Source organism: Ambystoma mexicanum, chromosome 3p, assembly GCF_040938575.1.
Source record: "Ambystoma mexicanum isolate Mex_15411 chromosome 3p, UKY_AmexF1_1, whole genome shotgun sequence".
Classification (NCBI taxonomy): Eukaryota; Metazoa; Chordata; class Amphibia; order Caudata; family Ambystomatidae; genus Ambystoma; species Ambystoma mexicanum.
The window spans coordinates 682,834,905-683,123,262 of record NC_090925.1 but is presented as its reverse complement, the minus strand read 5'-3'; the positions used below and the strand labels follow the sequence as shown (position 1 = coordinate 683,123,262).

General features: G+C 46.9%; 1 protein-coding gene across 2 annotated transcripts; it reads right to left on the bottom strand.

The window, feature by feature from the left end:
* Positions 1-64,250: 64,250 nt before the first annotated feature.
* Positions 64,251-205,964, bottom strand: TSPAN17 (tetraspanin 17). 2 transcript variants are annotated; one of them, XM_069651479.1, is made up of 9 exons: positions 205,700-205,964; positions 201,991-202,623; positions 142,360-142,410; positions 124,798-124,944; positions 121,317-121,487; positions 98,968-99,093; positions 79,545-79,592; positions 78,513-78,629; positions 64,251-65,777 (listed from the first exon to the last, which is right to left on the bottom strand). In XM_069651479.1, the coding sequence occupies exons 2-9, from the start codon at positions 202,075-202,077 to the stop codon at positions 65,712-65,714; spliced, it is 813 nt and encodes a 270-aa protein (XP_069507580.1). In that variant the 5' UTR covers positions 202,078-202,623; positions 205,700-205,964; the 3' UTR covers positions 64,251-65,711. The 2 variants fall into 2 exon arrangements, with proteins under 2 accessions (XP_069507580.1, XP_069507581.1); XM_069651480.1 differs by having other exon boundaries at positions 201,991-202,089; positions 205,700-205,830.
* Positions 205,965-288,358: the final 82,394 nt, after the last annotated feature.

Below are 288,358 nucleotides of genomic sequence, written 5' to 3'. Positions count from 1 at the left end.
GGCTGGGAATGTCCTCGGGGCTACTGCTTGACACGTGAGGCATGTGCTCAGGAGACTTTCTACCTTCTCGTCCATTTTTGGAAACCAGACTTTTGTCCTGAGTTGCCTTTTTGTGGATACCACTCCGCGATGCCCGGCATGAGCTATGTCCAAAACTTGTTTTTGTAGGCTGGTAGGTATTATAATCACTAGTTTGAAAGTGCGCAGTTGTGCTTCTTCTTGGGCAGATAAGGTTGATTTGTCGCGATCTTTCACGTGCCACCATCCCGTTTGCACACACTCATGTACAATGCGGAGCAGTTTGTCATGTTTCGTGGCTTCCATCAGCTGAGCCGTAGAAATGTGTTTGGGGAGTGTGTTGCTGACCAGGTAGTTGACGTATTGGTTTGCTTTTGTTGATTGCTGTTCTTCTTGGGCCGGCATAGGATATCTTGATAAGAAATATGCCGGGTTACTGTCTTTCCCTGGACAATGTATGATAGTAAATGAGTATTCTTGTAACCTCAGGCCCCACCGAGCTATGCGTGGTGGCATTTTGGCGGTGGGCTTTCCATAGATCGCGGTGAGGGCCTGGTGATCTGTGACAACAGTGAAAGGGCGGCCGTAAAGAAAGAGATGATAATGTTCGCATGCCCATACGACTGCGAGGCTCTCTTTTTCAGGTTGAGAGTAGGCACACTCTGCTGGTGATAAACTTCGGATGGCGTAGGCCACTATGCGCTTGGGTGAGTCTGGTGAGGCCCCGGGTCTGGATTGTGCTAGGATGGCTCCCAGGCCAACGGGGCTGGCGTCTACAGTGAGCTCAGTGTCATATGTGGGATCATAATAGGCCATGCATGAGGCTAATGAAATATGACGTTTGATCTCTTGAAAAGCACTTTCGCACTGTGTTGTCCAGTGGAAGTCGCGGTCTTTCCCTGTGAGGAGTCTTAATGGTGTACTCACCGATGCAAAATCTCTGATGTATCTGGTGCAGTAACTGGCCATTCCTAGGAATGAGCGTATAGCTGAAGGAGAAGTGGGGGTTGGCGCATCCACTAGTGCCTGCACCTTCTCAGGGTCTGGGCGCATACCTTTGTTGGAGAATATGTGGCCAAAGAATTTTAATGTGGTCTTGCTGATCTCGCACTTTTCAGGATTCAAGGTGAGATGGGCATTTTCTAGTGCCATGCAGACTCTCCTTAGGGTATCGTCATGGCTGGCTTGTGAAGTCCCAAAGATGAGAATATCGTCGCTTTAGTTCAGGCAATGGGGAATGTGTTTGATGATATGGTGAATTTCATTCTGGAAGATTTCTGCAGCCGACGATACTCCGAAGCTTAATCTCTTATACCTGAACAATGCTAAGTGCGTCGAAAACGTGGTGATATATCTTGATGAGGGATGAAGTTCAAGCTGATGATAGCCTTTATTCAAATCTAATTTTCAAAATATGGTGGCCCTGTGCAGTAAGTGCATCATGTCTGTCATGCGTGGGGATAAGTGTCGTTCCCTTTCAATGGCTACATTCGGGGCGCGCATGTCAACACAGATGCGTATTCTTGATGTGCTGTCTTTCTTGGGTACAGGTACAATTGGTGAGACCCAGGGTGTTGGGCCGGACGCCGGCTCAATAATGTCCTGTTGTAGTAGTGACTGTATTTCATCCTCGACTTGTTTTTGTATGTTGAGCGGAATGCCTCGATAGTGTTGAGCTATCGGCGGCATATGTGGGTTGATGTGTAGCCTGATTTGCCTGTCCTTTAGACGGCTTAGTCCTTTGTATAGGGCTGGAAACATCTTTTGAATCATGTCCTTTGCGCTGGAAGTGTAGGTCGACATGATTTGATACATAATGTGGATGAGTCCCATTTGAATGGCTGTGCAGATGCTTAATATGCTGCCCCCTGGAACTTCCCCTTTAATGACGTATATTGTTACTTTTTGCTTTTGCTCTTTGTACTGGCATTTTGCGGTGAACATTCCTTTGCAGTCCAGTGGCCTGTTGGACCCATATGGATATATTAATGTGTCAGCCTTTTGTAATTCTTTCTTCACATCAAGAGCTTGGTATACTAAGTCACTTATAACATTGACAGTGGCTCCTGTATCAATGAGGAAATCTAGATTTTGTCCATTTAGCTGAAGCAACAATGTGGGGCTGTACTCAGTTGCTGTGTCATTACCAATGGTATGAACGTATGCTCGTTTTCTCTCTCCACTGGACGATGATGATCTAGCGTTTCTTCTGTCTTGTGGTGACTCGTCCAAGTATCTGATCCTTTGCCGCGGTTTTCGATGGGGAGAATGATGTCGGCTGTTGCGATGACTAGATGTGTCTCTCCTTCCTTTCCGCCACCGGGTGGATGAGGTGTGCTCTCTTGATGAACTGGGCGAGCGCCGCCTGTTGGAAGTGGCGGAGTGGTTTGTGTATTTGCGCGGGCTTTCCCGCCTCGAGCCTCTGCGTGTTGTCTTCCTGGCTCTCAGTTAGCCTCAGTGCTTTGAAAGAATTTAATGTTTTTGCAGACTGACTGGAAGTGGTTCTCCCATCCTACATTTGTCGCAGTGGTGCCCTATGGCAGGACACGGTCCCACATGAGGAAATCGAAAGCCGCATCTGTAGCATTTCTTTTGATCTGACGAGTTGTTTGGGGTGCGAATTGGGCAAACAGTTGCTGCATTTGCAGTCTGCGTGATGTTGATGTTTCCTAGTGACTCAGTCTGTAGCATTAATGCTGCATCAGCCCTTGCTATTTGAAGTATTTCTTCTAGAGTTCTGCTTTTCCGTAGCAATTTTTTGCGAACTTCAGGGGATCCACAGCCGGCAATGGCTTGAGATTTGAGTGCCTCATCCGTGGAATATTTATCAAAATCGCAATATTTGGCTTTTTCTCTTAGTCTCATGACAAAATTATCCATGGTTTAATTTTTGTCCTGGATGGTTGTGTGAAATATATGTCTCCCATAATCAACATTTCTCAAAGGTGCAAAATGTGTTCAGTGAGTCAATTATGCCTTGGAATGAGTCAGTGCTGGAATTGGGCATTTCAAAGACAATATCACGTACCGTGGGACCCAGTGAGTGTAACAGGATGGCTCTCAGGCGGCGTTCCTCTCTCACTCCGGAGGCATCAATGTAAATGTGGAGTTCTTTTAGCCACCAGGCCCACCTGGGCGCCAGACTATTGGTGTCTGTCATGTCGAAATGTGGCACTGCTTGTAGCTGCAGAGATTCGGAGCTGCCTTCTTTGTTGCTGGCAGGTCTGGGAGTGGAGCTGGTCTGAGGACTTTGGAGGCCGCTATCTAGATTGTCCTCTGACATGGCTGCAGGCACGTGAGCTATGGTGATTTACTTGGTTGTCGGGCAAGCCTCTCTCTCTAGTGCAGGACGGCGTGCTTTTAATAGGAGCGTAGAAGGTCCACGGCGATGTTTTTATGGTCTGTGTCACACGCTGTGTTTCCTCCGTGGCGGTGGACTGATTGATGTGCCTGTGCGCGGGGTGAGCACCGTGCTCCGCGTCGCAGCTGCCGCCAGCGTGTGAGCGATCACTCGTTTATATAATAAAATGGAATGTTGTGAGGGCAGTAAGTGCGGCTCTCGCACCTTACCGCAGCAAGAACGAATGGGATCAGCTGGGCACGACAGCCCGGTCAGGAGATCCTCGTCGCCATTGTTATATTCAGACTCACATCTGAATCAAGGAATAATGAAATGAGGCAGGCCCAATCAATCTAACAAATAAGACGCGGGAGTCGGTGCTGTATGCTTCTTATCTCTTTATTCACCGGCACGAAAGCTGGCGCCTGAGGCGGTAACCCCACCTCTTCCCTTCTGCCTGAGACGCAGCCCACGTCAACATATCAACATAACCAGCAACAGAAATGGGACTTGGTTCCCAACAAAACAATAATGGATATGGAAAGGGGCCACAACAGAAGGGATTAAAGGATGACGGGCCCTGGGCGTGTCCAAGGAAGGGGGCAGCAGGGATGCATACAGAGGAAGGGGCGGCATTTCAGATTTAAGGTAAGGAGTTGCTAAAGTGTCAAACGGGAAAATAGCTTGATTTATAGCCCCCCTAGAGTGATCTGTACCATATCTATATTTGTTTGCTTTCATCATGATGAGCTAGTGTACCTTGCGTTTTCCAAAGATGAGTAAGGGTTAACACCGACTAAACAGATGAGGATGCCCAAGCGGTCCTCTCCATCAGGAATGCACAAGTTATTGCGAGTACTCAAGAGATGCATGGCATATATCGCGCGTGTATGAGTAACGTACTCCTAGTTTTTTTTGTAATCGCCTTGAATAGAACTCTGTGGGCTTGTGCATACTGTGGGTGTTGGCAGAACACATGCAGGAGAGTCTTTTTACGATTCCAATGATTCCAGATGGGAAGGAAATGCTTATGCCGGAAGTCAGAAATAAGAGCTTATCAGTCATAAACGAGGTAAGTGAACAAGTACATCAAACAAATGTAAAAGGATAGGAACGGTGAATTAGGTTTAGATGTGTGTGTGTGTGTGTGTAAACAGTGCATTTAACTCGAGTGCAGGTCTTACATACTGAGTAGTTAACCTAAGAACAATGCATACAAAACACGTCTAGGGGTCAGAATACGTTTAAAGGACAAACTAGAGAGGGGTTATTACAAACTCAAACTTTGAAGTAAAATAGTACAAACGAACAGAGCAATTTACATTAGGAGCAATACTCATAATAACCACTAGGTGTCAGTGCATGCTTAAACATGAAATCAGGGAGCAGTTCTTAGGACCTGAAGTAGAAGATCAAATATTAGCAAGGAACAAAGAATTTCACTATAGAGAAACAGTTTTGACTTTGTGTAGGCATGGGACAGGCATTTCCCAAATCCTTATGTAATACCTATACGCAAGCCGAAACTGTTGGCTTTGTCAATGTTTGTTTTTAAGAGGACTTCAGAGAAAGAAACACAGGAAAGAAAACAGAGTACCCTATGGGAATGCAGAAATAGATGGGTCGGTCGCAGATGCCTGTTCTCAGGAACAGAGTGACCAAAGTGGCAGGTAAAGGTGCGGGAACCGTTTCAGGGTGAGCGCACACCTTACTCGCTAGAAGAGTTGTCCAGGAGGTCCAAATGCTCTAGGAGGAGACGGGTTAAAGAAATGCATGCAGGTGAAGTTGAGTGAAGTGCCACTACACCCCAAAACCTTCGAAGAGATGTGGGGTAGTTTAGCGGTAGTTCCTGAACACAGTGAAATGCACAATTCCTTTGAATGTGTAAGGAGCTTGTGTGAGAAAGATGTGGGGAGTTCTTGAGGGTACTGAGGAGGAAGCTGGAGGCTGTAGAATCGGAATCACCATAGCTTGTGAATTCTTTCCTCGTGTCCTAAATTCGTGAAACAGATCACAGAGGTGGGTAGAGGTGGTTATCCGTCTGGTGATCGAGATGTGAGCAGTTGGAGGACGTCACGGTATCGAGAGGGGCGGAGTAGAGGACTGGTAGCTGATTGTTACACTTGCGAACAGTGAGGGAAGGGTTAGCGCCTGAGAGCGAGTGGCTCATCAGAAAACACACTCCATCTCAAAGGCCCAGAGGGGAGCAGACGCTCATAATTCCTTGCTTCCACCACTCAATTTAGTGTAAGATCAGTGTTTTAAATGGAAAAAAAAAAGACGTGCAGGCACTCACCAAGCTACGAAGCCGGACCTTCTGGCGCAGCGCTTTCGGCATCAGCTGAGCACAGGTCCCTTTTAGGCACGACCTGTTGTTTGCAGGCAATGCACAGTGAGATTAAATCATGTGCCAAGAATCACACACTTTGGTAAAGCAGTGTATTTGAGATCCTTTCACACAAAGTTACAGTTTGTTGTTATGCATTGTGTTAAGAAGGTTTGACTATCTATATTAAATGAGACTTTCCTTTTTACTTATCATACTAGCAGATATCATAGCTGTAAACTAAGCTTTAGAAGGGGAGTTCGATTATTGCTCGCTTTCATTGCCCAATAAGACATTTGGTAGGTAACTGGAGCTGTGTGTCAGTCGAAAACCTTCCATCACAGCTCCAATTACTTAAACATGTACATATTAGAATAGGCACTGCTAATAACAGAGAAACATCTTTCTTTAAAAAGTAATTTCCCAGGCTTTCCAAATCAATTCCTGCTCCATCAGAGAACACCAATGGTAACGGGTGAAGGCCACTTAGGGAAAACGGGTCTGCACCTAGTGTGCTGAGAGCACAGTAGATGCATGTTTGTCCCTTCTTTTGTTCTGCAGGGAGGGCCCTAAAGGGGACAGTCTGGGCACTGCGGGTGGTGGAAAGAGGGGAGGGAGTGGGTGCTGCTTTCCCCAGCAATGGCTGCAGAAGTGTAGCCCTTTAAGTATTAAGTTGCGATAAAGTGAAATGAAAAGCTTTAATTTTTTCACCTTGCAACATAGGTGAGTGCTGGTGCTCTCTTTCAGGCTTTGAGAAGTGCAGGTACTGAAATGCTCAAAAATAAGTGCAGATACTGAGGGCCGGTCAGGACCAGCCCATTTAAAGCACTGGCTAAGAGAACTCCAATTTGCCCCTGAGTGAAGAACAATTAGTGGACAAGCAGAAGCATCTAAAGAAGTCGGCATAGCCTTTTAGATACAACTGAGTCCCGAAAGTGCATCCCGGCAGCCAAAACTTCAGAGTGAGGATGAAAGCGGAATTCACTGAGCTGAGACCAGATACACTTCCTCGCCAGCCTCTGTTCCCTCTAGTCAGGTCGAGTAGGTGACTTAAGATAATTTGGAAATCGTTTGGGGTCAGGCTAGGCCATAGTTTGAATAGTTGGGCAGTCTCTACAGTGTCAATGCCGTTCTGGGGAGAGGGCCGTTTCCTAAGGCTGAACGGGGAGGGACCTAGGTCTTCAGCAGGAGACCGGGATAACTGAAATGAGCCTGGGGAAGACTCAGAATATCCTGCATGGGTGGTTGACTAGTCTCCTCCTCTATCCAGTCAGGAGCTTCGCAGGCCCATTTATATGCAAATGTGGGTCTGGGCTGGTGGGAAAAAATGAGAATTAAGATGCAACTTGAAAATCAGTTGGAAAAGAGGTGTAATAAGCAGGGCTTTAAGTGGGCTGGGGCTAGGTGGCGCAGAGCCCCTGCAGTCTCCAAAAACCACCCCTGAGACCGGGCTTCTGCATTTCCCCTGCGACTAAGCATCTGAAACCTGAGCATGAACATGGGTGACTCTAGTTAGGGAGGATGACAAAAAGATTGTGATAGAAACAAGCGACTTTGTGCTGTAAGATGCATGCGTGCAAACAGTTATATATGACCAGTGCTTTAAGTGGCCTGCACACGCGAGCTGGGACTCTTAGGAGGGCGTGCCTGGCAGGGGGTCGGTGTCGCAATTAGGAGGCAACACTTACCTCACCTACATGCTGCCTGTTAGGCCATACCCCCGTAAGACCCCTATCTCGATTTTGCAAAAGAGTGGGGGCCGTGGCTCAACAGGCACCAGTCAGGGCAGGTAAGTGTTTCCCTGTTTTATAATTGCAGCGCTGACCCCTGCCAGGCACCCCTTTCACTGAAGATGCAGGGATCATCAGAAGCAATGAAAGCTAAGCTTTTTGTGTGTAAAGCCTGAAGCTCTCGCTTACACAGGAGAGCTTCAGACTTTACAAAGTAAGCCTTGCCTACTACCAGCTTGGTGGGCTAGGGTTAGCAGGGGACTTGAGGGGACCACGGCAGGGCATGTCTCAAACACAATTTTCTGTGCCTGCCAGGGTTCCACCCTGGCTAGCCCCGGTCCACTTAAAGCCCTCTATGTGACTTGTGGTGTACAGTTATTTTACTGTTTAGGACATTATAAAGGAAATAAGCAGGAATACCAGCGTGCATTATGAGCTAACAGGGAGGTTGCAGGTTTGAATTACTGTCATGGATTTGTCATGTTTAGTCTTGTGTTCCCAAAATACCCTTTAAATGTATGCAAAGCAGCCAGTAGCTTTGGTGCTTTCTAATTTGTGATTTCAGGGTCAGCTGAAAATGAATGTGGATTTCTGGTGGCCATGACTAAGACCCCGCCTCCCTTACCATGCCGAACCCAAATTGCCAAGCCCCATTTCCAGACCCCCTCTTCCCCTCACCCCCGATTTCGTATCCCACTTAAAGCACAGGAAATATGAAAATAAGGAGTGTTTTGGCCAAGCAGGAGAAACTGTTTTGTCATGTTTCCCTTTGGAGAACCAATAGTTTACTTTTAGAGTGACTCGTTTTAGACCCGAACCCATCCGCAGAGATAATTCCTTATATCGTCGTATAGTAAACTATTAGAAATCACAGACTTTTCTAACCCCGTGTACGTCTCCAGAAGAGGTCAGTTCAAATATCTCGCAGGGTGAATAAACCTATACTGTCATCTAGTGGCTATGTCAGAAATGGCAGCTGAGGCCTTAATGAATTCAGACATCTGTAGTTGTTATAAGCATATAAACATCTACGTGGCCAGGGCCGGCCATAGGCCAGGGTGGGCTGGGTGACCACCCGGGGTGCCATAGCCTCCCGTGGCACCATTAGACCACCAGGGCACCAGCTCGGGGAGCCTTTCAAGGGCTACCCCGAGTTGGCATGGTGGGAGAAGTGTCCTTTTGAAATTAAAAGTGCTCGCAGGAGCGTGTGCATTTAACAATAGGGTTCTGTCACCCTAATGAGATAATTACCTGTCCGCTGCTAAGCAGGAGATTAACTCCCTGCACTGGCACAGGAGTGGGGAGATGATCATCTTAATGGGGTGCCGCAGCACCCTATTGTTGTTAAATGCTTCCGCTCCTGTGCGCACATTTAATTTCAAAAGGACACCTTCTCCCGCCACCGAAAGGAAACATTTGGCGCCTCCAACCCTCCTTCCCCCACATCCCAATTGACGAGGGGCGCTGCCGCCACTAAGTTCATCACAGCACGCTGCTTCTGTGTACGGTAATATGAGGCAGGGAATACACACACAGGTTTCCATCCGTGCATCACACTGCACTGACAGGCGGTCTTGATATCGCATCATCTTCATATGCTCTCCTACAGGGTTTAAAATGGATCCACGATCTGAATGGAGCTAAAGTCAAATTGGTGCAAGGGCGCCCTCTGGCGGTACTAACATAGATCAGCTATTTACTCTTTGGGGCTCTTGCTCATTTCTTGATGAGGCAGTTTAAAATATGATTTCCATTTGTGGAGCCTCAGAATCAGTTTTGGACTCTTAAATGTATCAGGTGGGTGTGTGGGTTGGGGGGTCCTGAGCCTAATGGTGCAAGCCAGTGATGTTATAAGGAGTGGCATCACGGGGATAGCCATCACAAGGGTATGACTTTGGTTGACACCCTAGGTAGGCTTAATTTTGTTATTTAAATGACACTCCACTTTCCACCAAAACCAAAAAGTTATGAGTGGAAGGTTTTGATAGTACCTAACCACTGGCACTTCCCTGAGCAACCTCCCACAGAACATTATTTCTGCAGGGTTGTGCTTGGGAAGACAATGTAAACCAAAAAGCAATGGATTTTGAGTAAATCATAATTGTTGACATTGCTCTGGGTCAACCATGTATAAGAGTTGTTATGAATCATTCAAAGCCTTGCATCCTATTATTTCTTTTTTACATTTTACACTGCTTTCCACGATTTCTCATGTACCGACCGTTTATTTCCACCTGTCCTTAATCTGGTAAGCCCATAGAATAATCAATTCAATACGATTTAAAAAGGTATCTCAGTAGGTTGATGCACCTCCAGCAGAGATCTGGGTGGAAGCTGCAAATGATAAGTATGTATCCAGGATGAGTTGACAAGCATTTCACCTTTGAGGATTATTGTTTTATTTTTTTATTGGTGTTTTCCAGTTTACAAATGTAACTTTTTACACCATTTCAAGATAAAAGAAAAAGATAATTAACATAATATTCAACACATAATAAACAGAATCTAACAAATACTTCAAAATTATGATCCTACAAAGATGAGTTTGTTACTAAATCATACATCTCACTCATGGTCTAACAGAATGTCCTACATATTGTCTCAAGTATGGTAGTAGAGACTTCCTACCCATGACGTGAACAAAGATTAGTATGCGCGGAGCCTTGCTCAGTGGGTTCCCTGTAGAACGGTTTAGTCCCAAATTGCCCGCCAGTCCAACTCCGTGTGTTGTGCTATCATATTCAAATCCTCGAAAATCTTTTGCAACAGTTTGGTCAAAGCTAAGATCAATGCTCGGTTAGATACTGGCATCAGCCTATCCCATAGACCTTAGGTCGAAACTTGCAATGTGGAGTGAATTAACATACTCCGGTTTATGAAAATCGGCCATTCCAATACTAGATGGAAAAGGAATTACTTTGGAAACTGCCCACACGCTTGGTACCCACATAGTGCTCTAGGGAAGGACATTTTCTGAGGATTATACAATGAGCAATGACAGCAGCAACATTTAGTTGGCTCATGCAGCCCTTTCAAGTGAGAAAGGGGTTGGGGGTGGGAAGGACAAAGAGAGACGCTAAGAGCTCTAAGCCTTATGGGAGATTTCCCCAGCAACCCAGCAAGTATAAGTGAGAGCAGCAGGCTGCTCCTACATGTCATGGATGATGGGGAGAGCAGAGAAAATGCAATCCATGTCTGGCAGATGGCAAACCTCTGGTCTAGGCAAGCATTCACATGCCCACGAATAGTGTGTCCCCCCCACTCATTAACTGGGCTGCAGGTAGCGACCTCATGGCCACAGCCAAAAAATCACATTGCCAATTTCTTGCCCAGGTACCAGGTGACCCCTCCCACCCCAATCACACATTGTAGTCCACGATTTATGTCACATTTCTGATAGAAGCGGGCCATGGCTCACAAGTCACAGCACTGAGCACACTAAGGGGTATAAACACCCCGCTGTGTTGCCCTGTCCAATCAGGAAGAGCGGGACATGGGTTGTATTCACATACACAAGCTCACATTTCCAGTGCCCCTCACCCCCTTTCTTACATGGCCTTCGCAGTAACATACAGCACACCCCTTTGCACAGAGGAAGACCATGCACAGGTGCTAAGGGCCCTATGAAAAAAAAGAAAGAAAATCTTACCCAGGTATGCCTGAAGCCACGCAGTCCTTTTGAAGTCCCTTTTTTTCTTGTTGATAACATCATGGTCAACATGGAAAACAAGGCTCGTCTCTGTGAAATGCGTTCCCAGCAACCACGTGTTTGCTCGGAGCCTGTTGTACATTAGTGTCAGGAGCGTGCTGCGGACACTAATGTATGCTGTTAGTCCAGAATCGACCCTAACCAAGTATAGTATGTATATTATTATGGCCGGAAACTAATTGCATCATATGACAAATATCGCAAACACAGAATCTTCAGTATAACCACAGGGCGTCCATTTTGTGTAAAATCTGCCATTTGCTTTTTTCCTTTCTGTCAAATGCTTTGCAAAATGCATTTTATTCTAAAAGTTCATACACGGTGCAAAGCCACAGCCTGCATGTTGAAAGATCAACCCAGACAGGAATGCCAAACCGTACAGAAATACATTGTTTTCCTCCCTCACAAAGTCCTTGGAGGAGCAGAAACAGCATTTAATCAGAGGCCCAGGTGCCGGCCTCTCTCACTAAAGCTGTAGCAATAGGAGTTCAAGCATGAATTATACTCTTCTAGCAGTCCTCCTTCTAGTATCTGCCTCAGAGCAGGCTGACCCCTAGTTCACGAATAGAAACGGATAACGTGATATGGAATGTGTCTCTCTCGCGAACACGATATCCTTGCTGAAAAAGTGCTTTATGTTCTCCATAACAAAGAACTGTCTCTGCAATTGTCTGAAACTGTTGCTAAAATAAGTATAATTAAATTGAATAAGAAACTTGTCATAATGTGTCATGATTGTCAATCACCGAACCCTAGCTCTAGAAGATACATTATGGGCGGTTTTGATGTGACTTCAAAGATTGCATGTTTGTATATATGTTACCGCTTGAGTGATGTTCGCACTCTTGCGTCTCACAAGGTCGGTGACACACGTTGTGAGACGTTAGACCCAGTCGGCCGACTGAGCATACTTTGCAATAAACCATAGTACCTGGATAATCAAACCTTGTGTCTGTCGGATCACTAGTATATGGTGATTGTGCCTTAGTTTCCATATGCCGAGTCTCCAGGGCCTAGCAAAAATGGTGCCCGAATAGGGACCTTCCCCCTTTTGCTCCATCGTATACGTTGTTTGAAGAAGGCAAAAACGAATCAAGGATGTAGCTGTCGAGACGGGATCGAAAGGTGTTCGGGGCGACCCTGTAAATGTGATGAGAGACTGCTTTGCAGATTTGTACACAGCTGGTCCCTGATCGACGAGCAGCGTCCAGAAAGCATCAAGGTGAGGGTCCAGAAATGAGGCAGATTGAACCAGATACGCAGTCACGACAATTCTTGGTTGCGTCTGTATACGGACGAATTGCGTCTTGAGTGACAAAGTGATTGATCAGGTGAGTGGTGCCCCAATTCTTAAATCGCCCTGATATTGATTGAGTGTTGCTCGTGCAAGATCAAACGCTCAGGGTAAGAAACGAGTAAGGATCAATTAAGCCTGGGAGATTGTCTTCCTGTCTAGTGGGATTTTTCCACTGCGGTAGACAATCTTTGGAAACTGTCCAGGTCGCGCCACCTGCAGGGTCGCCAGCGTTTGAAATGTATGTGAAATATGGAGTAGGGGCAATAATGTTTAATGCAATTTGGCATAAGCAGACCAGACGTGTATCAGACTTGCAGTGGCCTAATGATGGGAGTTTTGAATTGGCACGTATAGAGCACCTAGAATCAGTATTGCTACGCAAGAAAGCACGCCCAGCGGCATTCGATGTCGATAGAGACTGGAGGAAGGAAGCAAACCTCCAACTGAGAAGTAGGGTGAAACATATGCGCAGACACAAATCAAATACAGAGAAAGTGCTAGAACTTGATGAGCATAAAGTGACAGAGGATCTCAGAAGAATGGACAGGGCTTTTCAATTAGGTATACAAAAAATATATCCACAACAAGATTTGCATACATCAGATGAGCTAATAAACAAAATCCCAAATGAACGAAGAAATGAACGTCCTCAAAGTAGTATTGATCCTATTGCATCTCTACCCATTGCTTCTCCAACACATTTGCCACCCCCCACTCCTGTTGTTCCATCTGCACCATCTCCCCCTGTGTCTGTGACATAATTTCCTCTGCTGCCGACAGAGCGTGAAATAGCAGCCGCCTTGGTAGGCAGCTCTGCAGAGGTGGGGCCTGCGCCACAAGGAAGTACTAGAGTAACTCATAGTACGGTTAGTAAAGACAGGAATGAGCAGCTGAAAGACTGGGCAGAAACATATATTGAGGGTAACAATGAGGGAGCCATGCAGAGTTCCATGTATGACTATAAGAGGCTTGGCGAACAACAGATATTGTTAGAATGCATGGGGGAGTATTTTGTGGAGAAATGGAAAAAATTGACTGGTACACTGGCACCGCAGGAGTTGCGTGATCTAAATGTTTTTTTCTTGTTTGCGAGATAATGCGTTGGAAGTACAAGAACATGTAGGCCGGCTATTTGTGTTTAGAAACGAGCTTGATCAATTGAATGAAGAGATAAAAAGAGGGAAACAGCGAGGTAGTGCCATTTGTCCAGCAGCGATTCTTGCCGCCATTAAAACCTGTTAGTGAAGAGATGAAAAGGCGCTTAGATGGATTACGGATGCCTCCATTTCTCCAATAGAAGTGCATGACACGTTTAGTCAATATACACTAGAGATGCAGAGAAAGGTATTGCAGGTAACGGTCGAGTATTTGCAAGATGAGTGTTTGAAGAAGAAAGTATGTTGTCCTGCTGATTTGATGACGATATATAAAAGAGCATTTTTGTCTGAAACTGGAATGACTGCCTTTTCTCTTGATTTAGCTTTATTGCTTAGCAAACTGACAGATGAAGAAACGCTTAGTTTACAATTACCAATGAGAGAAGTGCCCCCCACGTTTGTCCCAAAAGCAGAGGTTGCTGCCACTGCAACAGCTGTCGCGCACATGATAGAAGCCCATTATACAGCACAATTTGTGCATGTCCTAGACCGGAGGTAAATAATATTAAGCAGACGATCCCTGATCCTAGGAAAAATCCGGCAGGATGCTCTACTGAAATTGAGTCTGTTTTGAATTCCTCTGTTTTTACAATGAGTGATATTGATCTATTTTTTCTTGTGATTCTTCCTGTAGACATATGGAAACAGGTTAGGAACATAAATGACAGATATTTTGGGGGATATATTGGAGAATTTAGCAAGAATTGATACAGAGAGAAAAGCTGGCGAAAAACGGCTGACGGTCATGTTAGCCTTACCAGCGCGAATAGTACAGAAATTGAAAATTTTGATACCTAAGAAAAGAATTGTTTGGGATAAATTAACAGCTTGCTTACAAGGCAAAGATGAAGCTGCGACAGATTATTTTAATCGATTTGAAGTAGTATTTGCAGATTTCAGTGGCCAAGATTTGAGTACTGAACCGGGGAAGAGGTTGATTATTGATAAGTTTGTGCGAGGGTTCTTACCGAAAATTCAAAATTTAATATTGACATCTGAAAGTGCATGGCAACCAAATCGCAGAGTGAAGTATTACACATGGCCCGATATTATGAGAATAGAGTAAATGCAGAGAAGGAGAAAGAAATAAGGGACAACAGGAATTTAAAGACAAGGGTATTAATGCAGCAAGTAGGAAACAATAACAGAGATGGCGGGGACGCACAAACCAGAACTAATTTTTCCAACATTCATGGTGGTCCAATTGGGATTATTCAATGTGCCTATTGTAGACAAGAAGGCCATTGGCGAGCACAGTGCCTGCAGATACAGAATCGGAATGCAACTTTCCTGAGAAGGCAGAATACAGGTCGCCCGGGAACACAAGGGCAGAATAGAAATCAAAGAGCACCACAAAGTCAGAACAACCAGGGTAATCACAATCAGAAACAGAATCAGAACCAAAACCAGCAACAGCAGAATAGCACGGGGGATGCTAATGTTTTCTATAATCAGTCTAATTCATATTACAGTGGCAACTTTACATCGGATGATGTATTGTTTTACTAGGACAGCCCAAGACAGGGGTTGGAACCAGTATCTATTCCCATAGACCAGAAAGGGCCCTACATAGAAATGAAGGTTGGGAATGGGGAGCACACTTTTCCAGTGGACACAGGTGCACATAAATGTTCAATTGACCATCACCAGGTTCCAGATATACCACTGTCAGGGCAGAATAATGTTTCAGTGGGGTTCGCAGGTACACCAGTAATTAGTCCAGTGTCACAGGCAGTTCCTATAACGCTAGGTCCATTCACTGAGTCTTGCCCATTTCTTTTGACAAAAAATAGCGGTGAAAAATGTTTTGGGGTTGCATTTGTTGAAGAAATTGAATGCAGTTATTCATTGTTCTCCTGATGGAGTGTATTTGACAATATCACCACAAAAAACTCCTGTATCGCACTTTTTATCTAAACCATTACCGACTGAATTGAGTAGAGTACCAACTTGTATATGGGCAGTAAAGGATAACGATGTTGGTTGTTTAAAAGTGGATCCAGTAAAAAATATTTGAAAGAAGGAATTACATAGCCACGTATTCCACAATATAAGATCTCGGCGGATGGGGAGAAAGCCTTGAAATGCATGGTTTCTGATTTGATTAAAAGAAACGTAATTGAGGAGATTTCAGCTAGCACTTGTAATAGTCCAATTCTTCCCGTTTATAAGAAAGGAGGTAATGACATACCGTACCGTTTCATAATTGATTTGCGCAGATTAAATAAAGTTGTTGATCCCCAATTCCCATTAGTCCCGGGTGTGACTACAATTTTGACTATGATTCCAGCATCTGCAATCGTATTTTAGTGTTGTAGACTTGAAGAATGCGTTTTCAGCATTCCAATACATCCAGATAGCAGATATTTATTTGCTTTTACTCTAGGAGGATGTTCATTTACATTCACATGAATTCTACAAGGCTACACTGAAAGCCTGAGTATTTATAGTAGAGCATTATAAGAACAACTAGACATGCTAGAACTACCAACAGGTTGTGTATTGTTACAGTATATTGACGACTTACTGATTGCAGCAGACACAGAAGACATTTGCAAAGAGAGTACAGTTACATTATTGACACATCTAGCAGCACATGGACACAAAGCTTCATTCAAAAAATTCCAGTATTATCGAAAGGAAGTGGCCTACTTGGGCTACCCCCTTTCGAAGGAGGGAAGAAGACTGACACCGAAAGGATAGAAAGCATCTCTGGTATGCCTATTCCAAAAACGCAGAAGGAAGTTAGGGCTATAATTGGCATGGCTTCATATTGTAGGCAGTGGATCGCGAACTTCGCCATGATTGTGAAAGCAATAGTGGCATTGACAAGGAAGGATGTTGCCCTGCCTTTGCCATAGAGCATGGAATGTCAAGAAGCATATGACCTGCTCAAAACTGCATTGTGTTCAGCTCCAGTTTTGGGCACACCAAATTATGACAAGAGTTTTAAGTTATTTGTGCATGAAAACAATGGTTGTGCTTTGGCTGTCTTGACCAAGCAACAAGGAGGGTCATTTTTCTTACGCGCTGGATCCTGTTTGCATGCGCTTTGCTGCGCTGTTTACAAGCTGTTACTGCGGCTGCCGCGTCAGTAAAACAAACTGAGGGGATGGTTTTGGGTCGCACTTTAACCGTCATGGTGCCTCATGCAGTAGACGTTCTTTTAAATAGAACGCAGACGCAACACCTTACATCAGCCAGGCTGACGAGGTATGAAATAGTTCTATTTACACTGCATATACAAATTCTGAGGTGTTGCGCTTTGAATCCGGCCGAGTTAATTCCTCATGTATATTGAGAAGTCGAAAGAGGTACCCTGTATGGTAGAAAATGGAATTGCCACAGTTAGAGATGCAAACAGAAGCAACTGCAGACTAAATAAAAGCTTGGTCTGAGGGTACAGCAGAATTAGACATAGAAGGTTGCTGTGTGGACAAAAATAATAAAAAATTGATGTTGCCCAATGCCTATGTAACAGCAATGGTCACTATGGCCCATAGCCCAACACACACAATGATTCAGCATCTAGACACAGTATGGCAGAATCCACACATTAGAAAAACTGCTGAAAGGCTAGTTCAAAACTGCATGACTTGTTTGCAACATAACATTGGAAAAGGAACAGCGACTCCAGTTTGTAGTTTTGCCCCCCCTCTATGCAATTTGAAGTGATCCATTTGGATTTTATAGAAATGGAAAGGTGTCAAAATGTCAAATATGTATTTTAGTGGTCTGTGCATTTAGCAAACGGGTGGAGGCATATCCCTTTAAAGACTGCACAGCAATGAGCACAGCGAAAGTAATGCTAAGAGTATTTTTCCCGTTTTGGCTTGCCACGTGTCATATGGTCAGATTACGGCCCGCATTTTATTGCAGCTGTGATACTACAGATTTGTGCAGGCCTCCAGATTGATAAAAGATTCCACTCGGCCAGACACCCGATGAGTGCCAGTCTTGTGGAACGCCAAAATGGTATTTTGAAGAATAAACTCAGCAGAATATGTACAGGAAGTCAGTTGAAGTGGCCTGATGCGTTGCCATTAGCTTTATTATGTATGAGAACGTCTGTGCAGGCAAAGACTGGACTCTCCCCATTTGAGATTGTAATGGGGAGACCAGCAAATGTTTGGAGTACCCCACAGCCTAAGCGTCTAACAGAGATTGAACACCCCTTGCTCATCACTTACTGTAAACTGTTAAATCAAAACTTGTGTTTAATTCATTAGCAGGTGCAGGAGGATCTCCCTGTCAGATATACCGGCCCAGGGCATTGTCTGCAGCCTGGAGATTGGGTCTTAACCAAGAATTTTGAGCAGAAATCTTCACTTCCACCGCGTTGGAAGGGGCCTTACCAGGTCCTCCTGGCAACACAGACTACAGTCCGAGTGGATGGTCGCAAGTCATGGATCCATGCTATGCATACGAAAAGAATTCCGTTACCTTTGAAAGAGCTGCCTGATCCTGCCTGACGCCGAAAGAGAAACAGCTGCACTCGATCATAAAGACACAATCGCCAGTCCTCTGCCAGAAGTGCTTTCTAAGCCAGAGAAAGGGCCTGGGGAGATTGCAACAAAGATCAAAAGGCCAAAGGTGCCTCAGCATTGTCCGACTACTGTCGCAGCATCACTCGTTGCATCACAGGCTGGCAATGATCCTGCATCCGGAAATGAGAGTGCATTGTTCATTGATCATACGGTACCTGGAGAAATAAGGTACAACCTACGTTCTCAAAATCGGAAGAGATCTGATCTGCGTGTTTGTTTTGCCTCTGTTCCCAACATGGATGAAGTGGGAATCGGAGGCTTAGGGAAATGGAGCATATGAGCTGTATCAATCTGCATCATCTTGAAAGCTCTGAAACATAGTTTCCCGGTGCTACCTTTGAAAAGTGAAGGACCATTGCGATCACCCGGTGGGAACAAGCGGGGCACATATGGTACCAACACAATAGATGCTTGCTCTGATCTTTTGGAGCACTGTGCAGAATCACATAAGCTTGCTATCATTTAGTAAGCAGGCTAACCCGATCTGGCCTGAACGCATTGCTGCTGTTTGAACGCTTTGCTCTTTAACGTGTGCTGCTGTGAAGAAATTATTCGTGATGAACATTGCCGAGATAAACATTGCAGACAATGTCTATACTTACTCCTGCTCCCTCCTGCACCAACGCTGATAATATAATAGAAATAGAAACTAAATGAATGCCCAGAGGAATTTGTTGTGGGAAACATATGCTAATGATTATTATACCACTTTGCATCTTGATTACATTGGTCCCAATATTTTGGTATATGGAAACTGTGCATCCTTTAAGCTTTCTTTTGCCTACTACCAATGCTCCTAACACAAGCAGCCCGGTACATGTGCTCTCTTATACTCTCCCCCCACAAGAAGAGAGACATGATCATAATACATTGCTTTTGATTATGAATATGACCCATGCTATTTTGAATAGGACCAATTGCTGGGTCTGCTCCCATTTACCCCAGCATGGCGGAAAAGGAATGGGTTGGTATGTGCAGCCTTTACCACTTAATACTGCATGTTATGCATCATTGAGTGCACTATTTTATGGAAAGTGGAATAAGAGTGATACTGGTCAATTAGATGGAACATACTTAGATGAGTTTGAAAAAGTGGTAATGGAACCAGTGGGTTGTTCCATATTTAACAGGGCGAGAATGATAAAACCAATGGCAAAACAAGTAGATAGGCTCTTTGTGCCTTACAAATCGTGTGTAATAACTTTTCACATGGCTCCCATAGGGAATAAGGATGTTGCGCCTTCCTCCTATACTATTAATTACAGTCCACGTACTGTCCCATTTTCCTTACGGAAAAAGGGTTCCTATTCGGTAGGAACGTTTACTAGATGTATGAATATAGCAGTGCTTGAGAAAGAAGAACCGATATGTGTAGGTGATCCCGTTTATTTTATATGTGGGGAACAGGCTTATCCCTCGTTACCTAGAAATTGGAGAGGGACCTGTTACTTAGGAATTCTTTTCCCTGGTGTATTCCTCTTCAAAACTTTAGACATATCGAAACTATCCAGATCTAGGCCACGGCGGGATGATACAGGACTGATTGCAGGCGACATAGCAAAATCATTTATACCATTTTGGGGGCAGGCAATAAATTCATGGAATATAAGGAAACTACTGTCAAGGGTGTTAGAAAGAATGATAAATGGAACTACCGATATACTCTATACCATGACACTAGAAGAGAAAGCAGTTAGATTAATGACACTTCAGAATAGAATGGCTCTTGATATAATGTTGGCTGATCGTGGAGGTGTGTGCAAAATCGTGGGGTCAGCGTGCTGTGTGTTCGTAAGTGACTCCTCCCCTACGATTTTTGAAGCTATCAAGAAATTGCATGTCCTAAATTCTGATATTCATGTCCCCACAGGTGGTTGGAATCTGAACGTAAGCACATGGTTTTGGGAACTACTGCGTTCATGGGGATGCAAACTAATTGCAATTTCAGTCACAATCCTTGGGATCCTCATGATCTGCTGTTGTTGCATACACTGCCTGCCAATCTTTTGTTCTGAAATTACAAATGAATGTGTACACGCGATGAAGGCAAAACCCACTCCCATGTTAAATAAGGGTGCAAATCACGAAATAGAAACAATCAAGGAATTCATGTCAATTAAGTTTGAAGATGACGATTATAGTAGCATGCATAGTTTAGAATTAGATACATGGTCAGATGAAGATGAGATGTATGGATGATGCTCTTGGCTTACGGCCAAAGGGAGGGTTTGTTAGTCCAGAAACAACATTATGTTGGTCGGAAACCAATCGCATCATTTGACAAACATCGCAAACACAGAATCGTCAGTATAACCACACGGCGTCCATTTTGTGTAACATCCGTCATTTGCTTTTTTCCTTTCTGTCAAATGCTTTGCAAAATGTATTTTATTCTGAAAGCTCATACACGGTGCGAGGCCACAGCCTGCATGTTGAAAGATCAACCCAGACAGGAATGCCAAACAGTACAGAAATACATTGTTTTCCTCCCTCACAAAGTTCTTGGAGGCAAGCAGAAATGGCATTTAATCAGAGGCCCAGGTGCCGGCCTGTCTCACTAAAGCTGTTGCAATAGGCAGTTAAAGCATGTATTATACTCTTCTAGCGGTCTTCCTTCGCGGATCTGCCTCAGAACAGGCTGACCCCTAGTTCACAAATAGAAACAGATAGATAACGTGCTATGGAATGCGTCTCTCTCGCGAACACGATATCCTTGCTGAACAAGTGCTTTATGTTCTCCATAACAAAGAACTGTCTCTGCAATTGTCTGCAACTGTTGCTAAAATAAGTATAATTAGATTGAATAAGAAACTTGTCATAATGTGTCCTATTTGTCATGATTGTCAATCAACGAACTCTAGCTCTAGAAGATACATTATGGGCGGTTTTGATGTGCCTTCAAAGATTGCATGTTTGTATATATGTGACTGCTTGAGTGATGTTCGCTCTCTTGCATCTCACAAGGTCTGAGTGACACACGTTACGAGACGTTAGACCCAGTCGGCCGACTGAGCATACTTTGCAATAAACCATAGTACTTGGAAAATCGAACCTTGTGTCTGTCGTATCACTAGTATATGGTGATTGTGCCTTAGTTTCCATATGCTGATGGTCTTCAGGGCCTAGCAATGCAAGGGGGATGGACAGCATATCTTTGTGCTCCTGTGCAGCCCCTCTTGAAATACGCAAGTCACCTTTGAGAATAAGGTGACCTGTGCATTTTCGGAAACAAGCACAAATGGAAAAATTGCATCCTCTGTGCCATTTTCATTTGAGCTCATTTTTGAAAATCTGGCCCTTCGTTTTTCCGAATTAACCCGGAATAAAAAAAAAGACTTCCAGAGGACGGATGATGCATGTTGTGCAAGTAGGGGAATGTGAACAGAAAGCCCTTTCTTCCTCTGCTAGTAGTAAAAATGCATCAGATGGCTGCATCCCAAAAGTCTTGAGAAATAACAAACGCACATCTGTAAGATACTGGTGCCTAAGAAAACACACAGGAAGCACTTCTTCGCCTGGTAACATGCCTGACGCAAGTCAACGAAGCGTAATGTGTGGAGATGGGAACCTTTAGCCACACCATCTAGACTTTGCCAGATGTCCAAGGATACTGCAGGGATTACTGGGACACTTGCCGGAGGTCACAGGGTTGAATATTCATCATGAACCAAGGGTGCTCTGCTGAGTGTGTTGGGTGATAGGGACAGCACATACTAAACCAGAACCAAAGAGGAAATGTTCACTTCCAGTAGGTAAAGAGTGGCAATATCGTGAGAAACCAACAGACCTATGTAGAGGAGCAGGTGGACAGGTTATCCCTAGCTCCCGCCCCCTCACCTGCGTCAAATTGGAACAGTAGGAGAAGAGCCCTATGTGGGACACCAGATATCGTCCCAATACTGAATCAAGTGTATGGGAGACGATATGCACTCAGACCACCGTATTGAATGTTCCCTTTGCACTGAGAGGGTGGAAGTATGTCTGCACACACCATTGGACATCATAGAGCTATAAGTGAAATCTGACAAGAGGAGAGTGACGTCAAAGAGAAAAGATACTGAGACTCACTGAAACAATATGCAAATACTGAAAGAATAAGGATTTAACTGAAGAAGCAAGAGAACTATGTAATCAAATATGAAGAAATCGTATATGCAAAGAAGATAAAGTAACCTGCTGATTGATAAATGTACATATACAGAAAAGCAAGGTAGATGAGACATATAGAAGCTTGTTGCACAAGGAAACATGACATGGCTAGAGCGGCCATGATGGAAAAATGCACACCAGACTCATACTAAAACCATTCAAGCTACTTCAGACACAGACCAGGGCTGCAGAATCGGGAGACGCTGGAAAAACAGCTTTGTGTGAGGAATAAAGAGGATTCTATTGTCCTGGCATCCAGAATGCTACTTCAAGGAATAACTGCAAGGCACAGTGGGGCCCTCATTATATTCTCTTCAGACACCAGTTAACATACTAGGACTTGAAGACAAACCTTAACATGATGATATCTTTTAATGATGTGGGAATCATGTGTTCCACTCCAGGGATACATTAAATGAATGTGAATGAATGTATAGTAGCCTTCACAGGCCAAAAAGCATTAAGAGGAGTCCCTTTATACCCTGATGTATTTTTGTATGGAGTGACTGTTTTACTATCGTGGTTACCTAAGTTGGTAGGTAAAATATTGAGAGTACCTGAAAATGTTTTGTTTAGACCAGAAATACCCATGGATGATGAAGAACCGGTTATCCCTTTAGAGTTAGAAGCAGCAGTGGTAAGAGAGGAAAGAGTGGTTGTCCATGGAACAAATGATGAGGGGACAGGATGGAGAGCAGTGATAGCCCTCAGTGAAGGATGTAGATGGACAGAATTGACAGACAAAGGGCTTTTTAGTGAGGATTATTCTGATGATGAATTCGTACTTTTTATAAGTCTCACTTATTGGATTAAAGTGGAGAATATGGAAATACTGCAGAGATGGTGATGGTAAAAATGAAACCGTCATTTTTCCAGGAAGATTTGGAAAAAGTGTCCAATATTTGATGGACCACTAGTCCATATGACATATGCCTATTGAAAGGAGCAGAAGCAGTTAAAATCAAGCTTAAACCAGGAGCAATTTTGCCACAAGCAAAACAACATCCCATGTCCTGAGAAGCGGACAAAGGTATATTCAAGACCATTTCCGCTTTAATGAAGCAAGGAGTATTGGTGCCATCTGACTCCCCATGTAACACATCTGTGTATCTAGTGAAGAAATCCACTGGGGGGGTCGTGTAGATTTATTCAGGATCTTCACCCCTAAATAATATTGTTGAAGCAGAGTTTCCTTTAGTTCCACATCCTGCCATGATAGTATGTAATATTCTATCCTAGGCTGAATATTTTACAGTTATAGATATAAAAACACATTTCTCAATTCCCATCCATAAGGACTCACAAGATTTAACTTCCTTTTGTATACAAATATCCACCTGAAACATACTCATTTGCCCCAAGGGTACCATTAGTCCCCATTTATCTTTAACAGGTTCCTTCAGGTAGACCTGGGCAATGTACAGCTTGAGAGTGCAACAATATAATACGTAGATGAAATATTGGTGTGCAGTGAGACAGAGGAAAGAGCAGGGAAGATTTAGTGTGACTCATGACCATATTAGAAAGGATACAAAGGGGACAAAGAAAAGTTACAATAATGTCATGAAGAGGTCCTGTACATAGGATAGCTAATCTCTCAATAGGGGAGAAACGTGACACCTGAAAGAGCAGAAACAATTATGAAGACTTCCTAACCTAAAACGGTGAGGGAAATGCAACACTTTTTAGGCCTATGTAACTATTGTAGGGCCAGGGTTTCCGATTACGGCACATGTATTTGACCACTTTTAAAAGGATTTAAAGAAGCACAGATGGACAAAAGTAAGATAACATGGACAGATGAAATGGCTGAAGGATTTGAAGGATTTAAAAGGCAATTGGTACAGACCCTGGCTAGGAAATCAAGACTATCATGAAGCATTGTACTTATTTTCTCATTCAAATGGAGAAGTCATGACAGCAGTTCTGACACAGAAAGCAACATTAGGACATGGACACAAACCACTGCAAACAAGCTTTAGCTGCTGCTGCATTTGCAATTGAAAAGGCTTCAAGTATTACAATGGGGTGTTCAGTAACATTATTCATTGAGCACGCATTATTGGCCATTCTAGAGAAGCCCAAAAGAACATTGACCACACAAAGAGCATCAGGGTATGAGATAATTATCTCAAACCCTGTGATCAAAATTGTTAGATGCAAAATAGTGAATGCAGCAACATTCATAGTGTAACCAATAAGGGAGGATGATTATATACATGATTGCACAACGTATACTGAATTTTATGATGACATTCCCTGTGTTAGAGAAACTGCTCTTGGGGGCGGGGGGGTTCTTTGTATTGATGGTTCTTCAAAAATGTATCAAACTACTGGCGAAAGGCTTTCCGTTTCGGCATAAGTAGTAAAGCTGAATCGAGAGGGTGAATTTGAAAATTTGAAGTATTTACAAGCGTGAGATTGCCTTTGCATTGCTCAGCACAGGCTGCAGAATTAGTGGCACTTATCGCCGTACTCCAAAGATACAAGGATGAGGAAGTAACTGTGTACTCTGACTTCACCTATGTGACCTCAACTGTGCATGCAGGTTTGTCATGCTGAAAAAAGGAGAAGCTTCCTCCATGCAGACGGCACTGCAGTGCAACATGCGTCTCTATTGGATAAGCTTATTGAGGGATTAAGGCTCCCATTGAATATCGCAGTTGTAAAATGCACGGAGCATATTAAAAGAACAGACATGATTTCTCACAGAAAAGAAGCTGCAGATTTAGAAGCCAAAAAGGCAGCATGTTTCCCAAATATCTCTGATTTTGAAGTAAGAAGTGTTAAGCAAATCACAGGACAATGCATGTTGGTAAACAAGGGCTTTGTCCATTTTTCAGTTAATTGAAATTCAAGGTCGAGCCACACAAGAGGAGCAAGATTTATGGAGAAAATCAGGGTGTTCTTTATGCCCTACTGAGGCAATATGGAGGCAGGATAGTACTGGAAAGCTGGTTATGCCTCTAGCATTACTGAGGGTAGTACTGGAGCAGCTTCACTACCTCGCGCATATGACTCGAGAGAGGCTTGCTGCTACAATTGCAGAAGCTTGATTTTCGCCACATTTTTTAGAACATGTGGCACAGTTTATTGTGAATTGCATCGTGTGCCATAAAATCACTGCAGGGCACACTTTGCTAACAGTGAGAGGAGCAATTCCTAGTCCAATGGCCAATTTCAGCAACTTCATATAGATTATGTGGATATGTTGCAGACATGCATTGGTTATATGTACATGCTGCTAGTGGTATTTCCCTTTTCTAGATGGATCGAGGCAGGCCCATGTGCGCACACCGTTGCAATATGCACTGCCAAGTTCCTTGTGCATGAGGTGTTCCCAAGATGGGGTGTGGGAGAAGTGCTGCGGTCTGACAATGGACAGCATTTTGTTAATGAACTATTTGAGCAAGCAACTCTTTCATTAGGTATAAAACACAAGTTCTCTTCTGTCTATCACCCGCAGGTGAATGGAATTTGCAAGAGATTAAACTGACCCCTTAAAGAAAGGATAGCAAAGATTAAGATAACTTTGAAGGGGTGATTACACTGTTTGTCCCTTGCGCTATATGCACTGCGAAATCAGCCTGGTTCAGATCACCACCTAACTCCTCATGAGTTGGTGACTGAACGCTAAATGAGAACACCCCTTGCTCCTCTAACTAGGGCAGAAACTGATGCCCAGAGTGTAACAAAGACATTGGGTGTTAATTTGCATGACTATATAGCAACTACGACTGATAGTGTCTTTTTCATATCAGAACATATCAAGAACCAGAGGGAGGTGTCAAAGAGGATTGAAGAAGAAAGCCAGCCAACTGATTAAGACTGCTTATTGAAACAGCCAATCTTATATCCAGGGATCCAGGGGCCTAGGTGCTGGTGCACAAATGTGACCTCACCTGGAATAGGCCCCACTTTGAGGGACCCTATGAGGTGGAAATAGTTACCCCTGCAGCTGTTAAACTACAAGGAAGACGGGCCTGGATGCAGTTGCACGACATCAAACCATAAAAGGGAGAAACGTCGACCCCTCTTGCTTGCATCTACTGAGAGTGAAGCAAGAGAAGAAGTTCTGCGTATGCAGACAAGATCAGCAACCAAGAGCAAAGAAAAGGAGTTTCTGCAATAATAAGAATACCTTTGAAATAAAGATCGACAATTCTTGAATCGAATAAGGAATGAATGGACTTGCAACTGTCCTGGAACTTTTTTAAATAGATAAAAGGAACAATGTGTTAATGCACATGCGCCAAAGGACAAGGAATACATTGCACCCTGTATGCTACCCATAATAACATTACACACACACTCTTGTATGCTGTTTTGACTTAGATATTACAGTCTTGCCCAGCTCGGATAAGACGACATGTGAACAGTATTACATTTTTTGTTAATCCTCAAAACAATCACATTATTTTCAGAATTATTGTGGCAATTATTTTACAGTTCTTGATATATAAAAGTGTGCGTAACAGAAGAAAACACAATTGCATATTGAATTAAATAAAATGGGAAGGTTCCAGCGTATAAGAGACTCACTACCATCAAGAAGGTCGATGAGTTTTTTGGGAATGGGAATTGTGTTTTCATTTTGTCTTATGATTGGTCTTTTCTTCCTTATTATTATGGCATTCAGACTCATAATGATTAAAAATGCAGACACTGTGGGGGACAATGAAGCATCCTTTATAATCCCTAACAAAAGCACGAGCAGCATCTTCCCTAATTTCACTAAACAAATTGTTCAAATTAAAAGACATGTTGGAGAAGATCATGAAGGCATAAATACATATTTTAATTCAGCTCACTTAAAGAATAACCTATGGTATCAGCACATGAAGGAGGTGGGAGAGAGAACATTAGATGAAAGCTGCTACATGTGTTATCTCATCCCCTACGCCATGAAGGCAGCCAAAACATTTATTGCAAAAGAGATGTCTACACATGATGCAAAGTCCCTCAGTCATCTGGCAACGTGCACAACCAGACAACATTTCGAAGGGAAATGGGCAACCCTACAATGGTGATCAAGGAGAACATTTCCATATGAAGATATTTATGTAAAAACACAAAGGATGCAGAAAGGGATGGGTTGGACAAGCAAATAATTGATGTATCCATCCTAGATTGGAGAATGAATAAAGGTTGTCGAAATGAGGAGGATGCAATGTTCAGACATAGTGGAAAGATCAGGAGTACCAGGATGCTCGTAGAGACCTCAGCTACTGTTGTATGGACGTGTGAGTAGCTACCAGCACAGGATGGGAAGACAGAATTTTGTCTTGCCCCGCAGTCATATTGATGTGTCTAGAGTCATGGGCCAAGTACTCTAAACTCCTAACATGGGTTGACAATGAAGCAGGACCTGTATCTATAATACCACAAAAAAATTGCAACAACATGTTTCAAGAATGAAAGCCTGGTCCTGGGTGCAGAAAATTAAATTCTACTACCCTAAGGTTCACAAGAAACATGAAGGACGTTGGGTATTTTGTCAACCAACTGGAGAATGATGTCACATGACCTAGAGTGTGGATGAGCATTTAAAGAATGCAGGTAACCTGAGGAGGGTGACACAAATATGGATTCCAAAGAAACCTAGTTGTGAAGAGAAGATGAAGAAGACTGAAGAAGAGATGGTTGAAGATTCGACCAGAAGGGGGAATGTAGAGGAGCAGGCGGACATGTTATCCCTAGCTTCCACCCCCTCACCTCTGTCATATTGGAACATTAGAAGAAGAGCTCTATGTGGGACACCAGATATCATCCAAATGCTGCATCGAGTGTATGAGAGATGATATGCACTCAGACAACCGTATTGACTGTACCCTCGTACTGAGAGAGTGGAAGGATGTCTACACACACCATTCAACATCATAGAGCTATGAGTGAAATCTGACAAAAGCAGAGTGACGTCACGGAGGAAAGAGACTGAGACTCACTGAAATTATATGCAAATACTCAAAGATTAAGGATTTAACAGAAGTAACAAGAGAAACATGTAATCGAATAGCAAGAAATCATATATGTAAAGAAGATAAAGTAACCGGCTGATTAATACATGTATATACGCCGAAACGCAAGGTAGATGAGACATGTGGAAGCTTGCTGCAGAGGAAAGAATAACCTAGCTAGAGCGGTCATGATGGAAAAATGGATGTCGGACTTGTATTAAAACCATTCAAGCTACCTTTGAGATGGACGAGGACTGTCAGGAGACGCTGGAAAAACAGCTTTGTGTGAGGAATAAAGAGGAGTATATTGGCTTGTGATCAAGGATGCTATTTCAAGGAATAATTGCAAGGCACAAGACGAGTCAAAAGGATAAGCCATGTACGTAAGACACATTTCTCTTAGATTAAGCAGCAGAGAAAACATCTGCAAGAGCCAAGTATTAGACAAGATTAAAGATGCAGAAAGTCCATGTAAGATGGAGTGAGCAAGTCTCAAGAGACCAAGAAGTGTAATGACACCCAGCACAATTGAATTAAATAACAGTAAATAGAAGGTTGACATGGACACATTTGTGGTATCCTCACACTTGATTCAGAAGTTGAAAACAAGGGCTATTCAATAAGCCCAAATGAAGATAGTAGTATGCCTACACTCCCTTGAATGTCCCAGAGCAGAGAGCAGGCTTCGAGGTCAACAACAAAGGAGAAGCCTTGGCTTGGAGCTTGACTGAAAAGACACAATGGACTAAATGGGAAAGTGGCGAGTAGTCTAATGTTGTTTGCGGCACCCGAGTTTCGTTTTGCTTCTGTCCTGCTAACGAGCCCGAAATGCCAAGGTTAGGAAAGCATGCCAATCAGAGGGACTATGTGGCAACATGCGATACAACGTAGCAAAGACCAAACCGCTGCCATTTCTTCTGTTTTATTCAGTATTATTAGTATTTAGAGGTAGTTTGAGGCGTGCCCGCCAGATAAGGAGCAGCCAATGAAGTTATTAACACTTATACATACCATAGGTACATATGTTCCCTAAACCAATCCCTCCCTTCAATAGGTTTTAGTTTGCCACGTAGTATGACATCATAGATGTTAATGGTAATGCCAAAGGATATTTGTACCATGCACTATCACCACCAGAGTGGTCCCCTGGCGCTCTGGCGGATCTGAAAGACAAGGGGGCTAGGTGAAGGCGAGTTAGTAGTATTAAGTTTGGAGAAGAGAAATCGAGCTGTGATGTACTGTTGGCAGCTTCAGTTCGGTTAACACCATTCACTGAGCTTTTTGGTGTGGTATTCGGTCAAAGTCTGTTGTGTGCTGTTGTGTGAGGGTCTGTGTGGTGTGTTTGTTGTTGCGGTGTGGTGAAGTGTGTGCGGGTTGCTGCGGTTTAAGAGGTGTGGTTGTGTTTAGTTAGAGTGTGAGAGCTGTGTTAAGAGAGGTGAGGTTTTTGGAAGTTTTTCAAGGGTTGGTTATTAGCATTGTTGTCCCGATAACTGTACACTCTATTGTGTCTTTCAGGATTTGGACACGGTTGGCTTCCTTTCAGTGATCTTTTTTCAGCATCATAAGGCTGTCTCTCATCTCTCTTTCATTATGTTAAGTTAGCTAGTCTTTGCATGCATTTCTATCTTCATTTTGGCCAGCCCTTACATCCCAGTTTGTGGTTGGTGCAAGCTAGTCCTCTTGGATCAATCTACTTGCAACCTACGCCCGTACCCTACACCCTGTCTGAGTGGGTATGTTGGTAGTTTTGCCTTTTGTGTTAGGGTTGTTTGCTATTGTTCTGTCCCGATAGAGTTGCCGCTCATGGTCGGTTCATAGATGACGCATATCGAGGTATAAAACCTTTGCATAATCACATTTGTGAGTGTGTGAATTACTGCCTGTTATTCACCAAATTGCCATACTTTATCTGTATGCTGATAAAGTATTACTTTGCCATATTCTTTGATTCTATCTGGTTATTTGGGTCCGAAATTATTATTGGTAATTCCATCGAGCACATGAAACGCTTCAAGGTGCCAGGGCACACCTACATGTACCTTTAGTGACTCAGCAAGAAGGGGAAGGGGCGGGATTGTGAAAAGGAGATAGAATTGCAGAGATCTTCTGGTGAATCGGCAGAGCGCCGTCAGTGACACCATAGGCCTTGTGTTTGTTTGCTTTCTTCAAAAATCAATGCAAAGTTTTGTGAAAATAGAATAAAAGATGCCTGTGGCTCAGATACCAAAAAATTATTTCTACAAGCAGGGGTGCCAACGTTTGGATTTCACCTCGGGGTTGAGACTTTGAACCTGTGGAATCACAGGAAGGGACAACATCAGACATGTGCATGTTGGCAAAATTAACTACTCCATAGTTGTGTTTCACATGCACCAATCTGCCCATTTTTACCTGACCTTATCGAGGTGAACCCACACAAGAGATCCTTTGAATACTGTTTGTAATGTAGCTCAGTGGCTTGATGCACCTACTGCAGAGATCTATGTGTAAGCGGCATGTCACATGTTTATATCCTGGGTCAGAGTGAAAAGAATGGCCTCCTTCTGAATCTTGGATGAGCATCCTCAGGAATCATGTACTTGCTGCCTTGCCACTGCAACAATAAAAAGAACTAACAACATAACTCTGTACAAATCTCATATATGACTTAGTACCAAAAATAGACTGCCATACATTTAGACATTATGCATGGATACATATATTTCAATACAGTAATACATCATAAAAGATCTTTTTTAAGAAAACACTTATATAGAGTGCGCTTCTGGCAAGAAACAGTATCGTCACACCAACAAGATTACTTCTTAAATAGTATTTATTTTTTGCATTAGTATCATGCACTTTCCTTCTTCATACATTAGTTTGCATATTCATATTCATATTTGTTTCCTCTTTTTTGCATTAATGTCATGCACTTTCCTTCTTCATACATTAGTTTGCATATTCATATTCATATTTGTTTCCTCTTTTTTGCATTAATGTCATGCACTTTCCTTCTTCATACATTAGTTTGCATATTCATATTTATTTCCTCTTTTTTGCATTAATGTCATGCACTTTCCTTCTTCATACATTAGTTCGCATCCTAGTATATTTTTTCTCTTCATACATTGATTTGCATACTAGTATATTTTTTCTCTCAACACGTGTTTCCCTACGTCTTATGCACGTGGTTCATCAGGAGAGATGCTAAATTTCTTAGTCATCTAGTCAAATTTCTAATTTATTATTCCTTTTTCATTTTTATCTCTTTCATTTATTATATAGGTATATTTCAGCTGGTTTCTGCTACCAGAAACATATTTGCGTATGCGCCTAAATCGAGAGCGGAAAGTCCTAGTACCGGGTATTCCAGCTGAAATATACCTATATAATAAATGAGAGATAAAAATGAAAAAGGAATAATAAATTAGAAATTTGACTAGATGACTAAGAAATTTAGCATCTCTCCTGATGAACCACGTGCATAAGACGTGGGGAAACGCGTGTTGAGAGAAAAAATATACTAGTATGCGAATCAATGTATGAAGAGAAAAAATATAATAGGATGCGAACTAATGTATGAAGAAGGAAAGTGCATGACATTAATGCAAAAAAGAGGAAACAAATATGAATATGAATATGCAAACGAATGTATGAAGAAGGAAAGTGCATGACATTAATGCAAAAAAGAGGAAACAAATATGAATATGAATATGCAAACTAATGTATGAAGAAGGAAAGTGCATGACATTAATGCAAAAAAGAGGAAACAAATATGAATATGAATATGCAAACTAATGTATGAAGAAGGAAAGTGCATGACATTAATGCAAAAAAGAGGAAACAAATATGAATATGAATATGCAAACTAATGTATGAAGAAGGAAAGTGCATGATACTAATGCAAAAAATAAATACTATTTAAGAAGTAATCCTGTTGGTGTGACGATACTGTTTCTTGCCAGAAGCGCACTCTATATAAGTGTTTTCTTAAAAAAGATAATTTGAATAAAATATTGCAGCAGCCACAATATACACTTTAGGGTGCAGCATCTAGGTCAGTGGTCTTCAAACTTTTTGACCCCGAGCCCCCCCCCAAGAAAAATTTCTCCGGCCCAGGCCCCCCCTATACACATGTACTCCAAAATGTTACTCGGTTGCGAACGGTTATCGCGCGCTGGAGTATAATGGTGCCCCCAACGAAGGAGTGCATGCCACACACCACGTTGTTTCAAAATCATTGCTTGCAATGATTCAAATCAGATGAGGACAAATATTTGTGAACAAAGCATTCCGATTATTTTGCTATAATACAGAGGACTCGACTAAAAATAGTGTTGGGTATTTATTTCACACAAACGAAAACACCCAATATTGCTGTCCTGTAGTAACATTTGCTATGCAAGTGCTGTAACAATTTGTTTCTGAAGTACAACAACGTACTGTCAATGCTGTCACTTGCAAGTTGGACAGTGGCATACTGGAGAACTAGTGTGAAGGGTGGGCCTGCCTTTCACCAGCCAGCCTGTCAATATTGGGTTCAATTTTTCCAATAGCCAACCGCAGGCTTTCTTCCACCTCCAGCTTTGACCGATATTTTGTATTTAGGGCTGCAAGTGCAGAGAACCCAATTTCGCACAGGTATGAGGTGCTGAAAGGTAAAAGTACATTGACTGCACATTTCGATAAAGTTGGATACTCTGCAGACACATGTTGCCAAAATGCACCCAAAGACAATTTTCTGAATTGGCTCTCTACTAGGCGGTCACTTTGGAGCTCCATTAGTTCCTCCTGGAGTTGTATTGGGAGATGGGCTCCTACGTCAGCTAGGAAAGGCTGAACCACCCAGTCATTCATGTTGCAATTGTCGTCAGGAAAGTACTTTTCGAGACTGGTTCTGAGAGCATTTAAATGGTTTCCAATTACTTCAGAAACACATGAGAGATCATACTCCGTCTCCTCAAGAGCATCTTCTAATAATGGGAACGCATCGGCTATGCCAATATCAACCCTCCTCCTCCAAAGCTCCAGCTTCTTCTTGAATGCCGATATTTTTGCATTCATGGCAAATGATGTGGTTTCTGTGCCTTGCAGGGAGAGGTTTAGAAAATTTAGCTTTTCAAAGATGTCGCCAAGGTAAGCCAACAGTATAAGCCAGCGTGGATCACACAGAGGCTCTGCTTTTGTCTGGTCTAACTCCAGGAGAAAGTGTCTCACTTCGTTTCTGAGTTCATAGATGCGATTTAAAACCTTTCCCCTGGATAGCCACCTGACCTCTGTGTGAAACAGCAAAGCATCATGGTCAGCTCCCATTTCTGCACATAAGGTGGCAAACAGACGGGCTCTTGTGGGGTGCATCTTAATAATATTTACGATCTTTACAACAGAAGTCAAAACTTGTGTCAGTTCATGCCCCATATTGCGCACAGCCAAAGCTTCTCGGTGTATCATGCAGTGTGTCCACACAATATGTGGAGCTACTGCCAATACTTTTGCTTTTAGCCCAGCTCTAGCACCACACATTGAAGGAGCACCATCCGTGCAAATACCAACACACGCCTCCCACTTTAGGCAGTTGGAATTTAGGAAGTTGTTTAAAATTTCAAAGAGTTCGGGTGCAGTTGCTCTGCCCTTAATTTGCTTACAAAACAAGAAGTCCTCCAACATCTCCTTTCCATGGCAGTACCTCACATAGGCAATCAAGTGAGCTTCTTTTGATATGTCAGTGGCCTCATCCAACTGTAGGGCGAACTGGCTGTCTTTCAAGCGCAATACCAATTCTGTACTGATATCAGAGGACAGGTCAGCAATACGGCGGCAAATTGTTGTGTCTGACATAGGGATACTTTTGCATTTCTCTGCTGCACTTTCACCAAGCATTACCCGGTTGACAGCGAGAATGGTTGGGAGAATCACTTTCTCAGCATCTGTAAAAGGCTTCTTGTTTTTGCCAAGAAAGTACGCAATGTGGTAAGATGCTTTCAAAGCATTTGCAGGTACAGATGCCACACTTTTAACAGTCTCCTTTTGCTTTTTCATGCCTTGCAGCTGCCGTACGAAGAAATCCCTGGTCTTTTTTGCTAAATCGGCATGTTTGGTTTCCAAATTCCGCCTTAATTTTGTTGGCTTCAGGCTGTCATTTGCTAATGTAGCACCACAAATCACACACTGCGGCTTCACTTCCCCAGCGACTGTGATGCATGTGAACCCAAAGTCCAAATAAGAGTGATCATATTTCCGTGTTTTTGCATTTCTTGTGTATGTTCCCACCTCTCCTTCCGCTTTACGTTTCAGATCCCTACCATCTTTGGGCACTAGAAAACGATCCATCGAGAAAAGGAGCCTGAACCTGTCGAAACATTTCAAACGGTTTTAAAAAAGTAGAAATGCACCCCAAAAAAAGCATAAACATGGCAAACACCACTTGCAAAGAGTTGAACTGAGCCATGTGAAAATGTTGGGGTTGGTGGGAAACACCCCATGCAAAAAAGGGTCAGAAATATGGGGTGGGGAAAAAAGGAGGGGAGATTTTAAAAAAGCAAAAATTCAACAAAAAACGTTCTGAAAAGCTTGGGAGTGGGGGAGGGAAACCCCACACAAAAATGGGTCCGAAACACTGGTTGGATAAAATACATTGGTACAAGTCTCAGAAGAATTACTATTCAGATCATGCAGGCCCAGTTCTAATTTCTTTTTGCAGTGTGGCCCCGGACTAGGCTGCAGGTGATAATGTGCCCCCCCCCCTGGGTTGCCCTTGATGATGCGTATGTCCCGTCCCCCCGGTCACCCGTGATGTGGCATCAAGCAATGCAGCGCCATACAGTGATAGAAATCAGATGGGCAGTTAGTAGTGCAAGAGGACAGCTTTGTGGGGAGGTCAGGCAACTAAAAGCAGATTGGCGCTTTACCCACAAATACAGGATATGAGAATCCAAAGGAGATGGGTTTGCAGTGAGAGGTGGCATACGGCATAAAGAAAATGGGGCCTTGTGAAATCCATACCGGCAAGGGGTGGTGGTGGTGGATGGCGGAGCTCTCGGTTTTGGGAAAAATGGAACGGTAGCGCAATCTGAGCATGAACGAGGGGGACAAGCATTGACTAGGGGTCCATAGATAGCTTGCGTTTAGGGGAGGAGAAAGGAAATGAGCTTAGTGTAGTAGTTGAATTTGCAGTAGTGACAGATGTGGTATTACATACCATTTGGGGATTTTCCCTAGAGCCAAGAACCTTAGTTATGGCCAAGTGCCATCAGTTTGTAGGAGAGGCTTTGCCGAAAGGAGTATCAACCTCAGAATTGGGAAAGAAAAAAGGTACCACCAAAAGTTGAAAAACATTCTCCAAAAGTCAGTAAATCATCTGTCAAACAGGACCAACACTGAAAACGAACCTAACTTCATATCCAGAGAAATAAATTTCAAGCTGCAAGTTACTACCAGGCATGAGAAGTCACTCACCACTTCAATTCGCCAAATGCACACCATATATATACTCCCCATGATCACTCGCTATTGGCGGGTGAAAGTTTAGAGCCCTGGTTTAACCAACACATTTTTTCCAGAACGAGGAGCATTGCGTAAGCTAGGGATCCAATGGATGACTGGAAACACAGCCATGGCAAATGAAGCAGGACCGGTGCTGCATTAACAACGCGGCTCCCCCATGGCAGATTGCTGGGCTCCAGCAATCTGCCATGGGGGAGCCGCGTTGTAAAAAAAAAAACACCAGCAGAGCAGTTCCGGTCCCCCGCTCGCCTCCTCTCCTCCATGCATGCCCCCCAATGTGGGGGATGCAGGGAGAGAGGGGCGCAGGGGGACCGGTGCTGCATTAATAACGCGGCTCCCCCATGGCAGATTGCCACGGGGGAGCCGTGTTAAACATAAAGCGGAACGAGTCACTTACCTCGGACTCGTCGGCAGCAGCAGCAACAACAACAGGGAACACAGGACACCACAACGCAGCCTGGACGCGCGATCCAAATGCAGGAAAGCGCGCGTCCAGGCTGCGTTTATTTCCTGTTTCCATGGCCACGGCCCCACCACATCGCACTGGCTGAGCATGTGCATGGGAGCCAGTGGCTCCCCATTGCACATGCTCAGTTCAGTGCGGCCAAAAAAAAAAAAAAAAAAGCGTTACTCGTTTTCTTTTCTTTTGGAAGGCATCACGCGCCCCCCCAGGCATGGTGGCGCGCCCCCCAAGGGGGGCGCGCCCCACAGATTGAAGACCTCTGATCTAGGTAAACAAATAACTAAACTTTGCACTTAGAAATCGCCAAATTAGGAAGAAAAAGCCGGCAAGGACGGCAATCAGTTATATAAAATGACATCATAGTAGATGCATCATTGTATAACATGACTGCACACTCTTCGCTTTGCCAAATTTTTGCTGCACCACTTCCCCGTTCTTTCACCTAGAACCCCTTGAACCTTAAGTCCCTTTTCCATTCTCATCGGGCCTGGTCCAGGAATGGTGCGCCCCCAGTAGCGCAGTACTCCATCCAATGATGCTGGCATTTCCAGGTAGGCTATGCTAACCGGTGTTAGGCCGATCAGGCGAAGCGGAGGACTCAAGAATGCAGTCCTAAGATGGTCACAGAGGCGGCAGAACATGCAAAGGTTGCTAGGGGCCCCTAAGGACATGGAGCATGGGGGTGTGGGGGGTAGAACAAGGTGGCAGCATTGAGATTCCTAATGCCTAGCTGCCTGGGGGTATCCAGAGCTTATTTTGTAGAAAGGGCAACATGATTGTCCAGGGATGATAGCTCAGTGGCAACGTGCTCGCCTTGAAAGCAAGACGACACAAAGTAACACAGGTTCGATCCCTAGGTCCGCGCTTAGAAACCTCTGGGTATTTAAACGCATTATAAATATGCAACTAAGACAACAACAACCACAAAAAAATCGGTAACAGCGCCTCGATGCCCCCGGGCTGTGTGAGCGCTTTAAAAATGAAAATAAATAAATGAACTGCAAAAGCATGCACATGGATCTAATAGGAGATCTGGCTGACTTGGCAACTATGCAGTGTTTGGTGGGATCTGAAGATGGGGTAGGGGACTCTCCTGGTCTGGTATTAATCGCTTTTATTCAGTAACGCATTATCCAGTGTCTCGAATTACAATAGGGCCCACACCAGAGATTGCAGCGGGTTTAAGACCTTGATGAGCTCTCCCCAGCAACAGGTGGCTCCCACGTGTCCTGAGCAGTTGGGGGTGAGGGGGAGCAAAACTATTGCAATGCAGTAGTGCAACCAGGGTGCTACTCCCACCCCCACACACACACCCAGCGCAAACGGAGTAGCAACTATAATCGTAGCCCACCGTTCTTGCAGTGGAAAGCTGGGGTAGAAAAATCAATTGCTTTTGATGTGTACGCACACAGTTAAGGATGAGGCCCCAACACCCTGTCAAACCCCAAGCATGACATAGCATTGCTCTCTGAGTGGAAAACGCACAAGTGAGAGTGCTGTGACTAAGCTAATGGGCAAGTCTGCCTTTGGTGTGCACTACACCAGTGATCAGTGTTATTATTTCCTATGGAGCAACTCTGTAGTCTGGTCTACATGTGGGAGTGCGTGCGTGTGCGTGTAGTGCACACGTCAATAAGGCCTATCCAAGTCATATAATCTGCCCAGTATCACACAGATGAAGCCAATGTGGCACCAGATCGCTTTCTCTCACACCAAAGCATCCTACCAGTGCATCGTATGCACGATGCTTCTACATGTCGGTCTTACGAGGGCTAAACTAGTACTCTGGTCGTGGGGGTGGGGCTGGGGGGCAACTTCAAGATTGTACATATGGAGAGGTCATCACGGGGAATAGGTCACCCAGCCCAAACAAGTCAGCATGGAGATAATAAGGTCGGTGGGGTAGTGATACCCTTTTCTAGTCCCTGTGTGCTGGGGGTGCCAAACACTGCAAAGGTCTGGAGAAAAGGGGGCCTAGGGTGAACCACTGAAAGGGATATTTATTTACACTACAATTTCAACAGTATTAAGATAGAAAGACATTTAAAAAGGACGCAAAGCCCTCCCGGGCCCAAAGAGTCCGCGTTTCAGAGCACAAGAATCACAGTTTATAAACCCAAAGGCGAGACAGAACCACCTCAATAGGAAAGGCACAGCGCGGAAAGGGTTGCTAGGCAACCTGCTGCAGGTAAAAGACTTCAAGGGAGTAGTGAAAACCCCGCCTGGACATATCGGACAGGAACCGGAATGAGAGAGGAAGGTTATGGCCCCACCACCCTCAGGATCACGAGCACAGACTTTTAATATGCTGCGGTACCAACCAATGAGAAAATGCCCACAATCTATTGAACAACAGGAAGACGTCTCGAAGCACACATGCACTAACTGTTAAAACTGCATTAGTGAATCCATGTCACTGCTTGCCAAATGCCACCCAATGCACCATTTCTAAAAACATTCCCATTTGCAGTCTTGCTTCTTGACGAACAGTATCGCTAGTTGGTAAGCATCTGCCACCATCTTAAATATATGTCAGAGTTGCTTTCTTAGTCTAAAATCCCTGTCAACTCAACAGGCCTGTAGTAGAGTAAAAGCCAACCAGCAACCACACGCTGGCTAGGTTGATGACGCCCACGCCGTAGATCATTTCGGAGTAGGAGTCAGCAGCTACTAATCTTATTTAAAACTAAGTTTCTGTCCTGTAAATCGTTTTAGTGTTTTAAACGAACGTTATAGACCTTTAGTGTGTCCTGGCACAGCGCACTTTAGTTTAATATGAGGCTTTTACATCGCAAAACAATGAAGGACATAAACAATATAAACTTAGTCCTTTCTCTATCTCTGCTTGCAGGCCGAGGTGTGACGTCATGCTGGAATCGCAGGAGTAGCGGCCAGTTTGGCTGCGCCCGTCCGAGACAGGACAGTGGCTGGATTTTTGAGCGCCCAGCACCTGGAATCTCCATCAGAAACCATTTCGCGTCTTAGACGTCAGGATTTTTAGCCCTGAGCCACACCACCAGAGGTCGAAGTGGGCGGAAAGTAAAGGGTACCATGTTCCTCTACTTTTTGAGAAAATCTGCCGTCATTCCCTTACCTTTTGTAACGCAAGCAGTAAGCACTGTGCCAGGATGGCAGGGAAAGGCGCCTTTATCTTTTGCTTCCCCCATATGGGGATTCTTGGGTTCTGCTTGCAACACTCTACTCTCACAACTTGCTGAGCTATCCGAGGGGGACTCGTCTGCTTGTGTTTGTTTGAATAGCCTACTTGGGCTATGACGCCCATTCCCACGCCACCACAGCTCAGAGTTGCTTGGGCCAGGACGCCCATTCCCACGCCACCACATAGCCGCCACAGCTCAGTGTTGCTTAGGCCATGACAGCCCATTCCCACGCCACCACATAGCCACCACAGCTCAGTGTTGCTTAGGCCATGACAGCCCATTCCCACGCCACCACATAGCCACCACAGCTCAGTGTTGCTTAGGCCATGACAGCCCATTCCCACGCCACCACATAGCCACCACAGCTCAGTGTTGCTTAGGCCATGACAGCCCATTCACACGCCACCACAGCTCAGTGTTGCTTAGGCCATGACAGCCCATTCCCACGCCACCACATAGCCACCACAGCTCAGTGTTGATAGTACAGTTGTAACAGTGCTTTAAGTGGGGTAAGAAATTGAGGGGGGGGGCTCGTTTGGGGGCGTGGCATCCACTGTGGGCATGGCTTAAAAGTGCACAAATCATAGTAGGGGGCGCAAACAAATATATAAATGTATGTGAACATTTATATATTTGAATGCGTACTACTATGGTTTGTGTATTTTCAAGCCTTCTTTTATAAACCTAGAAATGTTACATATTTCTATGTTTATAAAAGGTGGCTTGAAAGTGTACAAACCATAGCAAGTTACGCACACTTGTGTGCTTACCTTACTATGGTCTGTGTACTTTTCAAGCCACCTTTTATAAACAGACATTTGTAACATATTTCTATGTTCATAAAAGATGGCTTGAAACGTACACAATTCAAGCCATCTTTTATAAAGCCTTGAGGTAAGTAACCTTAATGGCATTTTTAATAACTGTCCTCATCGAGATGGTCTCCACCTGGATAGTGTTTTCTGCAATGGGATTTACTTAGGCCAGCCTGAATTTCTTTTACATCGCCTTCAGATCCTCCAAAATTCGGCAGCTGGCTGTAAATGCCCACAGATTGGCAAATTCCCGGTAACTTCTTCGCCAACTTCACTGGCTCCCGGTAAAGAAGTGTATTGAGTTTAAGGCCATCTGCCTTGTTCACCGTGCTATCCATGGAAATGGAGCAGAATTTCTGCAATATCCTAATGTGCTCGGTACAAACCCAGCAGAGATCTCCGCTCAGCAAATCTCTCACTTCCGTGCATCCCTCGATAGCTACGATCTCGAGCCGAAGGAAGAACATTCTCGGTCCTGGGTCCCACTCTTTGGAATAATCTCCCAGTTGAATTGCAGAACACTTCCCAATGTCTGCCTTTCTGTAAATGCCTAAAAACCCTCTTGTTTTAAACTTTTTCCCTTGGAAATCCCACCTTCTCCCTCATACTTAGCACCTTGATACCTTCATTGGTCTTTGTTTGCGCTCTATCAAGTACCCACACAATACAATGCAAACAACTATACCCTGAAATCAGGCGCAATCACATCTTGGATGGAACAACCAGCCTTCTTTATTTCAAATCTCATCATTTAATGCGGCCCAGCCACTGCATAACAGGAACACTAAGGGGTTATTTTGCAATTAATACAAATTGCATGCTGGGGACCACCAATGTTTACACTTACGTGCTGTTGGGCCCTTTTTATGCAATTTTATACTTTTGCAATGCAAAGTGTCAAGGTAAAACAAGGAAAACTCAACTTTACTCTTTACTCTTCATTTTGCACAAATGTGAGCACCGCCTGCAAATTAAACGTTGCAGGAGGCGTTTAGTAATGGAGTCCTATGAAATCTGCCTGCTGATTAGCAAGTGCAATTGCAAGGCAGATTCCGTAGGAACCTATTCGTTTTACACTTGTATGAAACTCTCACGCAGGTTGGGCCAGGAGGATAGCTCAGGGTCACCCTGTTTATCTTAGGAGCTAGACAACACAGAGCTACACAGGTTCGAATCCTGGTCCTGTGCTTAGAGGCTGGTCTCTGGGAATAAGCGTGTTATAAAAGATTCATTGATTAAAGCACTATTCTCTTTCAAGACGGCTAAGGTGTAAACTCTGCTTTGTACCCATTTTTCACCCTGGAACAGGATGAAAAAGGGCCGGAGCAATGATGCCAGGCATAAAGACTTTACGCCTTATTTTACTGCTCTGCCAAGTTTAAAATGATCCCTTAAGACTATTGAGATGCAATTGAGTCACCATGACAACCTCTTAGTTGAGAACACATTCTCAATGCCAGCCAGTGTTTTATGTGGGATATGAAATCGTGAGAGGCCACTCAAAGTTGGGGGTGGCCACCACAAGCCCCTATGCATCTTCAGGTGGTCTTGGAATCACTAGAAAGCAACAATGCAAGCTACTTTCTGCTTTCCATAAAATCAAAGAGCATTTTGGAAACATAAGAACAAACATTTTTTAAATAGGCATATCCATAACAGCGATTCCTGCAACCCTTCAGAGCACATAATGCATGCAAGTCTTCCGGCTTATTTCATTTACAATAACATCCTATGAGAAAAATGACAGCAAACCACAGGGTATATATAACAATGTGTAGTCATTCATTCTTTGGGGGTGAGGCTTTGTGGTCCTGCTTCAGCAGCCAGAGGCTTCCCTTTGTTTCTTTGCAAAGCACATGCATCAACCAGTCTGAGTCACCAGTGTGCACTCACTGGTGCCAGGTGCTGACTGGTGGGGGACCCATTCAGTGCCCCAGCTCACCTGCCAGGGCTCTGCCCTTGCTAGCCCTGACCCACTTAAAGCCCTGATGCTAGCCCTATGCTCCCACTGCTTGCATTTAGAGTCCCCATATAGCTTGCATCCCTCGCATCCACTAACCCGTAATGTTTCCAAGGATGATCATGTAACCGCCATCCTGTGTAGACCTTACTGTGTAACCACTGCTTGCTATGTAACTACAAAACTCTACTATGTTTTGCTACCAATGCCTGCCATGTAACCACGAAGATCTCTTATCCTATATAACCAGCAAGACTTTCTGCAAGAACGCCACAATGCCTATGGGCTGCTGCGCGCTTTAAGAATGTGAATAAATAAATAAATAGCTGACCAACTGGATCTACTGCAATGCCTTTCTAACTTCTATTTTACTGGACAAAAGTCCCCTCCATCTTACATATTAAGCCCCGAGTTAAAAACGACAAAATGTTTTTACACTGGATCTCCGGCAGCTTAAAACTAAATTGAGGAGACTAGAGTAACTCCACCGCTGTTCTTTCTCTGCAAGGTGCAGACCTATTTACATCTTACCTCTCACAGCATACAAAAAAAATCCCCAAAAAATGTTATTCCTCTCATTTACTTCAAGCCTCAAACCTCCCAAAATAACGTTTTCTAATGATTGCCGAACTGAGGAATCTCTCAGCCCTCTCCATATCAATACCCACCACTCAAGCACTTTAAAGGAACATTGCCTGTGTTTGCACTTATAAACTCTTAAATTGTCCTTGATTTAGACAGAAACAATCGCTAATCAAACTAAAACCCAAGTCACCACAGAGCCTATCATGGAAATTCCCTCTTCCTTGCGGTCTGTCTCTGAATCACAGTTCCTCGCTCTTGTCCGAAGTCAGAGGGTCCATTACTCTCTGCATCCCATCGCCGATATCATATACCAATGCCTTCCCACCAATTCCCCTTATCCCTAATGTCCTGGAGGGCAGTATGGGGGATGGGTCTGGAGTCCTCCTGATGGCTCCTTTTTTGGATGAGCTGGAATTGCGTCCCCTATGCTCCTCAAACCTGATGTCAGCTCTTCCTCGGATTCTACCCCGACCAACCTCTGCAGGCTACCTCCCAGGGTCCTAAAGGCTGACCCAACAGATGGCACTGGTCAGTCAAGTCTTTGAAATGGTGGTGCTCCTGGAGCCGAGCTCTTTGGGTTCCCTCCATATAGCCGTCCAAAGCTCCAGACATCCCTCCACCTTACAGTCCTTCTCCTACCACTGGCATGTCTTCTTGTGTTGGTGTGATACCACAACATCATCTTGCCTCTGGATGGTGGTGCCCCATCCATTGAGCATTTTCACAAGGAGGGTTACAACCTGTGGCTGGTCAGTGGTGGCTGTCCAGGAATTCAGGGCTCTCAGTAGATTCTGGTCCTTTCAACCTATCCATCCATAGTCTCCTCCAAAGCCTTCCCATGTCTTGACCTGGGGTTTTGTCTTTCTTGCCTCCTCAAGACCTTCCCCTGGTGATCTTGGAACCGCAGGATCCCTCCTTTAAGCCTCTATCATCAGCTGACCGTGGACATCGAACCCCCAAGGCCTTCTCCCTAGTTGCCTTCTCTCTAGCCAGAAGGATCAGGGAGCTGGGTCCCCTTTCTGCACTCTACCTTAACGTGTGACCACACCAGAGATATCCCCCCCCCCAGATATGATCTCATGTTCAGCTCAAGGGTGTGTTGAATTCCTGGCTCGGCTGGTCTCGCCCCGCAGGACGACCTGCTGGAGCCGCCATACACTCTATGAATGATGGTTGGAGAGACTCGAGAGGCTCTGCTATGCCGCCTGCGTCAGTGGCGTAACACAAAATGTGGGGGCCCCCCTGCGAGCCATGCTGAGGGGGCCCCCCAACTCGGCAACAAATCACGGGTTGCGCCACACTCTGGGCCGGCCTAGACTGTCACGCTTGCACAATACGCATGAACGTGCTGCTGAAGGGGTATGCCGCACACTGCACTAGGAAAAAGATATAAATATGTGTTTTAATGCAATATACAGCACACTTTCTGAGATAAATTGGCTATAAAGCCAGAGTGTTTGCAATTGTTTTGTAGGGTAACACAATCCAATACATGCAAGTCACCAACAGTGCACAGGAACATTAATGCTTCCAACTGGCTGCACAATGTAGACCAGTGTAAACACGTAATAACATTATAGTACAGAATGCCAGGCCACATTTAGACATACCTAGACTGTTTTCAGCAAAATGCCAGTCAAAGCAATAACACTCATCAAGAAGAGAGCACACAATAAAGCATGTGTCTCCATGGCCTCGAACAACACGGCCAAAGTCTTTAAAATCTGCAAGGAACTGGTCAATCCTGTTGTGGTCTATACCTCTTCTGTTCCCTCACATGCCCTCTGTACAGCTCTGGCCTCTCATTTCTCTGCTAAATCTCAGGACATCCTGTCCTCTATGTCCTCTTCCGTTCTCGGCCCATTTTGGCCATCTCTTCTCTCCTCCTCCTTTTTCCTCTTTCTCTCTGACAACACCTGACGAGGTTTCTAGACAAGTCCGATCTATGAAAGTGTCGTCCAAACAGGTGCTCCGCTGCTCCTCCAGAACCATCAAAGCCCATATTGACACCCTCGCTCCAGCCTTGGCCGATTTCTGTAATCACTCTTTCGCCACTGCAATGTTCCCCTCTCCCTTTGAGCACTCCCTTGTGCACCCACTCCTCAAGAAGCAGTCTGCTGATCCTACCTGCTGGAAAACTATCGCTCAATCTCCACCTTTCCTGAGCAAACTCTTGGAAAAGCTTGCCATCTCCCAGCTTACTCTCCATACTGAATCTGTTGGTTGTCTCCATGACCATCAGTCTGGCTTCAGAGCTGCCAGAGACATGGAAACTGCTCTCCTTAACACCTGTACTGCTCTCTAACCTTGATTCCAGCATTCCTTCTATTCTCATCCTTCATCTTTCCTCTGCTTTCGACAGGGTCAACATCGCCATCCTGATCAATCGACTCTGTGAGAACCTGGGCATCACAGATCAGACCCTAGAGTGACTGACCTACTTCCACTTGGACCGCCACTCCGCTCCCAGGTCGATCGTGGTCCCATTCTCTCCGCCACCTCTCTCTACCTGTGGCATTCCCCAGGGCTCTATTCTCTCACGCTGGTTTTTCAACCTCTACTTGGCCACTTTGGCCTCCCTGATCTCTACCTTATCCTCTAACTTTCAGTGTTGTGCGGATGACTCAGCTTTCCTTCAGGCTCCCCTCATCCTCCTCTCCTCTCTTGCTCATTCCTGACTGTCTATCCACGATTCAGGATTGGTGCGCCTCCAACAATCTCTGCCTTAATGCCAGTAAGACAGAGATCCTTCTCATTGGGACCCTTGCCACTGTGTTTCCTCTCTCACTATAGCAGACCACCTTGGGCCCTCTTCCTTTGCCTTCCTGCGAGGCAAAAAACCTTGGTGTCATCTTCAACGCCACACTCTCTTTCTCTCCTAACATCTCGGACATCACCAAGAAGTCCCACTACCAGCTGCTCCTCCTCAAAGGGACTCTTCCCTTTCTCACTCTCCACCAGAAGCTCACTGTCTCTAAGCTGGACTACTGCAACAGCCACTTTCTCAATCTGTCTTCCTCTAGTCTCCGTCATCTGCAAATAATCCAGAACAGGACTGCAAGACTTAGCCTTGGCCTCAAGCCCTGGGATTGTATTTCTCCAGCCCTGAAATCTCTCCACTGGCGCAAGGATCAAGTTCAAGAACCTTTGCATTGCCCACAAGGCTTTCTGGGGCCAGTGCCAACACTAAATCCAATGCTCTCTTCCAAAATACCTTCTTTCTCTAACCCTTCACTCAGCTACCTCCAACTCTCTAAGGCTTAGACATTTCTCCAGGCAGAGAGTGGGGGTAGACCTCTCTCCTCTGCTGGTGCCTCCAACTGGAATGGCCTCCCTGCCCCTCTCAAACTTGAGGAGGACAACCTGAAGTTTCGGAAGCAGCTAAAAGCTTTCCTCTTTGCTGCTGCTTTTGCTCTCTCTCCCCCCCTGCTGACCTACCTGTCTGCTGTACTGACTGGCTGCTTGGCTACCCTCAGAGTCTCTGAGTCCAGGCTCTTTCTTGATTGGTCACCCTTGCACTGCCTCCGGGCCTACCATGCACTTAGGGGCTGTAACTGTAACCCTGCAGTCCATTGTTCTCCTTGCACAACCAATAGCTACTCTGCCCTGGCTGCACTTACTGAGAGCATTGCTGCCCTGTTTTCCCCTCCCCTCTCACTTGCACTTCCCTGCTCCCTTTTCCCTTGCACTTCTCGTTCTCACAATGACAATGACACAAGGCCTAGTGAGATCGTTTGTCTTGTCCTCCCTCTATCATCCCTCCCTTGTGTACAGGCGCATTATAAATGACTTAAATCACATCATATCATTTTATCACAGATGCCCAAAAAAATATACAATGCCGCAGTAAGAAATGGCTAGACTGGCAGCACCCAAATGGCAATCTAGCCAGGTAATTAAAGTTAGCAGGACTACTTTATCAGAAACGTCCAGTTAAAAGAAAGTCATACCAAACTGAGGAATGACTAGACTGGCTAAATCAAAATGCCTCTCTAGCCACTAATACCACATATCATGCCTGCTTAGCCTGGACATGGACAACCATTATGATTTATCACACAATCCTGCCCCCCCCACACATCCACTCTCCCTCCCACCCACCACCCCAACCTCCACAATCAGCTCCTTGGCCCAGAATTACCTCTGCGTCCCTCTTCCTTGTCCCTGAGCTTTCGTATGAGGCTCCTTGCCTCATAGGTAAGTACTGGGATGAGGCACAGTGGGACTAGGAGTGATGAAGATTACAGGTAGCTAAATCAGGCATTACCTCCATGTACCTCTACCTCTTCCCAGTACTTTTGTATAAGGCAGAGTGCCTCAAACACACGTACTGCCTCGTATATAAGTACTGGGACGAGGAAGAATAGGGCTAGGAGTAAGCAAGGCATTAAACACAAGTAGTAGCGCAACACCATTGAGTTGGCTGGGCTTCAGCACTACCCTCCCTGACATTTTGGGCTATATTGACTCAACTTGGCTAACCTTTAGAGCAGTTCCCCACCGAACAGGACACAGATTTTAAACGGCACCTGGTTTTTGCTGTTAACAAGAACCCAGCAATTACCAACGTAAAGCATTTCACTGTTAGTACCTGCATTCAAATGCCACATTGTTTAGGCGATTGAAATCGTGATGTGGCTTTAGTACTTGCATGCCAGGGGAGTGATTGAAAGGGTAGAGAGGGAACAGGAGACTTATAGGAGAGAGTTAACTGCTTGTAACATTGAATCTGCACTAGAATAGTTTCATTAAAATGCGTAAATAATTTGGATGCGCCCACACAAATAAGTTTCCCCCTCCCCACCGCATTTGAAGTTAGCACCTCTCCCAACATTTGAAGGGTTAGCCCCCCGAAATGAAGGTTTTCTTGTGCCCCTGTACACAAGCACACACACCATTCACCTAATACACACCCAGTCATCCACACATTTAAGTGTGCACCCTTTCACCATACACTCACACAGGTAGCCACCTATACATTTGTGTGTGCACCCTTTCACCATGCAGGCACACCCCCACAGCCACCCATACATTTAAGTGTGCACCCTTTCACCATACACACAGGCAGCCGGCTATACATTTGAGTGTGCACCCTTTCACCATAGACTCATACACGCACACCTCATGGAGTTGAGGGGGGGCCCTATTACTTAAAAAAGAAATTGGGGCTCATTACGGGTCCAGCGGTAACCGTGCCGGTGCTACCGGCGGGTTGCCGCCAGACCCATAAAAAATTACTATGGCCTGACTTCCCGGTGCCACCGTGATATTTCAAGTCCGGCAGCTGGGAAATCAGGTGCCGGTAATTTCGTTAAACCCCAGACTCACAGAAGCACCTGCACCATTGTTAACGGTGCCGGTGCTTCCGTGACAGGTCTGCCTACCGTGGCTGCTGTGCCTGGCAGGGTCAGACCTGTCGGGCACGGCAGCCCCACCAGGCAGACCTGTAATATGCCGGTCCGGAAACAACAGTGCCTGTAAGCTTACCAGCACCGTTGTTTCCGGACCGGCATGGTCAGAATGAGCCCCATTGTTTCTTTTTTAAGTCACTATAACTTCATTAAGAAATTATTTCAGTTAAGGACCGAACCATAATCAAAATAATTTCTTTATGATGGCTGAGTGGCTTCAAAAACAAACAATTTATTTTTGAAGGCATAGGGTTCCCCACCCCCCCCCCCCCCTCACCCCATGACATGGAGGCCTCCAGCCTAGGGTCTTCCATGTCATGGGGTACGGGGGCCCTCAGACTTCAAAAAGAAAGTTTCTTTTTGTAGTCACTCTGCCTTCATAAAGAAATTATTTCTGTTACAGAAATGTTCTTTATGAATGCAGAGTGAATTTCAAAAGAAGCTTTTTTTTTTTAGAATTTTTTTTTTTTTTTTTTACTAGGGCCCCCTCCCAGCCATGTGCTGGTGGGGCCCCCCACACCGCGGGCCCCCCCGCACCGCGGGGGCTGCGGGGGCCCCTGTTACGCCAGTGGCCTGCGTGTCTGTCCACTTTGCTCCTTACCCTTAATAAACATAATTACATAACTCTTCCCATTTAATTCCACAAAAGTGGTGACGAGGATCCGGATATTAAAGGCACGTCAGCGGTCGGAACTAAGCTCAGTGTTTATACACGTTGCTCTGCACGCTGACGTGAGTAGTCACCGACTTCTCTCTGTAAAAGAAAAATGATGACAGAGATGTTAACCCTGCAAGTGCCGGGTGGACTGGAGCTATTGAAAATTACTGAAGGTCAGTAAGGAGCATCCGGAGGGGCAGAGGGGCTGGTCCTATTAAAAATAAGAAATATAAATAATTAATAGGATTTAAAAAGAAGAAAGGGAAAATAAATCACCACCTCCCTTTTCTTATATGGTGTTAATGAAGGAAGGTATTGTGGCTGGCTTTCATTTTTTGTGTGGCTGTTGTTCAGTGTGAGGTGCCACATAGGAAGTTACATTGCAAATCAACATGGAGAGGGACAGCGCATATGAGAGGAGGAACTTTAATATGGCTGTACAACCGCCTATACCATTTTAACCATCTCCAGGAAACCCCAGCATGAAATGGAAATTGTGTCGAGAACTGCTTGAGGCCTACATAGCTGCACAGAATGGTGAAGAGTTATTAGCTTAAAAAATACGGTCATTGTTGAAAACATTTGGATCGGGAGGAGGAAGATGAAGCTCTATTTACCATATGATGTCGAGGCTGGAAGAACAGTTTGCAGAGAAAACTAATGCAGTTCTTGCACGGTTTAAGAAAACAGATGCCTGGAGAAGGTATTGATGAATATGTAGCAGCATTGAGGTGTGGCTGCAAAATGTGAATTTGAAAAAATAACTCCAGATCAAGTGCTGTGGCATCAGATTTTGATGAATGCTCTGAACAAGAAGATTAGACAACGACTTTGTACCGGTGCCAACCCGGATTGACATTCTACAATAGAAATAGCAAAGAGCATAGATGCGTCAGAGCGAAGCATTAAGGCACTCGAAGGGGAGAAGAAAGAGGACTTGTATGCCATTGGGCCAGTGGAGAAGGTGAAACAAAGAGGAAGGAGGAATATGCAACGTTCATGTATGCACCAACAAAGAGGAGAGAAGAGACATTGCTTCAGGTGTGGGATGGAGGCTCATCTCGCAAACAAGAACTGTCCTGCCTTAGAGATATACTGTTCGATTTGTGGTCGCAATGGACATTTCGCGAGGATGTGTTATGCGAGGCATAAGAACAACGTGCATTACATTGAAGGGAATGCCATCAGCAATGAGGATGTAGCAGCTGATTATATTTAATGGTGAATGTAGTTCTTGATCAGGACAATTGCAAGAGATCTTGGCCTGGGTCTCTGGACACAGGAAGAGACTAATGGCTGACTCATTTTCAAAGTGCACCATATTGGGATTGGAGGACTTTAAGCTTTAAGGCTTTAAGGATGTTTTTGGGTAATGTAAAATGTTCAAACCTGACATCGACCCAGGAGGATATGGTGGTGGCAAAATTAACATTGTAGGTTATGTGTTCAGCGACATTGAATACAATGGCAGGAAGACGAGAGCTAAAGTATATATGGCGGAATCTGGTGCACCTATTCTAGGATGGGTTCAGCAAGGAGAGTTACAGATGAAGTAGCATCCTCAGGAAGATGAACAAGGTTGGTGTATTGGGGTGGGAAGGAGTGAAAATATGATTGATGCCTATCCAACATTGTTTAAGAAGGAACTAGATTTGTTGATCAAATTTGTGCATAAAATAAGGTTGAAGGAGGGTGCAGTGCCAGCGAAAATCAAGGTAGGCAAGGTACCTATTACAGTGAGTAAAGATTTGGATTTACTATTAGAGGAGATGGTGAAAGAGGACATCATAGAACACATTGAGTGTGCAGGTTTCCCCATTGGTTCTGACAAGTAAATCGGATGGGAGGATCAGGTTATGCGTGGATTTGAGGAATGTGAAGGAGTTTGTGGTGGCTTATTGCCATCCTCCACCCGAGTTACAAGAGCTGTTAACACTATATGGGTGAAGCAAGAGTTTTCAGCATTTTGGATAGGACGAGTGTATATTAAGTTGCATATATATTGTAAGCATTTAACAGCTTTTGTGACACCCAAAGAGAAGTACTCTTTATCAGGGGGCAAGAGATACAGGAATTCCCGCCACAAATGGAGCATCAGAAATATGTATTCCATCGTCAAGAGGAGCAACCGCGACAGAATATCCCCCCATCCAGGGAAGTGGAACAAAACCCCCAAATAATGGAAGAGTCAGCACAGAGATGGGAGCACTCCCTGCCAGAAGAGTGCCAGAACGAATACCTCACTGCTAGAAGAGTGCTACAGGCCTTTCTAGCAGACCACATACATCATTTGAAAAATGTAAGAAGAAAATGGCCCCTAGTTAAGATTTAGATAAATGTTTCATAGGGGTTCTGTTTCTGGCTAGGTCCAGTGGCATCCTTCAGGAGGTACCTGTGCTAGGAGTAGCATTTCCTTCTGCAAGAGGGCTATTTTAAGGGGGATTTATCATTATTGTGCTTCATACTCTCTTCTAGTGAGACCCCAGCATTTGTTGCTGGACTTCTGGACTTTTTCCTTTTTAATCCTGAATGAATGGAGCCTTTTTCCACCCATTCATTCTTTTGGGCTATGTCGTTTGGAACTTTATCCTTTGTAAATCTCCCTGAACTATGGAGTTTGTCTGCTCCATAGCTCTTCAAGGCATCTGTATTTTTACTACTTCAGCATACAGCTCCTTATGGGCAGTGTTGCTGGGGACACCTAGGGTCCTCCTTTAAGATTAATTTTCTATATCCTTAAGTAACTACATTTCTGTCCATAGCCCCGGTAGTGCACAATAGATGCATCCCAGTACCAACTTGGGGCCTCCCTTTTATTTGCCATTACTAGCATGGTTGTTCTTTGTTAGCCCTTCTTCTACCATTCTGGTAGGGGGAGTTCTGTGTGTGTGTGTTGGGACCAGGAGGTATCCCTGCCTAGGCTCCAGAGTGTCTGGGCAGGCAGGAAGCGGGGAGGAGTCTTCCACCCCCTGTCCTTTGTCTGCCAGATTGCCTGAATAGGACCAGCTCCCACAGGGGTTCTGGCTGTCTTGATAGGACAGCCAAATGCCCTTTTCTGTAAAATGATGAGAGATTGCAGAGGAGTGTGTGCAGGAACTGTATAAAAGGTGAGGCTTCTGGAGTGTAAGGCAAGTTGACCACAGGAAACAGAAGTAACCAAAGGAGAAGAAGACCAGAGATGCTTACATACCCTTTGCAAGATCGTTAAGTGACAACTGCCTTCCTGACCCTGTTTTCTATGCGACAGAGGAACTCCAAAGAGGACTACTCCTTCCCTTTAGCTGGTGGGGACAACCAGTCACAAGATGAACTTTGAAACGAGCCATCTCCCAAGGTCCTAGGAACCTCTAGAGCTGTGGAACCCCAATATCAGGAGACCTGCTGACCATTTCGAGTGCATCATCGTGGAAAGGCTGAATCCGTTAAAATCTTTGCTGAAACTGTAAGGACACTCCAGAAATCCGATCCAACTCACCCAGATCGCTCACCAGTGTGTGGAACTGCGGAAAGAAAAGAATATTGACCGAGCGATCCATGTCATTTGTTGGTGCTGATGAAAAGGCAGCCAAACCATAGAGTGAACCAAGAAGTTGCTGAAAGTCATGCTACAGGTCCTCCCTCAAGACTGCTGCTGTCCATTGTCCTGCCTTTCGTCACCAGACCAAGGAATCTGGAGGTCGGGTCCAGAGCTGCACATCACAGAGGAGCCAACATGAACACTTTCTTCAAACTAAAGGTACTGTGGAGAAAAAAGGTATTGCTTACCTTCTAAGGTGATTCTAAGAAGTTGCTCAAGAGCGTTAGAGTGCATGTCTAGGTGTCCATGGCAACCCCCTCTTACCTCTGACCCAAGCAGCTGCTTGTTTCCCCTTCTCAAATCTGATTTTAGGTCTCCTTTGTTAATTGCTAACTTGCTGCTTCAATAACTTTAGACACTGGAAGAATCCACAGGAACTCTTCATCATCTGCTGTTTGTCAAGACTTCAGGCTCTTTCCGAACTGTCTGCAGCTAGGATTGCGTTTTTGGACCGAAACTCTAGAACCTTGAACTAAGCTCATGTTGCACTAACCACTTATTTTCCTCCCTTTAAGTCACTTTTCTATATGTGTCTGGAGAGTAAATGCATTACCGTATGACCTGTTGAAAACCACATCAGTGCGCTATTACCGATAATAGGATAACCATGTCTTTTCCCTTTCTAACGTTGCTACATATGTAACCGTGAACAAACACACAAGTGCATTATCTAGTATTCCTAAGTGTTCTAAATGTCTGAAGTATTTAAAATGATTCTGGTGTAACCATAATAAATATATATCTTTTATATAACTATATGTATAAGTGCTTCTTTGTTGTGCCTGTCCAACTAAGATTCAGAGTACTTACCTACAGCTGACATCTTCCTCTTAAGATAAGCCCGACTGCTCTGCCGCACTACCAAGGTCCTGAGCTAGTGCAGACTGAGGTATTACCCAAATTGACCTTTTACAATTGACCTTTTGCACAATTGACCTTTATATTATTTTAGTTATCTATATATATGTATTGGGTTGGTTTTGGATTATAAATAATATAAGGGTATTGGGTGGGGTTGCAGGTTTTTTTGGATTGGGTGGGGGTTGAAGGGGGTTTCCCCCCGCATATATGTCCTAATTGACCTTCTAAATTAGGTCAATTCTCCCAAGGTCAATTGTGAAAAGGTCAATTAGTATACAACCCAGACTGATACTAAGAGTTGGGGATCTACAAACCACTGGGATAGCTTACTAAAGTCTTACTGCCAATGGGACTTCAGGAAAACTCCCCTAGCAGATATGACAAAGGATGCTAGTCGCCTATCAGATTAGACATGGGCATGTCCCCCTCCACTGGTATAGGAGTAGCAACAGCAACTCTAGGAAACCCATCCATGGCCTCTGCTCAGCCTCCAATGTTGACAAACTGCAAAATGTACTTAGAGCCTGGGAGTCTTATGCTGCAGGCACAGTCATTAATTGACCCACATTTGTTTTTCAGGGAGTGTCTCTACCTGATTTCAGTGAAGCTCCTTGTTACTGTAACCCCTAGGTCTCACTGTGGGGGTCTCAGCGATGTCCACATGAAGACAATTGTTTCATCTGTAAAGTCTTCCACTCAGTAGGAGAATTCGTTCATGTGGTGGTGTGGAGAAGCTGCAGTGAGGCAAGTGTTGGCTTTTGCTTGCCGATTTCCTCTTAACCCAAAGCAGCAGTCAGTTTCTCGAGATGCAATGCAAGTGGTCTTATATAGTGCTCTTCTGCCACTTTTGGTGGCTTTGCTGTACTTGACTCTGTAAGAAAAAAGGGAGGGGTCTTTAGCAGTGGTGTCGCTAGGGAGGGGACTGGGGGGGCCAGTGTCCCCCTCTGAAATCATGTCCCCCCCCCCCCCATGTCCCACCACTACCTCAGCTCTCAGATGCCAGCCAGCCTTTTGTAAGCAGCAACGGCCGGCCGAACGACTTTGGGATCCCCTGGGGCCGGTTTTTCAGCAGCTACCTCTGGACCGGTTTAAAAAAAAATTAAAATGTAATTTTTTTTATTGGCAGGCCCGGCCTGCCCACTGAAAGTAGGGTATGTGTGTGAGCGGCTTGCCGGCGCCACGGTCCGCGTGGAGCAGCTTGCATGAGTCACAGGCTCACAGTAGGCCGCCCGGGCTGCAGCCGTGAAGTCAGACTCATTGGTGTGGCTCTGGGCCGCCTGGGCTGGGCAGGAGCCAGGAGGCGGCGGCACTGTCTACAGACTGCACAATTCATCATAGCAAGGTAACACTGTTACAACTATTTTGCACTACACAAAGAAGAAGGACTCTTTTCCTGGGCGGGGGGGCAAGTGTGTGAACTGATTTGTGGTCTAGCATGGTCTAGCATTTACAACGTTAGCCAATTTTGTATGATTTATAGGAAGAATAACAAAGAACGGTATTTGTGTTGGTTTGAAGGTGGTTCCAAAAGCTAAGAAAATACATGTTTTTTGGACAAGGGGGCTCCCTTTGGTTGCTGGTCATTTTCTACCTTCTTGTGGCACATGGGCTCTTCATTTAGGGGGGATAGCTCGGCTACCTAATGCTTAAGCATCTAAGGTACAGTATGGTACAGTAAATACATTTTAGGGGAGGGCTCTGTTGTCTACAGTCTGACCCTGTAGTGCGAAGTATAGGGAATGTGGGGGCATGGTTCTGTTGTCTAAAAGGCTTACAATGCATGATGCAGGATGTGCACTTGATGGGCATAACTCTGCTGTCTAAGATACACACAGCTTTTCTAATACACCACAATCCTGACCTGCAGCATTCCAGTACTAAATAACAGATACCTCTGCCATTACACACCTCAATGCTAGCTTGCGGCATGCCCTGATCTTCCAGTATTAAGTAATATTAAATACATAACTCTGACAAAAATCCTCAATCTTTATCTGCCACATCCATTACTGCTCCAGTACTACATCACAAAAAGTTCTGTCAATACTCCTTAATACTGACCTACGCATCACTCTGTTGTTCCGGTTCCAAGTAACAAATAGCTCTGTCAATACACCTCCAGCATAGCCTGCTGTTCAAGTATTAAGTGCCACACAGATTTGCCAACAGTCCTCAATTCTGATCTGCAGCATCCATTACTGTTCCAGTATTAACACAAAGCTCTGCCAACACACCTCAATCTTAGGCTTCCCCATCACACTGCTGATATGGTACTAAGATGCACGGAGCTCTGACAATATGCCTCAATGCTGACCTGCAGCAGGCCCTGATGTTCCAATAGTGTAATGTACATGGTCTTCCTGTAAAGTGCCCTTCTTCCACTTTGGGTGGCCTGGTTGTGTCTGCTATGCAACAAAAAGGGGTAGGGACTAATTGGGGGGACATTAGGAGAGGTTAATTCGAAACCTCTGGTGTTCTGGGTTGCAGGTCGGAAGAACCCAGGTTTGCGTGGCAATTGTCTTTTTATGGGTTTGGTGGTGACCCGCGGGAGCATGTTACCCAAGGTGAGAGCCCAGGATAGGATACAGTGCTTTGTGTGTGATTAGCTGCTGGTGTGCTAATGGCTAGGCGTGTGGCGGTCATATATGGGAGATTTGTGTCTTTGCAGTGTAAGATAGTGGGAGATCTTAGAGGGGAGCCAGCTAGTTGGGTGGAGGGGAGCAGACCTTACGAGACAACAGCATGGTGTCCTCTCTGGCCACTTGCAGACAGGTCCCGTTTCCCTTTCTGACATTGCCACTGTCAATCTCTCTCTCTCTCTCTCTTGCCTTGCTTAAAAAAAAATCGAATGCAAGTGTTTTTACATCTGTGCAGCACCATTCGTTCTTGTGCTTTACAGTGCCACTAGAGTGTCATTCATGTGGGCAGGACCTCCTCTATGTTCACTGCTGATAATTCACTTACTCGTGGACTCATTTACTGTGTGGCAGCCTGATTGATATGACCCCTCACCTCATGAGGTGGGGCTTCACCAATCTGTGTAGTACCTATTTGACATATGCTGGCCCTTGTAACATGAGGTGTGGCTTTGCCAGTCTCTTTAATCGTACTTATTTGACTCATATGATATGATAGGTTATTTATAACGCACTTAATACCCAGAGGTTTTTAAGCGCGGACCCGAGGATCGAAACGGAGTTGCTCCGTGTCATCTTGTTTCCAAGGCGAGCATGTTGCCGCTGAGCTATCCTCCCGAGACCATATGCTGCCTGACGTAGCCCCCTGTAACATGGGGTGAGGCTTTGCCAGTCTGTGTACACACACCATTTTATGTCTGTATGCCATAGGTCTATCCTTGCACTCCACCAATCTAACATGCACCTTCTGTAAGTAGCACCTAGATGCCCCAGGGCTTTGTGCGCTGAAATAAATGCAAAAATAAAATAAATAAATAATGATTAACCTCATGTGCAACAGCGATCTGGGAATGTAGGGAAGGTAGAGATCGAGACTGCACTGCTAAAGATTAAAGGAGACGAGAAATGTTGGGTCACAGAAAGGGATGGTTGTGAGGTCAGGATGCAGGCACACATTTCACCTTCCTTAGTTGCTGGTTGGCAGCTTGAGAGCTGCCCCAAACGTCCCTCTAGCTTGCTCGGATGTCGTGCTTAGTGGCCATCTGGGACTTTTGCTAAGGCAGAGAACAGAATTTGCCAGGCGTTCGTCTGGAGGTTGGGCAGGGACCAGAATCCCTGGTTTTGTTTCCCAGAGGATAACAGGGTCTGGTGCATAGCCTGGTCAGTGGGATTTTCAGGTCACACCTGGGCTATGTGCCCCACTTTGCTGTAGGCACAGCACTTCACGTGTGCCCACTCTCGAGCTCCCATTGCAGACCTGCATCCTTCCATGGTGGTACGTGAACACCAGCTTGGAGCCAGCACGTGGAAAACTGCATTGTGTGTGAACGGACATTGTCCTAACCTGCAGACAAAAGTCACCTCTGGAGGTCTCCTGATGCCATTTTTTGACGAGTTGAACTTTGCCCTGAGCCAGCTCTGAGGCACAGAGCAAGGATCCGTTTTTGAACCACTCTGCCCTGTTTGTGCAGTAATGCTCCACCCCAAACGACCCAGTCCTATAGGAACCGGAGGGTATTTGCTAAATGACGGCTGGTCTATGGTGCCACTGTGGGGTAGAAGTTGCTTCATCCAAGAAGGCATCACCACTAGCGTAATCAGAGGTGGTGGACCTCAGTACTGTAAACAGAATCGGTATTGCACCTTTAATAGGTACAGTCCTGGCGCTGTGCCGTGCTGTCAATGGTAGCATTATAACTGTGGCTATTTTGCGTAGCATAATTGAGTGTCCCGGCAGTTGTGTTACTTTCATTTTTGATACTGGCTAAAAGCATTTTATGGATAAAGTGTGTTGTGCTGCTGCTTTGATGCCTCTTGCTGCAGTGCCTTCATTCGCAACCATGCTTTGTCTGCAGCCTAGCCCTACCCTTGGGGGTGGGGGGGGGGTGAGTGTGTGAGTGTGTGAGAGTGAGAGAGTGTGAGAGTGTGAGAGAGTGAGTGAGAGAGTGTGAGAGAGAGAGAGAGAGAGTGTGAGAGAGAGAGAGAGAGAGAGAGAGAGTGAGAGAGTGAGAGAGAGTGTGAGAGAGAGAGAGAGAGAGAGAGAGAGAGAGAGAGAGAGAGAGAGAGAGAGAGAGAGAGAGTGAGAGAGTGAGAGAGTGAGAGAGTGAGAGAGTGAGAGAGTGAGAGAGAGAGAGAGCGCGCAATGGCAGTGTCAATGTCAGAACGTGGAATTCGGGAGGAGGCTTTTTTTTAATTTATTTTTTACACCCGGTGTTGTCATTCATGCCTTTTAACCCTTAGTCTCGGGAGGATAGCTCAGGGGCAACGTACTCGCCTTGGAAGCGAGACGACATGGAGCAACACAGGTTCATCCCCAGGTCTGCGCTTAGAAACCTCTGGGTATTAAGCGCGTTATAAATAACCTATCATATCATATCATTTGGAGGAGCAATGCCTCTAGGATAGGGGGAAACACAAAAGGTGCTATGTTCAATCACAACAGTGTCAGGACGGAGGAGTAAAGTATATAAGTGCATGTGTCTAATCTGAGAGGAGGATTAGTGTCCTTGGCCCAATGTTCAAGATCTTAGGGTATCCGCCCCCGATGAGGACAGTCACAGGGAGTTTAAAGTGCCTCAGCATGCTTAGTTCTTGGTCCGAATACTTGGCTTCGTAGAGGCGTTGCTCCGCTGGAGTCTGTAGTTGTGGATCACATTTTTTCCTACCAAGTTAAAACCATGTGCATCCACCCCCTTGCCCTGGGGTCCTCTAGGTAACACTATTTTGCCAAGGTAAAACCTTGTGCCTTCACTCCCTTGTCCTGGGTTCAAGTGAAGATGAGCAGGATTTTTGCCCACTACATGTTCTACTTTAGAACTTTCCCGGATCTCCAGTGTCTGCCAGGTTCTAGGCTCAGCCATGTCCCTGTATCCTATTCTCCACCTCCGGTGAGCTCACTGTTCTCCCCAGGATCTGCCTGTAGCTCCCAGCAGGCTAGTCAAATTGCACCTTTGGAGCAGATCATTGTTCCTTCCAGCTCCTGGCTTAGCACCCAGAGGCTTCATATCTTACACCACTCTCTCTAGCGCCTTTCAGGGTCCACACTTCTAGTAAACTTCATCCTAACACGTGTCCATTCTCTGGAACGCCACCCTAACTCCCACACCTCTAGTGTGCTTCTTATCCCTTTTAGACTCTGATATAAGTAGTTCAGCAATGTCAATGATTGGTTGGGACTTTTTCATATTAACCTGGGGTCTTGGTTTTGGCTGGCATTCATTGGTTCAACCTACCTTGCATTTGGTTCTCTGCCCATCTTTAAGTTCCTGTGCTGCGTGTTCCCCTATTAGCTGGGATCTCTTCATTTTCCGTCAAACGTCTGTCAGCACTCACTCCTGGGCATTCCTGCATTGCAGCGCGTATGTTCCGTGGCATCTGGTGAACATTTTCATTGTTCGGGCATAAACAGTACCCTCAATTATGTGGGAGTGACCAAGCATAGTGAGGAAGCCTGAATCAACAAAGGGCCATGCCACAATAAAAAAAAAACATGTCAAGACTGGCTGCACCAATATAGGCCAGTCTAGACACATAAAAGCACTTATATTTGCTTTATCCTTGATGCCAGTTCAAAATGCGATGCTGTATCAGAAAATATATCCAGACTGGTTACATCAAAGTGGGCCAGTCTAGTCACATAACATTTAGGCAAGTTTAGCTTTACTCTTGATGCCCATTCAAAAATGCCATGCACAGAAAGAAAATATATCCAGACTGGCCCACCAACGTAGGTCAGTCTTACCAGGTAATAACACTTCTCATGTTTGCTTATCCTTAGATTTTAAGTAAAAAATGCCATGTGTTGGCTGTACAAATGCCCTCTTGGATCACGCGCAATCAGAGGCCGGCACGCCGCACACGCACACGCATGCATTCATATACATGAATGCATTAATTTCTCTCATTTACACATGCATTCATACATTAATTTCTCGCATTCAGTCGCACACATAAAACAGAACACTCATTCCCTCGTGAACACTAAGCACTCACATGGACGCATATATACATGCAAACCTATGTTTACACATAAAATAACCCATAAAATAAAACATGTCTTGCCTTACATGCAGCTCCAGTGCATATACCACTTGCTGCAATGAGCTTCCTGCTCCCACATAGCAAGAACAGGAATCGTATCCGGAGCACCTTTTCGAACGCCGCTCAGGAAGGCCTAAATATGCGGGGAGGTGCAGAAGCACCGACAAACACATTTCAGTCTGCAGCTCCCCAGCCTACACCCTCAAGGGAAGGCGCAAGCCTCGGAAGCAAAACACCCCTGGGCTTGCATGGCCCATTGGGCAAGCACGCTGGGGAACTGAAACTGTCAAAGAGAAAACACATTTCATTTGACAGTTAAATCCAGCCTGAGGTTTGGGAACTGGTACGTCTGACAGGCTAGTCAATACAAGATTAAATGGGATGAAGCTCACAAATTGATTAAGAGCTTGTGCTGGGATTTGCGCTCACTCTGCAATTTCTGCACTGTACCACTTTCTTTTCCAGTTCTTACCATTAATTACAATAAATCACAGTTTTTAGAACTGACTTAGAAAGTACACATCACATAACCCAACATGACAATTTTAAAAACAAAATGTTACGGAAGCATATGCAAAATGGGGATGCTTCTGGCTTCACCTTTTCTACCATCAAGGGAAGTCTATAAGTACCAGCATCCTAATTGACCTAATCTCAAAAGATTGTATCTGGGTTTCTCTTTTGTATTTTAAAGCTCTAAACACGCACAAAACACAGACTCGTGAAAAATTGCTATTTATAAACCTGCAGATAAATCTTTGAATTATACAAAAAAAGCAAACCATCTTTGTGTCAAACGAGTAGAACGTAAGATATGTTTGCCAGAGGCCTGCAATATCTAGTCCACTTTCTTCTGTCTAGAACCGCTTCCCCTCAAATGGCCTGCATAAAAAGAAAGGTCAAGTAATGGTCTAAGCAATGCCAGCAGCATGTGAGAAGGCAAACCTTTTCAAAGAAGACAGCACTGTACTGTCAGTGATATAATATGATTTCTCCAGGATCACTAATGTCTGCTGCCAAAGCCAGGATACGAGAATGAACACATTGGTTCCACATTCTTGAATTCAGTTACCCAATCACCTCTCCAGACTGGGGGCCTGATTCATAGAGCGTTTTCCTACGGGATTGCGCCTTTATAAGACGCATCTGTGAACCAGGCCCTAACACCATTGGGAGTGGCTGCCTAGGTTTTACAACCACCCTTCTGAAGAAAGCGATTTGTAGACCTTCACCATACCGTCGCCATGTTTTGATAGAAACTGATATCCAACGCTTGTATATTGCTGATAATAGCACCTAATGTGCTGCAAAACCAAAGACATATGCATGCAGGTTTATCAACTTCAGACATTGGAAAGGCTGAGTTGGCCTTGCTGGAATTTGGCTTTGCAATCTTGCATATGAACAGAGATCTCTGCAATGGGTACTTAGCACGCTGAGCTATTTTCTGAACCATTGCAATACTCGAATGTATCAATATGAATTTAAATGTTCAACATGAACATGATCAATATGATACCCATTGAAAGATGAGATTGCTAGCGGAGCTGTGCTGTAGTGAATGCACAAACCAGGTCTACCACAGTTAACACTGAAAGCATTACAGGATGAATTCATCAGAGCAGAATGTACTTGACAACAACAGACAAGCAATAGGTTTAGCCTCAGCAGCATGCCATAAAATATCCTCACATGTACTATTTATGTTGGTTGAACAATGGAAACTGACTTCTTCAGGAAGCCTTGTGGGAGCCCCCCTCCAAGGTGTTGGCCCAGGGAGGTGCCCCTTTTGCCTTCCCATAAAGACGAATCTGCGGTTCCATGTGTTAATATCCCCCGCAAAAATATCGGCATACAAAAATATTGTCATATTTTTGCGGCGATATGAATGCACGGAACCTGCGGGGGACACCCCTGCAATCCCTGTATTATTTTGAAATGAGCAGGGGACACCCCCGCAACCTCTGCTCCCAATATTATCCCCACCAAAAATATCGCCTATGGCCGTTCCCGACGACCATATATACGGCAATATTTTTGGTGGAGATAATATTACCTGGTACCATATCTGCTGTCTATGTGTTGTGAATCCTGCAGGGGGTGAGAAATTCTGTCTAGGTTTCCAAATGCTTCACTATTGCATTAAAATACAAAACAGTATGGCTTTTGCTGTTGTCGTTGGGGCTGTCTGGAGATTCAAAAGCCTGTTCCCTTTTCTGGGGGAGTGGCGCACGATAACACCTCCCCTGAAATCCTCATGTACACCTGCCCCTCCATTTTCACAAACCTACAACTGGCTTCTTTCTTCAGTTAGGCCCACACACCTGACCCCCGCCATTTTAGCATAGAAACTGGGAACCTATTTATATATAAAGTGTATCTTCAAGCCTCCTCAATAAAGTAAGTGCTACTTTCTTGGGTGGATATTTTCTTCTGTTTATATCCATCCAAAACAGGGGTCTGCTACCTACGGGCTCTCTGGATCTTTCGGACTACAACTACCATCAGCCCCAGCAAGCATATTCAATGGTGAGTGATCATGGAAGTAAGAGTCTAAAACAACCGGTTATCTGCAGGTTGCAGACCCCGGATTTAAAATGTATTGAAAATGGAAGTGACCATCATAGGAATTGTGGAATCCTGAAGAGAAGGGAGCAATCAACTCACAGGTGCTTACAAACACCAGCCTAGAAAAGGGCAGGACACACGTGGGAGGAGGAGTTTGATGGCTTGCTTCCTTGGGGGGTTTCTTGGAGTTTAACAAAGAAAAGGTGAGGCAAACGTGGGAAGAGTTATTTAATGAGTTGTCACCCGCCTGGTCTCCTTGGGGGGGGATTAAAAGGAGGACATGCAATATAAAACCAAATAACATAAAACAGTGTTGTGCTTATTACTGCATGTTTTAGCTGGTATCCAGTCATTGCCTCGACAGCCAAACCATCGACAACCATAACCTTGAAAAACTGCATCGAAAAAAACCAACTGAATGTATTTTTTTTCAATGGTAGAGGGTTTAGTTGAGCAAAAATGGGTTTTAAATATTAAAAAGGGAGTTTAGGGGGGGAATTTAAAAAAAAATGTAAAAAATGCATTCGATGGTTTTTTTGTCAATGCTTTTTTTTCAAGGGTATGGTTGTCGATATTTTGGCTGTCGAGGCAATCACTATAAACCGTTTTAGCCATCACTCGATCTTGTCCTCAGTGATGGCACCCATGCTGCCTTCTAGACTATCAACCAATTTCCTCCAGGGATACATTTTTTTGAACAAGTGAATCACAGCCGGATTTGTTAGGAGGCAATTAATTCATAGACGCAGTATAACCCCTGGCCCCCTGCCAGGTGAGAAACAGACATGTGATGCCAGGCGCTCAGCCAGCTAACAAGGGCACAGTCAGATTCTGGAAGGGAAACGTCTGGAGCAGAAGAAGCCTTTTGCCAGAGATGTGCCGGACGGAGGGATGCACTTTCTGCCAGAAGCAGAAGCGTGATGGGAGAGGTGGAAAAAGGGGGAACATGTGAAAACCGCATTTGAACAAGAGCTGTGCAAACAAAAGGCGACCTGACATGGTCAACCCAAAAACAATCATTGGGGCTGAAAAAAAAAATATTAGGGAAGGGTGGCAGGTAGGAGGTGAAAGCAGGGGATAATGGAAGCGAAACCCCACGTTAAAGAACAAAGACTGGGTGGGAGTGGGTTCAGCGAAATTCGGGCACTTTATTAATAAAAAAACGTTTTCAAAAATCCATTTTCAAATGGATCATGAAAATGTCCTGCCAGACAGATGTGGCAGCTGAGCTAGTTGCCATTTCTCATACAAGTTTCCTTTGAAAGGTATTGAGAGGAAAGCCCCATGGCCCTGGCTTTCTACCCGAGAGAAAATCTTCATGGCCACTTGCTTCACATCAATGGCGATTAGCCTAACACTCATCCCACCAGGCCAGGCTTCAATCAACTTGAATGATGGGTCAGAAAATGCAATTGGTGTAGTTTGGCATAAGTGATTGTTTCTGTTCCCTCCACAGAGAGAACATCCTTGTGGCCAAGAAGCGCTCCTACCACACAGTCTTAAGGCCCATCGCAAATGTTAGCGCCAAGATACCCACATGGATCATGTGCTGTGCTTTACAAACCCACATAACATAACAGTAAGGGCAAGGGGAAATATAAGTGAGCTGACTGAACCCCCAGGCCACCATCTTCCCCCGCAGCCCCTGTGGGAGCAGCAGGGATTCTGCAGCCCATCACAGCATTGGCCAGCTGTTATTTGAAGCAGTACATTAATACTCTGTTCCCAGCTGAACTGCCATGTAGATCTGGAGAGGTTAAAAACAAAGTCTTGGTAATCACTGCAAAGACACGCCGTGCTATTTTTATATAAATATATTTTATTTCCATTCTGTCTCTGGTCGAGTTCGGGTTTGTGTGTGCTTATAAATAAACAGTTCGGTTTATACGCTTTATTGTCTGACCTGGTTCATTGTTAATGTTTCACCACACGGTGCTATCAAAAACACTTTTTAAACCCCCCCAAGTGTTAAAGATGTACATTTTAGAACTGAAATACATAGGAAATTATTGTGGGCTCCGCCCACTCCCTTTTCTTATTTTAACTGGCAGTTGTGAAAGGAAATACCAATACTGGGATCAGTAGCTCATTTCAAACCGGACAGGTTCAGAGAGTAGCAATGGCGGCCTCCAGAGAACCCGCAGCTTGTAAACAGGCAGGGGTGCGGTTTCTGCAGAGTGCGAGAGAGGGCGCTATGGAGCAGCGCTCCCAGAGGACGTGTAATGCGATAGGGAACGCTCTCGCTCCCACGCAGCGGCCATTTAACACAGATGTTCTGGAGAGCAAACCACCCCTCAAGAGGGTGTAGTATGAGGTGGTGTTCCAATCTAGCACGCACCTATTTGAAAAATGGAACAATTTCACATTCATTGCATTTCATATTTATAAATAGTTACATATAACGCACAGTAGGCACCGTGCCCACACGCCTGGGGCAAACTATGTACAGAGCGGGCGGGCCTATTAAAGTCAGTCCTTGGGCTGATCAAAAACCTGATCCCCAAAACCAGATGACCAGACACGATGTCCATCATGAGAGGCAGGAAATGATTCGTAATACAGTAGCTGGTGCCCAGACAATACATTCCCTTCCACGCCTTAAAATACTTAGAAAATGTAGTTAGTTTTTCAGGATGGGGTTTGAAACAATGACCTTTTTGGCGGCGGGAAATGGAGGAACTTGTAAACGTAGCCATCGGTTCTGGATGATCCAATGTTAGCATCAGAAGCAGGGATCTGTCCCAAAGCTCGCCTGATTCCACCTCAGGTGTGCTGGGACTGACATTCTAGAAGCCCCCAGGGGTGACCCTGCAGCAGTGTCTGTGTACTACCCTCAGCATATCTGCAGGGTTTGTCAGCGGCTTGGACTCTAACCAAGGAGCATCTCACATCGACACAGGGTTAGACAGCAGTACAAACCCTACCGGAGAAAGATTAGTGTCCCAGGAGCAGCAGCCCTGCCCAATGAGCATCTCACACCATCTCAAAGTTAGCCAGCAGTACAGACCCTACCAGAAGGGAGTTAGCGCCCCCGAAGCAGCGGCCCTGCCCAAGATAAATCTCAGTCCTTCTCTTTGTGTCGTCCCATCAGGGACCTTGCCCGAGGAATGTCTCAAGCTATCGGTTTGCTTCCAACTAGGGGCCTGCTTGGTGGTCGTCCAGCACCACTGCAGGATTCATTTATTCAGTAAGGACCATGTCCAGGGATCTTCTCACACCATCTCGGGGCCGTTCGAGGTGGGTGGAAGTTGCTGTAATTGTCACCAGTTCGCTTTGACCGCCTTGATGTCGCTGATGAGGTTCTGCGCCAAACAAATGCCAAAGATCTGAAAGAACACAGAAAGAAGAAATGCAGTTAGGAGAAGTGCTTGCACAGAACCGATCGCTGGTAGAAAGGACCAAAGAGGAGCGGGGAGGCGCAAACAGCCAGGGCAGCAAGCACAAGCAGTTCGGAGAGAATGTCTAGGAAACTAGAGGAAAATGCACAGCCAGCCAGGAAGGCAGCAGAGGCAGCTGGGGGTAGTGCATGGGGTCAACCGGGGACAAAACACAGGCACGGACAAGAAATAATAGGCCTATGAATAAGAAGGAACCAAGAATCGAAGCCATTAGCAGCCAGGCACCCATGACACAAACCATCAACAACCAGGAAAGGGACCAACAGCAGTCAGTATAGGAACCGAAGACAGCCAGGGTAGGTACTAAGGTCAAAAGCTTTCAGAAATACAACATGCACCCATGGGAGGAACTTGGAACTGTACTGACTGCAAAGAGGCATGCTGCAGCAAGTGGAGGACCGTGACCATCAGGGGAGCAACACATTCAGCCAGAAGAGGGAGCACGAGCAGCAACAGAGACAACCCAAGCAGACACCTGAAGAGAAACTGGCAGCTGAGGAGTAAATGCAGGCGGCATGGTAGGAACCACAGGCAGCATTAGGAGGAGCTAAATATAGCCTAGGAAGGAGCCACAGGCAGCCAGTGAGGAACCACAGGAAGCCAGGTAAGGAAATACAGGCGGTTAGGGAAGGAACCACAGACAGTCATGGGGAGGAACACAGGCAGTCACAGGGAGAAACAGTCACTAGAGGTTCAATAGACAGCCATGCAAGCTCAATTTCCACTGAGTACTTAGCTCACATTCCTAGAGAGGCCTGAGCACAGGGAGGTCCAAGGCATGTGCCCATCACCGGTGGCCGAACACATGTTTCAGTGATACCGCTGCTCAGTTAGCAACAGAATGACAGCCTGGCAGTTTGGGAGATCGGCATGTTATTCTCACCAAGAAGAGGCATTGGCCCCAAGGTTGGGAAAAAGGGCACTAGAGGCCTGGAGCCAAAAGGGCATTGGGAACAGTAGTGGTGCACAGTATAAAGCAACATAACATAAGAAAGGCGCTTGAGTGGTACGTCCAAACCTACAACCTGGACAGGAAGCAAAGGAAGCCGGGAAAGGAACCATAAGCAATGAGTGAAAGCAACAAAAGCAGCTGTGGATAAACACAGACAGACTGTGGGGAAGACAAAACACAGGCATCCAACACAGCCAGCTGCTCAGAAATCACAGGCAAACAGGAAAGGAAACATGTTATGAGTGTAGTGACAACATGCATCTAGACAAGAACCACAGGCAGCCAGGGGAGGAAACATGCAGAAGGCCACAGACATCCAGAATAGGAATCACAGGCAGCTACTGCAGGGACCATATGAATCGCAGGCATCCGGTGGAGGTAACAGGCATGCACAAGCAAAGACAGCCCAGGGAGGAAACTGAGGCAAAGATTAGAGGCACCATGGACAGTGGAGCGGTGACCAGAGACAAACAGTCCGATATGGTGAATGGGGGAATAAGGAGATGGTTCATAAGCTTTACATTGGTTATAAATTGTCAACTGGTTGTGGCATTGAAGGAAGGAGTTTCATTTTGAATGGAAATGACTTACAAAGAAGAAAATAACATAGAATAAATGCAGTTCTAGGGATATGGTGCCTTTACCCAAGAGCAGTAGCAGTGTTTGATGGAGTGGTATATATTGAGTGGTGAAGAAGAATGGGAACAAAACCCAGCACAGGCCCTGGCAGACATAACATTTTAAAATGATAGCCTGAGGTCATTAATTACACATTTACAAGTGACATACAGCGGTCCTGAGGGCAGAACTGAGAAGCGTTGGCCAGGCAGCTAGTTTAGATAGGAAGGTGAAGTCTTTGGGGACAACATCCATCACTAGAAGATGGAGTTTGAGATGCATTTTGAAGAGTTCTAGAGATGGCTTTGGGTGTCTAGTCAAAGGATCGAATCCAAAGGGTCGACAGGTCAAAGGATCAACACCAAAGGGTCGACAGGTCAAAGGATCATTTTTTTTTTAATTATATATTTTTTTAGGGGGTTTCGTTTAGGGGAAAAAAGTGATTTTTAGCAAAAAAAGGGGGGTTGGGGTGGAACCCCCCCAAAAAAAAATGTTAAAAAAAAAAATTCGATCCTTTGACCTGTCGACCCTTTGGTGTCGATCCTTTGACCTCTCGGCCCTTTTACTGTCGATCCTTTGACCTAGAACCATGGCTTAGAAGGTCTAGGGGCGAACATTCCAGTGTAGTGGTAGTGAGAAAGAGCGAAAGTAGGAGGAGGCACATGGGGGCAGGGGTATAAGAGGTTGTGAAGATATGGGAGTGGAGAGTGTAAAAGGGAGAGGACAGTGAGATGCACTCAGGAAAAGTAGTGGGATACAACACCGTGGATGGCTCTGTAAACGAGTAGCAGGACTTTAAAGAGAGTGATTTTCCATGGGCTGCCATCTAGAGTGGTGATATTAGGTACCGGTGGAGGAGGATCTGGGAAGGTTGAGTGTGCATGTCACAAAGATGAGGACTTTGAGAAGGTTAGACCAAAACGTAGGCTCATGCAGTGGTCCTGTTTGCAGAGCATAAGTGTTTTAGTTAAGTGGAGCAGGAGGTGTGGGCAGATTTGTCTAAATGTTTGGGAGGTTGAGTCTGGGTGAGGTGGCAGTAGCCAGGATGAACAGGAATGGTTTCAGGTTGTTGTTTAAGATAGCTCCAATGTTGCAAACCATATTAATGTTAAAGGACATTTGTACCGCGCCCTATCACCACCGGAGTGGTCCCTTGGTGCTCTGTTGGCTCTGAAAGAGGAGGGGAGGTTGAGTTAGTGGGAGGAAGCAGGAAAAGTGCAAGAGAGCAGTGATGTGCTGTTGGCGGCCTCAGTCCGGTGGTCCGTTGGCTGGGCCTGGGGTGTTTGCGGCCAGTAGTCGTCGTGTACTGTTGTGCAAGGTTATGTGTGTTTTTGTTTTGTTGTTGTAATGTAGTGAAGTTTGTGCAGTTTGTTGTGATGTAGGTTTTGGTTGTGTTTGGTTTGGAGTTTGAGAGGTGTATGCAGAAAGGGAAATTGTTAGTAGGGTTGGTTAATTTGCGTCTCTATCCTGAATTGAAGCGCTCGGTTTTTTCTTTTTTTTTAGTCTCCCGTGTTGCGGCTCTGTCCAGATCTGGGTCTGACTAGCATACAGGTTCCTTATTCCTCTAGCCCCCGCCTCTAACATGCTCTCTTATAGCTCCCCTTATCTTCCATTCATACTCCTGTGGCCATTGCACCTGCCAATGACAACCTCTCAGGTAGTGGGGTGATTTGCCAATATCTCGATAATTCCACACCAGTGTTGTACCTGGTGGTGATTAAGTAAGGGAGTGCGAGAGTGTTGGTGGGATTGTCTGGGGTGGTTGATTCAGCCTCCGTGCGTGCCGCATGTGTTCTAGTCTATCCGATGTCATCCGTCTAGGTGCCGTGGGCGTTATTCTCTCGGGTCAGGGATGTCCGTGTCTTTTCGGTTTAGTCATCCTATTTTTCCAGTTCCGGTTTCTTGGTTTAGTCTGTGATGTTGTAGAGCCAGGTTTTAAGGGATTTCCTGAATTTTAGGTGATCTTCAGTGTTTCTTATTTCTTTTGGGATGTTGTTCCAGGTTTTTGCGTCTAAGTGGTGGAAGGAGGTGCCTTCAGGTTTTTTCTTATGGTATGATTTGAGTTCCAGGCGGATTTTGTTGCTTGATCGGAGGGGTCTCGCTGGTTTGTAGACTTATTTTCTTTTGTAGGAATTCTGCTCCTTGTCCGCTGATTGCCAACCATGGGAGAAGGGTTGGCGAGGTGAGGGGCAAAGGATATGGGAGAAGGCAGAGTGGGGCTTGCACGGGACTGTGGGATTTAATTAAAGCCCCAAGATCAAATTAACTGAAAGTCCATGTTACGACCATAATGTGCAGAAATCCCTTCTTGTAATGGGATGACACACTGGCAGATTCAAAAGCCAGCATCAAAAATTGCAACAATGCTAATGTGCCTAGTGAATTCAAACTGTATGTACTGCTGAAGTGGAATCAAGGAACATATGAAAAAGGCAGCAGAAGGAAACTGCAAAGGCACATTGTGATTGCCAAACTAGAAGGAAGGCCGCCTTTAATTTGCATCTAACACATATAAATGCAGTGTGAATGACAAAGAACTAAAAACAAAAGACCTAGCCTTCATTACCTTATGAAGAAAAATGAAAAGCAGCATTTCATTCACATCTGCCACATAACAGAATGCGGTTTTCAAATAAAGAGAAATCCATGTGCTGATTGGGCCTTGCATGTGATTGATAAAGTCAATTCTACAATTCTACATGGAAAACATGGCATTTGCAAACATAGAATCACCTTCACAAATATAAGTGTTGTTTCTAGAGGCATGACCGTAAGTTTCTATTTCCTTAGAAGGGCGCAGTTTCTAGTCAGAATGCTCACGCAACCAGGAAGAATTTCATTGGGACCTGTTCTCTGAGATGAGCAACAGATAAGGTCTTTAGAATTGGGAGAAGAAAGGCTGATGACTTTACACCAGGCAAAAATGACCAATCGAGCAGCAGAGACTGGAGCTCAAAGGGGAAATTAAACCTCGGACAAGAAATGAAACCTAGTATGCTGCCTGATGGTCAGAATTATATGTATGTAATTGTGTTCCCTTCCCATAGGTTTAAATTAGGAATCATGTTATGGCCATTAACTTTGGGATTGTGATACTTACAGAAATGGGACATGGATCATTGTAAAGTGTATCCCAATCCCGCTTTGTTGTCACACTTCCTATCAGAATCTGACCATAGGGACAAGAGTTACAATCTAAAATGTGTTTGTACCGCCCCAGAAAATTTCACAAATCAGAGATTTGGGGATGTGATGACTTAATAAAGCAGACATCTGGGTAGAAAATGTCATGTTCATAACTATTATAAATTTTGTATAAACTACGAAAAATGTCTGTTTGCAACTGCAATCTCCTGCTGAAACGGGAGTTAGTTCATTAAGGGTGGCATGATTAGAAGAACACAAAAATATATATGTTGTTGTTTGTACAACAAACGTTTTTGCCACTTGGGACATTTTGACTGCAAAACGGACATGTAAAAAATTTTTTAAATGCTATTAGGTTTTCCTCTTTCTCCTCATTTCAACTATATACTCCGGGAGCCTATCCATAGAGAGTGGCTGGACCTTTGGGGTGGAGAGGACCGTAAGCGTCCAATTAAAAGTCAAAGCACCTGACTGATTTCAATAGAACACCTTCTGATTTCAATATTTCAGAGGTGTTGCTTTGAGGTTAACATGTGGCTGCCTAAAAAGCATTTGGGTGAATACTAAAAGAGGGCTGCAGAATTTAAACCTTGCTAAAGGAACTGCTTAAAAATCATCTGGGTGAATGACTGAAAAATTGCTGCAGGATTAACCTTGCTTGGGACAAAGCAATTGGGGAAGACTAAACGTTGACTGGGCCCTATGACCAAGGAGAGCCCAAGAGAGGGGTGAATGCTGAAAGGTGATGAATGAACCTGGAGCGGCAGGTTACCAGACCCCTGTGATTCCCTAGGCATGCAGTATTGATGCGTTTCCTGATCACCAAAAACCAAGATTTTCAATGTAAATAGCTTGTCCAACAGAACCAAGTGTGGGGATTTGTTTCACATAATGCCTTCCCCTTAGTGAATGGGTGGGGGGTATGGAAGTAGATCCTTAGTATATTTTGATAAATGATAATTAAATTAATTCCCCTGTAGTTAAATAACAAAGGGTGATTTTGTTAACATTCGAAATGAACACAATTAATTCCCAGTGAGAATACAAACTATAGTCTGTTAATGTAATTGGGTACACTTATTTTCTTTGTCAACCCCAGAATTCCCTAAAAGGAGAGGGTGTCCTTGTCCAAAAATGAAATTCCTAACTGCTACCATTCCTCAGACCTGGACTTTAAGCATAGGGGCGCTGAATGTAACAGAAGGTCTGGGTTTTTGATGCTAGGTAGAGAAGTGCTTGGCTAAATGAAACAAGTATAATTCCTAATTGAAAAAAGCACTTTCTTTCCTGAGAGTGAAAAAGTGACCCTGATACAAGAAAAATGTTGTATTGCTTCAGGGTGAAGAAAGAAGAAGGGTTCTATCAATACAAAATATTATCAAATGTTTGCAGTGCTTTCAAAACTGCTAGCATTTTTAAGTATGCAGAGAAACTAAACAATCAAAGTGCTGCATGTGTGAAATTTCTTTTGAAAATAGAAAAATGTTGCATTTGATTCAAATCTAAACCTTATCAAGGAATGATAATGCTCATGATCTTGTAATTTTCCAAGGTATTCTTCAATTTTGACATAAAGGGGTTTGTGAGAAAGGGGGTTTGAACTGTTGATTTGCCCTGTGTTCCAAGTGCATGAGACCCAAAAGTGAAATCCCAAAAAGTGAGTTGTTGTATTTAAGCTTTATTTGTGCCACAGAAAGGTGGCGTGTGTAATCATTTGGTGCCAGTATTCATTGAACCTATTATTTAATAAATATGTATTCTTTCTGTACCCCGGCCTGGTTCATGGCTTATCGGTGAAACGGGGGGTGGGAGGGGATTACGTGTCGCTATACGAGTTATAGGCAGGGCTAGCACATAAAATAAATATCTTGTGGGGTGCTTTAATTGGGGGGAATGAACTCCCCATGTTAGGGGGAGTCTCTACAGACTATTAGTACAAGAGCTAGGGAGAAAAATGACTGCCATCTTTGAGGAGTTGAGCATGAGTCAGAGTGGAACCATCCAGTGGCAGAAGGTGATTAAGCAGCTGATTTTAGAGATTCTAGGGATGAAGGAGGAGAAGATGTGAATATTGTTGGCAGGGAGGAGTCAGTTGAATCCAAAAGAAGAAATTAGTTTGCTGATGGAGGAGTTGTATAGGGTAAAGAGAATCGAAACCAGGACTGATCTTTGAGAAAAACACGCTGGGAGGGGTATCATGGAGGAGTTTCAGGAGTCCCAAGTAGGGAGCAATTATCTACAATGTCAAATGCAGCAGAACATTCTGGAAGGATGGGAACTGAGGAGAGGTGAGAGTCGTGGGTAGCGGTACAAACATGGTTGACATGGATGAGAGCAGCCTGAGCGGAGTGTTTGCTCTGGAATACAGACAGTGGGTGGGAAGCAAGTGAGCATACCTTGACATACCTCACTATGTGGCTGAATACAACCCTCTGAAGGATTTTAGAGTGGACGAGAGGGAGAGAGGTAGGTCTCTAGAATGAGGGATTGTTGGTGAGAGAACTTGGTTTCTTTAGAAGCGGTATGATGGGGTCTTCCAAGATTGTTAAACAACAACCACCATCAGACCTCCCCAATGGAGGAAGACACCATTTGAAAGAGACTTAATATGGTAGCGATGCGGTGAGCAGAGGTGAAAGCAGCAGGTTCAGTACTAATTTGTGGGGCAAAGGGGTCAATGGGAGTGCAGATGGATCGACAGTGAAAAGGAAGGGTAAAGTTTCAGTGGAAGAGGAGTGAGAGAAGGGTGCAGGGAAAATGTGATGAAGGGAGGAGGAAGTGGTGAGAGAGATGGAAGGGTGGACAGGTTGTTTTGATGATTTTATTGGAGAAGTAGGAGGCAAAGTTGAGGGTCCCTGATCATTTGCAAGGGTGTGAGCAGTGAGAAACCTAAAGGTGGCTCACCCGCCAGTCCCCGGGGATCTGTCATCCAGGTGGCTAGGACACGGCCATTGCTATTAGAACCAGTTCCAAGGGGTGCACCAGTGCGGGAGGATCACCTGGATGAGGGGTCTTCGGGGAGTGAAAGTGGGACACAGAAGGGTGAGACGCAGTATTCCCTTCCCTGTAAACCCCTTTCCTCATCCTATCAGGTAGGATACCTAGAAGCTCAACCCCACCCCCTTTTCCCTACACAAACACTTTCTCACAGACAGTTCATCGTGAGCGACAATGGACTAACACCAGAGCCTAATACCTGACATGTCCCAACACCATGGTCAGGCAAGGTCAGGCAATTACGGATCATTACACACACCCGACTCCCATCACACTTCCCCACATGGATAAAAGTCAGAGCTTGAAAGCACACGCTCAGCGAGGAAAAGCACACAAGGAAGCAGCAGTTCTAAGATGGCAGTTTAACACAAAAAGAAAGGCGGCAAGACCGGAGAGGGTTGCAAGGAGGGAGTACCCTTGACCTCTAGGAACCATTATTTTTACGAGCATTGGAAAGGAAGAACCCTAAAACGGGGAACTGAAGCTGAACAATCCTACACTGTACATCAAGGGTATCCGGGGTGCTCATGTGTCCATAGCCCAGGCGGGAGGAGCGATTGCCGCTGTGGTACTGTCCTTGGCTACTGCAAGAAAGCTGCGCAAGTAAAAGCAGCACAGCCGGCGAGTCGGAGAAACGGATACAGAATCAACTTGCGTTTGAACTAAGGTTGCAAGCAGCAACATTGTATGAGGAAATCCAAACAGGACAGTGTTTGGCATGCATGTAATGAGAGGCACGAACAAGTGGAAACTAAAGGAGTGAATGTACTTTAAAAAATCCAAATAAACTTTGTACAGAGTGGTCCAGCGCCACATGGTTGCTCATTCGAAGGTCTATGTTAGATATCCAACTGACTGGCGGCTGCATTGTCAAAAAAAGGAACTTTGTATTGAAGTGGTCCTGTGATGGGTCAAGTTAAACCCTGTGCACATTCGATAAGCATAAAGTGAACTGCAATAGGTCCGAGCCCGGCTGAGGGAGACTAATTGAAAGTGGAAAGGAAATCTGAGCCCTGCTGAGGGGGATCCGTGGTGAACTGTGAGTCACACGAGAAAGAATATTTTCAGAACCTTAAAATAAAAGGATCTGAGCCCAGAAGAGGGGGATCCACCGTAATAGAAAAGGGATCTGAACCCGGCTGAGCGGATCCAGGGAGAGACACCCGAATCACATAATTAAAGAAAATAACTGTTTTTGTTTTCTACATCAGGGCCTCTGAATCAAGAGACTTTGATGAGAAAAGAGACTTGGGCACAGAAGGCTGTGATGCTGGCATTGGAACTGTATCCTTGTGTCGAGGAAGCCAGAGTGTGTGCTTGGCTCGAGTGAACTGCATTGCCCCATGCTGAAAAAGTGGGGAAGGAAGGCCAACGGCCCGAGCATCCAGACTTATCATTTTGTGAACACCTTTGCATGAACATTCCCCCACACTATTTGAAATTTAGCGGTAAGGATTGGCAATAGGATTTTTAGTATAGGCCCTTTTATTTTGACAAGACTCCACTAGGACTACATTATTATTATTTGATGGTTATAGCTTGCTCCCATCTGCAGACTGAGGTCTGGATAGGCATTTTTCAACCCTTTGTGAAAGTTCAATAAAAACCCTTTCGCAGTGGTCACTTGTGTCCATCTTACTTCAATACCATGCCTTCCTTAGAGAGCAGAGTGAGAAAACTAGATTAGTGTAATAGGAAGATTTTGCTGTGTCGAGAGTCTATCACATCCAGTACAGATAAGCCCTGTAGGTAGCAAGGTGAGCAAGGGATCAACACTTGGAAAGGTATCGGTGGTACATAGGTGGGATGTTCTGAGTGAGCATTTATACATGCACACTCAGCATGGTGGTAGATCTCTTTCATCGGCTGAGGCCTCCCTCTGGAACAGACTCCCTGGGCCTCATTATGAGTATGGAGGTAGCCATGGAGCTATTAGTTCCATGGCTGCCTCCGTACCGGGCTCCATTACCAGGTTCCTGCAATGGGATCTTACCGGGTTACTCCGACATAGGAGGACCTGGTAAGTCCTCCTTGCAAGAACCCATCCCCATTCCCATTTGAGACCCCATACGGCTCAATGGGAATGTGGGAGGTGGTAATAACGGGGCAGATTAAATCTGGCTCGTTATTACCTCCCTCTTCCCTTTGCGGGACCCGGAAAAGATGCCTGGTATTACCAGGCATCCGATCCGGGTCCCGCAAAGGGAAGCTCGTAATCGGTGTTCCCGCAATGAAGGGGGCCGAACCCGTACCAGCCCCCTTCATTCCGGGTGCGCCTGCTTTGTAATGAGGCTCCCTGCCTCTCTGAAAACTTGTGGAGAAACATCTCCGGTTCCGGAAGCACCTCCAGACCTTCCACTTTGCTTCTGCCTTCTCTCTTCCTCTCCCCTGCTGATTTCCTGTCTGATACTGCACTGGTCACCTGGCTACCCTCTGATTTCGGGCCCAGGTCCCTGCCCACCCAGTTGCACACCCGCACTGCCACCCGGTAACCCTTGCACTTGGGTCTATATCTGTAACTTACAGTCCCCCACCTGCACTTTTGGACACCTGCTGTCTGCACTTACCCTTGCACCTGCCATCTGCTGGCCGCACCTCTTGTTATTGTTTTGACCCCATGTACAGCACTGCCCCCTGCCCTTTCCCCTGGCACTTTTCCCCTCCCCCTCCCCTTGCACAATCTCACTGTCACTTGGCCTAGTGAGATAGTGGTCTCTGTCCTCCCTCTGTTCCCCCTTCCATGCCTCATCACGCCTTGAAACACTTGTGTATAGGCGCGTTACAAATGCCATATAATATATCACACACCCATGCAGAGCTCTCTTTTAGAACTCTTGTGTTTTGTCTGCGAGAAGGACCTGGTTGTACCGCTCTTCTATGGCTTAATGGCACACTACTCTGGGGATGGTCCCTGGAAGGCTACTTTGGGTGCCCCACTGTGGTTCCAAGCTTTCCTAATGGCAGGATTTTCGGATTGTATTGTTTGGCGAGTGCCTTCAGTAGCCTAATCCAATTATGTGAGTGCTTACCATGATTCTGTGCTGCGCTTCATGCTACTTCAGTAACTTATTATGGGATATAACAAATTAGAGCCAATTTATGTGTCAGCCATGCTTCTTTGTCCATTATTTAGTAAAACGCATATGCTCACTGATCCTGGATTAAGGTACTACTGTGAAGGCTAGCCTCTTTAAAGGCCTGATGGAAGGGCTGTTGCTTGTAAGGACCACTCACTGGGCAATACTGTATCATAGCTCTAAGAGTACTTAGAGGAGCATTAGAAAAGGAGGGGCATGGTGTGGCATCCAAGCAGAGAATTAACAGTCATCTAAGTGGAAAGGTGTGATTAGCACTGAAGGCATTGTGGCGGGTCGGACGAAGGAGGCAAACACTTGAGGGACATTTATACTGGTGTTTATTAAAGTAATAAGGATAAGGCCCATCTTTCCCTATTGCTAGAGGGGTATCCCAGCATATATAAATAACTAAAGGTGCTAGTCAGTAAGCCCCCAAAGGAATTTGTCCACAACCCAAAACTAGTTCTAGCTGATCATACCACTATCTTAACTAACTAAAATTAGATCAGGAGAATATATCCAATCTCCTGGTTTTCTCTTATGGTAATGTCTCTTCTTTCCTGCTTGTTGTTCTCCTTACTATGATATCTTTAAATAGTCTCTTGCCACCTTCTGGATATGTTCATGTAACTCTCACAATGCACTTGGGTTGTATCCCCTCTTTAAGGGCAGTTGTATGACATTCCTTTTAGCACTCTTTCTTATACTTCCATCTAGGCTCGTATGGCTTTTTGCCTCTTGTAACCGCACCCTTTTTGAGTTGGCAATACTTTCTTGTGACTTGACCTTCCCCCTATCCTGGGGTTACTCAGTTAGATTATCTCTCCTCTTATTTGGTTCACTTGACTTCCCACTCATATTTATAGAATTCTCTCTCTGGTTTGCTCCACTCTTTCCTTCTTAAAACATGGGGTACTTCCCCTCTTCCCCGGGTATTTGTGCCCAGTTCTTAATGGCTTCTCCTACAGGATTATTCGTTAGTCTGTTTATCGCATTAACACAGTTCCATTTAAATGGCTTTGTATTCAGTATCTCGTCAATTTTACTGTGATGAGTTTGTCTCCGTCTTCAGTCTACTTGTCCCCGTTATATGTACGTCTCTCCTTAAAGAGACATATCCTTGTATATAATGAGGTATTTTAGTTTTGACTTCAGCCACACCTCTGGATTTTATAATGTTCTTCATATTTGACAGTCCCATATATGCTATGATAGTTGATGGTCTAGGGCATTCCTAACAGGAATCAGAGTCCTTGTCTCCTGAGGGGGAAGTCTCTCCCAGTGAGGTCCCACTTGCCCAGAGCCCTGGGGAGGGTCTTGTGAAGCGGGCTCTCCTCACTAGCCTCAAAGGGGGAGGCTCCCCCCCGGGGAGAAGGGACAAATGGCCCCGATTCATCACAATATAAATTCATGTAAATATATTATTTATATGATGTAACTCAAGGATTATAGAACATAGGGTGAAGAATGGTAGCAGTAAATGGCTGGGCCTGCGAGTGTCCAGAACATTGAATTGTGGCAAAAGATGAAAGGCGTGCACGAGGAGCCTTCAGCACCAGCGAGACAGCACTAGAAGTCAGGATGGGCTCTGAGGACCTACATCAAAAGAGGTGGTCTTGTGTCTTGGTGTCCATCAAATCAAGCAGATCAATTAACATGCATTTCAGACACATTTGCTGTGGAACGATCATGAAGAAAGGCTAGCATCACACTAGACAGACTGACCCACAGCCTTGGGGTTTCAGACATGGGCAAACCAGGCTTGGATGGGTAAAATAGACTAAATAAACATGAACGTTAATCCAATTTTAGATCACACCGAGCATATTAACAGATGATTGTGAGTTGTTGGTGTTGGGGGTCAGGTGTTACCTGGAGCAGCGCAACGCCCACAAAGATTCCGGCCACCACGATTAAATTATCTTGCAGCCACTTCTCAAACTGCCCCACGCAGCCCTTGGTGTAAATGTACCCCTGTTGCTCCAGCTCCTGTTGAGGGGAAAAACGTAAGCCATTAGAAGAGCGGGAGAGGTGGAGACGAAAACAAAAACATGATGGGGGCAGAGTAAAAAGGTTGAGAGAGGCTAGAAAAAAGATGCTGAGGACCGAGTGAAAAATATGAGAGTCCCAAAGGTGAGGTGAAATGGAGCGTCAAGGGCAAGGAACCGTACAGGTGAATAGAGTGTAAAGGAGGTGTCCCTCAAAGAATAAAGCTCAATGGAGAAAGGCAACAGTGGGGACACAATCCCTAATAGGAGGGGGCGGAGAGTAACAGTGGCAAGTCCAAAAGATGAAGGATCAATGGAATGGGCAGAGTGAAAAAGTGTAAAGGATCATAGTTGGTAAGAGGAGTGCAGAAAGAAGGGAGCAATGAGGAGCTTGAGGAAAGAAAGTAGCAGTGGAGGGAAGACGAGAGGGACCACTGAGTTGTAACTTTAATAATATAGTTGCAAGGCACAGGACAGTGGTGAGCCACAGTTACAAAGTATAGGTACTTAATTTACACTATTTATAAGTACCAGTTACTCTTACATTGTTGACACAGAGACACCCACAGGCGATCCTCATACACCCACGTTTCAGCATCAGCTGACACTCATGAAACAATCCCTCTTATGTACCCAACATTTGCCTGAGCCGCACATTCATGCTGCATGTACCGGACAATCTATCAACACTCTCAAACAGCCAGTAGGGCTGACACAAAGACACTGATTGGACGAAAAGCAAAGAAAGGGGAATCTGAAAAAGAGGCAGATTGAAAGGCAGTTGTACTAGTGGGGGGTCTGGAATGAGAGTGCTTGTCTCAACTGTTTCAGTATTCTTCCTCTTAGCAACACCACACACTAAGGGTCCCAGAAAACAGCATTGACCATCCATTGTCCAAAGTGTGAGCTAACTCACCTGCTTGAGTCGGACATCATATCCACACTGAGTGTTCAGCACATCATCCTGCGGAGCAAGAAAGAAAAGGCTTCAATAGTGCGATGTTTTAGGCCACCATACTCCCTCATCATCACCTTCACCCACTGACTTCAGACACACCCTATAGAGAGCCATAGGATAAGAAGAGAAGTGCCCCACATCCTCATTGCCTTATTCCAGTGTCCCGACACTCTGAGCCCATGAGGGTGCAGGCATTCCCAAGCTTAAAGGTGCAGTAGAAGTACGAGTATAAGGTTTAAGCTATTTACCTGTAACTATCGTTCTCCAGCACGGGCCTGGCATGGATTCACATGCTCATTAATATTCCCCGTCGTCAGACTGGGAATCCTCAGTAAAAGAAAAAACAGTTTAACTTTCACTATAAAACTGTATTTCTCGTCTAAACCAATCACTGTCCAATGGGTCATACTGCCCCCATCCAATGACAGTCCTCTCCCCAAGCCCCAACTCTGGCAGCCATCTTCAGATTTGGTAAGCACGTAAAGTGGCAGTATGACTAAGAAGAGCCATAGAGGGGCCAGAGGGAGGGTTTGCATGTGAATCCATGCCAGACCCATGCTGGAGAACAATGGTTACAGGTACGTCATTTAATCCTTCTCCAGCATGGGGTCTGGCATGGATTCACATGCTCATGGATAATGAATACACAGCAGTACACATTACACAACCACCGGAGGTGGCAAGGCTCAACAGAAGCAATTAACACTTGCCCCTGGAACAGACTCAACTCAAGAAAATAGGTTGCATAGCACTGCTTTGCCGACTCTGGACTCCTCCCTGGAATCCCTGTCAATGCAGCAGTATTGTGTGAGGGTATGTGTGGACCTCTATGTTGCAGATGTCAGGCAGAGACATACCATAAAGGAACGCCGTCATCGCAGCAATCGCTCTGGTGGAGTGGGCTCCCGGATGGCCCAGCAGCAACCGGTCACAAGCCGATGACTGTACATGATGGAGCCGAAGAGCCATCTTGAGATGGAAGCCTTGGACAAGGGCTTCCTATGATTCACAGGTCTAAAGTTCACAAACAATTGAGAAGTCTCCCGAAAACTCTCTGTGCATGCCACGTAGTACTTCAGAGTACAAGCAACGTCCAGCGAATGCAAGGCCCTCTCCGCTGGCAATGAAGGTTTTGGGAAGATAACAGGCAAAACCAAAGGCCTGTTTAAGTGGAATTCCGGCAGAATCTGCGGCATGAAAGAGGGGTGTATACACAGTACTACCCTCAATTTGTGGAAAGTCAGATATGGTTGCTTGCAGGATAGGGCCTGGATTTCACCCACTCATCTGGCATAGGTGATGGCCACAAGAAAAGCCATTTTCCATGAGAGAAACTTGTGTGGGGCTTGATGCATAGGTTCGAAAGGTGCCCCCATGAGCCTTGTTAGAACTACATTGAGTTCCCATGCCGGGACGGGAGCCTACACCAGCGGGAAAGATCGGAAAAAAAAGTCCCTTGAGGAACACCTTCACAAGTCTGTGGGACCACAGCAAAGATCTGGTGTAGCGGGAGATTGCCGCCATGTGCACCTTGATGGATGTGTGATCCAGTCTAGCTCTTGCCAAGGACAGCAAGTGTGGAAGCATCTGTGGAGACGTGACCCTCAGAAGGGTAATCTGTGACCGGCACCACGTAGCAAAGCGCTTCCACTTATGGCCGTAGCACTTTAGAGTCAACGGTGCCCTGGTCTTGGAGAGGACTTCCTTGCAGTCCACCGGCAGCTTATACCCTCCAAACTCTAAGGCTGCAGGAGCCATGCCTTCAGGTTCAGTGATCCTGGGTCGTGATGAAGGATTGTGCCTCCCTTTCTGGTTCCATCACTCCACCACGGGTCGGAGCTAACGCTGCATGGTGCCTTTTTCTTTTTTTTGGTCTTTTTTTTTGTTGAGTCCCCTGCTTCCAATGTCCTGGAAGCGGAGGAAACCCCTGCAACCCTGAAGCCCATAATACTGAGAATGTGGAGCAGGGGGCACCCCCGGAACCCCTGCTCATGTTCAGTATAATGGATTTCAATTTTTTTGTAGTGGCCGAATTCGGCCAAATTGTCCATACGGAATTCTTTTTCAGTCAGCTTGGGTGTTTCCGTGTAGCCAAGCTACTGTAACCAGCATCCTGTGTTAACCCCAAATAACTTGCATGGCACTTTGTTGATTCCTAGTTAGGTTTGTGCTGTATAAACCCATATTCAAAATGTGAATACAAATATAACATACAAGCCACACCACACATGTGACCACCATCGTTCTCTTTTCCCGGCGAAAATAATGCCCTAGACACTGATCCAGTGTGACGAATATACAAAACAAAGACTATCATTCTGAAGGATGCTGTTCTCTAGGATGGTAAAATACATCTATCAAGACTGGCAGATCCTAGAGTGTGTGTGGTCCTGGACAGCACTAGTGGGGACAGATGGAGACAGTGCTTCAAGTCTTTGCAGCTCCCCCTGTCGAGTCTCACGCACGTAGTCCATTTTTAGGGATTGTCCCCAAATTGAAGGTCCCCAGGACAATACATGACTAAATCTGGTACCTCTTGTACCTGCTGGTGAAGTGCCAGAAAAAGCAGCTCTGGGCTCAATTCCTACATTCATGTCTTGCCACTAGTTTCTAGGGGCAAAACAGGTAGATAGAAATTGAGCCCAGAGGTGCTTTTTCTGGGGCGAGACAGAATTGCCTAATGATTGAGGAGGCTCCTTATGTTCTCCTTACGCCGAAGCATGCATATTATAACTGCACTGTTTGTTTCGCATGTTTTGGGGCATATGGGCTTCTCCCAACAAGTTGGACTTGGTCCTCAAAGGACGATTAGACCTTGCACAGCCCGAGGGGTGGATATTTAGTCCAGAAAGGACAAAGCAACTCTTCTCAGCTTGGCATTGAGACTTCTCCAAAGATGGCACAAAGCAAGTCTGGAAAAGGTGAGCACATCTTCATGCCCAGCTGTGCCACACTGACTTTAGCGAAAGGAAGTGGTGAAAGCTTAAGTCTCTTTTAGTACCCAATTACACATTTTGCTAGTCATTATGATTGCTATAATTTGCTACAGAGTTGTCAACTTCCAGCTTCCTAGAGGTTTAGCAGATGGCCATTTTCCTGCATCACCAAGATGGACAATGACAGTGTGCAGTAGCACCTGGAGCGCTTCAAGTGCCAGTTGGAAATACCAATAATGATCTCAGACCCAAATAACCGGACAGCCTCAAAGAATATGGCAAAGTACTACTTCATTATCAGCTCAATAAAGTAGGGCAATCTGGCGAACAACGGTTCGTAGTCCACACACTCACAACAACAAACTGCTTATATAAACGCTTTATACCTCAATATGCATCAAAATGCATCGGCTATGACATCATTCTATGTGGCAAACTGTACAACCTATTGAAGGGAGGGATTGGTTGAGGGAACATATGCACCTATATATCATATAAATGTTAGTGTCGTTATCAGGTAGGCACACCTTAAATCACCTATAAATACATATAATCGTATAATGCAGATTATACTAGAATAACTGCAGCAGATTGGCTTCTAGAACATTGTAAACAACACTGCTGCATAGACCTTTCTGATTGGTTGGCATTCTCTTCCAACCTGGGACTTTCAGATGGTTAGCATCATGTACGCAAAACAAAACTCAGGTGTAGAGAACAGCATCCGTCTACTACCCACTTGCCCAATTAGTCCATCTCTCATCGGTCAGACCCCAATCCAAGGCTTCTTCTTTGCAGTTGACCTTGCGGACTGTTCTCTGCTGTGGGACTTTCAAGGGAGTATATGTACACCACTATCTTCGTCTCGCGCTTAGTGAATAGGCTTTGTTTTCACATTCTGAATCATGTTTGGGGAGACCATGATTTGGTCCATTTCGACCTTTTATTTAGTGTTATTTAATTCAATTAGCCTGAGAGTCATTACTCCTCTTGGCCTCTGGAGACTGGCTGCACTAATTCACATACGATTTCTATGTCTTTGATTGTGCACTACTTGGCACTTGCAGATGTTTTCTTCTTTTCTTATTCTAAGAGAAATATGTCTTACGTACATGGCTTATCCTCTTGACTCCCTCTGTGCCTTGCAATTATTCCTTGATGTAGCATCCTTGATCCAAGGGCAATAGATATATTCTTTGTTCCTCACACAAAGCTGTTTTTCCAGCATCTCCCGACTCTGCTGCCCTGGTCCGTCTCTGAGGTAACTTGATTGGTTTCAACATGAGTCTGGAGTCCATCTTTTCATCATGGTCCCTTTAGTCGCATTACATTTTCTCCTGCAGCAAGCTTCAATATGTCTTATCTACCTTGCGTTTTTGTGTATGAACATTCACTTTGTCTCTTCTCGCTTATTTCTTTGGTGCGCATGATTTATTCGTATTTGATTACATGTTTCTCTTGTTACTTCAGATGCATCTTTAGTCTTCTGCTATTCTCATATGGTTTAGGTGCGTCTTTGTGTCTTCTCTTCATGACGGCACTCTGCTCTCGTCAGGCTTCACTTATAGGTCTTGGATGTCCAATGGTGTATGCATATTTAAACACAACATTAATCAAGACCAATTGTAGACATACCTAAATGAATGTCTTCACAAATTTAGATTTTTCAAAAATGATTCAATGATTACTTGTTCTTTTTTTTTTAAACCGTTGACATTGACAATTCATACATCTACAAAACTGCATTTAATATCTCCTAACGCCTCAATGTATTCTACTGAATACATGCATATCCAACACATACACATTCATTCCTTTTATCACACACAACTTCCTGGTTATAATAGCACATCCAGTATAATAACCAGAACAACACTCTAGAATCCTCAAACTGTTGACAACCTCCTCAAGCTAATTATAATTGATGTGTATTTCTTTAATTCTCCTTCGACACGTGTTTCAGCCAGTTATAGTTAGCCATACAATCAGGCTAAATAATGCTCCGGCCTTCATCAGGGCAAGAATGGCATCTAAATGATGTGCCACTCCTACTATGCTTTAGTATTCAGGGTTGCTTGCATTTATCACACACACTCTCTCTCAACTTTCCTCCGCCAGCACATCTGAAAGATGGGGCAGAAGGAAAACGCTCCTTTTATATGTAATGTGAATGCACAGCCCTGAGCACATTTCTTTTTACTTTAATCCCACACCAGTCCCACTGTAAATCTGCTGGAATGTTGAAGTCTCAGTTTACTTGAGTAGGCCTGGTTTCAGGCTCTTCATTAGACTCATGGTCGTTACAAATGAGCATGCACACAGATGCCCAGACATGATAAAAAAACAAAACAGGCCCACAGTAAATGGTGTTTATCCGGTGGCATGGACAGGTACAGCCAGGCATAATAACATTACAGCATGCCTGATGCTTTTCAATAGCAAAGAACCTATGAGGGGTGCACAGACAAACACCCTTAAACAAGGTAAAAACATCTGTCACCAGGGACATATGGATTTACTACACATGCCAAAAAGGATAAGATTAAAAGGTAATCATGGTCTAACTGTGCGCGGGTATGACCTTACTGACCATGTGCCTGGACTAGGGGAGGGGAGTGTAGAGGAGCACGTAAAGGCTTTCTCTCTAGTTCCTGCCCCCTCAACACCGTCATATTGGAATAGTCAGAGAAGAGTACTAAATGGGATCCCCTGTGTTGTTCCCGTACTGCATCGAGTGTATGAGAGACACTAGGGACTCAGACAGCCATACAGAATATACCCTCACGTTGAGCCAGTGGAGAGATTCCGCATAGAAGAATGCACGCACGCACCACTGGCCACTATGCAGCGTTAAGTGAAACTTGACGACCGTGAAGTGATGTCATAAAGAAGATATGAACCTATGTTGAAACAATATGAAAATTCTTAAGAGTAACAATGTAACTGAAGCACTAAGAGAGACACGTACCTAAAAGTTAAAGTAATCATGACTACAAAGAAGATGAAGTTACTTACTGATCAATAACTGTAAATACACAGTAATGCAAGATAGACGAGGCATATATAAGCTTGCTACAAAGGTATATATAACGTAGCTAGGAAGGCCATGATAGGAACATGGATGCCGATTTGTGTATGATTTAACCAAGCTACCTCAGAGACAGACTAAGGCTGTAGAATCAGGAGACATGGGAGAACAGCTCCGTGTGCAGAGCCGACGACGAGTCAAGGTTGGTCCAGAATAAGGATGCTATTTGAAGGAATAAGCACAGAGCACAAAGGGAGTTACGTGGATCAGCTCAGCTCCTCTGAATGTGGGAAATTCCTCTTCATTGAAGAAGAAAACATCTGCAAGAGTCATCGGTTGGTCACTAAGTGTACAAAGTCCATATGAGATAGAGTGAGCAAGTCTCTAGAGGACAAGAGGAGCAAGTGCCCCCAGCCAAATGAAATGAAATAGCAGAAAATAGAAGGTCGAAATTGACAAATTCATGTCGGCTAACACATGATTTCGAAGAAGAGAACAAGGGCTATTCATTAAGCCTCAGGCAAAGATAGTGGTGTGCTTACACTCCCTTGAATTTTCCAGACCAGTGACCAGTCAACAAGGTAAACTACAAAAGCAAGACTTTGGTTTACGGCCTACCGATAAGAGGTGATGGACTAATTGGGAAAACGGAGAGCGGTCTGACGGAAATCAAACACCTATGTTTAATTTCACTGATCGGGTCGGAATGCCAACCAATCAGCGGGGTTGAGAGGCAACCTAACATACTATGTGGTATAGACCAATCCACTGAAAGTTTGTCCATTATAATCAGTAGTATACATATTTAGAGGTAGTTCAAGGTGTGTTCTACAGGTAAGGGGTAGCCAATTATATGTTCTATAAGTAGATATGTTCCCTTAACAATCCCTCCCCTCAATAGGTTTTGTATTTTGCCACGAGGTATGATGTCACAGATGACGCACATTGGGGTATAAGACCTTTGCATAATCAGGGCTAGTTGTGAGTGTGCATGCATCAGTCCGATGTTTGTCACGTCACCCTATTTTATGAACTGAGAATAAAGTAGTGTTTTATCACGTCACCCTACTTTATGAACTGAGAATAAAGTAGTGTTTTGCCATATTTTTGGAGTCTGTCCGGCTATTTGGTCTGTGATCTTCATTTGTAATTCCATCTAGCACAAGGGACGCTTAAAGGTGCTAGAACACAGGAGTAAGGGAATAGAGCTACAACACATTATCGGAGCACCTGTAAGATAAAAGAAAGACGGGACTCTCTGAAGTATTCCTCTCAGTTTGAAAAAGCATGTGCCAAATGTGTGTGAGTTATAGAAAAGATAATGCATTAAAATTATTAAAACTGACTTCCGAGTTAAAAAATTGCAACTAGTTGAAGCAGACAAAAATCACACAAGCAAGACCTGTGGTCAATAGTGAGAAGAAAAGTAGGCCTCAAAAGTGTCAAGTACCACCAACGTGGTTAGGAGGAACAAGACCTTCATGCAAGGTGAGCTATGCCTGGACCTTGGTGGCAGTGATGACCCAAGCCACTTCAAGTGGCTCAGCAGCTTTGCTCCAGTCTATAGATCAGGTGGTTTTTGGACACTTCTGTGGGGAAACACTCGTGCTGAAAGTTGTGCGGAGGGGATCCAGAAGAGCCACACTTCCTCTGCTCTGTCAAGCAGCAGCACAGTCAATTGTTGTCCCCTTGGACTGGTGTCGCTTCAGAGCAGAGGTAAGTGGTGTGGCTGGTGAAGGGAAAAGGCTGTCGGCTTTCCGGCCATGTACTAGCTGCAGCGAGGCTCCTACGACAATGATTCTATGTCGTGTGTATCGCCATGGTGTTTGTGTGTTGCCTATGTCCCAGTGGCAGTCAAGTATTTTTCTTGTGGTATGGATCAGTGCAGGAGACTTTCTCACAGGCTGAATGTTGGTAAAAATATATTCTCGCACTTTTTGAAGACTGGAGACCCTATTAATCGATGGGTGGAGAACTTGTTTTTTCTTATTGCCTACATCCTTGGCTGCTAGATAAGGCAGTGGGGATTGGGGCCTGTGTTGTCCCTGGACCTATACTGGCGCATTCATGTGGGTGCTCGTCAAGGTTGAAATTGCTCTTCTCTTCAAATTATGAGTACCTTGCGGAAGGGACCCACCACTAGAGACAGTCAAGGACCCTCACTTCCCCGGCAATGGAAGCTTTCGGGCAGTGGAGTAACTTTGCTGAAAATGTTGGGGGGGGGCATGACATCCAAATGAAAGGGGCCCCTGCCAAAGGAGTGGGACAAAATGGTGTGCCCCAAAAGTTGGGGGGGGGGACAAACACCCTTGTCCTCCCTTAAAATTAAGACCCAGTCTGCTGCCTCCAGGCATATGCAGATGTATCTTGTATGTCCTTCTTCGGCTCTTGTGCAAAGGTGGCGGGTTTAAGGAATGCTCCAAAGGCAATTCAGCCTAACTCACAGAGTCTCACATTTATTCCTAAGGAAAAAGACAGGTTTGGGAGGTTTTCAAAACCTCTGGCATGCAATGACCCAGAGGTGAATAAGATAAAATGATTCCTGGTGGTGGCAACGGCAAAAGCAATACAATTAACGTGATACCCTCCTTCTGCATACACCATAAAAGGGCTGATGCACCACCCAATTACCTGTGTGTTTACCCTTCAGGCTCTGACCTTTAGAGTCTGGTAAGGTAGCAATTCATGACATGTATCCCATGAGACTTCTGGTGGGTGGGTTTAGGCCATGATTCTAATTGTCCACGTAGGAGTAATCTTTCCTGGCTCCCTGTTTAAGGGAACTTAGTTGGTGGCAGTATTCCGATTTTTCAGGATACAGTCATGGCGTTGCTCCGGGGTGATGCGCCCAGTAATCGAGACAGTGTTTGGTGCAAAGTGCTATATAAAGATACAGATGTGGCCATCTTTGTTCATGGGGCTGGCCTACCTGCTTCAGACAAGCCAAGGTCAGTTCTACCTAACATTGGTCACTGCTTTGCTTCTTGCTGGAATCCATTGCATTATTCCTGCCATAATGCCCTGTAGGGAAAGCCAGCATCCTGAACACTTGAAAGAATACAGTATGGACAGATACCTCATCTTAGCTCTAATCGTCCACGGGCATGGGAAGCTTTTAACCTGCTCTCTGAAAGATGAAAAGTGGGGGATTAGAGAGGGAGACTAAATAACTCACACAAACATGTGAACATGGATACTAGAGGGACCAAGAAAAACTAGCATACTCATCCAGGACACTCCAAAACTCATCTAAAACCAACATTTGTGGGCCTGTCTTATTTACTATTAATTGGACAGACAAACAAAACTTACATGGGAAGCAGGAAGCAAGCCATGTCTATTAATGGCTCTTGAACCCACCTTAGAATGGCTCCAGACATCTGATTGGTCAAACTCCCCTCTCGAGTCTCAGGCCTCGCAATTGGATGGCGGGCCTCGGCCTCGTCACAAGTCTCGCAGTGGGGATTGAGGCCCCACCATCTGATTACAATTTTGACACTCAAAATCCTGCGAGAATACCGAGTTGTGGGTCGAACCTGCCCAGAAAATCTAGTCTTTCCCACAGGGCATACTTTGGAAAGTTAGAGCACCTCAACTCCAAACTCTCATCCACTCTGGAAATGTTATCAGTTGCAGCACGTGCCTTGCTCCACCACAATGCCTGGCTGGTGATTGTTTGGCACCAACCCCCACATCGCATCACTAAAGGTGCACCTTTCCACTGACACCGGGTGCTCTGCTGGCCACCACTCCCTCTCTCCCTACCGATCGTGTCTGTAATTCTGTCGGCACAGTGCACCCTCGTCCCCGGCCTTTGCCATAGTGCGAGTAGCCTGTGTCACACACTCCCACTATCCTCTCACCCCGCAGCCATTGTTTGTGTATCCGCCACCCACCTTGAGTCGCTCCTGGAGTCCTACAAACCACCCCCGGTGTCCATTGCCCTGCACGGCTTGCACCCTGGCAGTTTCTCCCCCGCGCTGATAAATCCCACGGCCTCTCTCCCGCATGGTCAATCATCCGACATTGAAAAGTTGATATAAGATGGACATATCTTTTAACTGAATTTACAATGGGTGAATATAGTGGCGCACAGCAAAAAGAAACTACTTTAGTCTAAATAAAGAAGGTCACGTGAGAGACATGTCTGGCTGTCTCTTTCACTCTTCCCCTGTGACATGCTGCTGCTTTTTAAGGTGTATTTATCCCACAAAAAATGTTAGGAAAGAGGTTCATTTGAAAGCACACATGATCTAGTTGAGTCATTGCGGCAGGCTGCATTACAGGGACAAATAAAGGGTTGCTTGGTTATACCCACAATGTTTTAGATTTGCATCTTAAATAGTGGGTAGGGGCATTTTAAAACCACAATTGGGCAAACATTTGTAACACACAGTAGTTTCAGAAATGTACAGCTTCCCAAGAAAGAGAAAGAGAGAGAAAGGGAGAAAGAGAGAGAAAGAGAGAGAAAGAGAGATGATTGACAGCAGCAATGTGACAAAGTGAAACAGGAAGTGTCTGAAAAAGGGCAGTGATCGTCAAGGAGCGAGGACCCCAAGTTCTTCTGCCTCGTTAGGCATACACCCCGCTTCTTCCCCTGACTGACTCTCCTCAAAGATCTCTTTCCAACTTACATTACAACATAACTTCCCCAGAGACGCCGTCTACAGGCCTAGCCATTAGCACATCAATAGTAATGAAACCCTGTCTAAGCTCTCCCCTCCAGTCTTATCACGCTTCCCCACGTCAGAAGCGAACCAGACTCAAAGCATTGCAGTCTCTCTTGGCCTCTCCCCTTCAGATACCATACTCCCAAGTGTCTCTGTAAAACTGAAAAGCAGCACGCCAATCAGGCCCCGGGTACTTCGAACCCGCACCCCGCAACACCACCGGTATCACATCTGCCTCTCTAGTCATCGCACAAATATCCCCGACTCCCTCTTTGCTTACAGAGCCACGTTCTGCGAGCCCAACAAACATGGCAGAAGGGAACTAACGTAGACCAATTCACATTACATTCCCACCATGGAAGCTCACTCGTTACAGGACGGGTGGCCTCATACACGTCCACAGAAACTGGCTCATTTCTGCATGTTATGTTATGGTCATAGGCTTTTATACTGCCCCAGACCACCAATGCAGCAGTCTCAGAGTGCCCAATGAATGGCCTCAGATACTTCCATTGAGTATTACTCATAAAATGGGTGCCCCCCTACACTTACATGGAGCCTGACTCATTATTATACATGAGTTCCCTTAATTGAAACTATTTATCCTAGTTTAATCGTTGCCACTCTGTATTCATTGTTTGGCCTAGTTTAAGTGTTAGCCCGCTCTGTTTTTCTCTCTTCCATCCTGGAGTGTTTGCCCATGATATAAATTGTTGGCCCCAGCGTAGCACTCTGTTCTGTATTTTTTTTATTTATTTTGCCATTTATAAAGCGCTCATAACCCAGAGGCATCTAGGCGCTGTTCCTCACCACAAACACACCAAACACAGACCAGATATGTCATTTGTACACAGCGATGTAAAATCCCTAATTTACAGACATCAGATGTCCATCTCTCTACAACTAATTCGCCTACCACAGCCCTGGCCAATACACTCTAGCACCACGGGCACAGGTGGCTCGCATCTGGACACGCATATCGGTACAGCCTTGGGATAGACCCTGAGGAAACACAACCACACACAGTACCTGGGTGCTTCTGAACCGCATGGATCGACAAAGATACATTTCCTACTCTCCATGAACCAAACTCGGCCCACTCTCGTTAGGATCTGTCAGAGAACGTAGAGAGCATGCAAACGGCAGTGCTGTGCACTTGTAATCCCTGTAACATAATATAGGATACAAGTACAGATACCAGCAAGGCTACCTCCAACCTTATAATGAGGCCCATTGTCTTTGCATGCTTTGCATTACACATGTCTGTGCATTTGAAATGACACATTCCCCAGTTGTGTGTACATCTGTCATTTTCTCAAGCTCTACCGCCGGCTTCGCTCTTGCGATAGGTCTATGGTTGGGAGGGGTTGTCTCCGTCACACCGAGCTGGCAAAGATGCATGGGAGTGAAATAAGAAGGCTGTTCCAACGGTTCATCCATGTGACTAACCTAATCCTCATTCTCCCCCTCACCTCGTTCCCTCTCCCTTTCCTCCAGCAGACCAAGGTCTAGTTAACCACTGGCGGGGGGGACAAAACACAGCTTTCCGTACAAACCCCGGGCTGTAAAACCATTATGGTGGCGAATGGCACAGTACAAAAACCTATTCACATAGCATAACTTAAAGCAACTTCACTAGTGTGAAAGAGCCTAACGAAAAAGCTATGATCAGAGCGTGCCACTCCAGTTGTCACCCCCGCCAGGGCACACGCTGGGACCCTATCCTAACATTGGCACACTAACCCCTTTCAGCCCACACAGGCACTAACCTGGCTTATGAAACCTGCATAGACTGATTTGGCAATGCAGCCGTTTGTTCACAGCTCCTCTTTAAACAGCCCTCACAGCGCGGGCACTGACCCCTTGGTGAATCCCAACCAAACGAATGTGCCCACATAAAACCAGGTGGCCTGTATGCTAAAGGGCCCTTGTAGCCCGGAAGCAGGCACAGTTGTGGCTGTGCACTGTGGTGCAGGTGCATGACCTCCATTCCTGTGTAAAAGGGCAAACTCCAGCAAATTCTGGCGGCGTGTAGGGGGTTTCTTTCCCACAGACTGTACACCGGCACACACAGTGCACTTACAGGAACAACACGGTGTCAATGAAGAGGTGTTATTTTGTTTTCCTTCTGCTTATTTTGTATCCTTTCTGGTATTTGACTATTAATAAGGAACATAATCAGGTGCTGCCTTTTTTATGCACATGTATTACCCAGAAACCAGTCGCTTTCAGCCGCCAGGAAAACAAACAGGTTTTATTTCCGATTGGAATGTTCTGTTTTCTATTACGTTTGTCACCATGCAATTATGTTTCTATTTAATTAAGCACCATTTAATGAGATCTGCATTCTTGGATACCCACATGGCATTGTGAAAACTGGGATACAGAAGCGGGCCCGGCTATCCAGTACTGGAGCCTTTCCAAAGCGATGAACGTGGTAGCAACCACGGAAGGATTCAGAGCTCAGCCTGACCACATGGAGGGAGCTGATCACAAACTAGGGAGACTCTGGAGAAAAAAACAAGATGGCGGCCGGTAGGATCTGCTGCGGCATCAGCATGCAGGGACTGCCAGAGGGTGGTTGGAAGGAGAAAAACACTGTTATTCACAGCCCTACAGGTAAGGGGTGTATCGGCCACTTTTACTCCCTAAAAATAGGCGAATACTCCCGTAAAACACAAATAGGGAGTACAAATACTCCCAATAAGAAATGGGAAATGGACACAAGATTATGGCCCTGCTTTCAGGCAAACGGATCCTTGGATGTGTTTGGACCAGTAGTTCATGTACTGCAACAGGAACAAAAAATGCTATTATTACAGAAGAGGGCACATTTATCTTTTAATGTGCATGAATAACTTGGTGCAAAGAAGTATTTTTCACAAAAATATTTCTGTCTCACAGTTGAACATATTTTTACCCGTTTATACAATACCCCCCATTGGGGGCAGGAGTCAGGTTTTTACTCCCTAAAAAAATCATTTTACTCCCAACTTTCAAAAGTAGGGAGTAAAATACTCCCACTTCAAAATCTTATCTGGAGGATTGGTTATTCAGCAAAGCTGATGAGGAAGCTGGTAAAAATATGCTGTGAGATGACAACGCAGCAATGCCCCAAGTACAACACAGCAATGCAAGACTGCGCTTTCCTTATTTGAAAATCAATTGTTACAAATTCGAAACATCATCAAGATGACAGACCTTGTTTGCTTTTGTGCGCATGTCTAGGGGGGGGGGGCTGGCCTTAAAGTGAGCTTCCTGCAAGGGGGAACTGGGTCCTGGGTTGGAGGGGTTTCAGATAGTCCAAAGGTGCTCTGCTAACACTCCCTCACCTCCATCCTCCACACGGGCAGGCACCTTTGTACCAGTGCCCCAAGCAAGAGCTAGATAACGTTGGTTCCGATTTAGTGACCTGGGCACGCTTCCTATAGCAGTGCCGACACCCACCCGTCTGCACACACCACTCCCCGTGCCCAATATTCCTGGCCTGCAGCACCTCTGGATACATTTAAAAGAATGGTCAAGTATAAGAATGGTCAGGGCGCTTTGAAGATATAAATGATTCCCACAACAACACAGAGAAGACAACTTATGATCGCCCTGCTACCCAGCGATACCATAATTTACATTTGACTTTTGAATAACAAGCCACGCAAACATACGGCTGCATAGTAATTTACAGTACAATTTACTGAACCTTGCATTAGTATGAGTGTGCATCAGTGGTTAAAAAGCTACTGAGCAGCCCCTATTTTGGACAGGTCAATCCTCACATGTCAATGCTGTGTACCCGGCTGTGGGACTTAAGAACATTCACCAAGTCCAATGCTTGTCCAAGGGGGGGGTTCAAGCCGCATCAAAAGTCCCATGTCGATGGATCCAGGTCACAGCTTTAGTACTACAGACTGGGAGCTACAGAGTGTTGGGATGGGCTGTGATCAGCAGTCCCGTGTCAATGTACCCTGCTTACTGCTTTAGCACTAGAGGCAGGGAGCTACAGAGTGTTGGGATGGGGGGTGATCAGCAGTCCCGTGTCAATGGACCCTGGTTACAGCTTTAGCACTAGAGGCAAGGAGATACAGAGTGTTGGGATGGGGGGTGATCAGCAGTCCCGTGTCAATGGACCCTGGTTACAGCTTTAGCACTAGAGGCTGGGAGATACAGAGTGTTGGGATGGGCTGTGATCAGCAGTCCCGTGTCAATGGACCCTGGTTACAGCTTTAGCACTAGAGGCAGGGAGATACAGAGTGTTGGGATGGGCTGTGATCAGCAGTCCCGTGTCAATGGACCCTGGTTACAGCTTTAGCACTAGAGGCAGGGAGATACAGAGTGTTGGGATGGGCTGTGATCAGCAGTCCCGTGTCAATGTACCCTGCTTACTGCTTTAGCACTACAGGATGGGAGCTATAGGGGGTTGGCATGGGGCATGGGCTAAAGTAGCGAATAGAGTATGATTCATTATTTATAACACAGCTTAATAAAATCCTGGGAGTCGGAGACTTGGGAAGTTAATTTCTACTGTTTTTTTCTCAAGACATAGGAAAGGCTGAGATCAAAATACACGCAGATGGGAAACCAAAATGTTTGCGCTCGAAATAGTAGCGACTTCCGCACTCGGCAAAGGGGATTTGGCTTCCAGGACACCTTTCTGCTGCATGATAAATGCTCAGTTTGTATATGTATTTATTTGAAGAACAGGGATGCCAATTTACAGATGGTGGAGGCGTTGCTATTAATATTTATTTTAAATATACAAAATTACATTATTAATTGTCAATGGAGGAAGTAGTGAGAGGAAGTAGGGAGGATGGGGAGAGGGTAGGGGGGAGGTACTGAGGAGCAAGACCATTGATAATTTTGTAGGATGGAAAAGGGACTTGAAAAGAGAATGGTAGTGCATAGAGCGCCAAACAGTTTGTTGTTGGTAGGTAGATTTGAGGGAGGATCAGGGTAGGCTGTACTGAGTGTGCGTAACAACATGGAGGACTTTTTCTAGAGGGAGGAAGGAGAATAGAGAAAGGCCAAGCAGCAGGCTTGAACAGTAGTCATGTTTACTGAGCTCAAGAGTGGAGATTAGAGTTTATATATGTAAGTAAGCAAAGGGTGAATTTTCCAAATGATGAAAGGTTAATATGAGCTGGTGAGGCAGTGATAAATTGCTGCAGTCATAGGTTGCTATAAAAAAGGAACCCTAGATTGCGAGCCTTGTTTGAGCGATCAAGAGAGCCAGGCGGGAAGGAGATAGGAGAGGGGAGGGATGGCGTTGGATGCTGAGAGAAAGATGACTCTGGTTTTTTGAAGAGTTCAGCCTGAGGTAGCAAAGGGCCATCCAGTGACACATTGCAGTGAGACAGTTTGTAATCCGTTTGGAGATGGCTGGGATGAAGTAGAAACATATTTAATGGTCTTCAGGAAAAAGGCATAGTGAAAGCCAAAGGATGAGATAAGTCTTCCTAGGACAGAGGTTTATAGAGTGAAGGGCAGAGGTTCAAGAACTGATCCTTGAGGGATTCTGACAGGGAGAGGCATGGGGTCAGCAGTCTGAGTACAAGAGATTTCAAAGGGTCGATCTTCTAGGTAGGTGGTGATCCAGGCAAGAGCAGATTTATGAAACCCAATGTCTTAGAGAGTCAGGAGGAGAGGGGAGTGGTTGACAGTGTTGGAAGTGGTAGAAAGTTCCAAAAGGATTAGTATAGAAGAGAGTGCAGAGTGGTGAGCGTTAGAGAGAAAGTTGCAGACATGCATGTGTGCAGTCTTGGTGGAGTGCTTACTACAGAAGCTAGATCAAAGTGGATCTCCAAGCCATTATCCTCAAGGTACTTACTGATCTACTTAAAGGCCCCCCCGCTCATGTACTTTTGAATAATGGGGAAGGAGAGAAACTGGCCGATGTTTGGTTCAGCAGAGGGTTTCTTCAATTGGAGTAAAACAGTTGCAGATTTGAAGGAGGCAGGGAAGAGTCCAGAGGGGAGAGAGGTTAAAGTGCTCAGAGTGATGAAGGTAAGTGATGGTCTTTCGCCATTTGTGGAGCAAAAGGGTCCATAGGAGCACAAGATGGTTTAGCACAGTGAATTATGGGTACAGTTTGTGCACAAACCCATACGTTCACATTCAGAAGGGAAAGCTCTGCTCTTGGCAGCTCATAAGCTCAACTACAAAAAAGACATGTGAGCCATAATAATTATTATCATTAATATAATTCAATTATTATTATAATTCAATTAAATCCGTTAACAAGGATGTCACTAACTGTTTTCTTGCCACCACTGCTGTCTGTAAAATGTGACAAATGTCGTTAGAGAGTGGATGCTTTTACACTAATCTGTTACAAAATGTCATCTATGCTCCCAAATGTTATCACTAGGTGGAAGGCCTCATGTCTTAAAGGTGAACTTTCTTAAATTTAAAAGGAGGCGTTTTTGAAAAAAAACAGTGCGACTTAAAACGTAGATATAGAAATAGGATACCACAACAAATACAGCAGTTGGTGCTGCCTGGCAGAGAGGAAAATGGTGGCGCACGCTGCCCGATACGCTCAGATGGAAATGAAATAAAAGTTGGTGTAATGGTGTAGAACATCTCACCCTTCTCCTGAAGCAACCTACGAGGGGCTATTTCACACTGTCAAAATAGTGCAGAAATGTGTCCACAAAAGGGGCCTCCCTGCAGAAATAATTATTCAATATGTGCCAATGGCGCCGACACTTATCGTGTTCCTGCATAGGCCAGGCTGCGGCCAGGCCGTGTAAATCAAATCAGCACAGATATCTGACCCCATGCACATCTTTCACTGACGCAACAGCACCAACATTCTAGGTATAAATATGTTGACTCCATATTGAACTCTCAGTGTCAAGCCACCCTCCCCCAAAAAACAAAATAAGGCTTTTTTTCCCTTTGTATCCATTTCAATCTCGCACCAAGCATCTGCCCCCGTGCCTCCATCATACGCACCATTTCTGGACAACACACTGACCTCGCTCGTACCTCACAGCTCTGCAGTCCAGTGCACGCATCTCATTCCTTCTACAGGGGATAGGTCTCGTTTCCGCAGGCAGGTGTTGAGGGCGTTTGCCTAGTGCAGGTTGGCGATTGTGGCATTTTCTACTGCGACTAATTAGTCTTACTCTCTGACAAAACAGATCAACGACAGAGGAAATGTGGCAAGGTGGTAGTCACAGAACACTGATCCCAGTCTGGGCACCAACTGTTGTAGAAGAGATTAAAGTTGGTTGAAGATACTGGGGTTGATGTTCGGTCTGAACTTGTCCGATGATGCGTGCAGACAAAGACTGTGGGCCTCATTCCGAGGCTGGAGGTAAGGGTTAACGGTCACCGTTAATGGCAACGGTGACCGTTAACACTTACCACCATATTCCGAGTTCCCTTTTGCGGGTTGGCATTTAACGCCTGCTTTTAGCAGGCGTTAAAAATCCAACCCGCAAAGGGACCTTGGAGTAAATTACGGCACCGTAATTTACGGTGCCGTAATTTACTCCTTCCCCATTCCCATTGAGCCCTATGGGGGCAGGAATGGGGATGGGGAACCGGTATGGTGAATGGGGAATTACCGGTCCCTCCAACCTTGGAATGGACCGGTAATTACTCCATTCACCATGCCGGATTTCCATGGAGTAAATAGCTCCATGGTTGCTTACCATGGTGCTATTTACTCCATGGATAGCGCCAGCCTCGGAATGAGGCCCTGTGTGTGGTACTGTATTGGTATTTAAAATCCATATTCAATTTTACACTTGGCCAACTCTCTTCTTGGTACAGAGTGAGTGAACGAGATGGAACATTTGAATAACCCTCACTGCGAATTGAATCATATAGGTTCCATACCAGAGCCATGAAAAGGAGGGCCCATACAGGATTTCCTCTAACCATGATGTAGCTCTCCGGGTCAGGCTGTCGAAAAAAGGGGAACTACAATGGGACATACCCACAATGCCGCCCTATTGTTTGTTGTAAAATTACGAAACATTTAGAATGAGGAGAGGACGAGGTAGTGGTTTCCCCAAGTCCATAGATAGGAAAAACAAAGGTGGAACATGTTTGCATATTGCTTCAATGCTTGGGATCGTGGCATCTGATAGGGGTGACAGTGCCCTTCACAATTATTGAAAATGGGGAGGTGGTCTTTCATTTGAAGCACTTACATGAGGAAATCTTTTCCAATTACCCGGAAGCAGAGGCATAGCCAGGGAAGGGCCTGAGGGGCAAGGTCCCACCCAAAATGTGTAGATGTTCACTCAGCAGCACTGTGTGGGCACTTACAAATGTTAATGTCACTGCGGTGGGCCCAACTACATTAGCTTCCGCCCCACTTGTTAAGACAATCCTGGCTACACCTCTTCCCGGATGGACCAAGAACAATGCTGGGCTAGAGTATCTATTGCACTCGGACCCTTCCGGAGCAGCACTCCCAGCATGCATTTCACATGCCAAAATGGAGGCATCTCCAAGCAGATCTCTTGTCTTGCCAAGATTGCAAGTGGGACAAAGCAATACATATATAAGGAAATGAAGCAATTTCAGTACAGGCAATCATCAGCAATGCTGTATCACAAAACAATCAGTCAAAATTGAGAACAAATAGAGAACTCTTCATAAGGAGGGGGGAAGGGTGGGGTCTACACACAGAGCGCAAACGACATAACCACTGCAGTGCCAGGCTTTACAGAAACCACCCCAATGCAGTCAATGCAGCCCAACGTCACCACATTCTACCCACAGCAACTCACCGCAGGATCCTTGACGCAGCAAGAGAAGGGCACTCCACATCGCTCGCGACTTGGGTTCCAGTCGGTGCAGTTGAAGTAGATATTGAGGTTCCAGTCGTTAGGCCCATGGGCGCCGCAGCAGGACCACTGAGGGGGAACGGGTTTGACACACAGCATTCAGAGACGAGCAGGAAGAGAGAGGTGCAGGGATACGTAGCAGAGTGGAAGAGGTATGCAGAGTTGAGAGTGGTGCAGAGAGTAAGAGGAGAAGTGAAGAGAATGGTGGGGGTGGGGAGCAGTGAAAGGCCACAGTGGTGGGGAAGGAGAACAGGGAAGGGACGTGGACACAGAGCAAGGTGAGGAACACAGTGTGGGGATAAATAAAATGATGAGGACGCAAGGGTGAGCAGAGGCGAGTTAGGCACAAGGAGAGGAGTAGGGTGCAGGCAGGCAGAAGAGCGCAGAGATGGAAGAGGGACTCAAAGCAATAAAAAGGGAGAAGGGTGATTAGGTGTTGCCACATAGCAGGACATGACAATAGGGTGAAGGGGAGTGCAGAGTGAGGAGAGGGGTGACATGAGGAGATGGATAAACATTAAGGAGATGTGAGCACAGAGACGAGCCCAGGAACAAGCAGTACAGGATTAGGAGAAAAGCACAGTGTGACGGCCATATGGTGAGAAGTCCACACAAGAAGAGATGGGGGCATAGTGAGAGGAAGGCCACAGGTTTGGGAGACATTTCACATTTTGAGGAGCAGGGAGACGGGCAGAAGATGAGCAGAGAGATATGGGTGAGGAGAGGTGAGGGAAGGAGTGCAGGGGGGGGGGAAGAGATGGGTGTTGGGTGAGAAGAGCAGAGCGAACAGTGAAGAGAAGGGTGTATATTGTGGACAGAAATGCAGGTGGCATAGGAGTGCATTGTGCAGCGCGAGGGGAGAGGCAGAGTGGGGTCACAGGATGATAAATGGGCAACAGCGAAACAATGGAAACAGAGCACGAAGAAGGGTGTAAAGAAACAAGTTATGAAAGGAGTAAAAGATTGGCGAACATATGAAATAGAGGTTAACATGGGATAAAGTGAAAATGTTGATTAACATTGTACATTGCATCAGAAGAACACCACCAGCCAACAAGTGGTGACGGGATGGGTATGAACATCTTCAAGCTCACACCTTCCCCTTAGTAGCGGTAATTGTGGTCGGTAGGGGGCATTGAAGAATTACAGGCAATTCAGGCTGTGGAGGTGATGGGGACTGTGGCTGGCATGGTGGAGGTAGGATGCCACACAGGTTTGGAGCTTGAAGATTTTACTTAAATCAGGTCTGGCCGTTAAATATATAAAAGGAAGAAGAACCAGAGGGCAGGAGGAGGAGGGTGTAAGCAGCAGCATGGGCAGTACAAGAATGCCACCCAGTTTCGAAACGTTTACCGTATTTCCATCCCCATGGGCAAAGTGAACATCCCTGTGATCAAAGAGCAGGCACAGCAAACTACATTTCTAGTCTGATTACTAAAAGGTTCTGTGTCACCATGTAAAAAATGCATGTGCAAAGACATTGATGTTAATGGGGCACAGAAATGCAAAGGCCTTATTGCTGATTAGTACCCTGGAAGAGGGCTCTAGCCAATCAGGAAGCTTGGAACGTGGGCTATATTCACTGTCATAAGCCTGTGTTCCGAGCAGCTGGAGTGCTGCTGGCCGGCGCCCCACATCCCGGACCATCTCCTCCCTCACACCTTAGCGCATGTGCAGCTCATACAAGGGTGCTAATGCTGTGTTTTGATTTTAAAAAAGGAAATAGAATTCTGCTGCCGACGACGGAAAGGACAAAGAAAAATGGAGGAGGCAGCATGGTAACCGCTGCAGGGTCCTCCTCTAACCTTTTCCCCTCCCCCTGGGTAAGGAGAGGGTACGGGGGTGGAACGGCGCCAAAAGCACCCCAAGGCCTGCGAAAGGGCAAACAAAGGAAAGGGGCGGGGCAAGCCCCTTTGTAACGAGCAGGGTCCTACAGCAGGGAGCATCCAGCACCTGCAGTAGGACCCTGCATACCTGCCGTGAGGAAGGATTTCGTTTGTGCGCTGCCGTGAGGAAAGGAGTTTGTTTGTTTCTGCCTGCCGGAATCCTTACCTGGAGCGAGCGCCGTGAGGAGGATCGCCAAGCCTGGTGGAGCCAGACGACCAGGGACGCCAGCTGGGATCGGCGCGAGCAGAGCGCAGCATCAGTAAGTGGCCCGGCGGTCCAGGAAGCAGCACAGCTGGGTGCCAGGAGAGCGGCGACAACGAGGGAGCTGCAACGCCATAGATCAGGAAGCGTCATCGGTGAGCAGCTGCCCGTCGGGTCACGGGGCCGGAAGGGAGAGGCCACCCAGAAGCCGAGAGCGTAAAGCGGAGGACTGGAGCGCCGGCAGGTAAGGAGCTGCAAGGGTTTGGGAAAGCCACAGCCCTCACCTAGGAGAGCCGGTCCGGACCGCCCGAAGGGTGAGGAAAGGGGCCGCCAGCGGGCATCTGCAGGCGGGCCGCCTGGGTGAAAAGGAGCAGGGCCAACTGCAGAGCAGCGACCGGGCAGGCGCCCGGAATCAAGGAGCTGCGCCGCGCTGCACATCCGGGTACACAGAGCACACCGGGCTGCTTGGGTGAAAGAGCCGGAAGCTGGCCTGCAACAAGCGGGCAGGCGCCCAAATCTGAGCAACAGGGTGCAGCAGCGGATCGGCCATGTGAGAAAGGCACCCCCCCCCCAGCACAGCACACCGCAGGAGTGTCTGGGGAACAGCTAGCCTCCGGCAAAGGGGCTTTTAAACGGCAAAGGAGCAGAAAGAGAGCTGAGGACAGCCAGCAAGAGGTGCAACGACAGGAGCATCTATTTGAGCAATTTGTGCATCTTGCTCAGCAACAAGCAACTAAACAATGGAATTGGAAGCCTTCTTGGAGATGGCCAAGTTAGCTGCAGCGACACCTGGGCCAGACTGGATATCAACAATGGTGGATCAATCTGGACAGGAGTTGCCTGGGCCTAGTCAGGTGGTGGACAGCTCGCCACTCATGTTTCAGGACAGCGCCAGCGAGGGGACGCTGGTGGAGGTGGAAATACATGGTGTGGAAGAGGATGAAGAGGAAGAGGTCCAGGAAAAGAAAAGAAAGAGGACAATGACGGCGAAGGCCAAGGTGAGCAAGGAGCAGGCCGGTGCCAACAAGAAACCACGAGGAAAAGGGAGGGAGCAGGAGGATGCAGCCTTACTGGCCCCTACACCTGCTGAGGCTCCAGGGAACCGTGGGGGCCCACCCAGCACTCCTGCAACCAGACCGGTGGATGTAGCTGTGGGAGGAACCACATCCCTTGAGATGGTCAAAGGTATGTTCATGGAATGCATGCAGGCATGGGGGGAAAAATGGGCAAGTGCCAAATGTATCTACTAATGCCAGTATGTTGATGTTGTGGGTAGTAGTAATGTGGCATTATTCCAACAAAGGATGACTCAGGGCTCTGGGGGGGCCTATGGGAGGAATGTTTCAGGCCTGGTCCCCGGGAGTAGGGGGATAGGTCAACTGCCTCGAAGGGGCGGGATTCCACCAGGGGGATTTTTGTCAGTCGGTTTGCCTAGCACAGGCCCAGCTGGGGGGGGGGGGTCAATCAGCTGTCTCAGGTGGCTGCTCCAGCGGGGACGCGGAATACTCAAGCATGGTGGGGACAAGGGCCCGGGGCTCTCCATATCAGTGGGGAGGCCCAGCAGCCAGCACCAATTCCCCAGCAGGGGCCCAGGCGGGCCAAAGTTGGTGGGAGCAGGGGCCCGGGGCTCTCAAGGTGGGAGGGGAGAACCAGGCACAGCCTTCATCAACAGGTCCAAGCAACTCCAGGGCAGGGGGAGTCTGGGGGCAAGTAACCCAATATGGGAGGCCAATGCCCGGGTTCGCACCGGTGAGGGCGGCTGTTAATGCTCTGGTGTGGCAGATTCCATGGGCCAACAAGGAGAGATTGTGGAGAAAGGAGTTTGTGGACATCTTTGATTTGCTGGGGATTGTACCATTAGGAGGAGGATTGAAAGAACTGTCAGAAAAAGAGAAAAGGGACAGGGAGAGTGCTAAGGTGGAACACACCATTCACAACTGGCTCAAAGCTTTTAGAATGTACATGTCGGTGATGTTAGAAAAATACCCACAGGAGGCCCTGGCAATGATAGCTTATGAGCAGTATTTTCATGGCCTACACCTGAAATATGGGGGTGAATGGTGGCTGGATTATGATCGGGGTTTCAGACTGAAGATGCTGGTGGGGCCGGCAATGTCTAGGGACGAGGTTGATGTCGGGGGGGGGGTACATTGACAAGATGATGCCCGCCAGGGAGCCCGAGGACAAACAGCAAGGGGAGAAGTCCCAGGCCTGGAGAGGCAGAGGGGGTTATGCGCAGCGAGGTAGGGGTCCTTTCGTGGGCCCTCCTCCTGGGTGTATCGGGCAGCAACCCACCAGGGGGAGCGTGAATATTTCTGGAGATTTGCAGAAGGGGAGTGTTCCTATGGCAAAGCATGCAGATTCAGACACCCAAGGTGAGGGAGCTCAGGGTCTCGCAGCTCCAACTCAGGTGAGGCTAAGCATAAAAACAGCAGTAAACCCAAAGAGAAAGCAAAGAGAGATTGAGGTACCAACAAGGAGAGACAATGTTAACAAACCTGTGAATGACAAGATTGTGATTAAAGGGAACTTACCCACGCCAGTTAACCTCCTTGCCATGACTCCTTTTCTTAATACATATCATAACAAGGTTGATGCTAAGTTGTTGTGGCAAGGTTTCAGGTGGGGTTTTCAGATCCCAGGGGCAGGAGGCCAAGGGGTGAAAGAGGCGGCCAACTTGCGGTCAGCCTGGAGAGTCCGGAGGTGCTGGAACTGAAAGTGAGGAAAGAATTGAGGCTACGTAGGGTGGCAGGCCCCTTCTCTCTTCCCCTCCCATGGACAATTTGGTGGTGTCATCACTAGGGTTGGTGCCCAAAAAGGAAGAGGGCCAGTTCCGCCTGATCCACCACCTCTCCTTCCCAGAGGGGCAATCAGTGAATGACGGTATACCAGAGGAGCTGTGTAGGGTACAGTACGCCTCTTTGGAAGATGCTGTACAAATTGTAAAAGCAGCAGGGAGGGGGGCCCTGCTGGGGAAATCAGACGGAGTCAGCTTTTAGATTACTGCCTATCCACAAGGACAGCCATAATTTGCTGGGGTTCAAGGTGGGCAAGAAATATTTTTATGACAAATGTCTGTCAATGGGCTGCGCCATTTCATGCGCCTATTTTGAAGCATTCAGTACCTTCCTGGAATTCACTGTGAAGGAAAAAATGAAGGCTGGTGGAATATTGCATTATCTTAATGATTTTCTCTTCATTGGTAAGAATGCTGGGCACTCATGGAGGCATTTCAAAGGTTGATGGGACACTTGGAGGTCCCACTGGCGCCATGTAAAACAGTGGGTCCAGCCACCACCCTGACATTTTTGGGGATTGAAATGGATTCAGTAAAGGGCGAATGCAGGATCCCGCAGGACAAAGTGCAGAAGTTGCAGGTCATGATACACGACTTGATGGGGAAAAGCAAAGCAACCCGGAGGGAGCAGCAGTCACTGGCGGGTAACCTCACTTTTGCGGGGAGAGTAATACCGTCGGGCAAAGTGTTTGCCAGGAGTGTTGAACTAAAAACGGTAGGGCTGCAGCATGCCTCCCAATACGTCCGATTGGGACCGGAGGTAAAAGAGAATCTCCGGATGTGGGAAACATTTCTGTCAGAGTCAAATGGGGTTGCGATCTGGAGGGGGGATTGGGCAAGCAGTGAGAGGCTCAAGCTATTTACTGATTCATCAAGGTCTCACGGCTTCGGGGCGATCCTGGGGGTCAGGTGGTGTGGCAAAGCATGGCCAGTGGAGTGGCATAGGAAAGGAATCACGAAGGACATCACGCTGTTGGAACTGTTCCCCATTGAAGTAGCATTTAAGTTGTGGGGGGGGGGGAACTCCTTGAGAACAAAAAAGTTTCCTTGTGGTCAGACAATTTGGCAGTGGTGCAGATTATTAATCTGGTGTCATCAAGCAATTTGGGAGTGCTGAAGTTACTCAGGGAACTCACCAAATGCCTGCTAGCATTGAACATCGAGGTCAGGGCACGGCACATTCCCGGTATTAAAAATACGGCCGCTGATTCTCTGTCTCGTTTACAGTGGGAAAAGTTCTGAGAAAGCTGCCCAGAAGCAAAGAAGGTGATGGCTCTGTTCAAGGGACAATGGTGGAGAATGATCGGGGTGATCTGAGCTCTTTGATAGACACAACACTTGCACCAGGTACAGCAAAGAGGTACACGGCATGTTGGGAGCGTTTTACTAAATTCCAAAGAGAGGTGCTACCAGAGGGTCAGGGAGAGTCTGCGGTACGGGCCTCTGTGGCCTGGTGCTGGAAGACGGGAAAAACCAGAGCATGGGCGACGTATCATCTGGCAGCCATAGCACATTATGCCAAGCTAGGGGGTAAAAAGGACCTCACCAAGGAGCATTACATCACACTAGCTATGAGAGACTGGGCCAAGCAAGCAGTACTAAAACCCGACGAGAGGCGGCCCATCGATATTATAAAACTGCATGGTTTGATCAAATGCCTTAACACAGTATGTAACAGCGAGGCAGAGAGGGTGTAATTTACAGCAGCCTTTACTGTAACATTCTTTGGGGCACTCAGGGTCAGCGAGCTGGTGCCTGAGAACAAAGAGGGCAAAGGGAACGGTTTTTATGTTTAATGGATGTGCAAGTGAGCAGCACTCATGTGGTCAGTTATGTGCGGAGGTCGAAGACCGACCAAAAAGGGAAGGGGGTGGCATTAACGCTTCAGGCCATCCAAAAGAGCCGAGTGTGCCCGGTGGCGGCATTGGCCAACTTTCTCCAGCAACGGCAGCTGTCAGTGGCAGAGGCGCTATTGCTCCTTCATAGGGACAGCTCCGCCTTGAGCTGCTCCTAGTTCAAAAAAGTGATGGAGCGAGCCCTGCAAAAATGGGGTTGACAGAGGGTCGGTTCGGGACGCACTTGTTCTGGATAGGGGCCGCCACCTCCGCAGCTGCCAGGGGTTTGGGGGTGGAGGACATCATGAAATTAGGGAGATGGTCTTCAGGGTGTTTCAAAAGGTATATCAGACCGGAAAAAATATGATTTAACATGCCGCTTCCTCTACTTCTCATTACCAGCATTGCAAAGGAGGAGGAAGTGCATCGTTTGGGTAGTGGGGCATTCGTTTATTTCAAGGGCCAAGGCGAGCTGGACATCGCAGCAGGAGGCCGGCGAGTTCTGAATTCAGTGGCATGGGGCGCCAGGGATGAAATGGGCGCAGCTACAGGGGCTGCTGAAAAGATTGCTGGGTAAGCAGCAAAAACCAGATGTGCTGGAAATCCACTTGGGCGGGAACGATTTGACCAACTTGGGGAGGGGGGTCTTGTTGAGGGATATAATGCTCTCTTTGCAGGAGATATCAATACATCTGGGTGAAACAGAGATCGTGTGGTCAGAGGTGATTCCCAGGGCAGAATGGAGGGGGGCCAAGAAACACTCAGCGGTCGAAAAATGGAGGAAGAAACTGAATGGTGCCATGGCAAAGTTCTGCAAGGGCAGAGGCTTCCAACAAGTCAGACATGTCCTGATCAACTTAAAAACCCCGGAATATATTTTTTAAAGGATGCCGTGCATCTGTCAGCAATGGGGATGGAACTCTTCTACTGGAACACATGTACTAAATTGTTGGAGCTGTGCAAGGAAACAGGAAAGAGGGGGAGCCATGGTGGCCGGTAACCCACCTAGTGGCTTGGCGGTGTTCTGGATGAGCCAGAAGGAAACCGAAATGCGTCTTTGCTCTTCTGGACCAGTGCCTCTTGGGAGCCTAACGGCAGGGGCGTCTGGTGGTGGTAACAAATGCTCAGCTTCCCCCACCCCCCAAAAGAAAACGGCACTCTCCGCACCCACGGACACCTGCATGGGCTGGATAGGCTCAGACACAAAGGGTTGGGAGAGTTGGGCCTACTATGGAAACTATACAAAGGTATAGGGGGAAGCAGGTGAGGTTGGACACAGAGCAAGCGCCACACTTGCAGACTGGAGTTCACGTAACGTGTAAAATGATTCTTTTGTTGTGGAAATAAAACTGCAGCCAAGTTTGCCATTTGAAACTACTGTCTCATGCCAATTCATTGCTTGTAAGAAAACAAAGTGCAGCGAAGGAATGAGCTAAGGATGGCTAATTGGCAATGGGTGTAAATGGACAAATGCAGGGGTTATTACCTTGCTGCCCGACACCACGCTCTGTTTTCCAAGCGCGTTTCCTTGTTGAGCATGAAACTGTCATCAACATGAAAAACAGACTTCCGAAATACGGGTCAGCGCCGGACCACACAAGTTAAGTTGGGTGGAGAACTGATACCAGCAGGGTCGACCCACCTCCTCAGGTTATATCACCTCAATGTATCAGTACTCATTTACTGATTAACCGCAAAAGGATGGAAAAATGAGTTGACCCTGCCAGGACTTGAACCTGTGGCCTGCAGGGCTACACCTCAGGGACAATTGTGTAATACAGTGAGCCATCTGAACCGTCTGTGAACAAAAGCTGTATAGGTTGTGACTGGCTGGAAAGGAGAGGCTTGTTTACCTGATAGACGTTCTTCAGCACCTCCCTCCAACAGTCAAACTGTCATTTATGTCATGTTCGGGAGAGGCTCAGTAATGTTTACATTCGTGGAGAAGTAGTTTTGTTGCCCGTTAAACATACAACACTATAAGTATCAGAGTGTAAAGAAAAATAGGATTGGATGAACATTTCGTGGAGGACATCGGGCATTCTAAAATGCGTGCACTGTAGATACATATAACCAGGGCTTTAAGTGGGCCGGGGCCCGCCGGGGCTGGGCCCTAGCAGGCTCCGAAATTTCGTTTTGAGGCGGGGCCCTGCCAGGGCCCACTAATCTCCCCTGGCAGCTCCGGCACTACACGAAAAGGCATTTTTTTCTACAGCCTGAAACTCTCGCTCGTGTGCGAGAGCTTCAGGCTTCAGAAAAAAATGCCTTTCCGCCATAATGGTGGCGCCGCACCTACGAGGCGTCCCTTTAAGCAAGGGATACCCGTGGGCCGGCGTCACCATTATGGAGACAACGTGAGGCCGGTGGAAGCAGAGGCCTTGCTTTCTAAATACTGAAGCTCCCGCAGATTCGCGGGAGTTTCATTCTTTAGGAAAAGGCCTCTGCTTCCAGCGACCTCACCCTTTCAGCCTTAATGGTGACAATGCCCCTCCCCAGCTGGCATGGGGCAGCGCCACCATTAAGGCTGAATAGGCGAGGCGCTATCCCCTGCCAGGTAAGCCTGTAGAAAATAAATGTAGAGATCAGCACCCTCTCCCCAACGGGGAGAGGGTGCTGATCTCTACAAAAGGCTGCCTGGCAGGGGTGCTAGTAGGCCATTGAGCCGAGGCTCGTCAGGGGGGCGTGGCCTAACTGGCCAGCGGGACCCCGCCGTTAGGCCACGCCCCCTTGATGAGCCCCGGCTCATTTTGTAGTGCCACTTAAGGCACTGCATATAACCATGCCAATAAAACATTTGTATGTTCTCCGATGCTACAGAAGGGTGGCTGGATCCCAGAAGGGTGGGTGGCTGGGGGGCATTTTCAATGATGCAGTCCTGAACTAGACGATCTGCTCGGCGACAGCGAGATTCACGTAAACTCTGCCCCTGACAATTGTGGAGGCTACAATGTGGTGCTCTGTAGGCATGCGCCGTACAAAAACAGAACAAAGGAAGAAGCGAGAGCGATGGGAAATACCAATCGTAATCCTAAAAGGGTCGGCAGAGGATAAAGAGCGAGTGGGTGGGGGCTCCACTGTGCTCGCAGTTTGAGCATTGATCCCAGCGCTCTCCTCACGAGGGCGCTGCCGCTCCTTTCAACGCAGTTCTGGCTTTCATAAGCAGCCATCTTGACCCACAGTTGCCTAGGCAACAGGCAGGTCTAGGCTGCACAGGCTCAGAAATAGATAGAAACGGGATGACAGGCCCGAAAATACCCCCGCAGCCCCAGGGCAATGAGGCAGAAGACAATGCGGCCTGCCCAGTGTCGCTTGGTAACGGGAAATAATGGACAGTACAGTATCGGGAAAAAATAAACAAAAACACGGTCTCTGAAACGTAACCAAAAAAAAGAAAATACACGAAAACAGGGGTGTTGCTAGGTCTGGAAAAGAACGGGGGCTACGCTAATGTCTGAACTGTCGGGACTGGGGGCTAGCTAGCCTTTTGATTGTAGCGCCTGAGATTCTATCAGGGGCTACAACCAAAAGACCAGGGGCTATAGCCCTCTTAGCCCCCCCCTAGCAACGCCTCTGCACGAAAAAGAACAGGGAGAGGTATCGCTCGGAATCCGATGATGTGCTGCTGCATACAATAAAGCACAGGGATGTGATCAGCTCTCAAAGGAAAAGGGAAGCGTGTAGCCCTTTTAAAATTGTTTTTGGTATTTTCACCCCAGGTGTTGACAAAACATGGGTGGTTCGAAAGTGAGCTCCAGCGCTGCTAAAAACTCGCCTGTTTTGTACTCCCCAAAGAATGCAGACCTCAATTTCCTCGCTTCCTGTGTCCGCCGTACACGGTTGCTCTTATTATTTTTCACTGCGTTGCCTTTTACCTCCGGCTTTGGCACTGGTGTGTAATGCACAAGCAGGGCTGCCTTAGGGGCAGCATCGCCCTGGCCGAATTGGCGCCCACCCCTTCCCCCATGCGCCCCTGGTCAACAGGGGGTTGAGCGGAGGGGGGTTGGGGGTGTGGGTGGGGGTCAGGGCCAGGATGTTTTTTTTGTTTTTTTAAACCTCCTCGCTCTGGCGAGGAGGTAATGATATGAATAGGGTGCATCAGCACCTTATTGTTATTAAATGCGCTCTACCGCCAGGGGCGCATTTTATAACAATGAGGCGCCTACCAATGCGTTATGCCACTACACCAGCTCAGGGGAGCCCTTGGAAGACTCCCCCCATGCTGGCGTAGTGGGGGGCTAATGGCACCTTTTGTTATTAAAAGCACCCGCGGCAGAGGGGCACATTTAATGGCAACAGCCCACCTGGCGCACCTTCTGCCACTATGCCAGTTCGGGGGAGCCCTTGAAAGACTCCCCCGTGCTGGCGTGGTGGGGGGCTAACGGCACCTTTGGGCGCCCTGGGCGGTTGCCCGCCTGCCCGCCCCCTTAGGCTGAGCCTGTGCACAAGGCTCGCTACATGTACATCTCAAAGGAATATACAACAAATAATCTTGCAGTGGCTTGATTTGGATTCTGGATGCAGAGACTACTTCTGTCACACTGCTTTGCATTTTTCAGGTTCTAAGCTATCGTTTTGAGTCGTGTGCCAAACCTTAGAGCAGAAGAAAAGAAGTGACTGGCAGGAAACAAAACTAACCACAACTCTTCCTGTTCTTTGCGTCACTGGCTGACACCCCGTTGAGCTTTGCTAGGTCTCTGCAACTGTTTTTAAACATGGAGGTCGGTTTTTGTCTCCTTAGATTTTTTTTCTGCCAGGTGCTTAAGCCTCCAGTCAGAGGTCTTCACACATGGATCACACTGCATATTTCTATGCTGAGTCCATAAGCAGTGTATTGGCTACATCGAAGGGTTGCACATTTCTCCATGTGAGGGGGTGTAAAGCAGCAGCCTGACCGCCTCGATAGAGACTGGTCCCCACAGCATCACTAATCTACAATGGATGGTGGATCAATTGCAGGGCTGACTTCTTTGCTGCACAGCTTGTCCGCAGTGGTCCAAGCCCTGAAAGGGGAAAATGCTCACCTCGAAGCGGCTATAGTCCAGAGGCAGGCAGAGACACCCAGGATCAAGGAGTTACTTCATTGCTGCGCACTGCAGCATACCTTCAAGCCTCACTTATTCGCCAGTGACTGGCTTAAGGTGGGATTTCGGAGGCAAATGAGTTCTTCAGATGCGGTGCATTAGAAATTTAAGGACGTATAGACAATTTCATGTTGATACACACGTGCACTGTAGAACGTGTTTATAAGTTAGTTGTCCCCGCAGGGCAGTTACTATGAGCACATGGACCTGTATTATAGGCCTGTAAAATGGAGCCTATAGTATACTATATCTCGGACTTGGTGTGTCCTTGTCCTTTTTTGTGCTGCCGCGCCGGGTTTAAGAGCCCGGCACAATGTGGAAACAGCGTTCTTGATGCTTCTTGCCTGTTTTTGGATCCACGAGGAGCTATATTTTGAATGAGGTAAGACAGTATTAATGTTGCGCACTCATTTCTAAAAACCTGGTTCTAAGATGTGGTGGCATTAGAAACGGAAGTATATCTTGATATTGGAAACACACGTACAACGCAGTAAGCGTTTCCACGTTAGTTGGTTTCTCATGGCAGCCCCCACCAGGGGTGGACAGGCCTATAGGGAACGCTGGAGATTTCCTGGTAGGCCTCTGCACCCTGGGCCCCTCTAGTGTGGTAACCTATTTTATTTCCACATTTTCTCTAAGGAAAAGGGTTGGGCTTGCGGAAAATGTGTAATATGGGGCCATTTTAAACATTATTTCCATGGCCTCTTTGGGTTCCCAGTCCACCCCTGGCCAGCATGAACATAGGGAATAGTTAGCTATTTCGAGTGCCCTCAGTCTACATTCTGAAGATTTCAACTGAGCACGCATATAGATTTCCATTAAGCAGTTGCTAGAATCATAAGCTGCTATGAGCGTTTTAAAAGAGCTCAATGGAAAAATGTGTGTTGCAGAATACACCACTGTACCAAGCAGCAGCCTCTAGACACTGTTCGGTTTACTAGCTCATTTAGAATCGTTTGCCCAACATTTTTTGTAAAAAAGTTTTTATATTTTAGATACATTTAGGTCCGCACAACTATTAATTTGAAACGCGAGAGAAAACGTTTTTCAAAAGAAAGAAGAGACTCCACCAATGGATGAATGGTTGTTTCCTGTCAGGATGAAGTGAACATGGGAAACAAGTAGGTTGATTTTGTCTAGGCCTAACCCAATTGGAGCATTTGGGAACCACTACCGAATATTAGACGATAATAACTCCTATAATTTGGTTATGCTATTGCAGGATTCGGTCCACTGTACATTTTGAAAAACTGGAATTGTTGATGGAGGTCCTTTATCAAGCAATCAGGGAGGAGTAATTGGTCAATGCCCTCTACATGCTATAGAATATAGACCAATGGTGTTTGAACAGGAAAATGTGGGTATAAGATAATTTAATGTTTTGAATATATGTTTTCATGTGTTTAGAATTGCTAGAGATGTTCCGAGAAGGTCTATGAAAAGCAGAGAGAGATCAGGCACCTTCTCATTCAACAGTCTGGTCCTGAAGAAGACTGACATCAGCACTATTTCAGTCCTAGATGTTTTTTTCTGTCGAAACTAAGAAAAAGGAAAAGTTCCACATTGAAAAGCGAGGTCTGCTCCTTTGAACAACCTTTAGTAGACGACTGTGAAGTTTAGAATTCGATTTTTTTTATTTCCACTAATAGGGGTGAGTAAAATAACATAGAAAAGTATAAAATTCAACACTTTCTAAATAAAATATGGCATTTATCTGGTTTCCACTTTTTGAAGCTTATTTGCACCATCGATGCGTAGTGTTGCACAATACTCGATTTTATGCATTTGATATTAATTTTTTTAGTGATTGTTTTTATGAAATGTTTTTGTCCACTGTATGTATGTTGTAATATTGGTTTTGCAAAAGATTGTATATCATAATGAATTAATAAATCACAAATATTTTCACATTTGCCTGGACGGATACTTGGTCTAGCTTTAAAAAATAATTGTACTTGTGAGACACATTTCTGCCAGAATTCACTCGCATAGCATAGGCCATTTATTATGACATAGGATCCAGTTCTTGCTAATTATATGATCTTTGTAGCTGCCTTTGTTCAGATGTTTGGCAGGCCTGTGAATGAACTGTCCACCGAGGAGTGCATCAGGTTGTCTCCTATATTAGGAGATCGACATCGGATGAAATTGGTTAGCTGGAAAGGCACAATAGATATAGTTTCACTGCAGATTGAAAGATGAAATCAAGAATGAGTTGGCCTAAAGTATTCGGCCAACCTCCTTTCATGGGTTAATTAAGTTGGCTTTGCAAATTGACTTTCATTTCCATAAGCTAAGAAGTCTATGTATCGGACAACTGAAGCCTCTCTTTCTGCAGTGCGAGAAAGTGGGGACAGCCCAAAGGAATGATGACCTATACAGTATAATGGTGAACAATCCTTATCCTTTGTCATTCATTGGTGATATTTTGCACCCAGTAATCTTTACCAAAGCTGAATCTGTGTGGTGCATATCGCATGTTACACATGAGGACAACACTTCCTGTTTCTTGCCTTCATGGTTGTCGACATGGTGATATCGACTTAGACTCTACTGATGATCCTCACAGTTGTTCCCTAGTGCTTTTGAAGTTTGTGTTCAGTCCAGAGGTGGTGTAGCGGAATCAGGGTAGAGGCTGCCCAAAAGGGATAGAGGAGCGGGACAGGCCTTTCCTACTGGCAATACGAGCAATCACGCATTTCCTCCCTTCAATATGACAAGCCACTACACCAACGCCCCCCCCTTCCTCCGGTGCCATGGAACTGATGAATGGTTTAGCTCCATCCTACTCGAACTGAAATAAGAGGGCCTCTGCCTAAGAAACCTTGGGAGCAGGTAACCCTATGCTCCTGCCCAATGCAACCATCTTAGAATGGTTATGTTCTTTCTCAATGACTGCAGCCGAAACCATGCTGCCAGTTCCATGGAAAGATCCAATTAGACATTTAAACTCCTTTAAATGTTTGGTACACCCCAAGTATCTAGCGTTACACAAGGGGCCCTGAGCCTGAACCCTATATTGGTGACGACTATTTAGCCTTGTTTTTGCCGTTTATTCCCGAAACTTAATTTACTCTGGTAATATGCTTATTTTTCAGAGGATCTTTGTCTGGATGTTCCGGTCTTTAAATACTATACAGACCCCACCTCCTCTTGTGGGATTAAGTCTTCACTTGGCCTGACACGCAAACGTAAACCAAAAGTACTTCAAAGAGCTCTTGCCAGCACATCATCTGAAAATAGCCAAGCTAAGGTGCAGTGGGAGCCCGGATTGAACATGTGTATCCTCGATTTCTGTCCAACTTCGGCCTCGGAAGTTACTTTCTCAGACAGATCGGTCAGAGGCGCTTGTCTCCGAAAAGCAGCCGAGTCTGTCCCATGTCAGGTCTCGCTTTTCACACAAGTGACCAGGTGAGTCTGTCCCATGTCAGGTCTCGCTTTTCACGCAAGTGACCAGGTGAGTCTGTCCCATGTCAGGTCTCGCTTTTCACGCGAGGGACCCAACCCGCGTCCTAGTGGCCTTTCAGAGTGATCGGACTGCCAGGATATCTCTGGTCCACCAGTGAAAGGCTGGTCCGACAACAGATGCAAAGGGTGCTAAAATATCAGGTGAATCCACCTGCAAAGGACAGTAAGTAGAGGAGGATTCTCGTCAAACGATTGCAAAAGAGCTGCCAGTATCCAAGTTCCGTTTAATATTTACAGAAAGTACACACTGTAAAGAGGTGAAAAGGGAAAGCATTGATCACAAACAGGGCCCAGATAACACTGCCCACAAAAACACCACATCATAGACACAGAGAGGGCAGACTCGGACTGGCCTACAGGGCAATAGGGCAATACCCAAAGGACCAGCTCATGATTCTAATATGGGCCAGTTTTTTTGGCAAGAATGGGGCTGTTTTTTTGGCCAGATTGGGCCACTTATGTGACCACAGAGAGCTAGTTTCATAAGTTACTACACTCGTTTTAACCAATGTTACCAAGCAAATATGCTTTCAAAAGCATTATTTGCAATGAATTTGACCAACAGCACACAGTTTGTTCTGAAAAGTAATGAATTGTAATGTGTGATTGTGGGCCAATATTTCATTGATGCCTGGACTGGATTTAAGTCCCAGTCCAACCCTGTGAGCGGGTGGAGGGCAGAAAGGGCATGTCCAATGTTACGTTATGGACAAACTCAGTACATAGACCACACTACTTATTTAACCAGTCTAATAACACTAAACAAATCATGCCATTTGTTTTCATCACAAGGTTTGTCATTTATTTTTGGGATACCGAAAATGGCATCGTCTTATCATAAGGATAAAGTCATCAGTGTTGTGGGGCTACTTGAAAAGAAAGCCCAGACTTTCCCTGACCTTAGATGCTGGACCCGTTCACGAGCTGCCTAGACTTTCTTGCAGGCCATGATATCGAATTCGTGCACAAAGCAAAAAAGATTGGAATATTCCAATGTGCTGCAAATTGAACCAATGCAAAAAGGCGAATAATTCCAGTATTTAACTGAAGGAAAAACAAATAACTGTATATTACTATACATTTACCCCAACTCGCATGAGGTTTGCTCTTTTAGGCCTCTGGAAAGAGATACTTTATTTTCCAAATGTCTGTTACGGGCTGTAAAGGATGTCCCAGACATGGCCTGCAACCAGGCACCTCATTTCGAGCTACCAGGAAGGCACTCGCCAAGGTACGTGACGTATGAACAGCAAATGAACCAACAGAGAGCCGCACTGGGACTCTGCCCAGTGTACATTAGAAGATCCGTACCTGTTGAAGCGCCCATTACCAGACAACCCTGGGCAGCACGGTACCCTATCAGACAGCCATACCAGCCACTGATACGAATTGAAGAGTACCTACATACGGTCCACGAAGAGACCCTAAGAGCCTTAATGGAAGGTCAGTAGAAATGACATAAGTGCCTGAACAGACTCGCAAATTAACAAATCGGCTATCGAAGAGAACACTCCAGCGCTAGCAATTATGAAAATAGGTGTAATGGACACAGGAGAGAGACGATGTTGAAACGTAAGGAAACACGTGTAAATAGGCTTGGAACGTAAGAAGCTAAAGAAAACGATACTGCTTGCTATGCTTAGTAGAATAATGGAAAGCGGTATGCGCCAAATATATATCTACCTCAAGAAGTACATTATACAAGTGCGACTCCATTTTGTAAAGCAGAAATGTGTGCAGGCTGCCAGAGGCCTAACGGGCCCAGTTTCACAACCCAGCCAGAACAGAGAGGAAGAGCGGAATCGAAACTCAACAGAGAGCGGCTCATGCCTGGGAAATCGAGGTCACCCAGAGAAAGGGAGGAGAGCGTCAACTCGCAAGAATCAAACTTCGGAGCATACCAGCTCGCCCGTGAAGGTCAAGAGAAGAGAGGCCCAGGCAGGTGGCTGGGCCGAAGCAGAATTAAATACAATAAAAGCTGGAAACTGAAGCAGATCCATGGTGAATAGACACGTGACCAGCCAGGCGTGAAGAGGTACCATCGCCTGATGTCATCCAGAACACGAGGATGCCATAACTTTTCCTGATAAGAGGCTACAGTTCCGAGGCCATACACAGCCAACTAGTTGACACATAGCCCTAAAATACAGATTGATGGAAGGGAGGCAGGGTGAAACTTGGGACACCAGGCACCTGGGTGTCCACTCTGCATGCTGCTAATTAAAATGGGGATTTATGTCTAGGGGTGTAACCCGCCCAATCACAATGGAACAAGTTATCTGGAGTCCTATAGATATTATAACCAATAGGACATCGTAGTGGTAGTGACGTCCATCAAGGGTAAATGTAAAGGGTTGGACGTAGACGCCCACCCGATAAATGCGCAGGCTCGGTTACCATATACAGATATAGCACCTACACTTAAGTTACCTTTCCTAACCAATTATATTGCATGACGAGTTTTGTAGAATTAGACGTCAAATGATGACGTGTTTTATGCATAAAAGTTGCTGTTCAACTGAAGTTCGCGGAAGTCGGAGCGAGACAGGTGATTGCAATGCTGCCGATTCCCATTTGTTTCTCTGTTTGATGTACTTGTCATTAAACAGACTTCCCTTTGCCATTATTGAGTCATGTTGGAGTAAGTGAATCCTGCACCCCCTGTCCTCACATGGTGCAGCTATCTTGTTTTACAGGTCTAGAGGGTGAGCGCTGACCTATGGGCCCATCAGCGATTTCCTCTCCTCCTGAAAAGGGCTATCCTGGGTGCATCACTTCTTAGCTATTCCAGATTTTGTCCTTGTAGCTCGTGCATTGCAGGAATTTCCACCTTTGGGGGCCTTACTATGATAACTCAAAGAAGGGCCCCTCTTGCAGTGATTCTGCTCCGATACCTCATGCAGGAAGTCTTGCATTCAGGGTTTTTGCTACAATGAGTCATACAGGAAGTCCTGCCTTCAGCATGCCAGTGAGCCATTCTAAAAGACACCCTTGCCTTCAGCAATTCTGCTGTGACTTCTCCTATAGGAAAGTCTCCTTCAGCATTTGTGATCCAATACCTCAGAGAGGTAGTCCCACCTCGAACAATATGTTACAGTGTAGTTCCAGTCAGAGAGCTTTTAAAATACAAGCAAGAAGGAAGAGCACTGAGGGAGTAGGGGATGTTGCAACGCCATTATTTTAATTGTAGGAAATGAGTCAACGAAGATTTTAATGACGCCGTGCAGGTATCGCTGAAAGATCAAGCACCTTTCTAGGTTGAAGGTCAAGCCTTTCCCCTATAATCGACTGGAAGAATTCTATTGGAGTTTTGTACTCTCCATAAATACGCTTTTTTATTGTTTGCACTCTGGGCATCAAGCTAGCCCATACTCTTCGCCACCCCCATGAATTTGCCCTCCTTCTTTGCCTAAGGACAAGTGGCATCTACAGAGAATTGTTTTCAATTTGCATCCTGGTACTTTACTGCATGCCTCCCAGGATAAGTAAAGCACTGTAACAATTGCTAGAAGGCAAAGGATGTAACCTTAAAAATCAAGACTACCTGAGCATCTTACATCGAGGCTGCCCTAAACTTAAGGTAAAGCCAGTCTACGTAGACTTTCCAAAATTCTATTGCTAAGTTTGACTTGCTGGATGGATTTGCATGAAATGTTCCCCAAAGAAACGATTGGCAGGGCCACCCACATTTTAGGAAATGTTTGTTAAAAGATAAACAAGTTATTAAGAAAACCAAAAAAAGCTGTTTTTGGGCTAGTTCCCTTCATTTTCCAATAGAGAAAAAGTGCATCTTTTGAATACCCGTAACATGAAAACAAATGAACGGATTTGTACCAAATAAGAAACAACTTGGGCACAAAGCATTTCTTTGCTGATTTGGGGTAAATCTGTCCAGTAGTTCTTAAAATATTCAGGGGAGAATGGGGTGCCCCCTGCTCCCAAATAACGTTTATACATCTCCCATGGTGCTTTGCAGCAGAGAGGCTGAGTGGCTTTTCCGAAATGAAAATCCTGAGAGCACTGCCATTTATTGTGCTCGATGCGAGCGGTTCCCACGATAATATCGGGGAAGTTGAAAATCAAATGTGCGCAAAATGCAATTTGGGGGAGGAAAAGGGATGCAATCACATCAGGCTAGAGGTGGGAAGGGGAAAGAGGACACCATGTGAAGTTGTGGAGTTGGGGGTGATCAGGGGAGCCAGTTACTAGTAGAGAATTTTCAGCTTATCGGGGAAAATACCGGGGGAATCTCACGTGATTACGATTGGCAACCTCGCAAGATGCGATCAGAAAATAAACATTTATGAACCAAAGAGTGATAGGGCATAACGGGAGAAGATTAACCAAGAAAAAACTAGATGAGCACATGGTGAGTCCTCTGAGGACTAGGGAAGATCTTTACATTTTTTCCAATTCTTTCAATTATCGCAGTAATCAGCACAACGCTATGCTACTGCAGGGATCGGAAATTTAGGGGAAATTATAGCAGGAATAGGAAAAAAAAATATTTGACACCTAAAGAGATCACATCTACTAGGCAGGGGGTAATAGGTCTTTTTGAATACATTATTGGTGTAACAAATAGCATGGCCACGGCCTTGCCAATGGGCCCCGGAGAAATTATAGTATAACAAAACCCTTCAAATACTGTGAAAAACATTAGTTAAGAGAGTTGAGGTGATCAAATTTAACCCAACAAAGCCGCTGAAATTCAGCAGATGTGACAAGTGATGATCTTAACTCACCGTCCCTCCGGATGCAAAGCCCATAAGCACATCCATGATAGGACAGAAGGTATTCACAATGACATAGAAAAGGACATCAGGGGCGACATCTATGGGGGAGCAGAGTTACGATGGTCCTCATCACTTCCCACATCTTTTCAAGGGTTTTATTGCACTCAATCTGAGAGAGAGATGTATATATGTCTGGGCCAAGGCCCAGAGTGGCCTTCCACGGTCGAAGGAGTGTCATCAAGGAAAGTTCTGCATCCGACGATGATTGTCCTTGAAACTGTTGTCGAAGAACAGTGATATAAAGGACAGAAAGAGTAACCATCTCTAATTACGTTGTTAATCAATGACGTTACCCGAAAAGGAACTCTGCGTTTTAGCGTCCGACAATGATGGTGTAAAAAAATCAATCTGAGGGACCTCGACGTGTGAAGGACCATGGGTACAGTGTACATCACACTAGGGATAGTATTACTGGGACGCCCTGTTCACGTCCCTTTTCGAGTTTCGAAAACAGCATCTGTAATACTCTGCAGCTTCCACTAGATGTCGGCCTATGCATAGCATGTGATCTAATTGTTGGATATGTATTGTATTTTATAATTGTTTTTATGATGCAATGAATCTGATGTGAATTTGGAGCATGGACACTTGTTTTATAATTGAGATAAATGGTTATTTGTAATTTGCATTGTATTTGTGTTTTTATGTGTTTGATGGATACATTGATCCGAATAAACATATTGACCGAATATCCACCCACATATCCTGGTGAGCTTGGGTGGACTGCATGTCCCCATAAAGAGATCCTTGTAAAGGCTCCCCAGCTGGCAGGGCTGGGGCAGGGAGAGAGGGTGTTGCCGACAATGGGGGAGGTATAGGAGGATGCTCAGCATGCCCTGAGGGAGTGGGCAGCTTATTCATGAAGTCCACGAAGAATGACATTTTACCCATGGTGTCTTCAAACTTTGATTGGATCCAGGAGGTAGCAGACAGGATGGATCTTGGCAGCTACGCAGTGACCTTTGGGGCCACAGGAGGTGCTGCTACTGGGCAATCAGCTCCAGGGGTGTCCTTGGGGCTCTCCCGAGGGCACTTCTTGTTGAGGGTGGAAGACAGAGATGAAGATTTGTCCTCATAGTGTCCAGAGACCTGAGAGGCCTGTTTACCCTGAGCAGAATGCTCCTTGTGGCGTTTTTCTGGGTGAGAATGTGATTTGTGCTTCTTCACCGGCTGTTTCAGAGTCTCCGACTCAGCCGTCGAGCAGTGTTCATGCGCGCCCTTCACCAGAGTGTCTGCATGATTACAGCGGGTGTGTTTGGCGCTAGTTCGGTGGGCCAGGAGGCGCCAACCTACGCCGTGCAGCCCTCCATCGACGGGCCCGTTGGGGACGGCTTGGGGGTATCTGTTTTTGGGAGGAAGTGTTTGAGTGTACACACCGGCGTCCCGAAAGACCTTCCTCATAGCAGCGCGCTGTGACTGCCTTTCGAGGTGGGGCCAGGTGTGCGGGAAGTAGATTGCGTCAAAGTAGTGCCCTCGAGCTCTGAATCTGAGTCTTGGATGCCTCGGCCTTCGTGATCCGAGTAAAAATTCCTAGCAGCTGCTTCCGACTCTGCCGACAAGGTGTATGTCACCGAGCGATTCTTTAGGGTCTTGGACCTAAAGAGCTTGCACACCACACAATGGGATTCAAGGTGATCACGTGGAAGGTAGTGGTTGCAAACTCTGCATTTGTCGACCATGGGGAATTTTCTGTTACACTTGGGACAGAACTTAAAGGGGGTGCGCTTTATAGTGGAACGCGGACAAAGAGGCCGCAGGACAATGGTAGTAGGGGTGCTAAATGGTGGCATGCAATCTTTAACAAAGAAGAATCAGTCCCCCCCCACTCTCCCTACTGGTTAGGCTGATGCCCGTCGTCCAAAACAGAACGTCTGTTTCGGAAGCCAGGATCAGCCGTTGAGATATTCCGGGGAAACAGACGTCGAATTAGTGCATTGAACGCAAATGACATAAGAGATATGGATTAGTTTCACTCTTAAAGTAGCTCAAGCTACGGACTCCGCAAAATAACTTGCCACAATGGCGTAAAATAATTATCTGAGGGACCTCAACACACGAGGGATCATTGGTACAGGGCACATTACACTAGAGATAGTATTTCAGTCACGCCATATAGAAGTCCCTTTTCAAACTTCAAAACCTTCATGTGGAATACTCAGAAATATATATACACATATCCCACACACACACACACACAGAGGTAGCCAACACCTCTTCAGGTACTCACATATTCCTGTGCAAAGTCAATTAGGTTCTGCAGGTCGATATCATCCCGGTAGGCCTTCACGTTGTTATTGATGAAGAGGTTCAGCTGCTCCTTGATCCAGTCCTTGAAGACGAAGGCCAGGATCCCGGCAGTGAGCTCCAGGAAGAAGATGAGTCCCAAGAACACAGAGAACTGCGGAGAGGGTGTGTGAGAGAAGGGGGAGTGAGGTTGTGTGGCAAAAAAAGTGTATGGAAAGAGGGGAGAGCATAAGGAAAGTGAAAACTAAGCGAAAAGGTGAGTTGAAGGATAGAAAGCGGGGAGAGAGTGAAACAAAAAGATGGTGACAAGATGAGGAGAGTGGGAAGAAAAAAGGGAGAGGAATCAAAAAGAGGGCAGGAGTGGTGAAGGGGAAGAGATAAGAGGGCAGTTTAGTAAAGATACATTAGATGGAAGCAGAGGACATTGAAAAATAAAAATATGACAAAAAAAGACATGGGGATGAGGTCAGGGAAGGCAAAGGACACTGACAGCAGTGTAGGATGACAAAGACGGATGATGAAGAAAAGAAAGTAAACAAAGAAGGTAGACAAGGAAGTATCCAATGTGAAATGAGGAAATAGAAGAAAGGTGAGGGAGGTGAAATTGAGATGAGATTGAAGAGAGGGTAGGGGGAGTAGAAATAGTTAAAAGCACTGAAAAAGAGCACAGACTAAGGAGAGGGCGGAGCAAGAGGCAAACGTGTGAGAAGGCAGAAGGGGCATGGGGAGTGAATAGAGCAAGGGAGGGCAGATTACAGCTAGTACAGCATAAGTCACTGGTGACATTTAACTGAACAAATCAAGGAGCAAGAAGGGGGAAGACACTTGAAGTACCAGAAGAACCTTCTTCGCATGGTGTGCTGGGATGGAAGCGAAACAAGAAGCTTTACAGGGGGCTCCGCCAGATCTGACCGCAACTAGAACCCAGGTACGGTGCACCTGACCTTGCACAATACACACTGCCCTGCCACGACGGTTGACTTTGGGGCCTTTAAATTCCACTCTTTCTCAGGCAGAGAAGCAAAGTAGTTCTAGCCTGTGGTCTTCAGGGTTCTTGTAATGATACTAATACAGCAAGTCTTGTAAAAGCAACATCAAAGAAGCACCAATCTTATGAACTCACCAGCCTGGTACTCGGGGCGAGAGGAGGAAAGGCTAAATTACTTTAACCCAAGTCCTTCTCTTCCACGGCAAGACCACAGGTATACAGGAAATGTCTCCCCAGATACCCCTAGTTCCATTAGTAGTGTATGTGTCAAGATCAAGGGTTGTGATTTGCAGGCAGCGTTGTGGGACTGAAGGTGTGGTGTAAACAATTCAAATAGAGCGAGATATAAATAACTTGAGATCCAGTCCAAGGAAATCATAACATAATTACATAATGTTAAGACTAGACACTTATTAAGACTGAATTAGGTGTACAAATCCCAAGTATGGCCATAAGTATGTCACTGGTCAATCAGGAACGAAATATCATACTTCTAAACATGTTTTTCACAGTAGCCCATTAAATTCTTTGGTCCCTGGAGAGCCTGCCTGCCACATGACAAGCCTCTTCATAGCTTAGCAGAACAGGGGACCCGTGTGAGCGAGGCCTAGCTGGAACATGGCAGAGCTTGGACTTACTGGTATGATTTGCTTTTAAAGTGCCAATTTCCTGGAGGATAATACATTTGGGCAGGAGCTTTAAGTGCAGCTGTCTGGCGATATGGCCTGTCCTTCTCTGGGGCCACAGTTGCTCGCAACCATTTTTTTACCTTCACATTCTGACCCAGTAAGGCTTTTTCTTGAAGGTCTTTCACACGCAGATGTTTGCAGTAAAATATTCTGGAACTTCCCTTCTCGTGGACCCAGTGAATGGAACACTGTATTGGCTTCCTTGCATGCGAGGTGCGACTAGCCATTTCAAAATGGCACACGGTGCACCTGCAGAAAGGGCCTGCACTGTATGGTCACAGAAATAGGGCTGCCATGAACTGCAGGTAAGGTCGGTCACATACGACAATCCGTCCTGAAGTTCAATCTTCTCGCGGTAATGAATTGGACAGTCTGGATCCCAGACAACGTCCCACACTTGCCCAGAATGCAGCAATTGGGAGATCCATTAAGTAGATTGGGCTCCAGATACTGGGGGTTTCTTTGGGGTGCAGTAGTCCCCTCTATCTGAAAGCATTTGACTCTTGAACCAGACAGGGGAATGCACTCCCTAAGCCTAGCCACACCGGCACATCACTTGGGTAATTGTGAGGCTCCCAGAAAATATTTTTTAAGTAAACCACTCACCATGACTCTCTCAAATAGTTTGTTTCTAACATACAAGTGGTGTCAAACATACTTTTGCCTTTTAAGATAAGGCTAGATTGGAGTATGCATGTGACTTCAGCCATATGGATGGTTTCCAACATAATTTAGTGATAACTTCAAATGTAGCCAGGTTTGGGCATGTTTTAGTTGCAATTCTACTTTTGCCTCCAAGCATGATGTTGGGTTTGATCCTAGTGTTGGTTTCTAACTCTTGGGTTCAAACATTTTGTTGGTTTGTTCTTGACTGACACAAATAAGTGTTCCTAGAGCAATGAACGTTTGACAAATGCCCAATGAGAGTGATTAGACCTGTTGGTTGCCACAAGATCAATTAGTCCACAGCAGACAGATGCAGAAAAGGTCAATCTATCATGCATGGTACAAAGTTGACAGTGTTAACAGCAAATCACTGGTTCCACTCTGGCCTTTGAACTAGGAGCCTCTGACCTCTGAACTAGGAGTAGAAATACAATAAAAACTATTATTATAAACATAACATGACAAGTGTATGCACAGAGCACAAGTTCACCCCAATGGGGCATCTTAGTGCTGATAACAGATGTTCAGTGTTACTCAAATCTACTCAGTTTACAGAACTCGTAAGGGTGAAGGGCTGAGTGACCAGCCAGGGTTCGAGTTGTGATCATGGGGTCAAACATACATCCATGAAGGGTATGCATTAGCCCACTGAGCTACAGACCCGGCTTAAAGAAAGGTGATAATCCAGTTTGTGATTTGTGTTGAAAAGTCAGTGTCAAACAGTATCAACTGTAAGGCACTGTGTATCGTCCATCGTGCCCTCCATTACCAGGCTGCGGAATTTCTTCAAGCTAAGTTTACCCGCTACCAGCCCAGTCGCAGGCTGCGCTCTGCTTCTGCTGACCTGCTGGTGGTACCTACCTGCCAACGGGTATGGATTGGAGGACAAGCTTTCTCCATTGCAGCTGCTGAGCTATGGAATGAGCTCCCACTGGCCATTAAGAAAATATCTATTTGGCCTTATGAAAAGCTGTTAAAACATTTTTATTTTAGGATGAGTTTTGCTCTGGTCTTGGCTGCGGACCCTTCCCTCTTAGTGCCAAGATACCTTAAGGTGATTGTGCGCTTTAGAAATCTGCTTAACATAATATAACAGTAGTTAAGGAGCGCCCACTACTTACAAACTTCAGCAGAAGGGTATTCTCGCGAAGAGCACCGATGCAGCCAGCAAAGCCCAAGATGAACATCACGGCTCCCACTACCATGAAGAGCCAAACAGGGTCAAAGCCCCCCAGGTCCGTGATGGAAGAGATGTTGGACAGGACACCCTGTGGAAAGAAAGAGAACTTGTGTTTACAAAGACAGGCGTACAGATTTCCTTAACATTAGCCAGTCTCTCCAATGATGAAGCAACAACTCCCTGAGGAGAGCAGGATTCCTGGAATAAGGGCAGTGCTTCCCTAGACAATAGCATAGGCCCACCAAGATCAAAGACACTTTGAGGTGAGCAGGAAATCCCCGATATGAGCAGCAATTCCCAGGACAATACCATAATGCCCCCAGGCGCACAGACTCCAGGAGGAGAGCACAATTCCTAGGATAAGGACAGTGATTCCCTAGACAACAGCACCAGCTCTCTATTTCATTTAATCATTTGTATAGCGCCTTTCACCATGGGTATGGTCCGAACACACTGTAGGCTGAAAGCCTTCGGAGGGTCAGAAGTATGGGAAAGTTAGGAGGTGCTGGTTTGCATGTGTGCATAATGACCATTAAAGGCTATGAGGGATTGGCCGAGTCCCTGCTAGCCACCCATGTCCAATTGGAATGTGTATGGGTGGAGAGGGGTACACTAGGGAAATAAACTGGAGAGGTGTAAGAGGATAGTCAATTATGTGTGCAACTACAGTTTTAATTTTTGTTGTGAAAGGTAGCTCCATTCTTTTGGCAGAAGTGTTGTGTAAAGTGTCATTTCAGTTGCATGTAGTGGAACACATTCTACAGTCGCCTAGAATCCATACCTTGGTCCCCCTCATAGACTCGACTAAGAGCAGCACCCTGGTCAATTGCACAACCCTTCCAAGTGCTATAAAATTGCCATCAGAAGAGATCCCCTGGTACAAGGCTACAATCTGTGCAATACAATGGCTACCCTATGAGCAAAGACTCTAGAGCAGCAGCACAGACTCCCTAAAGAGAGCGGGATTCCTGGGATAAGAGTAGGGATTCCCTAGACAATTGAATAGGCTTACCAGGAGCAAAGACTCTACAGAACAGCCGCTTGGGTCCCAGGAAGTGGGTAGGATTCCTGGGGCAAGGGCAATGATTCCCTAGACAACTACCAAGGAGCAAAGACACACTAGCACAGGAGCTCATGTTCCCATGGATTCAGGCACCCTCCTTTTGGGAGCAGGTGCAAGGTCCTTGTCCAGTTCATGGTGGCTCACCCTGACTTTCCATGCAGTTCTTCCCAAGGGACCAAACTAGTCCATCTTAGGGGTCTCTCTAAATGGACTGCAATGCCTTCCAAATGTTACTTTCTAGCAAAAAGAGCGGAGACCAAGAGTTGTTTAATGGCTCCAAGAAGAGCAGAGGGGTCTCTAAATGGGAAGTGGCATCTGCCTTTGGACTAGCTGCAAAACACAGAAGTGGAGAACCACCCATGCCATGCAGGTCGAATCCACACTCCGGGCAGAGTCCCTGAGAGCGATGTGACTGGCTTACTGAGAAAACCTAACCATATCTCCATTCCTGGCATAGTTGTGCGACCATAGACTCCAAACAGCATCTAAGGCGAAGAAGCTGAACATGCCGGTCTGCCGAGATAAGTGATATTGTTAACTAGACCAATAGCCTTTGTTATGTGTCTGCTTGTAATGGCGCCGGTAGCCCGCAGGCATCATTTGGTTTATGCAAATGTCTGCTATTACTGCACAATACAATAATGCTGAATTCACATAATAATCCGTTCAAATTTTCAAACCTTCCATTAGTAGCAGTATTTATTTCATAAAGTCATGGGAAATAATTTCAACAGAATGGTTGCAGAAAATCATATTCTATTAGGTTCATATCCTGGATCAAACATTTCGGGACCAGACATTGCCCAGCCCTCTTGAAAAATTCTAGGATTTTGGGTATCTTATGGAATTGCTTGCCGTCAGGTATTATGTAACAGATTCTACAGTTTCCAAAGACTGTTTTTCTTGCCAACGGTGCAGTCCACTGGATTTTCACCAATTTAAACCTTGCTAAGGCTGCAACAGAACTCCCTGTAAATGCTCCAAACAAAGCATTGTGGGCAGACTTGTTCAGAGAGGTACTATGTGAATAGCAGGAAAAGCCACCATCTTGCAGGCAGCAGGAGTCTTCCGTCTGGTGTGGAGAAGGCAAGAATCACTGTAAGGGTGTTGAAGAAGGAAGCCGACGGCATGCTTTTGTTTATTGACTTATTTTATCGTAGTGAAAACCTAACTGTCCCTATCCGTAAGAGTGGTTTCCCTGCCTTGAAACTAATACTAAATGGTCTGTCAGAATGTCCGTCAAATTAAAGTTCCACCGTTGTGTATCAAAATCCTACTCTAACCCTCACACTGCAACAAAAGAATAAACTAACAGAAACGTTCCTTCTTCAGGAGAATGGCTCCCTTCTCCTGCTTCTTGAACAGTGTCCAAAAGAATGCTCTCTTACGACAGCCAAAATAATGTTCTGTCACAATAGAAATGCCTGGGGGGAATGACTCCCTTCGCCTGGCTTATAGTTTTTTCCCAGTCTTTATGCAATTTCACATTTCTGGTGTAGATCTATCCAGTCTTCAATAAAACCAGAGGAATGACTCGCTTTCCCTGGTGTCTCCAGTACAACTCACCGCCCAAGAGAATACCTCCCTTTTTCGGGTATTACTTGGTACAGTTCACCACAAGGCCAGGGGGAATGACAATACCCTTCTACTGGTATTGCTTAGCACAGTTCTTTCTCATGGTTGGGGTCCCAGAGCCTTCTCTCGTGGCCAATTGTTTCCTCATTACCACTACGCAAAGGAAGATTTCCTCTGATGCTCCCTTTCTCACTGTTGGGATCCCAGACCCTTCTCTGGTGGCCACTAGTCTCCTCATTACCACTGTGCCAAGGAATATTTCCTCTGATGCTTGCCTTCTCTTTGGTGGGGTCCAACACCCTTCTGTGGATGTCAGTGGGTGTTGTCTCTCCACTGTGATGAGGAAGATATCCTCTTATTTCAAGGGTATTCTCTTCCGGATCCCATGCCCTTCTGAGGGTATTAGTGGGTTTTGTTTCTCCACTGTGACAAGGAAAATATCCTCCGAGTCCCAGGTTATTCTCTTCAGGATCCCAGATCCTTCTCTCTTTATGCCCATTAACGTCTTTGCTACTATTGGGCTGATGAAAAGCCACCTTAGCCTCTGTATCAACCCCTGGGTCATCTCCAGTTCTTGTGTACAGTTTTTGTGTACGTCCCCTTACCTCTTGCGAAGGCCCTGGTACATTCTCAGGACTTCCTTGGACTGGGGCACACTTCTCTGGTTCTGTGGGCTTCTCTCCTCTGCACTGGTGGCTTTGCAGTATCTTCCTGGCTTTAGGATTCTGTCCGCCTCCACTCGGTGGGCATAGAACTTCTTTGGCGTCATCTTGCCGCTCTCTGCTTCTCTCCAGTCGCCGGCCCGTGATTGAATCTCCCACACTGGAGAATTCAGACACCGGCTGCTTTCCTCAACAGGACTGGATATCGCTGGATACCGATGTGTTTGCCACGCTATGCTTCTTACGGCTGCATCCAGCTCAGCGGCCGTGCTTGACACATCTAATAGTCCTTTGTTCCTTTGTATACATTGTATTTATCCTCCTATGCAGATTGGACAAGTCCATCTTCTTTGTTACTGACTTAATCCTCACGCTTCCTTGGGGCCACCTCGTACCAGTGCTATCACAGTCAATGATCTGTATGCCTCCTGTGCTCTCTCATTCTAGTGCGTTTCGCTTCAGGTCCTAGGTTACAAAAATACATAGATTTGCTTTCAATGTAGTCACTCTGGGCATTAGGGTGGGGTAGTGAATGTCGGGGAGTAATGACATTTAACGGGCTGTACCCCAGGCGATCGTCCTTATCACCAAAGTGGGAGTCCCTCCCCATGAGGTCCTCCCGCATTAAGCCACCCCTAGTGGGACTTTTGGGTGGTAGCCGCACCTCCCTAGCCTCATGAGAAAGGGCTCCCCCTGCGGAGAAATGACGACACCTTGTGAATCGTCTTGCCACACTGAAACATCCTTCCAGGAAGACCTACCCCAATGGAATTTCCATACAGAAAATCCAACAGTTGCACACATTTCAACCAGAATGTTTTCTTCCACTTATTTTGGCCTGTCACAAAGACATAGAGAAAACCCGAGCAGTCAAGCACACAGGTTACACACTTTACCTGGTTCCTACAACAAGTGAGACTTGAAGGGTCAAGTATTCAAGTGACTGCGACCCATCTGTGGTTAGGGTAGGGTTTCCACTCCCAGGTCTCCTTTTCAGAAGGTCATAAACCTGGGTATTCTTGCCTCTTGATGACACAAGGCCAGCTGTGGCCTAGGTGTCTTTATTTTGCTGGTCTGCTAATCTTCTTGTGTCCGCAAAGAAAAAGTAGCTATTTAATAACCCACAATGTCTAACATGGCATGTTGGTTCCTTCACTTCCCCCCTCAGCCCCTCTTTGAGGGGATACCATAAATCAAGTAAAGTAACATTCAATATAATCTCTATTTCAAGTTGGTTCTTCACTACAATGGTCATCTTTCAAAATAATCAAAGGAAAGATTAGTGGACCTGGGTCTTTCCTCTGTGTCATTCAGTCTTTAGGTACAACTTGGCTTGTGAGGTTTGGCATTCTAATGCTTTTCTGTCTCAGGTCACCGGATGATGAACAACTTTGAACAATGAAGTTTCAGAATCTGCTGTATCAGGTTCCTCAGTACTTCCCAGTGGTGAGGGAGACCAGACGGTTCACTAGGTACCTGCATAGGGGTTACCCTACAGTATCATGCCTGGGACCTGATCCCGTCACTCTCTTCTATTCTCTTGTTCCTGGGAACATGTCCCTCAACCTGGATTCTGTCCTCAGGCTGCCAGTTGACCTCCATGCCGAACCACCATGGCTTAAACTCCCTTGAGAAAATGGTTTAGCAAGTATTGTCTTGCTGTCTTACTATTGCTGGACCTGTGCCTCCAGGAACCCCTATTCTAGACTACTGCCTCCTCCAACCTTTTCCTTCCTCCAACATTGCTTTTCTCTTAAACCGGTCCCCTGCGTTGAGCTCCTTATCCTTCTATTACCTCTTTTCAAATGTCGCTCACACCTCTTGACCATAGTATTTAATGTCAACCTCCCAGGTCTTCTCTCTTCCTGCTTGTACTTCTCCACCAACCTCACTTGCATTCACTCCTCCCGATTGATCTCCTCCAATCTCTTCTTTTTTCAGTCTCTTACTTCCCCTTCACCTCGCCTTTTAATTCCTCCCCCTCTAGTACTCTTAGATCTCTCTGCACTACCTCCTCCTCATCTACTGTCAACTCTCTCTTTACCACTTCTTCCTTGAGTGCCATTAACTTTCTCTGCACAACCTCCTGCGCCTTCAGTGCTATGTCACCACTGCCTCCCCTGTGTCTTCAGCTCTCTGTGCAACACTTCCTCCTCCTGCACATTCAACTCTTTCTGTACCTCTTACTGCACCCTCAACTCCATTTGCACTGCGGTCTTTCCACCTACATTCACTCCACTTCTACAAAAAGGCATATACTCTCTAAAGATCTCCCCTCACTTTTACAGCCTTCAAGACCCCAACCCCTCTGGGTCAGGCTCGGAACATGGCTGGCACATGTGTGTGTGAATGAGTCTGCACTGGGGATTGGCTCTGCAGTACGTATTCAGCAGTGATTATCTATTTTCACCCATACATCCCAACCAGTGGGGACGTGGAATGTTACAGTCCCACTCACAGGCCAGCGCGCCCTCGAGAGCCAGTCTCCACTGAAGCACTAGGTTAGCTTTACCTATGTTCCATGAGACAATGTTTTCCGTCTGAGGGTAAGTGGACTCCCGGGAAGTGGCAGTGACTTCATCTCTGCCTAAGGAGTGATTTAGAAGGTAACTAGTTGCTTCCTTTTTAATCCATGAGTCAGGGTTTGTAGTTGAATTGGGTCTCATGGGGCAGTCCCCTTTTCCAGGGTGTTGTGGTGGGGCCAGCAGATTCTCCCCTGTCCCACCGTGGGACACCATATCACAGAGTGGGTTGTGGGTCCCGGCTTCTTGAGTCACTGCCATATAAAATCATGGTCAAACAGCTGATTGTCACAGGACCAAGACATTTGTTGGGCAGCCTTGTTGGAGAGATCCTTACTGAGTGGCCCAACAAATCAGGGCTTGGCAAAGCTAAACAGCAAAAAACATTTGTTTTTGGGCTTCCAGCGGAATGTTTTCATTCCAATAGGCCACCGAACGAGGCTTGGCAGAGTTCTTGACTTTTAATGTATCCATTTATATTATCCATCTTTCTGTCATACCTGCCTACTCCCATTAAGCCGGTTGGCCCTTATCGAGCTTGCATCTATTGGCAGTTTATTTGTAAAGGTTCACCTTTCCTTAGTCTTCTCTTAAATGTATGGGATTGCACGGTTATCCTCACTCCATCCTTTCCAGCAGTGGGGAATGGCTGCTAGACATAGACTAACGTGTTATGCATGTTCTGAAGAGAAGCGTTATCTTCAGCCCACAAAAGACATGCAACTTGGCTTGTGTAGGGTGCCATTTGGTCATTCGTTATCATTGTGAACCGAATTACTGGTTTGGGAGGAGGGCTAGTGGGCATAAATAAGTGTGACTCAGTAGCCCGAGAACGAAACCATTGTCCTCAAAACAGACCAAAGTACCTTTAGTAGCAAACATTTCGCACTGTGTGGATTTACACCTGAGAAAGGCAGTGAGCTGTATTCTTTTGAAGAGAGATCTCAATTTCGATCAGAGATGCCTTACAATAACACATTGAGAATGAGATACCACACTCTGATGGTTATCCATGCCCTGAATGGATGAAATAATTAAACGATAGATGGAGCCACCCATATAACCATCCTTTATCTAAGAAAGGGGTATTGGCAGATCCCACTGACTATTTATTTGTTTGTTTATTAGGCGCTTATACTGGAAGTAAAGACTGTTTCAAAGCGCCCACAGGGCAACAGGGAGGGGACAAGGGGATGTGAAAACAATTGAAATACATAAAAATATTAAATACAGTTGGGGGGGGGCAACCTACTATGCCTTGTGAGCGTTCAGAGCGTGCAAGTGCAAAAGGGAGGGTGGATGGGATAGGTGCTCAAGGATGAGCAACAAGTGAAGTGCAATGTAAGGTATGTGCGAGCCTCCAGGGTGGATGGTGTGCCGAGGATAGACAGAAGCTGGGGGGGATTTGGTGTGGGATGGTAGGGCCCCGAAGATGCATAAGGGCCCTGACACCAAACAAGCAACTGTGAGATTAGCAGAGCAGAGTGAGGGGGCAGTGGAGGTAAAGAGGAAAGTCTTGAAGAGCTTCCGCAATTTAAGCAAGTCCTGCTCAAGACGAAGAGGGAGGGGGAGGGTGTTCCAAAGAAGGGAGGCAGCTGAGGAAAAGAGATCGACCTCCTGCCCTCTGTTTAGCAAAACACTTTCTGCACAAAGAGTTGGTGCAAGAGGAGCACAGGGCTCTAGACGGGCAATATTTAGTAAGAGAGTTGCAGATCGTGTGGTCCCCAGACAGCCTTCTGGATGATACAAAGGGATTTGAATTTAATCCATGAAGCAACCGGGAGCCAGTGAAGTTTCTTTAGGGCAGGAGAGATGCGGTCCCTGGGCTTGAGGCCAAGGAGAAGTCTTGCTGCCCGATTCTGGATTAGCTAAAGAGTTTGCAGAGTGGAAGAATGAAGATTCAGCAGGAGGTATGGCAATAGTCAAGCCTAGAGACAACCAGGGCTCTGAAGACATTGAGCTTCTGGGGGAACGTGAGAAAAGGTAGAATTCCTTTGAGAAGGAAGAACTGAAATTAGGACTTCTTGGCAATGGCCTGAGCGTGAGGGAGCAAAAGCTAAGGAAAATGACGCCTTCTCAAAACCAGAAGGTCTGTTATATTTAAAAAGCAATAACAAAGAGGTGTGGCTGTAAGGTTTAGAATTAATCATAACCTCTGGTATTACTCTGGGCAACCCTCCAGACCATCTTTCTTTGCCTGCCAAGCCACTGCAGAAGGGGAAAGACCATATACAAATCAGGCTTGGTCCCACCCCAAGATACCCAAGCTACTCCTCACTGATGAGGCCCAACAAAGCTGAAACATGTTTGGGGATGCTTGTGGTCTCCTGCAGAAGGGATGTGACCAAGCACTTCGGGCTGGACTGCACCCTTTGGGGTGGGACCAAACCTGATCTTGCATGTGGTCTTTCACCTTTTGTAATACCTTGGCAGGAGAAGGACGATGGTCTGGTGGGTTGCCCAGAGCGATGCCAGAGGTTAAGATTAATTCTAAATCCTTTAGCCATCACACCTTTTGTTTTGCTATGGTCCTTTGGAACGTGCATATAAAATGGATGCGATTACAACAGAATAATTCTGAGTCCAAATAACCAGACAAACTCAAGAAGATGGCAAGTTGCTGTTTTATTAACAATCATCTAAAACAGGTAGGTTACAACGAGCTACAACGGACATACGCTCAGTATCTCTATGATCTCCACAGAAAATACACTTCTTAAAGAGTGACGTCACACTATGTGACAATAGTGAAAAACGTGTCAAGGGTCGGGATTGGTTAAGGGAAACATCTAGATATACATTTGTATAGGAGCTAGGATTAGTTTTGGCTGTCCTTTATCAGGTGGACATTTTATGCCTACCTCTTAAAACGTGTCACTTTAGAAACATTTGTTACACAATTCCTCATTGGTCTTACAAGCTATAAGGTCCTTCGTAATACAGACTAATACAATTGGTTGGCATGCTTGTGCCATATCTGGAACATTCGGTTCACTTAGCAGCCTGTAAGCCCAGACCAAGGTGCGGGGAGCTAGGACATGAAGCTACCTCACCACCCAATTAGCCCAGCATCTCTCATCGCCCATGCCTTCTGCCATGAAAATTGTACTTGGCCTTGTAGAGTATCCTCATCTTTGGGAATGCACGGGAGTGAGGGCCCTCGCTATCGTGTCTGGAACTCCAAGTTCAAGCTCTATTTCCATCCTTGGCTCACGTGACAGGAGACCACGATGTGGTCCGTTTTGCAGCTTTTAAATGCTCTAAATGAATTAAAACTTGGCATCCTTTGTTTTCTTTCTTGCACCTTAACATGAGAAGATTCATCCTCTGCACACTCCTTCTTCAGAGTAGATAGCTGACCTCAGTTCCACGATCTTGACTTTAGGCCAGGCAGCCTTGCCATGCAGCTCCATGAACCTGATATTCAGCTGCGACACAGCTTTCCATTCCCCCTTCATGGTTTCTGGCTTATTTAATTAATGATACCAATGTCCAGTTGCTGTACAATGGCGGCTTCACCTGCATTCCGTTTACTACTCATAGCTACCCTCTATGATGACTTGATCTACCATGTGTTTCAGGGTCTGTACTTTCATTGAACTTCTGTTTTCTGCAGCACTTTAACGTGTAATCTTCTTCTTTTCCACATTTGTCAGTTCGCTCAATTCTTTACATCGTCATTCATCCTCCAGGATCCATACATTGTCTTTAGTCAGTATCTCGGGACGTTGTGCACATTTTCTTATGATGTCATCAGTTCATTTACTTAGTTCCTTCTCATATTCCTTCAGGGAGTTCTTCCTGCAGGTTGTCGTCACTTCAGGGGTACATTCGATAGGGTTGGCTCAATGGGTATCTCATTCCAACTCCTTCCAAAGACTTGCTGTGATATTGGTACGATAGCTGGTGTCAGGCACGTCGCATGTCTCCAATACAGGGGATTGAGGAGAGGCGGGATCTACAGCAGATGTATACAGCTGCTCCTCTACAGTGTTATATTTAATCAGGTTTCCATTTGGTCTCTGGGGAGCACCAGCGGCATTTCAATGATTTATGTATCAGGTGTTATGACCTCATCAAGGTTCCGTGCCGGCAGGTTGAACTGATCATACACAATAATATCTCACCTGAATATATGAGACATCATTTTATGGCTACCCAAATCTTGTAGACGGTATGACTAAAGGCTACTCCTGCAAAGTGTCATATAGCTTAGTTCAATGTCAAACAGGTATGGTTCCAGGCCGGAAAAGGTACAACCACAAAGTTAAAGTAGAGACAGTGCAGAAGACTAATAGAAAAGAACTCCAAACCTTTCTCAGTTTGTTTGGGCAGACATTATCAGAGGTTTAATTTCCATTTTTTCTCTATAGCAGCACACCTGACAGATCAACTGAAAGCTGCATGACTCAACGAGATACGATTAACTATTCTTGCAACTCTCGTGGAGTTGAAGCATTCCCCAATCTAGCCACCCCTACTCATTATGCCAGAGATCCCTGAACCAGTCATTTTACAGACCACACCTTTCAAGTAGAGTTAGGGGCTGTTCGCTCCCAAGAATCAAGATGCTCCATTTTGTACATCAGTAGAAAGTCATTCCCCCATGAAACAAATTCTGGGACTATTGATTTGGAATGTCTGGCCATTAAGTGGGCCTTGGAGGGACTGAAATATTTACAACAGATTATTGATAATGGCCCTGTAATCTGGCTCACCCGAAATAAGAAAACCAACACCCAGATTAAGAGGGGGTTCCTCACTTTCCAACCTTACGCTTATACACTGGGATGGGTGCCTGCAGGTTAGTCATAGACTTCTTGAGCTGCCATCGTTTCTAAACCACAAGGCAGGAGCTCCATTGAAGGGGAGAGGTATATGACAACATTGCATGTCTAAAGCTAGAGGAGGAGGATAGAGGTATGGGACCGCCACCTGCTCTGTGATGTGGGTACCGGAGGAGGTATGCCCTAGCCTGTCCCTAGCCTTCTCTGTATATACCACAATTCTAGCAGAAATTTCCCATGCAGGATAAGAACAAGACAGGTCAGATAACATGTGAGAAGTCCAACTTCCTCCCAATGGAAAGAGTATGTTGCTGTTCGGGCTGTTCACCTTTCAGTGGCCAGGTGCTGCATCGCCATTATTAAGGTTATACGGTTGGGTGCTTGTCATTCAACTTTGCTGTGTTAAAAGTCAAAGAGATCCCATACCGCCTTAACAGTGGCAAGTATTTCACTATGCCAGTTGCACCATCTGCCCAGTTTACCCAGTGTCTGCAGCGTGCGCTTTCCAGTTGAACTTTTGGTGCTGCAGAGATGACTTTGATGTCTGTGTATGGGTGTTACCCAAAAAGAGACAGCAAGGGGGAAGGCTGTGAAATACCCTGGAAAGTTATTCCAAACAGTTTGGTTGGCCTCCAGACTTTTGGAGAATATGCCTATATTGGTCGTACTCCGGCAGTTAGAACGGTCATTACTGTGGTCTGCAATGTATTATGATATGGATAAACAGGGCACCTGTAGACACTTATTCTCCGGTACCTGCGGGTTCCCAGAGTACTTCAGCCAAACCCATTAAATAAAAGACTGCTGGGATAAAAGAAACAAATTCATGTCACAGAAGAGGAGGGATGAAAAATATTCCATTACGGTATGAGTTTCTTCTCAAACCAGGCTTCGTACATATATATGCACTGTCACAAAGGTATAGAGGAATTACCTAACACCTGTACATATAAGGCCACCTCAGATAGCCTTGTTTACAAATAGATATTTGGAATCAAAACAAATTGGCTAGCAGCCATCATAGGGGCCTCATTAAACTATTTAGTTCTGAAGAAAGCCCGACATTACTTTTTAGTATAGGCTGAAACATGTTGACACGTGATGGTGCCTTATGATGTGTGTACATTTGAACTAATTTACAAAGTAGCCAATTAATAGGTATAAACCATGAACTTTGGGATACCGCCTATAGCTTTGTTTAGAACACACACACACACACACCTTTTCTTGAAGTTCCTCGTCGTGAATCACAACATGGCTGCTCATTAGCCACTTATCCTCGGGAGGAAACTATACTATATCCTCTCCATCTCCTTCCCATCAGTTTCATCTTACTAGTTCTTAAGACATGTCATGCTGAGGCAGTAAATATGTGAGACCAATATTTGGATAATGTGACAATAGGGTTTTAATTGCACGAAGTAGAAAGAAAGCATAAGCCTAAACTGTCCATAGTTTGGGATTGCACCTCCTCCACAGAAAGGTTTTGCTGGTAATTTACTGATAGAAGACAATCCGACAGGGCCTCAGTGGACTCACCCCCACAATAAAGAACATATTAAGACAGTGGCTCTTTCAAAATGCCCTGTGATGAGAAGGGTGACCAGAGTGGAAACAAACTCGATAGGTTCTTAATTGCCCTGAATGCCTTGATGAAGTAATTTTGATAATTGCTACCTGTAGACAATATTAGATATTTGCGTAGCGCCTACTGCCATTGTGATGGCTTTGAAGCGCTGTGGGGTAGAAGGCCCATGGAACACAATAGTCTGTGCAGACATGAAAATAAAAGGAGCATTACATTACAATCAAATAGTCATTAGATTTAAGTGAATATTCAGTTACTAGTAGAGATATCCATCACCATTGTAACAATCACGCAGAGCATTGTGTTCAGGCAAAAGGATGACTGCTAGGTCAGTGACTGTGTGGCAGCTGGACCAAATTTGTTGTGGGACTCGGCTGCATTCTATGGGGTGCCTACAGTCGAGTGCTCTGCTATACTTTGCATGCAGAACACATGCACACTGAATAATATGCAGTCATGCAAATTACATACACAGTTGTCAGATCTGTTAAAGATACACTCAACGCAGGTCCTTTTGTCTGCACCATTGGGTTATTGCAGTACAAATGTTTTTTTATCGGATACAAAGGTGAAGGTGGTGGTAATACATAGCAATCAGTAGAGGAAAGCACCACCTCATCGCCCATGACATCACCAATCCCCAAGATTCCTAGTGCTCTATAGAAAGCAAAACACATCCCCCACACCCAGGTCCCTAAATATCCATGTTCTCACCCGTAGGAGTCCTGTGCGTCTGACCTTTGGCTAGTGGGAATTCTAGTTAAGTATTATGCTCCTTTTGGAACCCTGCAATCCCCCCTTGGACCACCACAAGCCCACCGCTATACCACAAGCGCAATGACAACACAAAATCAACATTTGCACTTACTTGGCAACAACATCCGCGAAACATTGCAACGCATATCCACCCATCGGGGTGGACCCTCGGGTATACTCTCACAAATCACTGTTTCATATGAGGATATGTATAAATGGCAATAAATCAGTGGGAATGACAAGGTGACAGTATCCTGACATTTCATTCAGAAACATGCCTTATAAAGACCATCTCTTACTTACAAATCAATAGTTTGAAAGCATGCACCCTGGTTGTTAGAAGCAGAGTATGCAGAGTTGTCCAACCATTGGACAAGTACTGAAGCACAAGTCTACACCGACCTTAAGAGGACCACGAGAAAGCTCTGCTGCTGCATCTTGGCAAGACAGGCCTGGCAGAATCGCCAGTAGTGTTGAGGCCACCAAACCTCAAGAGGACAGTACTCCCTTCCCCCTGAACCCAACAGGCACAGCTAAGTTGTAGGCCTCAAAGATTTGGTTCCCAGAGACTACTTGCTGCTCTGCCCTGAGCAGACGTTACATGAAAAGAGAGGAACGGAGGACGCCATGAGCTTCCCTGATGGACACCTCTAGCGGATTGTCATTACCAAAGACAATTAACACTTACAATGATATGATAGGTTATTTATAACGCGCTTAATACCAAGAGGTTACTAAGCGCGGACCCGGGGATCAAACCTGTGTTGCTCTGTGTTGTCTTGCTTCCAAGGCGAGCACTTTGCCCCTGAGCTTTCCTCCCGAGACAATGTTGTGGGGACTCCGAATACAAATCCTACATGAACTATAACTTCTCGTTACAGACTGCTTCTCCCCACAACCAAAACGTACTGGCAGAAAGAAGGTACAGTCACCATAAACAGGCTTGAGCAGTTCATCTCTTCCAGAATAGCACCTTCTCCCATGGGACATTAGTCGTCCTGCTTACCGGCAGAACCCAGTCACCGCCAGAACTGGTGTCACCCAACAGGAAAGCGGGACTGATACCATTAACCTTTTACATTGCGCAGTTCCAACATTGTTACAGCCAGCTGTCACGTCAAATCTAGTTTGCCTAACTGCAGAGCTACAGGATAGGCCCCTTCTTAAACTTTTTTTAGGGGGGGGGGAGAGCTCCAGCATTAGGGACGTTCACACTCAGCCAATCAGAAGCCAGTCTGCAACCCCTATTAATCGCCTCGACGGGTTATTTCCCTGCAGAGCTAATATGGATCTAAACTAATGCACTCCTGGGGTCATTACCTCAGCCGTGTGCCCAATGGTGATCTACACCAAACCCGCCATGAGGGGGAAGACCACCACCATTCCCTCTAAGCTTGCTTTGCATTTCCCATGCCCTCCCACTGCAAGGCAACCTCAGCATTGGATATTAAAGCCTCTTCACGCTTATACGGCCACAATGTGTGCCTGTGGACCTGGCAGCAGTGGCTCGGACACACCCAACTTGCATTCTCCAGCAAAATACAGGCATCCAAATATCATGCCTGGCTGAACATGCTCCTCACCTGCTCCCCAAAAGGCAATTACTCTTTACCTTTAAGGTGGCCTCGTCCTTTCAGACCCACCTCTCAGACCATCCTTAATGGCAACCTTTCCACAGTCGGGTATCCGGAAACTGAACTGTAGCACTCCGCGAGCCCTGGAGCAACTGGAGGGGGCGCAGGACGCTCTAGCTGCATATTTTTGTGTTTAACAATCTAGGCAGGTGCACCCTCTCTCCCCCACCATAAACGCGTTCCAGGCCCCAGAAGATTGCTGCGTTCCCCTTCCCCACCGCTACTGGTCCTGTCAGCCATTGATACTCGTAAGAGAAGTAGATGGCGGGTGTAAAGGACTGGGTCCCTGGGAGCGTACCCCTCCTCTGCACGAGTAAGATAGGAGTGGCTGTAGCAATGTACGCACACACAAAGGCCAGCTGCAAGCCTCTTCATAATCACCGGATCCCAGGGGCACCACAAGCCGATCTCAGGTTTCCGAGCACCTTTGAAATGACTGGTCCTCATCAGCCGGATGAACCTTTCTAAGCCCTCCCACATCTCATACCCCCTCAAACTCCTTGTAAATCTTGCTGGCGATTGGCCCATTTAAAAGCAAAAGCCCCGCCAGAACTCGGAACATGCATCTGCCTATCCTAATTGTGCCACTTTGCCTTGAGGGGCTATTCCCAAAAGGGATACATAAACCAAGATGGCTGCAAGTCAGCACTGCTCAGAGCAGAAGAAGGTCGTACTCACTGTAGTGTGCTTCTAGAATGTGTTACTTCCCGGCACGCCCCCCTCGCAAACGCTTTGCACAATGCCCCATGATGAGAAGGGTTATCATCCTGTGGGTCGTGTTAGTGTTGGCAATAAACCATTTGTTTCATATGTTAGACTGTGTTTGGCTGGTGAACCTGTTTTCTTAATCACTGTGCTTCCTGTTGTAAAGCAGGAGTCACAGGTGGACACTTTCTTCCAGGGATCTGAGCTACAAAGGGACATGAAATGCAAGGGTGCTCCCGGGTTTCCGGTTCTGGAGTTGGAGCAAACGCTAACAGTTCACACACCCTGAGATGTACTGCTTCCGGGTCTCCTCGGATGTGCCCTGCTTGATTGTACTGCTCATTTGCACTCTGTCCTAAGCTCTTTTCCACCGGCCACACTGACTCCACACAGCCCAGCACAAGTTGGCTGCAGACCTCATGTTTTTCTGCACCTGGCACACACCTGACTATCAGTGGTGGAAATGGAAAAAATGTGGTGGGGAATCCCACAACACAAGGGCCGGGGTGGGGGAGGAGTTTGGGAGGGGTGAGGGGGCATGGGCTAGAGGGGGCGGGGCTCTTAGTGTGCATTCAGCAATGCTGGAATACGTAAACAAAAACAAAAACAAAAAAAACGCCAGCGACGGCAGCATTGCCTTTTACCGCCGGCTTTGCCACTGGTGTGTAATGCACAATGCTCGCTACATGTACAACTGAAAGGAATCAGTTGTACATGTAGTGAGCATTGTGCATTACACACCAGTGCCAAAGCCGCGGTAAAAGGCAATGCTGCCGTCGCAGGCTTTTTTTACATTTTTTTTAAGTGTTCCAGCGCAGTTCATGGTCTTGGGAGGCTGACTCTGGCCGGATCCCGAAATCTGGCTCCATTTTTGGTGCCGGATCTCGGATGTGCCGAGAGCCGTCCCAATGACCAGCACTGCTATCTACCTGCTTGCTACCAACCACGTGTTATCTTCACCTCTCCCCGCCCTCCAGCTCGAACCGTCCCAAATAGCTTTCCACCTAAAGGGCAATCTTAGTTAGAGCCCCCACCCTCCTCCTTCCCATGTGGTATCAAATGTATGCATCACTATACGCACTTGGGCGTTTTGTTTTCACACAGTGGGTATACGTTGTATAATAGTTGAGCCTCCTTGATAACTGGACCACCAACCGACATTGTAGGTTGGTATGTGTGCGACAAAAATTGACAATTTAATATATGTAATATATATATATGCATTTTTCGGCACCCTGTTTTCATGGTTTCAATGGTGTTTCCCCTTAAATGTAACGTATACAATTCTAATCAGTTACATGCAAAACGTGTGTTGTACATGCTGAAAGGATTGAAGCTAAAATATGACGTACATCCTTCCTGCGGTCTTGTATCTACGAAGTAGCTCACGGTTTATCCGATGAGGCTACTCCCCATCAGTTGTGGAAATGGAAAAAATGTGGTTGGGGATCCCACAAGTGCCGGGGTAGGGGAGGAGTTGGGGGGGGCAGAGGGGACGTGGTCTAGAGGGGGCGGGGTTGGTAGTGGCCATCCGATCAGATAAATACTTTTAAAAAAAGAAAGAAAAATAAGCGCCCACAACGGTAACATTGCCTTTTACTGCCGGCCAGGGCTTTAAGTGGGACGGGGTCACTACAAAAGGTTGCCTTGCAGGGGTGCAAGTAGCCCATTGAGCCGGGGCTTGTCAGGGAGGCGTGGCCTAACAGGCCAACAGGACCCCTGCAGTTAGGCCAGACCCCCTTGATGAGCCCTGGCTCATTTTGTTGTGTGAAAAAAAAAAGAAAAAAAAAAACGCCCGCGAGGGCAGCATTGCCTTTTACGCGGCTCTGGCACTGGTGTGTAAAGCACAATGCTCGCTACATGCACAACTAATTCCTTTCAGTTGTACATGTAGTGAGCATTGTGCATTACACATCAGTGCCAAAGCCGCGGTAAACGGCAAATGCTGCCGTCGCGGATGCTTTTTTTCTTTTTCTTTTTTACAGAGCTGTTCATGGGCTTGGGTGGCTGACTCTGGCCGGATCCCGAGATCCGGCTACACATCTGGTGCCGGATCTCGGATCCGCCGAGAGCCGGCCCAATGACCAGCACTGCTGACTATGATAGAACAGACTCGAGTATTGGAAGACAAGTAGCCCAGCCTCTCCCTTCATCCCCGATTACCAACATCTGTCCTCCCGCGTGCACAAAACGCATCTCAATTCCTCTTACCTTTTCAGCCCATGCCCAGAGACCAATGGAAAGGAAGGAGGCCCCCAGGAACTGTAGGAGAAAAACACAAAGTCATAATCAGTAATACTCAGAGCCTCCATGTGCACAACCACAGCACACAAGAGAAACACCCCCCCACCAAACGTTCATCAAAGGAGGCATGAACTAGCCCAGAGCTCCAGCGTTTTGCGCGCGCGCGCACACACACAACCCCCCCAACCAACACCACCCCCCCACCAACACCAAGGATTCACCGAACACATCCTGTGACCATCGCTCCACCCATTTCAGCAAAGTGCTCTAATCAACAACAGTATCGCGCAAAATCATTCCCACAGCACACTATTATTTCGTCACTGCTCATGCGACCGGCACGATTGCATGGTGACTATTATTGATCACCTAATAAATTACCGCTGCAGATATGAGCAACCATGAATGGATTCCTAATGGAATTGTCACTCAAAATCGAATATCCTGGCAGGGAGGAGGGAGTGGCGTATAATGGGAACATGGGGGTAGCCATGGATAAATGCAGAAGGGCTAGCTCAAGGAAGGGGATTAAGAAGCAATATGAGAAGGGCTTTAGAGACATAAGGGTAGGGAACGGCTGCTTCTCTGAAGAGATGTGAAGTGTTACGCTTCTTAGATGCGCTCTTTCTGATGCTTTTTTCCCCTTTCGGGCATTCGCGCGAATAAGGGGGTGTTTCTGGCCATTTTAAAGCGTATCCTGTATTCACCAATGGGATGCACTTTAAGATGCCCCGAAGGGAGGGTCTCCACCCTGCGCCTGTTCAGAACATGTGCGGAGGGAGGAGAAAATCATGGCAGGGACATTTCTGACCGTGTCATGATTTGTTTTTGAAGTACAACAGCTGCGGCTTAAACCGCGCTGACCTGCTTGAATTCCCACCCCCCAAATGGGGATGGAAATGCCATGTTATTTTCCTCTGTCATTTCACTGAGATGGGCTCTTTAAGGACCGCCTCAGTGAAATGTGCTTCCAGCAACCATGTGGTCGCTGGGAGCCTGTCATACATTACTGTCAGAACAATTACAAAGTAGGGGATTGCCCCAAAAAAATGGTACAGCTATTGAGGGGGTCTCAAATAATCACACAAAAAGATACAAAAGCTGTAGAGAAATAAATTGGTAGACTAGTCTTAATTTGCATGGTATCAAAAAAGATATCCTAATAATTCTTCCTTGAAGCAACTAGAGATAATCAAAGGGAAATCGAACACAATATAAAGCCAATGTTAAAGAAACATTTTCAAAGGTTTATTTCACAGAAAAAAGAAAAGAAAGTTATAATAAACAAACTGACATACAATTTAAAGTGAGAACAAGGTGCATGTAATTTTTTTTTTTAAAACACCCAAAAAATGTTCAGCTATTGAGAGAAACAAAGAAATGTTCAGTACATATAAGCAAAGGTATACATTAACAAATTTGCCAAAGTTGAGGCAGACCTGTCCAAGTGAATTTACACTTTTGCACAAATGAATTGAATTGTTTTTTCATTTTGATTTGTGTTTCATTTACTGTTCAAGTTTGGCACATTTGTTAACGTACGCCTTTGCTTATATGTACTGAAACATGTCTTTATTTTTCTCTCAATAGTTGAAAAAACCTTTGGCGTTTTAACTTTTTTTTTTACATGCACCTTGTTGAGGATTTTAGCTGGAGGAATCAGTGTTGAGAAATAGTGAGTTCCAGAACCCATGGTAGCTTTCCAAAGAGTGGGTGCTTTTAATTTGATTTGGTGACAAATAGTTAGCCAGTCTGGTTTATTCCTCTAACAAAAAAATAGGATCACTTTGTTTTAGGCGCCAAATGATAATGATAAGTCATTTATAACGCGCCTGCACAAACAAATGTTTCAAGGGGTGACAAGACAAGGGAAGGAAGACAGAGGGAGGACAAGACAAATGATCTTACTAGACCTTGTGCCATTCAGATCGTGCAAGTGCAAAACACAAGTGCAGGGGGTGGGAAGGAGTGCCAGGGAGAGAGAAGGGGGAATTGCAATCAGGGCAGCATTGCTATGAGTAAGTGCAGCCAGGGCAGCGCGGCTCTGGGTCAGTGCAAGGAGGCAGGGGACTGTAGGGTTACAGTTCAGCCCGTAAGTGCGCGGTAGGCCCGGAGGCAGTGCAGGGGCGACTGGTCGTGGAGGAGCCTGGTAACCAGTGAGACTCTGAGGGTAGCCAGGTCACTAGTCAGTGCAACAGACAGGTAAGTCTGCAGGGGAGGGAGAGAGAGAGAAAGAAGAGGCGAAAAGTAAGGTCTTGAGCTGCTTCCGGAACTTCAGCTGGTCCGGCTCAAGTTTGAGAGGGCCAGGGAGGCTATTCCAGAGGGAGGCACCTGCAGAGGAGAGTGATCTCCCCCCACACTCTGCCTGGAGAAGCGTCTGGCCGACGGTGGCTGAGCGAATGGCTCGAGAAGGAAGTTTTTTTGGAAGAGAGAGTTGGATGTAGTGCAGGTTAACAACACCGTTATGGGCTGGCTGTATTTTATCCAGATGTTTATGGGAAATCCCGATAGACACCATTGTCATGATGGACCCTAGAGAGTCAGAATAAGAAGACAATGATGTACGGGATCGAGCAGAGGACAAACTTTATCAATGAGGCTGAGGTGGTAAAGAGCACTCTGTATGGCAGTGAACACCCAGATACTACACCATACCGGCAGGCCTTGGAGAATCTCACAGCTCAGATGCCCAGGAATAAAGGAATGCCTCAAGACAGGGCCCGCAGCCCAGAAGGAGGACCTATGACTTTCCTGCCTTTAGCCTCCATCAAGGCCCGGACCACAAGTAGACAGGAACCCATCCAGGCCTAAACTCCCACAGCTGGATCGAGACGGAGAGTCAGCTAGGTGACATTGCCGTGCATCTGAAAGCCAAGACCGGACTTGTTGATCAACATGGGCAGGGGCAGCATACAAGCATTAGGGAGCAGAACTCCGAGGGGGAGCCACGAGGAACCAGGTATGGTCCTGGAATCTCCAGTGAGGAGTGCTCCCGCAGTCGTACCTTCTGCACCCTGTCAGTGAGGACAGAAGGAATCCAGCTTCACCCTGGACTTGAAATTTCAAACTGGTTTTCCAAGCAACCAAGGAAATTCGTATGTCCTGAGATATCAAATGCAGTGGACAGATCCCATTCAATCAGTTAGAGGCCTTCTTGCAGGCCATGTAACAGTTTGGAGAAAATCCGTGCACTGTTTTGAAAATCGCAAAGTCTGAGCAATAAACGGGAGCACTGTCCTTTTGGGCCAATGAAGGATCAGCAGAAAACCTTCTCAAAAAGAGGAGCCAAGCCTGCGGAGATGGCAGCACCCAGTCCCAAGCAATGTCCGGGTCACCGCTCTACACTCTAGGCTCAAGGTGCCTTCCAGAAGTTCCATGGGGTAGCGAAAGCTTTGGAACACCTACGGACACGTGTCCAGGCAGATGCCCCCTGGTGTCGGGATAGGACAAGTTGAAACAAGCCTTTGTGTTCCTTTACATATGGACTCTTCACTCTCTGTATCTATTTTCTCCTCAAATCCTTATTCATTTTCTTTGTTTTTTTTCTCCGTTCACCTGTGTGCCATGAAGCAAATAGATCTAGGAGTGTGGCAGCTGTACAAATCCAATACATGATTAACACTTAGTTTACAGCTTGTCCGAGATCTCCAAACATTTGCCAATTAATGGTAAGATATCCTGTATTATTAAGGTCCTAATGGCCAGGAAGATCTGGCAGGCATTGGTACAAAGGTGACAAAGAGCTGCCCAGATCAAAAAGAAGTGCATTCTAGCAGATCAAAGAAGTGCAGTCTAGCAGATCAAAAAGAAGTGCATTCTAGCAGATCAAAAAAGTGCAGTCTAGCAGATCAAAAAGAAGTGCAGTCTAGCAGATCAAAAAAGTGCAGTCTAGCACCTGGAACTGCGAACAAAGCGTGCTATGGGCCAGGGAAAGAGCACCCTGTAGGAGAGAAATCTAATGCTGGGTGGCCAATGGAGGACTAGGGGGACCAGGAGTCAGGCACTGTGCTGCAGGGGGGAGTACCTCCGGGACGCAAGCCACAGCCCGGTGCTCTCATTATCTGCACCTTTTTGAAAATGTTCACTGGCCTCTGATTGTGTTCATTCAGGCGTTAGGGGCAGAGCAGGCAGTCACGAAGCACACTTCAAGCCCCATCATTTCGAATTCAAATCTTTAAGCTGGAGAATAGTGCCCCCTGTATTCTGGCGCCCGCGGTGGCGGCTGCCATAGAACTACATTTACATTACTGTGGGGGGGGGGTCACGCCTCATGTTTTATAACGTTCCTAGTTTGGAATGTCTACTTGTGTGTATGATATGATGTGGCATTTATAACATGGCTACACAAGTGTTTCTAGGCGCAACAAGACAAGGAAGGGGAAACCAAGGGAGGACAAAATAACGATCTTACTAGGCCTTGTGTCATTCAGATTGTGCAAGTGTGGGGAAGAGGGAAAGGGAAGTGGGGAGTGCAGTTAACTCACAAGTGCAGCCAGCGGGTTGCTCATAAGTGCAGAGAGAGGGGACTCTAGGGTTGCAGATAGAGACCCCTAAGTGCTGGGGAGCCCGGAGGCAGTGCGAGGGCCACTAGACACGCAGGAGCCTGGGCCCCGAGATCACTTCTACGGCCCTTTCTAGGTGCTTTTAATCGGAAAAAAAGTGAATCAACCCTTTTTAAAGTGTAACATAGAATTGCAAAGAGCCTTTATTTATTTGGGTTTATAACGCCCACAACAGCCCAGGGGCATCGCAGCGCCGTTATAGGGAGCTTGCTTGGTTACAGTTACATGGTATAGGAGAGATAACATAGCAGGTGTTACACAGTTACAGTGGTGGTTATAGTTTGCGGCATTTCATTTAGACAGACACAGTGGAGTAGTCACACATTCATTTCAAGTCAGGGTGCCATAAAGTGCAGAATAGGTAAACAGATCTTATAGAAGAACATGCAAGAAGCTTGGCAAGCAATGCACTACTTATGTTCACGGTCGAGCGCTCATAGAGTGCTGCCCGAGGTCCTGTAGCACAGCCACTGAGGACACGGCAGTTTCATTCGTGCAATCCAGCTGATTGAGACAGGTTCTCTTTTTTGTTTTATTGTCATCAAAAAATGTGAGCTGTTATTGGTCACCACAGAGGTCAAGTTGCAGATCCGGGCCAGCGGATCAGATTCCAGAGTGTTTAAATAAATGCTTTGAGCTCTCTATTGATCAGCCATGTGATGTGGCCAGACAAGAAATCAATCAATAGGCGATTGCATCATTCCATCAGGGCACTAGGGTTTGGCATGATGATCTGACGCCATACCCATATGAAGAATTGACCAAGGCTCGAATTTAAGGATGGCAAATTGAAAAACGTCCTCTGCTAGTTTAAGAAATAGATTGGGTCAGGAAGGGACCGGTTTAATGTCCAGCTCCCACCAGCCACTGGACGCGCCACCCTGCTGGTCTTGTCACGCGTGCTTTGCGGAGGGTTGCCAGAGTCACTGGGCTTGGTTCTGAGAGGTTTGTCCGCCTCACTCTCCATCTCCCCCCAACACTACCACGCCAAACTGCCACCACCGGGCGGTGGTCATTGATTCCTCTTCCACGCGGGCTCGGAGATAAGAAAGGGGTATTTATTGCTAATTTTGAACATAACTTTGCTATTAATATGCGTTGCCCGTTTATCCTTGAGAGATATGGCTAAAAGAAAAAGCTATCAAAGGATATGGAAAATGATGCTGCAAGGCCCCGGTAGGAAGTTAATTGTCTCAACAAAACATGTGTTTTTCCAGAGTTTTACAGAGATGGCCGTCCTAGTGCTGCCACAGCATCCTATTCCATTTCCCGTTCCTAACAGGCATTTCCTGGAGTCAAAGCAGCCTGTCCTTTGGTCTTCCTAGACCAATCTCGCATAGGCTCGGATAATCAGCAGTGACAACACCCAAAGTCAGTCTCATTGGTCAACAGCACCTCGGTGTTGACTTCTAAGTGGAGTGAGGACATCCTACAGTGTGTGGATCTTGAAGCGCAAATAATTCCTCCAGTGAGTAAGGCCAAAGGCTACTGTAGGAAATTAATTACGTATGTGTACTTCTTTCGGGTTTCAGAGAGGCTGGGGTGTTGATGTGTGCAAGCAAACTGCTACCAGGCTATCCCGTAGTTTAGCAGGGAGTATAACACACGCATCAACATTTACACAAGAAAGCGGTCACTCAAGGCACTCACTGTGGCATTCTGTAAGCAACTGTGGGTCACAGGTTCCAAAATTAGCAATATATCTTGATTTGCCACCTGCCGGAACCTTTTTTAACCTACAAGTCTCAGATAAATATTGCATCAGGGCTTACTGGAATAACCACCCCAAACTGTTCTTAAGCAAATCATTGTCTCCCGGCTCTTTCATTGGCTACCCAATACCGTACAGGGCAGATTATTTTCTCTCAACACTCATATTCCTTTTAGAAATAGGCTATATGTTGGCAGTAATGGCTATCACAAAAACGGATTAAAACCCCCCAAAACGATGTGCACGTTTGTCTGGCTGGGACGGCCCAAACCCATTGCTCAACCCACTTACAAATATGACCTTCTGTGTAGGTTGTCAGCTTCAGAAGAAAACAAAACAGCCACATAGGCATTCCTTACAAAGATGGGCTGTTTAAATAATGGACACAAATCCTGTAAATTAGGGATCCATTAATGTAATCCACAAATTTAAATCCAGTACCAAACTGCAATATTTCACAAATAGATTTCCTATTAAGAGAACTCGTAAGAGTTGCTCAATGCATTTCCTCTTAGACATATCCTCAACAAGAGATTTCCTCGGTAGCAGAGTGTGGATCTACAAGGAGGTGGCCACTGACACCTCGCAGTCCGGGAGCCGACAATCACATTGTACCTGCTCAGCTCCAGCTGCTGCCGCCCAAGATGTTGATGCATGCGTAAGACCAGCTAACGAGCAGCAGCTGAAAGGAGAAAAGCGACCTTCTCCTCCTGGCTACGAGATGTCAGTGGTCGCCTCCTTGTTGCTCGATGTGTCAGCGCCTAGATAATATGCCATTGACGATGGTCTAAACCTAAACGCCATTGAGCAACTATTACGATTTCTCTAAAATGGAAGTTTCCATGTATCAGATAGCTGGAATCAAGAAGGGTGTAAAAAACGATGCACTCCAAGTTCCACACTTATTTGGAAGGTTGTATGCAAATTGGGGTGAACGCAAATTGTAGAGGGACTTCATCAACAGAAATGACAAGAACAGAATGGTCTTCTGCTAATCAATCTCTCTCTCTCTCTCTCTCTCTCTCTCTCTCTCTCTCTCTCTCTCTCTCTCTCTCTCTCCCTCTCTTTATCCCCCATTCGTTCTCACTTGGCCTAAGTACTTCGTCCTTTGTAGCAAAGGTTTCTGTCAAGGCATCCTAAGAGGTCTGGGTTCGTATTATCCAGAGGGGTTAAACCCCTCCCCCCTCTTGGACGTTACAGGCCCACGGGTGATCCAAACCCTTTCCAGGGTCTTGTACCCATTGACTAAACGCAGACTCTGATGTGCTGCTCTCCAGGACTCCTGAAAGATGAATTTGTGGTCAGCCAGGAGAAACAGAGTAATCCTTCCATGTTCTGACCCGAGAGTCTGTAGCTTCCTCCGGCTCCCTCTCTGAATAATCGTTAAGCTACATGAGCTCCATGGACCCTCCTCACACTTCCTCGGCATGCCTGATCAGGCCTCCGTAACCTTCCTCTGCTGATTGGCTAGCTTGTCCAAAGACTGCCTCACTGAGCAGCTCTTCAAGGAGGGTCCAGCCTCTTAGCTGCAAGGCTTGCTCGTTCCTGCTCCACCTCTTGCCACCGATGGTCCATTTTTCCTCCTCACTACTGTCCACCCTTTCTCGATCTTCCGCGCTGCAGTATTCTTCCTCCACAAGTCATCATCTTGAGAAATAATTTTCCAACTCCTTTTTCGCCCCTATCCTCTTTTTTGCCAAGATACTACTGCCTCTGTTTGTCTCACTACCTCCTCCGCCTGGTCCTTTAGTATTTCCTAAACACCACTTTCAGCCGTTCTTCCTGCAACCACCCTGTATATACCACCTTGTGTGGTTCTTCTCATCTCTTCACCACCTCGTTGCTACCCCCTGCTCAGTTCTTCTTGCCACCACTTCATCTCTACCCCTTTGTTCTGTTTTTGTTGCCATCACCTCGTCTCCATTGCCGTGTTCTGTTCTTCTTGCCACCACCCTATCTCCACGTTTGCCTGTCCTCACTCCCCACCTCCCTCCTGAAAAATCACTGCTCTCCAACATGTTCACTACCACCTGCTCAATCACTTACTCCTTAGTTATTACAGCCTCTGACACATCTGTCAATACCATCACATCCTTTCATCCTCATCCCCCACGTCCTTTCACTCTGGTCCTGAGATGTCAACCACATTTTTGGATCTCGCCTCCTCTTTCCACTGAGGTGTAACCAGCTCCCGGCCCACCATCTCCATGGACGACGCTACCTCCTCCACTGTTACAACCACTGCCCCTTCCCCGATGATCTCACCAGCTACTTCTTCACTATAAATTTCACCTACTTCCCTCTCCTGCTCCCCCCTCTCAAGCTTCCTCCACCTTTCCAGTAACCTCCTACCCTCCCACACTCCAGTATCCAGCAAACTTCCTCCAGTCAACTGTGTCTATGTTGCTCCCGTATCTACAGCCTTCACTGAACTGGAGCCCCCTAGTCGCGCAATCCACACTGACCAACTAGGTCTATCTGCATTTATACTGTGTTCCTACCTCGGCTTGAGTGGGCCTTTCACTGAGGGTCTGCACCCATGAGTGGTAATTGAGAGAGAGAGCTGAGATTGGCTCGTTTCCCTGCATGCACCTCAGTCTTCACTAATTTCCTGAATGCACAGTGGTCTGCTTTGGGCTTACGGGATGGGACAAAGTCTATAACTGGGCTGGCCGTGAACTAGAGGGCCGGTACTCCCTCTGTTTTGCTCCGCTGCGTTGCTTGTGCCAAGATCCTCTCAGAGACGTTTTTTATGGGAGGGCAAAAGGGGCACTTGCCCAGGGCCCCCACCTTGGAGGGGGCCCCACAAGGCCACCTGATCTAAAGAAGTAAGACTCCTTTGTACACCAGACTTAAATAGCACACATCAGGATATTTTATGGCATGGTGCTGAGACTCTACACCTATTGCCTGTTTTTGCAAGTACATTCTGCCTCGGTCAATTCATCCTGTAATGCTTACTGTGTTCACGGTGGTATATATAGTTTGTGTGTTCCTTCCTTGTGGCACAGCCCCTGTAGCATTCTTTCCTTCCTGTGGGAATTATGTTGTTTATGTGCAAAAGCCAAATCTGAAATGCATATTGGTAAATGGAGTGCCACAATGGTTCAAAAGTTAGCTCAGTGCGTTAAGCACTCAATGCGGAGATATGTGTTCCTATACAAGATTAGAATAGCACATTTCCGTAAGGCTGGCTGAGCCTTTCCTATGTCTGAAGCTTATAAACCTGCCTGCGTATGTACTTGGTCTTGCAGCAGAACAGGTGCTATTATCAGCAATGTACCTGCACCAGATAGGGGTTGCTAGGAAAACAAACATGTCATCCTTATTGCAAAGGTCTTGAAATTGGTTTGTTCAGATGGGGTGTTGTAAAGCCTAGGCTATCACCTCCAACGATGAGCATAAACTATTAGTCCAAGAGATGAATACGTATTCAAATTTGGAACCAAAGCATTCATACTTGTATCCTGGCTTTGCCAGCAGACAATAGAGTGATCCTGGTCAAATCCTCTAATATCTCGTACATTACTGTACTGTCTTCTGTAAAGTTTGCCTCCTCGCATGCTGGGGGAATCGTTTAACCCATGACTTCATCTTTCTTCTTATGTAGGCCATTTGAATGGAAGGGGTGGTAGACAGAAGGGAGTGCACCAGATGGTGCAGGACTCGGGCAAGCATATTTTAAAGCATGCTTGTTCGATACAAAAAACGCTTTGCATTTTTGTAAAAGTCAATAGTTTTTCTGCACGTTTATAAATGATAATTTCACAAGCCAGTGTTTTGGAACTACGTAAAGCTTTAAAATACAAGAGACCATTCCAGATTAAATCTGTTAAATCACACTGATTGATATGCTGGTACTTAGATACTTTCTTGATGATGGAGAAAATTAAAACAGAATCATTCTGTGTTATACCCATTTATAATATTTTGTTTTTAAATATTGTCATGTTTGGTAATGTGATTACTGTACTTTCCAAGTCAGTTTTATAAAATTAGATTATTTTAGTTCATGATAAGAACTGGTAATTAAAGTGTTCAAATGCAGAAATTGCAAAGTTGGCACAAATTACAGATTCCCCCCTTAACCAGTGTGTGTAATGCTGGGCATCTAAATTAATCTTGTATTGCCTAGTCTCTCGAAATTGCAAGTCCCTAAACCGTTCAAAATTGTCAGCCCTTCAGAAAGGTTTCCTTCTCAGGGTATGATCTTCAAAACAGCCTCGCTCATGGTTTCATTGGCTATAGTGCTGCTTCCACTATAAGAGTGAGCATTTATATATTGCACACCAGAAGCACTTTATTCTTTTGATCTCTAATGGAAACACTATTTGAAAACCATGTCCCATTTATAATCTCAGTCTGTCTGGATATAGACACCTTCTTGGTAGCTTCTAATCTGCATCCACTATACATGCTATGGTATGTGTAGCTTTCTCCTTGCTTCCAGTTGGTTGCCTCAATCCATGCTTGAGCGCGTTTGCATTCTGTGAGGCAGCAAATGTGAGTTCTCTGTCTATTCTGGGTTACATGTACCTTTTACATACAGTCCTGCATTAATACTACAGACTGCATACCTTCCTAGGTTCTATTGATAAGTCTCCTGAATCTATGCTAGAACAGAAGTAACCTCTACGTAGACTGATAATGTTGGCCTTCAAATGGTACTTGTTTATCATTCTGATTTGAGCAAGAATGAAGGGAGTAAGGGGACTTAAAGGGAGTAAACATCCTTATTTTTAATGCTGCCAGTGTGAGGCAGCATATCAACCTATGGGTTGTGATTGCGGCAAGGGTGGGGGGGCAGATATTCTTGATTACTTAATTCCTTTGGTTTGGTGGAGGGGGCCGCAAAGATGTTCGTGCCAAGGGCCCCGAAAGTGCTTAAAATGGCCCTGGATCCTCTGCGTTCCCAGCATATGAATGTGACATTGGAAACAGAACGTGTAAGCTTTTCTGTCCCTTCAATTTAGTGAGTGAGCTGTGTGAGTGGGGAAGCCGCAACAACATATTGATGGCTGAGAAACATTCTAAAAGGGACAATGCTTTTCTAGCTCTGTCTGTTATTTGATATAGTTCCTGGTCGGGAAGCTGCCGCTTTGCAACACTGTATCTGTGGGAGTCTCAGACTCATTGAATGTCCCTTTGAAGTTGTGAAATGACTTCACTGATCTTACAGGCGCAGATTTAACAATGTCACGGTATAGGCTTGCAATGTCAATGACGTGCCATGTCCTCCCTTGAGGGAGTAGGCACTTCTCAAAGCTGGAGCTCTGTGCAGAAAGGGCTGCAGCCTCTCTCAAGTGTGTAGGCGGCGGCCCGATACATACTGCACAGCTTTCCCAGATTTGTGGGCGGGGGTAGGGCTTCCAGGACTAAGCTGCCCCAGTGAACTGATGCATTGGGGAGGGCCAGGACCCCAAGCCCTGGCCTGAACTGAGGTAATGCAACTGCCCCTGCCCCCCTCGTGTGTCTATAGCCAGGGATTGTCTGCACCCCACCATGTGTGGCCTTGGCAATCCCGCCATCCACTGTTGAGACGAGCCAGGGGATTGCGTCGGGGAATGTTAGAGACACTGCAGCTTGTGAATTGCATTCATGGATCCTTGCGCTATGCTGTCATTCATCTACAACTAATCCACACGTGAAAAGTTGTGTTTTCTTCTGAAATGCTCAACCAAGACTATAACCATTGAAGTACGACCTTGGCTGCAAGTAGCAATACAGATAGGACTTTGTGACTCTGAGATTTCGTTTATAGCATAACATTCGCAGCAGAATGCGCAGCGCCACGCTGGCACAGCACCTGCCATTATCAGGTAATGCTGCGCGTTTCCATTTGGCTTCTGAATATTGATAACCGCTCTGGATCATTTGGGGTGTACCATCAGTTACCCATTCTTCTCTACGCTTTCAGCTTCCCCACTTAACCAAATTATGCAGTCTTGATCAAGTCCTTAAAGTCCAGCTTTGTCACCTATCTAAAACATATTCCTGGGCAAATCACTTTAATTTGGAAGAACATAGAAACCAGCTACGTACTGGCTAACAATATGAAGCCAGGGACACTTTGCTAGACAATCAAAGTGCATGACCTTTTACCCCAACCACAGCAGCAAATGTGAGCAGATGAACGCTTTTCAGTATGTAAAGGTTGGGCCTAATGGATTTGACATTGATTGATACTGGTAGTGTCCTTCTCTTCACCAACCGCACTCAGAACTTCTGGCAATGATTCTGCGGGTTGACTTTCTAATTCTGAAAGAATAGTGCACATAATTCACCACGCCACAACATTTTAGGACAACGATAATGATGCAAACTAACTACATTCAGGGGTTTAAGTGAGCCGGGGCTAAATGGGCAGAGCCCTGGCCATCTACAAAAATATCCATGAGCCAGGGCTCCCTCAGTCCACCACGCAATCACCTGGCACGATCTTAACTGAACACAGATCAAAAGGCGGCTCAACACAATCCTAACTGTGCACACTTCAAGAGCCTGTGTGCAGAAGCTGGCCCATCTTTGTGATGGAATTACATGCAGGGAAGCAGTATGGAGCCAGCCAACACCTGAATACGAAAAGTAGACGCTCTTCAAACGCAAATATATGGCTCATGGTTGGCAGTGATTTTACTGTTAGGGTGCTATCATACATGAGAGCCACAGGCAGGCCACTGTACATCATGTGCTCGGAAGGGTGGCAGTCTTGAACCACTGTCACACATGTCATATGAAAATGTGTGCTTATTTTTATTCTCCAAAAATGTTCTTTTATTTTTTTTTTTGTGCAAAATAGCTTACATTGGTTTTATCTGTCCCCCTGCCTTTTCTGATGGGTGACTTCAGGGCCTTTGGAAGATGCATGGTTGCTCAGGGACCTCTTTCAAACCCACCCCTCTCCTTCTGAGGCTACTGTTTGGGGCGTGGATTATAATGGTGATGCTTCCTACTGCAAACCCCAATGAGTGATTTCCAGGGGTTTCTCCAGTGTAGCGCAAAACACGAGCCCCACCTTTAATGTCCATCATTCCCCAAGCATATTCCCTGCCCACGCCAAGGAGCTGAAAGCAGGCTAAACAAGTCGGCAACAACACCTTTTAAAGAGGATGTCTGTGGCCAGCAAAAGCACATTGAAAGGGACACAGCCTTTAGTTTTATTAATTAATTCAGCCATTTGTTATAGTGCATTTCACCATAATTATGGTCCCAACTCGTTTTTGGTTGAACGCCCTCGTAGAGACCAAAGTTTGAGGAGACTTGTGCCTCCCTCGGCAGTATGTGCATACCACAGTCCCTCAAAGTGGCTTCACACTGTGGCAAAATCCAAGTTAAAGCACTGGAGCCAGGGGGTCAATAGCTGCAGATTGCCACAGGACACACAACCTGTACCAAACCTTCAAACCCAAATGAACACTTAAGGGCCTGCATCCTTTTTCTCACAGAAGGAAGGCGATTTAGTCACTGATTGAATTGCTTATGTGCAGAGTGAGGATCTAATTTATTTACAGACAGATATTTACAAATGGAACCAGAGGGAGATTTATTTACAGCTTGCAGTCAAGACCACCGGAGACAAGGCGGAGCCAAAATACAGGTTTGCATTGCTTGGGACACACGGCTCTTGAACGAGCCACCTACCACCCTTTCCCCACGACCAGCATACTTTGGCCACGCCCCCTTTCCAGAGCCCCTCCGCAGATTCCATACCCCACTTAAAGCACTGACTGTAGGTGATAGTACTTGATAACTTACCCTCAGATTCAACGTGTGTCTATGATGAAGATAGCAGTGAAAGAAAAAGAAAAGCATTTACAGTGCCTAGAAAACAAAAAATGTATGCTTAAGTGGGGTTTTAAAAATATTCATGTTTTAAGGTTGCTGCTCTAAGCTAAGAAATAGTGAGAGGATTTTAGTCAAGTTAGATTTTTATTTATTTAAACTTTTTGTCCCAAATTCAGGGCTTAGCTTTGGCTGTGACAAAGCCAATCGTGGGATTTAGCATCTCCCCACCCTCCCCTCTTGAATGGAGGCTGGTCAAATATCATATTGCGCCCTTTACCCTTTGCAAGAACTGACACAGGGACACAGATTTGAAACAGCTTGCCCTGCCCCCGTCTTCTGCCTGGTGTATGAGCAGGCCCCCTATAAACCGTTTTCCAGTGGAGGTCCCATGAGCAGGTTAGCAAGCTGCTGTGCCTTAATTATGGAATTTGCGTTTTATTTTTTTAGGAGAACAGGGATGGCAAATTTCAATCAGAAATTTCTTATAACAACAAAATAACAGGTGGCAGAGGCATACCTCAAAAGGGTGCCTGTACAATAGCCCAAAGATGATAATAACGAGTGACGAGGCAGCTTAGAAGGGTGTCAACAAAGTGGAACATACACCCGGGACAAAAAATAAATAACAGGTGACTTGCAAATGTAATACTAACCAGGGGGGCAAGTGCTGCAAACTAAAGAGAAGCACTGCACAAATATACAAATGAAATAATTATGTGGCACTGGAGGGTGGGGTAGGCTGGAGGATCGAATGAGAGTTCCCTCTTTGGCCAGTAGGGAATCTTTAAGCCATGCTTTGAAGATATCTACTATATGGCTTGCTTGGATTGGGATAGGAAGTGGTATGCAATGGAGCAGAGTTCAGTAGTGGTAAAGAGCGGTACCGTTGGGAGGCACATGCAGGGTATGGGATGTTAAGGTTGAGCGCAGAACTGGAGGAGACGAGATGGTGAGTAGACAGAGGTACAATCAGCGAATTACCGAGGTGCAAGACTATTGAAAGCTTTGTAGACTAGTAGAAGGAACTTGAAAAAGGTAGCGATTGTGCATGGAGAGCCAACCAGCATGATGTCAGTAGGTAGAAATGGGGAGGATCTGAGTAAGTTGTAGAGAGTCCATGTAGCGAAGTTGTGGACTTAACCTAGGATGAGGAAAGAGTAGACAGGAAGGCCTAGGAGTAGGCACAAACAGTAGGCAAGCCTTCTCAGAACAAAGGTGTAGGTTGGACTAAAAAAAACAGACATTTTTATGAATGTTAAGGTTAATACTAGCAGAAGAGGTAGTGGTCGAGATGAATTGTTGCAGTCCGGGGTTGCCATCAAATGATGGCGAGCCTTGGGTGTGGGAACAAGAAGGTCAGGAGGGAAGGCGGTGCAAGGGCAAGGATGGTGTTGGAAGCTGGGAAAATATTACTTCTATTTCCTAAAAGGTCAGCATGAGGCAGCAGAGAGCCATACAGTGAAAGATTGCAAACGAATTGCAGTGAGGCAGTTGGTAATCTGTGCTGTGATGGCTAGAGTAAAGGAGGGAACCGAGAAAAAGATGTGAGTGTTCTACCTAGAAGAGGTATACAGGGTGAAAAGCAGTGGATCCAAGGACTGATCTCTGGGAGGGAGGTGGAGGGAATCAAAAGGTTTCCAATTCCAGGAGATTTCGAATGTGCAGCCTGCCAGACAGGAGGCAATCCAGGCTAAGGCAAGGTCCTGTGAGGAGACGATGATCTATATCGGTCTTAGTGTTGAAGTTGGTAACAGGCTCAAAATGATGAGTATTGAAGAGAGTTTGTAATGGTGAGCATAAGAGAGAACGTTGGAGTGCAGTCTCAGTGGAATGCTTACTATGGAGGCCAGATTAAAGTGAATCTACCAGGCCATTATCCTTCAGCTACTTACTGATCTGGTGACAGATTACTTGCTCAAGAACCTGTGAATAATGGGGTAGGGGATAAATCAGGCATTAGTTTGCTGAGACAGTTCGGTCAGAAGAGGGATTCTTCAAAAGAGTAAACCATTTACAGATTTGAAAGAGGCAGGGAAGAGTCCAGTGGAGAGACAGAGGATAAAGAGCTCAGAGAGATGGAGGCAAGTGATTGGGACTAAGTGCTTGACCATTTGAGGAGCAGAGACGTTGATAGGAGCACAAGATGGGTTGGCATTGCAAAGGATGGGTGCTAATTTGATAGGGGAGTAGTAGTCAAGAATAGAAGGGATGGGGGAGGTAGAGGGCAGGAGGCGGCTGGGGGTGGGAGAGAGTGGAGGGCCATGAGAGAGTCATGAATTTCAGAGATTTTAGAGGAAAATTAGTGGGCAAATTTAAAATTAGCAGACAGGGAGGAGACAACAGAAAATCAAAATCGGGGTATCTCCGTGTGAAGTAAATAGTCGCCTGGCCATGAATGGACCTTATTGGTAAGCCGTCTGCGGGAGGTAGAAAGGCTTTGTAAATAAAGGCCAACGAGTAAAGTGGCCTGCAACCACCTCAGTTTGAAACCATTTAGCAAGCAGAATTTTTGTCTTCCGGCAACTTCTTCCCAACCCCTGGCAGTCTGTCAATTGGGACTAATATTGTCAATATGACCTGTTGAATATCCCAACCATAGGATTGCTCTGTTAACCAGAGCTATATGCCAATCAATAGCCTTGATAACGTCCATGGTGGTCGAAACACGTGTTGGCTACGGAAAAGAGACTTATGTATTTTTGTTGCTAATAGCTAGGGCAAAGCCACTTATGTAATGGTGTTGCAAATGTAACTAGCTAGATTTGTGTTTTTTGATATTGTTATGATATGTGATGAGATCCACACAATAATCTGCCAAAGTTTTGGATTAAATTTGTAATGTTGGACTTGATTGGTATGCCAAAATAATTTGCGCTACTCCAATCTATAAAATGAATTGTGTAATAGGTCAGGGAAATACCTATGTATAGCAGACGCTGCAGCTCTCCACCCAGGGACTGAGTGTTATTGACCTTCAGCCCCAGCGCACTATACTTCTGGATGGCCTTATTCATTTCAGGAAGGCGTTGCCAGCTATTGGAGGCAAACTATCCATCAAGCAATTAAGTGTTTCACTGGACAAAGATTTGGCCTGTATCTGGAAGGGAAGAAGATACAGCCAACCCCCTGAGAAGTTCACTGCAACTGTTTCAGATAAAATCCCCAGGGCACACCCAAAAAACAGCATGTGCATGCAAGACTGCTGGAGGATTTAACATGCCACCTGGGAAGTGCCTGCACTTGGGCAAGAATTGTCAAAGCTCTAGCCCCCACCGAGCAGGTGTGGGCAGCTTTACCCAACTAGACAAGAGAGCAAAGGACTGCATAGGGGCCTCCATTAGTTGGAGGTTCTTTGGAAGACGGCATAATTGGGAACCACAGGGTGACGGAGATGGAATGTAATGATCTAGGCTTTGTTCAAGTCCAGGCCTTGCAACTGCCTTTTGGGCTTGTTCGATCACAAGGCATTGAAGTAGCCGATGACCATAAATGGAGAAAATCTGAAACTTCTGCTCTGGGCAGTCTTCCTGCAGGACCTCATCTTCTCATTCTCAGTGAAACACAAGTCAGGGGCAGGCCATGGAAAGGCGAACAGACGTCCCAGAAACCTTAGTTAGTTAGAACAGGAAATCATTATTTTAATAGACTGAGCTCTTACTGTTTCTCTGTGACTGTTGGAGATAAATTTGATATTTGGTGGTGTTTGGTGGGCAATCGAAGATGCATAGGCCACAGGGTTTCCAGTAAACGCTCTGTGGTTGACATATACATTGTCGTGTCTCCCTAGAACAGGGGTCTGCAACCTTTGGATCTCCGGATGTGTTGGACTACAATTCTCACAATCTCTTCCATTGACTATGATGGCAAGCTATGATGGGAGTTGTAGTCCAAAACATCTGGCCAGCGAAAGGTTGCAGACCCCTGACCTAGAAGGTAAGCCTTCTGAATTTGGACCTGTGATATTTTGACTGGCAGTGCTGTTATAATTATATATACATATCTTTTTGTGGCAGTTACACCTCTCTATTCTTTTGTGAGCCTGGGCAGCGTTTGTACTGTAGACGTTTTAGGGAAAACATTGCACTGCTACAGGAACAAAACAACGGTGTCCTTTGTGGACCAAACTTGTGCGTTTATACTTTGGGTTGAATATAAGCATGTTGAAGGCTAAAAGGTGTCTAGTCGGGAGAGTCCTACTATTCGGGCAGACTCCACACCTGGTAACCCGCACACACAAAGGACATCACCTCCTGCGCTGAGAGTGAAGTGAAGAAAAAAAAAATGGCATGTCTGCGTGGTTGTGAAGGGTGGTCAGGCTTTAAATTTCGTAAGAATGGGCACAGCCACCAGGCGTCGCAAAGGCATTTGGTGTTGCTTTACCCAGCAGCCGAGTTGGCCTTTCGTCGTGTGTTTGAGGTAGAATTGAGGTAGAACGTTGTGGAGGGTGGCAGTGTCGGATCAGAGAGCTAACCAGCTGTGTTGTCTGGCGAGTATGCTGTCTGACATGTGGGTTTGTGGTGAGTGAGCTCGGGGGTGGACTGGGAACCAAAAGAGGCCCTGGAAATAATGTTCAAAGTGGCCCCATATTACACAGTTTCAGCAAGACCAACCCTTTTCCTATGGGAACATTTGAAAATAAAAACAGGTTATCACACAAGAGGGGCCCAGGGTTGAGAGGCCTGCTGGGGAAATCTCCAGAGTTGCATTTAGGCCAGTCCACCCCTGGGTGAGCTGCGGAGAGAGTAAATGTATGCTTGGTTAAGTTTAGATATTGTTGACTGGATGCAGCCAGTAGGCTAGGCAAGTCTACCATCGGCCTCAAGGCGGGCGGGGTGGGATCATGTTGGTTCATGGTGGCGATTCACTGGCCAAGATTCTAGTGTAAGAGTTGCCTGGTAAGTATAATTCCTGTAGGGGTGCTTCTATGGGCAGGAGGAGTTCTCCATTTGGGTGTAGGGGTGGGGTTCTACGGGCAGGAGGAGTTCTCCATCTGGGCGTAGGGGTGGTTCTATGTGCAGGAGGAGTCCTCCGTGTGGGCATAGGGGTGGTTCTACGTGCAGAAGGAGTCCTCAATGAGGGGGTAGGAGTGTGTGTCGTTTGATGTTGGGTTGTGCACTGATGCAAGTGGATATGTGCCCTGTGAAGTGCGTCCGAGGTATGCATGAGAGTGATTGGGTGGTATTTGGCTGGTAAGGGTGGGTAAGGTGTGGCAGGTGTGGGTCTGTGCATGCGTGTTTGATGCTGTATTGTCTAAGAAGGTACAGGAGTAGGAATGCGCTGTCTTGTCGCCGAGTTATCGTGTGGAGGTATTGTTGTGGCATAAATAAGTTTCGAGGAAGTGCTTTGTGAAACGTGTTTGAGGTTTTCTTGGGGTAGGGTGACTGGATGTCAGGGTTGGGTATCTAGTACCTATTATCCTGGTTGAGTCACCTGCGGGTATCGTGTACAAAGTGATCACACAGAAGAGGTGTGCTGTGCGTGTATATGTGTGAGGGTGGGTGTCTGTGGTAGGGTGACCAGATTTCCAAGACAAAAAAACGGGATGGCCAACAACCAACAGAAAAGAAGGTCTACCCCACTATCTGCCCCCCCAATTTAACGCGACCTACCTCACCCCATTCCAAAGTATCCGCGTATACATTGTGCTGTCTTGTGCATGTATAGAAACAGGTTAATAACAAAGGAGCTGCTGTTCTGGGTGACATTCATGTCTTGCTCTGGCTACCAGTTCCTTAGCTGGTCTCTGTGGTACAGGCAGTAAATGCATGTTCATCGTACCTGGAAGGTTGGCGGTTCAAGCCCATCCTGGGGGGGGCAAAACTGTGGAAAAACTATAAGGTCTGTTTTGGGGAGAGCGGCAAATGGCCCAGTCTCATTTTTCAATCTTGTATCTCAAAAAAACCAGGATAGCTTAAATCCCAGGACGTGGTTTTTATTTAAAGTGAAAAAAACACCAGGAGACAGAGGGGCAAATTGCGGGGCAAAAGAGGGACGTCTGGTCACCCTAGGCGTGGGGGGTGTGTGGGGGTACGATGAAGGAAAGTGAATCTGAGCGTGAGGGGTGCCAGGAAAGCACAGAACCGGGCTGCAGGGAGGGGTAACCGCCCGGCCGCTCAGTTCTCATTCTCCCGCTCCCCTCTGAGGGAGGTCCTGGCCCGGTCCCGCCCAGCGCTTTGGCCCACATGGGTAAATCGGCTTTGCGCGGTCGGAACCGTGCTTGGGGGCAGGTGAGTTTGTGCTCGTTCCCAGCCCCCTGCGTTGGCTGCCCTTCGCTCCTGGATGTTAGAAGGCCCCCGCTGGCCTCGCATCCTGTGCTGCATTGTACTTCGGTTCACAAATATTTGCTTAACATTTATTTCGGCCGCCGATTCCCACCCGCCTCCCCCGCTGGAGCTCTTCCTGTTCCCTTTGATCTCTAAGGTGAAATGTGAAAGCAACATGGAACACGCGCCATGTGTTTGCAACCCCCCCCCCCCCCCCATGTCCTGCATGACGGGAACGTGCGAAAACGCAACGCTTTGTTAAACAAAACTCTCTTGCCCTGAAACAGCTGGGAATTTCCAAAAAACAGACCGGCCGGTGCTCTCATTTAAATAGTCTTCATTAGAGGACTACATAATATGGAATGGAGCATGTAACTTAACGCCCAGCAGAGCAAGGAGGACCTTCTAGGCTCCACAGCTGGATCAAAGATTCAAAGAAGTCAGTGCTTATTTTGAGTGTGGGTATTAGATGGTACTTTAGCGCCACCCATACGCCAAAACTATTGCATTACAGTACAGATAGGCACAAATGGCATAAGAGGAGACACGAAGCTTGCAGGCGTGATTTACCCACCCATTGACTGCTCCTGGCCATGCTAATCCCTAAGGCCATTTTCACACTGTTCCTTCCACACTTCCTCTTTGAGCCTGCTTTAAACAAGCCTTGGCATCAAACTGTGCACTCAAAGTGCCTGCCAGTGTTCTTTTCAAAACAGTCTTGTGAGAGTTAATGACTTATTGGAGTTGTACCCGATACTGGCGTATCAAAACTGTCTTTACCGGGTCTGCCTTCAGACACACCATTTATAAGCACTATGCGTGTCCTTTACTGAAGTCCTGTTGAACACAAACATTGGCAAAGCCAACAGTTTTGGCTAGTGTATAATTAGGGCCCGTCACTCTGAAATATGCTCCAAGCACCCACTTGGGGGCCAAGAGCCTGCATTACATTAGTGACGGAAAACACGCTTGGGACACTAATGTATTTAAAGGGGGCTGGGCAGTGCGCAAATGAAAAAACCACAACCTCGGCGGACCAAAGTGTTGAGGCTCATATCCTGGCTTTGCCTGCGGACCATGCAGTGATCCTGGACAAATCCTCTTATCTCACTGTATAGAACTCCGCTGCCTCCTGTGAGAAGATTTGCCTTCTTACATACTACATACCAGTGGCATTGTTTAGCCCACTGCCTGGTCCTTCTTTTTACATAGGCCATTTGAGTGAATTGAAATTTTATTTCTATTGCTCTCGTACACAAGTATTTCAGTGCATGGCAAGGGAGGGGCAGGGAGGGGAACTGGGGAGAACAAAACAACGATCTTACTAGGCCCAGTGACATTGAGAACGTACAAGTGCATGGAAGGGGGGAGAAGTGGAAAGTGGGGATCAAAAGAGAAACAGATAAATCAAAATAAATAAATAATAAAGGCAACAAACAGTGATAGTGCAGCCAGCAAGTGGGAAGTGCTGGGTTTAAGGCAGCAGACAGGGTAGGTCTGATAAGTGCAGGAAGAAAAAAGGGGGGACTGTATGGCTACATACAGACCCCAGTGCAAGGGGTGTCCCAGATGCAGTGCGGGAGGGTGGCAGGGTGAGCAGGTACTTGAACCTGGAGGACAGAGGGTGGCCAGATGCACGGTGTCAAGAGAGAACAGATTAGCAGGGGAGGGTGGGGGGGGGTGAAGGCAGAAGCAAAGAGGAAGGTCTTGAGGTGCTTCTGGAACCGGTGATGGTTCTCCTCAAGTTTTAGAGCGGCAGGGAGGCTGTTCCAGAGGGAGGCCCTAGCCGAAGACAGATCTACACCCAGCTTGTTTCTTTGCAAAACGACTGACCCTGAGGGAGGTAGAGGAGCGAAGAGCTCGAGAGGGTAGGTATTTGCGGAGGGATAGCTGAAGGTATTTTGGACACAGGCCCCAGAAAGCCTTGTGGACAATGCAGAGGGTTTTGAATTTAATCGTTGCATCCACTGGAGAGATTTCAGAGATGTAGAGATAAGATCCCAGGGCTTGAGGCCAAGGACAAGTCTTGCAGTCCTGTTCTGGATTAATTGCAGAAGGCGGAGAGTAGAAGCAGGTAGATTTAGAAAGAGGCTGTTGCAGTAGTCCAACCTAGAGAGAACCAAAGCTTGGGAGACAGTGAGCTTCTAGTGGAAGGAGAGGATAGGCGGAGTACCTCTGAGAAGGTGCAGTAGGAAGTTTGACTTTTTAGAGACATCAGAGATGTGGGTGGAGAAGGAAAGTGTGGAGTCAAAGAAGGGGTAATAGAGAAACGAGAGCCAACAGAATGTCACAGGTCTCTAGCAAGAATATTTTCAGATATGCCTGTTGAAACAAGACAGACCCTCCAGTTTATAGCAGTTTTGCGCAAAATGCTGCAAAAATGTCAGTTTTGTGCAAAAACAGCACCTTTAAAAAAAAAATGTTTTAAGTAATCTGCAAAAATTGCTGTTTTAAAACAAATAATATTCAGGGTGTCAGGTTCTCAACTTTTATTTATTTATTTATTTTAAACACAAGAAATGAAATCACTTGCGCCACAAAAAAGTGCAGCCCAATCCACAAGGGACACATGAATGGGCACATTTTATATGTGCGCCCATTCAGATGGCCTTTTTCACCTCCTTGATCAGATAAAGTGGCGTTTTTGTCAATTTAAAAGCGCATCCCTCATTTCCAAGCAAGATGCACTTTTAAATGTGCAGAAATTGTAGGCAACCCTGCGCGCTCGGGATGTGGGGCTGCCACTGTATGACAGGGTCTTTCCTGACCCTGTCATGCATTTCTTTTAAGGTATGAACCGTTCCTGTGTCGCTTGTATTTCTGTTCCTCAAACAGGATAAAAATGCATTTTTTGGGTTGCATTTTACAGCGGCAGGCACCTGGAGGGCCTGTCTCTGTGAAAGGCGCCGGGAGCTTGCAGAACACTGTCGGGAGAGCGTTTTTATTCAAAGTACTGCCCATTTTGATGACAAAAATCTATCGAATGTTACAATTTGACCTATTTCGTCCAGTACTATTCAATCGATTTTTATAAATACTGAACATGTGTTGCGGGGGTGTCACCCGCTCCCCATGTTCAGTATTTTTGGACTAGGGTGGTTGCAGAAGTGTTTTCCCCTTTTTTCCTCAAAATTGGAGGCGGGGACAGAAAAAAAGAAAATAACGAAAAAGGGACCCTGCGGAGTCGGATCCGACCCGCGTTAGAGGGACGGAACTGGCACCGCAAGGTTGCAGGGGAAGCGGCAGCGACCAAGCAGTTAAGTAGGGGAGGTGGTGGGGTGCTGGTGAAGGTACATTTTGGGTTGTTTGGCTGAAGTGCATATCAATTTGCAGCGAAATTGTCCACGGTCAATTCCGCCGCAAATAATTACACTTCGGTCAAACAACCCAGAGCACCATTCAAGGCAGCTGGCCAGCACACAATTTGCGCTACAGCTCATGCCTGTGGAAATGTGCCGGTCTCCTTTGAGAATAAGGTGACCTGCTCGTTTCCAAAAATGGGTTGTCTAAAAAAATATATGCTTTGTTCTTTTTTTTTTAAATGCCCCATTATTTGAGGAACTGGGTCAAAATCTACATTAAAAAAAATTAAAAAAATGGTTACACTATGAGAGAGAGGGAGCATGATGGGTGAGATGTGAAGTGATAGGCAAGAAAGCAGAGGGAGAGCAGTGGGTCAGAGGAGGAAGCGCTGCACAAGAGAGCAGAGGAAGCAGTGATACGGTGGGCCAGAAATCCGAGAGCGAGCAGAGGTACAGAAAGTAGAGGCAGCGTGTGGTCAGTGAGTCAGAAAGCAGAGGAAGCGGTTGGGCCAGAAAGAGGCAGTGAGATGCAAATTGTGAAAAAGGATGAGGGAAGAGTGCGATAGAATGGGAGAAAGGATGCAAGATGCAGAAGCAGCACAAAAGAATGAAGGACTGTATATTGCGGGAGGAATTGTAGAGTGTAAGGTGTGAGTTGGGAGTATGGTTTGGAGTGTGGCAGGGGCTGGGCAGTGCAAATTGTGACTTGACAGTATGACATAGCACGTGAGTATTTGTATGACAGAGTGAGAGGTTAAGGAATGCAAGTTGTGATGGAGAGTTGGTGAGATGTGTGTTGGTGAGAGGTGTGTGGGTGTTTGGGGGATTGGAGAACACAGAAGGGGAATATTTTCAGCATTACAATTGATAATGATCAATTTAGTTAATACTATTAAATAGGCATGAATATTAAACCAGAAATGTGGCCAAATCAAACACTGTTCTGCCAAGCCAGAGACATCTGGGACTCTTCCTATTAAATTAATACAAAAGATACATAATAATGATACCCTGGCTCTCTTGTAGCCTTGCAGTCTGCCTATTTCCTGCAATGTGGCAATCTTACACCCTCCAGTTAATACAAAATGTCCTGCAAAAATGCCGCAATAAATAAAGGTTTGTGCCACAAAATTTGCCATTTCATGCCGCAAAATTTGCCATTTCATGCCGCAAAATCCTGGAAGGTCTGACAAGAAACGGGTTGCTTTTTAATAAAATGTCAAAGGTACTGCACATCATAAATAATAATCCACAATAATAGTCCATAAGTCTGTGTGTTGTGTGTATTTAAAGAACAATACAAAAAAACAGCCTAAATCTTTTTAACTCACACAGGTTGATATTGTGGTACCTGCATTGATGATGATGAATATAAAACCAGAATCATTGTTTTTCATAACATGCTTCAATAAAGTTTTGTTTTTTAATATTGTCAAGTTGTGTTATTATATGGTTTGTGTACTTTTCAACAAAACAGGCATTATTTTAGTTAATGCAAGTCAAATAATGGAATCTTGCTATATAATAAGAACTGTGAAACAACGTGTCATATGCAGAAATTGCAGAGTGGCACAGATCTGATCTTCACTTGATAACAAACGTGTGTGATCTAGTTTTGAGGATGTGCTCTTCAAAACAGTCCCACCCATGGTTTAACTACCTCTAGTGTTTCCTCATGTATAATAGCGGCCTTGGTAGATTGCACACCACAATGTAATTTGGTTTTTGGCTGACTAAAATCACTACAGCTTGAAAACCATAGCTCATTTCTAATTGCATTCTATGTTAGCATACATGCACCTTTCGGGAAACTCTAATGTATATCTACTCTGGGCAATGATATACGTACCTTTAACATTATTAAATTCATATTCCACGCCACTCCCGTGGGCCACATGACACACATAAAACAAATAAACAGATAAGCAGTCAAGGGGAATAAAGAGTGTAAAAGCGGCATTGAGACAGCTTAACCCGGGTTTAGGTTAAAGAGTCGAGCCTTGATGGCTTTCTTGAAAGCAAAGAAAGAGGCAGCCGCCTGCAAGGACAAGGCAAGAGCATTAGATTCCTTAGGAGCTTGCATGTCAAAACTTGTCCCACCAAATCTCCCCAACTTGAATCGCCATTGTGGCAATTGTGGGGATTGGTGGAGCGTAGGGATCTCGTGGGTTGAGCAGCTACTAAACGATTCATAAGATATGGAGGAGCTGTAGTTTATAGGTCAGATAGAGAAATTTGTGGGTAATCCGCGGATGGCCCATCTCGAGGATGTAACCGGCCATGTTAGGATAAGCCATGAACGGCCATAATAACTCCATTTTGAGTAGTCTGAAAAGTGTGCAGGTTGGCTCGAGATTTTCCCATCAAGAGACTGTTGCAATAATCCGGTTTTGCATTAACAAGAGCTTAGTCACATAATGACAAGAAGAATGAATATGGGAGACATGAGATTTCATGGAAAGCTCAGCATCCAGGTAGACTTGCAGTGTCTTCAAATGTTTAGCGACAGGTATCATGCAGACCACGATCATGAAATGTTTGTAAACTGCGTCAAGTTTATTCAACCGGGTACCTGATACAATAATGATGAGCTCTGTTTTTTCATCATTAAGAGACAAGGGCCCTCATTACGACCCTGGCGGAAAGTAACTGACCTGACCGCCATAGCGTAAATAGCGTTTCCGCCATTGCACGACGGAGTAAAGTGCGGCTAATTCCGACCCATCGGGCACGAGCACTATGCCATGGCGGAAGTGCAAAGTCCGCGATGGCGGAAATGTCCCCAAAACGCCCCTCACCGCCGTCGTACGGCGCCCTAGGTGCAATTCCGCCACCCATCATAGCGGTCACCGTAATGAGCGGTAATCGCAAAATACGGTGACCGTAAATATACGGAAACGGAAGTAAAAACATGGGCCCGGAACGGGAAACAGCACGCCGTACACCTATAAAATCAGAATCCCAACACAACCATCAAAAATCCTACCCTGAGACACATCCCAACCCGTTAGCCACCCTAGTGAAAACAATAAAAATGGGAAAAGTTGCGAAAAAAGCGTGCGACCGCAAGCGGCAGGTCCACTTCTCCCATGAGGAACTCACCGTGCTCACAGAGACCCTCCAGGAGAATGCTGCCGTCGTCTTCTCGACGCAAATGACCAGGACGGCACTTGCGAACAAGAAGGCCATATGGGCCCTGGTGGCACAGCGGGTAAGTGCGGTGGGGACCGCACCCCGCAACCCACAGCAATGCAGAAAGCGATGGGACGACTTGCGGATACGCGTACGGAGCATACTATCAGCCAACCGTAACATTGCCACAGCTACCGGGGGAGGATCGGAATCACCCATCAAGTTGACCCCCTGGGAAGAAATCTGTGCCTCCACCATTGGAATGGAGAGTATAGAGGGAGTCGGAGGGATGGAGAAAGGAGTGCAGACATCCGAAGAATCAGGTAGGTGGGCCAAATAAAACAATGCTAAATCCACAATGTCCAATCATGTGAAGTACCATGTGTCCACATAGTGCAACAGAAACACATGGTCAGGAGAACGTCCACATACATTGGCCTGATAGCGCACTTTAAAAGTCACTTTAAATACATAAATAAATTAAAAATCCTAAAAACACCCTCTACACGTGCAGCATGCACACCCTAACTGCAGGCTGCAAAACAACTGCATCCTCAATCCACACAAAAATGAAACCACCTCCAAGGCCCTGACCCAAATCACCCTCAGGTACCACCCCGATGCATGTGATACATTGCCATTCCAATTTCCACAGACCCATAAATAACGCTCGCCCTCCTTTACTCCAACACAGGGTCCGATTCAAACGACGAGCTTCAGGACACCCCTACCAGCACACCTGCAAAGAGGGCCAAGACCAACGGCCAAAGACCCTCCACCTCAGCTGCACGGATCAAGACACGGCAGCAGCACAAATCAAGTGGCAGCACACAGGAGGGGACTTCAACAGGCACCCCAGCAGCCAGCATGCCCACAACAGCAGCACCACAGGTCCCCCCAATGGATGCCACAGAAGGCACTGCTTCTGGTGGCAGCAGCACCATAGGTGACACTGCATTAATGGCAGCATGCTCCGACACAGAAAACGGTGCTGTCGATGTAGGATCCATCCATGACCTGTCTCAATCCCCCTGTTTGTTTCATCCCGTACACCATGAGGATACCACGCAGGGGCACCCACAAGACGACGACTGGCCATCCCCCACAAGCCCTGTGGCAAGGCAACATGAGGTGATCAGCCCCTCTGTGACACCACCGCAAATGGGCATGGCCCAGCAGAGGCAACAGTCCCTCGACCAGGTGATCGTGCAACAGCAGCAACTGGCCACGCTCCTCAAGGAGCATGCTGATGAATGTGGGGGTACTAAGGCAGCCATAGAAACATCAACTGAGACACTTAGGTCAGAAATGGAGAGAAGTACAGAGACACTAAGGGCACAAATGGAGAGATGCACCGAGAGCCTGAGGGTACAAATGGAGAGAAGCACCGAGAGCCTGAGGGGGGAACTGCATGCGACGTCCAAAGACGTATGTGCTGAACTTGCCGCTGTGCGCCGTGTGCTCACTGAGCTCTCACAAACCCTTAGGGACATGCATGGACGTGAGCAGGCAGAGACATCATCCGTTGCAAGTTCCGTCCAGGGCAGCCCCCAACGTAGATCTGGGAGGAACCTGCGCTCCACAGGCAGGGGTGCCCCTGATACCCGGAGAGGGGGCTTGCAATAGCGTCTGCCCACTGACAATGAGCATCTTTGGACACTGGTGTTCGGGGGGGAGGTAGGAGGGTGGAGGGGGTGTGTTGGGCTTTCTTGGGTGGCGGGTCGATGGGGTGTGTAACATAATTTCACATATGCTATAAACATTTCACAATCATCCAATGAGATGTGTGGACATTGATCTTTGTGTACGAGGCCTTTATAGGCGTACCGTCCATATTGTGCATGTTCCAGACACACACAGTGCCACAAGTCCCGTGTCCATGTATCAGCCACCAGGCGTGAGTGCTAGAAGCATGAATCTATGATAATCTGACGAATTTCACGGCCCTCCTGTGCCTCGCGGACTCCTTGAGGTGCTGCCACATCCCCACCCTCATCATGACCATCTTCAGGTGCTTGCAGTTCTGCGTCAGGGGGCATGGGCACATTTCTAGGTACGCACATGTTGTGTAGCATGACACATGCCATGACCATCTTTGCAACCTTCTCATGGCGGTACAGGAGTGCCCCGCCAGACCTGCTGAGGCAGCGGAAACGAGCCTTCAGTAGGCCGAATGCCTGTTCTATGACTACACGGGTACGTGAGTGGGCATGGTTGTAGTCCTCCTCATGCTGGTTCTGTGGGTTCCGGAGTGGTGTAAGGAGCCATCTCTTCAGTGGATACCCGGCATCACCTGTATGTGGACAATAAAGGATGTTTGTGGAATGACATTGCTACGTACGCATCCCCCCCCTTCCTGCCAGGTCATTGCCGCATCACATACCCCACATTATCATGCATGAAATGAGACTCACCGAGTAGCCAGGATCTGTTCCCTGCGTGTCGCTCCATGTAGCGTGGTATTGTAGAGTTCCTCAAGACCATAGAATCATGGGTTGATCCAGGAAATCGGGCACAACAATGTGTAATGATCCTGTTGGAGTCACACACCATTTGTACATTAAGAGAATGATATTGTTTTCGGTTGCGGTACTGGGCCTCCATGGCATGTGGGACAACCAATTCCACATGGGTGCAGTCGATGGCACCAATGCAACCCGGTATGCCGGCAAGTGCATGGAATCCCACTTTTGTGTTCGTAATTTCCTGCTCCGAGCGTGGTAGAGAGATGTAGTCGTCTGCGTGCTTCAGGAGGGCATCGAGCACTTGCAATAGTGTCCGTGACAACAGTGGCTGTGAAATGCCATGCAACTGTCCGACTGTGTGCTGGTAGGTGCCTGTGGCCAGGAAGTGTAGTACAGACACCACCTTCAGTAGGGGTGGGATGGCGGTTGGGCTATCTATCATGCTGGCAAGGTCAGCGTGTGTCATGTCCACAATGGCGGTTATGGTGTCCCGGTCCAAACAGTAGAGGGTGTGGATCTGCTCATCAGTGAGGTTGAACGGATGAGCTCGGAGGCGTGGGATTGCGGGCTGCCTGCGTGGTGGTAGTGGCTGTGCTGGTGGGCCTTGCTGGCCCTGCCTTGCCCTCCTCCTCCTCCTGCGTCTCCTCTGTGCGGCCGGTTGTTGTAGTAGTTGGTGTTCGTCTTCTTCTTGAAGTTGGAGTACTTGCAGTGCTATCAGGTCCCCCAGGGCCAACATCGCTAGTCCTGCCGGTAGCATTTTGGAGTGGGTGTGGTTGTGGGAGGGGGTTGGGTGTGCAATTTATGTGTTTTCAGGCAGTATAGCCTCCACCTGTGGTGATTCATTCCACCTGTGCAAGCTGCAATCCCCTTTGGGCGAGCACGTCCCGCACACAACGCTGCAATTCGACGCATGGCATCTTGCTATTACAATCATGTATTTAATCCCGATGGCAGTGGAATATTGGTTCATATGTTCATTCTGCTATGGTCCCATTGTTTCACATACTATCTTTACAGTCGCGAACAAACTTGTGAAGGGTCAGTGGAATGTAGTACTCGATTAACGGTGGACCCTCATGCAGCACTGTACCGAGGTTCACCGACGGGGGGGGCGTCCCATTTGTGAGTGAAGGCAGTTGCCATTTGCACACACTGCCGCACTACATGGATGAATTTGTGATTTCAAGCGGTCACAGATGCCTTTTCGACGTGATGTTGCAAATGAGGAATTCGAAGGACAGCGCTTTCGGTTTTCAGCTAGCGGCGAGGAGACGCCCACAGGTCTGACTGCAGATATAAAGTTCTATTGTTTAATGTCCTTCGGACAGGGGCCATGGCGAGAATGCAATGATTGATATGAATAGTATGGGATGCGCAATAGCGTAGTGGACGATAAGGCAGGACGTTCCCAAATACATGTTACTTCACAACACTAGTATTCCGGGCTGGAGCACAGTGGATTTTGCAGACTGCATTACGCACAGACTCAATGGAAATTTCACATGTTATGTGAGTAAATAATCAGGCGTTTTCATACCGGGATGAGGGAATGATGTATGGATGCATGGACAGATGATTTAATTGAGAGTTTACCATGTACATGGCTTTTTGGAATCTATCCACTTCCCCTGCGCCATGTGATGCAGAGCTGCCATAATGGGACCATCGTCTATCTGCCCTTGTTGAACCCTCCCTGTCTCGACGCGCCTTCAAACACTTGTGTCTATGCACGTTACTAATCCCATCTAATGGATTCTGTTTTAACAGACGCATGCACACAAAGACTCGTTTGTAATAGTGTTTTCACCTCGATTTATATAGTTATGATTCGCAAGTGATTTTTGGGTGGGAATCATCCTTTTGAGTGGGCTAACATGCATATGGCTGTAGATTTAGTGTGATCATTGAAGTAAGTAAAATTAAGTTCTGATGCCCATACCATTCTTTTTCATTTCATTTGGATGACAGGTATCTCCTCCCCTTTTGCCGCTGCCATCTGTATGCCACTCCTGCAGATGGCTTTTACTCCCGACACCTGCTGCTTCGTGTTAATCAGTGGAGCACCATTACGATCTTATGGGACGATCGCCAATGGGCCACATGCCCTTACGCAGTACTAGTGGCTAGGAGCAACATATCGACCTTTCAGCTGGACTAGTGCCTACCTAATGGGACGGCCCTGCGGTTCTAGGCGCTTCCATGTTGCCTTTTTGAACGTGAATGTAGCCCCTGTGTACCATGAAGGAACAGGGCATCACACAAGAAGAAGCTGGTCATTTATTGCGGATGCAGCCCACAATAATGAAATATATTTTGGAGTTCATGACCTAATAGGTGTATGGGCTTGGTGATTTTGTTGTGCATTAAATTTCTATTATGTTATTAACCGTGTAGCGTTATTCTTTGCAAGTAATGTAGCATATTCCTATTTGTGGAGCGATGTATTGTGAGAAGATCTGCATTGGGTTCCGGCTTCTGAGTATAGTTGCGTGGTACTGTACTTGGCGCGTTTGCCTACGAAGCCCAGTGAGGTCAGGGATAGGGGCTGCCATTATGACTGTTTTAATGATGTCATGCTCAGGGGCGGGGGATTAGCTTTTGTGTAACAGATGCCGGTCAGCCAGGTGGATTGGTGGAATGATGTGATTATCAGAATATGGCTGGTCACAGGTGCCTGTGTTTGCGTGCGTTTCTTGGAGGGAAACTGAGGTCATGTCCATTGGAATAGCTTCTGTATTCGTGCCATCGGTGCCCTGCAGCTCCCATTGGCCCCTCTTGAGATGGGCCTGGCTGCTCAGTCACTCTGCCAACTTGTGTGGTACATGCTTATGCTGATGGTTGGTTTGTTTACTGGCAAGAGTACAGGGCTGGTGCAGTCTCCCTCAGGTTACTGCTTTGAATGTTGCCTTACACTGATGTCAAGCGATGGGGGCCTGTTGTTGTTTTGTCTCATATTTCAGTTCATATTGCTGTACTTGAGCCTTCACATGCCTGTGCTGCATCAGTACGACAATGGTGACATGGCAAATATGGATGGCCACTCACAAGGCACTTGGAGCCCCTACATTCATTTGTTCGTTGGCATGCATGGGTGACTTGTACATTTCACTGGTTGCATTGTGTGACTTCATTGCACCTACGAGGAGTTGTGCAATGTGGCCAGGGAGTGTTGTACAGGCACTCAGTAGGGCCATTTACGGTTGGTTCGCGTTGCCGTACTTCTCACCATGGCGGAATGGTACTTTCCGCCATGCTTGATGGCGTTGGGTAAATGTCCGCTAGGGTCAGAATTCGCGTACCGTTGCGCCATGGTGGTAATTACGATTTCGCATGGCGCGCGTGCGCGTACTTGGTGCAGTTAGCGTTGGCGTTCACTACGGTGTCGCTAATGGCATCGTACTTTACGGTGACGGGTCATAATCGCACCGAGCGCTATTCGATGGCGGCATTGCATTTCCGCCATCGTTTTTCGATTTCCGCCAGGGTCGTAATGAGGGCCAAGGAGTGAAAGGCCAACCAAGATTGTATTGCAGCAAAGACTCTATTCATGGCCTCGGTGTCTTGAGTGTGGATACCCGATAACTCGAAGAGAATCTAGGTATCGTCGGCATAGTTGGTATATTGAACCTCCCGATTGTCCAAGAGATTGAGTAAAGGCCTAATGCAAATATCAAATAGAGTTGGCCACAAACAGGAGCCGTGAGATACCCCACAGGCTGTATTAATGGGACAAGCTTGTGTGCCATCGAGAGCGACTCTACAGGATCTTGGGCCCAAAAAGGATTGAATCCACTGGGCAGCGATCTTGGAGCAGCAGGCGATTTCTTTAAGCCTGTTAACTAGAAGTGTGCAATCAACGAGGTCGAACGCTGCTCATTCTGCCTGCACTTTTACATTCTGATAATATGAGTCCTCGGTCTATGCTGGGGTATATGTATGTTTTTCATACAGCTACTGATCTGTGTCCTGCAGCTAAAACTACTCCCACCTTGTGGCTTATTGTTAGTTTTAGCCATTAGGTAGCACTTTAGCGTCACTTATATGCCAAAATGAATTCATTGAGGGATGTGATGGAGACAGGTTGTGAGGAGGGACACACAGCCTATGTGCGTTTGTGTTTGACTCACCCATTGACTGCCCATGGCCATGCTAATCCCAATAGCTATTCCCATCCACAACAGGTCCCTCGCACCCCAAAATACATCACCCAAGGATCTCTTCTCTTTGAGCTAGCTCTATCAAGCAGTAACAGCAAACATTGGCTTGCCAGAGTTCTTTTTAAACAGTCTTCTGAGAGTTAGTGGCTTAATTGCAGGTGTACATTTCATACTGGTGCAATAAATATGTGTTACCAATTGTCTTGAAACAATTTAGAAGCCGTATGCATGTCCTTGCACTAAAGAGCTGTTAAAAACAAGCATTGGCAAATCCAAGAGTCTTGGCTTGTGTATTGTGTACTAGACAGGCTTTTTCTAGGCACTGCTATCATATGCCCAGGTACTCAAGGCAATTCCCAGTTTTTTTCCATCTTATGGCCAGGTGATACCATTGTGGCAGACCATTATGGTAGGGCCTGGCAAATTCCTATCTCATGCCTAAATAAAATCCCAAACTGATTGCTTTGCCAATGCCCGTTAAAATGTGTCCTGTGCCCTGGTCGTTGACTGCTAATGTTGCCCTTGAAATGCCACTTGCTTATTATTCTGATTGCAACAAGTCTGAAGAGGTTAAGGTTTCTGGAAGGGAACACCCATGCATATCTTGTTTGCTCCAGAGCAACAAATCATTGTATGGGTTGTGATCGCATTTAGGGTAGGGGCACGACCAGAGATTCTTGATCCCTTCATGTCTTTAGTTCTGAGGGGGAGCAAAGGCGTCTGTGCCTCAGACCCCGAAATTCCCTAAAATGGCCCTGGTTAGCACCCTCCTGGTCCTGCTATCCCCCCCTTATGTTGTGCTGCCATTTCAGCACTAAAAACACAGTACCTACCAAATCGCTGCCCGGCAGTACCCGCAGTGAACACCCAGGATATCCCCCACGCGCTACTGTAGATAATGTCCCAATGGATGGGACGTGTCTTCCAAGCCACAACCTGCATCACTTCCTTGCAGTGTCGACACTGGGAACCCAGCACTACTTCAGAAATGTACTGCAATGTCTGTCTGCAGAACCCCGATACCATCAGTGCAGCCCCAGAATTGGGTGGGCCGCGCCTCTACTTCATTATCCCGCATATCCTTGCAGATGCAAGCCAACCATCTGGCATTCAATCTCTGGCCGTCTCGGTACCCCAAGAAGCTCAAAACCAGGAAGCCCAAAACCAGGATCCCAGCACACTCTCTAAGCACCCAGACATTGGAGCAAGATTCCACCCACTTATTTGATGGTCACCCTCCACACTCACTTTTAGAAGGGACCCCTCACCATAGGCTCCTCCTTCCTCTTGGCTTCTTGGCCAACTTCTCATCCGCTCCCCCTCATCTGCCTCAGTGGAGCCTCATCTCTAACTAGGTTCTGTCTCTCCATTCTTCACTCTTTTTACATTTTTTGTCGGCGTTTAGTCTCAAATGCACTCAGCAGCCTGACTGGGCTAGCTAGGTTCACTGTCTAAAAATACCCAAAATAAAAATCGCTCTACGTAGATGGTGTACCACAATCACCCAGCGACGGTCCTCAGGCCTGGCGGAGGATCCAGTATTGTGGTCACCTCTGGCCCACAGATGTCCCTCCCCGAGCCCCCATTCTGGGTATATGGTGAGACACAGTACTGCCCTGACTTTGCAGTCCATAGTAACATTTCACCATTGGTGTCGGAGGATTTGATGCGGGCAGGCTGGAGGGGCTGCAGGCAGCATGCTTGAACATTGCGGCCGCAGGGGGGGCCGCAAACTACACTTCCAGAGGTCTCTTGGAGTGGCAGGCAATGCGCGTGCAGGCAACAGCTGGGAGTAATTGGCTGTTGCTCATTTAAGATCACCGCCCGCCCGTGCCAGGTGCAGATTATTAAGAACCTCAGCGCGGCATGCTGGAGTAAGGCGGAGGACCAGAGCAGGCATAGCAAGCACCGAGGGCAGAACGAGATCCCGGGCCATCAGGCGGTAACCCAGTGGGTTCAGACATCGTACAGCAAACTTCAGCAGCGTCCGGGCCACCTCAGAGGGCACCCGGACAACAGTTAAGTGCTCACGCAGTTCCTTTCATATATTCTTTTGGGCCCATGAGTCGTGACAAGGTTGGCACTGTACAGCGACCTGCAGTAGCATCCGGACAGCCTCCCAGGGCTCCCGCAAGTTCTTTTCCATATATTCCTTTGCCCTCATGGCCATCAATTGCTACACGCAGCCGGAGGCGTTGCTAGGGGGGGGGGGGGCTAAGGGGGCTCTAGCCCCGGGTATTTTGGTTGTAGCCCCGGATAGAAGCTCAGGGGCTACAACCAAAAGGCTATAGCTAGCCCCGAATCCCGCCAGTCCCAACATTAGTTTAGCCCCTGATATTTTCCAGACCTAGCCACACCCCTGCACGCAGCAAATGCGCATGTTCATGTCTGGTTGTGCTCGTTGTGTTTCCTACTTATAAACTGGTATATGACTTGGGACTGAGTGTCAAACACGTTCCCAGAACAGGGCGTGTGAAATTAAATGAAGGCACGTTAACAAGTCAGCATGGCGTATTTAGGGGAGAGATGTATGTGTTCGTATCGTTTCCTCATGCTACGCTTTGCCCCTCAGGCCATGAGTTATGTGAATCACGTGGGGAAGAGTCCCCAGTTGTATGTCCCATCCCTCTTGCTATGTTCATTTAATGTTGGTTCAGTCCACAATCATGTGCTTCTCATGCTTATGTTATTCGACCAGTCATAGTTTGGTGCATGCTGCATGAATGTCAAGCTGTGGATACATGTTCATGAATGTAAGGGGAGAAGACTGGTGCAAAGTCAAGATTCAGGCAGGTTAGGCTGCAAATAGTGAGGGCAGGTTACAGGGATATGCGTTACATGGTTCCCTCTCTCCGGTTTCCCCAAATTCCCCTTCCTATCCGCAACCTCTCCCTAATCCCACTTGCCTGCCACGTGGTTACATGTAGCTCCACCACCAAGGACCTGTGCCAACCACGGTGGCAAGGTCGATTCCATTTGGCTTCAGTGGTTCGGGAGAGGGTGTCCAGTGCTCTCCCCCTTACGGTCTGGAAAATTGGGGCCCAATTTCCCATAGGCCCATCTCAGCCCAAGTGTTTGATTCTGTTTTGATCAGATCTAGTGACTGGTTTGGACTGGAGGCGTCAGGTCTGCTCACAGAACACTCATTTGTGCTGTAGAAAAATATTACGTTTTCTCGACCAAATATCTCCAAGTTGTGGTGGGTGTGTCACATTGCACCTGTCCTGCGACATTAGCTGTTCTTCGATGGTAATAGGCAGGAGCTGCCCAAAGGTCTGTCGGCAATAGAGAAAGGGAAGTCAGGAAACTGCTCAGCAGTTCCCTGCCCCCCCCCTTATACTTCCTCAGCTCTTCAGCACTTCCGGCCCCCACTGCTTTCCCCTTCCTTTGACCCTCCCGACTGCTGCCCCCTCCGCTTCCCCCTGGAGGGTCCGGCTCTTCATATGCTTTGCTGCTTTCATCCTAACAGCAGCCTGAGCTGCCCCATCTGCAGTTCCTGCTCCGCTGACAGCCCTGTTCTCTGCCAGTGAAGTGCGCGTGCACGGGACCTCTCTGATAAGTGGTTTAAGAGTGTTCTCGAAAGGAAAACACTGGGGCGCTTCCACTTCAGGCACGCCAGGGGCAGGCTGGTGCTGCAACAATGCAATTCCAGGCGGCAGCAGCCAATGCTGTGGCCAGCAGAGAGATGTCAAGGGCCCACCCTGAGCCTCAAAAGCCCCAAAGCCCAAACCGGATCCCACGGTAAGGAGTATCGCTTTTTTGGCTCAGTGGATGAGTTGATAAGTAGCCGAAGAGGAAGTCCACGGCCACAGTCTTTTTGTATTATTCTCAGATTGTCATGGTCTCGTGGCTGGTTTTAGGGCGGCAAGCAAACTGGGGAGACATGGCCAAGTCTCATTTGCATGCAGAGCTCGTGGTATCTTAAAAGGTAAGAACCGTGGCATGCCCGCCACCATGTGATCGGCCGGCTTCCCAGCAGGGAGGGACGTGACGTGCTCCCCAGCAGCGTTGGCGTCATTGGGGGGTGCGGAGGGGCACGGGGGGGGGTGTTGGGCTGGTAGTAGCCATGCCACCCATGCCGTAGGAGCACTGTTAGTGGACGCTAGAAAGGCCTGCCTCTCGGAGGCGTCCAGTGTAATGTAGACAGAAAACAGCAAGATCTCAATCGGTTGTAAACAAACAAACCCTTGCATCACATGCTCAATGCCTTAATGTGCCGCTTTGTGGAAAGGCTGTATGATTTGAAAGGCAAATCATGTTCTTAAGCTTCTTGAGGGAATTTCATGGACAGCACGGTTTCTCTTTTAAGCCGGTGGTTCATAGATTACTTGAACACAAATGAGCGGGCGACACTATTCATGTGCGGGAATTAGGAGAATGGTTTTAATTGCACTGACAAAGCAGGGACCTCCCTTAGCTCCTGTCCCACCTGACTCTGCATTCTAGCACTCGTAGCCGTGTATTTATAAAACACTAGGCCGCCAAGAAAGAAGCAATGTCGGGATAAAGTATTCAACTTGAGAGGCCTAGCATTTATTCCAACAGAAAGAATATTCATTACGCGTGTTTGTTACAGAACAGAAAAAGACATGTATAAGAAGCTACGATATCAAATCTTTAATATCGTTCCTTAAACTTTAAGAACTGTGCTACATATAAAACGTGTGTGGATGAAACCGTCCAGCTTCCCACACCAGTAGGTGAGATAGCTCAGTGAGTTAAGCGGTTGCCTTAGAGATATATGAGCAGCCTGCCATCATATGATGGAACTTCAGCCCTTCATCATTCCATGGTCGACAAAACGCAAATATACCATAGATGGGGCGCCAGCAGCAAGTAATATCACTGGCCTTGGGACTGATAGTACTCCATCATGAAAACACACATTTAAGCAATGTTAGCCGATTCAGTAGGCCAGATTGGGTGGGGAAGGCACGGGGCCCAATTACAGTCCTGAGCGCAATGAGGGCCTTAACGATGGGCCCCAGTGCTGTTACCACCCGATCCGGCCCGCCAGATAGAGAATCATTGCTATTAGCACCTCGTATTTGCAATCCGCAAACCTGGGGTCTGACAGCAATGTATTTACTTTCTTACAAAATACTTAAGCAAGATGGCCACCACAGAGCTGCAAGATGATGCTCCAAGCAGAGCCCTCTTCCATTTCCATGGTGGCCTTCGAGGCTGGAGCAGCGGCGGCGGTTGAGCTGCCACCAAAAACAGCTTGGGGGGGTGGAGGGTGGTCGATGGCAGACCGGCGGAGCAGCTATCAACTTGCTTGGAATGTGGGCTTGTATCGGTAGTTTCAGCCCACGATCCAAGTAACCTGATTGGCTGGCTCCCCCGTCCCGGATGCTTATTAGTAAGACAGCTTGTGACATGCAAACTGTGTCACCATGATTGGCCGAGGACCTCCTCATACACAGACCTGCACATACTCCAGGCATTGAGGCACAGCGCTTAAGATAAGGGCCTCGAGTTACAGGTCCGGCTGTACCCGTGCAAAGGAAGTACACTTGTCATATGATGGCGGCATGGGAGAGGCCAACTTGACTATAATGATTATATAAATGTCATGTGAGGCTGTAAATGACAAACTATATAGCTAAAACTGGCATGCAATGGCAGTCTATCCATGCAAGTGTGTACTGGCATATCAAGGCAGTGCCCTCACCTATGGCTTGCTGCACAGTTCATTGGCATATCATGACTACAGCCAGGTCATATCAAGACAGTGCCCTTTATTGCACCAAATTAACATTTTTATCCATTTAGAAACTATTTATTTTATTAATTCTTACTGTAGGGTTTTTACATCAGTGATGCCATTTCCTGTGATGTCTTTAAGGTCAAAGGCCATGTGACAACGTCCTGTCATGCAATTGAGGTCATCTGCCATGTGATGTCACTCCTGCTACCCCTGACATTTTGGTGAAATCACGTCCATGGCACTCAGTCCTTGATGAGCAGTGAGACCTACATTAGTCACCCCCCTCTCCCCAACTTTCATCTCTGTTTAACACTTGTGCCTCTAGATGTCAGGTGCCATTTTCTGCTATGCCATAATTTCTGCTACATGACCTGGTGGCTACCACCTGTGAGGAACCAAGGGCATCCTCACTTCTTTTCCCCATTAATCCTCCTCTCTGGTGGCCAGGGAAAGGCCATCACTTTTGGTTTATGGCCCTGGGGGTGGATATGCAAGGGAGGATCACCCGGGTGGTGGGAACTTGGGGAGAGGACGTCCCTAGGTGAGACATGATATCCCCCTTTCTTTTTTCACAATGGACCTTCTATCTCAAAAGCCTTTGTAGAGTATTGTCAGCCCTTTCCCTCCTTCTAAACTGGCCCCCAGAAACACCACCTTATTACTAAAATGAGAAAGATACCAACTAGGAGGGCACATCCTCATTTGACTGATCAGAGGCAAAACAGAGTTGTAAATGCTCCTTTAATTAATGCAGACTGTTCTAAACACCACTCCGGTACTGAGACGAAGAAGAGGGCTATGGAGGCATACCACTGGAACAACCAGGTATATCCGCCTAATGGAGTTCTCCATAGGCAATTGAACTCAATGACCCACACCTGGGGTCACTTAACACACCTGATGGATATAAAAATTCCCGCCGCAGTGAAAGAGCGAGAACCGGCTGGAGAGGGAGAGCGGGCTAGAGAGAAGGAAGCTGGAGACCGAGGAGCCGGGAACAGTGTTGTGCAGGAGAAAGACGCCATGGCTGTGGTCGGCTGTGAGAGGGCCTGGAGATCCTGTTGCCCTCCTGAGCGGGTCTGCATAGCAGAAGCTGTGGAACTCCCATTGACCCCAGTCGCCGCCGCGGGAAACCATGAGAGCGAGTGGTGCTCTCTGTCAAAGCCGCGAGGGAGAGGCAGATTCTGGGGAAGCCGGGAAGCCTAGAGAAGCCTGTCGTGAAATTCTGCAAGTGGAAGGAAGCTGACCTGTGCAGCCAGTGGGTCTAAGGGAGGGACACACTTATACCGGGGCACTACAGAAGTGCAAAACAAAGTCCTTTTTGAATGCCAAACGAACTGAAAGTAATTGAAAGTACTTTAAAATGCCGAAGCAAGTACTTTTAGAATACAGAGTGAACTAAAACTTATTCAAAGCACTTGTCAATGCTGCAAAGAGTAAAAAAGCAAGTTGAATACTCGAATGGAAACTATGAGATCTGACTCATATGCCAAGATTGAGGGCCTAACTCTCAAGAGTTAGTAACTCCTCCTTTTCTCACCCTCCCGTTAGACGGGACTGTTCCTTGAGTTAAACAGGCATCTGTATGTTATGTCATCTGTATTTATAATGCACACATCCACTAAAAGGGCATGTTGGTGCTATAGACACAGCAGGCACAGGCTCAGAGAGATGGGTTTTCAGTAAATGCCTAAACTGGAGATGGTTTTACTGGCTCTAAGGACGAAAGGGAGAAAATTCCCGAGCCTGGTTGAGGCTCCTTTAAAAGTTTGCCCTCCTATTCCAGAGCACCTAACACAGGGAGCAGAAATAAGCCAGGCATCCTGAGAGCGCAAAATGTGACCAGGTACATAAGGCCCTCATTTTGCCTGTAAATACTCTACACGCTGGCCATAGAACGCCCGGAGGGCAATACACAAAGATTTTAATTCCATCTGTTTTGAAACAGGCAGCCGTGCAAAGAGCGTAGCACAGTAGAAACATGCGAACCAACTGGAGTCCCTGTAGCAACTCTAGCAGCAAGATTCTGAAGGAACTTCAGAAGTTGGATGAGAAAAAGTGGTTGGGCCAGAAAATGAGAATTACAATAGTCAGTACGACTGAGAACCAGGGCAACAATTACCAGAGAATGCAGATGAGAGGCTAGAAATGGAAGAACCTTTTCGAAGAATCTGCAGATGGTAGTGGCCGGCTTGACAGACAGAGCTGACCTGGCAATCAATCGAAAGAGATGAAGAAATCTTTATGCCTACGTCTTTAACTTACGGGCACAGGTACAGGAAGGGGGCCCAAAGAGGCCGGCAAGAAAGAAGACATCCTAAGAGAAGCAGACGAAGAGGGGCCCACCACTAGCACCTCTGTCTTGTCCGCATTCAATTCAAGCTAATTGTCACTCATCCACCCGCCTGTAGCTATTCCACGGCAGCCTTTGCCCTACATTAGCGACCAATGTTTTCACATTTGTGGTTCTGAAGAAACACGCCAGCAGGTTAGCAAAGCTGCAAAGGAATCAAGGGTGGAGGAGGTATACCTTCTGGACATCTAGGTGGTACTGAGTAACCCGCCCCTGTCCTGGAGATACAGAGCTAGCAGCTGGCTGGGGGGCCTAACCCAAAGCTTTTCCTGCCATGCATAACCAGGGGATAGAAAGCTAGCCCCCACACCTTCCAGCCAGGCAGTGCATATTGACACACTCCCATGAACACATACCTCCAAACTTGATCTCCCAGGACTGCCTTTCCCCACCATTCACACCCGGCCCTTGAATAACCATTTATCACGACCATCCATTGGAGTGCACCTCCGCCCTGGGTAGGCTGTGCTCCTGTTCACCCCAGGGTTCCATGGACAAAGACCCAGGGCCAGGATTCCCTCTTCCACCGAAGCACTGACCAATCTCGAAATGTGGGGACCCCATGCAAAATGGGGAGGGGCGGGGAGGGCCGTTCCCACCGTCCAGAGACCTCACTGGGGCCTATTTGCCTTCATTGAATAGCAGGGGCTCCAGTGACCCCCACACTCACCTTTTTGGGGCATGTGGTATGTTGTGCTCATGCACTTCATGCCTGCTAAGCAGTCACAGACACACTTCTCACTAAATAATCACACTGCCAGCTTACACACGCATTGCACTCACGGCACAGTGAAAGGTAAGGCCCTCATGTCATTTTGTATTGTTGAGTTGTGTTGTGTTGTGTTGTGGATGCTCTGGGTAGTGCATAGTATGGTGCTGTTGTCAATGAAGCTAGTATCCTGCCTTCTAAATCCCCAAAATCGACTTGGGCAATGGTAGAGCCCACAACTGCACCAAAGATCCCCCTCACTGAACTTAGCACAACATCTAGGTGGCACCATTGCAACCCTCCCTACAAATCCAATGAAAGCTACTGAATCGGCCAATCACGTAATACATCTCCCGCTCCCCACACACAGCATCTTGCTCAGAAATCGAGTGACGTTCCCTGGTCATTTCTGCTTCTTCGCCTGTTACTTGGGGCCTCATCACGAGATGGGCCATAACGCCGGCGCTAATATCGCTGGCGTTATCTGCACTACCCCCAAACCCACCGGCGCAATTAGCACCAGATCACGCGTTTGGCAGATTTGGAAATCCCCATTCCCCCATTGAGCACTTTCGGGAATGCCCCATTCCCCATTGGGCTCAATGGAGAAATTTCGCGCTCATACCGCCGGCAGGAAATCCGCCGGCGGTATGAGGGCGAAATGTCGGCAGATTTCCAACAGGCTAAGAGCTGGGGGGAAATCAGCCGAAGCCCTGATTTGGCGGACCCTTAAATCCGGCGGTAACAGCACTACCGCCGGATTTCAGGGTTACCGCCAAACTCGTGATGAGGCCCTTAATGTTGTAATGTATTGTTAGACCGCTGTTCCAAGCCGTGCCTGCAGCGAATCCCTCCCCCCGGTTTCACCAGCTGATTTGGCACTCCCTCACCATCCTCAACCTATCAACAACCCCAAACCAGTCACCAACGTAACTGGCGGCTAAGCTCTGCATAACTGAAGGCACTTGCTCCTCGCGCAGCAAATTGACCGACTGGCTGGAAACACAACTCGTCTGTAAAGGGGGGGACGGACCACACACTTTCTCGTCATGCACCGACCCTCTGTTATTCGATCCTGGCATCTGCTCAGAATGCACCATAATGCTCCACTTTCACAAATCTCGCAAAGCGTGGCTTTTATAACACCCGACTAATGAGTAATCCAATGGACACACAGACCGCAATTCACAGTGCTTTGCTGCTGCTAAATGATGTCAGCCCAAGTGCTGGCTACCCACACCCTGTACAGCGATCCGCTGCTCTCGAGCCAGGTCTGTGCTCTAAATGATAGAATGATTTTTTTTAACCCCCCCTCCCATCTACTGCTCTACATCCTTTTCTTTAGCAGGCTGTCCTCCTTTCCTGTTTCTCTCCCAATCCTTCCCTTTTCGCATATCCAGCCTGTACTACGAGAGCAGTTCATGCTCCCCTCAAGCCCTTCTTCCCCCAGCAGAAACTCCCTTACTCTCCCCATAGCCACCCCAAACACCTGCAACACTCTCCTACAGACAGTGCTGTCCATCTAATTCTTTGCAACCCATTCTCTACCATGTCCATAGTGTAGCCCCTGAGCTCTCCCCCTCCCTCTAACCCTAGCAGTCACTAATCTCCCGATCCCCCCCTCCCTTAGCAGCTGTGCCTGCAATCAACCATCAGCAGTCCATGGTCCCCTCTTTTCCAGATTAGATGCTGCCCTCTTCCCTGGTCCAATGGCAGGCGGACCTTTCCAGACACTGCACTGCACACCCCTCCTACTCCCCACCCTGAGTGTAACAGAATACCCTTAGCATCCGCCTGCTCCTGACTCCCAGCCAGAGACTCTCTCGCCCCAGCCGAGGATTGCAGGCAAGAGGTAAACTGCTCTACTCTGGGCCCGACTGAGATCCGCTCCTCTACATACTGTCCAGCCGCAGCTTTTGTGTATACCTGGATCCCACCCGGGATTATTAACCCTTCCCTACTCCCTCTCGCCACCCCAAGGGATACTGGCCAGCACCCTTGGGTTATTGAGCAGAGAACGTGTAAACTTAAGGGCTTTAAAGGAGTTTGATGTGTTAATATCCCTGCAAAAATAAAGCCATATAAGAACGGCACCGTATTTTTGTGGCACTATTAACCCATTGAACCTGTGGGGGACACCCCCACAACCCTCGCTCCCCTTTTACCCCAAAATTATCCCCACTAATTTTATCACCTATGGCCGTTCCCAACAACCATATATATGGCGATATTATTGGTGGGGATAATATTACCAGATACCCTGTAAATGTACCTTGCCTCTGGATTCTGTAGAGACACGTTTATATTTCACCTTTTTCCTAAACATTCAGCAGCTGGCAATTCGATTTCGGGAAATGGTAAGTGTGTGGACACTGTTTGGAGAACTGGCGCTCCCCTGTCTCTGCGGTGGTAGCGGGGTGATGCACAGCGGTCAGTAATAAGTTGCTCTTAGGGGAGGGGTTTAAGAGTTGCTAACATGAAAGAACTTTTCTCCATCCTCAAAGAAATAGAAACCCCCATAGCACCCCTTGACACGTGCACCAAAGATCAAAACTGGTGCTCAGAAATTCAAAGTGCCCTAGCCAACAAGATTGCGACTCTTCAAAGTAAAATCACTAGCAAAAGAGCATCCCTGAATGACACCCTCAACTCAATAATTCCGGACAAACCCACACCCACTGACCTAGCCCGCTTCCAATTCACCAAAGTCAACATACTGGAAGTCGAAAAAATTATCCTGTCCTTGAAACCGTCTAACTGCCAGGGAGATCTATGCCCTGCACAGCTCATTAAAGATGCTGCCCGCGACCTCTCCCCTTTCATTACAAAATTGATCAATGCCTCCTTTGCCACTGGCTCCATCCCTACTAACCTAAAACAATCCTGGGTACTACCTCTACTGAAAAAACCTACACTCGACCCAGCCACACCCACAAACTACCGACCCATAACTACTGTTCCCTTTCTACTAAAAATTCTGGACAAGGTTGCCTATGTACAAATACAGAAGCACTTGGAAGAACACAACCTCTTAGGCTCTAGACAATCTGGATTCCGTCCCCAACACGGGACTGAAACCGCCCTTATTGACTTGAAAGCGCAGATCGATTCGCTCAGAGACAACGGACAAGCCGCCCTACTTCTCCTCCTCGACCTATCTGCAGCCTTCGATCTGGTCGATCACTCCGTCCTTTGCTCACACCTCCACTCCTCGGCTCATTTCTCCAGCGAGGCCATCACCTGGATCACATCCTTCCTTAACGGCAGGACTATGAGGGTCTTCTCTCCCACGGCGGCAGCAGACCCTATACCCATCACCTGTGGTGTTCCTCAGGGCTCTTGTGTCTCCCCCACATTATATAACATATTTACCAAGCCCCTTTTCGATGATTTGGATCATCTTGGTATCACCTACACTAACTATGCAGATGATACTCAGATCCTCCTTCCGCTTTCTGGAGATTATGGAAAGGATTTGGCCTTGTTAAATAGGGTGTACATCATCATCCAGGCATGGATGGCTACTCATGGACTATGCCTGAATGATGATAAAACAGAACTCATCATCTTAGGCACCACAATCAGTATAAAGAAACTTGGCCCGGCTTATAAATCCTTCATGATTGACGGGAACAACATCAAAGTCGGACTGGAGGTCAAAACATTGGGATTCTATCTAGACTCCAATTTTTCCCTCAAAAGACAAGTGAGCTCCCTTGCATCCTCCACGGCTTACACGTGCAAATTAATCCGTGCAGCCAAACCTTTCCTGTCCGACACTAGTTGTCTGACACTCGCCAGAGCCCTCATACTGTCTCGCCTTGACTATTGTAACGCCCTCTACCTAGGATCCACCAAGGCCATCACCAATAAACTGCAAACCCTTCAGAACAACGCTCTCAGAGCAGCTCTGGACATCTCCAGAAGAGAACACATTACAGGATTCAGCCAATAGAACAATTGGCTCCCCACCAGAGATAAAATTCTCTTAAAAACGGCATCCCTCACCCACAAGTCTCTCAACAACGCAGCCCCAACCTACCTGATCAACAGGTTCCACAAACTATCCTCCTCAAGACCCATCAGAACCGCATACAAAGATTGCTTATCTGTCCCCCACTACAAACGGGCCACTATAGGAGGCAACAGCTTCCCGGTAAAAGCTGCCAAGTTCTGGAACTCCCTGCCTCCAAACCTCAGAGCAGACTTGCCTTATCAGAACTTCCGTTCCAAGTTAATCTCCTGGCTGAAACTGGAGACCCACTAAAACCAGGTAGTGTCCAGCGCTACACGCACACATCGTAACCACGTGTGCCTCTTGCTTATCTGTATATTATATTACGGCCTGCTGGCCTACTGTTGATTTGTATATATTGTATATAACATTTGTGCACCTATATTTGTATAATGTATTTTCCTCGTGTAGTGTAACCAAGCTTCGAAAATTCTTGTAAAGTCTGCGCCCTGATACCCCCGGGTACGCTCGCGCATTATAAATAATAAAACAAACAAACAAACAAACTATTAGTGGTGGGAAGCACACCGTTAGCATTGATTCTGATTAAGTTTGAAGGTTGTGGTGTAAATTTGGGTTGGGCAAGGGTTTGATTTATCGGCTACCGTTTACGTCAGAGGGTTATGATTAGCGGAAAGCGGAAAGCAACACATGTTATGGATCTGCAGGAAGAGTGAAGGGCCCTGCCGGAAGCGGTAAGAGGCTGGGGTAGAGGGTGGCAGCAAGCGGTTGGGGCATAGCACGGCAATGGTAAAGGTAGAGGTGAGCAGTAAGAGGTTCTCTGTAGAGGCTACAAAGAAGAGGATGAAGTTACAAGGAAGTAGTAGGAGGTTTGAGGTTAGGAAGTAGTGCAGGAAAAGCTTAGTGTAGGTTATTGTATTTATAGATTGCTTTCTCCAATGTGCTGTAGAGGTGCAAAAACGGTAGAATAATAGAGGATCGCTTAAAATGGCAACACATTCTACCAAAGTGATGATAACAATTAAAAAGCTGATGTAGAAGAAAGAAGAAGATGGTCCCCAAGAAAAAAGAGCAGAACAGAAAATGGTAAACAGCAGCACACGCATCTAAAGACCAGGAGCTCCGGTGTTTAGGAACAAGCAAACCAAAGCAGATTGCACACAAGGGGGGCAGGGGAACAACCGAGAGAAACTGAGAACATAAGGGAGGTGGGGAACAACCAAGAGAAACTGAGAACATAAGGGAGATGGGGAACACACAAGAGAAACGGACAACACAAGAGAGGCGGGGAGCAACGAAGAGAATCTGAGAGCACAAGGGGAGTGGGAACAAGCAAGAGAAAACGAGAACACAAGGGGGAGGGGGGGCGGGGAAACAACCAAGAGAAACTGAGCACATAAGCAGGGCAGGGAACATCCAAGAGAAACTGAGCACATAAGCGGGGCAGGGAACATCCAAGAGAAACTGAGCACATAAGCGGGGCAGGGAACATCCAAGAGAAACTGAGCACATAAGCGGGGCAGGGAACATCCAAGAGAAACTGAGCACATAAGCGGGGCAGGGAACATCCAAGAGAAACTGAGCACATAAGCGGGGCAGGGAACAACCAAGAGAAACTGAGCACATAAGCAGGGCAGGGAACATCCAAGAGAAACTGAGCACATAAGCAGGGCAGGGAACAACCAAGAGAAACTGAGCACATAAGCGGGGCAGGGAACATCTAAGAGAAACTGAGAACATAAGGGAGGCGGGGACAACCAAGAGAAACTGAGAACATAAGGGAGGTGGGCAACAACCAAGAGAAACTGAGAACATAAGGGAGGCAGGGAACAACCAAGAGAAACTGAGAACATAAGGGAGGCAGGGAACAACCAAGAGAAATTGAGAACATAAGCGGGGCAGGGAACATCAAAGCGAAACTGAGAGCACAAGGGGAGCGGGAACAACCAAGAGAAACTAAGAACACTAGGAGGGTGGGGAACAGCCAAGAGTAACTTAGAACATAAGGCAAACTATAAAGATAGAGGAGCCAAGGCGCTAATGCATTCAAACACTATACAGAGAAAATGTCATAGTATACGACACTGAAACGCAAGCTGATGAAGAGAGGTAAGGGGGGTGAGGGGGATTGTGGTGGTAGACCAAATAGGAGACGAGTAAAGGAATTTGAAATAGAACAATGAGGTGCACGACCATATGCTGGGAGACAAGCAAGAAGGGCGGAACAAAAGTCAAGTTAATGCGAGTCATGTTGGGATTATGAAGTTTAAGAATACGTCATATTTAAGGGACATGGTCCAGGAAAAAGGAGCCGTGTGTGCCCAACACGAGATATGAAGAGAAAGGGAAGGAGTGGGTCAACGATGACTCCTAGATTACAAGCAGATGGAGATAATGGAAGCTAGGAAGGAGGGAACAAGTGGAAGAAGCATAGAGTACAAGGTAACGAAAGCAAGCAAATGCATTGGTTAGCAGGAAGAAGTAAAATGTTGCAGTAAGAGGGACGGAGGAAGCAAGAAAAAGTTAGGAGCTAGCATCAAATAATAAAATGTTAGGGTTAGAGAGTATAACGTGGTAGTAGGAGATTATGGTTAGAGATTATAGGAAGAAGATGTTGCGTTAGAGGGCAGCAGGAAGCAAGACAAATTAGGAGCTAGAAGCAAATAAGAAAAGGTTAGAGTTAGAGATTATACAGAGGCCGTGTGGGGTTAGAGATTAGCACGAAGCAGTAAAAGGTTAAGAGTTAGAGACTATACAGAAGGAGTATGGGGTTAGAGATTAGCAGCAAATAATAAAAGGTTAGAGACTATAGAGAGGCAGTATGGGGTTACAGATTAGCAGCAAATAAGAAAAGGTTAGAGTTAGAGATTATACAGAGGCCGTGTGGGGTTAGAGATTAGCAGCAAATGATAAAAGGTTAGAGTTATAGACTATAGAGAGGCAGTATGGGGTTACAGATTAGCTTGGAGTTAGAGAGCATACAGAGGCAGCATGGGGTTAGAAATTAGCAGCAAATGATAAAATGTTAGGGTTAGAGAGTATAACCTGGTAGTAAAACATTATAGGAAGAAATGAGATGTTGCGGTTGGAGGGCGGCAGGAAGCAAGACAAAGTTAGAAGCTAGCAGTGAATAAGAGGGAAGTTTTAGAGATTGGCAGGAAGCAGGAAGGGGTGGTGGTCAGAGAATAAGACAGATTTCTAGTTGCTAAATTAGTAGAAAATAAGAGGTTACGGTTAGTGATTGGAAGGAAGCTTGTAGGTGTTCGCTGAAAACACCAAGGATTAGAGTAAGGAACTATCAGAAAATAATTGGCGGTTAACAGGAAGCAGTTAGGCAACAGGAGTGAGGCGGGTATAGATGATGGATGAGGTGAGCAGTGCCCCATTTTCAGTTATGTGGAAGAGCTCGGGAGAAGTGGCGGGCAGAAAACGGGGTTCAGTGAGCAGGAACCGGTTATGTTTAGAGGTTAGATAGGCACGGAGGGGCGAAGGGTTAGTCTGAGGAAGTAACCAGTAAGGGACATGGTTAGCAGACAGCATTTAGAGGTAAAGACAAATGGTGTCGCAGGAATCAGTAAATGGTTTGCATTAGCCGGGCACGGTGCAAAGGTTAATATGTCTGAACAGTAAACAATGCAGCCTGGTGTAGGCAGAACGCAGCCAGGATTAAGGATTAGCAAAAAACTGGTCCTAGGTAGCAAAGCAGAAAGATGCTAGGTTTGCTGTTATGAGTAGAAAGCGGTAGGGCTAGGGCGTGGGTTTATAGTTAGCAGAAGTGGTGGCATTAGAGGTTGGCTTTAGCAGTAGACTTATTAGGGAGCGAGTTTGAAATTTGCCGTAAGTGGGTTGGAGATGGGGGTTCAGCTTTAAAGTTATGGGTTAGCAAGAAAGGGTTAGCATGAAGCCGTTATGAGTTAGAGTGGGGTGGGCCGGTTTGGAAGATTAGATTGCAGAGTAGGGGGCGGGGTTGGTTTACTGTTAGGGTAATGATGGGGTGGAAAGGAAAAGGAGTTGGCTATGTGAGATTAATGCGAGGGGTAGCCTTTAGTGGTAAGGGGGTAGCGTGATGCTGTAAAGAACGCAGGATAAGATTTAGTAGCAACCACCTGGGACGTTTTTAACTAGCAAGATGCACTGAGGGTCGACAAGCAAGAAGTGGGTACGGCAAGCAGGAAGCAAGTAGGGTTGGTGTTAGTGAAAGGCTGTTAAGATTGGGCTGGATTCAGGGCTAAGGTTGGGTTCAGCAAAATGTGATTGGGCGCTAGTAGGGAGCAGTGGAGGCTGCATTTAGGCGTCGTCCTGCTATGAATAAGACTGGGTGGAGGTTCGATTTAGATGTCAATGTTTGGCTTGAAAAATATGCAATTCAAGTTTGACTTTTGAATGAAGGACACACAGGGGATCATCTATTCAATCTTCGCCGATGACACGCAAATACTCATACCCATCTCTGGTGATTATGCCCGAGATACTGCCACAATCGACAGTGTACAGCACTATCCAAAAGTTGATGGCCACTTACAACTTGTGCTTCAACGTTGATAAAACGGAGCTCCTCATTGTGGGCTCACCATACCGGCTAAAAAACCTGGACGCAGCCTACACCTCCATCTGCATTGATGGTACCGCCATCCCTGTTCTGAAACAGATCAAAACTTTGGGGCTTTACCTCGAAGCAAACCTACCTATGACTAGACACATCAACGGTCTAGCATCTGCTACAGCCTACACTGCTAGGTTCATTTCTTTAAGTAGGCAGTTCCGCTCACCATACAAATGCCTCACTCTTGCTCGAGCACTTATCCTCACAAAACTGATTACTGCAACGTCTTACTAATGGGCACCTCGGAAGCTAATATGTCCAAACTTGAGCTGCTGCAAAATAAAGCCACATGTTCTGCCCTGGGCCTAAAATGGATCCAATCACATTTCGGAAATCTGACGCGAGACGCATTGGCGGTCTATGAAAGCTCGGGTGGATTTCAAAACTGGCCATAGCGCACAGATACGTCTACAATGAAGCTCCCCTCTACCTCAACACCAGTGTTACTCAAAACCTAAGATTGTGGTCACTCCCCTGCTTCAAGAACAAAAGAGCCAGCGGTGTCGGCTTCTACGTCACATCCCCCCATCTCTGGAAATGTTTGCCTGACCACATCAGAAACGAACAATCCCAGAACACCTTAAAAAAACTCATTAAAACATGTTTATTCGATACATATGAGTATCACTTGATTCTTGTTATGTGACCAATGACTTCTATAATTTACCTTTTTTGCCTGACTCTACCAAACGCTGTGATACCCTTGGGTCTGGCCATTACAAAAATGTAAAAATAAATCAATGTCAAAATAAACAAACGGGGAAAGAGCAGACAGCACTGTGTTATCATGAGGTTGTAAGGAAGATAGTGACAGCATAGTGCGGTGGGGAGCATCGTTAAAGGGCAGCACAGACACTTAGGGGACGTAAGCAGCACATAGTACATAGAGGGGGTAGCAGGGTATAAAGGGGTGGGCTCGAGTTTCTGGCAGAACAAAAATGCAGAAAAGCTAGTAACAGTCTAAACCTGCAGAGGCGCAGGTGCAGTATAGAGGACGACATGCAGGGAGACAAGGCAGGCAGGGATGCGGTGCAAGCTGGGAGTCAAGTGTACGGGATGCAGGACATGCTGGCAATGCAGAGAAAGGGCAGTGGGGCATTTCTATACTGTAGAGAAAATGTACAGGACAGGGTGAGAGTGTGAAAATCTTCCGCCTGAGGGTGCAGAGCGAAAGGTGCAGAACAGGCGGGCAGTGCAGAGAAAGAACTGCAAGGCAGCTGCCAGCTGTGCAGGGTAGGGGGCAGTGCAGGCCAGAGGCGTAGACAGGGTAGAGCCTGAGCAGGCAAGGCCCACCCAAAATCTGTAAATGCCCTCTCAGCAGCGCTGAATGGGAATTTATAAGTACACATGTCACTGCGGTGGGACCCAACTACGTTAGCTTCAGGCTCTACTTGTTAGACAATCCTGGCTACGCCTCTGGTGCAGACAAAAGAAAAGGTGCACGCTGCCCGTGGAGAGAGACCATGAGCAGGCAACAATGGCAAAACAATCGGGGTTAAAACATCCATGGTAGCAGAAGGCAATATATCCACAGGATAAGAGCTGTCCAGTTCTGGGCTTCCATACAACAAAGCAGTGGCTTCTGGGAGTATACTATAAAGGAGTTAACTGGACTAATAAACTTGACAACAAAGACTTGAAAAAGGCAGACCCAAGACTGGAAATGAGAGGCGGGGTGGGGGCACACTATGGCCTGAAGCCACCTGGTCACCTTAACAATAAAGAGGGTGAGAAGAGGGCACCAAATAATCTGAGGTGGGGCCCATTTGCTTTCTGAAGCCGGCGAGAACTCTCTCTAGAGAGGTTGCAATGATGAGGAGGTGGGTCGCCAGTCAGTTCTCATCGGGTAGGTAGGCAAGGGAGACAGGTCTTCGGGATGCCAGACTGCAATCCATCTTACTTTTCATAAGACTGTTCCCGGGACAAGGGTGGGTGTATGACGACATGCACGTCCAGGTTTGTTAATTTGATCAGTGATTTCCCAAGGTGTGCAGTTATGCAGTTTCTTATTTACATGCATTTCAATTTTGTGGAACTGTGTTACAACAGATTTTAATTACAATTGTATCCACTTCTGTAAAATAGCCGCTGTTGCATTTTTCTGTATTGCATGCAGTGCTTTAAATGGGCTGGTGTTTCCCGGCACTCAGTACCTGCACTTCTGAAAGCCTTAAAGAGAGTACCAGTACTCACCTATATCACGAGGTGAAAAGGAAAGCATTTTATTTCACTTTATCACTATGAAGGACTAAGCTGCTGCAGCCGTTGCTGGGGAAAGCAGCGCCCCCTCCCTCCTCCTCTCCACCACCTGCAGTGCCCATAATGTCTCTTCAGGACCCACCCTGCAGAACAAGAGGAGGGACACACATGCATCTGCTGTGCTCTCAGCACACCTGGCGCAGAACACTGTTTCCCTAAGCGGGCTTCACCTGTTACCATTGGTGTCCTTTGATGGAGCAGGGATTGATTTGCAAAGCCTGGGAAATTACTTTTTAAAGATGTTTCGATGATATTAGCAGAGCCTATTCTAATATGTAAATGTTTAAGTAATGGGAGTTGTGATTCGACTTTTTCGACTGAAAACTCGCACACAGCTCCAGTTGCCTGCCCTATTTCCCATTAGGCAATGAAAGCGAGCAATAATAAAACTCCCCTTCTAAAGCTTAGTTTACAGCTATGATATCTGCTAGTTTGACAAGCAAAAAATAAAGTCTCCTTAATATAGATATTCAAACTTTCTTGACACAATGCATACCAACAAACTGCATGTATGTGTGAAAGAATCTCAGATACGCTGCTTTACCAAACGTGTGTGCTCCACGGCACCTAGTGTGATCTCACCCGGCATCGCCTGCAAACAGGGCGTGCCTAAGAGGGGCATGTGCCCAAGGTGCCGCTCCACCGAGCTCTGAAAGCAGGGCACCAGAATGTCCAGCTTCATAGCTTCGCAAGTACCTGCACTTCCATTTAAGGCACTGCCTGCATGCAGCCACAGCCCAGAGGCCTTCCAAGGTAAGACTGCCTGGTGTGCTCCGTCATAGCCTGGCTGTCTAAGAGGTGCAAGCCGACATCTCAGAGGAGGCCGTGCAGCACAGTGCAGGGAAAGAAGTGCGGGGCAGCAACATGTGCAAAGAAATGCGCGTGTGACCGTCCGTGGAGTAACTTTGCTGAAAATGTTGGGGGAGACATGACATCTGAAGAAAAGGTGCCCCGGCCAAATGAATAGGGGTCAAAATGGTGGGCCATGAAAGTTGGGGGGGACAAACACCCCTCTGCCCCCCCCCACTAAAATTACACCCATGGTGACCGTTAGGTGTTGCAAAGGAGCTATGCAGAGCAGGCTGGCGGTGTAAAAATGAGCTTCAGGGCATCCGGAGCTTGCCATCAAATAAAGTCGGCGGGCCGGTTGGTGAAGAGCAGCAGGGTAGGCTGACAGTAACCTATTAAGGGATCTGCCACTTCACTGCGACCACCATGATCCGCCACCATTGCATACCCCTCAACCTTCTTAGGCCCACGGGTGGGTGAAAACATACTAATGTTGGGTGGGTGAAAGCCCATTGGAGTCAATGGACATGCGCTTGGCCGGTCAGAGAGCGGACGACAAGGCGAGAGAAGGGATGGCAAAAGCGTGTGAGTTGAGAGGCATGCCACTGACTATGCTGGCTAGGGCTGATGGGAGTTGCAGTCCAGCACATCTGTTGAGCCAGAGGTTGCCAAGTCCTGGTATAAAGTAATGGAAGAGGTGCAGACGAGGCTGGGTGCAGAGAAAGGGACGTGGGATCGGCATGCAGCAAAATCAATGCTTCAGTGACAGGTACGAAAAGTGGACAGTTGGCCAAAACGGGGCGAGGTGATGGGGGTGAAAGAGGAGGCCGTGGGGTGGCTGTGGCTAGTGTGAGAGAAATGGAGAGGGGGTGAGGGTTGAAATTGAAAGGAAAGGGCAGTGAAGGTGCCCCGGGTTTACAAAGTAGATGTTTTGACTTGCAATGAAATGGATACTAAAAAGTTGCGCATTAGGTTTAGATGAAATTGAAATGTGTACTTTTGTAAATATATCGACGAGGTTATTGTAGAAATTTAAACATGTAGAGTTATTGGTCTGCACAGAATAATGTCCTGGATAGGTAAGGGGTTCAGGGAAAGCTGTGAATGGGCCGCTAGCTGTGGTCGAAGTGGGCAGGAGCAGTTGGGAGAGGTGTTCCTCTACTTTTTGCCCGACCCAGTCAAAGCGTTTCCCGGGAGAAACGTTGGGTGGCCTTCAGGAGGAGGAGCTTAGGTCACCTTCAAACTCCCCCGATACTCTTTTGGATGAATACCTCTTCAGGATGGACAGTGGAGGTCTTCAGATGCTCACCTCCTCTCCTCCCCACCCATATTTTTTTTTTACTAAAAGGCAGTTGAAATTTGCCACATCTTGGCCATCTCTCAGGCTCATCCCAACTACCTACCCAAAGTTGATCCTCCCTACCACTACTGAATGTTCTATCATACTCCTCCTTGGTATCTCTTACGGGCAAACGCGCTTTGATGTCATAAACAATTTCCAGGAGTCACTATACAAATGCAAGATAGCATGACATATTAATCAGATTAATTGAAATCATACAAGTCTTAAAAGAACGTGCACAGGATGAGTAGCAGTGGTCGAAGTGGGCGGGAGAGGTGAGAAGCGCTGCTCTTCTCGTTTAAAAAGTTTTACTGTTCCTATTCTTTTATTTTAAAAAGTAACAGTTACGGAATGGTTTTGCTTTAAAATAAGAGTGTAGGAAGAAGTTGAAGCTTGCACTTCCGTGCACTGCAAAAAGCATTTCACGCCCCCATTCATGTAGGAAGAGTCGCGCCAGGACCCCATTTCGGGGTTTCGAAATCGGGTCCTGGCAAAAACCGGGACCGTAGCCACCCAACCATGCAAACCTGGGACAGGGTTTCTAAAATGAAAAAAACTCCCAAGACCCTGGACGGAGTGTGATTTTCCCAGACTGTCCTGGGAAAACCGGGACGTCTAGTCACCCTACAGTGGATGTTCCCTTAAACAGCAGGTGTGTTTGTTTGGATTGTGAATGGGACGGGTGTGGTGATGGGGTTTGTGGGAGCGGGGGCAGGACAGTAGGGAACATAGTCCCACTACTTCTTTTCGTACACTTTGACCGCTGGCGGTTAGATACTTGCAGGGCAGAGGAGAGGGTGCAGGTCAGATTGAAAGACAAAGAAAAAAGTGCAGAGCAGGCTTAGAAATTAGAAAAGGAGCAGGACAGGTTAAGTGGATGAAGTGTTGCAGGACCAATTGAAACCGCAGAAAAGGGAGGTGCTGGATGAGAGCGCAGAGAAAAGGCCACAGGACAGGTCGACACTGCAGAGAAAGAGTGCCAGGCAGGTGCGTGATGCAGAGAAAAGTGCAGAGCAGGCAACAGTGCAGAGAAAGGGTAACAGGCAGAGGCAGTTTAGATTACCAGGTGCAGGACAGAGTGGCACCCCACAGAACAAGGCAAGCATGTATGTGTTTATTTATTTAATGTTCATGTATAACGTGCTTAATACCACTGAGTAGTTTGCAAGCGTGGGGTCAAGATTCAAACCTGTGTTGCACAGCGCTGTCTTGCTTCCAAGACAAGCACGTTGTCCCTGTGCTATCCTTCCTCCCCTCAAGATCAAGATGGCAGGGCAGAAAAAGACTACGAACGGCAGATAGTACCGAAAGGGTAGTGTGGGGTGCGGGGGCAAGAGTAGGTAAACAGTACAGAGAAAGAGGTGCGGGCACTTTGGGTGCAGAACAGAGATGAAAAGGGATCACAGCTGGGAGGAAGAGGTGTAGGACAGGCTGGAGTGTACAGGAAGAAAGAAAGGCTGGACTGGATACAGAAAGTGTGGAGGGTCCGGCTGGACTGGCTACACAGAAAGTGGCGAGGGTCCGGCTGGACTGGCTACAGAGAAAGTGACGAGGGTCCGGCTGGAGTATACAGTGGCTTCAGAGGCCTATGTCTGAACGATGACAAAACAGAGCTCATCATCCTGGGCACCGCAGCCCGCATCTCTAAACCCAACCTCAATTACTCTGCATTCATTATTGATGGGAATACTATCAAGGTCGCCAGAGAAGTAAAAACCCTAGGTTATTACCTCGACTCAACCTTATCCCTTACCAAACAGGTAAATTCCCTGGCCTCCTCTACGGCCTACACATGTAAATTAATACGAGCCGGAAAACAATTCCTATCAGTTGACAGTTGCTTAATCCTATCCAGAGCCCTCATCTAATCAAAACTTGATTATTGTAATGCTCTCTACATAGGGGCACACAAACAAACCATCAACAGAATACAAGTGCTCCAAAATAATGCACTTAGGGCTGCCTTACGTATTCCTAGAAGAGTACACATCTCTGAAATAAGAAGGAAACACAAAAGAAAACATTAACCTCAAATCTGCCTCCCTCATCTACAAATGCTTAAACAACAGAGCCCCTCGCTACCTAACAGAACGATTTATCAGGAAAAACTCCATCAGACTGCCAAGAAGAGCCAGCCCCAACTGCAGTCTAGTGCCCAGATTTAAACTGACCACTATTGGAGGGTCCAGCTTCCAAGTCAGGGCAGCACAATTGTGGAACTCCCTACCCCACACACACTTAGATCCGACCAAACGTTTAACAAATTCAGAAAGAACACAATTAAATGGCTCATTGAGAAAGATATGTAACCTACGCCCTCCTACTGCACTAACCAAGCCCTGCCTGCATGTTATGTACCTCTGATATAGACTTGCCAATATGTGAAAGTCTGCTAAATGATGATATGTTGTCTACATATGCATGCCGTTATACATGTAATTACTGTTTTACCTTCATCTTGTCACGTCGAAGAAAGTTGTTTTTACCTTTTGCTCTGTAACTTCTGCAACTAAGCTGTAAGCTCCGTTTTCACCTGCGCCCTGATGCCTCTGGGTCCGGCGCGCACAATAAATAAATAAATAAAGCAAAACAAAAAAAACAGAGGGCTTAAGTCACCACCCCCCAAAGAGAGGAATGTGAAGGAAGAATGCATCACTGCTGTGATGCTCAGCCTGCTACAGCAAAAGCCTGTCAGCTGTGTCACCTCTGCGAGCACAGTGTTTAAGTTTAAACAATCATTAACAGACAGTGGCAGAAGCCAGACACCCGCCACTGCCCATGTAAACAAGCCCTACCCGTGTGGGAGACAGGGACTTAGCCGCTCAGCTTTGAGATGGCGTAAACCTCGTACTGCTCATCGCCTCAATGGCCCATTAGATAGTCAGCCCCCTGAGCGGAAGGTGTGGGCTGACAGCGCAATGGGTTCATGCACCTACGTTTATGCACCCGTGTGAAACCTGCTCGCAACACATTCAGGTCATATTTATACGCGCACGCGCTTAATACCCAGAGGTTTCTAAGCGCTGTCCCTGGGATCAAACCTGTGTTGCTCCGTGTCTCTGTGTCAGCAAGCACACCTGTGTGAGATGCTGACACGGGTTTGCTTACTGTGCTGGGACCTGTCGTCACCTCACATCAGCTCGAGAGGTGCCCTATTGGAGCCGCAGCACAAGTCACTTATCACTGACCCTTAAACGTCACTTTTTTTCAGGACAGTTGGGAACAGGGAGCCCAGCTCATGCGTATGGGTTACTGAGCCCAGAGTTCACTAGGAAATGGCACAGCTGCTGGTTGCATGCGGGCACTTGGAGGGCCATTGGTGGGCACTCACGCCGCCCCCACCCCCTTTATTTACACCTGTATTTAACAATATCGGTCAGGCCCTCCAAAAGTATGAGGCTGGCTGTGCCACCGACTATGTACACAGAAGTAGTGCAGGCTGCAGCGCAGGCTGGTGTGCACGACTGGCAAAGTTGCCAGTTGTCCCATGTCGTGCGTGACGATTTGAGACAGTCCTGTTTTTCACCATTGCATGCTGGGAATTGTAGTCTGATGCTTAAAATGGGGAAAACAAAAGTAAATTCCAGCATGCAATGGGAAAACCAGGACCCCAGGTGTGACGTGTGACACAGCATAGTTGCCAACATAACCCATTCCAATCTGTAGGAGCTTAGCCAAGCCTGTCTTTTTACTTTGCACTCTCCACGTTTCCCACTATAAAAATCAGACTCCAAGTCCCAGAATGCAACAAAGGGGTCTGGATAAACACCTACAGATTGGAATGGGCCCTGTTGGCAACTAAGTCACTGAGTAACTTGGATGCTGTGCATATAGCTCAGTACCGCAACTGTGCACAGCCACTCGCGTGGCGTGTGGGGTCATTAATGGGCCGCGATTGCCATGGGCAACGGCATTCCCTGCATCTACCGGTTTCTGGGCAGCTGAGACACAGACCGTCGCATTTAAAAGACGAAACCGGCTCCAATCGCAGAAAGCCAGCGCCAGCCAATGCAGTCCACCCACCGCCCCCCATATCCGATACAGCCCCCCCCCTCCACCCCCTGACAAGTAGATACGGGTGACATCCCGCCCCTCCAAACAATAGAGCAGGAAATATGTAAACACGGCTCATTTCACCCTCTGCCCAACCCCCACGCCTCCGCGATCCTGCTCCAGACACATCAGCACCCAAGGGACCAGCCCCCCGCGGCTTGCCTGACACCACTAACTGCCAGCACGCAAAGCGCCGCCTCTCAACCCTTCCCCCCCATCTATACATTCACGACACATAACACACATTGTTCCCCAAGAAAGCCACACTGTCCGCCAGACATGGCGCACAGCTGCCCACACACTAGTTCATCACACACAGCCCCACAGAAAAACGCTACCATAGAGAACATGTTTAAAGACCCCCCCCCCCCCATTCCCACCTTCACAGAAGCACACCTCGCACCACAGCCTGGCCGAGGACACTCACCCAGAAGATGATGTTGAAGGCGAAGAGGGCGTACTTGACACAGCAGCTGACCTCGGGTCCCCTGTAGGGCTGCTGTTTGCTGGACATGGCGGTGCAGGGCTGGAGTGGGTGGACAAGGGGGGAGCAATCAGAGGACACTTGCAATAAATAATGCAGAGGGTGAGGGGGCAAGCGTGGGCACAAGCTGCCAGGCTCTGGTGTTAGAGGGTGACAAGCTCTGAGAGGAGATAGGGCTGGGCTCTAGGAGGAGAGAGGGTCATACTCTAAGAAAGAAAGTGCCAGCCTCAGGAAGGGAGGGGGGACAGTTCTAGGAGACAGTGGCATGCAGTAGATGGAGAGACAGCCGGGCTCTATGAGAAAGGGTCCTGCCCTTGGGCGAGGGAGCGATACCCCTAAGAGGAGTGCCAGGTTCTATGGGGCAGGTGGCATGGTGCAAAGAGACTCACACCCTAAAGAAGAGTGTCAAGTCTAGGGGACAACGTGTCAGGCAACAAAGGAAAGAGGGGGTCGGGGGTGCAGGCTGCGAGAGAAGAGAGGGCCGTGGTCTAAGAGAAGAGTGTTGGGTTCAGTGGGGATGGGGTGTCCGTCTCTTCGAGGAGAACACGCCAGGCTGCATCTGGAGGGTAACGAGTTCTAGAGGAGAGAAGAACAGACAGGTTCGAGTCAGAGAGAGAGAGAGAGAGAGAGAGAGAGAGAGAGATTCTCCAGGGGAGAATGGGTCATGTCAAGGGGAGTGTCTCATACAGTAGAGGGAAAGTGTCCAGCACCGATGAGAGAGAGGGCAGTCATTCTCGGACAGAGTGTTTCAGGATCTAAGAGCAGAGAGTCCCCGGCTCGGCTCTAGGAGCAGAGAGTGCTTGCCTCTACGAAAAGAGAGTGCCTGGCTCATGGAGCAGAGACTGACAGGCTCTAGGAGCAGAGAGGACCAGGCTCTAGGAGAAGAAAGTGACTGCCTCTAGGAGCAGAGAGTTCCCGGCTCAAGAAGCAGAGAGTGCCTAGCTCTACGAGAAGAGGGTGACTGGCTCTAGGAGCAGAGAGTTCCGGGCTCATGGAGTGGAGAGGACCAGGCTCTAGGAACAGACAGTTGCCGGCAATAGGAGCCGAGAGAGCCAGGCTCAAGGAGCAGAGAGAGCCAGGCTCTAGAGCAAAGAGGACCAGGCTCTAGGAGCAGAGACTGCCAGGCTCTAGTCTAGGAACAGACAGTCCAGGCTCAAGGAGCAGAAAGTGGCATGCCCTAGACGTAGAGAGGACCAGGCTCTAGGAGCAGAGACTGCCAGGCTCTAGTCTAGGAACAGACAGTTCCAGGCTCAAGGAGCAGAAAGTGGCATGCCCTAAACGTAGAGGACCAGGCTCTAGGAGCAGAGAGTCAAGCTCATGTTTGCTTGTCAATGATGCACTTGTGACTCAGTCTCTGGGTTGGGGCAGTCTCAGGTTGCAGTCTCTATTGAGGCGAGCTCACATTCCGGCGTGAGAGCAACAGATGCACCTGGAACATGGGGAGGAGCCAGGCATAAGCGTCCCCCCGAAATGGCTCCGCAAGTCTTGAGTGCAGGGCCCACATGCCATAGGCGTGAGGGCTCAAGAGCTTCTAGGTTGTGAGGGCCCCAGAGGTTCTAGGTTGTGAGGGCTCCAAGGCCCTGGACTTGGGAGCTCTGCAGGCTCTGGATGTGAGGGTTCCAGGCTCTGGATGTGAGGGTTCCATGGTCTCTAGGTGTGGGGGTCTCAGAGGTTCTGGGTGTGAGGGCTCCACAGTCTCCAGTTATGAGGGCCCTGGGCCTCAGGGCTCTGCAGGCTCTGGGTGCGAAGGCTTCAGAGGCTCTAGAGGTTCTGGGTGGGAGGGCTCCACAATCTCTAAATAGGAGGGCTCTGCAGGCTCTGGATATGAAGGCTTGAGAGGCTCTAGATGTGGGGGCTCCAGGGCCCTGTCTTTGAGGGCTGCAGAGGCCGTAGACATGAGGGCCCCCTAGGCTGTACGTGTGAGGGAGGGCCCCAGAGGCTCTAGGCATGAGGGCCCCAGAAGTTCTGGGTGTGAGGGCTCCAGGGCCCTGGGTGTGAGGGCACTGCAGGCACTAGGGTGTGGATGCCCCACAGGCTCTAGATGTGGGGGCTCAAGGGCCCTGGCTTTGAGGGCTCCAGAGGTTGTAGGCATGAGGGCCCATAGGCTGTACGTGGAGAGCCCCAGAGGCTCGAGGCATGAGGGCCCCATAGGCTGTATATGTGAGGGCCCCGGAGGCTCTAGGCATTAGGGCCCCAGAAGTTCTGGGTGGGACGGCTCCAGGGGCTCTAGATGTGAGGGGCCCACAGGTTCTAGGTCTGAGGGCTTCAGATGCCCTGGGCGTGAGGGCTCCACAGGCACTAGGGTGTGGAGGCCCCAAAAACTGCTAGGTGTTGGGGCTCAAGGGCCCTGGCTTTTGAAGAGTGGGGGGGCTCTGGGTGTGAAGGCTGCGGAGGGCTCAGCAATCACTGCGTCTAGGAGCTCGGATAGCAACAGCCTGTAGAAGAGGGGAAAGTGCAGGTGGGGAGGCGTGATCGGCAGAGCGGAAGCTGGCATAGTGCAGTCTCAGGCAAGGGACAGTCTTAAGTGGGGAGCAGCCACAAGCAGTGAACACGCCAAGAGAGGCAGTTATAAGCAAGGAACAGACATACATAGCGAACAGTCAGATGCTTGAAGTTGAAGCAGTCCATTTTGGGAGCAGTTATAGATGGAAAAGTCACAGCAGGGGAGCAGTCTCAACTGGGATGCAGGTACAGAAATAAACACAGAGTGAGAGGGTAGTCACAGATTAGTTACAGGCTATTGACAGCAACAACAAGGCAACAGTCAGATCCAGGAAGCAGTTAGAGGCAAAGAAAACTCACAAGCAAGAAGGCAGTTTTGCACAACAGTCTCAAAGAGATAACAGTCACTGTCCAGAAGCAGGAACAGATGGGGATCAGAAGACTGCATTCACAGGCGTGCAGAAGTGGCAGGCAGGGGGCACCAGGGCAGGGAAGCAGGTTTAGCCTATGATACATGCAGTGCAGCGACCAGGTAAGGTTAGAGAGCAGGCCCAAAAAGAGAACAGCCACAATCATGCTGCAGGCACATCTGGGAAGCAGCCACATCAAGAGAGCTCTCACCTTTCGGAAGAGTTCACATGCAGGGAGCACAGCAGGAGGCTGGTGGGGGGGGGGGGAAGAGCAGTCCCAGCCAGGAACCCGCTACTGGCATGCAGCCACACATGGGGGAGCAGTTACACGAGGGCACCAACTACAGGCAGGGGCAAGTTACAGCAGAATACTGTTGCAAACAGGGAGCAGTGAGGGACACGCAGGGAGCATAGACATGTTAGAAAAGATCACAGAGAGACAGAATACACAGGAAGAGCGCGGACACCGGCCCTGAACAGCGGGGGTATGGGGCAGTCACACGCAGGAAAGAAGGGGGGGGGGGTCACAGAGGCAAACAGTCATGGGCAGGAAGCAGGCGTAGCAATCATAGACACGTTACAGACACACGAGGGTGGGAGAGCGCAGCACTGTCTCCACCGTCTCGGCAACATTCACCCGCAGGGGATGGAAACATGGAGGCAACAGTGACACACAGGGAACCGCCACAGAGAGGGGATGCGGCCGGGGATGCGGACGGGCAGAGCGCAGCCATGGGAAGAGAACGCAACCGGCGAGGTGGCAAAGAGAGCAGTCACAGCCCCGCTCACGGAGTACTCACAGGCAGGCGCTTCACACGAGGAGGCTGCAGTGGGCTCCGGCCGGCCCTTTGTTTCGGCACATCCTGGATGCGGTGGGAGCCATGTCTGTGCTGCACACTCTTTGCCTGCCTCTCTTTCTCCTCCTCCAGTCTCTGCGCCGAAACTCCACCCAGGCCGCGGAAGGGGGGCGGGGGTCTGCAGCAGGATCCCGGAGAAGGACACCTACAGGCTTTCCGCTGCTACTGCTGCCTGCGCCAGGGATAGGACAGCCTGCAGTGACACACCACCACAGCCTGCCTTCCAGCGGAAGCACGTCCCGAAACATCCCTCCTGCCTGCACCGGCCGCCCCTACAGCCTCGCATGCCTGCAGACACGACAGCACGACTTTCCATGGCCAGAAAAAACGCCGCCGGCAGACAGTGCAGCCCACCTGCCGCAGATACAGTACAACCTGTGAAATTATCACCTGTCGGCTGGGCCGCCTGTGCCTTGCGGGGCCCTGGGTGACAGAAGGTGTGTGTGTGTGTGTGTGTGGGGTACAGGTGGGAAACCCTGAGAATTAATTATTGGAGCCAAGCCAGAGCCAAGCCAAGGGGCCTGGTCTGGCTCTGAGAGCCCAACACGAGCCGAGCCACAAAAATGGCTTCACCTGCCGTCCTACCTCCTCACACCCTACAATACAAGCACTACAAGCACCACACTTGGGGCCTGGGAGACGTTGGCGGCAGAACCCCTCGGTCTGTCAGTGGCATGGACACTGTTGGGGGGGCAGATGGCACTCCCACAGCACAATTTGCTTCTTTGTTGTTGTCAAGGAACTAGATGCAGTTGAAGGTGGCCGCCCAAGAGAGCAAATACCCTGGCAGTGCGCTAATCTCGGTCTCCCAATATACCAGCAGCGTACAGCGTTGTGAATAAGATATTATTATACAACTACATTGCATGCTTGCCAACCCTACTGATTTAGGCAGTAGGGTACTGTTTTTTAAGCAGTCCTACCGCCTACAGATGTGGGTGGACTGGCCTATAAGGAACTCTGGAGATTTCCCGGTGGGCCTCTGCACCCTGGGCCGCTTTTGTGGGGTATTTCCAAATTTTGTCATAGGCCCACAGGAGGAGGATCTCCTGGCAGACCGGGCAGCCCGAGCGGAGGAGAAGGAGAGGGGAAACAAGTCCAGCAGAAGGCGCCAGGGGTGAGGGAGAAGGCAGCCCACCACAAATGAGGGGAGATCCTGAAGATCCCTCGCCATTGGAAGAGGAGCAGTGGGAGCCCCCCCACAAAGGTGACCCAAGAAGGAACAATACACGGAGTGGCAGAATGGCTCCCCGTGCCGGCCTGCCTCAGCCACGAAAGCCACACCAACAGCGGAGGCAGTGCTCCATGCCGACCACCCACTGGCTGCAAGTAAGGGACAGCTGGCAGAGAAGCAGACAGCAACGGAGACCAGGAGCACCACAGCGGCAGTGTCCAGGAGGCAGCGGGACCCAGAGAGGCCACAGAGTCTGAGCTGCCCAATCCGGGACCAGAGGAGACGAGGAGCTGCGGCCACATCGGGAGAGGTGAATCTGGCCTGCAAGCGGAGTCCTGCAAAGAGCAGAGGGAGCTGATGGTGCACCCCAGGACTGAAGAGAGAGTCACCCAGAGACCGAAGGGCCAAGTGGAGATGAACCAGTGAGTCGAGAGGCCCCAAGGACAGAGCATGGAGGCAGGGGAAGCCCTTGACAGTGGGAGGCTTGGGGTCCTGCCAGAGACCTACGAGGCGGGTCGGAGGGAGAGTGAAGGTTGTCCATGGAAGCCCCCGCACCCACTCCGGCCCCCTTACCCCAAATACAATAAGCAGGAGCTGGGCCCCCACCTCAGAGACCACCAGCCCGACACAAGGGCAAGAAAACAACTGCAGAACAGAAGGGGGCTGGGGTCAGAGCCACCAGGAGCTCGGGACCTCCTCCCCCCCCCCATAACACTGATCACGGAAAAGCGGCTCTGGGAATCACCCCACCGGAGGCGCAGAGGACAGAGGAGTGAAAGTACTGGGGTTGAAGCAAGACACCCGGGCTCCCCATCACCAACAGGATCCCAAATTGAAGCGAGCCACCCGCAAAAGCTAGGACTACACAGAGTTCGATACAGGGCGCAGCCAGAGTGGCAGATGTGCATAACCCTAAGGGTAAGGTGTGAGACACGACGCCTGGGGCAAAATAGAACCAGGAAATTGTGCCAGGCAACAACATTGGCAACGGGGGGATGGGGGGGACTGCCCTCGGAAACACCGAAAGGAGACCGACACAGGCCCGAGACCCAGATGGAGGGAAATAAAGCAAACAACATCAAAGCCCCCAGAGAGGGGGAGAGAACCCCAACAAATTGTCCCTGCCAGAGATTGCCCCCACCCCAGGCCACTCAGGAAGCGAGAGGACAGCAGGGAAGTAGTCCAGCTGCCCTGCCCCGGGCCCCCAGCAGAAGCAGAGGAGACCCAGAGAAGGAACAGAGGGGCAGGACGTTATAAGGATCCCGAGAAGCAACACTTATGGTCACAGGAAGGGAGAAGATAAGCAAAGGGAGGGGGAAAGGCGAGGCCCGCAGAGGGGGAACTGCATCAAGTGTGGTTTGGGGCACAGGAGACCAGGAACACCGTTAAGGGAACTGGGAACTGACTGAAGGAGGGGGGGCCACAGCGAGACCCCACCCACACAGGGGCTCCCATCAGAACAGAAAGCCGGGAGCCAGGATCAAACCAGAGACACATCTGGAGACAAAGGGACACCACACACACCCAAGAATGTCAACAAATCCAAAGGCAAGTCAAGTAGAGGTGCGCCCACCCAGGGAACACTACCAACAATGTAGACGGCCAGAGAACCTAACGAAACACTTAGGGTCACTCAGGAGGGAGTAACAGGGCGCAGCACACCGGAGGAGATGGACCCATTGGCCCCGATATCATGCCAGGACTTCCATGGGGAAATGCTCTCCCTATAGGCCAACCTAGTTAAGACATTTCAGGACCAATTCCAGCTGCTACGAGCGGACCTCAACTCCACCCTGGGGGAAGTAAAACAGGAATTGGGTCAACTGGGGGAGAGGACAGACGTCCTGGAGTGGGGCCTACAGGAACTGGACAGAGGCACAACGGCGAATAGGGAGGCAATTGAGAGACTGGACGTGGCAAAATGGAATCTGGAGCTCCAAATGGAAGATATAGAGAATAGGTCCCGGAGGGTCAACATAAGGATGAAAATGCTCTCGGAAACAGTAGCGGACAAGGAGCTGAATGGAGTCATCCAGGGCATCTTTGCGGACCTCTTAGGGCAAGCAACGCGCAGTGGAATTGGATAGAAACCACAGAGTCGGACGCCTCAACAGAAGCACGAACGCCAGACTGAGAGACGTGCTCGCAGCATTCACAAAATATGGCCAAAAGGAAACGGTTCTGAGAGCAGCAACAGGAAATGATCAAATATCAGGACCGACAAATCAAGCTTTATCAGGACTTAGCAAGCAGCACCCTATTTAAACGGTGTCAGATGGGCCCCGGTCCTGGCAATACTTAAGGAGAAAGGGGTCAAATACAAATGGACTTTTCCCTTTGGACTTCTCTTTGAGTGGCCAGGAGGGTAAAGGCGAATAACTACAATAAAAGAAGGAGCAGACATACTACACCTCGACCTAGGCCAGGAACAAAGGGAGGACAGGCCCGAAAGATCACCAAGCACGGAAAATGGGACGAGACCCAGCCCATGGGAATGGACCACAGTCAAAGACAACAGGAGAAGAAGAACCACGTTACGCAGTCCGCCACACAAGGAAAGGAGCAAAAAGCCAAATGGAGAGGAGAGGAGAGGGGAGCATCGAATGGGGGAGAGCCCTCAACAGGCAACATGGAAAAGGGGTGGTGGACACAAAAAGGAGAATAAGGGCGGGGTGAAACATCATGGGATTTTTAAGGGCGATGAGGCCTGGTGAGAGGGGGATGAGGGGGCAAAAATCCCTCTAGGGGGGAGGGAAAGGATGTACAGGGGGGCGAATTAAGTTGAGCGGCAGGTAGGGACAAAAAATGGGAAGCACAAGGAGAGGAAGCAGACGAAAGAGAGCACGGGTGGGCATAGGTGAAGGGGAGAAAGGGGATTACCAGCAGGCATGGGAAGTAGACGAAGCAATAACCATTCAAGTGGCTGACGCATAATGTCAGGGGGCTCAATTCCCTCCAGAGGAGGAAAAGGTTAGAGCAATTTACAAGGAAAGAGAGGGCAGATGTCCTGGGACTACAAGAAATGCACCTTCTGCACAAAGACCAGGGGTGATTAAAACTACATGGATTTGATCATATCCTGCACGCAACGGGAAAGAACAAAACGGGCGGAGTGGCCCTGGCCATTAAAAACACAGTGGACTTCAGAGTGACTGAGGTCCTTCGGGACAAGGAGGGTAGGTACATCATAGTTCAGGGGACACACCTGGACCTCCCCTACACCATAGCGGTAGTTTATGCACCCAACTCAGACCAAGAGCTGTTTCTGAGGAAATTCTTGGGCGTACTGGAAGACAGCGCACTGGACCAAATAAATATGATGGGGGGACCTTAACATGGCCTGGTATAGGGAGCGGGATAGGTCAGGGGGTGCAAGGAGGGGAGGGAGAGCAGTAATGTCAGCAGAGTTAAGGGACAGGATCAAGAGGGCAGGTTTACGGGATGTTTGGCGGGAGCTGAACGGTGATGAAGAAGGCTACACGTTCTTATCAGGCATGCACGGGACATAATCTAGGATTGACTATATATGGGTTTCGGCAGGCTTATTGGGGCAAGTCAGGGAAGTGAAGACGGTCCCATCAGAATAGCAGATCACAAGATAGTCTCCACACAAATGAATCTAGAGCACAAGGAAAGAGGAGTGTGGGGATGGAAATACCCAAGGTCTCTGCTGAGAGACCCAGTAATCAGAGAGGTAATGGAAGAGAAAATCAAATAATGTTTTTGAGTCCAACAGGAGGGGGGACAGGAGAGAAGACATAAGATGGGACGCATTCAAAACCACACTCAGGGAAACTAATAGCGGCAAAGGCACAGCAGGAAAGACAGCTAAAGATATTGGAGGCACAGCTGGAAGGGGAGGTAGAAGTGGCAAGGCAGACGGCGGGAGCAACCCCGTCCAGATCTTCCACGAGGGAGTACAGATGGGCAATTGGGCAGTTAGTGGTCCTTCGAACAAAAAGGGCGGAAGGTGCACTGCTCACCGTCCGACAAAAATATTACGCCAAAGCAAACAAGGCAGACGCACTGTTGATGCGCCTATTGAGGGGGGCGAAGACAAAAACACGATCACGGCATTGAAAACAGAAACTGGAGTACGGGTCACACGGGCAGGGGATAGCCAAGAAACCCTAGAGAAGTTTTACGAGACCCTATATAAATCGCAAAAACCCCCAGGACCACTTACAAGCGGAATTTCTGGAGAGGGTGAAGATGCATGAAATCGGCAGGGAGACTCGGGGTACCCTAAGTCGGGAGATCATAGAGGACGAAGCAAGGAGAGTGATAGGGAATTTACCACTGAATAAGGCACCAGGCCCAGACGGCTTCACAGAGGCCTTTTACAAAATGTTTGCACCCATACTAAATCAACACCTGACGCACCTCTTCAACACATTCAAAACCACAGGCAGCATAACCCCATCTATGGAAGAGGCCAGGCTGACCCTCATTCTCAAACTGAACAAAGATGCCACGGAAAGGACATCCTATAGGCCCATTGCACTAATAAATGTGGATGCCAAAATCTGCACAAAGATCTTAGCAAATAGGTTAGAGGGTCTTCTCCCGGACCTGGTCCATCCGGAACAGGCAGGATTTATAAGAGGCAGACAAACGGCAGACAACATCAGGAGGGTAGCACATCTACTGGAAAAAGTACAGAAGATGGACACTCCAGCGGTTCTCTTATCACTAGACGCAGAGAAAGCGTTTGACTGCGTTGAGTGGTCCTTCCTATTTAGGGTCATGGAGAAAAAGGGCCTGGGCGGGGACGTCTTAAAAATGGTGTAAGCTAACTACCAGGCACCACTAATAAGAGTGGCAGTGAACGGGGCCATGTCACAACCATTTCAGCTGGGCAGGGGGAAGAAACAAGGGTGCCCATTGTCCCCAATGCTCTACGCAATCTACCTTGAACCCCTCCTACAGGCAATAAGGGAGGCAGACAAGATCCAGGGCATCCCATTCGGGGGACAGCAACATAAGGTTGTGGCATTTGCCAACGACATGCTACTCACACTAACAAAACCACTGGAGTCTGTCAATTCAAGCAGGGACCTACTAGAGGAATTTGGGGAGGTATCGGGCTTGCGAATCAACGTTGGTAAGTCCAAACTATTGAACCTCACCCTGGGGGTAGGGGACAACAACAGACTGAGTGTGGGCCCTGGGAGGAATCGGGTATCTGGGGTTGAGGATCACGGCGACCCTCGCAGGGTGGTTTGCAGCCAACTACCCCCCAACCCCTACTGAAAGGCATTAAGCAGGACTTCCACAAATGGAGGAACCTCAGGGTCTCCTGGATGGGCAGTCTGGCAGCAATAAAAAATGTTATGCTCCCAAGACTTCTGTACCTATTCCAGGAGATCCCGCAGGTGGTACCAGCAAAACCTTTCAGGGAGATAAAGGCCCTGACCAACAAATTCCTCTGGGAGGGAAAGAGAGTGAGGGTCAGCAGGACTCATTGCACCTAGAAGGGTGGGAGGGTTGGCTCTACCCAACTTCCAGCAGTACTATGAGGCCACGCAACTAAGGGTAATTAGGGAGTGGCTCCAGGAGGGGGAGAACACACAGAATAAGCAATGGGTAAGTATGGATACGGCAGTCGTACAACACAACCTGAAAGAAGTGCTGTGGCTACCGAAACAGCATAGACCCAAGCACATGTATGAAAGCACTATAAGTAAGCTAGTAGCGGATAATTGGGACAAACTGGTGGGAACTAGAGAAATCACAACCTTCCCACCCCCCTTCACTCCTATATTTAACAATGGAGACTTCACGCCCGGACTGGAGAAGGGGGCCTTTACACAATGGCAAGAAGGAGGGTGCAGGAAACTGTGGTATATGTTCCGGGGAGAGGAAATAGTCACATTTGGGGAATGAAAAAAGGAATTCGCAGTGAAGGAAGGGAAGAGGCTTAAGTACGACACTGGGTAATGAATCCCGAAATTAAAGCGGCAGCAGTTAGAAAGGCATCACAGTTTGAAAAATACCTGCTGGCCAATGATGGAGCCAAAGGGTTGATATCCAACTTGTACAGGATCTTGGACAACGTGACCCACAGGCAACCAAAGGCCATACATGCAGAGATAGGAGCAGACTCTGGGAAGGGACATTGAAAGGGAAGCTTGCAAGAGCATCCCAGCTGCAAGAAGCATGGTACAAAATAATCTATGGCTGGCACTACATACAAGCCTGCCTCCACAGGATATACCTGGGAACATCAGGGGAATGCTGAAGGGGGTGCAGGAAGGAGGGCACAGCGGATCACATCTAGTGGATGTGCCCAAAAAGCGAGCCGTTCTGGAAGGAGGTGCCGCGGGCACAGGAACAGGCCTACGGGCCAGGGGGAAGCAGACCACCTGAACAGGTCTTACTAGGACTCAAGGAGGGGAGGCAACGGGAGAACCCAGATCCCTGGAAAAAAAGAGAGTGGTTCTAACACTAGCAGCTATGACAATAATAGCGCAGAGATGGAAAAGCACAAATATACCCACATTGCAGGATTGGCTGCGGAAACTATCGGAACTCATAACCCTGGAATGGGCAACGTACACCATGAACAATAACGTGCACAACTTCGCGAAAGACTGGGGAGAAACTCTGTCCTTTCTCAAGGAGGATTTTCGAATTGTATGGTGCCTACAGCGCCTGAAACCTTTGGATCTGCAGTAAACCACAACAATCCATCCATGAAAGGAATGGACCAGGGAGAGTCTTGGATTCGCCTCTCGGGGGTTTGGGGGGTGGGAGAGGCGCTGGTTGGGGAAATGTTTGACATGTTGTAAAACCAATAAAAAGAGTTAAAAAAAAGAATTCTCATGCATGCCAAAGTTACTAATGTGAGCAGTCACAGACTAATCAGAGACTGTCTCACAGTCACTTACCATAAAAGGCCCACAGCAGTTACTACAGGCTACCCACTGCAATTGTATTAGAGTTCCTAATGGGCAGTGATACCTGGCTGAGTGGAGTGAACAAAAGAACTCAAAATGCATTTACCTGGCACCATCAAGAGCTGAAAGGATTGGATGATCACTGCTGGATAATGTAGGCCTTCCCTTGCTGCCTTGCTGCTTTTGTTTACCTTTCTTTAAAAATAAAAAAGCTGGTGGCGCCTTCAGCCCCCTCCCACCAAACAATGTTGTTCCCCCTTCACACCCTGCACATGTTCACTTACAGTGAAGTTTTAAAGCACACATTCTTTCTTTAGCATCTATTTGAGACAATTAAGGTATTCCAAGCTGCAATACGCTCTGACAAAGGCGGCTCCACTGTCACGGCTCATTGCAGCTTGAAATCATGCTCGTTTTCACCGCAGATGCAAAAGACAGAACTGACCTGTGCGGTTTAAACTTTAGGAGAGCAGGGGGCCTGGGCTCGGTCCCCAGTGCCTGTTGGCTCCATGCAGGGCTGGTTTTAATTGAGGCCCTTGGCCCAGGTCTGCCCGAGCTCTGCCTGGCTCTCCCACCTCTTGTCCACTTCCATGAATGAGGCAGGAGAGAAATAAACTGTGACGTCCAGTATATGAATTATCACTATTAATATTTACCTATGTGGAAATATCAGGAGTGAGACTTTTTTTGAAGTAGCTGTGACAAATCTGACAACTTTGTCACTGATTCCCTGGAAGGAAGCCTCTCTTAGATGGCCAGGGAAAGGCAGAAGTTTTTTTGACCCTGGAGATGACTATTTGCAGGGGTACAACGTGGGAGAGGACAAGCTTCCGGGAGACAGAAAGAGACTAAGTTAAGAGAACCCTTCAGTAACACCCATGTACCTTTGCAACATTCATACATGGCCTATTGTAATATAAATACTGATTTCCAGGTTGTTCAAGCCCAAAACCTCATTCCTCCCAACCCGGCCTTTCTGACCTCCCATCCATTTGTTCTGTAAGAGTGCTACCTCATCATTTTTATCTCTTTCTCCCTTCCATCTCTTTGTTTCTCCTTCTATATCTAGAGATGTACTTGCTCTATCACTTCTCTCCTTGTCGCTCGGAATCTTGGAGATTATATCTTTCTCACTGTTTTTCTCTGGGCCCTCGTCACTACTTTGCGTAGGTGACTCATAAGCCGGGTTGCTATACCCTGTTGCTGCTTTAAGTTCTCCTAATGCGTATAACCCATTGTCTTTCTTGTTCTCGTCTTCTATTTCAGAAGGGGCGGGCCCAGCTCGTCACCTCCCTCTCTGCATACATTATGTATTCAATCTAAAGGAGGCTCCTCGTCCTTCTCTTGTTGGTACATTTTCCAAAGCTCTAAGTTCGCTAGGCGCTTGCCTAACTTCTTTCCAGTATACGCAGCATGCAGATATGTCGTCATATGCTGCAAGACTGCCTTCGATAGTGATCCACCTTGGGCCACGGCATAAACATTTTGTCTGCGGTTCATTTAACCCATTCTGCACTGTACTGTCTGAGCTTAGGTGCATGTTTCGCAACTGCTTGCGAAGCTGCACAAGTGGAGTAACATCCTCCATTCTTAACCCATCGCGTTTATTGTTGCCAACGCTCGTTTGCTTTAATCACAGGTTTTAAAAACACGTTTCAAGAAAACAACACAATATTAGCAAGCACCAATAGTCGCAAGCTCCACCCCCGTTTATCCACAATTTTACTTTAATCTTGCTAAAAAAACAACCATCAAGTGTAATTAAAACAATCACTTTCTTTTCCTCAACTTCATACTTCACTCATTTATCAATTTTATTTTTTCCTTTGGCTATGACGTCATCGTGCTTTCAAAACCACATAAAACAAACAGATAAACGTGACTGGTCACATAAAGTTTTCTACGATCTTCTTCCTTAAGACTCGTCCTACCATCTTAAAAAAATGCTCCTCGCGAAACTTAAATCTATCTCCTTAGGACTGCCTTTAATCGGTCCCGTCTTCTACGTCATCCACAAATGGGATTTTAGATAAGATTTCTTCTAACGTTCTTTAAAACGTAGGTACAGGGCGTATCCTTTTTATCGTGGCCTCTCACACGATTTTACTTATTATATTGCTCGGGTACACTCAAGTCAATATCTTATTCCCCCTATAGTTATATATATATATTTTTTTCACTCTTACTCTTTCATTACGTTTATCCCGCCTCCCTCCATTACTCTCCTTAATTTTACTACGCATGCATCAATTTGCCACACTCCTCAGTTACTACTCACCATTTGCATATTTATTTCTTCTTTGGACCCTCAGGATCACCACCTCATTACCCCCTCTTCAAACCGTGGTCCATTCCACTTGTCGTAGAAGTGGTAGGGGATTTTTATACAAAATAAAGTGACCTGTCCTTGCAAGGATTTATCAGTCTTTTACACTAACCACTATCTACAGGGAGCTTCACGACCTGTCAGCCGAATGGCAAAGGTCGTGCCATATTACAGAGATTCTAAAGTTTACTTATATCAATGCTCGATGGATTTTTAAAGACCATCCTCTGTTACCAAGTGAACTGGGTTCTCCAGCCCTTTAAGATGAGTAGCAATAACCTGGAGATGGATTGGGATGCAGATTTTATTCATACATCAATAATCAAAATGTCTCAGGCAGTTTGGCAAAAGGGGAGTCCATTTTAATAACAAGTATATAAAACAGGGAGTACAACGAACATCAAGTCGTTCAATCCTCTTACTCAATGCATCTTAGTAGAAACTGAGGTTATGTTGCCTAAAATCGTCATCATTGACGTTGACCTGTGTCGCTACCTACGTGGCAAACTATAAAAACCTATCGGAGGAAGTGATTGGTTCTAAGTGAATGTCTAAACATAAGTTCCATATCAGCATAGAACCGTGAAGGAAAGTGATAGGGTGCTTAACATCAGGTGGGGCAACTAAGCCCCCCCTAAACATGGCCACTATGAACGTCACTAAATACACAACGTTCCATTGGCTACCAAACTATAGACTGAACATCCAGGTGCTAGTGGACTCATCTGGAAACCAGCTTCCCACCAATTATTATATCAATCCATCATCACCTTAACAGTCCAGTGTCAATTAGTGCTTTGAAGTTTGACCTTCGTTTTATTCTTTGCTCTGAGAATTTTAAGGAGTGTAGGCACATCCGGCCTTTGTTTGTAGGTGTGACCACCTCGATCATCCAATTTCTTACTTCCACGCGACTGGACACCATGAAATCGGGCTTTTTGTGTATTTAATATTCTTTTTTAATAGTCCTCTGACGTGTTTTGTTTCGTTCAAGCTTCCTGAACAGGAGCCCATTGTTCCTTCACACAATTTGTATCCAATTTCAGCCAAGTCCTGTTTGATAAAACTTTTGGCTTCCTGTCTCGTCCTATCTCCGTTTGTCAAGATTCACTTGTGCAATTAAAACTTGCTTTTAACTGTATTACTCTGAAGTGATGCCTTTATGTTCAGCACTGCTTTATAACGTATACTGGAAACATCCATCTTTTATTTGTCCATATGCATCTATATATATATGTATTGGCTCGTCTCGCAGTCTATCTATTATAAGCTTAGAGCTAGCTTCAGAATCACTTTGCTGCTTGTGTTTCTTCTGCATCTGTAGACGTGTAGAATGATTTCATATCTTCATTTGTTTCTGCGGCATAAGCTGCTTCATCCTGAGCCCAAGGTGTCACTTATCCTTGTTGCTTTCTTGATGCCTTGTAGAATATCTGCATTCTCTGATCTCTGCATCTCTTTTGTGTGCGTCATCTTTTTCCATGTGACGTCACCATTCATTCTTGCCTTTTAACTGCTTTGCTTATTTGGGAATCTCATTCAAATGGCCATCATTCTGTCTTGTGTGTAGGTATGGTTTTCTCAATGGGTACCTTTCCTCCCAGATTATCTTTGGTATTGGTACTCTTATGGGTACGGCACAGAGTTCATGCTCTGCTCTTTGACGGTACAACCGTTCTGCATATGTCACATACTTTGGTTCCCAATAGGTAATATGGGCGAGGCAGTTGGAGGGGGAGTACTTGGCTCCTTCTCTACAACTGTAGAGGCACTTGACTTGTCCAGACACTGTGGAGGGCGTTGAAGGCAAGCAGGCTGAATAGTTCAGTGCAGAGGCCAACAGGCACGGTGTGCAGAGATGCCAGACCGGGAGAAGTTCATAGCTTTTTGGCAACGGGCAGCCGGAGCTACCAAAGTCAGAGGAAGGTGAAGCGGGAAGCGAACAACTCACCGGATTCAAGACCAGTCAATAGACCAGGAGCACAGATGCTGGGGAAACACAAGGAACGTTGAAGACGCCATCCACAACCGGTAAACCCAGAGAGAGTGAGCAGGTTACCGGGAGCGTCTAAGTGAATGCTGTGTACCGCATACAACACAAGAGAACCCAAAAGTGAATATTAACATTGTTGAAGATCCAAGCCTTAGTAATGGCAGAATGAATATTACCGATACAAACATTGTTGAAGGAATAAGCCTACGTAAAGGCATAGTGAATATTACTGATACAAACCTTGTTGAAGGAATAAGCCTACGTAAAGGCATAGTGAATAATACTGATTCAAACATTGTTGAAGGAATAAGCCTATGTAAAGGCATAGTGAATATTACTGATCCAAAACTTGTTCAGAGAATGAGTCTGAGCAAAGACAGTGAATTCATTGCAAGTATGAACAGTGCTACAGGCAAAAGCCTAGACAAAGGCGATGGAAGTAAGAAAGGGTTGGTGACTCCATATTGGAACACTGTTGTAAGCTGGATAAAAAAGAAAGTGAAACTAATAGCATAGAAGCCCTGGCAGGTTAGTGAACCAGGCAACAAGTGAGTCTGGGACTCGCACCCAAGCAAGAAAGTGACGAAACCCTGGCAGGCGAGTAAACCCAGGGTAACAAGAATAAAGGATAAAAAGGGAAGTTTCAACCCTCTGTAGTAGAGCAGGTTGACATCCCTAGCTCCCACCCCTAACCTCTGTCATACTGGAACAGCAGGAGAAGAGCCCTATGTGGGACACCAGGTATCATCCCAATACTGCATCAAGTGTATGAGAGACAATATGCACTCAGACAACCGTATCAAAGGTACCCTCGCACTGAGAGGGCGGAAGGTTGTCTGCACACACCATTGGACATCATACAGCTATCAGTGAAATCTGACAAGAGCAGAGTGACTTCACATAGGAAAGGTACTGAGACTCACTGAAACGACATGCAAATACTCAAAGAATAAAGATGTAATTGAAGTAACAAGAGAAACATGTAATTGAATATAAAGAAATTGTATATGCAAAGAAGAGAAAGTAACCTGCTGACTAATACGTGTATATACGCAGAAACTCAAGGTAGATGAGACATATGCTTGCTGCAGAGGAAAACATTACATGGCTAGAGCGGCCATGATGGAAAGATGACATTGGACTCATATTATAACCAATCAAGCTACCTCGGAGACAGACCTGGGCTGCAGAGTCAGGAGACGCTGGAAAAACAGCTTTGTGTGAGGAATAAAGAGGAGTCTATTGGCCTGGGATCAAGGATGCTACTTCAAGGAATAATTGCAAGGCACAAGGGGAGTCAAAAGGATAAAACATGTACTCAAGACATATTTGTCTTAGATTTAGCCAAGAAGAAAACATCTGCAAGAGACAATGAAAGATGCCGAAAACCTATTCCAGATGGAGTGAGCAAGTCTCCAGAGGCCAAGATGGGTAATGACACCCAGCTCAATTGAATCAAATAGCAGTAAATAGGAGGTCGAGGTGGACACATTTGTGGTCTCCTCACAGGTGATGCAGAAGTCAAAAACAAGGTCTATTCATTAAGCCCTGACAATGATAATGTTGTGCCTACACACCCTTGAATGTCCCAGAACAGAGAACAGACTTTGAGGTCAACTACAAAGGAGAAGCCTTGGCTTGCGGCTTGACTGATGAAAAATGGTGGACTAATTTGGAAAGTGGGGAGAGTATGACATTGCTCGCAGCACTTGAGTTTTATTTTGTTTATGTACTGCAAGCAAGCCAAAAGTCCAAGGTTGGGAAAGCATGCCAACCAATCAGAGGGTCTATGTAGCAACATGATGTACAATGTTGCAAAGACCAGCCTGCTGCCATTTTATCTGCTATAATCAGTATTACACGTATTTAGAGGTGTTTCAAGGCGTGCCCACCAGATAAGAGGCAGTCAATGAAGTTAACATTTATGCATACTATAGGTACATATGTACCCTTAACCGATCCCTCCCTTAAGTAGGTTTTAGTTTGCCACATAGGATAACATCATAGATGACGCATATCGAGGTATAAAACATTTGTACAATCGCACTTGGGTGTGAGTACGTGAATTACTGCCTGTTATTTGCTGGATTGCCCTACTTTATTTTTATGATAATAATAAAGTAGTACTTTGCCATATTTTTTTAGTCTGTCCAGTTATTTGAGCCCGAGATCATTATTGGTAATTCCATTTAGCACATGAGACGCTTGAAGGTGCTACAGCACACCTCTTTTTCAGGAACAATACCCTGGCAGGAGAGTATACCAGGGAAAGGAAGAAGGATTGAGAGAGCTGAAAGGGTTGGCACCCCTATATGTGAAAGGGTGTATCAGATAAGGGAAAACTCATGCCCCCTTAAGGAGTCAAGAGAACTATGCAAGAACTGTGCTGTGAGAAAACATTATCAAGATCACTAGAAGAAATCTAGGTGAAGGCAATCACCTTTCCTGGTGGAACTTTGTTTTCTTTCTGTTTGTGCACCTTAGAATTATGTTTGGAACTTCAAGGATAAGCTATACGTTTATAGCTCAAAGAAATCCCCCTTTTCACCTTGTATTTAGTTTAGAATGTAAGGGATAATTTAGGGTTTTGGACACGAAACGGACAATCCTTGTTTGTTTAACATCCTGACACACAATTTCCTTTGTTTTGCTGAGGTATGGAAATCACTCTAAGAGTTAGCGATAGCTAGGATTTCCCCAACCCCTCTTATTATTTTGACAATAAAAGTTTATATCCAAAACTTAAGATGCTATTGTGTCAGAGTCTTACCACTGACCACTTACATAGCACAGTGAGCTGAATACCTTAAATAGACTTTTAATTTTGGCAGATAAGGGTTAGTGAGATAAAAGCCTTTGGCTGGGAACACACACTTTGGCTAAGGCGAGAAGCCGGGATTTGAGACCAGTCTGCAATTCAGAAACTTTTAATCCCAACAATTCATAATGAATATTCCAAGAAAATAAAAATCCAAACAGGTGATGTGTGCTTTGATGACACTTTTATGTGGCCTTGTAAATTTGTAAATAAGCATCTGCACTGGAAACATGACAACCTGGGGTGAAATCCTATAGAAGCCAAACACTTGAGCAAGCAAACCTTTTTAATGCTGGCCTAGAATAAACCTAACAGCTGTTGCATCTGCCACATGAAAAAGGTGGGGAGACGCTGTTGAGCATGCACATGTATCATTGACTTATGCCCTGAAAATCAGCACAGGGCCAGAACTAGAGAAAATAACCCCTCCTGTCTCCAGGTTTGCAACATCTCTTGCCACGTCCTGGGCGTATAGTCATGACGCACTTGCCCCGTCAGCCTTACTCTTCTCACCCCCATGTTTGGCTTTCAACAAGACTCTGTTTTCATGAAGAGAACTTGAAAAGTACACAAACCACAGTAAAATACTTACAGAAATAAATCAATCCTTATAGAAATATGCTAGGCAAAAAGTTTCAATTGTGGCATTATTCCCCCCACTTTTATTGGAAGAGTAAAAATACCAGAATGCAATTCCGCAGAAGGCAAAACATGGCAAACACTTACAACAAAAAGTAAAGTGTGAAAAGTGTACCTGTTTGTGTGTTGGTGTTTGACAAGTGCTTCATATGCAATACGAGGAAAATGTTACATTCTGCATAAAATAAACGTTTTTTGGCGTGGTAAATATGTACATGTGAAAATAAGGCAGATTGTTTAAAATTGTTTTGTGTGATATATTTAATTTAATTGTCTTGGAGGAGGGCACAGATTTTAGGCAGCTAACTGGTGCTTTGCATGTGCTTCCAAAATAAAAATGTCCCTTTGCAGTTCTTAGTAAGGAAACATTAGGACCGTCTTATCCAAAACAATGGTCTGTAAAATAGCCCATCACTTGTGTATCCTCCCACTTTAAATGATCTGCTTTAAGAAAGAAAGTGATAAGCAGTGCTTAAAAGGCCCACAGCGTCTAGTGGGCGCTGGATGGAGGCATTTGTCTGGAGAGTGTTGCACCAGGATGTTGAGAGGTGTTGTTGCCTCGCCAGGACAAACAGAAAGGGAGCCGAGCCTCTTAAATGGAGGTAGGCTTTAGAAAAAAGATATTCATTTCTATGCTGGAAACAGGCAGATGGTGCCTCTGGGTCCCCCTAAGACTGAGGGACTCTGGTCAGCCGCAAAGACCGCTTGGCCGGCCCTGCATGTCGGTAGCCCGGGTGGCCTGCCGGTCCAGCAACAGCAGAACGTACTGCAATCAGTGAAAGCAAAGTCTCCCCGCACTACTGAGAGCACAGACATCCTGTACTAATGACATCACTTCCTGTACGCAATAGTCACTGCCTGGTTCCATGACCACACCTTTTGGCTGCAGAAAAGTAACAGCAAAACATGCCACCAGCAGTGGCATCTAAGCGTGCCTGCAACAGTTACAGTCTAGCCTGTAAAAGTACACCTTGCCCACACCAGTGGCAGTGCAGTCTGCTTGCAGCAGTAGCAGCACAGCCTGCCTGCGAAAGCTGCAGTGCGCACAGACATTACCTCCTCGTCTACCTTTCTCGTCACAGTGATTATTCTATGATGTCAAGGACTGTCACGAGGAAGACCTGGACTCAGAGTAATGAAGAATACTGGTAAGTAATCAGGGCATCACCTACACGTCCAGTTACAACGCAGCATGTGCCTAGCCTCCTTACACCACTGACAGCACGGCATGCCTGACCTGCTGACATAAATGAATACGTTTGTGCCTGGTACTGCTTAGAACTAGTGAACGTGCATAGCCTGCTCCCAGGACAAGACATCTGGCCTGCCTGCACCAGGACCTGCACACACCAAAGGTTTACTGAGAAGCACAGACTTCCTCTATAAACGACAGAATAGTGTGCCTGCACCATTGGCCACTCATCTTGTTACACGTGGGACCAAACAGCCCACCTGTCCAAGTGCCGGAACACCCAGGGTCAAATAAGGCATAAAATTGCCTCGGGCACCAATGAAAAAGTGGCCCCAGCTGCAAAGGGCAAGGAATTATTTTTGTGATATACTGTTTGAGTAGTACCTATGATGGAGTTTTTTGTAAAATGTGTTGCAAAATGTGCATTTAAAAGAATAGTTGCTCTGTAACACTGGTCAAAACTATTAGCAGCGTAGTGATGTATCTCATAAAAAAGGCTCAAATGGCCAAAAAACGTGCCCACATCAGCATGTTGAGCCTGCACCTCAGACATTGCCCTATAGGCCCGTCCGAGCCTATGCACACCCTGCACTGCTAACTGCACATCCTGCTTTGCACAAATAGCAGTTCACTCTGTTATTCAAGTGACTAAACAGCTTGCCAGTTCTAGTGACAGCACAACATCCACTGCTAACAGGACTTTAAGTGGGCGGGGGCTAGCCAGGGCAGAGACCTGACAGTCTCCAAAAAGTGCTCCAGAGCCGTGGCTCTGCTGGTGCTCCCTCCGACTAGCCCTAGAATCACCAACTCCCTTAGGCAGCTATAGGGTTAAAGTGTTCCGCACATGTGATTATGTTCTGTGAGTTCCACACATGTGATTAGAAAAAAATAATTTGGCCTCATTACGAGTCAGCCGGTCTGAAAATAACGGCGGCGGTAAACCCGCCGCCACCGTTGTTTCCGGATCGGCTGATCTCGAGTTCTGCAGGCGGGAGGTGTACTCCCGTCAGATCTGACCTGGCGGGTTTAACACCACCCCCCTGCAGGCGGACATGGAAACACCGGCTCTGTCATAGACGGAACCAGTGTTTCCATGATCCCCATGGGAATGGGGATTTACAGAATTCCGCCACCGGAATTACCAGGTCACCGGGGTTGTAATGCCCCGGTGATTCCGGGAATTACGGAGGCGGAATGGTAATACGAGTCCGGCGGTAACCTGTCCATTTTTCCGGCACGGTTACCGCCGGACTCGTAATGAGGCCCATTGTTTCTTAATCAGAAGTACTGAGCCCTAGGCAGCCCTTTAACATTCTCAGTCAGCCCTTTAACTGTGTTAAAGGGCTGCCTGAGCAGATTGGCACCTCTCACGAAGAAACAAAAAGAAAGGTGGGCACACTGTTTTCATTCCTTTTGGTGCAGTCCACCGCTCCTTTTGTTTCTTAATAACAGGCTCCAGCCCCCACAAGCAGCCTGCCAGGGGGAGGTGGCGCGCATTTAAGAAGCAAAAAGGAGAGGCTGGCAAAACCGAACGTAGCGATAGCAGTGCACCCCACCTCTCCCACTTGGCTCCCACTGCCTGCAAGCCAAGCAATTGCCATACCCCATCACCCCACCCATCCGAACTTAGAACCCCACCCCTTGATTTATTCTCGCAAGTGAAGCACTGACTGATAACAACACCGTCTGCTTTGCACCAACTGCAGCTCTCCCTGCTACACCAATAATTGAACAGCCTGCCTGTTCTAGTGACAGCACAGCCTGCACTGCTGACAACACATCTTGCTTAGCACCAATGGCAGTTCTCCCTGCTACCCCGATAATTGAACAGCCTGCCCGTTCTAGTGACAGCACAGCCTGCACTGCTGACAGCACATCTTGCTTTGCACCAACTGCAGCTCTCCCTGCTACACCGATAATTGAACAGCCTGCCTGTTCTAGTGACAGCACAGCCTGCACTGCTGACAACACATCTTGCTTTGCACCAATGGCAGTTCTCCCTGCTACACCGATAATTGAACAGCCTGCCTGTTCTAGTGACAGCACAGCCTGCACTGCTGACAGCACATCTTGCTTTGCACCAACTGCAGCTCTCCCTGCTACACCGATAATTGAACAGCCTGCCTGTTCCAGAGACAGCACAGCCTTCACTGCTGACAGCACATCTTGCTTTGCACCAACTGCAGCTCTCCCTGCTACACTGATAATTGAACAGCCTGCCTGTTCTAGTGACAGCACAGCCTGCACTGCTGACAGCACATCTTGCTTTGCACCAACTGCAGCTCTCCCTGCTACACCGATAATTGAACAGCCTGCCTGTTCCAGAGACAGCACAGCCTGCACTGCTGACAGCACATCTTGCTTTGCACCAATGGCAGTTCTCCCTGCTACACCAGTGACAAAACAGCCTGCCTGTTCCAGTGACTGCACACCGTGCATTGCTGACAGCACAGCCTGCTTTGCATCAGTGGCAGCTTTCCTTCATAGACCAGTGACTAAACAGCCTGCCTATTGCAGTGTCCTCACACACTGTACTGCTGACAACATAGCCTGCTTTGCACCACTAGCAGCTCTCCCTGCTACAGCAGTGATTAAACAGCCGTGCACCCTGCACCGCTGACAACACAGCTTGCTTTAGTAGCAGCTCTCTCTGCTACACCAGTGACTAAACTGCCTGCCCGTTCTAGTGACCGTGCACCCTGCACTGCTGACAGAACAGCCTGCTCTGCACCAATGGCAGCTCCCCCTCCTACAGCAGTTACTAAACAGCCATGCACCCTGCACCGCTGACAACACAGCTTGCTTTACTAGCAGCTCTCCCTGCTACAGCAGGGACTAAACCGCCTGCCCGTTCTAGTGACCGTGCACCGGGCACTGCTGACAGAACAGCCTGCTCTGCACCAATGGCAGCTCCCCCTCCTGCAGCAGTTACTAAACAGCCATGCACCCAGCACCGCTGACAACTTGCTTTACTTGCAGCTCTCCCTGCTACACCAGTGACTAAACCGCCTGCCCGTTCTAGTGACCGTGCACCATGCACTGCTGACAGAACAGCCTGCTCTGCACCAATGGCAGCTCCCCCTCCTACACCACTCCCTTAACAGCCTAACTGTTCCAGTGGTGCACACCCTGCCTGCTTTGCACCAATGATCTCTCTCACTGCCTGCACTCATTGCTTCCTTCACTTTCTGGGAGATGAAGTCAGCAAATTGGCAGCATGAATAAATTGGCGTCATAGAGTTATAAGTACTTCCATGCTTTTGCGGTTTGATTTAAAGTCTTTGCATTAAATATGCCTGCTATACCTCGCTCTCATACCTGCACTTCTTAGTTTTGGCCGTAATGAGGGCCGGGACTTCCCCATGCTCGAGGAGAGTACCGGTACTCATTGCCACTGTCGCTTATGTGCTTCCCCCAGCTCGAGGCTCACTCCTTCCCAAAGTGCAGGGAAGACCTGCTTTTCTCTCCCTGAAGTTTCGCTCTGCGTCATAAAAGCATTATAATAAGGGACACTGGAGGTTGATCACCCAGGCACCAGGGTGCTTGAAGGAGCAGTATTGCCCATTAAGAGGTGTGAATGGAGGGATAACATCGCATGCATAGACTTTAATACTTTATCAGGCGACTTTGTGTTGCACTTTCTTTAACTGTGAGTACAAGCTCAAACCCATTTTCTTTTCCTGTGAAAACAGTTTTAATCACGTACACACCTGTGTAGGCTTTCAGTGTTGTGGTTTAGGCTTGATGGGTAAAATAAGGCCATATTCCTATTTTTGCTCCACATGTTTCTAAACTATTTATTTAAATGTCAAGTTAGTCTCCCATGCCATTGGTGTTCTTTTAAATGCATTGTGCTATTATAATATTATTAAAACTTTTCAAACCCAAACCTTAACAAATGCTTATATTAACTACAGATGGGAAGATATGTAGCCAAGAGCTTAAATTGCAGACTGGGCCCAAATCCTGGTTTCAACACTTAAGCAAAGTCTGTGATCCTGGGCAAATCATCATCCCAAAAATTGGGAGTCTTAAACAAAAAACATCCTTAAAGATGGCCCAAACGTAGGGGCGCATTTTCCAATCTCCCAGAGTGATAAATGAAGAGTAAAAAACGTGTGTGAAAGAGTAATGCATGGTTTTTAACCGCATTTGTAATTCCAGGGGATTTTTAAGGTTGTGACTGGCTTGGTTGAGTAGGCAGAACAAAACGTACATGCCTACCACCCAACCGCCCCTCCTTTAAAAAAGAGAATGCATATCCATCGGCATCTGATTCTGATGATGGCAGATATGCACTAGATTCCTATGGAACCTGCCAGCTTTTAGCAACTAGTATAAGCTAGTGGATTCCATAGGAATTAGTGCAAATGCCAACCACATAGATGACAGAAGGCATTTACGATTGCATGTGGGAACTGCCAACATGCAAGTGTTAGGGAGAGCAGTTCTCTGTCCGCATTTAGCTTATGGTAGTACATTGCCCCTCCCTGCCCCATCGCCCTTTAAACCAGGGAGCAAGCGTGGTATAGTGCCCTCAGTAAAATCTGCCCAGCTACCATCAGATGATCAGGTTTGAAGCCAAGTTACACATCTAGAAGTCTGCAGAGCAACTCATCAGGATGACCAGCTTTGACGCTAGGTTGCACACACATCTGCTCACTGTTTCCTTTATGCAGTTTATCAGTGACTTGTCCCTTTAAGCACCCTAGTTTAGCCACAGATTATACTTACTCGTATGGTATTATTTGTCTTTCTGACGCGCCTTTCCTTCAAAGCCTGCCAACTTTCATACATCACAGTCAGTGCCAAAACAGGGCAAAATCAATTTGTGATTGATGGACATATTCGAGAGGCGACTGCATCAGGCTAATAGAATTACATTTCAAGCGAATGACTAAAAAGTATACCATTCTACTGAGATTTTGGTTGGGATCACTTATTGTAATTTTCAAGTGTGCCACGGTCCCATGGACCCGAATTCGAAACAAACTGACTTATAGAAAGAGGGTGCAAATTTGATTGGAGCGGGGGTAAGTGGGAAGAGAGACAAATAGAAAGTGATACAAATAGTGATACACAAAGAGCAAGACACACATATAAAGTGAGACAAATAGAGAGCTTTGTGAATGGCTGGAAAGACAGGTGAATTTTATAGAATTGGGCCAGTGAGACATGACAGGGCCCCGGCATGACAGCAATTTTTGGAATTTACTGTGTCTTAGCCCGGGGCCACTTAAAGCCTAGATTGGTGAGTACCTGCAATTCTATTTTTCCATTTAAAGCACTGTGTAAAATACTTGCATGACAAAAACATGGACGTTAAGAAGAGCAACTATGGTTTCCTTCCTTCTGGTTTTGAAGTCTCAGGAGAGAAAGGGGAGCAAATTAATGTGTAAAAGTTCCACTCTGGTCCCAGGGAGTGTAAGGAGGGACTCGGAGAGACGTCCAAGGGAAATGAAACGAGCATCAACCAACAATAGGACATTATATTTTTGACACTTCTCAGTTCCCAATTTTTAAAAATGTTTTGGGGCTTTTCTGGACTTGTGTGGCTTAACTAAAAAGATAGTAGGTGCTATTACAGAAATGTTGCACTGGTGCAATTGCAATTTTCATGGTATTAGCAGCCGGGAACTAATTACCCTAGCCTAGTGCACAATGGACTGCCATCTCCACCCTGACTGTACTGCAATGCAATGCAATACAATAGACTTATCGGCAGTGCTTAATTGCAACCTAATAGGCAAAACTAAAAATGTGGACTTTGCTAGGTGGGCCTCGGGACGAGTAAGCGATACAGGGTGTACGTTGGCAGAAGTTGTGAACAATCACCTTCTGGGGAACCAGTGGTACAGGGATGAATATCGGTTTCTAAACCATCAATCAGCCCCACACCTCTAGTACACCAGAAGGGATCCAAACAGATTGGAGACACACGTCAATTATAAACTTCCTTGTCCTATTTTGGTAACGTGGACAGAACTGCAGGTATATCTCTGCATGGTTGTATATCATTGGTTAGTTGCAACACAGCAAATGTACAATTATTACCCAATGATAAAAGGGTCTGTCCAGTCAAGGTTGTACACAAATATCTACTTTATTATTATTACAGCAGACAGTTCTAGCACACTACACAATTCAACCCATCATGTAAAGGAACACAGAGGACAGACAGTTTCACGAAGGAAAGGGAAACACTCTGGATACTGACAGTAGGAAAGTCGGTAAAGCAATTGGTCTTAATTGGTCAAGGTTATTTGGTTTTAGCACCATGGGAGCAAGGGGTCATAAATGTCACTCAGGGCATTCGGAGAAGGACCAGGGGGGCAGAAACCCAATGTACCTGGTGCTTGCGATGATCTTGATGCTCAACAGCATTGAGTCGGTTCCAGGACGCTTTGCAGCTCAAGTGACAGAGTTCAAAATGGAAGGCAGTTACGGGTATCAGGCGGCAGGCAGTTCGGCAGTTGGACGAACGGCTGCAGGCTAGCCTATACGGCAGCTGAGGGTCAAGAATTGTTATCTCTGTGCTGGTTGGCAGATCTGGAACACTGGCTTAGGTGTCTCGGATGGCTTTAGTGACTGCAGCTTGACAACAGTCAGTGGTGCAACCGGTCGCGGTTCGAGGGCTCGACTGCCTCGAAAATGTCCTTAAAAGATGGGTGCTAGTTGATGCTTGCTGTGGAACTCCTGCTAGCTTCTTCGCAGGGCTTGTGTCATCCTTTAACGTGGACAGCCAAAGCTGAGGAGTGCTTTTGCAGGCAACAGCCTTGTACTTTGTTCATAGACTCTCTGGCACTTCCCACCTTCCCACTCCTGGCAGAACCTAGCCGGGCACGCTTTGTGCTGGCTGTGTATTGGTTCTGGAGCTGCTCGATGGGTCCTCTGAGTTTGATATCTCTCTGTGATTCCTGGGAGATGTTTAGGGGTGGGATCTTGCTTCCCTCTTGGAAATTGTCTTCCTTCTCTGGCGGAAGCTGTAAGGCCGGCTGTGCCTTCAGCCAGGGTCCTAATGAGTCCCTCCTCTTCTTACTCCTTTCAAGGTCATTGGATGATCTGGCAAAAGAGGGGCTCGACCCTCTTTTAAAGCCAAATGTGCCCCAGTGATTGGTGCAGGATAAGCCTACCTTAATGAACCAATCCTGGGTCCCCACCATCAATTTTCTGTTATGCATGAGGTCATAACCAGAGTGATTTGCAACAGGAAAGGTAAGGGGTGACTACATGTAGTACTAAGTCCCACCCATCTTCTTGTCTGTTGTGGATCAAAGTGTCTCTCTGGTTAATTGAGCTCTCCGTGGCTCCTGCAGGGATTGCCTACTCTAAATAGTTGTACCATACATGACATTCACTGCCCTTCATACGGAGGGATGGGAGCTAGCTTCAAGCTGACACATTGCATATCAAGAAGGTGTTGGGGTTTCCGCTCTTTGTTAGTTCTGTGACCAGGCCTCTTCGCAGGCATGCTTAAGTTAACTCTCATCAGTATACGCTGCCACCACACAGAACTACAATGAGTATGGTGATCCATGGAGCCTTTGATATTTAATTAGGCTGACCATGGCAGAAGGAAGGTGTTGCCTTCCGCCTTCCTGAGATGCTTTCATGTACTCCTCGCTGTTACATTCCAGCTAAATGTGACAGGGAGGACTGCGCCTGTAGGCTGTGGCCCCCTAGAGTACAATTGACTATGTGTTAATAGTGCGGCGAGCATAGGAAAATATGTGAGGATTATCCCCACACATTTTCTGAGATTGATCTCTCATCATTCCATTTCTTACAAAATTTCAAAAAAGCCGAGGCGAGTGCACACTCCCTATGTGGATGGTCGAATTCCTCGCAGCAAGATAGGGGCCTAAGGTGGAATTGACATTTATAGATGAAAAAACTCAGGATGACAGGAAACAGAGTAGTTGCAGTTACCTAGAAGATTGGAACTATGCTATGTTTATTTTTATGTATTTATATTTGTTGCACATAAGCACAGGCCCATTGGCAGGGTAGCGCAGACATGACAGACACAACATAAAACAGGAATCATAGATACAATATTAAATCTTGAGGCAGGTCAAGGGTCAACAGAATAAGGTTGTTTTCAGGCCGTGTTTAAATTTAGGAAAGGACTGACACAGTCTCAGGTCAATGGGGAGAGCATTACAGCTTTTTGGAGCTGCATAGCTGAAATAACACATTGAGCTTAGCTCTATGAGTTTGCAGGAGGCTCACATTGTTGGATCTCAGAGTCCCCAGTGATGGCAGCCATGCGAGATGGTTGGAAAGACATCCTGGGCTGGGAGCCATATAGGCACTTGTGCGTAATGCACATGAGGCGGAAATAAATCCTGATAACTACCAGGAGCCAATGCAGTGCTCGCCTTGCCTCCGAGATATGATCCTTCTTCCATAGGCCATCCACCACTCTTACATTAGTTTCAATAATCACATTATTTCTCCCTTATTAATGTCTTGTAGCAGGCTAGAGCCATAATTCAATCTGGCTCCGACAATTGCACTAGCGATGGTGGCACAGTTTTCACGAGACAGAAACAGCCTTTGCTGCGCCAGCAGTTTTTAATAGTAGGATGTGGACGAAACCTTCATACTTAGCTCCTGGTCAATCACCACACCCAGCGTCTTAACATTAGGGATGGTTGCGATACGACAGCCAGCTATTTGAAACTTGCGGAAATGCGGACTGAGTTTCTTTCGGTGTGCTGCTATGCCAACAATCATCAGCTGTGTATTAGCATCTGTTTTTGAGTGGTAATCCATTATCCAACATCCAAATTTGTATGATCGGGTAGACAGAGTTGATAGACTCAGTGTCCCTGATGTAATCTCCCGAAGGTAGGATGCAACACTCAGTATCATCAGCATAATTTTTATATAGCACCCCTTTGTCATCTAACAGTTCAAATAATGATATAGTGAATATGTTGAACAAAGTTGGGGACAAACAGGAACCTTGCAGAACTCTGCAGGGCACCACAAAATCATTGGCCATGTGGCAGTAGACCCTATCCATGCAATTTATCAGAAAGGACTCCACCCATCTCGCAGCTGAAGGTGAAAAGTAGGCGAATTGAATGAGATCAGCTTAGAGTGATCCACCAGGTCGAAAGCCCCTGAGTGGTCAATAAGCATCAAGAGAGTGGTGCCTCCTTTCTCCAGGATTTCCAGCATATTAGCCTTAAGGTCCAGCAGGGATGATTCTGTGCGGTGGGCGTTACGGAAACCCGACTGCCTCTGCCCCAGGATCTGGTGACTATCCAGGAAGTCTTGTACTTGCAGATAGGCAGCTCGGTCCAACATCTTAACCACAAATGGCGCATTGGAGAAAGGCCTATAATTGGAGGGCACACTGGGGTCCAAAGGCGTTTTTTTTAATTAATGGGGACATCCATGTCTGTTTAACTCTAGATTTTACCAGACATTCCCTAAACCAGGAGTTTATCCGTTTTGTGATCAGCAGGGACACCTGCCTAGCGCATGATTTGAAAACCTTCGAGGGGCACACATTGCCTTGGCAAAATGTAGGTCTAAGTCTGTCCAGTAGGGTGAGTATTTCACATTCAGTGACTGGTGAAAACTCAAAGAAGGGATGCTCTCATTGACGTTAGAGCGAGTCTCGTGGTGCATGGTTCTGCCGCAAGTTTCCCATTTGGCCCGAGTGTCCTCCTGTATCTTCTTGATTTTATCATTCATGGCATCCTGAATGGAGGTGCACCCGTTTTTGTCTTTGGTGATCGACGATGTTGAAGGGCATGGGTCCTCTAGTTCCATTACGACCTTCAACATTTCTTTGGAGTCAGACTCTGAACTCTTTATCCTCTGATGATAGGCAGAATATTTTGCATCAGAGATAGCATCTCTGTGCTCTTTAGCTGCCACTGTGTACTTCGCTCTCTTCATTTCCAAGTTGGAGGTTTTCCAGTACTCAAACACTTTACGCATGACCGCTTTTAGATTTTGAATTTTTAGTCTACCCTTTGATCACATATCATGTTTTTTCTGGAGCCACAGTGTTTACAATGTTCTCAAGCATGGTATGATATGTATCACCTAGCGCTTCAGCAGTGAGTAGATTGGGTAATTCATTAAGGGTGGGTTTCGAAGAGGGGGGTTTGTGCTAGAGCAGTGAGCCGGCAAGGATTCCTGAAAGTAACGGCCCTTCTTTCTGGTTTAGATTTCTTGTGTTGTGAGGCGCAGACCAAATTGAAGTGTATCAACATGTGGTCTTGTCCATGGGCATGGGATTATGTCTATATTATTTGCTGCAACATTAAGACTGGCAACACATCCAGCGTTCTACCATTAACATGGATTGCAGCAAAAACATGTTGTTGAAAGCCCAGGCTAGTCGCTTCTGTGATGGCTGCCAGAGGGTCTGATCCATAATGGAGTCCTAAATTAACCTCTCCCAAGACCACCACATTAGATGAGGGCTTTAGGCGTGGAGCCAAAATGTCAGCTTGTTGATCAGGGAAGTCTGGCATAGGAATGGGCGGATGGTCGACAAGAATTATGTCAATGGTCGTGTTAGGGTTCACTGGTAACCTTTGTATACAGAATATCACATCCATTCTCCACTTCCAGATCCACTGTGAGTACTTGAAGAAACGTCTGGTGTATCAAAGCAATCCCCCTTCCACCCAATAGAACAGTCCACACTGAGAATTCCAAAGCCATTAGGTAAGACAAGCGTCAGAGCACATAAGTCAATATGCTTAACAAGCAGGTAATCCACAATATCTGCCGCATGTTTAATGAGTGACCTAGTGTTAATAAGCAGACATGAGAAAGAGGAGGCTCTCTAGTGGCTGGCTCTACATTCATGTTCAAAGTATAGATATAGTGACGTTTTAATGCCTAGATTGCAGGGAGTTCGGCAGGCAAAATGAGAACAAGTACCTGTGAGGGGAAAGGTGTGAGGAATTCGACCATCCGCATGGTGGGTGTGCACTCGCCTGGGCGTTTTTGATATTTTTAAAGAAATTGAATGATGGGAGATCAACCTCGGAAAATGTGCGGGGAGAACCCGCACACATTTTCCTATGCGCACCATACAACAAACATGTAGATCTGTGTACTCTGGGTGGACACAGACTACAGGCACCGCCCCACCCCATCCCAGTTGGAATGTGACAGCCAGGGGTACAGGAAGGCATCTCAAGAGGAGGAGGGCAAAACCTTCCTCTGGCCACGACCAGTCTAATTAACTGTCAAAGGCTCCATGGATCTGCCCTGCCGATTGTCAGTCCTGCTGGTGGCAGCGAATACTGATGAGTTAATTGAAGCAGGCCTGTGAGAGGCCTGATCACAGAGCTAACAAAGGGCAGGAAACCCCAACACCTTTTTGATATGCATCTGTGTCAACCTGAAGTCAGCTTCTGTCTCTTAGTATCAAGGGCAGTGACATGTCATGTCTGGGACAACTGTTTACAGTAGTCATCCCCGAAGGGGGATCCCCATTCAGAGCGTAGGAGTATGTGATTTTATGGAGACAAGTAGTCTGTTCCTATCACAACTCCAAGGGACACCTGCCGTTAATCGGGAACCACACAGAGACCCTTTGATCCACAACAGACAGGAAGATGGGTGAGACTGACTTAGTAGTACATGTTTTCACCCCTTTACCTTTCCTGTTTGAAAGCACTCTGGTTATGACCACATGCATAACAGAGGATCATTGGTAGGGACCCAGGATTGGTTCATTAAGGTAGGCTTAGCCTGCCTGCACCAATCACTGTGGCCCATTTGGCTTTAAAAAGGGTCAAGCCCCTCTATTGGCAGATGATCTGAAGACTTTGCAAGGAGTAACAAGAAGAACTAATTTGGACCCTGGCTGATGGTACCCGCCACTAAGCGGAGTATCAATGCAAAAAAGGACAAAAAGCGATATTTCAATGGAGGGTGTAGGTGTGGCGATTGCAGCGCCACTCACAGAGGGGGAGGCAAATGCAGAACTGTGCAGATACCTTTCAAAGGTTCTGGAAGTGAAGAAGAGTTAGGTTGTTTTGGATAAAGGTGGAAAATCTTGTAAAAAAATTAGCAAGACTTTAGCAGCAAAGAAGCTGGAAGATATTTTGGAGAAACTGGAGAAAGAAGCTGCTTCAACAAGTTGACACTCATCACCAGGGAGAGCTGGATGCATACGCCATTTTAAGAAGGACTAACTGTTATGCATGGGAGTGTATGAATAACAGAAGCCTGGATATACCTCAATTTTACATACGACTCAATGGTGAATAGGATTGCAGGGTGTGCTCAGAGAAAAATCTACTATTTCTACAGCAGCTTACGGTGTCGTTCAGGAAAGTAAACCTGAGGAAGGGTGAAGGTGTCTGTAAATCCTGAGTCTGCTGGTCTTGTAACGTTTTTTTTGTGTGCTTTGGTTACAATCAGTCCTTTCACATATACGTACATTTGTAGAATCATATATCAAATAGATCGTTACATAATGCTCTCTCACTGCAGGATCCTAGTCCTTCTTCTCTGCTTACACACAGATTGAGGGGGCAGGCTACATTCATAATATGTGTATATATGGACGACGCCTTGCTCGACAGCACAGCTGTTGAGCGCAGCGAGAAAGGGCTCATCGCGCCGAAGTTAAGCCTGTCTGTGCCTGTCCGATGGCCGGACGGCGAGAAGGGGCTAGTTCTATCCGGCTCTGCCTTACTTAGCATAGCAACTGTGTCAACTCTTTTTCCCTGCAGGCTGCATCCCTGATCAACCAAACACACCCAAGCCTAGCGAGGTGTGTGCACTTCTATCTATCTCTTTATTAAATACTAGGTCCTTTCCCGCCCATTCAGCATCGATTCACGATCTCCCGGACTGACGTTCCCGCAACCTGCTTTTTCTAACAGAAACCTGGATGAATGACTCATCAGCGCCGGTATGTATCCAAGCCCTTCCCTCTGATTACAAAATCTTTCTCTTGGATAGTACCTCTTCGCGTTGTGGCGGGGGCCTAGCTGCTATCTATAAATCATTGTTTGAGGCTACAACTCTGCTACTCACCAGCACAGTGTCTATGGAGGCTCTATTGGTGAGAGTTCAGATCTCTGCTGCCTGCTCTGTGCACTTCCTGCTTGTCTATAGGCCACCGGGCCTGCCTATGTCCTTTCACACACCTTTCCTAGATTCCTGACCAACAGTCTCGCTTCTCCCCTCTGATTATTCTTGGTGATTTCAATCTCAAATTCTGCTGGCCTCTGGTGTCAGCATCCACTCTATTCTTTAACAGTCTTACAGATCTCAGCTTTCAATAGCTGTTCAAAATGCCTATGCACATCTTGGGCAACACACTTGATCTAGTATTTACAAAAGACCTGTTTCCTCTCAACCTTTTAGTTGAGCCTGTGCTTTAGTCTGATCACTTCCTAGTATCCTTCTCAATTAAGTTTCCCTGTCCTTGTCTTAAGTCCTGTCTTCCTAAAATTCCTCGCTGGAATTGGCACCTGAGCGAACATTGCCTCTTTGATGGCCAAAGTAGCCGAAGACTGTCTACAGGCTTCTCATATTTAGCTTGAGTTCCTTACCAAATCCTTCTTGACAGCAGCCAACCTTGTTGCTCCTTCCATTTCTACCACCCAGCATAATGGACTGTCAGAACCTTGATTTTCTAACGATCTTAAGGCTGCCCGTCTTCATCTTCGCCAAGCTGTACGAGGCTTGGTCGTTTTTTTGGGATTGTGGAAATGCTTGCCTATAAGAACTGTGCAAACCTTTACCATTCCTTGATTAAGGAGGCGAAACATTGTTTCTTCACTCAAAAAGTTGATCGGGCTCTCAATCACTCTAGGTAGCTCTTCTCCGTCGTGAAGTCACTGTACAGACTGGAGGGGGGGGGTCTGTACTCCTGCTCTCTATATGGCAGAGGAGAGGAACAGAGGACCCCAGCCAAGATTCTCTATAGGGTAGCGCTGGTCGAGCAATCAAGGCCTAGCTTCTGAGGAGGTGATGCAGGCTGGTTCTTAAGTACAGTGTAGTCCCCAATCCCCCACAAAGGAATATCCACACACTTTATTAGTTAAAACACAGTCTTAATATAATTAAGTTCAAGGTTATGTACACAATCACAATAACTCACTTTGTGCTAAGTGAATCTACCATGGCAAATATATACAGTTCTAAGTGGTACCACAATTATTAGATTCTATTAAAGTGCATCAACTGTACTATGGTTAAATGTCACACAAATCAATGAATAGAGGTAACCAACAATAGACATATGAGGAAAGCAGTTGTTAGAACAATTGGCAGAATACTGGCCCTGTTACCTAGACACAGTTCTGTGTGGAGGTCCCCCCACCTGGGCAACCTGTAAAGTAAAGATATGGCACAAGCCCAGTCCATATATTGTTCTAGAAATCTTATTTCCTTCTAAAATAGTTCTACAACCCCAATGTACCTGGAATAATAGATTCCGTTGTCGGGTCGTCAACGGACCGTTCTTCAGCGGTCCCCTTTAAGGCAGGAGCCATGGATCTTCGAGATCCCACAAGAAAAAGGGTTGAACGATGACGGTGAGGTGGCAGCTTCGTTCCTAGCGGTGCTCGTCAATGACGGAGCGTTGGCGTCCTGCAAGGAAGAGGCGTGTGGGGCACCTGGGTGAGGATAGTTCAGGACCGCAAAGAGTTTGAACAATGTTGGCCCAGCAAGGGCATCGGGTCGTCGGTGACTCTGCAGTCTTTAGGTGGCGGGAAACCCGCCGGCGAATGGTCCTCGGCGCATTAGCGACCTCGACTTTCTCCCGCGGGACAAAGTGGTCAACGGTGCAGGCGAGAACGTCCTTGGATCAAATGTTACTTAGACAAAAGGAGCACGGCGGCTCCAGTCGGTGATGGCGGTTGTCGACGGTGATGGACAACAGTGTCCGGGTGCTTCTCCTTGTGATTCTGTGGCGGTCCCAGTCTCCGGTCGGCAGCCTTTCATAGGTCTGTCTACCAGGGAGCACTGGCAAAGATTAGCAGTGTACGATGGTCCCTCGTAGCTCGGGAAGAGGGTGCCTAACCAGGTCCTCTCTCGGTCAGTCCTTGGAGACACAGCAGCTTTCAGATGGATGAGGTAGAGCAGCAGCAAGACTTCTCTTCCAGCAGGGCTTCAAGGTTAAGCTTCAGTTTCAACTCCACTTTCTATTCAGCTTCTGAACATGAATTCTAGCAGTGAGAGGCCCCCAGATATACTAGTTGATCTCCCATTTATTCTGCTGGATCACACTCGGGCAGCCAATCAGGTGCATAGTGCATTCAGGCCATTTACTTCTCTCCAGACACTCACAACAAGTTATGTGTATTGGGGCAAGTACCCAGCCATTCAACACTCCATACTGCATTCATACCAGTTTCGGGCAGGGCTGTCTCGGTAATTGTGTCAAACACCAGAAACTAGACATCCACAACAAGAAGTGCATATTCGTCACACACTCCATTCACCCAGGTCCCACCCACATGGTGTACCCACAACATACAGTCACTGGGAAGGCTCCAGCCAGTCTGGCCTGGACTTCACAACAACACCATGTATGGAATTCCACCCAACAGCCAGTCAGGGGGAAGGGACAGAGCCAGGGCTTCCCAGGACTGTGGGAAAACAAGGTAACAGGCAATAGAAAGCAAGAGGCCACAGGGGCCATCTTGTTTCCTATCAGGAATCAACTGATTCCAATGGAGGATACCAGAGCACCTGTCAAATTCAGCATGGCGCTGCCACCAGCCCATACCCTGCTCTGTGGGCCACACACAGGTGCCCAAAAACATACACTAGGGGCACAAGGTTGCACCCCCACCCGTGGGTGCCATAAAAGTATCCCATGGGTCTGTACACCAAACCAAAAGAGAGCTGCAACGCCAGGAGTCCCACATGGACTCCTGGGCAGAAAACAATACAGAACACAAATGAAAAAGGACTACAGGACAGGTACAGGGAGGCCCTGTCCCTCCAATGCATTTCCAGAATCACAGTCACTATCTTCGGCTGCTGAGCGCTCTGCATCAGTAGTACCAACTCAAGAGCTCTGTGATTCTCTCTCTCTTTTTTATCAAAAATATTGAAACTATTTGTTTAAAGATCAGCTCTGTTGCCTCCTTGTGCCCTGCACAGGAGTCTGCTACTACGGAACCCGGACAAGTGTGGTCCTCCTTCCAAGTGTTTACCATTGATGTGGTCATCAAGGCCATTGCCCGGCTTAAATATGCAGCTCCCTCTGATCCTATTCCCTTACCCATTAGCAAGGATATTTCCCCGGCCCTTATCTCCTGGATTATGCAAGCTGTTAATGTGTCTTGCCAGACAGGCTTCATGCCTGCTGAATTGAAACATGCAGATGTCATCCGCTTGTTGAAAAAGCCCTCCCTTGTTCCTGCTCTTCCGGCAAACTTTCACCCCATTTCACTCCTCCCTTTCTTTATGAAATTGTTGGAGGCTCTGATCTCGCCTCTTCTGTCCTCCTTTTTGGAGAGTAGCGGTGTTCTCGACCCTTTCCAGTCCAGCTTCCATCCTGGGCGGGAGACTGAGAGTGTGCTGGTCTCGGTTCAGGATGATCTGACCAGGCTGGTTGACACTGACGGGATGATAGCGCTGATTTGATTGGCTCTCTCTGTGGCCTTCGATACTGTTGCCCATCCTACTCTAATATCTCACATGGATAAGATTGGCCTGGTGGGTTCAGTTCTTGTCTGGTTCATTTCCTTTCTGGCGGAGCGTAGTCAGACACTCTCTCTGCCCCCATTCCCCTCGGCCTTGTTTCACATTGTCTGTGGTGTCCCTCACGGCTCCGCCTTGTCGCCAATGTTGTTCAATATTTATATGCAGCCTCTTCTGATTCTCATCCGTTCCTTCCGCTTCCGATGCGATGCTTATGCTGATGCCACCCAGATCCTGGTGTGTTTAGATCTCCACCAGGCTGAGGTGTCGTCACGTCTTAGCCTCTGCCTGGTGGCCATCAGGAATTGGATGAATCAGAATGGGCTAAAGCTTAATTACGACAAGACGGAGGTTCTTTTTGTTGGCGGCCACCCCTTTCCTTCACTGTGGACCCCAGCCTTCTGGCCCCCGGCACTGGATGCCTTTCCGGCACCGGTGGCGATGATCAGGAAACTGGGTGTTGTTTTCTCTGCCACACTTTCTATGAGTGCCCAGGTGGCGGCTGTCTGCATAGCTGGACACTACCATCTGAGGATTCTTAGGAAGGTCCTTCCTCTGCTCTCCCCAAAGGTTTGGTCACCGGTGGTCGCCGCCCTTGTATTAAGTCGCATTGATTATTGTAATGTGCTCTATCTTGTCCAGCCTAAGAGCCTAATCCATCGGCTTCAGCTATTGCAGAACGTGGCGTCTATGGTGGCCATGAATATCCCTTATTGGCAGGGTCAGACTGGGACAAGAAATGGGCCTGGTCACCCAAGAAAAAGTGGCCCACCCCTCGCCTCAAAAAATTGGCCCACCACTCGCCTCACGACCCTTGACCTCTGATGAGATCACCAGAAGTGATGTAATTTGACTCCACCCCAAAGTGACTTCCCGGGAAGCGATGAAACATGACCTTTCACCCCTTGACAAAACAGGAAGTGTCATCAAATAGCATTGTTCCTAAGTACACTAAATTACTGTGAATACAAGCAGACGTCCAAGGACACATGATAATATGTTATTGTATAGCCCTTACGCTTAAGCTCTTTTATATAGAACAAATATGCATACAATATCACCCAACCTGTGTTGGTACTCATTTATCGACCTAAGAAGGCCTTTTGAAAGAATAAAATTAAAATTTTTAAAAATATATATTTTTTTTCAATTCTTTTTATTCTCCAAACCGGCCCAGGCATGGCCAGAAACTGGCCCCCACTCCCCAGGGACGATTTCGGCCTGGCCACGGGCATAAAGGCAGAGGGGCCAATCCTACCCTGCTTATTGGAATCATATAACACTGGTTCTTCGCTCCATTCACTGGCTGCCGGTGGCTAAGCAAATTGAATTCAAGTATCTTTGCCTGGTGCATCGTTATCTTCAGGACAAATTTCTCCATTACCAGCCCACTCGTGCTCTTCGCTATGGCTCGGCTTGTCTGCTTACTGTTCTTTCTTCTCGTCGTATTAGGATCAGAGATTGTGCTTTCTCAGTGGCAGCGGCAAAATTGTCTAATACGCTGCCTCTGTCTCTGAGATGCACCGTTAACCATTTGGAATTCAGACGTCTTTTGAAAACCCTCCTGTTCTAATTAGTTTCCTCTGATCTACCTTTACTCATTCTGGCGCCATGATACCCTTGGGTGACAGTGCGCTCTACAAATTCTGTTAACATAACATAACAAAATATCCAGAGGGCCACATAATGAGTAACTATAATATGTTTTTAACTCTTTCCTGCATGGTAGTAGTAGTGAGGGAGCAAGACAATACTGTGCAAGAAGTGGGTTCCAGTGCCTTGGGATGGTGCAGGAGACTGATTGGTTATGGGACAGAAATGTCTCTGTTCTAGAGACATTCGGGTGGAGAAGAGTTACATTGCATGTTTCATGAGTGCCTCGAGGCAGCCTGAGCTTAGACAGAAGGTGAGGAGGTCGTTAAGGGAGAATGGATTATATACAATGCAGCCCAATATTAACTGCACTCTATCCTTAAAAGGAAAACAGTGCAGGCGGCATAAGCAGGGGGAGATGAGGTCAAACGGTCTCACCCGCAGCCAAGCCAGTCTGCAGAATGGAAGATAGATTTCAAGGGCCACAGTGCAGTGGTGTACCCCAGAGTATGACAGCACCAGCGTGGAAGGCAGAAAAGATTTACTGGAGCACCTTTTGAGATCCCTCAGAGACAGCCTGCTGACCAGGAGAAACCCAAGATGGTGGGCCATCAGAACCAATGTTGGACCAAAGCTGGAAGTTAAGACTGCACTGCATCACTCAAGCCATCTGAGTGGAACAACAGAAATCCAGCCTTTGTGATGTTGGCTTTGAGGCTTGCGACTGCCATACATGATTCCCTCAGTGAGAGGTAACACCTCAGGTGACAAAGATCCTCTTCAGTAGGTGTAATTGGGTGCCACACCCAGACATTATTCCTATCTCCTATGTCACCCAAAGTCCACCCGAGATAGGGAGACTAGGGTGAGGGTGGCAAGTGGTACCATGATGCAGATGTGCAGGGGTTGGTTTAACCTCTTGAATCGATTATGTGCTCCAATACTCGCATATACAAATAGACGCCATCTCAGCTCAAAAGTTGTAAGTTGCAATGATTGCTTATGAGCAAAAGCCTCAATGCATCCACCTCAGTGAGGTTGCGTCACCTCACATGGCTTTATAAGTCGATTAGACTTCTGTCATGTTACCCTAGTTTACCGGTGGAGGGATGTCAACAGGGAAGTGGTTACTCGCAGCACGGCGCGCGCTCCTGCAATGCGAAATGATTGGTTGTAAGACGCTCGAGCCTGAACATGCAGATTTCCATGGTCTCCACCCATGCCATTGCCCTATGCCGAGGGCCTGCACACGGGTGAGCGGCGGCGGGAGTGAGTCACAGTGCTGATGATGGGGTGTGTGTCAGGGGTGAGTGTGCCATCCGTGTCAGTTACACCCCTGGATCTCTGCCCGAGAGGATGTGCAGGCGGGTGCTCCAAGAAACAAGGTGCCTCAGGCTACCTAATTGAACCTGACGACTTCCTGCGATGTCAGAAGAATACAGTATTATCCTGGGAAATAAACCGATGCCTCTGTTCTAATCAGTTCGTCATATCGCTCACTCCATGGGATGGAAGAGTGGCAACGATTTTTCAAGAATAGGGTGACCAGATGTTCAAGACAAAAAAAACGGGACAGCCAGCAACATAAAGGGGGACTTCCCCGCTCTGTCCTGACCCCCCCTTTAACTCGACCCACCTCACCTTCCACCCCTTTCCCAAAGTATCTGCATATTAATTGCGAGGTTTTGTCTGTGGGTGTAATCCTCTCTCCCTCTACCCTGTTATCCTAGTTCTCTGCTCTTTCCCTCTCTCCCTCTTCCTTACAGCTTGCTGACGGGCCACCTGGTGTACCTCAGTGTCTCACAGGTCTTTGGCACCCCGCCAGTCCACTTTTGCACTTGCCTCTGTTGCCTACACCCCACCCACACTCACTGCACTGGAGCAATAACCAAAGAGAGTGGCTCTCTCTGCACTTACCCCAGTCTCCACCGACCGGGTGCACTTTGACCGCCGTGACTGTCTGTGCACTTGCACGATCCATATGCACCATGCCTGAAGACCGCCTGTCTGTTCTCCCTCGTCTTCACCCCTTAATTGCACTGGGAAAAACTGCAGAATCGCCGTCAGGCCTATTTGCTGTATCTCAAACTGTTAAATGTATTATACGCGCTTACTCTGACTGTGCAGACTATTGTCTCCCAATTTCAAGGGCTCTGCGTGACTGTTGTTTTGTCCTCATGTTCCCACCCTCCTTGAGTGCTTTGAAACACTTGCCTGTGTATAGGCGCTTTATAAATAAACAATACCATAAGAACCACGTTATTGTCAAAAGGAGCTGTTGCTCAGCTTGATATTGCATGCCTTTCTATATTGAATAGCTACTCAGCCAGCCTCTGTGGCACAGCTTGTAAACGCATATGAATAGTGCCTGGAAGGTTGGTGGTTCAAGACCATCCTCGGGTGAAAATATTATGATGTATATTTAGTTTATACTTTTTGACAACACCCCCAACCGGGACTTTCATCTTCCCGTTCCCCAAAACCGGGACATGGTTTTTGAAACACGGGATGGGGGACAAAGGGCCCCATTCCAGGAAACTCCTGGCAGGACTGGGGCGTCTGGTTACCCTAGCCATGAGCCTACCCGCTGTAATTGGGTGTGGAGTGCCTGTGCTCCTTGCGTTGTACAGGCGCCCTATGCACAGCAAGAGCAATGGTTAAACGTGTTATTGGAAATAAGCCCAGTGGCCCAACGCAAGGTCCTAAGCGCTAGGACTTTCATGATGGGGCTTAAGCCCATGGTGGCAGAGCTTTTTGTCTCTGCTGCTGTCTCAGCGTGGGTGCCCGTCTGTTAAATGCAGTGACCTTACTTGATGTGGCACTCTACTTTGCCCGTGTTGCTACTGTTGTGTGCTTGTTTGTAGTGCCACACACGCCTGATGATACTTGTCAAACATCCCCTTTTATTTATATCTGCCCGTTGTGTTAGGATTGGACGGTGGTCCTGCATGGTTTACTTCTGGGGGTACGCGAGCACTGTTCCTTAGATGGTGTGTAATGCGGGCTCTGGTCACTATTTTCATGCATGAAAACATATGTTATTACCTAATTGCATCTACGTGTGGGAATATAAAACAGGGGTCGAAGTGAGCGGGAACGGTCGGGAGTGGTGTTCCATTGTTTTTAGTTTTTACTGTTATCAACTCCACTACTTTTTGCAACCATTTTCACCATTCCAGAACTGTTCTTTGTGAATTTAACGCACACTTCTCAACTTGACCAATGGATATCAGGCACAGCTAAACTGAAATTTGTTTCAACTCAATTGGCTGTCTCCCAGCAAAACTGTAACTCTTGAAATATGTAATGCACGTTTTTCCTTTCCTTCCTACTCTGTCCCCCGCCGGAGTCCCAGTTACACTACTTTTTTTGGTACACTTCTATCACTGTATAAAAGCATTCTCAAGTTTTATATTTCGTCTTTAACCTGGCCAGTAAACATAGAAAAATGCAGTAGCTTTAGCAGACATTATTATGAGGATGCATCTGTCAAGGCTGCCAGCACTTTGAAACACGCATTGGCAAATCCAATAGTTGTGGCTTTTGTGTGGGTATGGGATGGGGATTTGCCAGGCTCTGACATAAAATCAAACATTTAAAAAAAATAGTGTGAGTTTCTATGCATTGGACTTGTCAATGTTTGTTTTTAACAGGCCTTTCAGAAGATATCTGTTGCGATTGTATCGGTCTTTCTTTTTGCCATTTCTAGTCCTTCTCTGTCCCATTTCTGTTTTTTAAGACCTTTCTCTTTATTCAATCGGATTAAGCTTTCTGAGTACAATATCAATTTTTTTCCGTTTGTTTTGTTGTTCAAGGAAGTGAAGTCGTTCTGCCCTTTCCCCTCCACCTTCTTTCTTCTAACTAATCTTACTGCTTTATTCGTGTTTGGAGAAACTGAGATACCCTTCAGGGTTGCTGAGCATAACGGCCAAGATACAAACCTTTGGTGCAAGGACCAAATAGAAATGAAATGGCTGAAGGCAGACTTGTTGAAGACATTTTTATTGCAGCAGTAGCCCATTTACACCTGCAATTAAGCCGTTAACTCTCGGCAAAAAGCCCAGAAATAACACTGGCAGGCCAAACTTTGATGCTACTGCTTGAGGGCGCTAGCTTAATGATATCGCAGGAGGGGTTGTTTTGGGCGGGGAGAGGTAGGTAGTGGGTGAGAATGGACATAGTGATTAGCACGGCCACGGGCTGTCAATGGGAGGATAAATAACTCAACAACACCCACAGGCTGTGTATCCATCCTCACATGGCATCTCCATCCTAGCTGTAGCCCAATGCATCAAGATTGATTTATAGGTGGCACTTAAGTGCCAACTTATATGTAAAACTAAAAATGTGGACTTTGTGAGGTGGGCCTTGGGACCGGTAAGCGGTACATCTAGCGCTCAAGGTTACCTAGAAGATTGGATGCTTTCAGAAGGAACTATGTTATGTGACCAATAGGAGCATCAGGTTTAAGGAACTGTTATATGCCCAGTGGAAGCAGCAGGTGTAAGAAACACTGAAAAAGACACGTGGGAGTTTGCTCCATGAAGCGGGAGAATGCGCCTTCCCAAGGAAAGTGTCTTTCTCCATGGCCGAATGAGAAAGCTTGACGACGCGCTCATCGCCTGCTCCAGAAAGTGAATAAAAAAGACTTTCCACATTGGGGGTGGGTATTGAATCTAGTTTAGACAGAGATATGCAGTGTGTAATGCTATTGCTTTGCAAAGTAATGAACAGATTAGAGGGCCACATTACGAGTCTGCCGGTCCGAATATAAGGGTGCCAGTAGCACGGTACCGGCCCCCTTTCCGGACCAGCAGACTACAACTCTGCCTGCCGGAGAAGATGCGCCCGGCAGGTCTGACCTGCAGGGACGGCTTGGCCCTGATAAGCAGGGTTGCCATGGAACGCTGACAACGGTGCCGGTGTTTCTGTGTACCCATTCCCGTGGGGTCCTTTGGGGCACAACATTTTCTGCCGCCTTATATCCCGGGCCACCAGGAGTTGTAATGTCCTGGTGGCACTGGGATCTCAGGTGGCGGAAGCGGTGTTACAGGGTTGGTGGCCGCCCACCGGTGGCACCGTTAGGTTACCACCAACCTCGTAATGAGTCACTCTGTCTCTTATTCTGCTATCCAAAAACGCTGTGTACACTCGATTTTCTAGCACACTATGTTGTCTTAGTTTTGGTGTAAGCCAATTATGCTCGATATTTTATGATCCAGCCGACAGGACGTGTCGTGTGCATGTCGCGATTGTCAGAAGAATTGCGTGCGGGAATGATAATGAAAGAGGTGAGCTGTGTAATAACTTGAATGCATCGTGTGTGAAGTGTGGGATAACCTGAACGCATGGTGTGTCTGAAAGTCACAGTGGGGATGATGTGTGGAATTATGGGTTTGTGTAAATCAAGAGTGTTGTGTGCGTGTCAGTTGCCCGTCAGATGCCTGGTGCGCACCCCCTTAGCCCCCCCCCAAACTAATGACCTCAGTATTCCGGATGCTCTAATGCAGGGGTCTGCAATCTTTAGCTCTCTAGATGTTTTGGATTGCTTTTCCCATGATCCCACACTATTGACTCTGCTGTCTAGGGCTGATGGGAGTTGTAGTGCTAACCATCTAGAGAGCCGCACGTTGCAGCCCCAGATCTCCTGCCACAGAAGAAGAGTAAAGAAACATCCTCATGTGTGAGTCTCAGGCTTCCATTTATTTCAAAGATACTTTTCAGGACGTCATCAAATGCCGCTAAGTGGCATTAGGAGCATCCTTTCAATCAGCAGCCCCCAGACAATCCTCACACACAGACTTCCTTCAGAGGGGAAACTGCACGCGCAGAGCATGGACACTTGGCGTGCACCCAGGGCTCCATTCATCCTCAACACTGTGACCCTGAACTCCCAGAACGTCACCCAAGTGCAGGTGTTCAGGGTAAGGCTGATGGAGATGTAACCCTGTATATAAGCTGATGCTTCCAGCCAGCGCTGGTCAGTGGGCCGAGATCCCGCAAAGTATGCTTTCCTGAATATCGGATCCTGGAAATCCAATATTTTACATGCTTTTTACATGTTAATATCGCTGTAAGGATTGCAGGCTGCAGAAAATATTGAAGCAATCTTTGTAGGTTTAAAAGGAGTGCACCTTTTATACTATGCTTGCAGCATCATAGGAAACACTCCTTTCTTGGGTTATTTTCCAGGTGTTGATAACTAATGAATCTCCTGACATTGTTTATTTGTGGGGGTGAGGGGGGCTTAGAAAATGCTCCCGCACTCACCAACTTCCCGATGACCAAAGCCCCCCCTTGTTCCCCGCCACTGGTGGGATCCCACAGTTAATTTCCATTTCCAGGACTACCTCCAGTTTAACCCGTGAGCCATACCTGTCATTTCCTGGGCTATAACCATGGCGACGAGTTGAACCCGAGTGAGCACACACCGCCCCCTCGGACAAAAGCATCTTCCAGGTAAAAGCGGGCGGGGGTGGGGATAGGGGCAGATGTCCTTAACATGGTGTGTGTCTCTCAACAGGCTGCACCTTCCACGGATTACACAACTGCAGCATTTCGAAACTGCAAGATTCAGTGCTTAATGATGCCATACTTGGAACTGGTGTTTTGTGGCCGTGGAACGCAGGGCTCCATTAGTGGTTTGCAGGGCTCCATTATAAACAGTTCTGCAAGCTGCCATATCTACATTGTCAGCTCTTTCGACTCAGCTGCCGGCCAACCTGCAATCAATGCCCAATTTGGGCACCGGCCAGCTTCACTTTCTTTGTACAACTTTTGTGTGTGCTTCTTGTTCAGGTCCCCTTTGCAGCCTATGCTGCTACTATAGGTGCATGCTCCGACACACCTTGCGCGAGCGACTGTAATAACTGCTCTGCACGTTCATTGGCTCATTTTCTGGCTGGATTCTACAACGTGACCCTCTCTCCTTGATGTCCAATTAAATGGCGCACCGTCCAGTGGAATACATTTTCTGTGGTGCGCTGCACTGTGTCTGGTGAACATTTTAAATGCAGGGCCGTAAATATTTCTTCCAGATATGCCATAGCTACCGAGCTTAGCGAGGGAGCCCGAATCAATCAAGGGGGTTTCTGCCAATATTTGGCAGTATCCCCACTCCGGTTGGCTTTACCATTAAAAATGCATGTCACGGTATGAAAACATGTCCAAACTGGCTGCACCAAAATGCCACCAAAATGCCAGTCTAGCTACATAATAACGCGTATCATGCTTGCTTGATCAAAGATGTCTAATACAAAATGTCATACTACAAAAAGATGCCCCCTCGAGGCCCATTATGGACGAGCCACCCCTGCATGGATGCATGGCATGCACCACCTCCTCGATTCCCGATTCTACCATGAGATCCTTGTAGGAGCGCACATGCCAGTACCAGCCCATGGGGCCACATGAGGACCCACCCTCCTATAAATGAGGCCAGCTTGGAGGGCTGCCTCAATGTTGAACACTAGCAGTATAAAGCCTCCTGGTCCCTAGGAGTGGGCCTCTCATTGGGAATCTATCTGCTGGCTGCCCAGGATGACGGACTTGGGCGCCCCCAATCATTTCTACTCATTGGGGTGCGTTCATCCGAGGGTCATGGCTGATCATGAAGGGGAGCGCCGTCTGCATTGCTTTGCACAGCTCTTTTAAGCACTGCATGTTAATGCCCCAGATCTAGTTCGAGTACATGGATGGCCATCATTACATACCTTAATAGGTTTCGCTCCAGACATGTTACTACTTCTGCCTGAACTAAGTGTTTCGAACGGTCATCAGCGATGGGGACATCATACTGTGTCACTGATATTTGTCCTTTGAAGTGTGATAGGTCATGTTCCCCAAAGTGTTCATTGTATGGAGAGGGCAGATTCTGCAGCCACTTTTGTTCAATAATGGCCCCTCATTGCAATGTTCCTCTTTTCCATCACGTAGAGGAAAACTGAAGGTTAAAACAAAAGTGAAATTCCTACTACGCTGGCCTACCGCCAATCAACATTTGTGCAAGGTTTTTGGAATGCATACCTATGGAATCTCTTGCTTTTACCAGGTGGTAATTTCAGGCGTATTCCATCTGAATCCACTGCATTACCTCCATCATGAAAATACATGCTGGTGGTAATGTAGACATATTTGATAGGCTCAGCTGATATGCGAGCCAGAGATATAAAGTGTGCCCTTCTCCCCAACTCTGCCCGACAGATTGAAGAAAATCATGTAAAATCATGTTAACCGGTAAAAATGGCAGTAAAAGTGTAGCACCAATTTCACCAATGCTTGAGACTTGGAACATGACCCTCTGTGTGTCTTCACATATTGGCAGCTCGATTCTGCTATTTCTTGGGCTGGCTTGTGGTTTTCCTGTTAGAAGAAGATAATTTATTCACATTTGTGATCTTAGGTGGCTCATCCATAATGGGTGAGGGGGTATCAACCCGCCAGTACCATCGCCCATTATTGAGGAGGCAAAGAGCCAGCCCATGGTAAACCATGATCGCTCCCTCAGCTCCTTCCTGCAGCTGAGGGAGCACTCCTGGGCCGACTTAAACTGTCAAAGGGAAACCTAATGAACAGTAAGGATGTGAAACGAACTATCGTACTCAGCCTGACAACATTTCAGATAGTGCAAGAGCTAAGACATAGATAAGGAAGTGAGGGGGGGAGTGGGAAGGAAATGGAAAGAGACAGGCAACTACCGTACTAGGCCTGATGATATTTCTGGTAGAGCTGGAGAAAAACAAAAGGTGAGGGAGAGGGGTGCAGAAAGGGGGGGGGAGTAACAAAACAAGTGACTATCGTATTAGTCCTGACAACATTTCAGATAGTGCTCGGAGGGGCATACAAACAGATTGGGGCACCACGTCTGAAGGTCTCCGGCTTCTGCCACTTTGAGCAGAAACCTTTGCTTCCTGGGACCCGTTCATCCTGTGTGGAAGCCGGAGCGCTTTCAGAGTGGTGCCAGTCAACCACGGTGAGCAGGACCAGGGCGCACAAGGTAAGAATTAATTTAATTTGTTTATGTTTGCGTATGTATGCTTGTGTAAAGAGTGAGTGTATGATGATGGGTGCACGTGTGAATGAGCGAGTGAATGCTGTGTGTGAATTAGCAAGTGAATGTTGTGTGAATGTGTGCACGTGTATTTTTACTGATAAGTGTTTTTTGTGTGTTGTTATGTATCATTGTGGTGCAGCCAGTATAGCCATTTCTTACTGTGGCATGCCATTTTTTACTGGGTATCTTTGATAAAGCAATCATGATAAGTGTTATTATGTGGCTAGACTGCCATTTTGGTGTAGCTAGTCTAGCCATTTCTTTCCATGGCATGACATTTCTTATGGGCATCTTTGATAAAGCAAGCATAAGTGTTATTACCTGGCTTGACTGGCACCTTGGTGCAGCCTGTGTAGCTATTTCTTTAACATTAAATTATTTTACTGCCCATCTACAATAAATCAAGCATGATGTGTTATCGCATGGCTAGACTGGCATTTTGGTTAGGCAATTGGACATGTTTTCAGATTGTGGCATGGCATTTTTAATGGCAAAGCCAACTGGAGTATGTTTTTACATGGAGATACTTCCATATATTGGCAGAACCAGCATGAACATGTTTTCTCATACTATCATTAATGGCATTATGTTTTATGTGCAAAGCAAATATGAGTATGTTTTTATATAGGGTATACTGACATATATTGGTGCAGCCAGCATGGAAATGTACAGGCACAGACAGCATGGAAATATACTGGCATAAATTGTGGGGAAAGGCATCATGAAAATACTCATGTGAACTGTTGGCGACTTGCCTTTATTGGATTTTTCATGAATTGTGAACTGTCCTTTTACACAAATGGTCACTTAGTGTGCTGTAAAATGTGCCATTTTAACCCATTATTCAAAAAGCTTTCTCGGGAGAGAGACACCCCACATGATCCATCTTGGTTGGTTAGGGCTACATTCAGTCGCTATGGCATATTTGTGGGTAATATTTACGCTCCTCCAATAAATACATTCACCAGCCATCACTGCAGCAAACATCACCATTTATGTCTCATGGAGAGGCAATGCTCTTTCCCATTGTGGCAGGCGTGGACATTGTTTAGTGTGTCTTCTGACTCACCTACACATACCAGTGTTTAAGGCCTGGCGTTTGTCCCCTATTTAGGAGTTTGGTGAAGTGGTCACTTTCCCTGCGTTGGTTTGAGGTGGAGCAGTGTATTCTTAGGCAATCTTATGCATGTTGGTTGCCATCTTCCTGAGCCTTGTAAGTGTGGCTTTCATAGTACAGATATGGCGGCTTACTAACTTCCTTCTTTGTGCTTGGAATAGCCAACAGTTGTTGTTTACCTTGAAGTTTAGCAATCGATGTCTTCTAATTTAGGTGGGAGCGCAAAAGTGTCTAATGATTTGCTTTCGACTTTGGAGGGCTAGAGAATGCTCGGTGTCTTCGTTCACAAGTGGGGGAATGCGGCCTGTTTTTATTGTGCAACACTGGAACTTTCAATGACTTGAACTGATGTACTTGACGCCAACTTGTAACCTAAGAAGAATGAAGTTATCCTTTTATGTAGACTGATGCCACCAGCCTAATCTCAGAGTTATGGCCATCCTTTTAAGAAGGTTTATCTTCCCTTAAGGTAGTGGCAACATAGCACACTGATCTGAGTGTTCAGCGTGGGGGGTATGGGGGTGTTTGGCCAAGAAAAAAGTCACTGGGCAAATCCAGACAATGCTCAAATGTGCATGTGTGAGGTGTCCCAAAAGCTTGCCCTGTGCTCACTGCATTAATCGAAAAGGCACACTGAGCAAAGAATTCATCCAAAAATATGCATAACTAAGCTACACCCTCCTGTCACCCTACGTTTGACAATTTATTAAATGAAAGGTTCTTCACCAAGAAGTACTGTAAAAAGGGCATTTTGATGACTGGAGCAGTCGCACGTATTGTTCAAAACCAAACTAAAAGACTACCTCCTCGACCCCGAGTTACCCTCTAAACCTACCTCTCACCTGCCTGCTAACATTTTCCCTCGCCTCTAACATGCCCCTGTCCAGTTACATATCTTTATATCGAAATATTTTATAAAGAATGATTATACATCGAAACTTTTATAACGACAAATTTTATGTAGAATGCACTTTTTTATCTTTTTGGGGGGTGGCGCACCCAAACCCCTGTTTCCCGCCCCTAAAAACCCACCCTAACCCAATCCCCACAATATTTAACCCTTTAACCCACCCCTAAATGCATTCTCAATAAAAATGTTTGTTATAAAAGTGTCTATATATAATCATTCTTTATAAATTACTTCGATATAAAATCTGCATACCCCTCTGTCCCTCACTTCCTCTGCCTCCACTGTAGCACTTCACCCATCATGATCACAGCTGGCCATACCACTTACATGCACTTAAAATTGTCCAATGTTCGTAGTCCTTAATCTATGTCCACCCATGTATTGTCCCCGGTGACTGTTCCATTGACTCCCCTCCACAGCCTGGTCAAAATGTCCCTCAAACTCACCCCACTGTAAGAAGCTCACCGCTTCCCGTCAAATCTGATTTCTTATCTGTTGTACGTTCTTTTGCAATCAAAAGAGCATTTATCATCCTCCTGCATATAAATAAATAAATATTGCTGGGGCTATACAAGGTCACGTAGAGAAGATAATACTTTACACTGGCTGGTGGTGAGGAAGGGTCTGGCACGAGTGATTGAAGACAGCACAAGACAGGCTTAAAATCCATTTTCAGGATTTACAGATGTATGAAGGTATGGAATCCGGTGGTGAGTGTACGTGGGGAATGAGGGGAAGGTCTTGGTCAGATGGGCACTGTACTATGTACTGTACAGGGCTGGTCTTTCACTCGTTAGTACTCGTTAGTGCTCGTTCTGCTCGCAGATGAGATGCACCAAATAAAAGGGGAATTCAACTAACTTTAATTCCACAGCAGCTGGAGTAAACCCTGGGTATTACCCAAATTGTTTGTTTACAATTGTTCGAATGAACAATTGACCGAATTTAAAGTGTCACAATGGACCTTTTCACAATTGACCATATATGTATATATATGCCCCAGTGCACTTCCAGACTGCTCTTAGCGCTACAGGACTACCCACCTTCATGGGTATTTGTAAAAATCCTCCGGGCGGGATGGCATGCGGAGCCAGCCCTTCCCCCTCCCCACCAGTTGCTGGTGCCCAGATACATAACACTCGCTTTCCTCTCCTTTTCTCCCTCTTGCCCAACTAGGGCCTAATTCAGGTGCGTAGTGGGTACAGTTCAGAGCCCTGCATCCTGCACACATCTATCGTGCCCCCAAATGCAACATCTGCACCTGTTGGGCACCACCCACCATTCAATGGTGCACCCTATCTGCTTATAGTCGCAACCTAGGTTCCAGTGTGCAGCATGTTCTTGACTGTCTTGCACCAAGAGCGTGTCATAGCCATGCGCCTTAGCACCCTGGCGAGTGTGACCCCCCCCACCCCCCCACCACCTCAAATCCTGGCGTCCAGGTCATGCTAGGAACCGTAATTTACCCAGGGAAATGAAGGGGTATGCGCCCGGTATTGTGCCCCATGCTCACCCTCCATTTTACCAATATTAGCTCGGTGTCTAGTGGCAAAATGCACACCTCTTAACCTTGTCAGTCACCAACGTGAGTGAAAACAGATTCTTTTGTTTTGGGGGAGAAGTGCATGGGTGGGTAAAAGGCTTGCCACATGAGTAAACCGGTATCCATAGAAATAACCTAATACAAAAAAAACGAGGAAGAAATGACCACATTTTTTCTTTAACCGTATTAGTTAAGGGAGGGGGTGGGTGCAGAGGGTCTCCCCCCATTATTAAAAAAAGGGTAAAAGAAATCGGTCCTTTCTCCATTCGTTTTTGAGTATTTTTCCTGGACATCCGAGTAAACCGAACCCACAGAGGATGACACCTGCACCTGCCAAATGGTGAGTGCTATGCAAATATGTGCTTTCAGGAAAGAGCCAGGGACAGGGCGGGCAGGGGCATAGCTTCAGTGAGTGGTGGTATGCATCCCTTGGATGTTCATCAGTTTGTGGGATATACAGTCCAGTTGGGTCTGGAGGGGTGCCTTGGGAGCAGAGCTTTCAAGACTGAGCTTCCGGCCTACCAATGACAGTTTCGCTCATGGGAGGGGTGATTTACATTGCCAGATAAGGGCAACCCGTCAGGGAGCACAAAATGGGCGATGGGGGAAAGTTAGTCTGAAGTTTCCCAGCACCACATGGACATGCAGCCCTCCCTCCTTTCCTTGCATTTTCTCACATGCAGCTCCGCACCTATAACAGACAAGCAAAACCATCAGTAGTAGAATCCAGATAAACACAAAGCAAAGGATGCGCCAGTCTCACCCGACAGGAAGGATAGTCAAATCTCTGCATTAAATCCTTACAGGAGGGATTCTTGCGTTATCAAATCAAATACATCCATGTTCTGCGTGCATCATCATTATACTTGTGATCTGCCCCTTGTCTTGCAAACCACTGCAGACAACACAAGTTGCCCAAAGTCACATATGGGCAGTCCCTCAAGTCTAGGGAAACATAGCTCTGCGCCCAACCGTCCTCTTCTCTAGCGTGAGTCTTGTATGCTTGACACCTCGTACTGATCGGCTAACTCCACAGAGAGTAAGCATGGGGAACATGAAGAACGTTTGTAGGGATCTTCCACAAACTCTCAGAGTAGTGAAGCATGGAACACCGGGTGGATGTGATGCAGAGGCTTGGGTAGTTGCAGCTTGAATACAAGCGGATTGATCGTTTCTATAACCGAAAAAGGACCCAAAAATCATGGGGACAGTTTAGTGGGACGTACCCACGAAGGCAGGTATTTGGTGGATAGCCAGACTTTCGATCCTATCTTCCAGTCCGGGTTGTTCCGAGGATGTTTGTGAGCTTGAACTTGATAAAGAACCTTGCTTTCTTGTAGACTTTGAAGGGCTATCCTGTGAGCCTCCATTATACTAGACAGTGCGGACTCTAACGCAGGAACGTCCGTGGTTCTGAGCGTTCCAGAGAATAGGTTGAGCGGATGTTGGCCATAAGTACAGTAGAACGCCTGATCCCTGTAGCGGAATGGGTGGAATTGTTGTAGGAGTACTCAGCAGTGGGCAGGAGTGATACCCATTTACCCTGCTGGAAGTTAGTAAAACAGCATAGGTATTGCTCTAACGTTACGTTGAGCCATTCCATCTGCCTATTGGTCTGGGGATTGAAACCTGACGGAAGGGCTCTTTCAATACCAAGACCCTCACATAAAGCCTTCCAGAATTTGGAGGTATACTGACTACCTCGATTGGAGATGATCTTAACTGGCAGACCGTGCTGGCGAAAAATGTGTCTGCTGAAAACTGCAGCCATACCTGCGGCCGAAGGAACTCCAGAAAGGGGGAAGAAGTGAGCCATCTTGCTAAATGAATCCACAGTTACCATTATGCAAGTGCATCCTTCAGAAGGTGGCAGATCCACAATGAAATCTGTCGATATGTGGCTCCAATGTCGGGGAGATACTGGTTCCTGTTCCAACAAACCCACAGGTCTCCGAGTGCTGTATTAGCTTTGGTTACAAGTTGGGTAGGCCTTGATGTGTTTCCTGATATCTGTAGAAAGACCTGGCCACCATAAATTCTGACGGATGAGTTCTAGGGTACCGGAACTCCCTCGATGACCAGCTAGCGTACTGTCATGGCACCAGGACAATACATGGCAATGAGAATCCTTGTCGGGAAGAAACAACCGTTGTTTGACAAAAAACAACCCTTCCTTGTTGGTTATCTGGTCCTTGGAGGAGATCCTAGGTGGGGTGACTTCTATGTTGGTGGCTTCCCTGACCTTCTGGAGGAACGTGGATACTTGGAACAGAAATTTGTTGCGTTCGTAGAGTCCTTCAGGACTGTGTTCGGGATGGAGACCTGGGACAGTAATACGTGATAAAGCGTCTGACAAGATGTTTTTACTGCCAGGTAGATAAGTAATGGTGAAATCGTATTGCACAAAGAAATGCACCCATCCCTGACATGAGTTGACGCACTCCATCTGTTGGAGCACTCTCAGATTTTTATGGTCTGTATGAAGCACAAATGGATGACTTCCTCCTAGGAGTAGGTGTCGCCATTCTTCACAGGTGACCTTCATTGCCAACAGTTCCTTCTCTATCACAGAGTAGTTGATTTGGCTGGGTCAGAGTGTCTTTGAGAGATAGGCCACAGGATGTTCAATTCCATCAAAATCCTGTAACGCTGCGCTAATAGTTGCGGCTGAAGCGTCAGCCTTTACCATTAACGGGAGGGACTGATATGGTTGTTGTAGTGCGGAACAGAAACAAGCCTTGAGAAGATGGAAGGCAGCTTCAGCGACGTCTGTCGACTCAAAAAACTATCCACAACCTTGCAGAGATAAGCCTGCCATTCGATCCATGGTACCAAAATTGAATAAGGAGGTTGATAATTGACTAGTGTTTCAATCCTGTTTGGATCCCTTGTGTACTAGAGGTGTGGGCCGATTGATGGTTTAGAAACCAATATTCTTCCCTGGCCACTGCTGCCCCGGAAGTTGATTTGTCACACTGTTCCAATAGAGGGTGGTTGTATATAGACAATGACAACAACAACAATAAGGGGTCGTTTTAGTAATTTTAGGGAAATCTCAGGTTTTTAAGAAATGCCAACTAATGGGAAGCCTGCTAGCCAGGGGGACGGAGTAGGTCCGGGGCTGCTTTAGGCACACCAGGTAAATGGGGTGCCTAAAGGGATTATCCCTTATGCGTATTATCAAATGGCAGTCAGAGCAGAGGGTATGCAAAGGGTGGGGCTGAAAGTAGGATACTGTGTTTGTGATTAACCTGTTGATAATGATTTAATACAATTGTGTGCTAATGTAATGTAATTGTCATTTGTATAGCGCCTTTCACCCAATGCGCTGTTGGTTGAACGCCCTTGGGGGACCGAAGTCCAGGTATGGGAAAATTCATCAGTGGAGTTATTAGAATGCATGTGTGCATTTTAGCCATTACGAAGATAGGAAGGGGTGGCCAGTCCTAGCTAGCTACCCATGTCGAGCTGGCATGTGGATGTGTGCTTAGAGGTTTCCAGGAGAGTATGGGAGATCAGGAGACTCATTATGTGTGCAGCCAGGCCACGTTTTTGTTGTGGGGGATAGCTGCATTCCTATGGCAGGGGTGTTGTGGAATGTATCATAGAGCAGTCTATGATAGCAGATGTGGGTAGCAGTGTGGGTGGGTGGCCGTGCCTTCTGTGATCCTCCATAATCATGGAGTGTGATCCATACCCGTGTGTCTTGGCTGTTTTCTTGATTTCCTGGATGCAGCTGAAGTTGGGCACACCTAGCCTGCACTCTGATATTCACCTAACACTACACCATGTCTTGATTCCAATGTTAGGGATATTTATGCAGCCACCATCAATGAAGGGAATTATTTTGCTCCCCGATCAAAAGCGACACATTAATATTCCTTTGATGTGATTCAATCTAGCCCTGTCTATTACTCATATAGCACCACATAGATCCCTCTGCCTGTGCCAACAATGAGTCAAGGGCCAGGCCGCTGTACAGAAAGGATATATATTCACGCCACCTTCTCTATAGCACACAACAAAGCTTCAATACAAAGAACTCACTTTTTGGGAATAGACATTAATAAAAGATATGAAATTACACCACGTGTGCATTTTCACTTTTGGGTCACATGTAAATAGAACAAATGTCAAATAAACAGTTCCCAACCTTCTATCACACACAAAAATCCCTCAATGCCAATTATGATGCAGTACCTTAACACATGACAAGATGAAGCGCTTGGTACTATACTGTTATGGAGTTAGGTATTAATAAAATGCAAAAAATGTTGTAATGGTAAAAACAATTTTGGGAGGCCTGTGTGGCAGACACCAGCGGTGCACCCATGTTACAAGGAGGCAGCTATGGCGGGACCGGAGAGGAAGCCAGGACGCCGGCTGGTGTCCCAGAGACCTGTGGAAGCAAGGGCAAGTCGGGTTGTTGAGCCGCCACAGGTGGGAGCCTCCTAGGGAGAGCAGCTGAAGCCGCGACCGAAGAAGGAAGAGGAAAGGATGCTGTCCACATCCGTGCCAGAGCAGCAGACTCGCCATCCAGAGAAGCAGGAGAGGAGAAGTATAGCCCTGGTGAGGAAAGCCAGGACCGCTGAGTGCCCGGGAAAGTCACTCAGCACCAGGGTACTCCTAGCAGGCTATGCATGGACAATCAAGTGCTGCATGCGTTTATTGAATACTGAACTCAGTGAAACTTTGAACCAAGACTAAATTACGGTTATTGAATACCAAACTGAATGAAACTTGGAAAACAAAGTTGAATTATGGATATTGACATTTGTTGAATGCCTAACTGAGTGAAACAAAGATTAATCACATATCTTGAATATCAAACTGAACGAAAACCTTGAAACAGAGCTAAAGTAAGCTTAATAAATGCAAAACAGAGGGGGGTCTGGGAAACTCTCTACCAGCACGAACACAGCCCATTGACTTGTTCTTGGGTGGATGGCCCCTGGGAGAGTCTCAACCAAGTCTTTAGCTCACTGTTCTTTTCACAGAGAAGAAATGTCCCCACATATCAGTCTTTGTCCTGCCCAGGGGCAGTCCAGCACCGAAATGCTAGGCAATTCTCCTCTGAACAAGAGTACCACAGCAACCCCATACACGTGTTTCAACCTTGTTGGGCATCATCAGTGAGGTGAAGCTGTGCCCCTCTAAGCACAGTGAGCAAGGGGTCCACGTCTGGATTCCCCTGGTAACTTAGGGTGAGACCCAAAGTTACTTAGTATGCAAAACAGAGGGGGGTCTGGGAAACTCTCTACCAGCACGAACACAGCCCATTGACTTGTTCTTGGGTGGATGGCCCCTGGGAGAGTCTCAACCAAGTCTTTAGCTCACTGTTCTTTTCACAGAGAAGAAATTTCCCCACATATCAGTCTTTGTCCTGCCCAGGGGCAGTCCAGCACCGAAATGCTAGGCAATTCTCCTCTGAACAAGAGTACCACAGCAACCCCATACACGTGTTTCAACCTTGTTGGGCATCATCAGTGAGGTGAAGCTGTGCCCCTCTAAGCACAGTGAGCAAGGGGTCCACGTCTGGATTCCCCTGGTAACTTAGGGTGAGACCCAAAGTTACTTAGTAGGCAAAACAGAGGGGGGTCTGGGAAACTCTCTACCAGCACGAACACAGCCCATTGACTTGTTCTTGGGTGGATGGCCCCTGGGAAAGTCTCAACCAAGTCTTTAGCTCACTGTTCTTTTCACAGAGAAGAAATTTCCCCACATATCAGTCTTTGTCCTGCCCAGGGGCAGTCCAGCACCGAAATGCTAGGCAATTCTCCTCTGAACAAGAGTACTACAGCAACCCCATACACGTGTTTCAACCTTGTTGGGCATCATCAGTGAGGTGAAGTTGTGCCCCTCTAAGCACAGTGAGCAAGAGGTCCACGTCTGGATTCCCCTGGTAACTTAGGCTGAGACCCAAAGTTACTTAGTATGCAAAACAGAGGGGGGTCTGGGAAACTCTCTGCCAGCACGAACACAGCCCATTGACTTGTTCTTGGGTGGACTGCCCCTGGACAGGACAAAGGCTGATATGCGGGGAAATTTCTTCTCTGTGGAAAGGACAGTGAGCTAAAGACTTGGTAGAGTCTCTCCCAGGGGTTATTCACCCAAGAACATGTCATTGGGCTGTGTTCGTGCTGGTAGAGAGATTCCCAGACCCCCCCCTTTTGTTTGCATATATTAACTTTGGGTTTCACCCTAAGCTAACAGGGCAATCCAGACGTGGACCCCTTGCTCACTGTTCTTAGAGAGGCAACAGTTTCACCTCACTGATGATGCCAAACAAGGCTGAAACACATGTATGGGGTTACTGATGGTACTCTTGTTCAGAGGAGAATTGCCAAGCGTTTCGGCGCTGGGCTGCCCCTGGACAGGACAAAGGCTGATATGCGGGGAAATTTCTTCTCTGTGAAAAGGACAGTGAGCTAAAGACTTGGTAGAGTCTCTCCCAGGGGTTATTCACCCAAGAACATGTCATTGGGCTGTGTTCGTGCTGGTAGAGAGATTCCCAGACCCCCCCTTTTGTTTGCATACATTAACTTTGGGTTTCACCCTAAGTTAACAGGGCAATCCAGACGTGGACCCCTTGCTCACTGTTCTTAGAGAGGCAACAGTTTCACCTCACTGATGATGCCCAACAAGGCTGAAACACTTGTATGGGGTTACTGATGGTACTCTTGTTCAGAGGAGAATTGCCTAGCATTTCGGCGCTTGACTGCCCCTGGACAGGACAAAGGCTGATATGCGGGGAAATTTCTTCTCTGTGAAAAGGACAGTGAGCTAAAGACTTGGTAGAGTCTCTCCCAGGGGTTATTCACCCAAGAACAGGTCATTGGGCTGTGTTCGTGCTGGTAGAGAGATTCCCAGACCCCCCCTTTTTGTAAGCTTAATAAATACAGAGTTGAATAAACCTTTATGGGAAAAGCTAGCAGATGCCAACCAAAAGAGCAAAGAGCTCATGTGTAAGAAACATACTGAAAAGAGCGCAAGTGTGAAAGAAATGCAATAGAAAGGTGGGGGTTTGAGAAAGACCACCACAAAGGTAATTTTATGCATACAGTGTGTAACAAGTTGTGGCAAAATAAAGACGCTAACCAGGAGAAACCAAGAGGGTGTGAAAGTGCACACAGAAACCAAGAGGCCGACAAAGAGAAACAAGTGAGGGTTCCTAGTTACGCGACCTGTGATGGGTGGACAGTGCGGCCTGACAACTGCGCCTAGACCAGTGAGCCCTAAATGGTGAAAGTCAAACCACTGTGAAATAAACCAAGAAGGAGCAAAGTGAGTGAACTGATAAAGCAAACTAGACGGGGGGTGGTCAAATGGACCTAGTTTTGTGTTGACATATGAAACCCATGCGAGTTGCTACATTGTAATCTTGGTTAAGGGAACCCTGGGATTTGAAGAACTGCACATTCTCTCCTGAGGATAGAGCGTCAAGACCCCTTTTTGTGTGAACTCTGTTGCATTGAACTTGGAGAAGGAAACCTGAGGATTGTGTGGGACTGTATTGCCTTGAACTGGGAAAAGGTAATGTTGAGACTTTTGATAATCACCATTTCTTTCATTATTAACATCCTTGCACATTGTTCAGCTTTAGTTGTGAGGGCCAGGATATATTTTGGACACAAATAGGCTTTTAAGTTGAACCCTTTGACTCAGACTTTCCTTAGCTTTGATCAAGTATGGAATCCCCTCTTAGCATAGGGCAAGTCAGGCCTTACTTCATCCTGACAGTTAATCAATATCTTTTGTTTGAACTTTGAATCTGTTGTCTGTTTCTTGCTTCATGATGCCTTCACAGTGGGAATTAATTAAATTGTTTAGTAAAAATACTAAGTATCTACTTTGTGTGCCTACCCAATCAATGATGGGAAAAACTATTCAATCAAAGAGATCGCCTACAAACTCGTTATGGATGGAAAATGGGCATTGAAGCGCAGGTCATCTACAGGTACAGGACAGGGACCTTCAGAGTCCACCATAAATCATGAATATTCTCCAAGCTCAACCCATAGATTTTCCTCTCCTTGGTCATAGATCTTAGCCTCTGTCCCTTCTCTTGATTTTCTTCAGCAATCTCATCAGCAGTTCCAACCCAGGTAATTTCAAGCAGTCTCCCTTGCAAGCTTACATTCTGCAACAATCTTTCAGTATTTCCATCCAGATGATTCTAGGTAGCCCTTCTTTCTTTCCATTGTGTGACACCTTATGAAGCTATATTCTCACCCCCAAAATATTGAAATTACGAGGTGCCAGCTTATTGGTCTCGATATGGATTGGACACCTAGTGTCCTCTCCTCCCCCAAGCCCTAGCCCACTCTCTGTGGATAGGCTCCTGGAGTTATTTAGCTTAAATCATGGGAGGCATCAGTCCACCCACTGGGATTTACACTTCCAGACATTTCAATTTTGCACTCAAAAATTCCAAAGTGGCAATTTTCTCTAATTTCTAAATAAACCTGACAATATGTATATATTTACATTCATCTTTTACTGCCAGGCTTAATGAAGTGACTCCCATGTCGGCATGAGGTTGCAGGTTCGCGTTACAGTTTTTAGTGAATTTCTTAAACATTATAAGACTCAGTGAGACCACATTTTAGATACAGTTAACTGATGAACTAAGCTACTACCTCCCTGAATTTCTGCTTTGTGACATTTACTTGTGAGCCATAATAACATTTTAGGTTGCAGCTCTGGGTTCCCAAGGTCGAATCTTGATGAGTTGAATCAACGGAAAGGTCTTGTCATAGGCTTTCTATAAGTGTCACTGTTATTTAATGGGTGAAGAGTGATCCTACGTACACTGCTACAGGAAAAATAACTTTTTTTTGTATTATCTGAACTCCTACTAAATATTCCTTTCGTTTTAAGAAACCTCCACTCCTAATTCAGGGCCAGCTGCTTTTTTGCTGACGTTGGCCTGGTGTAAATCACTTAATCATTCTTGCAAAGGTCTACAGAGGTGATCTTATCTTTCTGGGCAAATGGTGTAACCCTGCCCTCTTGGCATCATGCAGCCGTTTCTGTAATATATCACTTGTCATTCAAGTCCTGAAAACACCATGGATCAAATTTTAAATGCATGTATTTTTAAGGGGTTTACCCCAAAATTTGGAACAAAAAGGTCAAAGGCACCTTTATTGTGCATATGGCCTGGTATGAAAAAATCGAAGCCCATAATATGTAACAAGTGGAGCGGGGGTTATGGGGGTGTCCCCCGCTCCCATAGTTCAGTATTATGGGCTTCAGTGGTTACAGGGGTGTCCCCCACATACATTACATGGCCAGCAGGGGGAAAAAAGAATTCCCCAAAACTCGAATTTCAAAATGCAAACAAGTGGGCTTCATAGTTTTGTAATTAGAGTTTTTGGGATTTGGTTTTATAACGTAGGGCCATTTATAAGCTTTACCTCCATTAATGGGTCTTCTGTTGATCTATGGGTCCATCTTTTAACTTGATAAAAGTCTTAGTCCAGCATGAGTTGGCTCTGTATAAACTTCAAAGAGATTTTCAGGCAACAGGGGAAGGTATGCAGTCCTGGGCCTGCAAATCTCCTTTGAAAATGTCCTTTTGGGCTAAAAAAGAGCATTTGCTTCATGTACAGAAACTGGTGTTTGTGCATGTTGCACTTAGGTCCAGGGCTCAAGTAAAGGGTATGCATGGGTGGACTGAGTCCACCCACTTTTTTTCAGAGGGTGGACTCAGTACCCCCCAGCTAAAATGAGAAACATTGAATGTCCTCTTTGAATTTATGAACTAAAGCCAACCTCAGGGATCAAACCGCAGTTGTCAGGTTTGCAGGCCAAACACTTCACCACTGCACTATGTAACCTGACGAAAAAAAAACAAACAACTAAAGATGAAATGTCCAATTTCGGTACTGTAAGTTCCAGGCAAAACATGTGTATTGGTTCTTGGAGTTTAAAACATGCACACCTTTTAATGTTTTCAAAAACATTATTAGAAGAACATATCCTCTCTTGGGTTTGTGTTTGTGTTGATTTTATGAAAGGCCAATGCCATTCGTCCTGTGCAATTTGGATGGTTATGCACAGCCAATTTAATGAAATGTGCATATTTCACCTCAATATGCTAATTTATGGCAACGTCAGATCCCATTGCGTTTGTTGAAGAGCCCCCCCACTTCAATTTTTAGGACTTGACCCCTGCTTATGTCACACATGAGGCCTTATTATTTTCAATACAATTGCATCTAGACATCAATGTTCATTTTTCCATCATGATATATTCACATTACTAGGGCAAGGAATATCTGGACTTCATGTGCTCACTGTGTTTAAGTTGGAAATTGCACACACGTTCCATGGTAACTGTTTCTGCTTTTTCAAAGTTAAACATTAGGCATCAGTCATTTTTACTGGAAAGTAGGCCTTAGGTTTCGGGCCTTGTCATTTCAACAGATGGCCCATGATAAGAAGGGGGCGTGGCCTGCAGCCGAGGTATGCACAAGTAGTTTCGCAGAGCTACCACTGGTATCCTGTTGAAATCCAGCGGCGGACACCCTGTAGAAAGACCCAGGAAAGGTGTAAGGGGTGCGGAAGGACTGGTGCCACGAAATAAGGGCTGCAAGGACAGTAACGCAGTTTGTAACCCTGGGGAACCGAGACCGTAGGTCGGCGACGGGGAGCTGCAGCGCATATCCATGATGGCCACCTGCGCCACCCAGTGAGACGCGGTGGAAGCCAACAGCATAGACGGAGGAGTAAGAGCAGGGGCAGGCCTCGACAGCATAGACGGAGGAGTAAGAGCAGGGGCAGGCCTCGCTGGCGGCCTGTGTGGATTGATTCGGGCACGGGCGCAGTGACTTGCAGCAAGTGATAGGTGGCTCCCGCAAGAAAAGGTGCTACATCAATCTGGCATTACACTCTCGTCAGCCGCATTGCTCCAGGAGGTGGCGAGATCAACCCACCCTCCACCCCCTCAAGGCCACGGGGAGTGGAATATTCAGCTGCTAAACGTCAGTAAACGTGGGTGGAACCCCGCATGACTCACGGTTGGAACAGAGGCCCACCCGCGGAGTGCGGCAGGTGGACACAGTGCTCGGAGGGTCACGCACAAAAGCCCGCGGATAGAATGTGGACTTGTCGGCTGTTTGGGACTGGCTATACTGCTGCATATCACACGTTGGTGCAACATTAGAGACCTGGACCAGGACACGAGACAGGGACTATGCAGTGAGGACTCAACGAACATAGGTGCCCCAGGGAAGAAAAAGAGGTGAGAGGAGAGGGGGAGCAGACTATACCTCTAAAGGCCTGGGACCAACTAGCAGATCACACCCCCGACACCAGGCAGAGCGAAGAGGTAGGGGAGAGGAAAGTGGAAAGCAGGGCCAAACGCTGTAACCCAGACAGGGAAAGGAAGCGGAGACCTACGGCTCACTGCTTCTACAGGAGGACCAACGTTGGTGGGATTAATTGGGTGGCCTGAATTAACTCAAATAGCAAGTGACATACCACAATATCCCCCGGGTCACCGTATCAAAGAACCAGGATCCACAATTAAGTGGAAGCATCAGGTCAGACTAGAGGGGGAGCAAAGATACACAATTGAAAAAGGATCTCTGTGCCAACCAAGGGGTCGGAAGCATAACTTCGAGAAGCAGACCTGAAGGGGAATGTGACCAATATGGTTAAAGGATAACAGAGGATGGAAAAGTACACAGAGGCAAAGGGTAAAATGCAAAAATAGGAGGGCTCGGACCGGGCCACGGAGGAAGAAGCAGCAGGAGGTGGAGGAGGTGGGGTGACCCTGGACACATGGGTGGAGGCGATCCAGGTTACCAGGGCCTCGCTTGAAGGAAGCATAAAGGAGGTGGGGTGGATGTATCTCTAGTAAGAGCGGACCTCTGCAAGTTGTGTGAACAGGTCACTGAAGTGTAACAAAGGGTTAGCACAGTGGAGGACGATATCCAACACCTCAAGAACCAGCTGGCAGGCCTTGTGGGGGAGACCAGGACCTTGGAGGCAAAGGCGGAGGATGGAGAGGGCTGCTCTAGACTCTGCAACATTTGGCTGGTCGGGGTACCAGAGAGAGAAGAAGGACCCAGTGCAGAGCTGTTCGTGGAGAACCTGATCCTGAAGGTGCTAGGACTGTCCACATTTTTCACAGTTGAGAGAGCCCACAGAGTGCCAGGAAGAGCCCCGCCACCAGGTGGACTGCCAAGAGTAATAGTGGCAAGGATCATGAACTTTCGGGACCAGGATGCTATACTACAGGAGGCCCGCAAGGTGGGATTCTACAAAATTGGGAATTCGAAACTGCGCATCCTCCCGGATTTTATTCCGGAAGTACAACGCCAGAGAAGAACATATAATGCCATAAAATGCAGACTCTGAGAACTGAACTTAAAGTATATGATGTTTTTTCCAGCCAAAATGAGATTCATATCGGGGGGGAAGTCATGGCTGTTCATGTCCCCAAAGGAGGTGTGGGATTGGCTAGACACCTCATTACATGGAGCAGACTCACAAAATGAGAAGGGGTCTGGGGAGTCACAAATGGTGGGGGGCCAGGTTTGCAAGCCGGGTATTTGATATGAATGTGAACATATCAGGGTAACTACGGGGTAAGGAGGAGGGGGACAGGGGGGTGCGGGGGCAACGTGGACCCCCCCCCCAGTTGACGTCCCTGGCTGCTAACCCACCAGGAGAGGGGAAGAGGTGGGATTTGCCAGTGAAGGGGTCTAGTAAATTGGGGTAGGGGGGTGGAACCCAGAGAGGGACACCCAAGGGATACAGTTCAGGGATTGGGGGGTGAGGAGGTATGGGGGGAGGGGGTGTGGAAGGGGGAGGAGCAGTTGTGGAGGGAGGGGGAAGACGGAGGAAGGTGGGGGTGGCGTGGAGTTGTGTCAGGTTTCCTGCCATCCGTAGGTCTCTGAAGAGGCAAGGCAAGGCAATGCCGACATATCATCGCCTCAAAACACTGGGTTGCAAGAGCGGCAACAGCGCTCAGAGAATCACGTTCCTGTCCTGGTCATAACTTGGCAGATGCTGTTCTCCCAGTTCGCCAAGAAAGGCTACTGCCCTTGTACGCACTGGATTCCGTGGACGAGCCGCCTGGAGGTTGCTATGGCGACTGTGGCATCCGTTGCGGTCGCTGTGCAATGTTTGCCGCCTTGGAGGCGGATCCACTGGTTACCGTTGAAATGCTACTTAAGCTTCCGGGTTCCAGAGAATGGCGCTTCTGATTCTGAAATCTGCATGAACCTACAAAGTCCTTAGTGCTTTTGTCTCTTGTCTTTGCCCTTGACCCTTTCCTAGTTTTCCTGTCTCTTGTTTTGCACTTACGATTTGCCCTCCTCATCTCTACGACCATGGAACCAAAGCTGCCTCGCTGCTCATACCGCCATTGCTCTTGTTTCTCCACGTACGATAAACAGACCCAGACTGCTGCTTCGACCTTCTGAACTCTTCCTGATTTTGTCCACGTACTTCCATGCACGGTAACAGACCTGGATTGTTGCTTTGACTAGCCTGGATTCTTCGCGCACCTCACAACAAATCCATCAACTTGCCCGGAATATCTGTTGCTCCTTTCCAGCACCTGGAACCGCTCGATATACACCCAAGTGTGTTGCCCAAAAACCCAGCACAGGAATTCAAGGACTTCCACCCCTGGCGCTCGAACATCGTTAGGTGTCCGCGTTTCGTCATGACAGGTGGTCCCTGGGGACTAGAGACTGTTGACCACAACCGAGTTAGGCATCCTCATGCCGACGGGATAGTCTCATTTATGGGCAAGGCACACTGGATGTGGTATCTGTCCAGTTTTGTGTCCCTCTCCTCCCCACTCTCCTCACCAGATCGGTAATCCTCCAATTCTTCTGTATTGAGATGCCGACGTGAGCAGAAATCTCTCTTCGTGGTTGAAGATACTTGTCTACCACGAGAGGAAGCCACAGTGAATGCTTGAAACAAGCAGTCCTGGGACTCCTCTCCCGTAGCAGGCGACAAGGGAAAAAGCCTTGATGGCAGAAAAAACCCTTGAAAGGAACGAAGCCAAGCCGGAGTCTTCCAAGGAGATAGTATGGAACGTCGTCTGTGGTTGAAGGAGAGTAGGTATCCGGCTACTGCGGATTGGAGGAGGAAGACGACAGCTGATGATGGCAGAAAACGCCTCGTAAAAATGAGTAGTGAGAGAGACTCGAGCCGGCGGCGAGAGAGAGCCGCGAAAGCTGAAAGAAAGTGAAGCAAAGGAGAGAAGAGAGAGAGAGAGAGAGAGAGAGAGAGAGAGGAAGAAGCCTCGCACGGAACTAGGAGAGGCGAAAGGAAAGGCACAGACCAAGCCGCGATAAGGGAAATACTAGCGTTCTCACCCAAAGCAGGAAACAAAACACTATGGGGGTTGCAACGCAGCGATCGCCGGGAGTGAGAGACTGAAATACCTCCCGGCGGCCGCCATGCTGCCGGAGAACTAGACCGCGGCTGCACGTGAGCGAAAGCAACGTGCTGGAACTACGGTCAGCGCCGGAGCCTCCAATGCAGAAGTACCCGCCAATCGGCCCGGCCGCGTATGACAGTATGCCCCCTCACAAAGCGAACCCCCCCAGGCTTTCCCGGAAAACACCGATGAAACCCAGTCAACAACCGGGGGGCATGAATGTGGGAGACTGGTTCCCAAGAGTCCTCCGACTCCAGGTAACCCTTCCACGAGACCAAGTATTCCAATCGTCCCCTGTAGTATCTGGAGTCACGAATGGCCGAAACTTCGTATTCCTTCGTACTTCCCGAACCTTGGACTTGCAAACGGGGAAGAGATCTTAGGTGAGGATCCGGAACAAAAGGTTTGAGAAGGGAGGAGTGAAAAACAGGATGAATGCGACTGAGAGCGGGAGGCAATTTCAATCTGAAAGCGACAGGGTTGATCTTAGATAGGATAGAAAAAGGTCCCAAAAAGCGAGGAGAAAGTTTGGAAGGGTGAACCCATCGAGGCAGAAATTTAGTAGAGAGCCACACCTTGTCTCCCTCCTTCCAATCGGGACAGTCCTGCCTACGTTTATCCGCCTGTTCCTTGTTCCGGCTTCTGCTCCTTTCGAGACTGAACTCTGCAATCCTATGCGCCTCCGCAATGGACTGAAGCACTGCTTCTGCAGTGGGAGAGTTTGTAGGAGCTGAAATCACAGGAAAAATGGTTCGAGGATGCACTCCATACGTGCAAAAAAAAGGAGTAAGACCTATCGCGGAATGTGTAGAATTGTTATACGTAAATTCCGCGGTGGGTAACAACGACACCCAGTTGTCTTGGTGTCGGTTGGTATAACATCTCAGATATTGCTCCAAGGTGGCATTCAGTCGTTCTGTCTGGCCATTCGACTGAGGGTGGAAACCAGATGATAGTGCTCTCTCCATGCCCACTCTAGTACACAAAGCCTTCCAGAAGTTTGAAATGAACTGACTACCTCGATCGGAAATGATCTTGTCAGGTAAGCCATGTAGTCGAAAAACATCTCGTGTGAAGGTCTCCGCCATCTGAGTGGCGGTAGGTAAGCCAGGTAGCGGGGAAAAATGTGCCAATTTTGTGAAAGTATCTATCGTCACCATAATGCAAGTGCAGGATTCGGACTTCGGTAGATCCACAATGAAATCGGTAGAGATGAGACCCCAAGGGTGTGTAGGCATCTCGGGTTGGGTAAGCAAACCTAAGGGCTTGCCCGATGGATATTTAGCTCTGGCACATATTGGACAGGCCTTGATGTAATCCTTAACCTCTCCTTTCAATTCAGGCCAGAAGAACCTTCTTGCGATAAGTTCAGTAGTGTTCTGCACTCCTCTATGACCCGAGGTAAGTGGATCATGGCCCAAATGAATGATCTTCTTACGCCAAGGGCCTTCTGGAATGTACAGTCGGTTCTCGTAAAACACTAAACCTTCCTTCTCGGTATATTTTCCTCCTCGTAGCTTAGAAAGTTTCATCCTTTCGGAAGCCAACGCGGTCTTCACTTCTTGAAAGAAAATGTTGACCAGTCCCAGGATCTTGTTTCTTCTGAACATAGTTTCTCGAGAATGAGGGGTATAGTCTCCAGGAACCTCCTTCCTTGATAAGGCATCTGCGACTTTATTTGAGGAACCTGGTAGATAGGTAATATGAAAGTCGTATTGGGCGAAAAAATAAGCCCATCGGGCTTGCCTTGAATTAACACACTCCATGTTTTGTAATGCCTTGAGATTCTTATGGTCTGTCCTAATGAGAAAAGGATGACGCGCACCCATCAGTAAATGTCGCCAATCCTCACAGGCCAGTTTCATGGCGAGTAGTTCCTTCTCTAAAACCGAATAGTTAAGTTGGCTGGGAGACAAAGTCTTTGAGAGATAGGCTACTGGATGTTCCATACCATCGTAGGTTTGTAAAAGAACTGCCCCTATAGCCAAGGCAGAGGCATCAGTCTCCACGATGAACTGTCGGTTTTGATCCGGATGTCGAAGAATCGGAGCGGAACAGAACAATCTTTTTAAGTCCCTAAAACCCTGTTCAGCTTCGGGTGACCATAGGAAAGGCCCTGAATCTTTCCTTAAGAGTCGCGTAATGGGAAGTACTATCTCTGAGAAGTTTGGAATGAACCTCCTGTAGAAATTTGCGAGACCCAAAAATCTTTGTACCTCCTTTACACTGTCCGGGGAGGACCAATCGAGTAAAGCAGCGACCTTGCCTGAATCCATGGAAATTCCTTCTTCCGAGAGAACGTATCCGAGGTAGTGAACAGAGGGGACTGCAAAAACGCACTTCTCGGGTTTGACCAGAAGTTTATAACGTTGTAGACGCTCCAGCACTTGAGTCACATGAATGATATGGGATTCCAAATCGGATGAGTAAATCAAAATATCGTCCAAGTAGATGATGACAGTAACCAATAACAGATCGGAAAATAAACGATCCATGAATCGCTGAAAAATGGCCGGGGCATTCACTAATCCGAACGGCATTACTTTGTATTCGTATAATCCGAACGGGGTGCGAAAGGCCGTCTTCCATTCATCTCGCTTGGCAATGCGGAGCAAATGGTATGCGTTCCGAAGGTCCAGTTTAGTAAAAATACGGGCCCCCTGTACGGCCTCTATGATCTCAGATATGAGCGGCATGGGATAGCGGTCTCTGATTGTAACCTTATTTAGTCCTCTGTAATCAATGCAAGGACGCAAATCGGTGGAGTCCCTCTTTCTTATGAAAAACAATGAAGCTCCTGCCGGAGACTTGGAAGGTTGAATAAGGCCGTTTTGCAAATTGGTATCCAAGTAGTTCCTTAATACCTTTCTCTCGGTTTGGGTTAAGGAAAACATCCTGCCGAAAGGAACTAAAGCATTAGGTTCCAGCTCTAAAGAGCAATCTTCAGGCCTGTGTGGGGGTAGATCCACAGGTATAGTCTCCTTGAAGACCTCCTGATAGGGTAAACAATAATGCGGTAATACGTGAACTCCCACATGATCACTTGTTAACACCGTCGAAGTCAGGGACTCCCCATGGAATGGTCCTGAGAGGCAATGTTGTCTGCAGTACAGAGATGAAAAACTCAACTGGTTGCTAGTCCAGTTTACCTGAGGGTTGTGTTTGCGAAGCCAGGTAACTCCTAAAATTATAGGAAAGTGTGCTGCTCGAATGATGTCGAATTTGAGCACTTCTCTATGTTGGAAGATGGTAACTCCTAGTTCTTCCGTAGTATGGGTTATCAGACCCGACGAGAGGGGAGATCCGTCCACACCCTCTACCTTTTGATCCTCTTTGCGGGCTACTCTGTGAAGGCCCACCTTCTCTGCCCAAAGAGTGTCCACAAAGTTTCCGGCCGCCCCACAATCCAGGAGGGCTAGGGCATCTATAGACCTTCCCCGGGATTCAATTTGTACAGGAATAACCATCAACCTGGAATCCTCCAAAGTGTTGGGAGCTGAAATGGAGAGAGAGACATAGGGACTAAATGGGTTGCAAGTTGATCCTCGGAACCAAGTCCCTACTGGCGCCGAGGAAGTTCGTTTCCCTGTGACCTGGTTGGAACCACCTGACAATCTTTGAGCTGGTGCTGCTCAGACCCACAATAGGCACACAGTCCCTTTTCCTTTCTCCTTCTTCGCTCAGCAAATGAAAGCGGACTCCTGGTAGCTCCGATCTGCATTGGCTCTTCGAGGGAGTGGGAGGAGGCGTGAGAAGAGGACGTAGAAGTATTGGATGTATGAGGGCTTGTTGATACACAATGTTTGCGGCGTTCTGCTAGGCGTTCTTGAAGACGATATTCAATCTGCAATGTGGAGGATAGCAGATCAGCGAAAGTCGGTGGGCGAGAGGACCGGGCAAGCTCGTCCTTAATCTCTTCTCTTAGGCCCCTTCTGAATATGGTGTACTGGGCTTGTTCCGGCCAACCTGCTCCTGCCGCCAGAGTCTTGAATCGGGTTATATAGGTTAGAACATCTGAGGACCCTTGCCGCACATCCAACAAATCCTCACATGCAGTGAAGGTTAGTTCCGGTGTCTCAAACGTCTGTTGCAGCAAGGCTTGAAACCCGGCAAAGTCATGTAATATGGGGTTAGCACTGATCACCAATGGCGTGGCCCAAGAAAGGGCGTTACCAGTCATATTCGAGATCAAAAAGCCTACCTTGGATTGGTCGGTGGCAAAGGAACGAGGCCGAAATGTAAAGTACACTACACAAGCCTCCAAGAATTCTTTTATCTTCTTTGGTGAACCATCAAACTTCCCCGAAGGAAGCAACATTATCGGTAGTTCAGCAGGCGAAACCTCCCGAGTCGTGGCAAGTTGGCGTAGAACCACGTTTTCAGCTTTAACCGTCTGTAATTCTTGTGACAGGCCCTGAATCGCCTTCCAGAGTTCCTGGATCTGTTCTTCGGCTGACATTGTGTTCTCCTGGCGTTGCAAACTGTCCAGTTTTGTGTCCCTCTCCTCCCCACTCTCCTCACCAGATCGGTAATCCTCCAATTCTTCCGTATTGAGATGCCGACGTGAGCAGAAATCTCTCTTCGTGGTTGAAGATACTTGTCTACCACGAGAGGAAGCCACAGTGAATGCTTGAAACAAGCAGTCCTGGGACTCCTCTCCCGTAGCAGGCGACAAGGGAAAAAGCCTTGATGGCAGAAAAAACCCTTGAAAGGAACGAAGCCAAGCCGGAGTCTTCCAAGGAGATAGTATGGAACGTCGTCTGTGGTTGAAGGAGAGTAGGTATCCGGCTACTGCGGATTGGAGGAGGAAGACGACAGCTGATGATGGCAGAAAACGCCTCGTAAAAATGAGTAGTGAGAGAGACTCGAGCCGGCGGCGAGAGAGAGCCGCGAAAGCTGAAAGAAAGTGAAGCAAAGGAGAGAAGAGAGAGAGAGAGGAAGAAGCCTCGCACGGAACTAGGAGAGGCGAAAGGAAAGGTACGGACCAAGCCGCGATAAGGGAAATACTAGCGTTCTCACCCAAAGCAGGAAACAAAACACTATGGGGGTTGCAACGCAGCGATCGCCGGGAGAGACTGAAATACCTCCCGGCGGCCGCCATGCTGCCGGAGAACTAGACCGCGGCTGCACGTAAGCGAAAGCAACGTGCTGGAACTATGGTCAGCGCCGGAGCCTCCAATGCGGAAGTACCCGCCAATCGGCCCGGCCACGTATGACAGTATCTGGATTGCACTACGAAAGTTCCATGCTTGGGTAAGAAGCTCTCTGTCATCTCTTGTTTGGCTTGTCTTGTTGGGGTTTCTTGTTTCTTACTTCTTAGGATATCCTCCGACCCAATTGGAAACATCGGACTAGGTGGGGATTGTCTGACAGTAGGATCCTAAGTGTTGAATATATAGGTTAGCCCACTTTACAGTTTTCCTCTTCCGCTCTGTTATTGATCATCCCTGTATTTGTTACAGTAATTCTGGTGCTGCTGGTCTCCTCATCACCTTACCATCGTTTCCTGGGGTGCAGCTGGTGTCCATCTCTCTCAACTAATAGATCTCTCTTCATGTATAGTCCATACAGAGGGTTACATTAGTAGGGAGAATTCTTTGCCTACACTACAAAGGGCAAGACCTCCGAACTACACCACAAGAATGTATCAGGTATCTGACAAGTTGGGGGGAAAACCAAGTTGGGGGTGGTTAATGTTTGGGGTACAGTTAAGGGGCAGGGAGGGAGCAGGGGAACTGATGAGAGACCGAACACTGGGATGTATGAGACCGGAAATGGGATTGAGAGAGAGGAACATCAGCATCAAAAAGAATGGTGGAATGGCCAGATGGAGGATGGGTGGGGATAAGAAGGGGACCCAGAGGGAAAGGGACCTTGGAGGGAGGGGGCCAGAATATAAAACGTAACCGATAACAATGGTGGAGACAAGAGGTTTGAAAATTGGAACATGGAATGTTTGGGGATTGGGGATGAGACAAAAGAAACAGAGTAGGAGAGTTTCTAAAAAGACAGGGGATACAGGTGGCCATGATACAAGAGACACACCTGGTTAAGGCAGACCTAGTGGCACTGGGGAGAAAATGGGGCAGACGGGTGGTGGGCATGGTTTACTCAATACAGGCAAGGGGGGTATTCATCTGGGTGGCGGCAGGAGTGCCACTGCAGGTAGAAAGGGTATTGGAAGACGAGGTGGGGAGGTTGGTGGTCATGGTGGGGAAATGGGAGAAGCATTCAATATGCCTAGTGAATGCATACGCACCGAATATTGACGATAAGGAATATTTCCCCTCGGTGCTACATATGATTGGAGCGTTTAGGGATGAAATGATCGTATGTGGGGATTTCAATTGTCACCTGGATACACACCTGGATAGAACGGGGGCACAGGGCCCAGTACAAAACAAATGACAGCGTCACTCCATAAGGTAATGGAGGAGTTAGACCTGGTGGAAATATGGAGAGAAAGGCATGGTGAAGAGAAAGGGTTCTCGTATTACTCTGGAGCACATGGGTTGTACTCGCGCTTGGACTATCTACTGACAGGGAGGGAACATTTTCAGCAATTTGAAGAACCAGAATATTTGGGATGCACTCTCTCGGATCACTCCCCCGGGTGGTTAAATTGATGGGGAGGGGTAGGAGACCCTGCGGCGGGTGTGTCGTATGCAGAGAGAAGCGCTAGATGGGGTCTTAAAAAAACAGATACGTAAGGAGATTGAAAGCTACTTTAAGCTAAATGTGGGGTCAGTGACATCAGTGGGGGTGCTTTGGGAGGCCTTCAAGGCAAATATAAGAGGGGTTTGCTTCTCAATGATGGTGGGGATGAGAAAATAAACTGCAGGAAACACTACGACAGACAGAGGAGCAGGTGGTGGAACTGGACAGGGAGGCTGTGAGGGGAAACCTGGTGGGGGACAGATTAGCTCAGAGCCTGGCGCTTTACCATAAGACCCTGGCAGATCTGACCGACTTTGACTACAGTAGGCTGGATGTTCGGCTACATGTAGAGGGTTACAAGGCGGGGACACTGCTGAACTGGTTCATAAATAGGGAGAATGCAAGGCATGTTATAACTCAAATCAGGACCAAATTGGGGGAAATAGTGGGGACCTAGGACCAGATTAATAGGGTGTTCACAGAATATTATGGGGAATTGTACACAAGTGAAGGGGGATACGTGGAAGAGGCCGTGGAGGAGCTGCTGGACATGATTCGGCTACCAAAACTAGGGGTGGATATGAGGGAAGAATTGGAGGCTCCGACAGAGGGGGATATCCAACGCCGGTACACTCCATGAGGAAGGGCACGGTGCCTGGTAGCGATGGGTTTCCTATCGAATTTTACTCTCAGTATATAGATTTTCTAGCCCCATGGCTCAAGAAGGTGTATGACAAGGCGTTCGATAAGGGGGACCTCCCAGAGTCCAGGAGGGAAGCCATCAAATAGTACTCTTGAAGGAGGGGAAAGATCCACTGGATTGCATGTCCTACCATCCCATTTCCTTATTGAATATTGATGGAAAGATCCTGGGGAAAATCCTTACAGCGAGGATGGCGAGAGTGGCTCTGGGGCTGGTTCACCGAGACCAATGTGGGTTCATTGGTGGGAGGAATACGACAGGTTATATCAGTCGCTTCCATCACCTAATGGATCATATCAAATCTCAGAAAGAGGACATGGCGATTGCCTCCTTTGATGCCATGAAGGCTTTTGACTCGCCGAAATGGAAACGGCTATTCTGGGTGCTGAAAGAGTTGGATTTGGGGAAAATATTTGTAAATGGCTGGGCCTGCTTTACAACAAACCGGTAGCAATGGTAAGGACCAACGACTGGGTCTCGTGGAAGTGGAAACTAAGTAGAGGGACAAGGCCGGGATGTGCGGCGTCCACAATACTATTCACTCTGGCCCTAGAGCCGTTAGCAGGGTTTTTATGCCAGGAGATAGAAGCGGGGATCGAAGTGGGAGGTGTGAGGCATATAGTATCACTATATGCTGATGCGAATAACCCACGGGAAAATCTCCCAACGCTGCTGGAGGTGCTGAAGAATATCTGGCAAATGTCGGGCTTTCGAATCAACGAGGAAAAATCGTTGTTGTTCCCCTTAAGGGGGCTATGTCGATGTCAGGAAGGGATTTACCGGCGGTGGGGATAAAATGGGAGACCGAGTCATTGAAATATTTGGGTATACAGATATTCCATGAGATGGAAGAAACTTTCGTACACAATACAGGGAGGGATCTATCAGGAATAGGAGAATCAGAGCAGTTCTGGAAAGGCTTACCGATCGCCTTGATGGGAAGAGTGGCATTATGCAAAATGGTGATCCTCCCAAGATTGCTTTACTTCTTCACCAATATACCATATGTGGCAAATAAAAGTTTTTAAAATGTTGGATAGTAGGGTGAGGGAGCTACTATGGAACACAGGGAGGGGGAGAGTGTCCTTAGCGATACTGCGGAGACCAAGGGTGGAAGGCAGACTGGGCCTACCAGACTATGAGAAATATTTAATAGCAGCACAGTTGCAAATGGTCTTGGAGTGGGGACAGCCAGGGGCGGAAGTCCTGAAAGGGCTGGTGGGGGGATTACAGCCACACCAAAGAGAGGTTGAACTGTTATGGAACCCAATGGGGAATAAAGGGACTACAATCATGTTCGAGGCAGTCAGAGAAACATGGAGGAAATATGTTCGGAAGAAGGGACCTGGGGGGCTTTACAGAGTGAATCTACACTGGGGGGTGGACCGGAATCTGCTGTAAGCATTAGGGAAGGCAGGGATTCAGAGACTCCAGGAGAAGGGGTATGAGGTGGTGGGAGACCTATTTGAGGGAGGGAAACTGCTGACGTTTTCAGAATGGTGCGTTAAGTTTGAGTTACTGAAGGGGCTATTTCTGGCATATGGAATAGCAGTTAGGAGACTAGCAGAAATATGGGATGGAATCCCAGAGGAGCTGGAAACAAGCCCACTGCTGAGGGTACTACTGGATCAAACAGTAGGGAAGGCAAGGGTCTCATGCATCTACAAGGCCCTACAGGAGGAGGCACCTAGAGGGGAATTGAAAGTAAAGGGGAAGTGGGAGGTGGACATGGGATACCAGATACCCAGATAGACAATTAGGTTGCTAGCTCATTGTATGTATTTTGCATGCAACTAGTTATCTGCACCTATTGTAACAAGCATCACTATGCACTATGTCTGTAACTAAGCTATGAACATCTACTGTAACCAGCGCCACAATACCCACGGGCTGCTGTGCTCTTAACAAATATGAATAAATAAATAAATACCGTAGAAGGAATGGATGAAAATATGGGAACAAGTCCAGAAGATGTCACGGAACGCCAGATTCCAACTGGTCCAATTTAATATCATGCATGGGACATATATGACCCCAACTGGATTACGGGCAATTAAAAGAACCCTAATGGACGAGTGCCCTAGGTGCGGTAGAAGCCCAGCGGTATTCTGGCACATGATATGGGATTGTGGAATTATAGTGAACATTGGGATAAGGTGTTCAAAGGGATAAATGGGTTGTTGGGGACAAAAATGGAATGTAACCCGAGAACATGCATATGGGGGATCCTTTCAGAGGGAAAGAGGCATAAAACACGGAACAGGATGGTGAGATTTCTGCTGATATTAGCTAAACGCTGCATGGCCATTGCGTGAAAACATCCACAGGGACCATCAATAACGCAGTGGCAGACAGATGCCCATAAGTGGGGGGTAGCCGAACTGAAAATATTGCGAGGGATGACAAGAGGGGGAGGGGGTGACGGCAAACTGGGGCCAATTGTTGAATTATCTGGCTGTACCCAATGATCTGAAACCACCATGAGATGTGGGAGAGGGGGAGGCGAGGTGACAAGGAAAGGGGAAGAAAGAACAAGGATATGGAAGGGTTTGAGGGCGACCCTCCAGGAAGATGCTGATACATGATGCTGGCTAATCACATTCGATGGGGGAGGGTGGAGGGTGAAAAAGGGATGATACAAAACAGTAGGTCTCACGGGAATCGGACGGGAAAAGTGGGGTGGCGGGGAGGGAAATGTTGGACTTGTTTTTGTCTGCCTTTTTACAAAAATGCAAATAAAAAATGTTTTTAAAAAAACACGTGGCCCATTCACTTTCGTTTTTCTCTCATTCTGACCACACTGAAGGGGTTTGCAGCAATGTTGAAATTTGCATGTGGGCTTTTGGTTTACCAGCTCACAGTGAATGTCCAATGTTCTGCACTTTAAGGCATTAGCGTGGCTGGATGCAGTTACCTTTTGACTTGGGCAGAAAAAAAAACACACAAAAAGTGCCAAAATATGAACCTAGATACGATACATTAGCTACACTCTGATATTCAACTAAATTTGGTACATTGGCTACGCTCTGACATTCACCTAGGTTCCATATATTGGGTGCACGCAAATATACAGCTAGATTGAATACATTGGCTGCACTCTAAGTGCACTTAATTTTAATACACTGGCTGCGCTCTGATAACCATCCAGATGCAATGAGTATGCTACACTCTAAAGTATTCACCTAGATTCAATACATTGGCTACACACTAATATGCATCTAGATGCAAGACATTGGTTAAACTCTAATATGCATCTAGATTCCAAACATTGGCTACACTCGAATATGCCTGTAGCTTCAGGACATGGCAATACTCTAAAAGTGCACCTAGATTCAAAAATATTGGTTACACTCTAATATGCATGTGATTTCAAAATATGGCGATACTCTAAAAATGCACCTAGATTCAATACACTGTTTACACTCTATCATTGAATCTTAGTAAAAAATGTTGTGCTCTGGGGATGGGTAGAAATGAGGTGGTAACTGACTCTTTATGTCTGACTAGTAGCTTGCAACTCTACATTTTTACCTCTGCCCCCACAGACATATGCCACACGCCAGAAACAGGCAGTGTATGCCCCCTACAAGTACATCAACAGTCCCACGCAGATGCATTCGCCACTCCTGCCACATGAAGGCACACAACGACCCTTCATTCTCTCCACAAATCCACACAGAAAAAAACACCTTCCATCTTTCCCTCCGCAGCTTAGAACTAGATGACATATGTTGCAATCCCAACTTTCCCATTTACCCAAAACGGTGTGATCCTGGGCACATACCATCTAGGTAGCTGCACTCGGATTTCCTTAGCTGCCAAACGTGGGAGCTCATAGAAACAGACTTGACACCTGGCAGTAAAATGCTACAATTCTTTTTTTTTTTTTTTATTTGTTACAGCTGAAATTAATCAACTTTTCAAATTTACATAAAATTAAAATTCAAATACGAAATCACATAATTATTTACACAATATAAAAGAAGGCTGAAATAAACTAACTAAACAACTAAGGAAATCCCTAATACATATTCACTACATAATGCTTATTCAGTTTTTAGGACATATATGGTAGACACAAAATTCACTTTATATACAGGTAATTCATTCACTTAATTTCTTTCTTTTTTTAAAAACTTTTCTTTATTGGAAAGAAGTAGCAGCCGGTACAGCGCAAATTAAAACAGTGACACACATTTCATGTTGAAGCGTGAATGATGAAGTATAAGTTCTACAGAAGGTCGGATACAGTCCCAACAGAGGATAATCACAATAGAGGCATGCATCATGTAGAGTGATCCGCCCCCTGATCAGGAGAAGGAGGGGATGATGAGAGCTCCAAGTCCACCTTACTGTTCAAGTAACTACAAAACTCTGTCCATATGTATTTAGGGCGAGCATTACTAGGCAGCATGTTAATATAGTCTTCTTCACAGGATTGTGTCCAGGTGAGAGCCTTCAGCCACATTTCCAGGGAAGGGGGGGATCTGCGCTTCCAGCATTGCAGAATGCACTTCATGGCCACAGTCGCCGCCACATTCAAAAACTTAGCTTCCCGTTTCGCTTCAGCCCCCTCCCAGAGCCCAAACAGAAGAGACAGGGGTTCAGGATCTACACAGAACCCTACTATTTCAGAGAGGGTCTCAAGCACCGCATTCCAGAACGGGGCCAATGCCCCACAGGACCAGAACATGTGTGCATGGTCCGCTTCATTAGATCTACATCTTTGACAGGGGTGGGATTGATCCCGGGCCAATTTTCCAATCGCATAAGGGGTGTAGTACAGGCGATTGAGTAGCTTGTATTGAATACATCTAACTCTAGAATTAAAAGAAACCTTGCGAGTGTGCATGCACATTTTGGACCACATATCATCTGTGATGTCTAATCCCAGATCCCGACTCCAGGCATCACGAACAGTGTGGGGGGGGGGTTCAACAGCACGCGCCATCAACATTTTATACAAGGAGGATACGATACCCCTACCACCAGCGGAATTGGCTATATAGCAGACCTCGGGGGACTCAGGGGGTTCGTTCGGGTATGAAGGCCACATGTCCTGGACTGCCGCCCTAATACGGAAGTATTGCAGCAGCTCAAGTGGGGACCTGGAATGCAATGGCCTCCACGTATCTGGGGTGATGAATTTCCCGTCAGGGAACAGGTCAGAGAATGACCTGTATCCCAGGTCCTAACAGTGGCGTATGAGGAGCTGATCCTGTGTGGGGGTGAGGCGGGGGAAAGACCAGAGGGGATGCCATTTGTAGTACGGGGGGAGCCAGAGCCAGGCGTCAGAATCTGCCGCCACGCCCTAATAGTGGAGGCCACTGGGTCAGCAGGGGCCCGCCTACGATATGAGTGAAACAGGATCAAGGACATGAGATTCACCTCCTCGGTCGCTAGGATTTCAAGTTTAACATGCGGGGGGGTTCCTGGTGGTGGTACCAATATGTAACATGCTGGGCCTGGGCGGCTATCCAATACTGGGTGAGGTCAGGTGCATTGAAGCCCCCCCCTCTCGTAAGGTAGGGTCATATGCTGCCACTTTCTGCGCACGGCCCCTGAATGCCAAAGAAAACGGGTGCACTCCGAGTGCAAATCCGCAAAGTATTGTTTCCCGGGCCAAAGTGGAACGTTAGCGAATACGTACAGCAGTTTGGGAACGATAATCATTTTTATTAGGGACAGTCTCCCTGATAGTGAGAGGGGGAGGTTTCGCCATCTTTCCATCCTGGTATGAACGTATTGTGCGGCAGCCCCATAGTTATCAGACAATAGAGAGGATTTTGAGAGGTACACCTGGACCCCTAAGTATTTGATGCCCTCGGGAGCCCATTTGAGAGGGAATTTACATGCAGGTTGGGAGGTAGCAGGAGTAAGGGGAAAGATTTCTGATTTAGAGTAATTTATGGTGAAGCCCGAGAATGTGCCAATTTTGATAATTTCACCCATGATCGGGTCGAGGTGGACTGAGGGGTCTCTGATATATAAAAGCACATCATCGGCGTATAGTGATATAATTTCGGGAGTATCCCGCAGGCGAATCCCTTTGCGCACGTGGTTGTTACGTACACTATCAGCCATGGGCTCGATGGCCATCGCGAATAACAAGGGAGAGAAAGGGCACCCCTGTCGTGTCCCCCTGTGGAGGGAGAAGGGAGCCGATAGGTGAGAGTTAACCAGGACTCTGTCCACAGGGTTAGTGTATAGCAGTTTAATGCAGGTCATCATGTATGGGCCAATCCCCATCTTCTCCAGCACCGCCCACAGATATTGCCACGAGACCATGTTGAACGCTTTTTGGGCGTCTAATGTGACGGCCACCGCGTTGGCTTGGGGGTCAATTCTAGAGATGACGTTAAATAGCCGCCGAATGTTTAAGGCAGTGGAACGAGCAGGAACAAATCCGCTCTGGTCTGGGTGAATCAGGTATTTCATGATGGGGAGGAACCTATTTGCTATGATTTTGGCGAAGATCTTGGTATTGGTATTGATAAGGGATAGAGGTCTATAAGAGCCGCACTCATCCGGAGGCTTACCCGGTTTAGGAAGCACGGTAATGACAGCCTCACGCAGGGACCGGGGGAGGGTGGTAAGGCGCAGTGACTCCTCCCAAACCTCGTGAAGGCGTGGAGCAAGGAGAGCAACATGTTCCTGATAGAACTCGGCGGTCAGGCCATCTGGACCGGGGGCTTTCCCCTTAGGGGGGGCTGAAATGACAGCGGTGATCTCATCAAGGGTGAAGGGAGCATCTAGTTGTTCTTTGGTGGCTAGGGATACAAGGGACATTGGAATGCGGTCTAGGAGGTCGTCCAGATCCTGTGGGCTGTGCTCTAGTTGCTGGGCATAAAGGGTTGCATAGAAATCTGCGAAGGTCTCAAGAATGGGCCGGTCAGACCAATGTCGCACCCCGTCGTTGTCAATGATACTATTAATTCGAGCTCAACCTCCCTCGGCCCGGACGAGGTGGGCAAGAGTACGGCCTGGTCTCTCTCCTTCAACATACTTTCGGGCTGCAATGGGGCGGGCAAGGTATCTTATCTCGCTGTGGGCGAAGGACTCGAACGTGTCTAGTTCAGTTCTAATCTGTGCCAGTTTGGGCGGAGATTGGGTGGCCCCATACTTGCGCTCTAGCTACCCAAGTCTGGACTCAGAACGGCGCAGAGAGTTTCTAATATCTTTCAGGACCCCAGTCTCCCTGGAGATGCACATGCACCTGATGAAAACTTTAAAGGCCTCCCATCTCACCCCGTCCGTTGTGTCATGGCGTTTGTTGCTATCAAAAAACGAGGTGATATCTGCAAGGATGTCAGCCTTGAAGACTATATCGTGTAGTGCGTCAGACATAAGCCTCCAGTTAGAATGCTGGGGGGGGTCGGGTGCAAGGCAATGTCCAACGTGATCGGAGAGTGTGCGAGGGAGAATCTGTGTGGTGAGTGTTTTGCCAATGAGCCCTGCAGAGAGAAGGAAAATATCAATCCTGGAATGACTGTCGTGGACGGAGGAGTAAAATGTAAACTCTTTCGACATTGGGTGGAGTACCCTCCAAGCATCCATCAGACCGGCAGCGAGCATGTGTGCATGGAGGCGGCGAGCGGCCCTGGACAATGTTCTAGGTGCAACACCGGATCTGTCCAAGTCGGAGTCCAGGATGAGATTCATGTCCCCCCCCCCATATCCCCCCTCATATGATGGGAACCCCAACATAGCCAAGGAGGATGTCAAGGATGTGGTCGAAAAAATTGGGTGCATCAATGCATGGGGCGTATGTGCTGACCAGAAGGCACTCCGCATTAGCGAGGAAACAGTGTAGGATCACATATCTACCCTGGACATCTATATGGCTGGTGCGAAGGGAGAACTCCAAGGACTTGTGAATCAAGGTGAGGACACCTCTGGATTGTGAGGAGAACACAGTGTAATATTTGTTGGGGCCCCATGACGGGGCAAGAGAGGACGATAATTGTGCGAGGGCATGAGTTTCCTGTAAGAAAAGTATTTTGACCCCGTGCCTCTGGTGGTAGGCCGTGACCCTGCGTGCCTTCGTGTAGTTGCTGAGCCCTCTGATATTCCAAGACATTAGCCTAATAGCCATTCAGTAGCAATTTAGGGGGGATCCGAGTAATGTGTGTCATATATTGTCGAACAAGTGCCGGCCACTTGTACAGTGACCAGATGTGTTATACCCAAAGCTACCACTGTCTCACCATTTTTGTTATTATAACATCCCCCAATAACACCTCCCCCCTCCCTCACTGCCACCCCAACATAGCAGTGCCCAAGAACCCACCAAAAGTCTCATGGCTTTTGTGCCAAGCCCAACGGGGCTAGACCAACCCCCAAACCAAACAGGGGAACAGCCAATGAACTAAACAAGCCAAACTCGACGTTGCAGCTGCAGCGGGGGTAGCTGCTGCTGTGAGCCCGATTAATATAGTTGAATGGTGGAGTACACCAAATAGCGTACAGCGGTGGTTAAGTTAGGTTTTTTAGAGGAGACAACATAGTAGGGTACAGTGAGTAGGGGCTGTAGGAATAAAGGATCCAAGCATAGGTACCATATACCGTGAACCATACAGCTGTGACCCATGCTGCATTTCATGAAATTTCACAATGAGTTGCGACAATAGGAGAATTCACAAAGGAAAAGATACATGAGATTACAAGTAAATTGCAAATAACAGGCGTGGTAACAGTACCACAATGATTCGAGTAACAGGTGCATGACAGGCCGGCTCAACCCTCATCAACGGGATCACCCTCAGGGCCTGGGACAGGAATATGGGACTCAATAAATTTCACCGCCTCCTCAGGGACAGTGAAAAAGTACAGTTTATTACGGTGGGTGAGCTTCAGCCTAGCAGGGAACAACATGGCATATTCCACCTTCCTCTCTCTGTGCATTTCTTTCACACCATTGAATGAAGATTCCCCCTGCTAATAGCGCAGAGAGCTCTTGATTCTATTAAAGACAAGGAGGCGAGCATTAAGCTTTCTCTTCTCTTTAATTCACTCTCCAGCAGTTTCAACAAATACATGATATTTCGTGAAAATATTAAAACTTTTTTTTTTTCAATAAAATCTTCAAGTCCCATCATTCCCTGTAGTTCTAGTCTCTAGTCTCTGTGCCTTAGCCCTTCCTGTTCCTGTGATCTTCCTCTTCTTTGACTGCTTAACTGTAATCCTCCGTATCATTAACTTGCCAACGGGCTCAACAACTTCCCTTTTTTCCTGCTTTCAGCAGAGTTCGATCTCTTGCCTCGGAACTTGCAATCTGATCGGAACCATCCAACCTCTTCGAATAGAATCATCCGTTCTTTTGGTCATCTCCTAGCGTTGGAAAGTAAACAATAGAGATATGTTAGGGCTGGGAATACACACCCTATTTCGAGGAGAAAACGGTCATCATGATTATGCACAATTCATATTTCTTACATTACAATACTCTTCCCGTTTTCTGTGTATCTGGGTGGGGAATTTAATGCTCGCCTCCTTGTCTTTAATAGAATCAAGAGCTCCCTGCGCTATTAGCAGGGGGAATCTTCATTCTATGTCAAGACGGAGGCGAGCATTAAGCTTGTTCAAAGCTTCTTGCCACTGCAGTTGCCATCGTGTTGATTGGTCTAAAATAAAACGTCCTAAATGTTTTATCACTAGTCCAATCTGCTGCTTTCATGATATCTTGTAATGATGCGCCTTGCCCTAATGCTTTCGACGCCATCGCTCCTCTGACAGAGTGTGCTCCAAATGCAGATACATCAATGCCCGCTAGGCTCATGATACCTCTGACCCATCTCGCTATTGTGGCTGATGCTACGCCTTTGTGTGGTTTTCTGCGCACTATAAGTAGTTGGGTTGTACCTACTGGTCTCATTTCCACTGTCCTACACTCATATTCCTTAATACATGAGGCCACGCACCATTTGGGGTAGTCCTGCATGCATGGGTATGTGATTGTAGATGAGTCTGTTTTAGTTCTCTTCGCCAGGAAGAAAGTTACTCCTTCCGGTCCATATGTTTTCCTATCTATTTCCAGTGTCTTCACGTCTGCTACTCTCCTGCACGATACCATGCACAGTAATATGGCTAGTTTCCCTGATAGTTGTTCTAACGATAGGTATCTGTTGCTAGGCAGTCTGATAGTAGTTTCAGCACCACTGATACGTCCCATAGTACTTTGTACTTAGGTTGCGGTGGCTTCCTAAATCTTATGCCTTTCTGGAGTCTAATCACTGCTATGTTCTCCCCTACTGGAATATTATCCAGTGGCATGTGACCTGCTGAAATTGCAGATCTGTAGACTCCTATGGTTCTATATGCCTTGCCGTCCTGCAGAAGTTCTGCTAGGAAGTTCAGTATTTCGACTAAAGGTGCAGAAACGGGATGAAGATCTCTCCTTCTGCACCATGACGACCACTTATTCCAAGCTGCGTCGTAGCTCCTTCTGGTTGACGGTGCCCAAGACTCGGCGATAAGACTTGCAGCCTGCGCCGAAATGCCTGGGAGGTTCCAGCGTCTCCTGCTATCCTGCACGCCATCAATGGCAACGTCCCCTTCACTCTCAGAGGGTGAAATGACCCAACTGGGTCCGTGAGCAGGTCCACTCCTTGTGGCAGCATTCTCGGATAATCTACTAGCATTTCTATGAGAGTTGGGAACCAGACTTGTGATTTTCATATTGGCGCTATTCGTATCAGATTCGCCGCTTCTCTGCGAGCTTTCGCTAGCACTCTGCTCAACATTAAGAACGGCGGGAAGGCATATAGCGTCTGTTCCCTCCAGTCCTGCAGGAAGGCATCTACTCCAGCTGCTGCTGGGTCTAATCTCCAACTGAAGAACCTCGTTGTCTGTGCGTTCAGTCTGGACGCAAACAGATCTGTGTGGACCGGCCCCCAACGTTCTTCCAGCTGTTGAAAAACTACTCGGTCCAGCTTCCAGTCGCTGGAGTCCGAGAGGTACCTGGAGTTCCAGTCCGCTATCACGTTCTGTGATCCTGGCAGGTATTCCGCTACTACTGAAATCCCTGATGCCAGGCAGGAGTGCCAGAAATCCTTGGCTATCTCTGCCAGAAGTTTGGACCTCGTTCCACCTGGATGATTGATATATTTCATTGCTGAAATGTTGTCCATTTTCAACAGAACACAGGAGTTCACTTTCCCTTTCGTAAACGCCTTGATCGCAAATGACCCTGCTAGTAATTCTAGACAGTTGATGTGAAGTTTGAGTTCTTCTGAGCTCCACTTCCCTCCTGTCTGAAGGTCTCCGCAACGGGCTCCCCAGCCTGCTCTGCTAGCGGCCGACTCTATGATCAGGTCTGGGCGATCGCCGAAAATGGCTCTCCCGTTCCATGCTTCCATATTTGCTAGCCACCACTCCAGCTCTGTTCTGGCCTCCTGGTCGATGTGGACCAGCTGATGATATTGCAGACCCTGCTGAAGGTGTCTTATCTTTAGTCTCTGAAGGGCTCGATAGTGCAGGGGCCCTGGGAATATTGCTTGTATGGAAGCTGCTAGGAGGCCCACCACTCGAGCTATTGTGCGTAGTGATATAACTGGTCTGCTGAGACATGTCTTTATCTCTCTTTTTATGTCTCAGATTTTTCTGTTCGGAAGCTCTAGTGTCGCTGATCTGGTGTCTATCACGAAACCTAGAAATTCTATTCTCTTGGCTGGTCTCATTTCCGATTTTTCTCGGTTCACTAAAAATCCCAGCGACGTCAGGAGATTCACTACCCAGTCGGTCTGATAGTGGAGCGTCTCCCTGCAGCTGGCCATCAGTAGGATATCGTCCATATATATAATCATGCAAATCCCTTTCTCTCTGATCGCTGCCGCTACTGGTTTCATAATTTTTGTGAAGGCCCAAGGTGCTGATGCCAGGCCAAACGGCATGGTAGCAAACTGCCATAATTGCTCGCCCCAGTAAAATGCTAGGAATGGGCGGAACTCTTTTCGAACTGGTATTGTCAAATAAGCGTCTTTGAGGTCTGTCCTCACTAACCAATCGTCTTGTCGGAGTGAGTCTCTGAGGTGATGAGTACCTTCCATTTTGAAGTGGTTGTAAGTTACCCATCTGTTCATGTCCTTTAGATTTATTATGGGTCTTACTCTGTCCTTTCGATGGACTAAGAACATGTTGCTCACAAATTTGGGAGATGTCACGCAAGGCTCTATCGCTTGTTTCTCCGCTAAATGCAGCAGTTCTGTGTGCAGAAGATCTATCTCTTTTCGTGTTTTCGCAAGAGGGCGTGGTGCCTGACCCTGGTAGGGAGTCTCTATAAAATCTATGAGCATGCCTTTTGCTGTCTGTAACACCCATGCATCGCCAGAAAGTGCTTGCCAGTTCTCCCAGAATATTGCTGTTCTCCCCCCAACTGGTGGATAATTTGAGACTCTCACCTGCGGGAGAATTGTGTCCTCTCCCTTGTCCTCTGCTACGTCTTCCTCTCGGGAAGCGACCTCTTGGAGGGAAGAAGGTGTCTGGCTGTCTGTTTTCCCAGTAATTACTCCTGTTTCCTTGAGGCCTCCTGAATGTTTGATAGCGACCGGCCGCTCGACCTCTAGACCGACCGGTCCCTCCAAAAATTTGTGTCGGGAAAATCTTTTTCATGGATGCCTGGGCCTTTTCTAGGGATGTGTATGTTCCAACAAACCTCCCCATTTCTTTTCCGAAGGTTTCTCCGAATAGAAAGACTTGTGCGGCTTCTCCCGCTTCATAGGATGTCAGGTCTCCTAACTTCTGATCAATTTTTAGCAGGAGCCCTTTCCTGCGTTCAGAAGAAATTGCGCAGTTCGCATTGCCTAGCAGACATACTGCTCTCTGGGCCCAGGTTGCCAGGACTCCTGGGTCCACTTCTTCCCCCGTGTCCTTCGCACGTTCTGCTAGATCCATGATCTTCGCTAATGGTCCCGCTA

What these genes read in the sequence shown, in the direction of transcription:
- TSPAN17 (XM_069651479.1), bottom strand. Translation starts at nt 202,077, where the DNA reads ATGTCCAGCAAACAGCAGCCCTACAGGGGACCCGAGGTCAGCTGCTGT. An exon ending in ATGATGTCCGACTCAAGCAG is followed by an intron (nt 78,630 to 79,544) that starts GTGAGTTAGCTC and finishes TCCCCTCAACAG; the next exon opens with GAGCTGGAGCAACAGGGGTA. An exon ending in TGGGCGTTGCGCTGCTCCAG is followed by an intron (nt 65,778 to 78,512) that starts GTAACACCTGAC and finishes GTGTTCTTTCAG; the next exon opens with ATCTTTGGCATTTGTTTGGC.